We start from the raw sequence: 288358 nt of genomic DNA on the forward strand, positions 1-288358 counted from the left end.
ACATTCAGAAATGTTCAACTATAGCTTGATTACAGGCAAAATAGAAGTTTGTCAAATAAAGCTTTAAAGTGTGTTTTAGTTGTTGTCTGCCCGCTTTTTAAGGTGTATATTTTAATCAGTATGGTATGTCTATTTGTGATATATCTGAAAATTAATGTGAGAACACATAAAAGGTCTTTAAACAGTTTAATGTTTTTAGTAAAGACAAAATTATTTTATTTTGTATAAAGCCGGAGGTTGTTGGAGTTCTCTTTCCTGTTTGGTGCGATCTGATCTGTGGAAATTTATGCGTACGGAGACTTGGTCGGACCGGACTGGAGAGAAAAAAAGACCTTGGCTCTACTTTGGACTGACGGAGCAGAGCGGACCCAGACGGAGCCGAACGTAGGCTGGGGAATCAGCTACAGTCATTAAAATAGCGACGTATTTGCTGTGGCAGTCGGACCGGAGCGCAGACGGAGCCGACCAGAGGCTGTGGAATTTGGGGGTTATTCCAAACCCTTCAACCTGCACTGCAGAGGCCTGATGATTGGACTATCATCATCTCAAACTGGCGCCCATTTTAACCAAGCACTGCTCACCATTATTCTATAAATGAAATAAACAAAGCCCATTTTTAAACCCCTCACCAACATCAAAACCATCATTGCTGACAGCAAAGAGCAGTGATCTCACCTATCAAGCACTTTCTCTTGATCCCAAGAAACAATACTGAACATTAAATTGACCAATTTGCCTCGGGATTTTTATCAGGAACCTGTCAGTCCTCTGCATCTACAACCTATGATGGACCTATCAGGAACAGAGATTGCTCCAAGCAAAGTCAACGATCCAAGATTATCTTTCAAACCTGTTCAATAAGGTTCTGGAGAATACTTTGCTGTCCTGTTGTCTCTCTTTCAGGCAACCATACTAAACTGGATCTTTCAGTAAAAACAAAATATCATTTGTTTAGTAAATTAAATAAATCATAAGACATCCAATGTTGAGGCCCCTTCCTTCCCAAGAGGCTCAGCATACTGAGAGGAAACTGCTGGTCCTTCAAATGTTTTTTCTTATTATTTTTAGTACATTTAAAGGTGCTGTAGGCAGGATTTTGCTCGTCAATGCTAATTTTTCTGTGTTTTCTTTGGATTAAATGTTAGAGTATCCATTGATAATCCGTTAGGAGTGTAGCATAATTGCACTACCGCGAGGGCGCAGCATTTCCATCTGTCTCTGTTCTGAGCTGAAACGGAATCTCGACAACACCAGGTATCTTTGACCAGTCAGAAGAGCCCATGAGGCTCTAACCGTGATAGGTCGAGGGGCGTTCGTCGCACGTTCTTGTGGGAGTGGCTTAACTTGCGCAAGGGCGTGATGTCAGAGAAAACAGGACAGGATTGGCTGTGCTGGGTTTCAAATGGCCATCTGAGATGGGTCAAATCGCCATCTTGCTTAGGTAACCCTAAGCAAGATGGCGGAGATGCGGAATCCTGCCTACAGCACCTTTAAGGGACGATCTTTTGTTCCTGTGGGGAACAAAAAAAGAGATGGGAAAACAAAGAAACACATTATTTAATTCTAATGGAAACTACCACTAAAATTAGTTAATCCAAAATGTGCAGGCTGTCTAACCCTGAAAATGTTTGTGCAAAGATGGGAGATGGTTGATGTTACAGAGGTGGAAGCGATCAGACCAAGTAATGTTACTGATCTGAGATTGGAATGGTAGTGTACTGTCGTGGATGAAATCCAGACTCTTAACTTGAGGGGCGGGGGGAGCTGAGGAGCAGTCAATTGAGAGTGAGAAGTTTTCATTTTTAGAAAAGTTGGATTTGGTGCCAAAGAGAGGATTTCACTTCTATTGCTAACTTGCATTGAAAACTTGGCCATGATGATTCTTTAATACAGACTGATCGCAGTGACTCCACCAAGAGGACTAATGTACAAGGTTCAGAGAACCCTGAGGAACCCCGCAATTGATGAATTTATATGATGAAGTTTGGTTATTTACATAAACATATTGTTGTCTTCCATATAGATAGCTACGAAACCAATCTAGTGCTCGGCCTCTAATGCCATAGTGTTCTAGTTTCTTGATTAAGACATTATGGTATCAAATGCTTTAGATAGGTCCAGGAAGATGCCAATACCGTAGTCACCTTTATCTATCGTATCATTTATTTTATCAGTTAGATACAATACTGCCATGTATGTTGTATTTTCCTTTCTGAATCCATACTGGGATGGAACTATAACATTTAGCTTATCTAGATAGCTATTAAGTCTCTTGTATACTACTCTTTCTATAACTTTGGATAGAGTGGGCAGGATGGAAATTGGACGGCAGTTGCTGAGATCATTCTTATCACCTATCACCGACCAGATGGATGTTTGAAGAACCTTTGTTTGTAAGAGATTCTTGAGAGTCTAGTAATGCACTTTACCAGCCTGAGGGTCAACCTGAGGAAGGAAGGAGTCACCAAACTGGACCATCTACTCAACCTGAAAGACACATCTTTGAAAGCCTGAAGCAGATGGGGAAATTCCTCCTGTCACACTCAGAGAGAGAGTTTTCAATCCTGCCCCAACTTTGGGGGACTTTGTCCTCTTCCTGACCAATATTAAGTGTAATCGGAGGAGCAGACCAATCCTCCAACTTTACTGTTCTTGTTACGGCAATTCTTTTGTGCCAGTGTCGAAGGATCAATCGCTGTTTAAGGAGGAGGTCCTGACTCACAGATTCCAAAAAGCACTCACGGAGATATTTCCTTACTTTCAAAGTTCCAAATTTCTTTTAAACAAACCAAAATACTCTCCGTAGTTGACTTAAATCAAAATATCACAAGACAAATCAAATCTGTCTGCATTTTCTGTGTCTGCCTTTACTGCGGTGGAAAAACTGTCTCTCTCCTTCCACACTTCCCCAGAACCTCTCACACCTGCATTTTTATCCTGATTGCAGGGAGGAGGGCCTGACTGGGAGGAGGAGAGACACAGGCTGTGTCCGAAATCACTCACTCATTCCCTATTCCCTACTCACTACATAGGGAATAGCATGTAGTGGGCTATATAGTGGACTATATAGTGAACTCATTGAAAACGGTTTCGGACACTACTTCCGCCATGTTGTTGTGCGATGTGACGCTGCGACTGCAGTGCATTATGGGATATATTGCTGTGTCTAGTGACCATCAGCTGTCCACTACATTTCGCGGTGAATTGTGGGATACATTGAGTGCACTATATAGGGAACATCGATGCTCACTAGGCATTCGGACACCCCTACAAAATGGCGTATCCACTATATATAGTGCACTATAGGGAATGAGGGTGATTTCGGAAACAGCCACAGACTAATAATTATCAATAAAGCAAAAACAAACACAATCCTTAATTTCTCTTTCATCCATGACTACTTGTTTCAATATTTTTGCTTTTACTGTTTCATTCCAACTTTTTACCATCTCTGAAGTCAAGATTTTTGTTCCCTTTGTTGTCAGTTTTGCAGTCACACCCTGTGTATTTCTTGTCATACCCTCCCACCCTGACAACTTAGAGGATTAGAGACATGGAACACTATGAATTGAGTTACACAAAGGCAGGGCATTTGGCACTTCCTGAGCTAACGAACACAGAATTCAGCCAAAATGACTGTGCATGAGAGACACGTGTTGTTGTGGTTACAATCCAAACCCCTTCCCACACGACACTTTACCCCCTCTGGGCCGAGTACACTGATGAACTCTTAGCTGAGAGTGTGGCTCATTTTTAGTGACCAACAGATGGAACTGTTATGAGACAGTAATGAACTATTACAAGTTGGCAACTTGGACACTTGACAAGGCTGGCATGGCCTGGCGATTTTCAGACTTTTTACGTTGCCATTTTCATATTTTGGATTTCTCTGCTGATTGGTTCATTTCACATGCATTAGAGGGAGAGAGCCAGCAGAGGCTGTTTCATGTGTTGCTTGCGTTCATTTGTGGCGTTACCTCGGGGTTCCAGTAGAGGGAAGTAACGCCCTTTTCCCATCACTAAATACAGATGAGTGAACAAAACTGCATGCAGGTGATCATTTCACTCTTCCCATTCTCACCCTTTTAAAGGGTGCAACACCTCCCCATGAGCATTGAATGCCTCTTCAAATTAAGAAGAGGGCATTATCATTCAAGATGCTTTGTTCTGTGTGAAACTAGTAAAACTAGAACTAATGTCAAACAAAGATGTGTCTCTGTTGTGCAAAACTATGGAATGACCTCAGTGATCATTTAAAGTTAATCAATACTCGGTCAACATTTAAATTAAAAAAAATTACAATCTGAAATGATTAGTAAACATTGTTAGTTGAATGATTGATTGATTGATTGAATAATTTATGCTTTATTTTTAAGGGCTGAATTTGTTCACTTTCATGAAGAATAGAATTTGCCTATTGTCATGGAGCAAGGTGAGCATATAAAAAAAAATGTTTGTAAGTTTGAGTTGTCTGACATGATGTACCAGGTGAGCTGAAAAAAAGCATTGCTTCGGCCCCACCTTTTTTTTTATTGGTGGTTGTTTTAATCTTGGGAATTTTCTGTTTTGGGTGAACAATCAAAATAAATGTCATTCATTCATTCATTCATTCATTCAGTCAGTCAGTCAGTCAGTCATTCATTCAGTCATTCATTCACATGATATACCACAGATAATAATTGTGTGAAATATAACATAAAGCCTGGTGCAATGCAAGATGCTGCAACATGTTATTAAGAACAGACATCTCCAAGACATTCAGGCCCCATCCACACGAAGCCAAAACGCTCATAGTTCCAAAAACATTTGCCCGTAAAGACGGAGTTGATTCAATATTTATGACCTTCCACATGACTGTTTTCAAAACGGCCGAAACGTTGCAATAACATGCCAGGTCGTGAGGTGGCGCGTCATTGACAACCGCTGGAAATACTTGGCAATATCATTGCGCCTCTGCCGAGTAGCCCTTCGTGATTTTTTTCGTGGTCGATCCAACATTACATGAAGCATCCTGCTAACCACTTCATGACAAAATATAAAAGGGATATTGATGTGAACTGTTCTTTCTGCGGAAATCAACCTGAAACAACTCAACACCTCTTTTGGACATGTGATGACTCCAAGATCTTTTGGATCTTTCTGTCCCTTTGTAATTAATAATGTATACAAGGACTTCACTTTGAGGTGGGAAAATGTTTTTTTTTTTGTTTCTTCAGAAAACAGAAGGACGGATTTTTTATCATCAATTTACTAATCCTAAAATCAAAATTCTCTATTCATAAATGCAAATATAGCAGGCAGAAGCCATCATTTACCCACTTCAAAAATGTACTTTCTTGCGTAAAAATGTTAAAAGACTCTGAAAACAAAAAAGCTGTAAAAACTATCAGTATCTGTGAGAAATTTAAACCGTTTGAAAGAAACTGATCACTTATTGTGTAACCCCTGGCATAATGGTTGCCATGTACGTGTATATTTACAATAAAAAAATAATAATAATAAAAATTACATGAAGCATCGCGTTCTCCATGCTGATTTGTTGTATCCGGTGGTACTGAAAGAGTGCCATATTTTGCTGTAAAAGCGGCAAAAGGCTTGCAGTCTTCAGCAGGACGTCTGCTACACTGCACAGCGCCATTGTTATTGTTGTTTTCAGTGTTATGCGCATGCGTATTTGTTACGTCATAGCGCGATGACGCAAGTGTATCAGGAAACACTCCAAAACAAGAGTAAATACGGAGCCATGGATTCAACAGTTTTCGGATCTGTTCACCCTGGGACCTGGTTTCAAAAATGTTGGGTTTCAGATCCACTGAATGCTGAATTTGTGTGGATGACAGGGTGAATTGATCAAATATTTTTGAGTTTTGGCCTGGATTCGTCTTCGTGTGGATGGGGCCTCAATGTCCAAATGTTAGAGATCCCAATGACTCTGGAGGACAGCAGGCAGCAGGTAAAAATAAAGCATGTTAGTTTGTAGAGTGTACACTACATTCTATTTCGCCCACCTACAAGCTTCTCTATTGGTATTGCTCCTCTGGCGACAGCTAATCACTGAGACATTTTCGAAACCGACGCACCAATCCTCCATGTGCGCTGGCACAGTGCCACGCCCCTCTCCGAGGGTACATTACCAGCGCTGCACAACACACTTCCCTCTTTTTTGAATGCATACCTACCTGCAGGCCCAGCTGTTTTGCTTCCTTGTGCTGGTAATGTACCCTCGGAGAGGGGCGTGGCACTGTGCGGATTGGTGCGTCGGTTTCGAAAATGTCTCAGTGATTGGCTGTCGCCAGAGGAGTGTATCGATAGCGAAGCCCGTAGGTGGGCGTGCACTCACTCATAGAACTGGAGTTACGTTTAGTAACTGCTTATTCTCTGAGCATCACATCAAAGGACTTGAAAATCCTGACATTGTTGAACACCTGCCAGATGGCCCTGGTGTCACCAACTCAAAATGTGATTGGTTAAAACAACAGTTTCATTGAAATTTAGTTGAAGTTACAGGTGAGTAAACTGCTGGTCTTGACCAGCAGTTTACTCACCTGTAACTTACGCACCTGTAACTTCTTTCTCCTCAAGGCTGATTTCTTTGACCCTAACAAAACTTGATTTTCAAAATATCACTGGATAAGAGCTCTGTGTAAACGTGTTTCTAGATGCTGCATAAACAGTGTTAAGAGTCAGGTTGAAGTAACACTTGACATTTTCACTGTTCATGATGTTTTTGTTTTTTTTTTATATCATCTTTTGACATTGTGTTTAATGAGCTTATTGACTGATAAAGAGGGTGTTCATTATGTTTCTGTGTCACTGAACTGATCAAAAGTTAGCCATGTACAGTACCATAAGAACCTGGGCATTAAATGCTTGTCAGCCACTTGGAGGGTGACTCATATGATGGCACCAAGCACACTGACAAATGGAGTTCTGTTTAAAACTTTACTGACATGCAGCAAATACTTTATTTAGGTTTTGAGTGCTTTCTTTATTTCTATCTGCAACACTCAGAGTATATTGATAAGTGTGTAAGAAAAACAAAAAAAATTGTGTCCAGCATTATGAAAAACTATTCATATGTGATATTGATGTCATTGTGAATAAACCTGACAAACACAGAGCACTTTCTGATGCAATTTATTCTTTTTATTTGCTGATAAAGAAGAGATTTAGACAGAGCAATAGTTACCATTAGTTTGACAAAGGATCAATCATATAAAGATTTTAATTTGTTTATAACGGTGATCAAATGTGTACAAAAGTGCACAAACAGTTCATTAAGTTGAAAGTTATCTGATAATATGGCTTCACTATTTTTTTTAATCTTTATATATTTTGGCATGAAAGAAACCCAGAAAGTAGACCCAAGGACGTAGAATTCAGTGTGATTGAAGATTGTTAAATCAGCAGGGCTCACTGCAGGAACGGCAACCAGTTGTCTTGCTGAGTTTTTCTTCACCTCCAACTTTCTTCGACAGATATCAACCGCAACGGGGGTGAACGACTAAAGAAGAGAAGAAAAACAACACTTACAATCAAAAAAAGCCCACAAAGTATCAGATAAGGGGTTGAAAAAAATCATCTCTTGAGTTTTCTTATTAATAACTCAATTTCATGTGGCACGGCACACACACACACACGTCAACACTGATTATTGCAGCCCTTCCAGTTACTGGAGCATTCAAAGTCATGAGAGCATGGACGTTGTCTCCTGGGACACAGCAAAGCCCTTTCAATGCTCATGGGTGGAATTTTAAATTGAAAGAAAACATGAAATATGAAAGAAGGAGGAAATCTGACCCCCTTACACAAATATTAAGCTGTAATAATGAGTGTAATCCTGACCAAAGGGGACTCACAACATTGACATCAGGGATGGTACAAAAAAAATTAAGAAAGAAAACTGGATCAAATCAACAATTTGTGATAAATTATGAGAAAGTGAATATGTGACTCATGACTATATGACTTTAATGTTGGAATCACAGGATGTAGTCAAAACAATTTGCAAAAGCTTTAAAACAATGCCCAGAACAGCAATAATAAGTTTATTGCTTTCTTGTTCAATTGCTACATTGAATATGATGAAAAAAAAAAAAGGATTTCATATAATGGTATCAGATCGATTCATTCTGTATTTTTTCTTTGTTTGTTATTTTAGTTATTGTTCAGAATGGGGTGGGTTTGAGCTGGAAAAAAAACTAAATATAAGATGCAAACTGAAACAGCAGTCTGAAACAACTACAACTTTGTAATTCAACCTGGGGGTGGGCGATATGGCCTAAAATTTATATCACGGTATAATTTGAAGTTTACACGGTAGAAGGTATATATCACGGTTTAATTTGATTTATAAATTTCAGCGTAACAGTCTTTTAAAGGTTACCATAGCACATGGTGAAAGCATGGAAGCAGGAAATAGTTTTTAAACTATTAAATAGCATAAGTCAAGTTACTTTGAATCCAAACCATATCCAGATTACAGATCAGGGATTGGCAACTTGATTTGGTGTTGGGCCAATTTTTTTTTTTTTTTTTTTTTTTTTTTAGTGATCCCGTTCGTTGGTGGCTAACAGTTAGGTAGCTTCTATCAGCAGGCTACTTTTACAAAGCGTCCCTGAAGGCAGCAGTAGCTGCACGACTCCGGTTGCTCACTGACGCAGAGGATTTTAGGTGTTTCACACTTAATGAAGGCGATTTAGGAGGAGCTGGATGTTTACCGGACGGTGTTACTGCCTCCGTGAAGCAGCTGCCTCAGATTCTCAAAATCATCTGGCGGGCCAGATATTGTTCGCCGGTGGGCCGCCAGTTACAGATCACTGTTCTAGATTTTGCACCAATCTTTTTCACGAGCTACTTCTCTGTCTGTTCACTGCTCGTCGCCATACTGTTGTTGTGTACTACTTCTTTGGGGAACCGGGCATCGAAAAAGTTGCATTACTGCCACCGAGAGGACATAATGTGCTATCGCGGTTGGGCGGTATGACCAAAATCCCTACCGTGGGCCAAATTTTTATCGCATACGGTTTATACCGTTTATACCGCCCACCCCTAATTCAAACTAAAAGTATAGAAACTTAACTTTCAATGTATTGTGTCATCTGAAAATTTATGATAAGTTGCCACCCAATATTTCGATGTGTTGGACCCCATGTTCTGTATATACTCCAGTTTTCCTAAAGAAAACCGAAATGACCCCTCAGTGTCGGTGTGTGTGATGGCAGGCTGTCTCTGTGTTTTTCTCCTGTGATGAATTACTGACAGTGACAACTGTTATTCAATTCAAAGAGAAGCAATGAAATCAATATGTCAAGGCATTGGCAACGGCACTGTGATGTGTTACATCGTAAAGTCTAATTTATTTCATGCCAACAGTAAAATAGAGAAAATGGTCATTTCACACAGTGTCTTTAATTGAGGATTTTTTTCTCTGACAAAAAAAAAAAAAAATCCACTCATTTGCTGTCATAAGAGGTGTTTAAAAAATATGACTTGATTTCCTTCTTACCACCGATCGCTGTCAGGCACGTAAGCCCACATCCATTGTGGCAGCATTTCTCATATTTGTGGCAGTGACTGTCATTGGTGCAACGGGTTAACGGGATATCATCACACATTTGTTTGTTGGCATAGGCTGGAGGAGGGCATAAGCCAGCGTGATCTGAAAGGAAATTAAATCATTATGTTCAATGAGATGTAAAAAATTGGCAAAACACTTTAATGTGCTTCAATAGAACATCACCAAGACAATTCAGGCAAAGATTAGAAACAACAGAAGCCTGAAATAAGTGCAACATTACAATCCAAGCTGGAAACAGATACTCCATCTTAAATCTGACCATTCTAAATTTTATCATAAGAGTTGTTGCCTTTAAAATTTAATTTGGCCAAATATTGAAAACAACATCACAAAAACAAACACAAAAGATTGATCTTTGTTGGTGAATAATAAAGTGTAAGACACACTTGCCTTCGGTCCCTTGAATATGCTTTGTATCTGAGCGCCCAATTGCACCCAGAATCAGGATCAATGCACAGATTGCAGGCAGATGTCCAGCCATGTCTCCACTTCCTGCACTCAAGACTGCAACTGTTGTTTCAGCAAGATCTCTGGATATATATATACCATTGCAGAGCTGATATGGGCAAGGTTTGGCCTGCACCTTTTTTGTCACACTGTCTGATTATTGGTCAGGAAGAGAACAAAGTTCTCCAAAGTGGGGGCAGCTTTGTCAACTCTGTCCATGTGACAGAAGACATTTCCCCATCTGCTTCAGGCTTTCCAAAGGTGTGTCCTCCAGGTTGAGTCGATTGTCCAGTTTGGTGACTCCTTCCTTCCTCAGGCTGACCCTCAGGCTGGTAGACGGCAGTACTGGAGTCTGAAGAACCTGTTGAAAACAAAGCTTCTTTAAACATCCACCTGACAAGTGTCCCCCCACTTGTGTGTTTTGTTCGAAAAAACTGCCAGACATGGAGGACTGAGTTGTAAAATGGAGTCGGACCAGTCTCGTCCCCTTCATCAATGTCCACCAGGAAGAACTGCTTTTCATAGTCAAGCCACCCCACCCTCCTCCTCAGCATTCCTGTCTGCCCCTGAAGCCAACCACTAAAGGACAGCACTGTTTTATCCTGCCACTGTCCAATCAGTGAAGCGTCACTTGTTGTCCAGCTCAGCCATGCTGATGCTGTTTTATCATAACCTGGAAGTCTTTCCTGCGATCGGTGAACATCATTTTGACATTTTATGAAGATATTGACATGATTGCATTGGCCCATATGGTTGGAGAAAAATAAATGGTTTCTGATTCTGGAAAAGAGAGACCTTTTCCAAACCCTTCGACCTGCACTGCAGAGGCCTAATGACTAGAGTTATCATCAGCTCGAACTGGCGCCCATTTAACCAAGCACAATTATTCTTTAAATGAAGCCTATTTTTAAACCCCTCACCAACATCAGAACCATCAGTGGTGAAAGCAGAGGAGTGGTCTTGCCTATCAAGTGCTTTTGCTTGATACCAAGAAACAATACTGAACATTAAATTGACCAATTTTCCTCGGGATTTCATCAGGAACCTGTCAGTCCTCTGCATCTACAACCTATGATGGACCTATCAGGAACAGAGATTGATCCAAGCCAAGTCAACAATCCAAGATTATTTTTCAAACCTGTTCAATAAGGCTCTGGAGAACAATTTGCTGTCCTGTTGTCTCTCTTTCAGGCAGCCATACTAAAATGGATCTTTCAGTAACAAAATATCATTTGTTTTGTAAATTCAATAAATCATAAGATATCCAGGGCTGTATTTTCACGGCGCAACGCAGAGATCACAAACCGGCGGTGGCGCAGTCATGTCTGCTGCACTTGCGCCGAGATGGGCGTGGCCGCGCACCAGGGGGAGGTGTCGACAGAATCAGCTGGGCGCAGTGATAATTTTGTGCAGAAGGTGTGTGCAGGCAGGGGAGCGGAAGATCTGATGATAATTCGTCTGAGAAAACCTCAGAGGCAATTAAGTTTCCAGCTTGTCAGTGCAATTAAGATCACTTATGAAATAAATACTTTCTTTCTAAACGCTTCTGCCTCCTCTGTTTAGACTGCTGGGTTTGAGCCTGAAGCGCTCCTGTGATTGTGTAGAAGCTATTTGTCGTTGGAAAATAATAGTGAGTGAGTGAGTGAGTGAGTGAGTGAATGAATGAATGAATGAATAAATGAATGAATGAATAAATAAATACAAATAACTTGAGTTTGAGCACTGATGTCGCATCAAGCGCAGCCCTTTGTCCCGACCCCAATATCATTTCTTGGAGTTTTGTTTTGTATGTGTGTTTTATTTTTATTTTTTTTTTTTAATTTTGCGTGTTTCTGATCCGGTCTTTGTCCAGAGACATGGGCGCGCAGCAGTGGCTCAGTGACAGGATACCAGTTGACCCAGGACCAGACGTGGTGACTGGGCTGAGCAGCGGGTCGCACCGCGGACTGGGGGTCCGCTGAGCGCCGCTGTTAGCGGGCTGCTGGCTGAGCTCTGCGCCGCAGCGTCTGGAGCCTCGCTGGTGGAGCGGAGGGTTTTAGAGAACATGCGGCTGAGCGCATCGTGAAAATGTTTGACCTGTTTCAGCAGATATCCATCAGGACAAAACACTCTGCTCAGGGCTGAAGACTGCTCAACATCAGATCCTGTAAAGTGGGAGAGAGATCTTTTCATCATGTCACAGAAACTGAATAATGCGCTTCACCTGGGAGGACAGAATCTGGATCGCTTTATGCTTCTAATACGATTGTTTTCAATGGGATTGGACAAAAACACCCATGTGTCATATCACCCACAATATGAATCATCAAACCCGCAACTGTTGCGCAGTGCTTTTTCCGTCTAAATGCAGGTGATTAACACTAGAACAGCCAAGACGGTCTGACAGACCCTTTGGGTTTTTATAATTCAAATAAATCTGTTAAAAATAATTCCCTTGTCCTCGAATTCTTTGACTTTTCCTAAATATGTGTCTTGTATGTTTTTCTGAAGCAAATAAGGTCCTAACAATGACACACATAAAATTACAAAGCATTTATACCTCCAAAAAAGATTTAAAAAAAAAAGAAGCACTTTGCAGGGCTTTTTTTTCTATTGATTTGTTTTGGTTCATGCGCGCATCTGAACAGGGAGCTAGCTCTGACAGCAGACAATCAGACAGACGGCCAAAAATATCAACCAATTCCCCAAAGAAAGACAATGAAAAGTTGCGTAATGAAGCGATATTCAGTGGAAGAAGCTTTAGCAATGATACAGGAGGTCAGTGAGGGGGACTCGGATGGCAGAGACGTGTCGGCCATCAGCGATCTTGACTGGAGTGAAGAGGAGGAAAGTTCTGAATCAGAGTCAGAACAGCCACGGGCCAAACAGCGAAAAAAAAAAAGTAATTCTGCTGCCCCAAAAATGCCAGACCGAACTCCAGCTGCTGCACGGTCCAGCTCAGAACCTGCAGTGGCGCAAGGAAGCGCTCACGTACGCGTCACCTCCAGGTATGGAGAATTACTGTAGGCTACTGTCAGTTTACAACTAAATAACAACATAAAATGGTGTAAAAAATAAATAAGCCAAAGTAACAAAATTCAACACAACAGCGAACACGGCAGTTCACAGCAGGAGCACTGCAGCGTCTCCAGAGGTGCCAGTTACAGATTCAGGTAAAATATTATATCCTCCATCAAAGTACAGCAAACCATGTATTTTTCGTTTCCAAAAATTAATTTTAGAACGAACATATTTTCTAAATAAATACCTCTGTCCTGTCGAGCCTGCAGTCCCAGAATCAAATGAGCAGGGTGAGGACAGACCGTGTGGAAAGGTGTCCGTCCTGATGCGCAGCACCATTATTGTTGTTATTGATCGTTAATAATACAACTATTGTGTGTGTGTGTGTGTGTGTGTGTGTGTGTGTGTGTGTGTGTGTGTGTGTGTGTGTCTGTTTATCAGGGCAACGAGTGCACAGAGTGTGAGTGAGATGATGCTGTGCAAATGCGCACTATATAAAGTTTTAAATAAATTTTAAAACCTGATTTGAGGCATTAATAAAGCAGACACGAGGCATTAAAAGGTTTGCTTATCCTCTTGACTTAATATTTTGTTTATTTATCATAATTTCTAATATATTAGATTACAGACAAACAACCTGTTGGTGTGCTCCTGCGCAGAAACACTGCAAAATGTATGATGGTGTTGGGGATGCACTGATGGACAGATCCAGTTAAGGCATGACCCGCAGTCATGTTGTCTGCGAATACTGTCCCCCATCATGAAGGAGACATGACCCCCGCTGTGGTGGAGATGCAGCAGACTTTGAAGCTCTCTAGAACAAAGAGAGAAACTTCTTCCTCTCAGCAGGAGGCCGTCGCCATCTTGTCCCCCAGAACCTGAAATGGCTGCCCATCTCCTCCACCATTTGCTTAGAACAAAGAAACCCTCGTGTAATGGCCGCTTATCTGTCCTCACAGAACAAATAAGCCAGATAAGGGTGCAATATCACTGCCAACCTCACAAGGGCGCTCGTGAAGCTCCTCCCCAGAGCAGAGGAGGGAGGATTCAGATCGCCTTCTGATTGGCTGAGCGACCGCCACTCAAAAGTTGAGATCCCGCCCTCCATCTTCAGTTCTCTAAAAGAATTTTATCCAGGAAGGACGCACAGCCCTCCCTCCAACAGATTATACCCGGTACCGAACGGACCCGCTGGCCGGGACTTTTGGGACCAACTCCCCTCCTTCACCGGTGAACCCCTTTTCCCAGCGGAGCAGAACGGTAGGGACTCCCCCGCAGCTGACCGAAGACACCAGCCAGCAGCAGGGGCAAGACCGCACTGCTAGAGCTCTGCTCTCCTCCGTTCTCCTCCCCCTGCAGCCGACCAAGAACCAACTGAGGGCCCGGACCAGAGAGCCGGACGCCTCTTTTTCTTCCACGTGGACCTCTCCAAGAGCCCGAGGTTCTGTTGGACGCAACAGAACCGATCGAGATCAGAGCGACGGCTTTGATCTCCCCACCAAACTCACCTCATCAACGGACAGGACACGCACAGCGGCTGAGAGCCGCTGCTTAAAACCCCTCATCACCACAAAGATAGTGGTGACGATTCAATGCTTGTGTGTTTTTATTGTGAACCAGGACTGAAGCCATTCATGATATGCACTGTTGTTTCCTTTGTTTCCTTTCTTCATCTTTCCCCGTCTCTCTCTCTCCTCGTGCGCTCCCGTGCGCACGTTCACGAGCACGCGCTTCCTCCTCACGGATCAGACCCACAGATGCCGGTTAGCCTTGCATCTGTGCGTGTGAGATAGGAAGACAGGCTCATCTTTCTCCGCCTTTCCTCTTTACTAACCCGAGAGTAGTAAATTGAACCGCGCGGTAGACCTCGAGTCGAGAGCACGCACGCGCGCCGCCCGCTCGCTCCCCCCACACGCTCTCGTCTCGCTCTCTCTCACTCTCTCACTCCGCCCCTCCCCGCTACCCCTCCCGGGGTAGCCGGACAGAGACCGTCGCCCCGCTCTCATTCCGTTCGCGGAGCCCAGACCCGGGACTCGGAGAGACTCCCCCGCTCTCTCATCCTCTCTCTCTCTCTCTCTCTCTCTCTCTCTCTCTCTCTCTCTCTCTCTCTCTCTCTCTCTCTCTCTCTCTCTCTCTCTCTCTCTCTCTCTACCGTGCATGCGGACACCCACGTGCGGACTCGTCAGCGATCCGGACATTCACGAACACCCGAGCGTGACCCGAGTCATGCCTACTTCGTGAGTGACTCAGGATCGACTCCTGTCACGTTCGGGTGGCCGCTCCGCCACACACACACCCACGCTCACACACACACACACACACACACAAAATGTATTTCATCATGTTAATTTAGCAGTGAGCTTCGCTGCAGTGCATTTACAAATGAGGAGCAGTGTTCATTTGAGTGGTCAAATTGTGCTCAGCTGGGTTAAACCCACTTTCTCTCCTCCCTCCTGCGCCGGTGGGCGGGACGGAGGAGTGACTGCACTGCTCTGCGCCAGTTCACGAATATAGCAAAATGTTGTGGACACGCCCCGTTGACTTCTTGCGCCGACAGCCCGCCTAGACCGAGCTTAGACCAGGCGCAGTCTACCAATTTAGAGCCCATTGTGTTTAATGAGCTTATTGACTGATAAAGAAGGTGTTCATGATGTTTCTGTGTCACTGAACTTATCAAAAGTTAGCCATGTATAGTACCATAAGAACCTGGGCATGAAATTTATGTCGGCCACTTAGAGGGCGACTCATATGATGGCACCATGCACATTGACAAATGAAGTTCTGTTTAAAAATGTACTGACATGCAGCAAAGACTTTATTCAGGTTTGAGTACTTCCTTTATTTCTATCTGCAACACTCAGAATACATTCATAAGTGTGTAAGAAAAGCAAAATATTTGTGTCCAGTATTATGAAAAACTATTCACATATGATATTGATGTCATTGTGAATAAACATGACAAACACAGAGCACTTTCTGATGCAATTTATTTTTATTTGCTGATAAAGAAGAGATTGAGACAGAGCAACAGTTACCACTAGTTTGACAAAGGATCAATCATATAAAGATTATAATTTGTTTATAAAGGTGATCAAATGTGTACCAAAGTGCACAAACAGTTGATTAAGTTGAAAGTTATCTGATAAAATGAGTTCACCATTTTATTTTTAATCTTTATATATTTTGGCATTAAAAGAAACCCAGAAAGTAGACCCAAGGATGGAGAATCAAGTGTGGTTGAAGATTGTTGAATCAGCAGGGCTCACTGCAGAATGGCAGCCAGTTGTCTTGCTGACTTGTTCTTCACCCCCAACTTTTTTTGACAGAAATCAGCCAAAACGGTTGAAACGAACTAAAGAAGAGAAGGAAAACAACACTTATAATCAAAAAAAGCCATAAAGGTATCAGACAAGTGGTTGAAAAAAGTCATCTCTTGAGTTTTCATATCAAGTAACTGAGCTCCATGTGGCACGGCACACACACACACGTCAACACTGATTATTGCAGCCCTTCCAGTTACTGGAACATTCAAAGTCATGAGAGCATGGACGTTGTCTGCTGGGACACAGCAAAGCCTTTTCAATGCTCATGGATGGAATTTTTAAATTGTATGATAACATGAAATATTCAAAGTTAGGAGACAATCTGACAACTTGTGTCTGTTTCATATTGTGATAAGAAGTATTTTGTTGAAATCAAAAGAATTCACCAAGAAGTTGACAGTGACCCACCTAAACAAATATTAAGCTTTGAGTGTAATCCTGACCAAAAGGGACTCAAAACATTGACTTCCAGGATGGTAAAAAAAAAAAAGAAGAATAATATTGGATAAAAACAGTATATGTTACTGTAGTCTCATTATGGTGTTCGGATGTGAAAATTGCCTGTTTCCTCCCCGTCTTGCTACACCACAATTTGTGAAAATACCTGCTCAAACGGTCGAGTTTGAGTTTGGTCCGCTTATCCTGAAATTATCTATTAATGCTGTATTTTTTTTTTTTTTTTTTTTTTTTGTTTTGTTATTGTTCAGGGCGGGATGGGTTTGTGTTCACATTCTTTCAGCTGGAAAAAAGACTAAATATAAGATCCAAACTGAAGCATACAGCAACAGTCTGAAACAACCAGAACATTGTAATTGAAACTAAAAGTAGAAAAACTTTACTTTAAATGTACTGTGCCATCTGAACTTTTGTAATAAGTTGTCACCCCATGTTCTCTATATACTCCACTTTTCCTAAAGTAAACCCAAACGACCCCTCGATGTCGGTGTGAGTGGTGATGCCAGGCTGCCTCTGTGTTTTTCTCCTGTGATGAATTGCTGACTGTGACAACTGTAATTCAATTTAGAGAGAAGCAATGAAATCAACATGTCAAGGCATTGGGAGTGACATTGTGATGTGTTACATCGTAAATTCCAATTTATTTCATGCCAACAGTTAAATAGAGAAAATAGTCATTTCACACAAAATGTCTTTAATTGAGGATTTTTTTCTCTGACAAAAAAAAAAAAAAATCCACTCATTTGCTGTCATAAGAGGTGTTTAAAAAATATGACTTGATTTCCATCTTACCACCGATCGCTGTCATGCACGTACGCCCACATCCATTGTCGCAGCATTTCTCAAATTTGCGGCAGGGACTGTCATTGGTGCAACCGGTGAACGAGATATCATCACACATGTGTGGTTTGTTGGCATAGGCTGGACGAGGGCAACGGCCAAGGTGAACTGAAAGGAAATCAAATCACCATGTTCAATGAGGTGGAAAAAATTGGCAAAACACTTTAATGTGCTTCAACAGAACATCACCAAGAAGATTCAGCCAAAAGTTAGGAAAAAACAACAGTCTGAAACAAGTTCAACATTACAATCCAAGCTGAAAACAGATAATCCATCTTCAATGTTACTATCCCAACTTTTATCATATGAGTTGTTGCCATTAAAATTCAATTTACTCAAATATCAAAAACATTGATCTTTGTTGGTGGATAGTAGAGGTTAAGACACACTTACCTGTGTTTTGTTTAATTGACTTCGCATCCGAGCACCCAAGTGCAACCAGAATCAGGATCAATGCACAGACTGCAGGCAGATGTCCAGCCATGTCTCCACTTCCTGCACTCAACACTACAACTGTTGTTTGACCAAGATCTCTGGATATAGATATACTGTTGCAGAGCTGAACAGTTCAAGCAGTGGTCCTCAAACCAGTCCAGAATGAGCAACTGTGGCTGCTGGTTTTTGTTCCAACCAAGAGCACACTGCACTCCACCTATTTCACCAAGTCTACAGGTGGACTCACTTGAGGAAATGGGTGGAGTCTGACGTGATTGGCTGGAATCTAACCAAACAGGAGCACATCGGACTCCATCTGTAGAGTGACAAAACACCACAAGCAGCCAGCGGTAAGCACCGGTAGCACTGGCTGGCCGTGCAGGCTGGCCGGGGACAGAGTGCCGTTTGCGACTGCTGTCAGCACTGAGCGGTGGCCCAGAGGACGCTTCCCTCCACGAACCCTCCAGCCTGTGAATCCCCGAAGAGAGGCAAGATACTGCTGGTTGCCGGCACGTTGCAGCCGCGGATGTTCCCGGTGTTGCTTGGGGACCTGGTCAAATGCATTAACACTGTAAATTCTAACAAGTAAATTATACTAAATGATATGAAATACCATGGAAGCAGTTTACTGCAGAACATCACATGATCACACAATGCCACAGTCCTGGGCTCTCAGTCAGCCCCGCCCCTTGTCGCTCTCCGGACCCGCCCCCTCGCTGTCTTTTTTCGTCTCTGGCTCCAAAATTCCAACAAGTCAGCCTCCGAGGTTGCCTCATTTGATGATAATGGAAACAAACCGGTGACGTCACGAATGCGCTGTCCTCTTTTTTTTTCCCACAATCTATGTTCCTTCCACGGGCTGGTAGACAGCAGTACTGGAGTCTGAAGAAACCTGCTGAAATCAAAGGTTCTTTAAACATCCACCTGTCAAGTGTCCCCACAGTTGTATTTTTTGCAAGAAAAACCTGACAGACATGGAGGACTGAGGTGTAAAATGGAGTCAGACCAGTCACGTCCCCTTCATCAATGTCCACCAGGAAGAACTGCTTATCATAGTCAAGCCACCCCACCCTCCTCCTCAGCAGCAGTCCTGTCTGCCCCTGAAGCCAACCACTGAAGGACAGCTCTGTTTTATCCTGCGACTGTCGAATCAGTCAAGTGTCACTTGTCGTCCAGCTCAGCCATGCTGATGCTGTTTGAGCAGAAGTTCAAAGTGTTTGCCACAATCGTTTAAAATCATTTTGACATTTTATGAAGATATTGACAGAGCGGCCCAAATGGCTGGAGAAACAGATTGTGGCGAGATAAATAGGGTGAAAAGAAGCCAGACAACGCCACCTTGGGAATTGCACCCAAGGAAATAACTAAAAAGTAATGATTGGTGAGGACACTCAGGTTCGCGGCTTAAGAAGCAGGAGACGTGGGTTCTGGCCAACAGAAAATATCTTTATTAAATATCAAATTTCAAAAAAACACATTCACTCTCTTTAAAAGACGGGGAAGAGGGGGAGCCCAAACAGGAGCTGAGGCTTACCGGTGGGACACGGGTAGTAAGGGGAATGAAGGCCTCTGAAGGATCACCCCAGACACACGTGGACACTCTCACTCGCTGAAAATAAAGGTGAACACACTCAAACAAAAAGGGGTGCGCAGCACATCACACAGGAGGGAGACCCACCACCCAGGGACACCGATGCCGCCACCGTCGTGCTCAGCTTCTGGAAGGGAGGGAAAAAGACAAGGGGAGTTAAAAAGGGTTTTTCCCTCACATTCATGCATTCAAACAAAAAAAGAAATACCTGAATGAACTAAACACAAGTGGGCGGGCAGCCACAACTCACAAGTAAAATAAATAAATGCAAACCGGTAACTGCCACACCCGAACAAAAACAAAGGTAACTGGAAAATAACAAAGAATGAACACACAATTAAATAAAGAAACAATAACCAAAAGAACAACAAAATATACCAACACCTAACCCAAATATACTTAATCAAAAGAAACGATGATAAAGTAAGCAGATCGCTTCTGTGTATTCCTGGCGTCCCACAAGCGTGTAATCAGCTCGGTCAGGAAGCCAGCAGGTCGACAGGGGTGCAGCAACCTGCAGACGGCGGGCTTCCAAGGAGCAGAGGCAGTCCAGGCGTATTTATTCGTGCCAACACTGGACTTCGAAGCCACCCAGAAGGACAAAACAGCTGGCGGGCTCCACGGCAGATTAGCCGCTCCTGGCAAACAAACATTTAACTGACACGCCCAGTAGGAGAGGTGGGGAGTCTGCAACCTCCCTACAGCCACTCATCTAGCAGCAAGTTGACACCCAGATGAAGGGGGAATTGATCCCCAAACGCGGCCCAACAGGTAAGCACCGCTCGCACGGCTCACACGGTTCACACCAGGAAGTGAGAAAGCCCAGGGGCGGGGTCTACTCCAGACTCAGCGGCAGAGCTTGCACCAGTGAGAATGGCCCTCTTTTATACACAGCTCCCCCTGGCGGGATTGGTTAATTATTACAAGCCAGGAGAGGGCCTCCTCCTGCTACAAGATGTTGTTTCTAACTCTGGAAAAGAGAGACCGTTATTCCAAAACCTTCAGCCTGCACTGCAGAGGCCTGATGACTGGACTATCATATGCTCAAACTGGCGCCCATTTGAACAATTATTCTATAAACCAGCCCAATTCATGAACTCCTCACTAAACTCAAAACCATTGGTGCTGAAAGCAAAGACCAGTGATCTCACCTATCAAGTACTTTAATTGATCCCAAGAAAAAATACGGAACATTAAATTCACCAATTTGCCTTGGGATTTCATCAGGAACCTGTCAATCCTCTGCATCTACAACCTATGATGGACCTATCAGGAACACAGATTGATCCAAGCCAAGTCAACTATCCAAGATTATCTTTCAAACCTGTTCAATAAGGCTCTGGAGAACAATTTGCTGTCCTGTTGTCTGTCTTTCAGGCAACAAAACAAAAGTGGATCTTTCAGCAAAAGCAAACAGCATTTGTTTTGCAAGTTATACAAATCCTAACAAAACATCCAATATTGAGGCCCTTTCGTTCCCAAGAGGCTCAACACATTAGGAGGAAAGGGGTGCTCCTTAAAAGTTTTTTTTTTAATTATTTGTGGCACAATTAAGGGAAGATTTTTTGTTCCTGTGGGAAAAAATAGATGGAAAACAAACAAACAAATGATGGAATTCAAACCACCACTACAATGAGTTAAACCTGAATGTGCAGGTCATCTCACCTGAAAAGCTCCTGTAGATCTTTTAAAGGCGCAAAGTAAATGTGTCTCTTCTTTTCTGATTCAACCACTGGATAGCAGAGAGCCAGTTGAGCAGGTTGTTTTGCATTTCCTCCACTGTTGAGTGCATATGAAGGTCGGCAGAACAACAACACACCCTTGGTTGTGCTGCTGAAGCGGTTCAGGGAAACGATGATCATGTAGCGACTACATGTTGAGTGAATACTTTTTTACATCAGCGATACAACATTGATATAAATGTGTCTGAAGCCAGACATACACGTATGTTTTAATAAGTCATATCATTGTCATTATAATAAAAATAAGAATGGTAACACATTTCATTTGAAGGTGCCTTTCTGGTCACTCAAGGTCGCTCTGCAGGGAAAAAACATAAAATATATTCAAGCTACAAGGATAAAACATCATACAATAAAATGTGTGAGTGACAATGTGAAAGAGTTAATGAATATCGTTGAGCGTGAACTGGTGGGTGTTGAGTTTGGGTTTTGAAGATGGTGAATGTGGCAGAGTTCCACAGATCTGATGGTAAAAAGTTCCAGAGCTAGCGAGCAGAGCGCCTGACAGCTCTGCTCCTCATGGTGCTGAAAAGGCAAGAGTGACAGTCAGGATGATGAACGAGGAGGATCTGAGGGAGCGGGACTTGGTGACAACCTGGAGGAGGTCAGAGAAGTATGGAGAGCCACAGCCATCTTGTTCCCCAGAACCTGAGATGGCTGCCCATGTCCTCCACCATGTGCTCAGAACAAAGAAACCTCATGTAATGGCCGCTTATCTGTTCTCACAGAACAAAGAAGCCAGATAAGGGTGCAATACCACTGCCAACCTCACGAGGGCGCTCGTGAGCGACCGCCACTCAAAAGTGGAGATCCCGCCCTCCATCTTCAGAGTTCTAAAAGAATTTTATCCAGGAAGGACGCACAGCCGTCCCTCCAACGGATTATACCCGGTACCTAACGGACCCGCTGGCCGGGACTTTTGGGACCAGTTTCTCTTCACCGGTGAACCCCCTTTTCCCAGCGGAGCAGAACGGCAGGGACTCCCCTGGAGCGGACCGAGGACACCAGCCGGACCGCACCGCTAGAGCTCAGCTCTCCTCCGTTCTCCTCCTCCTGCAGCCGACCAAAACCCAACTGAGGACCCGGACAGAGGAACCGGGACCTCTTCCTCCACGTGGACCTCTCCAAGAGCCCGAGGTTCTGTTGGACGCAGCAGAACCCGATCGAGATCAGAGCAACGGCTTTGATCTCCCCACCGAACACCTCATCAGCCACAGGACCCACAGCGGCGGAGAGCCGCTCGTTAAAGCCCCACCACACAAGGTTTGAGACCTGGGCAGGCTTTAGGCAGCTTAGATAGTGGTGATGATTCAATGCTTGTGTGTTTTTATTGTGAACCAGGACTGAAGCCGTTCATGATATATGCATTGCTGTTTCCATTGTTTCCTTCCTTCATCTTGCTCTGTCTCTCTCTCTCCTCGTGCGCCCCCGTGCGCACGTTCACGAGCACGCGCTTCCTCCCCACAACCCGCAAGATGCTGGCTAGCCCTGCATCTGTGCGTGTGAGGTAGGAAGACAGGCTCATCTTTCTCCGCCTTTCCTCTTTACTAACCAGAGAGTAGTGAATTGAACAGCGCGGTAGACCTCGAGTTGAGAGCACGCACGCGCGCCGCTCGCCCGCCCGCTCGCTCCCCCCCTCGCTCTCGTCTCTCTCTCTCTCGCTCTCTCACTCCGCCCCTCCCCGCTACACCTCCCGGGGAAGCCGGACAGGGACCGTCGCCCCGCTCTCCCTCAGTTCGCGGAGCCCAGACCCGGGACTCGGAGAGACTCCCCCGCTCTCTCCCCCTCTCTCCCTCTCTCTCTCATCTACGCAAGCGTGGATCGCGGGGTCCACAGATGCGCCGCCCGTCGGGCGTTCCCTCATCCTCTCTCTCTCTCTCTCTCTCTCTCTCTCTCTCTCTCTCTCTCTCTCTCTCTCTCTCTCTCTCTCTCTCTCTCTCTCTACCTCGCATGCGGACACCCACGTGCAGACTCCTCAGCGATCCGGACATTCACGAACACCCGAGCGTGACCCGAGTCACGCCTACTTCGTGAGTGACTCAGTATCGACTCCTGTCGCTTCGGGTGGCCGCTCCGCCACACACACACACCCACGCTCACGCCCACAATCACACACACCTCCTCTTCCTCCAGGAAGAAAAACCACACAGCCGACCCCATCGGGCCACGCTCCGAACGGGTTAACGCCCTTTCCTGTGCGTCTCCGGACGCTCACACACACACACACACACACACACACACACACACACACACACACACACACACACACACACACACACACACACGACTTGCAAGTTTGAATGTTTTGTTTTGTTGATCATGTGTTAATTAGTAATAGACATTGTTAATAAACGCTCATTAACTGAACTGAACGATTCATGCTTCTTTTTGGATGTCTTGTGACAAATGCCCATGGTTGGACAGTCTATGCTCGATCTCACACCCTCTCTGATAATTTAACGGTTGTTTATCCAAAGATTAACATCCAGCTTAAATTATCTTTCCATCTTTGAGACTGAAAATTGGTAATGAATGTTCCTCTGACGAGGTGGTGCCCCGGAATTATCAATTAAATAACCCACAGGTCTATTTAATGCATAATTCACAACTTCCCTCAGCTCATTTTCTGTAATTTGCCCATTTCCAGTAATTGGTAATTTGTGGCATTATTGATTAATTAATAACACCTTGTTAATCAATAAGTTAATGGTTCAATCACTCTGTGGTCTACTCCATTCCCAAATAACTGATTATTTAGCATTATTAATGAATAAATAACCATTTATTCTGATTAATAATAATTGATGTTGGGTTAAATTACTTGGTGCTTCACCTTAAACAGTTTATTACGCCGTAATTGATTGTTATTGGTGATCCACTGTTAATGACCTGCAATTATTAATTGGTAAATCAAAATTTACCCAAATTAATAAGTAACTAAATTCCTTAAAGTAATCAATTACTCTCAGTAATAAATACTTTAGTAATTTATTCCCAATTACCAATCGTAAACCCCAACAGTGCCAAAGAGAGGATTTCACTTTGATTGCTGACTTGGCCGTGATGATTCTTTGACACAGACTGATTGCAGTGACCCCACCAAGAGGACTAATGTTGAAGGTTCAGAGAATCTTCCTGGACTTTTTCTGGACTGGTAAACGCTGGGTGAGGAATGCAGCCTTCAATTTGTTTGTGGTTGAAGTGGGGCACAGATTAACATACATTAGGTCCAAATTAGCAGCTTTCAGACTCCACAGTGCACAGCTGTTGCTCTTTGACTGTGAAGCAGGACTAAGCCTGCTGTTGAGAAGGGTGGGGTTGCTTGCCTATGATAAACAGCTCTTCCTGATGGCCATTGGTGATGAACTTAACTTGAGGGTATTTAACTGGTCTGACTCCATTTTACATCTCTGGCCTGCATGCCTGGCAGGTTTGTCTCACCAAACACACACCTATCACCAATCAGGTGGATGTTTGAAGAACCCGTGTCTTTAACAGATTCTTCAGATTCCAGCCATGCATTCTGCCAGACTGAGGGCCAACCTGAGGAAGGAGTCACCAAACTGGACCATCTCCTCAACCTGTTGAAATGCCAGGTTTTCGTGACGTAAAAAAATAACAGCAAGACAAATAATTTCACAACTTTTTCCACCTTTAATGTGACCTATAACCTTGAGAAGGCAATTGATAAAACAAGCAGAAATCTTTCAGGGATAAATAAAAAACTGAGATCATGCTGTTGCATAAGTGTGCACACCCTTTTAAAACTGGGAATGTGGCAGTGTTCAGAATTAACCAGTTACATTCAAACTCAGGCTAAACTGGAGTCAGCACACACCTGTCACCAATTAAAGTGCCTCTGATCGACCCCAAATATAGTTCAGCTGTTCTGGTAGGCTTTTCCTGACATTTTTCTTGCTGCATCTTCCAGCACAAGCCATGGTCCACAGAGAGCTTACACAGCATCAGAGGGATCTCGCTATTCAAAGATATCAGTCAGTTGACGGATACACAATATTTTCCGAGGAATAACTTACCATGGACCACAGTGAAGACTGTCATCTTCAAGTGGAGAAAATATGGCACAACGGTGACATTAGCAAGAACAGGACGTCCGTCCAAAATTGAAGATAAGACGAGAAGAAAACTTGTCAGGGAGGCTGCCAAGAGGCCAACATCAACATTGAAGGAGCTACAGGAATTTCTGGCAAGTATTGACTGTGTCATACATGTGACAACAATCTCCCGTCTTCTTGTCTGGGCTATGGTGTCAGGTGAGAGAGACAGATATGATATTATATGTCAAGCCAAAAGATTTATGGCCCCCCAATAAACCCCTCCCCTTGCCATTTGTCCACCATTTGTCCAGTGTATGTCCACTGCGCATTTGTCCCCCCCCCCCCCCACTTCCTTCCGTCTGAGGTCTTTTGAAGTTTTTACGACGGGTTAGGTGTTGACACATCTGAAGGGATGAGTAGGAGCCAGACAGACGGTTAGAGGGGGGGTGAATTTATATTGTACTTAGAGATAGCGGAGAAACGTGTCATGAAGAGGTTATATTACAAGCCGAGTCATCCTGGTAGTTTCGGTGGGGTAGAGCGGCTTCATAAAGCGGTTCAAGATGAGACGGGAAAGAAAGTTAGGGTGGAAGATGTGAAAGACTTTTTATCATCTCAAGACACCTATACCCTGCATAAACCGGCTGGGATACATTTTCCAAGGAACAGAGTTTTTGTTACAAGACCTCTCAAACAATTCCAGGCAGAACTTTGCGATATGCGCGCGTTAGCGGATGAAAATGATGGGTATAGTTATTTACTCACGGTCATCGATGTGTTTTCGAAATTAGCGTACGTGCGAGCTTTGAGAAAGAAGACTACGGCTGAGGTGGTGTCTGCCTTTGAATCCGTCTTTCGCGAGAGCAAGACGCCTGAAAAACTACAGACTGATGCAGGAAGAGAATTTTTCAACGAAAGTTTCAAGATTCTGATGAGGAAACACAACATCATACATTTTGCCACAGCCAGTGATCTAAAAGCCTGCGTGGTTGAAAGATTTAACCGAACGTTAAAGACCAGAATGTGGAGATGTTTCACTGCTAAGAACACTAGACGGTACGTGGAAGTCCTACCAGACTTAGTAAAAAGCTATAATAACACTTACCACAGCAGTATAAAAATGCGTCCGGTTGATGTGACTGAGGAAAATACCCGCCGTGTGTTTCACAATTTGTACGGTACGCCGACACCACGAGACAAGAGCAAACAAAAATTAAAGGTAGGATTTAAGGTGGGCGATGTTGTCAGAATATCCAAGTTGCGAGGGGTCTTCGATAAAAAATACGAACAGAGTTTCACGGACGAAGTTTTTACGGTGTCAGAATGCATTCCACGTACTCCGATGGTATATAAACTCAAAGATTATGACGGCGAAGTGATTGAAGGTTCATTCTATGAGCAGGAGCTTCAGAAAGTGGATTTGGCTGGAGACAGGACATATCACGTAGAAGAAATTCTGAATAAACGTGCCGTGAGAGGGGAAAAGCAGGTCTTGGTGCGGTGAAAAAACTGGCCTGAAAAATTCAACAGCTGGGTGAAGGCCGCAGATTTAAAAGATATATAAAAACCTCAACCGCTCACACAGACCATCATTCCATCATGTACGGTTCGAGGGATAAGGGGTTTTACATCACTCTACCCTCCAACGCAAGCTTGGAAGTTTTCAAAGATAATAAGAGTGACAGTTTCCGTGTAGATTTAGCACAACACATTGACTTAATAGGAGAATGGGAGGTCGCTTTAACAGAGATTTCCTATCCACACACATGGTATAACGTACCTCATGAGAAGGCTTACTTTGACTGGAGGCGGAAGCCTTGAGAACCTGGGACAGAGAGCAAAGTTTCTCGTCATTATTTTCAGGGAGGACATTTCAACAGCGTACACCCATTAAAGTTGGAGCTGGAAGCCCAATTTAAAAAAGTCTATGCCGATATTGTTCCCGTATTTAATCACAACCTAAAGAAATTTGATTTCCTGGCAAGTGGTAAAATCCATGTATGTTTCTACCCACCTTTGGCGTACATGATCGGACTCAAAGCCGGAGAATGGTTCAATTTTGAGGAGAAGACAGCTCCCTATCCCGTAGATTTAAGGGCTGGTTTTTATCGTCTTTACTGTTACAGCGATGTGGTTCGCCCGCAGTTGGTAGGGGACGTTTATGCTCCGCTTTTGAGAAGCGTTGAGATCCAGGGTACATTCGAAGAGTTTGTCACACAGCGCTTCAACCCCACCTATTATTTACCAGTTGCCAAGCAGCATATTGAAAATATCGAGGTCCAGATAAAAACGGATCAGTACAAACCAGCAAACTTCAGCTTTGGTAAATCTATTGTTACGCTTCACTTCAGACCCATAACCTGAAAACCAGTCTATATAACTCTTCAACCCGCAAAGATATCGCTCAGTACCAGACATCCTACGAGGGTAACTGTTCGTTGTGAGGTGTTGCTCCGATTTTTTTTATTATAAAACTGTATCACGGGGGAAAAAAAAAAAAAAAAAAATGACACGGTTATACTCTAAACCTGACATTTACAGGTTTGTGAATTATTATGAAAATCAGGTGGGAGGAGATTTACCAGGATTTAATGGAGCCCCTATGATGTACGGTAGAGGGATAGGGTCTATGTTTTCAACATTATTTCGTTTTGTTACACCTCTGTTCAAGAGAGGATTCGCCATTGCGAGGCCTCATTTAAAATCGGCGGCTAAAAACATTGCTTCTGATGTTGTCGGACACGTCGTGAGACGCGTGACTCGGAACCAGGAACCGGAGGCAGAGGATCAGGCAGGATCGGGACTCATGCTTCTGGCACGCAGACCTGGAAAACGACCGCCGGGGCGTCGTTTAGCAACGCATAAAAAGCGGAAGACAAAAGGGAGCAAGAAATCAGTGCAGAGAAGAGCTCCAAAGAGAAGGAGGTCCGACGACATATTCTCCTAACCATGGCTCTTTTGCATACAAAATCAAAAGAATGCACCATGTCAGAGCTGGACTTATTCGGTGCTCCGGCTACACAGTTTTCTATCGAGCAGAGTCAGTATCTGGAGGTTATGCCAATATCTGCGCTGACAGATGGTGGTCCCGTTGAATTTTTTATCCCCGGCAATGGGGATAGGTATTTGGATCTCGCCAACACCCTCCTTCATCTACGATTGCAGATTGTTAACGGGGACGGGACGAAGCTGGCTCGGGATGCGGGTGTCGGGGTGATTAACTACCCCGTCAACACCATCTTCTCACAGGTGGATGTGACCCTGGGTGACAGACTCGTTTCTCAATCCAGCGCTACTCATCCGTACAGAGCCATCATCGAAACCCTGCTGAACTTTTCAGACGCATCTCTGAAAAGCCAGTTCACAGCAGCTCTCTTTTACAAAGATACTTCTAGGGCTATGAATTCTATCAACATCGGAGCTGACGGTCCCAACAGAGGTCTGGTCGAGAGGGCGAAATTTAGTGCAGCTTCTAGCGAGTTTCACGTGATGGGCCCTCTACACGCCGACATTTTCTTTTGCGAACGGCTGTTATTAAACAGCGTAGACATACGGATCAAGCTGACCAGAGGCAGTGATGCGTTCTGTTTAATGGCTCCGAACAATTCTGATTTCAAATTAAAAATACTAGGCGCCTCTCTGTTTGTGAAAAAGGTCACAGTCTCCCCAGCAGTGCGTCTGGGACATGCAGCGGCCCTGATGAAAGGTAACGCGCTCTACCCGATATCCAGAATCAATGTGAAAACTTACTCGATTCCACAAAACTCGAGAGTATGCAATCAGGAGAATCTTTTCCTAGGCACGATGCCTAAATACGTGGTTCTAGGGTTGGTCAACCATAACGCATTTACTGGGCGGAGGGACATGTGCCCATTCGATTTTCAACATTGCGATGTGGAATATCTAGCTCTCTGTCAGGACGGGAGACAGATCCCTTCAAAAGCTTTCCAGCCACGATTTGACCAAAGCATTTCGGTCAGAGAGTTTTACAATCTGTACACTGCCACCGGGAGACACCTGAAAGATTTACCTCTATGCATCGACAGGGACGATTTTGAAAACGGCTATAGCTTATTTGTTTTTAATCTAAACCCTGACGAGGACGTGGAAGCTCTGAACCCCATTTCAAGCGGGACTTTAAGACTGGAGATGAGATTCAGGGTCCCCTTACCGCATACAGCGACTCTGGTGGTTTACGCAGCGTACGATACTATCCTCGAGATCAATTTGAAACGACAGGTGCTGGTGGATTATTACTGAATAAAAGGATGAACACGGCTGAACTGGAAATACTCATGAACCATCTGTTGGGTGACACGTTCTGCGGTGTCTGGGCTTCGGATGAATTACAGAACCATCCCCCGTCAAAGCTACCAGCGTATTATATCGTAAACACCCACCCTCACTATCTACCCGGTGAACACTGGTTAGCAATCACGCTGGAAGAAGGAGGGGTTTCCACCTATTTCGACTCCTTCGGATTAAGTCCTAACAACCATTATTATCCGAAAAGCATCCTTCGTTTTCTGGAAAATTATGGTGGGAGGAGAAACATCATTTATCACAACCGTCAACTCCAACACGAGCTGTCTACCGTCTGCGGGCATCACTGTGTCTTTTACCTGTGTCATAGAGCCAGTGGTTTGTCTTACAAACAAGTGCTAGCTCGCTACACAAACAGTGTGATACATAATGATGTTTTGGTGAGAAAGTTTGTTATGAAATTTCAACGATGCATCACTGCTTCTCCTTCGTTTTCTCCACATCAACTCGCATGTACGTTACAAATGTTTAGAGATTGTTATAAAATATGAATTGTATTGCTTTGCTTTTGTGAAAAAAAAATCAGACTCTGTATCTCATTCATTTTTACTTTATTCACGTCAATAAAATTCTAAAAGACAAAAAAAAACTCTGGTAATGGTGTTATTTAAATCACGGTGTGAAGTCGATCCACGGAATATTTCTCTTCATAGACTTTTTCTTCTTCTTCTTTCTCATTTCGGTACTCGGTGAGGATTGTGAAGATAGCATGTCATCATAGTCTATATGCGTCTGGTTTTTGAGAACTATAAACTGCTCACGAGCGAAAGGGTTAGACACCGCGCTCTCAGGGACATTCAGCTCAGATGTCTCAAGAAACAGCTTCCACCCTCTTGGCTGTGACTTTGGGGGTTTCTTATACGCAGCTGTTAAGTTTTTCACCAGATCAATCACATGAGAACCCTTTAACGGTTTACCTCTATAGATAAACTCTCCTCTGGAACTCCAGCCGCTGTCGGTCTCCGATAACTTATTTAAAACATACTCTGCATTTTTGCGATCACGGGTAGGTAGGTTTGTTAATATCTCCTGCATTCCCTCTCGCTTCTCCTCCTCCTCCTCTTCTGATCTTTTCAGCTCCTTAGCTTGTCTGTCAGATCCCTCCTCAGGAGGCAGCGTTAGAGTCAGAGAATGGAGTTCATTTTCTCCCTGTCTGACCAGGTTAAGGTAACGCTGCAACAGAGTATTGTACTTTTTCATTTTTTCATAGGCGCCAAGTCCTCTTTCTTGTAATATTTGCCTCATTTTGAAATCCAAGTCTTGTTCCGCATTCTGCCGCATGCTGCTGCTGCTGCTGCCGGGAGATGCATTTGCATCAGACGCGGTTGAAGCTGTGTGAGTTAGGCGGTTTAGTTGATGAGGTGACACGAGATACATTTTCTGCATTTTCAATTGCGTTTATTGATCAAGCCTCCTATCAAGTTTCCCAGGAGAGGAATGGCTGTTGTTAGTAGAGGTAGAAGAAAACCACCTGTTTGCAAAACGCTACGATTCCGCTGTAGACTGATCTTTCTATCAGCCAGTTGTCTGAGCAAGTTTTTATGTCTCTGGAGATTTTAAATTGACAGCGAGAGAGAGGAATGTTCCCTTTTAACAGATTGAGAGCGATTTCGGCCAAAGACTGAAGGAGATCCGCCGGACAGTCCTTTAAAATATCCTTCCGCTTCTTAGGCGTGGCATAATACAGAGCTTTCAGAAAGGGAGCGTTCCTTTTTAATCGTGCTGACATGTCGTCTTATTTGTTTTTTGGAATATAAACCGCAGGCCACTGGTTAGGCAGTACACCCGTCCTAAGTCTGTACTGTTCTGGACAGCTGTGTGTCAGGTCGACGATTAAATACCCGTGAGGGTCCTTTGTAGCATCGTCAAAACTCGCCAGGAAAAACGCTTTTTGTGATGGAAAGATCTGATGAGCTAATGTTTTCATCTGAAGCTTGTCACGCGGGTTCTTGAATAAGACAAAATAGTTTGAATTAAGACTGATTGTACGTGAGTATTTACCCTGATGAAACACATTTTGTGTCAGCATGAATACGGACATCTGTTTGTGGTGTCTGTACTGAGTAAAAATCCGCACCACATCAGGATGATCTGAAGCCTCGAAAAAGTAAAAATTTCGAAAATTACTTTTCGAAAAGGAAAAGTAATTTTGTGTTAAATAAAGGAGTTTCGGAGATTAATTCTGAAACCCGGAAGAGAAAACGCTCGTTTTACTGAAAATCCCGCCTCTCCCCCTGTGGACTTTGACTGACAGCGTACTTCAACCAATCGGAGCTGGAATAGAATAGAAAAGAATAGAATAGAATACAATAGATCTTTATTGTCACTGTTACAAGAACAATGAAAATCCGTTTTCATTGTTCTTGTAACAGTGACAAAGATCTATTCTTCTAGCTACGTTAGCGTCTCTAAGGGTTAGCTTTAGCTCTTTAGCTTTAGCTTCTCTACACACAAAGACACGCCAAAACATCTTTTCCTGTTAGAAACTCACCAAGCGCAGACCCTTCAGACTCTTGCTCTTGCTTGATTGTTGCTTTCAGACGATGGTTAAAGTTTATCTCCGTAATCAGAGATACAAAAAGCGGCAACGCTGATTGCCGAGGGCCTGCGGGGAAGGGAGGGGGGGTCTCCTTTGTGGAAAATGCGAATCAGCTGCGTGCTGGTCAAAGGAGAGTGACGTGTTGTCTGCGCGGGGATGGGGTGGGAGAAGAGTGGTGGGGAGGAGTTCAACTTTGTGACGTACTTAGGTTTGAAGAGTTTCAAACGACCTGTTTTCGACCCAAAGGGAGGGGCTGCTGTAAAGAGCAGCAGACTGAAAGAGATTACTCAGAAATGCATGGATGAAGACAAATAACATTTTGGGGGTAGTTTCAAAGGGAAATCAATTTTCGGGCATGCTAAAAACCTTAAAAAAGTGGATTTTGCATGATATAGGTCCTTTAAAGAAAGATATGTCTCTGTTGTACAAAACTATGGAATGACTTCAGTGATCATTTAAAGTTCATCAATAGTCGGTCAACATTTACATTTAAAAATTTTCTACAATCTGAAATGATTAGTAATTATTAGTTGAATGAATACTTTATGTTTAATTGTTAAGAGCTGAATTTGTTTACTTTAATGAAGAATATAATTTACCCATTGTCATGGAGCAAGATGAGCATATTAAAAAAATATATGTAAGTTTGTTTAGTTGTCTGATCTGATGTACCAGATAGGCTGAAAAGCATCGCTTCGGGACCACCCTTTGTTGGTGGTGGTCGTTTTAGTCTCGGGAATTTTCTGTTTTGGGTGAACAACCAAAATAAATGTCCACCTGCCAGATGGCCCTGGTGTCACTAACTCAAAATGTGATTGGTTAAAGCAACAGTTTCATTGACATTTAGTTGAAGTTACAGGTGCATAAACTGTTGGTCCTGAAGACCTTAAGCAGTGGTCCTCAAACCAGTCCAGAATGAGCTGCTGTGGCTGCTGGTTTTTGTTCCAACCAAGCAAAAGCACACGAGACGCCACCTATTTCACCAAGTCCATAGGTGGACTCACTTGAGGAAATGGGTGGAGTCTGATGTGCTCCTGTTTGGTTAGATTCCAACCAGTACAGAAGTCCAGTCCAGAAGAGGGCAGAGGAAAGCCCCGGGTGGGAGCCCCAGTGGCCCAGGTCCCAGGGAGCCAAGACTGGCAGAGGGGGGGGGGGGGGGGGGGGGGGTCACGTGCTGAGGGAAAAAGTAGGGAGTTGCGTGTCCGAATCGCCAACGGATTCAGGGCACTATAAAATCCAAGTAGTCCAACACTATATAGTGATTGAGGGGTTAGGGCAGGGTTCTCCAAATCCAGTCCTCGAGGGCCGCAGGCCTGCATGTTTTCCATGTCTCCCTGCTTCAACACAACTGATTGCAATGAGGCTCGTTATCAGGCTTTCTGCTGAACTTGGTGATGGAACCTTCATGAGATTCAGGTGTGTTGAGGCAGGGAAACATGGAAAACATGCAGGTCTGCGGCCCTCGAGGACTGGATTTGGAGAACCCTGGGTCAGGGCATAGTTTGGATATTCGGACACAGCCATAGAGTTTTGTTTTGTGCAATTTTTGGTGTCGTTTGACATTCCTACTATGACTAAGTACAACATCGTTCCTTCTTCTAATGCATGTAATGATTAGTTCGCATTGTTTGTTATATATTCTACCAAAAGAATTACAAAAAACAATGTTAAGGAAAAAACACGGCACAGATTTTGTTTTGAAATCACAGATTTCGGAACACGTATCTACTTTCCTTCTGGCACCCGACTTGCCTGTGTTTAGATTGCCGAGGCACACACATACACACACCATGCAGCCAGTCAACCCTGCAGCCAACCTCGAACCCTCGAGCACCCTATGGACGGTATAGAGCTGGTCCACTGTTGAGCGACCAGGACGAAAACCGCATTGTTCCTCCTGAATCTGAGGTTGGACTATCGGTTGAATCCTCCTCTCCAGCACCCTGGAATAGACTTTATCAGGGAGGCTGAGGAGTGTGATCCCCCTATAGTTGGAGCACATCCTCCGGTCCCCCTTTTTAAAAAGGGGAACCACCACCCCAGTCTGCCAATCCAGAGGCACCGTCCCCAACCGCCACGCGATGTTGCAGAGATGTGTCAACCAAGACACTCCCTGCACATCCAGAGACTTAAGGTACTCTGGGTGAATCTCATCCACCCCTGGTGCCTTGCCACTGAGGAGCTTACCAACCATCTCGGTGACTTCAGCTTGGGTGATGGACGAGTCCACCTCTGAGGCCTCAGCCTCTGCTTCCTCCACGGAAGACGTGGCGATGGGATTGAGGAGAAGTATTCCTTCCATCATTCTATGAGATCTCCAGTTGAGGTCAGCAACTCCCCACCTCCACTATAAACGCTGTTAATGGAGACCTGCTTTCCCCTCCTGAGGTGCCGGACAGTTTGCCAGAATTTCTTCGAGGCCGACCGGTAGTCCTCCTCCATGGCCTCCATGAACCCCCCCCACCCCCACCAAGACCTGAGTTTTTGTCTCCACAACCGCTTGGGCTGCAGTGCGCTTGGCCTGCCAGTACCTGTCAGCTGCTTCTGGAGTCCCACGGGCCAACAACGCTCCATAGGACTCCTTCTTCAGCTTGACGGCAGCCCTTACTTCCGGTGTCCACCACCAGGTTCGGGGGTTGCTGCCACGACAGGCACCAGAGACCTTACGACCACAGCTCCAGGCAGCTGCTTCGACAATGGAGGTGGAGAACATGGTCCACTCGGACTCATTTTCCCCAGCTTCCCTCAGTATGCGAGAGAAGCTTTCCCGGAGGTGGGAGTTGAAAACCATGCTGATAGAGGGTTCCACCAGACGTTCCCAGCAGACCCTCACAACACGTTTGGGTCTGCCAAGTCTGTCCAGTTTCCTCCTCCGCCAACGAATCCAACTCACCACCAGGTGGTGATTGGTCGACAGCTCTGCTCCTCTCTTCACATGAGTGTCCAAAACACTCATGTGAGGTCAGATGACACAACAACAAAGTCGATCATCGACCTCCGACATAGGGTGTCCTGGTGCCAAGTGCACTTGTGGACACCCCTGTGCTTGAACATGGTGTTCGTTATGGACAAACTGTGTCGAGCACAGAAGTCCAATAATAGAACACCACTTGGGTTTAGATCAGGGAGGCCGTGCGTCCCAATCATCCCCTTCCAGGTCTCAGTGTCCTTGACCATGTGGGTGTTGAATTCCCCAAGTAGAACAATAGTCCTCAGATGGAGCACTGTCCAGCACCCCTTCCAGGGACTCCAAGAAAGCCGGGTACTCTGCACTGCTGTTTGGCCCGGAAGACGAGACAACAATAAGGCACCTATCCTCGACCCGAAGGCGCAAGGATGTGACCCTCTTGTTCACTAGGGAGAACTCCAACACATGGCAGCTGAGCTGTGAGGCGATAAGCAAACCCACACCAGCCCGCTGCCTCTCACCGCGGGGAACACCAGAGAAGTGGAGAGTCCAGCCCTTCTCGAGAGATTGGGTTCCAGAGCGCCGGCTGTGTGTGGAGGTGAGCTCGACTATATCTAGCCGGTACCTCTCGACCTCCCTTACGAGCTCAGGCTCCTTCCCCCCCAACGAGGTGACATTCCATGTCACTTGAGCTGGTCTCTGTGTCTGAGGATCGGGTCGCCGGGCAACCCTGCCGTTGGCTGCCACCCAATTCACATTGCACCTGGCCCCTATGGTTCCCTTGGCGGGTGGTGGGACCGCCGGAGGGCTGGCCCATGTCGCCCCTTCAGGCTGAGCCCGGCCAGGCCTCGTGGGCAAAGGCCCAGCCACCAGTCACTCGCATGCGAGCCCCAACCCCAGGCCTGGCTCCAGGGTGGGGCCCCGGCTGCGCCATACCGGGCGACGTCACGGACCTTGATTGTAACTTGATCATGGGGGCTGCTGACCTGCCCTTAGTCTGGTCCATCACCCAGGACCTGTTTGCCATGGGAGACCCTGCCAGGGGCATAAAGTCCCAGACAACATAGCTCCTGGGATCACACGGGGGCTCAAACTCTCCCACCATTTTAGGTGGCAGGTCAGGTGGGAGCACCGCATCAAATTCCTCATATGGACAACGGTACTTGGCAATAAAAATGATTCTGATTCTATCTGCCCCACTAAAACATGTATTGATGTGTGTGGAAGAAAAACAAAAAGATTAAATTGATCACCCAACTGTTATGAAGGTCAGCTCCTCCATTTGTTGAAGCTGAAATACGAGAACAAGATGTTGACTGCCATAGTTTGTTCACTTTTGAAAAATAAAAAATCCTTTCCTGATGAGTACATAAGTGGTACTGCCTCAAATGCAAAACTACAAATAACTCAAGTGAAATATGTACCCAGTATTATGAACAAATATTCAAATATGACAATGGTGTTATTGTGAAAATTCATGACAAACAATGTGATGCAAATGACTTTTTTTATTTGGTTATAATGAAGATATTCAGACAGCCAAAGCAAGAAGTTACCAAATCATTATCAGACAAATGATTAATCAAAAATTAGAATATGTTCAAAATGGCATCAAATGTGTACTGAAGTGCACAAATAGCTGACAATATATATATATATATATATATATATATATATATATATATGTTATCTAAACATCTTCTGGCATTCAAGAAACCCAGAAAGTATACCCAAGGATGTGGAATTCAGAGTGGTTAAAGATTGCTGAATCAGCAGGGCTCACTGCAGGAACGGCAGCCAGTTGTCTTGCTGAGTTTCATTTCTCCTCAATCTTTTTCACCTCAAGCTTCCTCTAATAGATATCACTCTTTTCGGGCGGCTCCCAAAAAACAAGACAAACAACATTAGCAATTTAAAAATTTTTTTGCAAAACTTCACATTGAGGGTTTGAAAAAAGGTTATCTCTTGAGTTTTCTTCATGAATGACTGACGGAGAAAAATTGAGGTACACACATGTCCACAATCACCATTGCACCATTTCCAGTTACTGGAGCAATCAAAGTCATTAGATCATGAATCTTGTCTTCTGGGACACCGCCTGTCCTTACCAAAGGCATTGGGCGGGCATCGTCCTGGTTTGACTGTTTTGAAATAAAAATAAAAATGTGCAAAGCTTTGAGACAATCTGAAAGTTTGCTATTGTGATGAAGAGTCTTTTGTTGAAATTAAAAATTTCAACAAAATGTTTGCAGCTTTCCAACTGAAAAATTAGGTGGTAATGAGTGCAGGTGTAACCCAGTACAGGAAATTACCTATTTTCCATTTTTTATTTATTTAAATGTATTTGTCATTTTATTTTGAACAAACATTATTTTGGAAAGAGGAAGTGTTGTTTGCAGTGATGCCAGTAACGCGTTATTTAGTAACGCGTTATTTAGTTACGCGTTACTGGACAATTACCCTGTTTTTCATTAACGACTAATCTAACGCGCTACTTTTTCCAACCCAACAATCAGATTAAAGTTACTCATCAATATCACAGTGCGTTACTTTATTTTGTAAATTTCACTTTTTAAAAGATAAAGTCTTTTGCTTTTCGCGTGTCGGGAAGTGACATAATGCATGTGGCGCCAAGTCACGTTTTCACGTGCCTCCGCGAGGCTTCCGTACAAATCAACAATGGCGGAGGAAGAGAAAAGTGCATTTTCCAGCTGGAAATACAGCTACTATTTTCAGTTTGTGTCAGCAAACGATAGCAATATTAAGGTTCGTTGTTCACTCTGTGCTGGCAGCAAAGTGTTATCCTGCTACAGAAACACAACATCTAATTTGAAGAAGCATTTACAGTTGCAGCACGCCACCGTCAAACTTCAGGAAAAGCTCTCTCTAGGTGGTGCTTCGCAGAGTACAGGGACTAATGAAGGAGGTCCCCCACCCAAACAACAAAAGTTGGACTTCATCAAAAAACAGTAAGTGAGTGTGAGTTAAAAAAGCTGGTTGGACACTACGTTGTCGAGGAAATGCTGCCCTTGAACACCGTTGACTCGCCTTCATTCCGTGCCATTGTAAACAAGATTCCCACTCCCGCAAATGTGGAGCTGCCACACAGGACATCTTTTTCTGATTATCTGGACAATGAGTATGCAGAGATGGAGAGAAATCTGAAGTCCGCATTGAATGAGATTGACTTTGTCTCAACTACCGCGGATATTTGGACCGCTAGCAACAGGAGCTATCTGGGAATGACTCTCCACTGGATCAACAAAGCCACACTGGATCCCAACAAGGCTGCTTTAGCATGCAGGAGGATCCGCGGTAGACACACATACGACGTTGTTGCTGCAGAAATCGAAAACATTCACTCATCATATGGACTCCTCAACAAAGTGGTTGCCACAGTGACAAACAACGGATCCAACTTTGTCAAGGCGTTTAAAGGGGCTGTATCATGCAAAATTCACTTTTTGTATGTTTTAACCTTGTTATATGGCTATGTACTCACCAAAAACACCCCCAAAGCATTTTTTTCCTTCGTGCCTGCGTGTTAGAGCTTTCCTCCTTGTTGTGCTGCTTAGAGAGGCAGCCCCTCCCGCACCCGTGAAAACGCTCTGTTTTCCCCCGTTCACGTCACACGGAGAAGATGGCTCCCCTGAGGCCCCCTCCCGCAGGCCCTCGGCAATCAGTGTTGCCGCTTTTTTCTAACTCTGATTACGGAGATAAACTTTAACCATCATCTGAAAGCAACAGTCAAGCAAGAGCAAGAGTCTGAAGGGTCTGCGCTTGGTGAGTTTCTAACAGGAAAAGACGTTTTCGTGTGTATTTCCGTGTAGAGAAGCAAGAGCTAAAGAGCTAAAGCTAACCCTTAGAGGCGCTAACGAAGCGCTGATTGGTTGAAGTACGCTGTCAGTCAAAGTCCACAGAGGGAGAGGCGGGATTTTCAGTGAAACAGAGCGTTTTCTCTTCCGGGTTTCAGAATTAGCCCCAGAAAATCTTTTATGTTACACAAAATGACTTTTCCTTTGCGCCAAAAATAAACTATTACCATGTTAATGCCATTTCTAGGGTTTGGACTAGCTAAAAAAGCATGATACAGCCCCTTTAAAGTTTATCAGCCTGCTGTCAGAGTCAGATGATGAAACGTCAGAAAAGGAGTCCACTTCCCCGGAAGATGATGTCGCTTTTTTGGACATGTCAGAAATCCTGACAGAGGCATCCGAGGATGGAAGTGATAGCCAGCTCTGTCTTCCTCCTCACCGTAGATGTGCTTCACACACCCTCAACATTATTTCCACAAGTGATGAGGAAAAATGTTTAACAACAAATGCAGAATGCAGGGTTGTGTACAGGAGCAGCAAAGCAAAATGCACCGTTCTGTGGACTAAAGCTAGCAGATCTACTGTTGCAGCAGAAACAGTGGAGGAAATCACTAAAAGAAAGCTCCTGGTACCAACATCCACAAGGTGGAATTCCTTTTTTGAAGCTGTCAAGAGAATCACAGATATTCCCATGAGTGAACTGAATACTTTGTGCGCCAAGCTAGGAGTTACGGGCTTCAAAGACAAAGAATACCAGTTCCTGCATGAATACTGCACCGCCATAAAGTCTCTGTGTACAGCCCTGGACATTTTGCAAGGTGACTGTCCATATGGAACTTTACTGCCAACACTTGAAGTTCTGATGCAGAAGACCCTGGCAGTGAAAGATGCCCTCTCCACTATGACAGCAGTCCTTCCTGATGCCATAGTACAGGTATGTTTCATCTTTACCCAAGTTAAAATATATTGTATCATATTATCCATGAACATGAAATAGAATATTCATGATCATTATAAAAGAAGATCAAATTTAAATACAAATGTCTGTTAGTAGCCTAAAACATAATGAAGTCCACAATCCTGATCCCACATTATACATGATGTGCAAGTAATTGTTGGCATTGGCATAAACACATTGATTATATTTTTCAGGCGATCCAGACCCGTTTTGCCAGTGTGCTGGATGACAAAGATGCTCTTCTCGCAGCTGCAAGTTGTCCAAAATTCAAACTTCGATGGGTGAGAGATGCAGATAGGAAAGAGCGAATAAAAGATCTTCTGATAGCAGAGTGCCGCAAAACTTCTCCTGAGACACAGAGCCCACACAGTGTGCCCACTACATCTGCTAGTCAAGGTGAGATAGACTTTTTCACTTTTGAGGCAGAGCCAGAAGAGTGCTACTCTGCTGAAAAGGAGGTCATGGACTACCTGAGATCTGTCCACTCTGACCCTGACACTCTGCATTAGGCCTGCACAATATATCGTTTGAACATCGCCATCGCAATGTGCGCAAGTGCAATAGTCGCATCGCAGGATGTGCAATATTTTATTTTTTTTAATTATTATTTTTAACTTTTGTTTTGCTTCGTAAAAGCAGCAAGCTGCTCCATGCTCCGCACCCCCACCCCCTCCCTCCTGCTCGGTACTCACCGCCCCCCTCCCTCCTCCACAGCGGGGGGGGGGGGGGGGGGGGGGGGGGGGGGGGGGTTTCGGGCTACAATCTGAACACAGGCGAAATGCAGGAGGAAGCGACAGAGGATTTAGTCCCCAAAAAAAGGCCAACATGTGAAATTTGGATGTATTTCGGCTATAAAAAAAGACGATACGGAACAAAAAAACGTTCTCTGCCGACAGTGCCTCGTCGTGGTTGCCTCAACACGAGGTAATACGTCAAACCTGTTGGACCATTTGAAACGCTATCACAAGCTCCTGTATTTCCAGTGCAAAACCAAAGACCCCAGGTGCAACTTCATCTTCTCAAAAACCAATTACAGAAGCCTTTGCCGGCATAACACCATACGATAGGAACTCCAAACAGCATCGACAAATCACGGATGCAATAACTTTTTACCTAGCGAAAGACATGGTGCCGTTGAACACCGTCGATCGTTAAAGAGGGATTTAAAAAAATGATCCGCATGCTCGACAAGCGGTATGAAACACCACGTATTTCTCTCAAGTGGCCATCTCCCCAAATAGAGCTATTCAGGTCATCTGGTGAAAATTCTTCCATTTTTAATATCGCAATATATATCGCAATATATCGCAAGCCCCCAAAAAATCGCAATGTCAGTTTTTTCCAATATCGTGCAGCCCTACTCTGCATCAGTTTCCAAGTGTGAAGAATATTTCTTTAAAATATAACACTCCCACCCCATCCAGTGCTCCTGTGGAGCGGCTTTTCAGTCTGGGAGGTTTGGTGCTCACGCCTAAAAGAAATAGGCTTTCTAACAAAAAGTTTGAAAAACTTTTGTTAATGAGATGCAACCACTGGTTTACTGGCCCCACTCCACAGTTTCCATCATAAGTCAAGATAGGAGTTGGCCAGCGTGACTGAACACATACGAGCTTTCATGTTGTTGTTCACTGTTTTGTTAATTTTCTGCTCTAATGCTGTGAACAAAGTATGTTGAAGGTTTTCACTATTACATTCTGAAACGTTGTGAATTCTAAATGGTACATTTTGCCAGAGCTGCCATAACAGTGTTAACTGCTGCAAATGTTGAGTGAAAATGACTCTTTATTTCTATTTTTATTTCTATTTTATTTATTTTTTCAAGTATTTATGTTAATTGAATTGAAGAAAGTCTTTTTTTATTACAGTGTTAACTGTTAGAAATGTTGAGTCAAAATGATTCAATATTTTTGTATTTTATTTATTTTAAGTATTATGTTAAGTGAATTTAAGACAATCTTTGTTTTTATTACAGTGTTAGAAATGTTGAGTCAAAATGATTCTCTTTTATATTTTATTTATTTTAAGTATTATGTTAAGTGAATTTAAGAAAGTATTTGTTTTTATTAGTGTTAACTGTTACATATGTTGAGTCAAAAAGACTGTCTTTATTTGGATTTAAAATTTTTCAAAGTATGTTAATTGAATTTAAGAAAGTATTTTACATTTTTTTCATAAGATGTGCATTTATTTTCAACTGAAAATGTCAAGAGATACATTGTTGAAATTAGTGAAAAATGCACTTTCATTAAAGAGAATATTGGCAAAACTGGTTGTCATCTATGTTGAGGCAATTTTGAGATGGTACAGGAAGCTGGTGAAAGTAACTAAAACAGTAACTAGTAATCTAACATAGTTACTTTTAAAATCAAGTAATCTGTAAAGTAACTAGATTACTTTTTTATTGACTAATCAGCAATCGGTAGTCGGATTACTTTTTCAAAGTAACTGGGGCAACACTGGTTGTTTGCTTTCTGTAGCTTCACTCTTCCTGTGTTTTGGTCACATTGGGTGATCTTGACCTTCTCATTCCTCAAGAATGATGTCAGTCCCGTCCTCCGTGCTGTGGACCTCTGCGCATTATTTTAGCGGCTATTTTTCCACTCAAAACAATGAGGGAGAGGAGTTGTCAGAGGGTCCAAGAGCAAATCACGGGTTATCCTGTGGATGGGAGCACAAACTGTGAGGCCACGAGGCTGTTTCCCCGACCGTGTTTTTGCAGTAAAACTTCATCTTGGTGAGTTCTGAACTATGTTGCTGCAGACGCCATGTTAGCTTCATTAGCAACACGCTAAAGCTAATCGCGGGTCAACTTTTTATGTTTCAAGGCAACAAAAATGCAGTTTTTGTTTAACTTTTGGTTCTGCCAATGGAGATTTAAGTTTATAATAGTGCCACAGTGTATTTTATTTTCATTTTGCACTGTTTTCTGGAAAATGTTTTGGTAATATTGATTTTGAATGTACTTTTTCTGTTCCAGATTCAGAAATGCTGATTGTGATGTTGAAGTGGTAGCTCAGAAAGGCTTTTTCTGCCACAAGGGATAAGTTCCAGCAATGTATCCCTAAAGAAAGATAAAAAAAATACTTGTATTTCATTTGTTGATTTACAAATAGATTAAAGAACAGTTTAATAATCAATAATTTCATTGGTTAAAAATATACACTAGTAATCATAAATTCATGGTTAAATCAGTGTCAGTGAAAGGGATATATTCATTTTTTTTCATGAGTTAAAAAGTGAATTCATGTACAACAGAGATACTTTGAGTTAAAACATGCATGTATATTATGTTGCTGAATATTGGTACATTGGTAATATAATTTGATTGAAGATAAACAAAAAGCATAGCTATGTAAAGAGAAAGGATCATGAACACTGTTAGGTTGTATACAATAATACTATCATTATTGTGTGCAGGCTCGGTATTATAGCTTGATTAAGAAACCTCCGGATTTGACGTTGGAACGCTGGATACCTGGATTCTTCTCTGGACAGAGATGGCAAGCCAAGCCCAAAGTGAACCAACCTTTGGACCGAGGAGCATCAGTCTTCTCTCACAACTTCCAACCAAGTGGTAACAACACAACTACCACAACACCGGGAAAGGAACTGCACTGAGATAAATCACGACTACACGACTATACGACTACACGACTAAAAAGGACGAAACAAAACACTGAGCTCGATAAAGACTTGTGGGGTTTTATTTTATTTTATTTTATTTTTGAGATGCCGGCTTATTGTGAATTTAATTAATTGTATATAGTTTTGTTTGCTTGTCTTCCTGAAATATTATACTTGCTCTTGCTAATTTCTTGCCTCCAGCCATTTCATTTCACTCAAACCTCAGTTGTTCCTGTACTCCTGCCGAACCTAGCAACTGGTCTATATACTTTCACCTTATTAACGTCAGTCAGTGGTTACACAAAACTGACAACAAAGGGAACGAAAATCTTGACTTTAGAGAGGGTAAAAAGTTGGAATGAAACATTAAAAGCAAAAATGCCTAAACGAGTAGTTGCGGATGTTACGGGTACCGGGCTGCGGCTCCCGTGGGCAGTTATATGTTGCTGAAACGATAAAGTAGAGACGATGACACGGGAGCCGTGGCTTCTCCTTTGCAGGATCATGCAGTTATCTTTATTAAACACATCATGCTATTTACTGTTCATTCACATTGTCCATTTTCAAAGGTAACCAGCAAATTACTGTTTCTTTTTTTTTTTATCTCTGAAGACATCTTCAAAAGTTCACAAAACATGTGTTTCTCTTACCCCATTTCTTCTGCATAATCTAAACAAATCTGTTACATCTTTCAAAGTCATTCATCCAAAATCCACATCACATAATGTCATGGCAACACATGCACTTGATATGCATCTCACTAAATACTGTAAAGTATATTCATGGACTTTTACACCACAGAATCATGTAAATAGACACAACTTTCAAACTTTTTACCCAAATCATCTTCACAATGACATGAATTTACTTACTTTTAATCATCATTTTACTATTTAACTTCTTTTTAACAGTTTCTTTTAAATGCACAACGAATGAAATTATGTCATGGAGCCAATTAAATCATGAAAAACACCCTTTACCCAACAGAAACGAGTCGTGCTGCCCATACAATGGAATATAAAGATATCTTTTAGCTGTATCGGCGTGCCACACCGCCATCTTTGTCACTTCTGACTGCCATGTGGTCCCAAAAACACAAAATTAAGCACTCTGCTGATCATCTGAGTCAATTGCATCTCGCCCAAACCAAACTCAAAATATTTACAAGTCTTATGGACACTTTCACTTGTTTTTAAGTATGTTTCATACCTGAAACGATAAAGTAGAGACGATGTCACGGGAGCCGTAGCTTCTCCTTTGCCGGATCATGCAGTTATGAGAGTGAACCGGAGGGTGAGCTGACAGATACCACAGGCTCACAGTGCCTCCTACTGGTTGGAGTGCTGCGACTACATTTCGATTTCACAGATCATACCTTTTGTAAGTCTTCTTCACAAAATATTACAAAAACATCAAAGGGGGCAAACTCAAATAAACACAAAAATACATTCACACAAGTGGGCACACACTGGTGGGCATCACACGGACAAATGCTTACTACGTGCAAACACTGATATGGTAGATTAATTTTGGACTGTTCACAACCCAGCATCATCCAGTCTGCCACAATCCACAACTGCCTTTTTTTTTTTTTTTTTTTTTTTAAATACTGTGGCCCCTAATCTCTGTGCAATTGAATGTACAGGATTTAAACAAGTTTAATCACCAAAATCAACTCATTTATCAATTCATTACAGAACAGTGCAGAGCATAATGCTTTCATTAAGCCAGGCACCCAGAACTCTTTATTAAGTGTCTTTCAATTAACTAGATTTCTCCAACAAAAAACACACTTCTGAAATCATCTTGTCAGAGGTTTTTCAGAAATGTGATTTGGTTTCCATCTTTCCTCGAGTCACTGGCATGCAGACATGTACACATCCATTGTGACAGCATCTCTTTTTCTGGCAGTCATTGCTGTTGGAGAAACCGGCAACCTCGCTGCTGGCACAGACGCGCTCATTCTTCTGATAGGGAGAGCAAAAAGCAGGTAGGTGTGAAAGGAGAAATCTTCATCTTCAATGAGCTGGAACAGAACAAACCTACAAATCACAATAATGTTCTTCAATAGAACTTCAACAAGAAGATTCGGCCAAAGATAAGAAACAACAAGCTGAAACAAGTAGAACGATGTAATTCAAGCTAAAACAGCAATTTTGTACCTTCAATTCTATCTTCAATCTTAAAGCTATAGTGCGTAACTTCGGTCGCCCTCTCGCGGAATTCTGCATTCTAACAACAATAAAGCCGGCGCTTCCACATGATGTACTCCCAGGTGTCCGCGGTGTCCCCCCCTCCCCCCAACCGCTGCAGGGTGATTCGCGTTTCCACAGTGCAAATCACCGTTGGAAACGGTTTTTATTCTGTGTGAATAAGGACAGCTGGTGAAAAAAAGATGGACTCTTCCGAAGAGGTAATTATTGTTTTCTTTGTTTTTGCCACAGAAACACAAATAGCTTATTACAAACGGGAGACAAGGTGCCTCCTAATTTGTAACTGACAGGTTAGTGGATGAAAAGACCCAGTGGTCGTCAGCGGAAACCATTTGTTGTCCGTTGGTCTCCAGTAGCTGCTTCTTGATGAAAAACGAAGTGTTACACACAAAGTAGGAAAAAAACTATGCCAGTCCCACGAATTACAGAAACTGTGTCAGTGCTTGTGCCGCACCATTTACTGTACCGTGATATGGTGTAGGAAAAAAGTGTACATATTTTTCACCGGCAGGACTGGTAAACACTCACAAAAGCTACTCGGTCTGCCTGAGCTCTGCCTGTTGCTATGAGACCCTCCACGCGTCCTCCCCCTCCCTTCTTGTTGTGACGTAAAATGTGTAATTTCCTGCACGCCAGCGCGGGAATGTCGCCGGTCGACAAGCAAAGCAAGAATTATATATCTTGAAAAATCTTCGACATGTTAGAGGACCCGATCGGCTTAATCTGCATTTTGAAATCTCCGCTTGGCTGAAACGGACATTCATAGACATTTAAAGTTACGCGCTATTGTTTTAACTTTTATAATATGTCTTTCTTCAATGGGTTGGCAAACTCTAACCCTAAACTGAATTTTGGCTGAAGTAGAAACCACTTAACATTAAAAAAAGAAAAACAAAAAAAGATTGATCTTTGTGGGTGGGCCATCCTGTTGGAGTACATCCAGATCATGGGTTTGGTTAACAAACAGGAGTACATCCTGTTTGGTTAACAAACTGGATGTACTCCTGTTTGTTAACCAAACAGGAGCACATCAGACTCCACCCATTTCCTCAAGTGAGTTCACCTGCAGACTTGGTGATATAGGTGGAGTCCAGTGCGCTCTTGCTTGGTTGGAACAAAAACCAGCAGCCACAGAGGCTCATTCTGGTCTGGTTTGAGGACCACTGACCAAAAGGCTGATTTCTTTGACCCTAATCAAACTTGATTGTTAAAATATCACTGGATAAGAGCTCTGTGTAAACGTGCTTCCAGAAGCTGCACAAATAGTGTTGAGAGTCAGGTTGAAATAACACTTGACCTTTTCACTGTTTATGATGTGTTTTTTTTTTTTTTTTTTTTTTTCATTTTCTGACATTGTGTTTAATGAGCTTATTGACTGATAAAGAGGGTGTTCATGATGTTTCTGTGTCACTGAACTTATCAAAGTTAGCCATGTACAGTACCATAAGAACCTGGGCATGAAATTTATTTCGGCCACTTGGAGGGCGACTCATATGATGGCACCATGCACACTGACAAATGAAGTTTTGTTTAAAAGTTTACTGACATGCAGCAAAGACTTTATTCAGGTTTGAGTACTTCATTTATTTCTATCTGCAACGCTCAGAGTACATTGATAAGTGTGTAAGAAAAACAAAATATTTGTGTCCAGTATTATGAAAAACTATTCACATATGATATTGACATCATTGTGAATAAACATGACAAACACAGAGCACATTGTGATGCAATTTATTTTTATTCGCTGATAAAGAAGAGATTGAGACAGAGCAACAGTTACCACCAGTTTGACAAAGGATCAATCATATAAAGATTATAATTTGTTTATAAAGGTGATCAAATGTGTACCAAAGTGCACAAACAGTTGATTAAGTTGAAAGTTATCCGATAATATGGGTTCACCATTTTATTTTTAAACGTTATATTTTGGCATTTAAAGAAACCCAGAAAGTAGACCCAAGGATGGAGAATCCAGTGTGATTGAAGACTGTTGAATCAGCAGGGCTCACTGCAGAACGGCAGCCAGTTGTCTTGCTGAGTTGTTCTTCACCCCCAACTTTCTTTGACAGGTATCAGCCAAAATGGCCGAAATTAACTAAAGAATAGAAGGAAAACAACACTTATAATCAAAAAAAGCCATAAAGGTATCAGACAAGTGGTTGAAAAAAAGTTATCATTTGAGTTTTCATGTCAAGTAACTCAGCTCCATGTGGCACGGCACACACACACACATCAACATTGATGATTGCAGCCCTTCCAGTTACTGGAACATTTAAAGTCATGAGAGCATGGACGTTGTCTACTGGGACACAGCAAAGTCTTTTCAATGCTCATGGATGGAATTTTTAAATTGAATGAAAACATGAAATATTCAAAGTTACAAGACAATCTGACAACTTGTGTCTGTTTCATATTGTGATAAAAAGTATTTGGCTGAAATCAAAAGAATTCACCAAGAAGTTGACAGTGACCCACCCACACAAATATTAAGCTTTGAGTGTAATCCTGACCAAAAGGGAATCAAAGCATTGACTTCCGGGATGGTACAAAAAAAAAGAATAATAATATTGGATAAAAACATTAATGTGTGAGAAATTATGAAAAAGTGAATATGTAATACCTAAAATATATGATTTTAATGTTGGAATTACAGGATGTAGTCAGAACAATTTGCAACAGCTTTCGAGAAGACATTTTTTTCACTTTGTGAAGAGTTTCTTATGGTAGTATGTGTTGCTGTAGCCTCATTATGGCGTTCGGGTTTGAAAATTGCCTGTTTCCTCCCCGTCTTGCATTTTGTGAAAATGCCTGCTGAAACGGTCGAGTTTGAGTGTGGTTCGCCTATCCTGAAACAAGCGGATTTAACTCCCCCTCTGACTGTGCCCCCACCATGTGTGTGTGAGAGAGTGGACGTGGACAGGGTCATTCAAGTGCACACTGGAAAGCAGGCTCAGAAACAGCCTGTTCTGAGGAGGGGTCGTCAGAGAGACTTTTTAGACAGCTGAAACACCAGACACAGGATGAACTTGGGGGCGGAAAACTTGAATGTCATGTTTTTGGGCTTCTGAGACCTCTGTGACGTGACAGAGAAATAGCATATTTCCCCTTTAAATCAATGCCCAGAACAGCAATAAAAAGTTTGTTGCTTTCTTGTTTAATTGCTACATTGAATATGATGAAAAAATATATGGATTTCATGTAATGGTATCAGATCTATTCATGCTGTTTTTTTTTTTTTTTATGTATTGTTCAGGGTGGGGTGGGTTTGTGTTCACATTCTTTGAACTGGAAAACAGACTAAATATAAGATCCAAACTGAAGCATACAGCAACAGTCTGAAATTACCAGAACATTGTAATTGAAACTAAAAGTAGAAAAACTTTACTTTCAATGTACTGTGCCATCTGAACTTTTGTAATAAGTTGTCACCCCATGTTCTCTATATACTCCACTTTTCCTAAAGAAAACCTAAATGACCCCTCGATGTTGGTGTGAGTGGTGATGTCAGGCTGTCTCTGTGTTTTTCTCCTGTGATGAATTGCTGACTGTGACAACTGTAATTCAATTTAGAGAGAAGCAATGAAATCAACATGTCAAGGCATTGGCAGTGGCATTGTGATGTGTTACATCGTGAATTCTAATTTATTTCATGCCAACAGTGAAATAGAGAAAATAGTAATTTCGCAAAAAGTGTCTTTAAAGCTCGTGTCTGGAGTTTCCGTTCGTTTCCAATGTATGTATCATTTTTGAACAGCGCTTAAATGTGTCAGCCTGGTTCGATATTATAATATTAGCATAAAGCAATATAAAAATGTATATATGAGCTCCGCCTTCGTCTCATAGACCCCCATGTTATCCGAAAAGCGCCGGTCAGCTTCAGCCAATAGATTTCGAGCTTCCGCTTTGTCATGCTGTCAATCAACGTGTGTGCACAGCCAGAGAGACTTTACGCTTACCTCGGATATATCCACTGTCTGCTAAACATCCACCGTAAACAGCTAAACATGTAGGATGCTGTAGGACTCGGGGGCACTAATTTTTACCTCACATGTAATGCACGAGCACAATTAAAGGCTTGGTAGCTCATGAAAGCAGTGGGAAGGCGGAACCTCAAGACGTTGGATTAAAAAAACCTCTCTCTTTCAAAACTCCGGACACAAGCTTTAATTGAGGATTTTTTTCTCTGACTGACAAAAAAATCCACTTATTTGCTGTCATATTATATAAAAAAAAATGGATTGATTTCCATCTTACACTTGTTCGGTGGAATGCACGTCTGCCCACATCCATTGTAGCAGCATTTCTTATAGTTGCGGCACTGACGGTCATTGGTGCAACGGGTGAACGAGATGATATCACACATGTGTGGATTGTTGGCATAGGCTGGACCAGGGCAAAGGTCAACGCGACCTGAAAGGAAATCAAATCACCATGTTCAATGAGGTGGAAAAAACTGGCAAAACACTTTAATGTGCTTCAACAGAACATCACCAAGAAGATTTGGCCAAAAGTTAGGAAAAAAACAACAGTCTGACACAAGTGCAACATTACAATCCAAGCTGAAAACAGATACTCCATCTTCAATCTTACCATCCCAACTTTTATCATATGAGTTGTCACCATTAAACTTCAATTTGCTCGAATGTCAAAAACATAACGAAAATAAGCACAAAAGATTGATCTTTGTTGGTGGATAATAGAGTGTAAGACACACTGACCTTTTTTCGCTCTAATTGACTTTGCATCTGAGCACCCAAGTGCACCCAGAATCAGGATCAATGCACAGACTGCAGGCAGATGTCCAGCCATGTCTCCATTTCCCGCAATCAACACTGCAACTGTTGTTTGACCAAGATCTCTGGATATATATACTGTTGCAGAGCTGATCATTTCAAGCAGTGGCCCTCAAACCAGCCCAGAATGAGCAGCTGTGGCTGCTGGTTTTTGTTCCAACCAAGCAAGAGCACACTACACTCCACCTATTTCACCAAGTCCACAGGTGGACTCACTTGAAGAAATGGGTGGAGTCTGACGTGTTTGGCTGGAATCTAACCAGCAAAACAGCATTTGTTTTGCAAGTTATATAAATCATAACAAAACATCCAATGTTGAGGCCCCTTCCTTCCCAAGAGGCTCAACATATCAGGAGGAAAGGGGTGCTCCTTAAAAGTTTATTTTTTAATTATTTGTGGCACAATTAAAGGAAGATTTTTTGTTCCTGTGGGAAAAAATAGATGGAAAACAAACGAACAATCAAACAAATGATGGAATTCAAACCACCACAACAATGAGTTAAACCTGAATGTGCAGGTCATCTCACCTGAAAAGCTCGCACAGTGACTCTTTGAAGGCGCAAAGTAAATGTATCTCTTCTTCTCTGATTCAACCACAGGACAGCAGAGAGCCAGTTGAGCAGGTTGTGTTGCATTTCCTCCACTGTTGGGTGCATATGAAGGTCGGCAGAACAACAACACACCCTTGGTTGTGCTGCTGAAGCGGTTCAGGGAAACGATGATCATGTAGCGACGACATGTTGAGTGAATACTTTTTTACATCAGCGATACAACATTGATATAAATGTGTCTGAAGCCAGACACACGTCGCATGTTTTATTAAACATACATAATAACATAATAATATCATTGTCATTATAATAAAAATAAGACTGGTAACACATTTTATTTGAAGGTGCCTTTCAGGTCACCCAAGGTCGCTCTGCAGGGAAAAAACAAACTATATGCAAGCTACAAGGATAAAACATCATCCAATAAAACGTGTGAGTGACAATGTGAAAGAGTTAATGAATATCGTTGAGCGTGAACAGATGGGTGTTGAGTTTGGGTTTTGAAGATAGTGAAAGTGGCAGAGTTCCACAGATCTGATGGTAAAAAGTTCCAGAGCTAGCGAGCAGAACGCCTGACAGCTCTGCTCCTCATGGTGCTAAAAAGGCAAGAGTTACAGTCAGGAGGATGAACGAGGAGGATCTGAGGGAGCGGGACTTGGTGACAACCTGGAGGAGGTCAGAGAGGTACGGAGGGATTGGGTTCTGGATGGATTTCAACGTGTACTGGAGGACTTTGTAGATAATTTTTGGCTTGACCAGGAGACGGTGGAGTTACTGTGGGATGGAGGTGATGTGGTGGGACGAGGGATTTTCAGTGATGATCTGGGGAGCAGAGTTCTGAAGCAGATGGAGTTTGTAGAGGGACTTTTGAGGGAGGCTGAAGAGGGGGAAGTCGTTGCAATAATCGAGGTGGGAGGTGACAAGACTGGACGAAGATAGTGGGGAGTGAGGGAGAAGTGGAGATGGTTGATGTTACACAGGTGGAGGTAATCAGACCAGGTGACATTATTGATCTGAGTTTGGAATGGTGGTGTACTGTCGTGGATGAAACCCAGACTCTTAACTTGAGGGGCGGGGGGAGCTGAGGAGCAGTCAGTGGAGAGAGAGAAGTTTTCATCTTTTGAAAAGTTGGATTTGGTGCCAAAGAGAGGATTTCACTTTGATTGCTGACTTGGCGGTGATGATTCTTTGACAGACTGATCGCAGTGACTCCACCAAGAGGACTAATGTTGATGGTTCAGAGGATCTTCCTGGACTTTTTCTGGTCTGGTAAACACTGGGTGAGGAATGCAGCCTTCAATCTGTTTGTGGTTGAAGTGGGGCAAGGATTAACAGTCATTAGGTCCAAAGTAGCAGCTTTCAGACTCCACAGTGCACAGCTGTTGCTCTTTGACTGTGAAGCAGGACTGCGCCTGCTGCTGAGAAGGGTGGGGTTGCTTGCCTCTGATAAACAGCTCTTCCTGATGACCATTGTTGATGAACTTAACTTGAGGGTTTTTAACTGGTCTGACTCCATTTTACACCTCTGGCCTGCATGCCTGGCAGGCTTGTCTCACCAAACACACACCTATCACCAATCAGGTGGATGTTTGAAAAACCTGTGTCTTTAACAGATTCTTCAGACTCCAGTCACGCAGTTTACCAGACTGAGGGCCAACCTGAGTAAAGAAGGAGTCACCAAACTGGACCATCTCCTCAATCTGAAGAACACGTCTTTGGAAAGCCTGAAGCAGATGGGGAAATTTCTCCTGTCACACACAGAGTTTTCAAACCTGCCTCAACTTTGGAGCTCTTTGTCCTCTTCCTGACCAATATTAAGTGTAATCGGAGGAGCCGACCAATCCTCCGACTGGACTGTTCTGCCACAATATACAGTGGATCTAAAAAGTCTACACACCCATGTTGAAATGCAAGGTTTTCGTGATGTTAAAAAAATAACAGCAAGACAAATAATTTCACAACTTTTTCCACCTTTAATGTGACCTATAACCTTGAGAAGGCAATTGAAAAAACAAGCAGAAATCTTTCATTGATAAATAAAAAACTGAGTTCATGCGGTTGCATAAGCATGCACACTCTTTTGTAACTGGAGATGTGGCAGTGTTGAGAATTAACCAGTTACATTCAAACTCAGGTTAAACTGGAGTCAGCACACACCTGTCGCCAATTAAAGTGCCTCTGATCGACCCCAAATATAGTTTAGCTGTTCTGGTAGGCTTTTCCTGACATTTTTCTAGCCGCATCTTCCAGCACAAGCCAAGGTCTGCAGAGAGCTTCCAAAGCATCAGAGGGGTCTCGTAATTCAAAGATATCAGTCAGGTGAAGAATACACAATATTTTCCGAGGAATAACTTACCATGGACCACAGTGAAGACCGTCACCTTCAAGTGGAGAAAATATGGCACAACAGTGACATTAGCAAGAACAGGACGTCCGTCCAAAATTGATAATAAGACGAGAAGAGAACTTGTCAGGGAGGCTGCCAAGAGGTCAACATCAACACTGAAGGAGCTACAAGAATTTCTGGCAAGTACTGGCTGCGTCATACATGTGATAACAATCTCCTGTCTTCTTGTCTGGGCTATGCTTATCTTTAGGGCTGTCAAATGATTACAATTTTTAATTAGATTAATCACAGCTTACAAATTAATTAATCATGATTAATCACAAATAATCGCAATGTCTAACTATGTCTGAAATATACCCTTTTTTCCTGTACTGCATTAACAAAAAAACGACAGGACATGATTATATATATATTTAACATGTGATGTGTTTTATATTTAAGGCTCCAAATAAAATAAATATTTAAAAAACTAAAACATGCACACCATAATGTGTGTGTGTGCAGTGCTCCCTCTGCAGTCCCTCTAAAGTTGGCTTTTGGCAGGAGTTACATTTTCAGGTCTGTAACAAATATTGTACCACAAGAAAAGTAAAACTAAGAGATACCACACTTTTTTTTTGCACAATTAAACAGGGCATTCTTAGCCAGTGTTCCTTTTTGTGTGGAAAACAGAAAACTGCTTCAACATTTTTTTAATCAAACAAGTAGAATCCATGGGACCAGCCAGCTTATCTCCCTCCATATTGCTTTCTTCTTCTGTTTTGATAAATGAATTGACGCCAGGCCTCCTTTGCCTCCTGTCTGCTGCCCGTCCACGCTTCACATGTCCGTGTGGGTGTGCGTTGGTCCGCGTGACGTAAAAATCGTCATGAATTCCTGTCCGCAAGGGTCCGCGCGGACCATCCGCAGACATCCGCGCAGCAGACAAAACATGACGGTAAAAATGAAAGTAGACGGAGCTCCAGCCTGATGGCTCCACTTAAAGACACCGAAAGAGTGATAAACTCGTGGAAAGAGAGAGCAGACTCTGTCTGGAGGGAGGAGAAGGTCTGCAGGCAGAAGTGAAACTAACTTATCGCTCCGGCGCCGCCTCCGCGATTCAGAAAAAGAAAAAAAGGCTAAATAAACATTAATACTTAATGATAATGTACTGACAGTGTATGTGCTTAATTTTCTCTAAATAATCCGTTTTAAAGGACAGAGGTGTCAAGAAAGTACTTTCCCATGCCATGTTTTCCATGTACCCAGTCAGTTCTCGAAGAGCTGGGCTGATTGTGATCACCTGGGCCCAGAACTGTTTGTTGCAGGTGATTCAAATCAGCCCAGCCCTTTGTTAACTGACTGGGCACAACAAAAACAGGGCATGGGAAAGTACTTTCTTGACACCTCTGATGAAGGAACAGATAAACAGTCTGTAGTGGCGAAAAAGCTTCTCGATCAGCCGAGGCTGAGGTGAGGCTTCTTCTTCGGTTGCTGGCAGCTTGCATTCCACGTGGGTGCACTACCGCCATCCGCTGGTAGAGGTGAGGCTTGTCATGATGCACATGCGTTAGACTGCGTTTAAAATTTTAACGAGATTGATTACATAAATTAATTAACGCAATTAACATGTTATTTTTGACAGCCCTACTTATCTTACAAAGAAAAACATCCAAGCCTGGCTTCATTTTGCAAGAAGACATCTGAAATTTTCCAAACACATGTAGGAAAATGTGTTATGATCTGATGAAACCAAGTTTGCATGTTTTGGACATAATTTTGGACATAATTCCAAAAGGTATATTTGGCACAGAAACAACACTGCACATCACCATAATAACGCCATACCTACAGTGAAGCATGGTGGAGGCAGCATCATGCTTTGGTTGCAGAGGGAAAAGGGACAGATGTTATGGACAACATCTTATTTGTGGGGAGGGGGGGCGTAGGTGGTAGATATATATATATAGCACACATTGTTCAGAGGTTGGTGATTTTCAGACTTTTAAGTTGACATTTTCATATTTTGGATTTTTCTGATGATTGGTTCATTTCACATGCATTAGAGGGAGAGAGCCAGCAGAGGCTCCTGCATGTGTTGCTTGTGTTCATTTGTGACGTTACCTCGGGGTTCCAGGAGAGGGAAGTAGCGCCCTTTTACCATCACTAGATACAAATGAGTGAAGAGAACTGCATGCAGGTGATAATTTCACTCTTCCCATTCTCACCGTTTTTAAGGGTGCAACACCTCCCCATGAGCATTCAATGCCTCTTCAAATCAAGAAGAGGGCATTATGATACACGATGTTTTCTTCTGAACTTAGTTCTGAGCAGAACAAGGATGTCTTGTCAAATGAAGATGTGTCTCTGTTGTGCAAAACCATGCAATGACCTCAGTGATCATTTAAAGTTAATCAGTGCTCGGTCAACATTTAAATTTAAAAATCTTTCCAACTTTAAAATATCAATAATTATTATTCTTTGAATGACTGATTGAATAATTCATGTTTAATTCTGAAATAATGTTCTCAATATGAACTCCTCTGTTAGAAAATCCAGCTTCAACAATACAGGTCCTTCTCAAAAAATTAGCATATTGTGACATTAGACTGTGGTGCTGGAGCCAGGGAGTCGGAGGCGGAGTGATCTACTGAAACAGGAACTCTTTATCCCTCACACACTAAAAAACAGAACAACCAGAACAGGTGCTATATATGCGCTAACAAACTCTGCCCCTCAGTCTGTATGGGGAATTCTGTCCATGTGATCCCTACAAGACTTTCATACATGTTAGATTAATTACACACAACTGAAGTAGTTCAAGCTTTTTATAGTTTTAATCTGGATGATTTTGGCCAAAAAGTGAAGAAAAACCAAAAATCCCTATCTCAAAAAATTAGCATATTCCATCCGACTAATAAAAGAAAAGTGTTTTTTAATAAGGCTGTGACTTTAACGCGTTAGTTACAATTAGGTAATTACATAAATGTAAACGTGATACAAAAAATATCTCAAATTGTCGCGGAACGTTTGTCACCGGATGAGTTTCACCCAGACATATTTCACTGTGATACAACAACGAAACAGCTCCCGACAACAGCGCACTGCTTGGTCTCATGCACGGAAAATTTAGATTTAAAAAGCGAGCGGATGGCAGCGTGGATATAACATAGCTGTATACCAGTGGTGGGCCGTCAGGGCCTGCAAAGCCTAAAAAGTATCTGAATTACAAACTGATGTAAATTATATTTTGTCCATAAATAATTAATAAATGATTCCAAACGGTATGTTCCAGTTCCTTTCATAGTTTTCCCGTGGTTGCGCTGCTTCCAGACATGTTTTTTCATATTAAATCATTTAACCAATCAGATTTCAGGCATCATCTGTTGCTGGGGTCAAAGAAATCTGCCCGAGACCTTCACTGTCTGTTCCTGATGGCGCAGGAAAGTAAAGTGAAGCGTCAAACAGACAGTTGCTTCAACCAATCAGACAGTTGCTTCAACCAATCAGACAGTTGCTTCAACCAATCAGATTTCGAGTTGGCGACTCAGCGCCTTCGAGTTTCTAACAACAGCATATCCAGGCCCTCTGATTTACATTCACCAAGAGATACAGTAGGTGGCGGTATGAACCTTAGTTGTTGGTCGCCTACCTCAATTATTCCAAAGAAGAAGAAGAAGACCTGAAGAGAAATAAAACTTTCGCCAGAAATACCACAGGGCAAGCTGGACTTTCAGCCCTGGCCTTATGGAACTGAAACACACGGATAATCTATATGACAGAGCAATTTAACTCTTTTTGAGGAAGGAAAGGAGGATGTATTTTGTTTTCAAATAATCGGGATTTTGGTGAGTAAAATGTTCCTCTTTTCCTAAATAATATTGCTGTTTTATTAACTTGTTGATGCTCATTGTATGTGCACAGATGTAGTTGGAGAATTGTGCACTTCAGCAAAGGCATTTATTCTGGCTGCACAAGTATCTATCTGCTGTGCAACAACTCTTTATGTGCATATATGCATAATAAGATTTTTTTTTGTAGACAATATAGTTATTGAGAGGTGGATTGGTTCAGGCGGATCTGTTCTGAAGCCCTTAGTGTGAAATGCACGGTCCGCCACTGCTGTATACACATTATGCCAAGACAGTCTGGCTGCAGACCTCACCTCTCAGGCCCCTCCACGTAGACCACTCTCCTCAGGCCCCTCAACCGCTCTCAGGCCCCTTTCTTCTTCTCTTTCGGCGGCTGGCCACCATCTTGGGGCATTACCGCCACCTACTGGCCCTTCTCAGTAGAACGTCTCTGATCCAGCATGCAGAGCCCACGTGATCACAACACCACCGCCTCTGTGTGTGTGTGGTACTGTTGGAGCAGGATGTCACCGTGTGGCAGTATTTTACCGTAAACTCGGACAGAGACGCTGCAGCTGAGTGCAACACTTGTCATGCAGAAGTTTCCCATGGTGGCAGAGAACCCGGAACGTTTAATATGACCAACCTCATCACACGTTTGAAGCATTTTTTTTTTTTTTTTAATTGAAGACTAAGAGCAAGTCCGTGAACCTGGAGCTGTGAACTATGAAGTTTGAGCAGCTGGACAGTGGACAGTATTGTGTTGTAGTTTTTGTTAGTTTTCATCCTCGCCTTCAGTTGTTCCCACCATATACTGACAGTAAAAAATAATTGAAGAGGACTGGAATTGTTTGCACTTTAAAAGTATAACTTGGTTTTGTTGGAGTTGTTTAGGTTATTCTTCAGCATATTCTAATTTATTTATTTTCTTATTTTATTCAACTTTAGAGCACTGCAGATGTTATGTTGAAGGTTGAAATTTTGTAACCAATCGATTAATAATAAATGGGTCAGTTTTTCTCTTACCTACTGTTGCTGACTATTGTTCTCTGTGCAGCATCACTTGATCAAGCCTTTTACAACATTATACACCACAAAATAAGTAATGAAAGTATGTATGATTCGCGCCGATATCGTATCGGACCAATATCGGTATTGGCCAAAATGCAAGGTTGCAATATCGGTATCGTATCGGAAGTGAAAAAGTTGTATCGGGACATCCCTATCATTGTCATTATAATAAAAATAAGAATGGTAACACATTTTGTTTGAAGGTGCCTTTCTGGTCACCCAAGGTCGCTCTGCAGGGAAAATACATATAAAATATATGCAAGCTACAAGGATAAAACATTATACAATAAAACGTGTGAGTGACAATGTGAAACAGTTAATGAATATCGGTGAGCATGAACAGATAGGTGTTGAGTTTGGGTTTTGAAGATGGTGAATGTGGCAGAACGCTAGCGAGCAGAATGCCTGAAAGCTCTGCTCCTCATGGTGCTGAAAGGGCAAGAGTTACAGTCAGGAGGATGAACGAGGAGGATCTGAGGGAGCGGGACTGGGTGACAACCTGGAGGAGGTCAGAGAGGTACAGAGGGGTCGGGTTCTGATTTCGAGGTGTACTGGAGAACTTTGTAGATAATATGTGGCTTGACCAGGAGACGGTGGAGTTACTGTGAGATGGAGGTGATGTGGTGGGATGAGGGAGTTTAACCCCCGATGCACACTGAATGGTATGGTACGTCACACAGCAGAACCAATAAGCGGAATTGTCAAGGAGACAGACAAACAATTAATTGGAATTAAGTCGCGAGGAACCGGTTCTACAAAAGAACTTGTTCTCGATTCCCATCCCTAACTGTGACCTCCCTTTGTGCCGTGTGCAGAAACAGACCAGTATCTGAAAACATCCAAACCCCCATGAGGATTGAGAAAAACAAACACAAAAATGGCAAAGACAACATGCAGTACATTTTTCAACAGTACCTTCCAGTTTGCATGAAGCAGTGTCGTTCCATTGCCAGTTAAGCTACAGAAACTGTTGATTCTGCAGGCCTAAAGGCTGATTTCCAAACAACACTTGAGAGCAGGGTGCGAACTATGGGGGGGGCAGGGGGGTCTCAGCCCACCTTGATGAGACATCAGCATGATTTGTGAAATTTTGGGGGGGGGGGGGCCTAAATATTAGCAAAATGCTGTTTCCCCCGTGTATTTACTTTATTTTATTATTATTATTTTTGTATGATCAAAATCATGGATCATTTGCAGAATCAGGCCATTTTAATGTACGATTGCGCATCACTATTTCACTTTAATAAAGATGCCGGCCTGCATGCAGTACTTGTCCTCACCATTGAAGCGTGGGAGCGCTATGCCTTAAGCGACACTTTAAGCAGATCCGCTTGCTCCGAGGCACTTCCCCCCCCCCAAAAGTGAGCCCTTCCGACAGCTGCGGTATAGTTAGCACACTGCTTGAGAGTCAAAATATCACTGGATAATAGCTCTATGTGAACATGCTTCTGGAAGCTGCACAACCAGGTGGAAAGATATGAAATTATGAAAATTTTGAAAAAGCTTCCAGAAGAATGCAGTACATCATGTCTGTTCTGTATTTTATATGTATTTTATAATTGTGGCTAAGTTAGCACGGTGTCAGAGAAGAGCGAAGCCCAGCAAATCCCATCAGAGCAGAGCCTTGAGCGTCCAACCCCGAGGCGCTCCTGGAAGTCTCTCCTCACCGAGAGTCTCTGGAAGTTCTCCAAGCCGGGTGAGGAGCGCTGTGTGCGGGCCGCGGGGCGGTTGATGGGAGAGGCTCCAGCTGAGCTAATTGTGGCTAAGTTAGCAGGGTGTCAGAGTAGAGCTAAGCGCAGCAGATCCCATCAGAGCAGAGCAGAGCAGAGCTTTGAGCATCCGACCCCGGACCGAAAGGCAACCCGGGGCCGCCACGGGGCCCCTCGCCCGGCACGGCGCCCAGCGCCACCTCTGTTTCGGGCGGTTCCCCCGACCCAGCGGCCTAGCCTCCAGGCCCGGCTCCGCCGGCAATCGACCAGACACACGTGCCGGCCACCCCTGGCTGTCTGACTGTCTTCAGGTGGGTCAGCTGACCCACCTGAAGACGGTAGACGAGCTGACTTTATGCAGCCTCCTGGCGAGTCAGACGCCAGGCGCCGTGACAGCCAGGCTGACTCAAAATGCTTCTCTGCTGGGAAGTGGAGCTCCACAATGTTCCCATCCCAGCTAATTGTGGCTAAGTTAGCGACAACTGTCAGATGATCCACCTGAAGACGGTAGACGAGCTGACTTTATGATAACACTGGTGATAGATGAAAAAATATAGCCGAAATGAGCGATTTTGCAGAGATTATGTCCCGTGCTAAAGCTCCATTGCTGTGGCCCACTGCTACATGCGGCTAAATCGGTTGGATCTAAATAACTTCGGAAGGACTCTGAGCTGAACGATGTTTGTCTGAGTTATATGAGCATGCACACACCTATAAATAAGGTCCAGGTGTCAAAAAACCGGAGTTGCCCTTTAAATCATTTAATCAATCAGATTTCAGGCATCATCTGTTGCTGGGGTCAAAGAAATCTGCCTGAGGCCTTCACAGTCCATTCCTGGTGGCGCAGTAACGTCAAGTGAAGTGTCAAACAGACAGCTGCTTCAACCAATCAGATTTCGAGTTGGCGACTCAGTGCCTTCTGGCAGGCGTACACTAACAACAGCATATCCAGGGCTTCTGATTCACATTCACCAAGAGATACAGTTGGTGGTGGTATGCACCTAAGTTGTTGGTCACCACCCGCAATTATTCCAATGAAGAAAAAGAAGAAGAAGACCTGAAGAGAATTACAACTTAAGCCAGAAATACCACAGGGCAAGTTCAACTTTCAGTCCTGGCTTTGATTGCAATCAAGAAGGATCTGCTGATGTAACTGAAACACACGGCTAATCTATATGACAGAGCAATTGAACTCTTTTTGAGAAAGGAAAGGAGGATGGCTTTTGTTTACAAATAATCGGGAATTTGGTGAGTAAAATGTTCCTCTTTTCCTAAATAATATTGCTGTTTTATTAAGTTGTTGATGCTTATTGTCTACTGATGTAGTAGGAGACTTGTCCACTCCAGCAAAGGCATTTATTCTGGCTGCACAAGTATCTATCTGCAGTGCAACAACTCTTTATATGCATATCTGTATAATAAGATGTTTTTTTGTAGACATAAAAAAGTTATTGAGAGGTGGATTGGTTCAGACGGATCTGTTCTGAAGGCCTTAGTGTGAAATGCACGGTCCGCCACTGGTACATACGAGGTAATGTCTATGATGCAAATGGACAGATAACTGAATTAATATGTGCACCCAGCATGATGAATATATTTTCAAATGATAATGAGTTATTGTGAAATATATATGACAAAGAGCACTTTGTGATACAAATGATTGTTTTTATTTGCTTGTAAGAGGTTTAGACAGCCAAAGCAAAAGTTACCAACTCATTGTTAGACAAATGATTCATCAAATATTAGAATATGTTCAAAACTGCATCAAATGTGTGCCGAAGTGCACAAATCGTTGATCAATTTGAAAGATGTCATGGAATATGGCTTTGCCCCCTATTTTTTATTTTTTTTTTTTCATCTGTAAATCTTCTCAATTTCAAGAAACCCAGAAAGTACACCCAAGGATGCAGAATTCAGTGTGGTTGAAGATTGTTGGATCAGCAGGCGGTTCAGTGCTTAGTGCTCTTGCCGCACAGCAAGAATGTCCTGGGTTCAAGCACCGGGGCCTTTCTGTTTGGAGTTTGCATGCTCTGTGCGTGGGTTCCCTCCGGGTTCTCTGGCTTCCCACGGTCCAAAAACATGCATGTCAGATTAATTGGTCACCCTGAATTGCCCTTAGGTGTGAATGTGAATGGTTGTATGTCTGTATATGTTAGGCCTGCGACAGACTGGCGACCTGTCCAGGGTGGACCCCGCCCTCGCCCGCAGCAGCTGGGATCAGCTCCAGCCACCTGCAACCCTGAAAAGGAGTAAACGGCATAGAAAATGGATGGATGGATGGAATCAGCAGGGCTCACTGCAGAAACAGCAGCCAGTTGTCTTGCTGAATTTCTTTTCTTCTCAACCTTTTTCACCTCAAGCTTCCTCTGACAGATATCAACCTCTCCGGACGACTAAAAAAAAAACAAACAAAAAAATGTCATAGCATTGGCAATGGCATTGTGATGTGTTACATCGTAAAGTCTCATTTGTTTCATGCCAACACTAAAATAGAGAAAATTATAATTTAGCACAAAGTGTCTTTCATTGAACAATTTTTCTCTGTTTTACAAAAAAAATATCCACTCATTTGCTGTCATATTATAAGAGGTGTTTAAAAAATATGATTTGAGTTCCATCTTACCGATCGCTGAAACGCACTCATGCCCACATCCATTGTCGCAGCATTTCTCATGTGTGCGGCAGTGACTATCTTTGGGGCAATCGGGAAAAATAACATCGTCACACATGTTCGCATAGGCTGGAGGAGGGCAAACACCAGCGTGATCTGAATGGAAAGACAAATCATCGTGTTCAATGAGGTGGACAAAATTGCCAACACACTTTGATGTGCTTCAACAGAACATCACCAAGAAGATTCAGCCAAAGATTAGAAACAACAGCCTGAAGCAAGTACATTACTATCAAAGCTGAAAACAGATACTCCATTTTCAATCTGACCATCCTAACTTGAGTTGTTGGCATTAAAATTCAGTTTGCTGGAATATCAAAAACATAACAAAAATAAACACAAAAGACTGATCTTTGTGGGTGGATGGTAGAGGGTAAGACATACTTACCTCTATTCCTTTTAATTGACTTTGCATCTGAGCACCCAAGTGCACCCAGAATCAGGATCAATGCACAGACTGCAGGCAGATGTCCAGCCATGTCTCAACTTCCTGCACTCAACACTGGAACTGTTGTTTGACCAAGATCTCTGGATATATATACTGTTGCAGAGCTAATCAGTTTGAGGAGTGGTTCTCAAACCAGTCCAGAATGAGTCTACAGGTGGACTCACTCCACAGGTGGAGTCTTATGCGCTCCTGTTTGGTTAGATTCCAACCAAACAGGAGCACATAAGACTCCACCCATTTCCACCTGTGAGTCCGCCTGTAGACTTGGTGAAATAGGTGGAGTGTCGTGTGCTCTTGCTTGGTTGGAACAAAAACCAGCAGCCACAGCGGTTAATTCTGGACTGGTTTTAGGACCACTGACTTAGAGGATTGGTCTGCTCCTTCTGTCACACTGTCTGATTATTGGTCACACTCTCCACAGTAGGGGCAGGTTTGTCAACTCTGCCTATGTGACAGAAGAGAATTCCCCATCTGCCTCGGGCTTTCCAAAGGTGTGTCCTCCAGGTTGAGTAGATGGTCCAGTTTGGTGACTCCTTCCTTCCTCAGGCTCGTAGACGGCAGTACTGGAGTCTGAAGAAAGCTGCTGAAATCTAAGGTTCTTTCAACATCCACCTGACGAGTGTCCCCGCAGTTGCATGTTTTGCAAGACAAACCTGCCAGACCTGGAGGACAGAAGTGTACAATGGAGTCAGACCAGTTGTTGTGGAATTTTTGGTGATACACAGCCAAAGATGACAAAGATGAGTTAAGGTGTTGACACTTGCACACGGAGGATTTATTCACGATAGCAGAGGATGCACACACAAATCAGCTGATTGAGAGCAAGGCTAATGCTTCGAGGAAAACCCAACTCTGCTCTGGCATAACTTCCAGCAATGCCAGGTCATATAGACAAATCTCACGAGAATAGCAGATGTTGGTTCTCAGGAGAACACTCCTGATACCAAGTGACTTCAGACAAAACAGGGGGGCCTTCGCACTGTGTTCCTGAAAATGTAAAAACAAAGCATTATTCCATTTCACATGTCATGTCCCCTTCATGGAGTGGACATTGAGTGAACCACTCAAGGACATCACTGTTTTATCTTGCCACTGTCCAATCAATGAAGTGTCACTTGTTGTCCAGCTCAGCCATGCTGATGCTTTTTTTTTTATCATAAGTTGAAAGTGTTACCCACAATCGGTGAAAATCATTTTGAAATTTAATGAAGATATTGACATGTCTGCATCAACCCAAATGGTTGGAGAAGTTGTTTCTGACTCTGGAAAAGAGAGACCGTTATTCCAAAACCTTCAACCTGCACTGCAGAGGCCTGATGACTGGACTATCATCAACTCAAACTGGCGTCAATTTGAACCAAGCACTGCTCACCATTATTCTATAAACCAACCCAATTTATGAACCCCTCACCAAAGTCAGAACAATCAGTGCTGAAAGCAAAGAGGAGTGGTATTGCCGATCAAGTACTTTCTCTTGATCCCAAGAAACAATACTGAACATTAAATTGGCCAATTTTCCTCGGGATTTCTTCGACACCTGTCAGTCCTCTGCATCTACAACCTATGATGGAGCCATCAGGAACAGAGATTGATCTGAGCCAAGTCAACGATCCATGATTATCTTTCAAACCTGTTCAATAAGGCTCTGGAGAACTTTTTGCTGTTCAGTTGTCCCTCTTTCAGGCAACAAAACAAAACTGTATCTTTCAGGAAAAGCAAAACAGCATTTGTTCTGTAAGTTAAACAAGTCATAACAAACCATCCAGTGTTGAGGCCCCTTCCTTCCCAAGATGCTCAATATACTAGGAGGAAACTGCTGCTCCTTCAAACTTTCATTTTTATTATTTGTGGCACATTTCAGGGAAGATACTTTGTTCCTGTGGGGAAAACATAGATGGAAAACGAACGAACAATCAAACAAATTATGTAATTCAAAACACCACCACAATGAATTAAACCTGAATGTGCAGGTTATCTAACCTGAAAAGCTTCCATAATGCCCCTTTAAAGGCACAAAGTAAATGTATCATTTCTTCTCTGATTCTATCATGCCCTGTGACCCTGCGGCCATGTGGCAGCGCTCGGGTCCTGTTATGTGTTTGTCTGCCCTAATGTTCTCCTGCAAAGCCACCTGCCTCCTAACCACCTAATGTGCAACACCCATTTCTGCCCCTATTTTAGTCCTGCTCCCCTGGTATGTCTTGTCGGCTCCTTGTGGGTCTGTCTGCGTGCTTCTGTGCCCTTGCCTGCATGTCGGTTCAGCTCAGCGTTCCCATATTCCTGCGTTTCCGTATTCCTGCGTTCCTGTTTCCTGCAAATAAATGAGTTTTGAACTCCACCTGGCTGCCTGCGACTGAGTCCTTCCACCTCCACCCGTGACAGAAGGAGCAGACCATCACTGGACCCAGCGGACAGTGAGGTTCTGAAGCAGTGTGCTTCCCACATAAGCCCTACGGTGGCGGTGCTCCACCGAATCGTCTGCCCCTGGCCCCCGCTGGCGAAGCTCGCCCCCGGATCATCTGGAGACCGTTTCCCCAACTTCTCCGCTCCTGGATGGCCTCTGGGGAGGGAGGAAATTCTGTCCCCGTTCCTGTTTCTGCTGAGTGCAGTTCTGTCCCCCGTTTCTGTTTCTGCCTGCTAGGTACAGCTTTGTCCCCTGTTCCTGTTTCTGTCTGCTAGGTGCAGTTCTGTCCTCCGTTCTCACATCCGTCCCGTCTGTTGTGGAGTTTTTGGTGATACAAAGCCAAAGATGACGAGCCAAGGTGTTGATGCTTGCACAGGGAGAGTTTATTCAGGACTGCAGAGGAGATAAACACAGATCAGCTGATTGAGAACGAGGCTGCTGCTCCGTGGAGGATTCAACCCAGTTCTGGCTTGACTTCCGGCGATGCCAGGTTATATCTTACGCGAGAATAACAAGTGCAGACAAACAGGGCAGCCTTGCACATGTCACTGTGTTCCTGAAACCTTGGGGACAAAGTGTACTGTTCTCTCTATGTGTTGGACCGTCCAAGGTGTGAACATAGATAAACACCAAGCCAAACTCTTTTTCTGAGCCAGGATAGAGTGTACTTGCTCCTTTACTTCACTTTTCACACAGGGTTGTGATGGCAGCGTGAATCAGAGTGAAACTAAAAACAAGAAACAAAGATATTCTTACTGGACAGGTAAGTAATTAAAGATAAGTATAAATCACAGGTAAGTATGACTATACAGATATTTGATATTGACCTCATTTGTAACCAGCTCCGCAACGTTTGCATATTTCACATCCTTGTTAACCACCACTGAGTGGGTAGGAAACAAGCAAATGTCAAAGCTCGATTCAACTCTAACAGCCACATCATTCCAGTCCAGTGACTTGTATTGAGCCTTGCTCAATGGAACAGGGGAAAACATAGGTGAATGTATAGATTGTGGCATGTTTTGACACAACCAACAGTTCTTCAGCTTCTGTTCCTTCACAAAGTCAGACATTAATGCAACGCAGAATTGTCCTTAGAAGATGACACCGCCCTGTTGCTTATTTTCTCTTGCAGACTTTCGACTGTAGTCCTTGGGATGTCCCCCTCCTCCACCTGGGCGGTGGCGCCTGGGATGCTTACCACGTTGTGCGCCAGGAGGCACACATTGGGAGGGGGTTACTGTCAGGCCCTGTGCTCCTGCAGTCATGTGGGGGCACTCGGGTCCTGTTTTGTGTTTGTCTGCCCTCATATTCTCCTGCCAAGCCACCTGCCTCGTTACGACTTAATGTGCCACACCTGTGTCTGCCCTATTTTAGTCCTGCTCCCCTGGTGTGTCTTGTCGGCTCCTTGTGGGTCTGTCTGCATGCTTCTGTGTCCCTGCCTGCATGTTGGCTCAGCTCAGTGTTCCGTATTCCTGCAAATAAATGAGTTTTGAACTCCACCTGGCTGCCTGCGACTGGGTCCTTCCATCTGCACCTGTGACAGATTCAACCACTGGATAGCAGAGAGCCAGTTGAGCGGGTTGTTTTGCATTTCCTCCACTGCTGGTTGTGTATGAAGGTCAGCAGAACAACAACACACCCTTGGTTATGCTGCTGAAACGGTTCAGGGAAATAATGATCATGTAGCAACTACATGTTGAGAGAATAGTTTTTTACTCACAATAATAAACTGAAGGTGGACATACTTTGTATGCTTTGTAAGTCATCTCATTCTCTTTACCAGAGTCAGGACAAACAGTGCTGTCCCTTCCTGGTGGGCTTCAGGGGCAGACAGGACTTCCAGAGATCATTTGTCAAATAATGATTTGGTAACTTTTGTTTTGACTGTTTAAATCTCTTCATTATCAGCAAATAAAAACAATCATTTGCATCACAAAGTGCTCTTTGTTTGCCATGTAATTTAGTCTATAGCGATAATAAGAATTGGCAGATTTACACTTCACAGTTAAATGTGGCCCTGGAAGAAAAAAGCTTTGATGCAGACAGCCTGTCAAGAATGCCTTCGAATATTGAAGCAATTCTAAAAGAGAGCTCAAAGGAAATGCCATAAGGGCCCGGTCACACCGCCTGAACTTTGCCGGAGGGTTCCTTGAACGGTAGGGAGGGGCGCCGAATGCTCATCACCGCGCACAAAATGGGGAAAAAAATTGAAACACGGGCGTTGGCTTAGCGGTGCACCGCTGAAGCCGGCATTGCTTTAGCGTTGGTTTTGCGGTAGAGAGCGGCAGAGAGCAGTAGCAAGCGTTGGTATAGTGGCGTTCTGTGACTACGGAGCTGAACGGACCATTTTGATACAAGTTCTGATCGATTTTTGATAGAAGTGGATAGTTGAAGTTCATCATGGATATCCCACACTGAAGCCTATCTGAAGTGATTTTTTGAGTACTTAATGAGTTTTTGGAGTGAAAATAATGTAAAAACGCCCCAAAAACCAACATATACCATTGTACAGAGGGCATCCAGAGGGTATACAGAGGATGTCCAAAATTGACCCCGCCGGGGCATAGCAGTACAAATACATGTGTGAAACACTCATTTCTTGTAGTACTCCTCTGACATTTTGACCTGAACTATGTAAGACCCCAGGCTTTAGCAAAATTGTGTTTTCAAGCTATTCCGGTGCTTCCACACTTATTTCCAGGTGTTTTATGAGGGAAAAAATTCAGGCGAGAATGAAATTCATCCTAATTCAGTGTGCTGCAACATAAATAAATCTGTGCCAGTAGCACCTAGAGTAATTCTGACTGGACTGGGTGAAAATACAGGTTGTCAGCTTTCAATTGAAACTCCAACCACGCATGTACTCCAAACAGTTCAAGAACAGCATTCAGTTTAGTTTGGGTACGTCTTTAGTTGAACTTTTAGGCGAAAATGGCCCCGAGCTTAAAGGGTTAACTGTAGCCTAGGCTTAGTAGACCATCTAAAGGGTTAGGAATCTCTTCATTCCAGTCTGACAAAATAGGGGCCCCATAACAACATCTTGCCGAGGGCCCCCATGAAGCTAGAAACGGCCCTGATCATGCGACATGGACAAAAGAAGAGGAAGGCTGGAGAAGGAAAGGCAGCAGCCTCCAAGAAGATAATTCATTACTGAGCAGGCAGCTGAAGCAATGGAGTCAGGTAAATAGATGTGGTCCACTGGTTGTGTCAAGAAATATTCTTACACCCCCTCCAAAGGCTGCAACGGTCAGCCAGAGCGTCATACATTTTGCAGTGTTTTTGTGCAGGAGCACACCAGCAGGTTGTTTTTCTGTAATCTACTATATTAGAAATTAAGAAAAATAAACAAAATATAAAGTCAAGAGGATCATCAAACCTTTTAATGCCTCATGTCTGCTGTATTAATGCCTCAAATCAGGTTTTAAAATTTATTTGACTTTTTACAGTGCGCATTTGCGCAGCGTCACCTCTCACACTCGGCGTACTCCTTGATAAACACGCACACACAAACCAACTAACACAAAACAATTGTGTGATTAACCATCAATAATAATCAAGAGCATATTAAAATTAGTAAAATAAGTCTCCCCGGCTGCGCACCAGGACGGACACCCCCGCACACTGTCCTGTCCTTACCCTGCTCATTTGATTGTGGGACTGCAGGCTCCACAGGACAAAGGTATTTATTCAGAAAATATGTTCGTTCTAAAACTAATTTTTGGAAACGAAAAACACTTGGTTTGCTGTACTTTGATGGAGGATATAATATTTTACCCGAATCTGTAACTGGCACATCTGGAGACGCTGCAGTGCTCCAACTACCGTGTTCACTGTTGTGTTGAGATTTATTCCATTAGTTTATTTTTTTACACCATTTTATATTCTTATTATTTAGTTGTAAACTGACAGCAGCCTACAGTAATTCTCTATACCTGGAGGTGACGCGTGAGCGCTTCCATGCGCCTCTGCAGGTTCTGCGCTGGACTGTACAGCAGCTGGAGGTCGATCGGGCATTTTTGGGGCAGGATTACATTTTTCTTTTGCTATTTGGCCCGTGGCTGTTCTGACTGTGATTCAGAACTTTCCTCCTCTTCACTCCAGTCAAGATCGTTGATGTCCGACACGTCTCCGCCATTCGATTCCCCCTCACTGACCTCCTGTATCATTGCTAAAGCTTCTCCCACCTTACATCTCTTATGCCTCTTTATATTGTCTTTATTTATTTATTTTTTTATTTTTTTTTTTGGGGGGGGAGGGGGGGTTGGTTGATATTTTTGGCCGTCTGTCTGATTGTCTGATGTCAGAGCTCGCTCCCTGCTCAGATGCGCGCATATGAACCAAAACAAATCAATAGCAGAAAGAAAGCAACGCGAAGTGCGTCTTTTTTGGAGGTATGAATGCTTTGTAATATTATGTGTATCATTGTTAGGACCTTATTTGCTTCGGAAACCTTGTTTGCTTCAGAAAAACATACAAGACACATATTTAGGAAAAGTCAAAGAATCAGAGGACAGGGGAATTATTTTAACAGATTTATTTGAATTATTAAAACCCAAATGGTTCTTGGCTGTTCTGGTGTTAACAACTTTGTTGTTGCGTCCACGAACGCAAGTTTGTGGATGCTCGGGTCCGCCAGGTCCCGAGCGTCCACAAACTTGCGCCTGGCGGTGCCAAACTTGGACTGGGCGTTGGTGGAGCGGGGGTGAACGTTGCTGGGGCGGAAAATTCAATGCTCCTCACCGCTCGGAATATTTTGTGCAGCTCAAAACTTTCGGAGCGGTAGGAGGGCCCCTCCGGTAACATCAGTGGTGGCCGAGCGTTTACGGCGTTGCTTTAACGGAGGCCAACTTCTGTTAAACAGTGGTGAACGGTTATGAGCGGTGATGAATTTTTTTTCACTGCTCCAGGAACACTCCAGCAAAGTTCGGGCGGTGTGACCGGGCCTTAAGAGTCCATAAACTGCATGTCTTCTCAGAGAATGGGACAAACTGATTGCTGAACAAGGAATATTTTACAGGAAAACAGCCAACAAAAAACCACTGGTACACACAGATACACAATACACAAAAGTATGGTGTAGAGGGAACTCCAAAACCAAATGGGCCACCAAGGTACAGAGAGGACCATGTCATTGATACAGAACTGCTTTTACAGTACATGCAACAAGAGATAGACTATGTCACAAAGAAATGTGAATGCCTGACGCACAAGAAGCCCAGCCAAGACAAAATAGTGGTTCACAGAATAGTGGCTCAGTGGTTACCACTCCACCTTTCAAACTGGTTTTAGTGGATTTCCTGCATCTTGACAAGTGTAAAGATGGATATAAATATATCCTGGTAATCATTGACCATTTCACACATTTTCCACAGGCATACACCACAGCCTCAAAATCTGGAAAAACTGCAGCAGACAAAATATTTAATGACTATGCAATGAGATTTTGATTTCCGGCCCAGATTCACTATGATCAGGTGTGAATTTAAAAACGGAGGCTACCAAAGGTTTTTACATATAAAAGACTTGGCTCATCGATCTCTTGCAACATGAGAACACCAATCCCATATTTGGACGGGGATACAGTCAAGTCTTATAGCGCTTATAGGTAAGCTAGCCGGTTCAAACAGAACAGCAAACATTAAGCTCCAGGTACATTATCCACCTCTACGTGTCAGTCACCATAATCACACAGTTTGTCCTCCAGTCTCCCAAACGGGGAGCATGGTACGTGCGCGGCTGCACAGCCCAGCCGGCCATCCGCCTGCCCACCTGCTACGTGGGGAGCAGCAGCACAGCCGGCAAGAGGAAAAAAAACTATGCAAATCGTGATACAAAGAGGCTTTCAGCTGAGTTGGTAAGCAGCTTACAGTCAGGTCGGCACCGACCGACTCGGCCCCTTGAGACCCCCCCTCCGCTGCGAGTTTGTGTGGGGCCGAATTTACTGTAATCCCTGGGCTTTAACGTTCCACATACACAATGGACACACTCTGTGTATTTCTTGTCATACCCTCCCATCCTTAGAACTTGGAGGATTAGAGACATGGAACACTCTGAATTGAGTTACACACATGCAGGACATTCAGCACTTTTTGAGTTAATGAACACAGAATTCAGTCACAATGACTGTGCATAAGAGATGCGTGTTGGCTACAATCCAAACCCCTTCCCACACGATACTTTACCGCCCTGGACCGAGTAAACTGATGAACTCGTAGTTGAGAGAGTGTGGCTCATTTTGAGTGACCAGCAGATGGAACTGTTCTGAGACAGTAAAGTATTACAAGCTTGCAACTTGGACACTTGATAAGGTTGCCGTGGACATTGGGTGTTTGCCATTACACTGAAGAATGTAAGAAAATAGTTACAGTCTGTAATTCTGTCATCCCCAAAACATTTATTTTTTTTTTTTTTAATTTACTATGTCTAAAACGGTGCATTGTATGCTTCTGAATGTTACACACAGTTGGTTGCAGAGGGTAAAGGTCAAGATTTTAGGGACAACATCTATTATGTTGGGGGCGGTATGTGGTAGATATATGTAGCAGACATTCGTCAGAGGTTGTTGACGTTGTTGATTTTCAGACTTTTTAAGTTGCCATTTTCATATTTTGGATTTCTCTGCTGATTGGTTCATTTCACATGCATGTGAGGGAGAGAGCCAGCAGAGGCTCCTGCATGTGTTGCATGTGTTCATTTGTGACGTTACCTCGCGATTCCAGTAGAAGGAAGTAGTGCCCATCACTAAAATACAAAATACAAATGAGTGAAGAGAACTGCATGCAGGTGATCATTTCACTCTTCCCATTCTCACCGTTTTTAAGGGTGCAACACCTCCCCATGAGCATTCAATGCCTCTTCAAATCAAGAAGAGGGCATTATGATTCATGATGTTTTCTTCTGAACTTAGTTCTGAGCAGAACAAAGATGTCTTGTCAAATGAAGATGTGTCTCTGTTGTGCAAAACTATGGAATGACCTCAGTGATCATTTAAAGTTAATCAGTACTCGGTCAACATTTAAATTTAAAAAATCTTTACAATCTGACATGATTAACAATTATTATTCGTTGAATGACTGATTGAATAATACATGTTTCATTCTTGAAGGTATAATGGACAATTTTCTCCCAAAAAATCGAAGCCAAACATCTGTTACTCGCTTTTTGAAAAACGCGCATGCGCCAGACAATCCTACCTGCTCTGCTGCTCTTACGAGCACGCTTGACGGCGTGACACAAGCATTTCTGTAGCGTGATTGACATGTCAGAGGACCAATAGTTGACGCTCGCATCACGCCATTCATTGGCTAAAACATCTTCCATTATACCTTTAAGGGCTGAATTTGTTTATTTTAATGAAGAATATAATTTACCTATTGTCATGCAGCAAGGTGAGCACATTAAAAAAATGTTTGTAAGTTTGTTGAGTTGTCTGATATGATAAAGCATTGCTTTGGCCCCAACCTTTTTTTTGGTGGTGATCGCTTTGGTCTTGGGAATTTTCTGTTTTGTATGAACAAACAAAATAAATGTTCACCTGCCTGATGGCCCTGGTGTCACTGACTCAAAATGTGATTGGTAAAAGCTTCCATTGACATTTAGTTGAAGTTACAGGAGAGTGAACTGCTGGTCTTGAACACCTTAAGCAGTGGTCCTCAAACCAGTCCAGAATGAGCCGCTGTGGCTGCTGGTTGTTGTTCTAACCAAGCAAGAGCACACTAGACGCACACTAGAGAACAGATAAAGTCGATCATCGACCTCCGACCTCGGGTGTCCGGGTGCCAAGTGCACTTATGGATGCCCCTGTGCTCGAACATGGTGTTTGTTATGGACAAACTGTGTCTAGCACAGAAGTCCAATAACAGAACATCACTCGGGTTCAGATCAGGGAGGCCATCTGTCCCAATCATCCCCTTCCAGGTCTCACTGTTGCTGCCCACGTGGGCATTGAAGTTCCCCAGTAGAACAATGGAGTAACCAGATGAAGCACTGTCCAGCGTTTGGGCAACGGTACTTGGCAATAAAAATGATTCTGATTCTTTCTGCCCCACTAAAAATATGTATTGATGTGTGTGGAAGAAAAACAAAAAGATTAAATTGATCACCCAACTGTTGTGAAGGTCAGCTCCTCCATTTGTTGAAGCTGAAATACGGGAACAAGATGTTCACTGCCATAGTTTGTTCACTTTTGAAAAATAAAAAATCCTTTCCTGATGAGTACATAAGTGGTACTGCCTCAAATGCAAAGCAATAAATAACTCAAATAAATATGTACCTCTTAATATGAACAAATATTCAAATATGACAATGGTGTTATTGTGAAAATTCATGAAAAATAAAGAGCACTGTGTGATGCAAATGATCGTTTTTTTTTTTGCTTATAATGAAGATATTCAGACAGCCGAAGCAAAAAGTTACCAAATCATTATCAGACAAATGATTAATCAAAGATTAGAATATGTTCAAAAATGCATCAAATGTGTACTGAAGTGCACAAATAGCTGATTATATATATATATATATATATTTTTTTTTTTTAATTTATTTATTTATTTATTTATTTATTTATTTATTTATATTTATATTTATCTAAACATCTTATAGCATTCAAGAAACCCAGAAAGTATACCCAAGGATGTGGAATTCAGAGTGGTTAAAGATTGCTGAATCAGCAGGGCTCACTGCAGGAACGGCAGCCAGTTGTCTTGCTGAGTTTCATTTCTCCTCAAACTTTTTCAGCTCAAGCTTCCTCTGACAGATATCACACTTTTCGGGCAGCTCCAAAAAAACAAGACAAACACTAGCAATTTAAACATTTTTTTTTGCAAAACTTCACATTGAGAGTTTGAAACAATTTTGTCTCTTGAGTTTTCTTCATGTCTTTTGTTGAAATTTAAAAATTTCAACAAAATGTTTGCAGATTTCCAACTGAAAAAATTAGGTGGTAATAAGTGCAGGTGTAACCCAGTACAGGAAATGACCTATTTTCTGTTTTTATTAATTTAAATGTATTTGTCATTTTATTTTGAAAAAACATTATTTTGGAAAGAGGAAGTGTTGTTTGCTTTCTGGAGCTCCACTCTTCCTGTGTTTTGATCACATTGGGTGATCTTGACCTTCTCATTCCTCAAGAATGATGTCAGTCCCGTCCTCCGTGCTGTGGACCTCTGCGCATGAGTTTAGCGGCTTTTTTTCCACTCAAACAATGAGGGGGAGGAGTTGTCAGAGGGTCCAAGAGCAAATCACGGGTTATCCTGTGGATGGGAGCACAAACTGTGAGGCCGCAAGGCTGTTTCCCCGACCGTGTGTTTGCAGTAAAACTTCATCCAGGTGAGTTCTGAACTCTGTTGCTGCAGACGCCATGTTAGCTTCATTAGCAACACGCTAAAGCTAGTCGCAGGTCGACTTTTTATGTTTCAAGGCAACAAAAATGCAGCTTTTGTTTAACGTTTGCTTCTGCCAATGGAGATTTAAGTTTATAATAGTACCACAGTGTATTTTATTTTCATTTTGCACTGTTTTCTGGAAAACGTGTTGGTAATATTGATTTTGAATGTACTTTTTCTGTTCCAAATTCAGAAATGCTGATTGTGATGTTGAAGTGGTAGCTCAGAAAGGCTTTTTCTGCCACGAAGGATAAGTTCCAGCAATGTATCCCAAAAGAAAGATTAAAAAAAATACTTGTATTTCATTTGTTGATTTACAAATAGATTAAAGAACTGTTTAAAAATCAATAATTTCATTGGTTAAAAATATACACTAGTAATCATAATTTCATTGTTAAATCAGTGAAAGGGATAAATTCATTTTTTTTACATGAGTTAAAAAGTCAATTCATGTACAACAGAGATACTTTGAGTTAAAACATGCATGTCTATTATATTGCTGATTATTGTTACATTGGTAATATAATTTGATTGAAGATAAACAAAAAGCATAGCTATGTAAAGAGAAAGGATAATGAACACAACAGAGCTAAATTGTCACTTGAAAGTTGCAGTGCCGGTCTGGCACCAGCATTTTTTTGGGGGAGAATTTGAAAGGAATGATGTAATGCACGCTCGGCTGGTTAGGTTTCATTTTGTCCGCCATTACTCCGCCAGATGCTTAGTTCGCAACAACTGAGCAGGAGCTTCCAGAAAGTAAGAAAAGACTGGCTTCTGGCACTGCCACAACTCCAGCACAGACTCCACCAGGTAAATGAAACTTAAATCTTACTTGAGCGCTACTAAACGAGTGAGGAAGGAGTTCCCCTCTTCCGTGCACGCGAGCCACAGGGACGAGTTTTTCACTAAGCTGCATTACGCCGAAGGCCTGCAGGGGGCGCTGTTTCGCATAAAACGTGCAAACTCCTCAATGCACCTTTAAGGCACCTTTAAATACTGTGGCCCCTAATCTCTGTGCAATTGGATGTACAGGATTCAAACAAGTTTAATCACCAAAATCAACTCATTTATCAATTCATTACAGAACAGTGCATAGCATAATGCTTTCATTAAGCCAGGCACCCAGAACTCTTTATTAAGTGTCTTTCAATTAACTAGATTTCTCCAGCAACAAACACTCTTCTGAAATCATCTTGTCAGAGGTTTTTCAGAAATGTGATTTGGTTTCCATCTTTCCTCGAATCACTGACTGCAAACATGTACACATCCATTGTGACAGCATCTCTCATTTTTCTAGCAGTCATTGCTGTTGGAGAAACCGGCAACCTCACTGCTGGCACAGACGCGCTCATTCTTCTGATAGGGAGAGCAAAAAGCAGGTAGGTGTGAAAGGAGAAATCTTCATCTTCAGTGAGCTGGAACAGAACAAACTTACAAATCACAATAATGTTCTTCAATAGAACTTCAACAAGAAGATTCGGCCAAAGATAAGAAACAACAAGCTGAAACAAGTAGAACGATGTAATTCAAGCTAAAACAGCAATTTTGTACCTTCAATTCTATCTTCAATCTTAAAGCAATAGTGCGTAACTTCGGTCGCCCTCTCGCGGAATTCTGCGTTCTTCCAACAATAAAGCCGGCTCTTCCACATGATGTACTCCCAGGTGTCCCCGGTGTCCCCCCCTCCCCCCAACCGCTGCAGGGTGATTCGCGTTTCCACAGCTCAAGTCACCGTTGGAAACGGTTTTTATTCTGTGTGAATAAGGACAGCTGGTGAAAAAAAGATGGACTCTTCCGAAGAGGTAGTTATTGTTTTCTTTTTTTTTAGCCACAGAAACACAAATAGCTTATTACAAATGGGAGACAAGGTGCCTGCTAATTTGTAACTGACAGGTTAGTGGATGAAAAGACCCAGTGGTCGTCAGCGGAAATCATTTGTTGTCCGTTGGTCTCCAGTAGCTTCTTCTTGATGAAAAACGAAGTGTTACACACAAAGTAGGAAAACAAACATGCCAGTCCCACTAATTACAGAAAGTGTGTCAGTGCTTGTGCCGCACCATTTACTGTACCGTGATATGGTGTAGGAAAAAAGTGTACATTTTTTTCACTGGCAGGACTGGTAAACACACACAAGCTACTCGGTCTGCCTGAGCTCTGCCTGTTGCTATGAGACCCTCCACGCGTCCTCCCCCTCCCTTCTTGTTGTGACGTGAAATGCATAATTTCCTGCGCGCCAGCGCGGGAATGTCGCCGGTCAACAAGCAAAGCAAGAATTATATATATTGAAAAATCCCGCGACATGTTAAAGGAGCCGATCGGCTTAATGTGCATTTTGAAATCTTCACTGGTAGTGACTTGGCTAAAACGGGCGTTCACAGACATTTAAAGTTACGCACTATAGCTTTAACTTTTATAATATGTCTTTCTTCCATGGGTTGGCAAACTCTAACCCTAAACTAAATTTGGGCTAAAGTAGAAACCACTTAACAGTAAAAAAAAAGAGAGAAAAAAAAAGATTGATCTTTTTGGGTGGCCCATCCTGTTGGAGTACATCCAGATCATGAGTTTGGTTAACAAACAGGAGTACATCCTGTTTGGTTAACAAACAGGATGTACTCCTGTTTGTTAACCAAACAGGAGCACATCAGACTCCACCCATTTCCTCAAGTGAGTTCACCTGCAGACTTGGTGAAATAGGTGGAGTCTCGTGTGCTCTTGCTTGGTTGGAACAAAAACCAGCAGCCACAGAGGCTCATTCTGGTCTGGTTTGAGGACCACTGACCAAAAGGCTGATGTCTTTGACCCTAATAAAACTTGATTTTTTTTTTTTTTTTTTTTTTTTTTATTGTTAAAATATCACTGGATAAGAGCTCTGTGTAAACGTGCTTCCAGAAGCTGCACAAATAGTGTTGAGAGTCAGGTTGAAATAACACTTGACCTTTTCACTGTTCATGATGTGTTTTTTTTTTTAATTTCTTTTTCTGACATTGTGTTTAATGAGCTTATTGACTGATAAAGAGGGTGTTCATGATGTTTCTGTGTCACTGAACTTATCAAAAGTTAGCCATGTACAGTACCATGAGAACCTGGGCATGAAATTTATGTCGGCCACTTAGAGGACGACTCATATGATGGCACCATGCACACTGACAAATGAAGTTTTGTTTAAAACTTTACTGACATGCAGCAGAGACTTTATTCAGGTTTTGAGTACTTCCTTTATTTCTATCTGCAACACTCAAAGTACATTGATAAGTGTGTAAGAAAAACAAAATATTTGTGTCCAGTATTATGAAAAACTATTCACATATGATATTGATATCATTGGGAATAAACAAGACAAGCACAGAGCACTTTGTGATGCAATTTATTTTTATTTGCTGATAAAGAAGAGATTGAGACAGAGCAACAGTTACCACTGGTTTGACAAAGGATCAATCATATCAAGATTATAATTTGTTTATAAAGGTGATCAAATGTGTACCAAAGTGCACAAACAGTTGATTAAGTTGAAAGTTATCCGATAATATGAGTTCACCATTTTATTTTTAATCGTTATATTTTGGCATTAAGAGAAACCCTGAAAGTAGACCCAAGGAAGGAGAATCCAGTGTGACTGAAGACTGTTGAATCAGCAGGGCTCACTGCAGAACAGCAGCCAGTTGTCTCGTTTCTTTGACAGATATCAGCCAAAATGGGGGTAATGAAATAAAGAAGAGAAGGAAAATAATACTTAGAATCAAAAAAAGCCATGAAATTATCAGACAAGTGGTTGAAAAAAAGTCATGTTTTGAGTTTTCATATCAAGTAACTTAGGCTACGTTCAGACTGCAGGGCTTGATGCTCAATTCGGATTTTTTTTGTGAAATCCGATTCTTTGCAAGTTCGTTCACATTTACAATAAAATGCGACTTGTATGTGATCTTTCGTCTGAACTTAAATATCACCCAAAAGTGTCCCACATGCGCAGAAGAGGACAAAATGTCACACAGCAGCGCGCTTCAGTGTTTGCGGAGCTTTTCAAGCATCAATGACTTATTTACGACCTGATCAAACACGCATTTTTACAATTGAACATTGAGCAATCATTTGAGCGCGGCGCTTCTAATCAGCCGCGCCGAGCTCCTTCTGTGTGTGTGAGTGAGTGAGTGAGAGAGCGAAAGAGAGAGGGGGGGAGAGAGAGCGCGCATGTGGATATTATTATTTTTTTTATATTTTTTCTCTCCACTGTCCTGGCACTGCAGAATTTAGGAATGAGAAGGAAGAGAGCCAAGTTTTTGGCCATGGCGTTTTGTGGGGCAGTGCTAGCAACATCCGTCCAGAGAAACGCAGGCAGGAGTGGTGGGACAGTGATGAGAGGCTTTAATGAAACTGAGTTCAATAATAATTTTCGGATGACAAAAACTCCCTTTATGTACGTCTGCGAGACCCTTTTTTTAACACTCACGGTAAGACACACGTCTTCCGCGCCCCATATCGTGACGTGTCGGTTTGATAAATGCTACCTGGTCGTTCAGACTGAAGTCGCATATGGCAAAAGATCAGATACCTATTGGATTTAGGACCACATATCCAAGTGGCCTGCGTTGCATTTGAAAAAATCGGATCTGTGTTGTTGAGACTGTCATGAAAAGATCTGATACAGGTCGCATAGGGGCAAAAAAATCGGATTTGGGTCACTTCAGCCTGCAGTCTGAACGTAGCCTTAGGTCCATGTGGCATGGTACACACACAATAAACATTGAATGAAATAAACAATGAAATAAACAGGTCAAGGCATTGGCAATGGCATTGTGATGTGTTACATATTAAGTTAAAGCTAGGGTTGGCGATCTTGGAAAACTAGCATGTAGCACGAATGTAGCATCTCCCAAGGCTCCGCCCAGCTCCCACCTCATTGGAGGAGCTCCGTTGGGAGCGGAGACGTAAAGACGTTCCGCGCGCACGGTGCGCGCAGCACTTCCGCGTCCAGTGCGTTCCTGGCGTAACCTGTCCTCAGCGCTTCGTTTCTTCATTTTTCTTTATTTGCACTATGCCAAGTATGGCGCACTCACCGGTAAGTAAAGCCCCAAACATTCTTCTCCGCCATTCTGCAACGACGCTCCGTCCTTCTACGCGTGCACTGAATCAGGGTCAGTGCACGCCATTGACATGTACGCGCAGGGGGCAGGTCGAACGGCGAAGGGATTTGATTGGTTTAAAAAAAGGTGTCCCGTCAAGACGATTGGTTGCTGTTTTTCCCGTTTTACTCCTGCTGTAGATAGCGGATATTTTCCAAACTACTTTAAGAACACGCTATGAATTGTTTCCCATCGGGTCATAAAGATCATTTTAACCAGTATTTAAAAAAATGTATCTCATTCAAATCGCCAACCCCAGCTTTACATAGAGAAAATAGTAGTTTCGAACAAAGTATCTTTAATTGAGGATTTTTTTCTCTGACTGACAAAAAAATCAACTTCTTTGCTGTCATATTGTTTTAAAAATATGACTAGATTTCCATCTTACCGACAATCACTTTCACGCACGTATGCCCACATCCAGTGTCGCAGCATTTCTCATATTTGTGGCACTGACGGTCATTGGTGCAACGGGTGAACGAGATGATATCACACAAGTGTGGATTGTTGACATAGACTGAACGAGGGCAAATGCCAACGTGAACTGAAAGGAAATCAAATCACCATGTTCAATGAGGTGGAAAAAATTGGCAAAACACTTTAATGTGCTTCAACAGAGCATCACCAAGAAGATTCAGCCAAAAGGTAGGAAAAAACAACAGTCTGAAACAAGTGCAAGATTACAATCCAAGGTGAAAACAGATACTCCATCTTCAATCTTACCATTCTAACTTTTATCATATGAGCTGTTGCCATTAAAATTCAATTTGCTCGAATATCAAAAACATAACAAAAATAAACGCAAAAGATTGATCTTTGTTGGTGGATAATAGAGGGTAAGACACACTGACCTTTTTCCCCTCCAATTGACTTTGCATCCGAGCACCCAAGTGCACCCAGAATCAGGATCAATGCACAGACTGCAGGCAGATGTCCAGCCATGTCTCCACTTCCTGCAATCAATACTGCAACTGTTGTTTGACCAAGATCTCTGGATATAGATATACTGTTGCAGAGCTGATCAGTTTAAGCAGTGGCCCTCAAACCAGTCCAGAATGAGCAGCTGTGGCTGCTGGTTTTTGTTCCAACCAAGCAAGAGCACACTACACTCCACCTATTTCACCAAGTCTGCAGGTGGACTCACTTGAGGAAATGGGTGGAGTCTGATGTGTTTGGCTGGAATCTAACCAAACAAGAGCACATCAGACTCCATCTGTAGAGTGACAACACACCACAAGCAGCCAGCGGTAAGCACCGGTAGCACTGGCTGGCTGTGCAGGCTGGCCGGGGACAGAGTGCCGTTTGCGACTGCTGTCAACACTGAGCGGTGGCCCAGAGGACGCTTCCCTCCACGAACCCTCCAGCCTGTGAATCCCCGAAGAGAGCCAAGATACTGCTAGTTGCCGGCACGGTGCGACCGCGGATGTTCCCGGTGTTGCTTGGGGACCTGGTCAAATGCATTTACACTGTAAACGTTAACAAGTAAACTATAGGAAATGATATGAAACACCATGGAAGCAGTTTACATCACATGATCACACAATGCCACAGTCCTGGGCTCTCAGTCAGCCCCGCCCCTTGTCGCTCTCCGGGCCCACTCCCTCGCTGTCTTTTTTTTGTGTGTGGCTCCAAAATTCCAACATGTTAGCCTCCTAGGTTGCCTAATTTGATGATAATAGAAACAAACGGGTGACGTCACGAATGCACTGTCCACTTTTTTTTTTAACAGTCTATGTTCCTTCCACAGGCTGACCCTCAGGCTGGTAGACAGCAGTACTGGAGTTTGAAGAAACCTGCTGAAATCAAAGGTTCTTTAAACATCCACCCGTCAAGTGTTACCTACAGTTGCGTTTTTTGCAAGAAAAACCTGACAGACATGGAGGACAGAGGTGTAAAATGGAGTCAGAGCTAGAGTTGCCAACCGTTCCTTGAAAAACGGAATCGTTACGTATAACTTGAATCTTAAAAATATAACAGGAAATATATAATACATACAATATATACAATACAATATGCAATATACGATGCAATATATAGTTATACAGTGTGATATATATGTACAATATGTTTTAGCGGAGTGAATGGATACAGCAGAGTGAATAAAGTGTCGCTGAATTTCTGAAAGGGGGGCGGGTGCAGGATATTATAATGTCCAGGATTATTGCACATATTCTACGCAGTAGAATTGTACAGTCTGATTTCATCAGGAACCTGTCAGTCATCTGCATCTACAACCTATGATGGACCTATCAGGAACAGAGATTTCTCCAAGCAAAGTCAACGATCCAAGATTATCTTCCAACCTGTCTTATCATCCAAACCTGTTCAATTAGGCTCTGGAGAACAATTTGGTGTCCTGTTGTCTGTCTTTCAGGCAACAAAACAAAAGTGGATCTTTCAGCAACAGCAAAACAGCATTTGTTTTGCAAGTTAAACAAATCATAACAAAACATCCAATGTTGAGGCCCCTTCCTTCCCAAGAGGCTCAACATATTAGGAGGAAAGGGGTGCTCCTTAAAAATTTTCTAAATTATTTGTGGCACATTTAAGGGAAGATTTTTTGTTCCTGTGGGAAAAAATAGATGAAAAACAAACGAACAATCAAACAAACAATGGAATTCAAACCACCACTACAATGAGTTTAAACCTGAATGTGCAGGTCATCTCATCTGAAAAGTTCCCACAGTGACTCTTTAAAGGCGCAAAGTAAATGTATCTCTTCTTCTCTGATTCAGTGAGCCAATTGAGCAGGTTGTGTCGTGTTTCCTCCACTTTTGGGTGCATATGAAGGTCGGCAGAACAACAACACACGCTTGGTTGTGCTACTGAAGCGGTTCAGTGAGGATGAACGAGGAGGATCTGAGGGAGTGGGACTTGGTGACAACCTGGTGGAGGTCAGAGAGATACGGAGGGGTCGGGTTTTGGATAGATTTCAACGTGTACTCAAGGAATTTGTCGATAATATGTGGCTTGACCAGGAGATGGTGGAGTTACTGTCAGGTGGAGGTGATGTGGTGTGATGAGGGAGTTTTAGTGATGATCTGAGGAGCAGAATTCTGAAGCAGATGGAGTTTGTTGAGGGACTTTTGACAGAAGCCGGACAGGTGGGAGTCATTGCAATAATCGAGGTGGAAGGTGACAAGACTGGACGAAGATAGCGGTGGAGTGGGGAGTGAGGGAGAAGTGGAGATAGTTGATGTTCCACAGGTGGAGGTAATCAGACCAGGTAACATTATTGATCTGAGATTGGAATGGTGGTGTACTGTCGTGGAGGAAACCCAGACTCTTAACTTGAGGGGTGGGGGAAGCTGAGGAGCAGTCAATGGAGAGTGAGAAGTTTTCACCTTTCGAAAAGTTGGATTTGGTGCCAAGGAGAGGATTTCACTTTGATTGCTGACTTGGATGTGATGATTTTTTGACACAAACTGATCACAGTGACCCCACCAAGAGGACTAATGTTGACGGTTCAGAGGATCTTATTGGACCTTTTCTGGTCTGGTAAACAATGGGTGAGGACTGCAGCCTTCAATCTGTTTGTGGTTGAAGTGGGGCAAGGATTAACAAACATGAGGTCCAAATTGGCAGCTTTCAGACTCCACAGTGCACAGCTGTTGCTCTTTGACTGTGAAGCAGGACTGCGCCTGCTGCTGAGAAGGGTGGGGTTGCTTGCCTATGATAAGCAGCTCTTCCTGATGGCCATTGTTGATTAACTTAACTTGAGGGTATTTAACTGGTCTGACTCGATTTTACACCTCTAGCCTGCATGCCTGGCAGGTTTGTCTCACCAAACACACACCTATCCCCAATCAGGTGGATGTTTGAAGAACCTGTGTCTTTAACAGATTCTTCAGATTCCAGTCATGCAGTCTTCCAGACTGAGGGCCAACCTCAGGAAGGAAGGAGTCCCAAAACTGGACCATCTCCTCAACCTGAAGGACTGGTCGTTGGAAAGCCTGAAGCAGATGGGAGGCAGGTTTTCAAACCTGCCTCAACTTTGGAGCGCTTTGTCCTCTTCTTGACCAATATTAAGTGTAATCGGAGGAGCCGACCAATCCTCCGACTGGACTGTTCTGCCACAATATACAGTGGATATAAAAAGTCTACACACTCGGGTGCATCAAAATACACATTTCCAGAATATTGGTTTGACTGGGTGCTAAAAGTGTTACCATCCATGCAAAAACAATACATACAAAATATTGAAGCGATATGAGGTGATTTAGAGGTGGAACGGTGCGTCTGATTTTATGGCATAAGGGGTTAACAGGAACTGTGTCCCTTCACTCTGCCCTGCTCGCACATGGCCTGCTGTTTAGTGTGTGTGTGTGTGTGTGTGTGTGTGTGTGTGTGTGTGTGTGTGTGTGTGTGTGTGCGTTGTTGCAAGATTGTTACATTTCAAGCCCGGAGACCTGTATATTCCAATATTCCCGCACATTTTAACCTCTGTTTTGCGAGAACTATTCTATTTTCCCGCACCTGCATAAAGAAAGGGGGTGGGGGGGGGGTTGGTTTGGCTATATAAAGCTTTGCCTGTGTAGCTCAGTCGCTGAGTCAATTCCTTCAACACCACCATCACACACCACAGGATCCAGCTCTCACAAGATGGCCTTAACCCCTAAATTCCACATGCTCCGGTCTGCTCCGTCTGCGCTCCGCTCAGCTCCGGTCCGACCGCCGCAGCAAATACGTTGCTATTTTAATGACTGTAGCGGATTTCACAGCCCCCGCTCTGCTCCGCTCCGCTCCGCTCAGCTGCGCTCCGCTCCGCTCCGTCAGTCCAAAATAGACCCGAGGTCTATTTTTCTCTCCGGTCCGGTCCGTCAGGTCTCCGTACGCATAAATTTCCACAGTTCAGATGCACCAAACAGGAAAGAGAACTCCAACAACCTCCGGTTTTATACAAAATAAAATCATTTTGTCTGTATTAAAAACTTTAAACTGTTTAAAGACTTCTTTTTTTCTCGTCACATTAATTATCAGATATATCACGAATAGACATACCATACTGATTAAAATATACACTTTAAAAATCGGGCAAACAAAAATTAAAACACACTATCAAGTTTTGTATGAAAAACTTCTATTTTGTCTGTAATCAAGCTATAGTCCAACGTTTCTGAGTGTTTACACAGCTGCATATATGGCGTATTTGCAGGCTATTGTCCACAAATTTAATGTTTCCTACAAAATACATAGCTTATTCAGGACCATGTATGCATTTTATTCTGAATGGCCCGAATGTCAACATCCTGCCGCACGAAATTCAGCGTGTTGAAGCAAAACAACCATGGACGAGGAGACGCTGATTTTAGAAGTGGAGAATCACAAAATTTTATATGACCCCAGTCATCCTTTCTACAAGGATGTCCAGAGAAAGATGCAGGTGTGGGCCCAGATTGCTCAAGTTTTGGAGGTAGACGGTAAGTAATTAAAATTTATCTGTAGTGTTTATTGTGTTGCGGAGCGCAGTTTGGATGTTAACTACTTTAATTTTGGTAGTCAATACTGACAATGATGATTACGTTATCTACACTTTTTGTTTACTTATATAATAAAGTTTATTTCTGTGGAGAACCTGAAACTTCTGTTGTCATCATGTTCACAATGTATTTGGCTTTTGTGCTCTGTGGTAGCTGTAGGTCAGAGATAGGATGTTAACATGGCTGAAAGTTGTTCTTGTCCTTGTTGTTCTGATGCAAATGTGATTAATGGCTGTCCTGCCTGTGGTGTGAACTACTCCTCTGCCAGGGTAGCCAGAGGCCTCTGCTTCACCACTCTCAAAAAGTAAAAAGAATTAAGACAGAAAAGTGATTTTTTTTGGGGGGGGGGGTTAAGATTTTTACTGTCTTTGTTGTTATCTTCTATTTTCCTATTGACTTTTTGCTGTTAAAGTTTCTAGTTTAAAAAAGAAGACATTTTTGGAGGGGGGGAGGTTGGGGGGGGATGTGCAGTTTTTCAAAAGCCCAGCTATGTGTGTACATGGCCTGTGTCTAGTCTGTTTAATAATGCTGTATTCTTTGTGAAAGTGGAACATAAACAATTAAACACTGTATTGCAGATATTTTCCATCCTATTTTAACAGTAAGCCAAATATCCCTAACTTTTTGGAGTGTAAATAAATAAACAGCTTTAGTCATTTTCATTTGTTAGCAAGTACCATTATTGCAGTAAATGTATCAGAAAAAACAATGGAACATAAGTCAGTACAAAAGGCTTTATTATCAAACACACAACTGAATAGAAATAGAAAAAAATGACATTAAAAAATAAGAAATAGAAAAACATGAATAGTTCCATGTTCATGAGGGATATGAATGGATTTCTAGTTAAATCATCCTCTCTTGCAATGACACACTGCGTTCAGGAGAGTTGCAGTAAGCATATGAATAGTTCAATGTTCAAGAGGGATTTGAATGGATTCCAAGTTAAATCATCCTCTCCTGCCAGGACACACTGCCTTCAGGAGAGTTGAAAAAGGCAGAAAAAGCCTCCCGGACAGCCCTTGCTTCAGCGGATGTGCGCTGTCCTGCCATGTTGCCCACAGGTCTCAATCTTCCTCCTTGCTGTTGGAATTCTTCCAGCAGCTGCTGGTTGTCTCTTGGACAAAGCAGGAAGTTGTGCAGAACACATGCTGCAATCACAACAGAGTCCACATTTTCAGGGAGGAGATTGATGCGCCGATACATGATCCTCCACCTTGATGCCAAAATGCCAAAAGCATTCTCCACAACCATCCTTGCTCTTGACAGCCGGTAGTTATAGATCCTCTTGTCATGGTCCAAGAGTGATCCAGGGAATGGCCTCATCAGATAAGGCTTCAGTGGAAATGCTGCATCAGCAACTATCACATGTGGCATCGGGTTTGCATCAGCAGCACCAGGGAGAGGGGCATTGGGTGGCACATGGAGGGTTCCACGCTCCATTCCAATGCCAAGGGCAGATCCTGCATAGATGCCTCCATCACTGGATCGTCCGTAGTCTCCCACATTTATGACTCGAAACCTGTAGTCTGCATCAACGAGTGCCAGCAGTACCGTAGAAAATGTCCTTTTGTAGTTAAAGTACATGCTGCCTGAATGTGGTGGTTTTTCAATAACGATATGTTTGCCGTCCAGGGCACCCAAGCAGTTGGGAAAGTTCCATTTTTTCCAAAATCCCTGTGCCACTTCTCTCCATGACTCTTCTGTTGGACGCGGTAAATACTGGCCCATCATTGTATTTTCTATGGCTTTGCAGAGCATGAACACAGAGTTCCGTACTGTTGTCACTCCAAGACGATAACTGAAAGCCAGGCTCACAAATGAATCTCCTGATGCCAAGTATCTGTAAAGAAGGAATAAAAAAAAGAAGAAAACATGTTAATTATTGTATTATTTCTTTGTTTTTCAGTTCAACAGTGCATAGACAAATGGAGGAGTATCAGAGATGGATATGTGAAGATTCGCAACAAGAAACTTAAACAACCAAGTGGTGCTCAAGCTGGGAGAATAAAGGATCATAAATATGAAAAAATGATGACCTTTTTAAACCCATACATTACAGCCAGAAGGTAAGATATTTATAGTAATGTTTAATATCCAATGTGTTTTGTTGATTTTGTATTTTCATGTTTTTTTTTGGTGTGTGCGCAGTTCTAAAAGCAACTTGGATGTCACGCCACAAGCACAGGCGGCAGAAACTGAGATGCCTTCCTGTCCGACACATCCAGAAGACGCTGCATCTTCCACATCCTACGTCTCTCATCCCTCCACCATCAGTGTTGACAGGCCATCACGCTCGAGGAGCCCAAGAGAGAGGACTGCTGCCACACCAACACCACCTCCACCCCCAACACCGACACCATCACCACCACCCCAAACACTAACACCACCCATCATGGCAGCAAGAACAAGGACAACAACTCCTACAACTTCTGCCCCTGCTGGTGCTGCCACTGCAGCAAATATTGGTACAAGGGGAAGAGCCAAAAAACAACCAGTGGATTTTGGGGACAGACTTTTAAACATGTTGCAGGAGCCACAGACACCATACATCCCACAGACAGATGCTGATGAAAACTATCACTTTGCACTACACATTGTTCCAATGCTGTGCAGGCTCGATCGTGACACCCAGCAGGAGGCCAAAATAGCCATTTTGAATACTTTGCACTCCCTACAACAAAGGTCACGGCAACGGCAAATGCGTCCTCCTCCTCCTCCTCCTCCTCCTCCTCCTCCTCCTCCTCCTCCAACTTGGTCTCCACACCCGTCCACATCTACAATCCCAACCTCCCCTGCTGCTCACAGTGAAACCATGGGCCCCTTCATGACTTTGCTCTCTTCAACAGACACACCCTGGGAAGAAGAGGAATTTTCCACAGACTAAAAACACTGACACTGTGACACTGTGTTTGTATTACTAGTTGGTAGTTATTTAGTTAGTTATTACTTAGTTTGATTTATTTGTTCTCCTTATTTCATATTTTAATTTACTTCACTGTTGTTTACATGAGTGTGCCTTAAGTTTATGCCTTTTATTTATATATATATTTGTTTATTTCAGTACCTTTAGTTATTTTGATAATCATATATTTCGTTTATTTGAATCTCATTTTATTCACTTTGGTTGTTACATATATATTATGCACATATTTGTTTGCTGTGAATACAATAAGTGTTAGACAACAACGTTCTTCTGAGTTTCTATCTTTTATTTTCCATTTTGTAATAAACTACATCGTTTTGAGAGTGCTGTGCAGTGACTTACCTCAGACCAACAGCAAGTCTTTGTTTGGGTTCGATGGCTGCCCTGTAAGTAGTGCTCTGGCGCCTCAAATCTGGTCCAACAATCGACAGCAATTCGTCCATCTTTTCAGCAGACATACGAAAGTACTGGTGATGACGCTCACTGTCCAGTCTCAGTTCTTGGACAAGATGGTAGTAATCCCCGAGGAGTCTTCTTTGTTGGTTAATGGGGTGAACCCAAAAACGGCCTCTCCTCTTCCTTCTCTGTGCCATAGCCATGACCAAAGCCAGAGCAAAACATTTCCTTCTGGAAATACGATCTAAAACATACAGGCATAAAAAGCAAATTTAGAATGCTACTCCTATTTCACAAATAAGCAATAAGCAGGGCTGGGGCTCTCCAGGACCAGGATTGAGCATCCCGGATCTAAACAAATGATAAATACAACTTGCTGGTGGTCTCCATACTCACTCATTGTTGATGATCCACAGATGAAAGTATGTTGTCCAGCAGCAACGAAGTAAAGCCAAAAATAACCGTGAAATCAGGCAGAATGGGCGAGAAATGATAGCGCCGTTGTAGTTCCGGTTTATTTGTACTCGCAGCATATCGCGAGATTTTGTGTTCCTCGCGCATGCGCTTTTCTGCTTCTCCGGCCTGACGGACCAGAGGCGCAGCGGAGCAAAGCGGAGCAAAGCGGACGCTGTGGGGTTTGACAGAACGGAGCAGAGCTGAGCGGAGCGGTCCGGAGCGCAGCGCAGCGGAGCGCAGCTCAGACGCACGCAGTGGAATCAAGCAGTAAGCCCCCGCCAGAGCAGCCGCACCCTGGTTTTTGGTCTGGGCGCCAGCATCACCGGTGCAGATGCCATCATTACTGGCGCCAAGCTGCCAAGTGGTCGCCAGATCTTGCGGTGCTTGCTGTATCACTGCGACAAACAACTGCATGCAAAGCGACCAGGTTTGACTGTAAATGGACTGCACTTATATAGCGCTTTTTACACTGCACTGACAGAGCCCAAAGCGCTTCACACTGCAATATCAGATTCACCCATTCACACACCATACTGGGTGGTGGTAAGCTACTACTGCAGCCACAGCTGCCCTGGGGCAAACTGACGGAAGCGAGGCTGCCAAACTGCACCATTGGCCCCTCCCACCACCAACCATTCACTCTCACGCTACTTTCATACTTATAGGCAAGGGGGGTGAAGTGTCTTGCCAAAGGACACAACAATAGTTTTACGCCTGCGGGAGCGGGGAACGGGTTCCTTGGTATTTTTTATGTTTGTATACATGCTTCTGCATGCTTTATAAAGAATATTTCTAGAAGCAAGCACATCATTACATGCAGCACAGGTTGTTTCAGAGAGTGACTTCTATGTTCTATTCAAAATAAATGTTCTAAAAATCGATTTCTTGTCGTTTTTGAGACTGCCTTGACATGTTACGCAAGAAATCAACCAAAAACGACCATTTGGTATTTTTCACATGCTTTGTTCCACCTCTAAATCGCAAGTAATTTCCCCCAAACTTTGCACAAATCATTTTTATGTGTGTCCGAACAAAAAGCAACCCCAATCAGATTGAAATGTAGATATTTCATTTTTGCACTGCAACTTGATGCACCCTACTACACACCCATGTTGAAATGTGAGGTTTTCGTGGCGTAAAAAAAAAAAATAGCAAGACAAATAATTTCACAAGTTTTTCCACCTGTGAAAGGGAATGGAAAAAACAAACAGAAATCTTTCAGGGATAAATAAAAAACTGAGATCGTGTGGTTGTATCAGTGTGCACACCCTTTTATAATGGGGAATGTGGCAATGTTCCGAATTAACCAGTTACATTCAAACTCAGGTTAAACTGGACTCAGCACACACCTGTCACCAATTAAAGTGCCTCTGATCAACCCAAAATAAAGTTCAACTGTTCTGGTAGGCTTTTCCTGACATTTTTCTTGCTGCATCTTCCAGCACAAGCCATCGTCCGCAGAGAGCTTCCACAGCATCAGAGGGATCTCGTGATTCAGAGATGTCAGTCAGTTGAAGGATACACAATAATGTCCGAGGGATTAAACATACCATGGACCACAGTGAAGACTGTCATCTTCAAGTGGAGAAAATATGGCACAACAGTGACATTAGCAAGAACAGGATGTCCGTCCAAAATTGAAGATAAGACGAGAAGAAAACTTGTCAGGGAGGCTGCCAAGAGGCCAACATCAACATTGAAGGAGCTACAGGAATTTCTGGCAAGTACTAGCTGCGTCATACATGTGACAACAATCTCACGTCTTCTTTTCTGGGCTATGGTGTCGGGTGGCAAGACGGAAGCCTTATCTTACAAAGAAAAACATCCAAGCCTGGCTTCATTTTGCAAGAAGACATCTGAAATCTCCCAAACACATGTGGGAAAATGAGTTATGGTCTGATGAAACCAAGGTTGCACTTTTTAGACGTAATTTTGGACATAATTCCAAAAGGTACATTTGGCGCAGAGACAACACTGCACATCACCAAAACAACACCATACCTACAGTGAAGCATGGTGGTGGCAGCATCATGCTTTGGTTGCGGAGGCCAAAGGTCAAGATGCTGGGGACAACATCTGTTATGTCGGGTGGTATGTGGTAGGTAAATGTAGCACAAGTTGTTAAGAAGTTGTTGATTTTCAGACTTTTAAGTTCCCATTTTGATATTTTGGATTTCTCTGCTGATTGGTTCATTTCACATGTATTAGAGGGAGGGAGCCAGCAGAGGCTCCTGCATGTGTTGCTTGTGTTCATTTGTGGCGTTACCTCGAGGTTCCAGTTGAGAGAAGTAGCGCCCTTTTGCCATCACTGAATACAAGTGAAAAGAATTGCATGCAGGTATTTCACTCATCCCATTCTGATCATGTTTCAGGGTGCAACACCTCTCCATAAGCATTCAGTGCCTCTTCAAATTATGAAGAGGGCATTATGATTTCAGATGTTTTCTTCTGTTTGAAACTCGTAAAAGTAGAACTCGTGTTAAACAAAGATGTGTCTCTGTTGTACAAAACTATGGAATGACTTCAGTGATCATTTAAAGTTCATGAATACTCAGTCAACATTTAAATTTAAAAATTTCTACAATCTGAAATGATTACCAATTATTAGTTGAATGATTGGTTGAATACTTTATGTTTAATTATTTAAGAGCTGAATTTGTTTACTTTAATGAAGAATATAATTTACCTATTGTCATGGAGCAAGATAAGCACATTAAAAAAATGTATGTAAGTTTGTTGAGTTGTCTGATCTGATGTACTAGATAAGCTGAAAATCATCGCTTCGGGACCACCCTTTTTTTGGTGGTGGTCATTTTAGTCTCTGGAATTTTCTGTTTTGGGTGAACAACCAAAATAAATCAAATCTCAAAGTGCTACAAGAGGCACAGGGTTAAAAACAAGCACAGGGTAAAAACATTATAATACAGCATACTTTAAGCAACGTTATTGCTGGTATGCCTTTCTGAAGAGGAAGGTCTTCAGTCCTTTTTTTAAAAGCGCCCACCGTCTGTGGGGCCCTAAGGTGGTCTGGGAGCGTGTTCCACAGACGGGGAGCTGCAGCTTCAAAGACCCGATCCCCCATGGTTTTGAGCCGTGTCCTGGGCTGAACCAGACGATGCAGTTGGCCTGACCGGGTCCAGGTAGAGGTGTGTGGTGTGAGCAGTTCAGTGAGGTAGGTGGGGGCCGCACCGTGCAGACAGTGATGGGTGTGTAGGAGGATCTTGTACTCTATACGGGCCTGAATGGGAAGCCAGTGGAGAGTGTGAAGGATGAGAGTGATGTGCTCATATTTCCGCACCCTCATCAGGACTCTGGCAGCGCTGTTCTGTACATACTGGAGCTTTTGGAGGCTCCTGCCAGAGATCCCAATGAGGAGTGCATTACAGTAGTCCAGTCTGGAGGAAACAAAGGCGTGGACAAGCTTCTCTGCAGCAGGGAAGGAGAGGGAGGAACGTAGTCTGGAAATGTTACGAAGGTGGAAGAAGGATGTTTTGCAAATGGAGGTGACATGATTGTCAAAAGAGAGATGGGGGTCAAACTTGACCCCAAGGTTTGTAACAGAGGGAGAGAGGGGAATGGTGTGACCAAGGAATGAAACAGAGGTAAGAGGAGAGGAGCGAAGTTGATGAGGTGCACCAGTTTGAATGGCTTCTGTTTTTGAGCCATTAACTCATTCACTGCCAGATGATGTGCAAAAATGTGTCCAGTCCAGTGCCAGAATTTTTTCGTAATTTTCACTCACTTGCAGGACCCACAGAGTATTGAGTTTTAGGACGACATAAACATTGAACCCAGCAAAAGAAACGTTAGAGTCTCTTCTTTCATCAGAAAAAGAAAGTTTGTTTCTAGCTTATTCAGTTCTTGAGATATCGGCCATAGAAGAGAGGGTGTTTTCAGCAAAAACACTTGATTTTGACCAAAAAATGGAGAAAACGAGCTTTTTCTGCAGAGAAGCAAATTCAAGCAGAACGGTGATCAAGGTCATGACAGGTGATGACAAAACTACATTTAATCAGATTTAAAACAACGCACTCAACAATCTGTTTACAGATGTGTTCATGTGTTTGAACTATTTGCAGGTGTGTGTGTGTGTGTGTGTGTGTGTGTGTGTGTGTGCATGGTCAATATGTCTTTTTGGAGTGGTATGCCCAGCGTGCAGCGGGACTAAGCAGGATTTGCATACGAGTCTTGTTTCACTCCTGTAGCCCCGCCGTGCACAGACCCTGCTCCTCCATGCTGGTCGTTCCTTTCTGCTTGTGGCCGCGATGGGCACCAGCTGGTGCCTCCCAATCCGCCCATCAAGCCTGCTCTGTGGGTCGTGCAGTGGTGCAGCGACAACGCCGACCGGTGCCTGTCCAGGACAATCGCCGATGTCGCCCTCAGTTCGCTCGTCACAAAGTTTTGCAGTTACGCTGCCAGTCCAATACTGTGCCAGCGTAAGCTGCTTGTATCTCTTCTCTGCTCGTTCCGCCATCATCGCCGCTCTCCGTCTTCTTCACATGGGCCGATCTGCGGTTGCTTTTTTGGAGAACAGTGCAACTGTTGCCCCCTTGTGGGAGAGAAATACATTGCCTAGAGGTCTGAAATTCACACCCGAGATGGACCGGACTTTGATCCACCACCCCCCGCAAAAAACGACCATGACGTAAATATGCGTCTTCGGCGGGGAGCGTAGCTATTGCTGCTGACGTAAATATACGGCAACGGCAGTCAGTGTGTTAAGCTGCAGGAAGTTTTGACTCATTCACGCCCCTATATCCTCCAGGCAGGAGCTGAGGGTGGAGACAGAGGGGATAGGAGAGCTGTTGGATGAAATTTTGATGTAGAGTTGTGTGTCGTCAGCATAGCAATGGAAGTTTATTGCATGCTTGCTGACGACACAACCAAGGGGAAGCATGTATATGGTAAAGAGGGAAGGACCGAGTACAGAGCCTTGGGGGACCCCACAAGTGACGGTGTGTGGTCTGGATTTTGCCTCCCCCAGAGCTACGTACTCCGTCCTATCGGTGAGGTAGGAGTGAAACACGTGAAGGGCAGGACCAGTGAGACCAATGTAATGCTGGAGACGGTGAAGGGGGATATTGTGGTCAACTGTATCAAACGCAGCAGAGAGGTCGAGGAGGATGAGGAGAGAAGTGGAACCAGAATCAGAGGCCATCATCAGGTTGTTTGTAACTCTGATGAGTGCAGTCTCTGTACTGTGGGAGGGGCGAAAACCAGATTGCTATTTTTCATAGAGATTATTGTTTTTGAGATGATGATGTAGCTGGGAGGAAACAACTTTTTCTAGGAGTTTGGAAATGAATGGAAGGTTTGAAATTGGTCTGTAGTTTGACAGGGGCTCAGAGTCTAATGTGGGTTTTTTGAGAAGAGGTTTTATGACGGCCGTTTTGAGTGTGGGTGGGACGATTCTTTTTGCCAATGAGTCATTTATGATTTTTGTTATGAGATGGCTAATGGATTGATTGTAAACTTTGAGCAGAGGGGATGGGAGAGGGTCAAGGGAGCAGGCGGAGGATTTGGATTTGCAGATGATTTCCTCGACCTCCTGCTGCGTTGCCCCCACGACAATCTGGCTGCAGACCTCCACTCTCAGGACTCTTCCTTGCAGACAGCTCACCTCCACTCTCAGGACCGGAAGTTGATACGAAGCATTAAAAAAAATGGAAAAGAAAACACCGGAAGCACGTATTTCTCATTGTGTGGAGACGGAAAGGTGAGTAAATATCAAGCGACACCTTTTCGTTATACAAAAACAAAAATTGCCTTTATTCAGTAGAACGTGACGTTGCACACTATACATTGCCCCGTGAACTTATAGTTAAAAGAAAAGAGTTTCCACTTTACCGTAATTTGTAGCGTAATGGTAGTTAGGCTAACGGTGGCTAGCGCTAACCACGGTAATTATATTAGCCTCTGAAAGCACAAAAGCACTTTGTGTATTATTTATATTTGTCTATGTGTTTACATCAGAAGGCTTTCACTGCCGTTTGCAAATAGCATTTGGATAGAAATTATTCTGTCCGGGGCATATTAATAACATGTCGAAGTTGTCTTGTGTACATGGTAGTGCTCACTTAATCATGCAGTCTTCCTGCTAGAAAGCCAAGAAAACTGAGTCACCATATATTTTTATTAAATTTTGCTTTACTGATCACAACATAATTTCTCTTACAGATGCATATTTCAGTTATCAGAGTGGACTCAGAAATTGAACGCTGCAGGACATGCTGCAAGCAGTTTCACTCTCCACTGTGCCTAAAGTTCAAACCTGAAAGTGTTCAAGTTGCAGAGCCACATAGAATCACATAAATAAGGTGGCATTTCATTTAAAGGTAAGCATACTATAGTTTTCAGTGTGTTTGTACACACTGTTCACCTGCTTATTCAGAAAAGTTACTTAATTGATTGTTTGATTTATATGGAATAATATGTCTGCATTTTTTTTGTAGGCAAACAAGCGAACCCTGTGAAAATGGTGGTGTGTCATGCTCATGGAAAACTTTGATCTTGGAAGGTAGGATGTCATAATTTGATTGAACTGATATGATTGATGATTTGCACATTGAAATGTAGTCATATGTCCTGTTGTCTTCCCATTCTCTTACTTATTGCCAGAATTGACTAATTTCAGGGCAGCACGTGTAATTTTAATTGTTTTACCTACTGTTGTAGCCATGGCAAGATGTTTGCTCATTTTCCATTCAAGTCGAAATCCCTTCTGGCAGGTGAGGTGCCACCAGTTTTTCGCCTGAAGGGAAAATTGGATGACATGACAGAGGTTAGTCTGCATTCCTTTTGTCTCAATATTTATTTGTTGTTTTTAGTCAATGTTATGTCAGGTTTCCCATCCCTGGACATGATTCATTAACTGATTTTGTGAGCTATGTTTTTATTTAAGCATTAAAAACATTGATTCCTCTTCCTTCTGTTCTCATCTGCAACATCTTTCCCCCTCTTCACTTTCAACTGTCAGTAACTTAATGGACTTCTACAATTCATCTCTCACCTCTATCCTGGACATTCATGTCCCGCTCAAAAAATGGACAGTAACCTTCTCCCGCTCTGCTCCATGGTTCACAAATCATGTATCGATTCTGAAGTGTCTGTGACAGAGTAGCAGCTTTAGCTCAACACGCTTGATTAAGCTGCAAAAAATAAGCCCTTACTTCTGAAACATCATCAAGCAAACGATACTTCATTAAACTCCACCATGTTAATAAAAATGTGTATCATCATTGAGGTTGGGTGTAATAAAAAAAAAGAAAAAAAAGAAAAAGGAAACAGCATTGTAAAACGAACATGCAGAACCTTGGGGAGCATAAACATCCCTCTGGGAATGTTTTTGTCATAGATCATGTAGAGTTAAAGTATCTGGGTTTACTACTACACTCAATGACAGAAAATGGGAACGCAGTGCAGACTGTTACTATTTGGTGATTCACAAGCATTCTGTCCTCTGGGCTGTAAACTGTCTGAACTAAATCAGTGAATGCTACGTTAAAAAGAATCAAGAATGAATTGGACAATGTTATAAAACCTGTACCAAAACCCAGTGTGAACGTCTCACCAGTGCAAACACAGAGGATGATGGCAGTAACGTCTGCGATCCTCCAGGACCATGACACACAATAATAGCACAAAGTTCCGTCCTGTGCTCTAATGTTGCTTCCAGCAGCACTGGAATATCTGAAAATACCAACGCACTCTTCCCAATATAAGTCCTACATTTCAAAGTCGCAGGCACTACTGAGTTCCTTTAAACTGCAGTGGCTTTGACGTGTTATGGATTCGATAAATACTGAGCGTTGTGGTATTAAAATAGCTTCACAGTTGCTCACCTGCCCCTGCTGCCTGTGCTGGACGTGCTGGAAGGTCGTGCTGGCGTGTGGGCACTCGACAAACCTGCAGAAAGAAACAAACCAGTCACGCCTGATTGCTTTTGCACCGTGTTTGTGTTCTTTAAGTGGCGGGAATCTGTGGGTCACCTGAAGAGCCCGGAGAGTGTGTGGACAGTCCAGGTGAGGCGTTCACGTCCAATGAGCCCAGCTGATGCTGCGTGCTCGCTGCAGGAACGGCAGCCAGTTGTCTTGATGAGTTTCATTTCTCCTCAATCTTTTTCACCTCAAGCTTCCTCTGACAGATATCACCCTTTTCGGGTGGCTACAAAAAGACAAGTCAAACAACACTACCAATTTAAATTTTTTTTTTTTTTTTGCAAAACTTCACATTGAGGGTTTGTTAAAAGGTTTTCTCTTGAATTTTCTTCATGAATGACTGACGGAGAATAATTGAGGTACACACACCTCCACAATGACTATTGCAGCATTTCCAGTTACTGGAGCAATCAAAGTCATTAGAGCATGAATCTTGTCTTCTGGGACACCGCCTGTCCTTACCAAAGGCATTGCGCGGGCATCGTCCTGGTTTGACTGTTTTGAAATAAAAATAAAAATGTGCAAAGCTTTGAGACAATCTGAAATTTTGTTAATCTGATGAAGAGTCTTTTGTTGAAATTAAAAAATTCAACAAAATGTTTGCAGCTTTCCAACTGAAAAAAATTAGGTGGTAACGAGTGCAGGTGTAACCCAGTACAGGAAATGACCTATTTTCTGTTTTTATTTATTTAAACGTATTTGTAATTTTACTTTGAAAAAACATTATTTTGGAAAGAGGAAGTGTTGTTTGCTTTCCGTAGCTTCACTCTTCCTGTGTTTTGATCACATTGGGTGATCTTGACCTTCTCATTCGTCAAGAATGTCAGTCTCCCTTTTTTTCCACTCAAACAATGAGGGAGAGGAGTTGTCAGAGGGCACAAGAGCAAATCACAGGTTATCCTGTGGATGGGAGCACAAGCTGTGAGGCCACAAGGCTGTTTCCCCGATCATGCGGTTGCAGTAAAACCTCCTCTTGGTGAGTTTCCATCCGAGCAGGCGTTGTAAACAACTATTTGTGTTGTTCAAATGATAACACAAAACATGTGTTTTGTTAGTGGATGGGAGCACAAACTGTGAGGCCACGAGGCTGTTTCCCCGACCGTGTGTTTGCAGTAAAACTTCATCTCGGTGAGTTCTGAACTATTGAGGTAATAGGTAATATTCGATTTTTCTGTTCCAAATTGTGAAATGCTGATTGTGATGTTGAAGTGGTAGCTCAGAAAGGCTTTTTCTGCCACAAGGGATAAGTTCCAGCAATGTATCCGTAAACAAAGATTAAAAAAAAACAAAAAAAAAAAACACTTGTGTTTCATTTGTTGATTTACAAATAGATTAAAGAACAGTTTAAAAATCAATAATTTCATTGGTTAAAAATATACACTAGTAATCATAAATTCATGGTTAAATCAGTGTCAGTGAAACGGATAAATTCATTTTTTTTCATAAGTTAAAAAGTCAATTCATGTACAACAGAGATGCTTTGAGTTAAAATATGCATGTATATTATCTTGCTGAATATTGGTATATTGGTAATATAATTTGATTGAAGATAAACAAAAAGCATAGCTATGTAAAGAGAAAGGATAATGAACACTGTTAGGTTGTATACAATAATACTATCATTATTGTGTGCAGGCTAGGTATTATAGCTTGATTAAGAAACCTCCGGATTGGACGTTGGAACGCTGGATACCTGGATTCTTCTCTGGACAGAGATGGCGAACCAAGCCCAAAGTGAACCAACCTTTGGACCGAGGAGCATCAGTCTTCTCTCACAACTTCCAACCAAGTGGTAACAACACAACTACCACAACGCCGGGAAAGGAACTGAACTGAGATAAATCACGACTATACGACTACACGACTAAAAAGGATGAAACAAAACACTAAGCTCAGTAAGGACTTGTGGGGTTTTATTTTATTTTATTTTATTTTTGAGATGCCGGCTTATAGTAAATTTAGTTAATTGTATATAGTTTTGTTTGCTTGTCTTCCGGAAATATTATACTCGTTCTTGCTCATTTCTTGCCTCCAGCCATTTCATTTCACTCAAACCTCAGTTGTTCCTGTACTCCTGCCGAACCCAGCAACTGGTCTATATACTTTCACCTTATTAACGTCAGTCAGTGGTTACACAAAGCTGACAACAAAGGGAACAAAAATCTTGACTTTAGAGGTGGGTAAAAAGTTGGAATGAAACATCAAAAGCAAAAATGTCTAAACGAGTAGTCACGGACAAATGCTTACTACTTGGAAACACTGATATGGTTCACAACACAGCATCATCTAGTCTGCCACAATCCACAACTGCCTTTTGTTTTGTTTTTTTGTTTTTTTTTTAAATACTGTGGCCCCTAATCTCTGTGCAATTCGATATACAGGATTTAAACAACTTTAATCACCAAAATCAACTCACTTATCAATTCATTACAGAACAGTGCATAGCACAATGCTTTAATTAAGCCAGGCACCCAGAACTCCTTATTAAGTGTCTTTCAATTAACTAGATTTCTCCAACAAAAAACACTCTTCTGAAATCCTCTTGTCAGAGGTTTTTCAGAAATGTGATTTGGTTTCCATCTTACCTCGAGTCACTGACTGCAAACATGTACACATCCATTGTGACAGCATCTCTCATTTTTCTAGCAGTCATTGCTGTTGGAGAAACCGGCAACCTCACTGCTGGCACAGACGCGCTCATTCTTCTGATAGGGAGAGCAAAAAGCAGGTAGGTGTGAAAGGAGAAATCTTCATCTTCAGTGAGCTGGAACAGAACAAACTTACAAATCACAATAATGTTCTTCAATAGAAGTTCAACAAGACGATTCGGCCAAAGATAAGAAACAACAAGCTGAAACAAGTAGAACGATGTAATTCAAGCTAAAACAGCAATTTTGTACCTTCAATTCTATCTTCAATCTTAAAGCAATAGTGCGTAACTTCGGTCGCCCTCTCGTGGAATTCTGCGTTCTTCCAACAATAAAGCCGGCTCTTCCACATGACGTACTCCCAGGTGTCCCCGGTGTCCCCCGCTCCCCCCAACCGCTGCAGGGTGATTCGCGTTTCCACAGCTCAAGTCACCGTTGGAAATTGTTTTTATTCTGTGTGAATAAGGACAGCTGGTGAAAAAAAGATGGACTCTTCCGAAGAGGTAGTTATTGTTTTCTTTTTTTTTAGCCACAGAAACACAAATAGCTTATTACAAACGGGAGACAAGGTGCCTCGTAATTTGTAACTGACAGGTTAGTGGATGAAAAGACCCAGTGGTCGTCAGCGGAAATCATTTGTTTTCCGTTGGTCTCCAGTAGCTGCTTCTTGATGAAAAACGAAGTATTACACACAAAGGCAAAAAAACCATGCCAGTCCCACTGATTACAGAAAGTGTGTCAGTGCTTGTGCTGCACCATTTACTGTACCGTGATATGGTGTAGGAAAAAAAGGGTACATTTTTTTCACCGGCCGGACTGGTAAACACACACAAGCTACTCGGTCTGCCTGAGCTCTGTCTGTTGCTATGAGACCCTCCACGCATCCTCCCCCTCCCTTCTTGTTGTGACGTAAAATGCATAATTTCCTGCGCGCCAGCGCGGGAATGTCGCCGGTCGACAAGCAAAGCAAGAATTATATATCTTGAAAAATCTGCGACATGTCAAAGGAGCTGATCGGCTTAATCTGCATTTTGAAATCTCCAATAGTAGTGGCTTGGCTGAAACGGACATTCATAGATATTTAAAGTTACGCACTATAGTTTTCACTTTTATAATATGTCTTTCTTCCATGGGTTGGCAAACTCTAACCCTAAACTAAATTTGGGCTAAAGTAGAAACCACTTAACATTAAAAAAAGAAAAAAGAAAAAAAGATTGATCTTTGTGGGTGGGCCATCCTGTTGGAGTACATCCAGATCATGGGTTTGGTTAACCAAACAGGATGTACTCCTGTTTGTTAACCAAACAGGAGCACATCAGACTCCACCCATTTCCTCAAGTGAGTTCACCTGCAGACTTGGTGAAATAGGTGGAGTCTAGTGTGCTCTTGCTTGGTTGGAACAAAAACCAGCAGCCACAGAGGCTCATTCTGGTCTGGTTTGAGGACCACTGACCAAAAGGCTGATGTCTTTGACCCTAATAAAACTTGATTGTTAAAATATCACTGGATAAGAGCTCTGTGTAAACGTGCTTCCAGAAGCTGCACAAATAGTGTTGAGAGTCAGGTTGAAATAACACTTGACCTTTTCACTGTTCATGATGTGTGTTTTTTTTTATTTCTTTTTCTGACATTGTGTTTAATGAGCTTATTGACTGATAAAGAGGGTGTTCATGATGTTTCTGTGTCACTGAACTTATCAAAAGTTAGCTATGTACAGTACCATGAGAACCTGGGCATGAAATTTATGTCGGCCACTGAGAGGGCGACTCATATGATGGCACCATGCACACTGACAAATGAAGTTTTGTTTAAAACTTTACTGACATGCAGCAGAGACTTTATTCAGGTTTTGAGTACTTCCTTTATTTCTATCTGCAACACTCAGAGTACATTGATAAGTGTGTAAGAAAAACAAAATATTTGTGTCCAGTATTAAGAAAAACTATTCACATATGATATTGATGTCATTGTGAATAAACATGACAAACACAGAGCACTTTGTGATGCAATTTATTTTTATTTGCTGATAAAGAAGAGATTGAGACAGAGCAACAGTTACCACTGGTTTGACAAAGGATCAATCATATAAAGATTATAATTTGTTTATAAAGGTGATCAAATGTGTACCAAAGTGCACAAACAGTTGATTAAGTTGAAAGTTATTCGATAATATGAGTTCACCATTTTATTTTTAATCTTTCTATATTTTGGCATTAAAAGAAACCCAGAAATTACACCCAAAGATGGAGAATCCAGTGTGATTGAAGACTGTTGAATCAGCAGGGCTCACTGCAGAATGGCAGCCAGTTGTCTTGTTGACTTTTTCTTCACCTCCAACTTTCTTTGATAGATATCAGCCCCATTGGGAGAGATTAACTAAAGAAGAGAAGGAAAACAACACTTAGAATCAAAAAACGCCATGAAATTATCAGACAAGTGGCTGAAAAAAAGTCATCTCTTGAGTTTTCATATCAAGTAACTCAGCTCCATGTGGCACCGCACACACACACACGTCAACACTGATTATTGCAGCCCTTCCAGTTACTGGAACATTCAAAGTCTTGAGAGCATGGACGTTGTCTGCTGGGACACAGCAAAGCCATTTGGATGGAATTTTTAAATTGAATGAAAACATGAAATATTCAAAGGTCGGAGACAATCTGACAACTTCTTTCTGTTTCATATTGTGATAAAAAGTATTTGGTTGAAATCAAAAGAATTCACCAAGAAGTTGACAGTGACCCACCTCAACAAATATTAAGCAATGAGTGTAATCTTGACCAAAAGGGACTCTAAATATTGACTTTTGGGATCGTACAAAAAAAAAGAATAATAATACTGGATAAAAACAGTATATGTTGCTGTAGTCTCATGACGGCATTCGGATTTGAAAATTGTCTGTTTCCTCCCCGTCTTGCTACACCACATTTTGTGAAAATGCCTGCTGAAACGGTCGAGTTTGAGTGTGGTTCGCTTATCCTGAAATAAGCAGATTTAACTCCCCCTCTGACTGTGCCCCCACCGTCGGTGTGTGAGAGAGTGGACGTGGGCAGACGCATTCAAGTGCATATCGGAAATCAGGCTCAGAAACAGCCTGTTCTGAGGAGGGGTCGTCAGACAGACTTTTTAGACAGCTGAAACACTGGACACAGGATGAACTTGGGGGCGGAAAACTTGAATGTCATGTTTTTGGGCTTCTGAGACCTCTGTGACGTGACTGAAAAATAGCATAATATGTCCCCCTTAAATCAATGCCCAGAACAGCAATAGAAACTTTGTTGCTTTCTTGTTCAATTGCTACATTGAATATGATAAAAAAAAATATCTGGATTTCATGTAATGGTATCAGATCTATTCATGCTGTATTTTTTTTTTTTTTTAGTTATTGTTCAGGGTGGGGTGGGTTTGTGTTCACATTCTTTGAGCTGGAAAAAAGACTAAATATAAGATCCACACTGAAGCATACAGCAACAGTCTGAAACAACCAGAAAATTGTAATTCAAACTAAAAGTAGAAAAACTTTACTTTCAATATACTGTGCCATCTGAACTTTTGTAATAAGTTGTCACCCCATGTTCTCTATATACTCCACTTTTCCTAAAGTAAACCCAAATGACCCCCCGATGTCGGTGTGAGTGGTGATGCCAGGCTGCCTCTGTGTTTTTCTCCTGTGATGAATTGCTGACTGTGACAACTGTAATTCAATTTAGAGAGAAGCAATGAAATCAACATGTCAAGGCATTGGCAGTGGCATTGTGATGTGTTACATCGTAAATTCCAATTTATTTCATGCCAACGGTGAAATAGAGAAAATAGTAATTTCGAAAAAAAAGTGTCTTTAATTGAGTATTTTTTTCTCTGACTGACAAAAAAAAAACAAACACTTATTTGCTGTCATATTATATAAAAAATATGACTTGATTTCCGTCTTACTTCTGATCGCTCGAACGCACGTATGCCCACATCCATTGTCGCAGCATTTCTCATATTTGCGGCAGGGACTGTCATTGGTGCAACGGGTGAACGAGATATCATCACACATGTGTGGATTGTTGGCATAGGCTGGACCAGGGCAAAAGCCACGGTGATCTGAAAGGAAATCAAATCACCATGTTCAATGAGGTGGAAAAAATTGGCAAAACACTTTAATGTGTTTCAGCAGAACATCACCAAGAAGATTCAGCTTTAGATTCAAAAGTTAGAAAAAAACAACAGTCTGACACAAGTGCAACTTTACAGTCCAAGCTGAAAACAGATACTCCATCTTCAATCTTACCATCTCAACTTTTATCATATGAGTTGTTGTTATGGCTGCTGCCTTCATGTGTCAGTGTATGATCCTGTGTGTCTCCCCCAGGTGTCCAGTCGTGGTGTTTTTTTTCCCCTTCCTTTCTCCATCCCTTCATCCATGACCTCACCTGTCCTACCAGCAATCATCCTGGACACCTGTCTCCAATCATCCCATCAGCCGAGCAACCAATCATCCTCCAGTCCTGCCCCTATATATTGCTTTGTTCCTGTGTGTGAGAGAAGGAGAAATCGCTTGCTCTTTTGGAGAGCCTTTTTGACGTTGTCTGAATTTTTGTGACTTCTTGTTTCTGCCCTCCTCTGCCCAAACTACTGTTTGAGGAACTATTTTTGTTAGACCCACCTGCCCCCACCTAGTGTATTTTGTAGTCTTCCCCATTTTTCTGTATTGTTTTCTTCCTTGGAGAAGGGCTCCATGTAAGACACCCGGGGTCTACATTCCACACGTCGGAAATTTCTTGTCTATACACACTCGGTAAGCGTGGGCGGCTGCCACGACCTTTTGTAGCAGACAGGTAAGGTTCCAGTGAGGCACAGTTAGTTAGTTTGGGTTAATCACTGCTTAAGGTAGTTAGGGTCACAGGGTTGAGGTGTAGGGGAAGATTAGGGTTTTGTGTTTAGTGGCACCGCCCACAGGGCCCTTCTCCTACGTCCTCCTGCCCTCCATTAGCTCTCCCTCATTTTTGCCTTTTGCCAGTTTTTTTGTTTTAAAGCCTGCTGGCTGCGTTCTGGTATCTTTGTTATAATTTGTAAAGTGTGTTTGTAACACAGCTTCTGTTTAATTATATCCTTTGTTATATAAATTCCCCCTTTTCCTTTGGGAAAGGTCACCCAAGTTCTTTTGTGTTGTGTACCTTGTTTTGCTCGCTCACCACTTGAAGCCTAATTTACATCTGCCCAGTAGGCCTGCGCATAAGTGTTGTAGAAGAAACAACAGTCTGAAACAAGTTCAACATTACAATCCAAGCTGAAAACAGATACTCCATCTTCAATCTGACCATCCCAACTTTTATCATGAGTGTTGTTGCCATTAAAATTCAATTTACTGAAATATCAAAAACATTGATCTTTGTTGGTGGATGGTAGAGGCTGAGACACACTTACCTTTTTTCCTTCCAATTGACTTTGCATCCGAGCACCCAAGTGCACCCAGAATCAGGATCAATGCACAGACTGCAGGCAGATGTCCAGCCATGTCTCAACTTCCTGCACTCAACACTGCAACTGTTGTTTGACCAAGATCTCTGGATACTGTTGCAGAGCTGATCAGTTCAAGCAGTGGTCCTCAAACCAGTCCAGAATGAGCAGCTGGTTTTTGTTTCAACCAACCAAACAAGAGCACACTCCACTCCACCTATTTCACCAAGTCTACAGGTGGACTCACTTGAGGAAATGGGTGGAGTCTGATGTGTTTGGCTGGAATCTAACCAAACAGGAGCACATCAGACTCCATCTGCAGAGTGACAAAACACCACAAGCGGCCAGCGGTAAGCCCCGTTAGCACTGGCTGGTCGTGCAGGCTGGCCGGGGACAGAGTGCCGTTTGCGACTGCTGTCAACACTGAGTGGTGGCTCAGAGGACGCTTCCCTCCATGAACCCTCCAGCCTGTGAATCCCCGAAGAGAGCCAAGATACTGCTCGTTGCCGGCACGGTGCGGCCCCGGATGTTCCCAGTGTTGCTTGGGGACCTGGTCAAATGCATTAACGCTGTAAACGTTAACAAGTAGGGGTGTCCTCAGATAGTCGACGATTCGACGATTCGTTCGAAGGGGCCTGATTCGACTGCCAATCACGCAGTCGAAGCATCGAAAAAATGTGATTATTAAACGAGGACCATTCCATTACAGCTGTATGGGGGTGCTGAATGACTGATTTTACATAGAATTGCTTGGTTTTTTTCCCCAAATAAACATGATATAAAGCCTATTTATATACATGTTAGCCTATCAAATATACTGTGGAAAAATTTACTTAACTTGTAGTTTTATTCAATATTCTATCTATTTAGTGTCTGTGAATCAACCACCATGGTGAGTGGCACAATCCCATTTTGCGCAGAGCTCTGTCACAGAGCAGCATCTCGGTGGTGATTTGGTTTAACTTTAAAAGTTTTACAATGTCGGAAAAAAACAGAACTTCAGACCAAGTCAAAGATGATCCAAAAAAAGTCCAATGCAAGTTGTGTCCTTTCATATCACTTCACAACAACATGGCTTTCCACATTAAACGGGTAAGTAGCCAGATAATTGGGCTATTAAAAGACGGTTCTGTTACTCAATTCTCATTTTTAATGCTGACTTTTATTTCGTTTAATTGTAATATTTTAGGTTATTATTATATTATTTTTATTTATCTAAAAGGCTAATTCTATTTAATTTAGTGTTTTTTTTTTTGCATGGATGTTGCTCTGCTAAACGGACCGACACAGTGCATTTAAGCCTTTCATTTAATTTGAGCAGATAATGTGAGAAACTGTTTAGCCAAAAAATGTGAGCTTATCTGCAGAGATTATAGATACAAATAAATAACATGCTTTAGCCCGTTTGTTAGAAGTGGGTTTGGTTCTGGTCATTTGAACTTCATTTGTTTGATGTTTAGAGTTACCGACACTTTGTTCCAGTCTGTGTTTCAGTGTGTAGGAAAAAAATAAGTGTTGTTTTACCTGCCTGTGCTGTTTTTTTTTTTTTTTTTTTTTTTTTTTTTTTTTAATTATTTGTATTTTTTATTATTATTAGTGCAATCAGGGCCGGCTGTGGGTATAGGCGCCCCGACGCTCCGTGTGCTGTGTGAGCACCGCTCTGCATTGTGCTGCGCTGCTCTGACTCCCCGTGTAGGCACGCTCTGCAGCCCCCAGCTCCCCCGCTCCCCCCGCTCCGCCAAACAAGATGATAGATTCAACTTTTGGCAGAATCGGACGAATCAGATTCGACTATGGAAATTCTTAGTCGGGGACACCTCTATTAACAAGTAAACTATACGAAATCATATGAAACACCGTGGAAGCAGTTTACTGCAGAACATCACATGATCACACAATGCCACAGTCCTGGGCTCTCAGTCAGCCCTGCTCCTTGTCGCTCTCCGGGCCCACTCCCTCACTGTGTTTTTTTCGTCTCTGGCTCCAAAATTCCAACAAGTCAGCCTCCGAGGTTGCCTCATTTGATGATAGTGGAAAAAAACCGGCGAAGTCACGAATGCGCTGTCCCCTTTTTTTTTTTTCCCACAATCTTTGTTCCTTCCACGGGCTGGTAGACAGCTGTACTGCAGTCTGAAGAAACCTGCTGAAATCAAAGGTTCTTTAAACATCCACCTGACAAGTATTCCCTACAGTTGCGTTGTTTGCAAGAAAAGCCCGACAGACATGGAGGACAGCGGTGTAAACTTAAGTCAGACCAGTCACGCCCACTTCATCAGTGTCCAGCAGGAAGAGCTGCTCTTCCTCCTCCGCAGCAGTCCTGTCTGCCCCTGAAGCCAACCACTGAAGGACAGCACTGTTTTATCCTGCAACTGTCGAATCAGTCAAGTGTCACTTGTCGTCCAGCTCAGCCATGCTGATGCTGTTTGATCAGAAGTTCAAAGTGTTTGCCGCAGTCGTTTAAAATCATTTTGACATTTTATGAAGATAGTGACATGTCAGCATTGGCCCAAATGACTGGAGAAACAGATGTTGTTTCTAACTCTGGAAAAGAGAGACCCTTATTCCAAAACCTTCAGCCTGCACTGCAGAGGCCTGATGATTGGACAATCATCAGCTCAAACTGGCGCCCATTTGAACCATTGTTCTAAGAACAAGTCCAATTCATTAACTCCTCACTAAACTCAAAACCATCAGTGCTGAAAGCAAAGAGCAGTGATCTCACCTATCAAGTACTTTCTCTTGATCCCAAGAAACAATACTGAACATTAAATTGACCAATTTTCCTCAGGATTTCTTCAGGAACCTGTCATTCATCTGCATCTACAACCTATGATGGACCTATCAGGAACAGAGATTTCTCCAAGCCAAGTCAAAGATCCAAGATAATCTTTCAAACCTGTTCAATAAGGCTCTGGAGAACAATTTGGGGTCCTGTTGTCTCTCTTTCAGGCAACAAAACAAAACTGGACCTTTCAGCAAAAGCAAACAGCATTTGTTTTGCAAGTTATATAAATCATAACAAAACATCTAATGTTGAGGCCCCTTTCTTCCCAAGAGGCTCAACATATTAGGAGGAAAGGGGTGCTCCGGTGCAGTTTTTTTAATTATTTGTGGCACAATTAAGGGAAGATTTTTTGTTCCTGTGGGAAAAAATAGATGGAAAACAAAAGAACAATCAAACAAATGATGGAATTCAAACCACCACTACAATGAGTTAAACCTGAATGTGCAGGTCATCTCATCTGAAAAGCTCCTGTAGTGACTCTTTAAAGGCGCAAAGTAAATGTATCTCTTCTTCTCTGATTCAATCACTGGATAGCAGAGAGCCAGTTGAGCAGGTTGTGTTGCATTTCCTCCACTGTTGGGTGCATATGAAGGTCGGCAGAACAACAACACACCCTTGGTTGTGCTGCTGAAGCGGTTCAGGGAAACGATGATCATGTAGCGACTACATGTTGAGTGAATACTTTTTTACATCAGCGATACAACATTGATATAAATTTGTCTGAAGCCAGACATGCTTTGTATGTTTTAATAAACATACATAATAACATAATAATATCATTGTCATTATAATAAAAATAAAAATGGTAACACATTTTATTTGATGGTGCCTTTCTGGTCACTCAAGGTTGCGCTGCAGGGGAAAGATATATAAAATATATCCAAGCTACAAGGATAAAACCGCATACAATAAAACGTGTGAGTGACAATGTGAAACAGTTACAGAATGTCGGCGAGCATGAACAGATGGGTGTTGAGTTTGGGTTTTGAAGATGGTGAATGTGGCAGAGTTCCACAGATAAGACAGACAGTGTGGAGACGGCTTCAGGGGCAGACAGGACTTCCAGAGATCTGATGGTAAAAAGTTCCAGAGCTAGCGGGCAGAGCGCCTGAAAGCTCTGCTCCTCATGGTGCTGAAAAGGCAAGAGTTACAGTCAGGAGGATGAACGAGGAGGATCTGAGGGAGTGGGACTTGGTGACAACCTGGAGGAGATCAGAGAGGTACGGAGGGGTCGGGTTCTGGATGGATTTCAACGTGTACTGGAGGACTTTGTAGATAATATCTGGCTTGACCAGGAGACGGTGGAGTTACTGTGGGATGGAGGTGATGTGGTGGAACGAGGGATTTTCAGTGATGATCTGGGGAGCAGAGTTCTGAAGCAGCTGGAATTTGCAGAGGGACTTTTGAGGGAGGCTGGAGAGGGGGGAGTCATTGCAATAATCGAGGTGGGAGGTGACAAGGCTGGACAAAGATTGCGGTGGAGTGCGGGAGAAGTGGAGATGGTTGATTTTACACAGGTGGAGGTAATCGGTAATTGATGGTTCAGAGGATCTTCCTGGACTTTTTCTGGTCTGGTAAAAACTGGATGAGGAATGCAGCCTTCAATCTGTTTGTGGTTGAAGTGGGGCAAGGATTAACAGACATTAGGTCCAAAGTAGCAGCTTTCAGACTCCACACTGGACAGCTTTTGCTCTTTGACTGTGAAGCAGGGCTGCGCCTGCTGCTGAGAAGGGTGGGGTTGCTTGCCTATGATAGGCTTTCTGATGGCCATTGTTGATGAACTTAACTTGAGGGTATTTAACTGGTCTGACTCCATTTTACACCTCTGGCCTGCATGCCTGGCAGGTTTGTCTCACCAAACACACACCTATCACCAATCAGGTGGATGTTTGAAGAACCTGTGTCTTTAACAGATTCTTCAGATTCCAGTCATGCAGTTTACCAGACTGAGGGCCAACCTGAGTAAAGAAGGAGTCACCAAACTGGACCATCTCCTCAACCTGAAGAACACGTCTTTGGAAAGCCTGAAGCAGATGGGGAAATTTCTCCTGTAACACTCACAGAGTTTTCAAACCTGCCTCAACTTTGGAGCTCTTTGTCCTCTTCCTGACCAATATTAAGTGTAATCGGAGGAGCCGACCAATCCTCCGACTGGACTGTTCTGCCACAATATGCAGTGGATCTAAAAAGTCTACACACCCATGTTGAAATGCAAGGTTTTCGTGATGTTAAAAAAATAACAGCAAGAGAATTTCACAACTTTTCTCCACCTTTAATGTGACCTATAACCTTGAGAAGGCAATTGATAAATAAAAAACTGAGTTCATGCGGTTGCATAAGCATGCACACTCTTTTGTAACTGGGGATGTGGCAGTGTTGAGAATTAACCAGTTACATTCAAACTCAGGTTAAACTGGAGTCAGCACACACCTGTCACCAATTAAAGTGCCTCTGATCGACCCCAAATATAGTTCAGCTGTTCTGGTAGGCTTTTCCTGACATTTTTCTAGCCACATCTTCCAGCACAAGCCAAGGTCTGCAGAGAGCTTCCACAGCATCAGAGGGGTCTCGTGATTCAAAGATATCAGTCAGGTGAAGGATACACAATATTTTCCGAGGAATAACTTACCGTGGACCACAGTGAAGACCGTCATCTTCAAGTGGAGAAAATATGGCACAACAGTGACATTAGCAAGAACAGGACGTCCGTCCAAAATTGATGATAAGACGAGAAGAAAACTTGTCAGGGAGGCTGCCAAGAGGTCAACATCAACATTGAAGGAGCTGCAGGAATTTCTGGCAAGTACTGGCTGCGTCATACATGTGACAACAATCTCCTGTCTTCTTGTCTGGGCAATGCTTATCTTGCAAAGAAAAACATCCAAGCCTGGCTTCATTTTGCAAGAAGACATCTGAAATCTTCCAAACGTGGGAAAATGTGTTACGATCTAATGAAACCAAGTTTGCACTTTTTGGACATAATTTTGGACATAATTCCAAAAGGTATATTTGGCACAGAAACAACACTGCACATCACCATAATAACGCCATACCTCCAGTGAAGCATGGTGGTGGCAGCATCATGCTTTGGTTGCAGAGGGAAAAGGGACAGATGTTGGAGACAACATCTTTTTTTTTTTTTTTTTTTTTTGGGGGGGGGGGGCGTAGGTGGTAGATATATATAGCACACATTGTTCAGAGGTTGATGATTTTCAGACTTTTAAGTTGTCGTTTTCATATTTTGGATTTTTCTGATGATTGGTTCATTTCACATGCATTAGAGGGAGAGAGCCAGCAGAGGCTCCTGCATGTGTTGCTTGTGTTCATTTATGACGTTACCTTGCGGTTCCAGTAGAAGGAAGTAGTGCCCATCACTAAAATGCAAAATACAAATGAGTGAAGAGAACTGCATGCAGGTGATCATTTCACTCTTCCCATTCTCACCGTTTTTAAGGGTGCAACACCTCCCCATGAGCATTCAATGCCTCTTCAAATCAAGAAGAGGGCACTATGATTCATGATGTTTTCTTCTGAACTTAGTTCTGAGCAGAACAAGGATGTCTTGTCAAATGAAGATGTGTCTCTGTTGTGCAAAACTGTGGAATGACCTCAGTGATCATTTAAAGTTAATCAGTACTCGGTCAACATTTAAATTTAAAAAATCTTTACAATATGACATGATTAACAATTATTATTCTGCCAGGCCCCAAGCGTCCACGAACTTGCGCCTGGCGGTGCCAAACTTGGACTGGGCGTTGGTGGAGCGGGGGTGAACGTTGCTGGGGCGGAAAATTCAACGCTCCTCACCGCTCAGAATATTTTGTGCAGCTCAAAACTTTTGGAGCGGTAGGAGGGCCCCCCCGGTAACATCAGTGGTGGCCGAGCGTTTACGGCGTTGCTTTAACGGAGGCCAACGTCTGTTAAACAGTGGTGAACGGTTATGAGCGGTGATGAATTTTTTTTCACTGCTCCAGGAACGCTCCAGCAAAGTTCGGGCGGTGTGACCGGGCCTTAAGAGTCCATAAACTGCATGTCTTCTCAGAGAATGGGACAAACTGATTGCTGAACAAGGAATATTTTACAGGAAAACAGCCAACAAAAAACCACTGGTACACACAGATACACAATACACAAAAGTATGGTGTAGAGGGAACTCCAAAACCAAATGGGCCACCAAGGTACAGAGAGGACCATGTCATTGAAACAGAACTGCTTTTACAGTACATGCAACAAGAGATAGACTATGTCACAAAGAAATGTGAATGCCTGACGCACAAGAAGCCCAGCCAAGACAAAATAGTGGTTCACAGAATAGTGGCTCAGTGGTTACCACTCCACCTTTCAAACTGGTTTTAGTGGATTTCCTGCATCTTGACAAGTGTAAAGATGGATATAAATATATCCTGGTAATCATTGACCATTTCACACATTTTCCACAGGCATACACCACAGCCTCAAAATCTGGAAAAACTGCAGCAGACAAAATATTTAATGACGATGCAATGAGATTTTGATTTCCGGCCCAGATTCACTATGATCAGGTGTGAATTTAAAAACGGAGGCTACCAAAGGTTTTTACATATAAAAGACTTGGCTCATCGATCTCTTGCAACATGAGAACACCAATCCCATATTTGGACGGGGATACAGTCAAGTCTTATAGCGCTTATAGGTAAGCTAGCCGGTTCAAACAGAACAGCAAACATTAAGCTCCAGGTACATTATCCACCTCTACGTGTCAGTCACCATAATCACACAGTTTGTCCTCCAGTCTCCCAAACGGGGAGCATGGTACGTGCGCGGCTGCACAGCCCAGCCGGCCATCCGCCTGCCCACCTGCTACGTGGGGAGCAGCAGCACAGCCGGCAAGAGGAAAAAAAACTATGCAAATCGTGATACAAAGAGGCTTTCAGCTGAGTTGGTAAGCAGCTTACAGTCAGGTCGGCACCGACCGACTCGGCCCCTTGAGACCCCCCCTCCGCTGCGAGTTTGTGTGGGGCCGAATTTACTGTAATCCCTGGGCTTTAACGTTCCACATACACAATGGACACACTCTGTGTATTTCTTGTCATACCCTCCCATCCTTAGAACTTGGAGGATTAGAGACATGGAACACTCTGAATTGAGTTACACACATGCAGGACATTCAGCACTTTTTGAGTTAATGAACACAGAATTCAGTCACAATGACTGTGCATAAGAGATGCGTGTTGGCTACAATCCAAACCCCTTCCCACACGATACTTTACCGCCCTGGACCGAGTAAACTGATGAACTCGTAGTTGAGAGAGTGTGGCTCATTTTGAGTGACCAGCAGATGGAACTGTTCTGAGACAGTAAAGTATTACAAGCTTGCAACTTGGACACTTGATAAGGTTGCCGTGGACATTGGGTGTTTGCCATTACACTGAAGAATGTAAGAAAATAGTTACAGTCTGTAATTCTGTCATCCCCAAAACATTTATTTTTTTTTTTTTTAATTTACTATGTCTAAAACGGTGCATTGTATGCTTCTGAATGTTACACACAGTTGGTTGCAGAGGGTAAAGGTCAAGATTTTAGGGACAACATCTATTATGTTGGGGGCGGTATGTGGTAGATATATGTAGCAGACATTAGTCAGAGGTTGTTGACGTTGTTGATTTTCAGACTTTTTAAGTTGCCATTTTCATATTTTGGATTTCTCTGCTGATTGGTACATTTCACATGCATGTGAGGGAGAGAGCCAGCAGAGGCTCCTACATGTGTTGCTTGTGTTCATTTGTGACGTTACCTCGCGATTCCAGTAGAAGGAAGTAGTGCCCGTCACTAAATACAAAATGCAAATGAGTGAAGAGAACTGCATGCAGGTGATCATTTCACTTTTCCCATTCTCACCGTTTTTAAGGGTGCAACACCTCCCAATGTGCATTCAATGCCTCTTCAAATCAAGAAGAGGGCATTATGATTTATAATGTTTTCTTCTGAACTTAGTTCTGAGCAGAACAAAGATGTCTTGTCAAATGAAGATGTGTCTCTGTTGTGCAAAACTATGGAATGACCTCAGTGATCATTTAAAGTTAATCAGTACTCGGTCAACATTTAAATTTAAAAAATCTTTACAATCTGACATGATTAACAATTATTATTCGTTGAATGACTGATTGAATAATTCATGTTTCATTCTTAAAGGTATAATGGACGATTTTCTCGAAAAAATCGAAGCCAAACATCTGTTACTCACTTTTTGAAAAACGCGCATGCGCCAGACAATCCTACCTGCTCTGCTGCTCCTACGAGCACGCTTGACGGCGTGACACAAGCATTTCTTCAGCGTGATTGACATGTCGGAGGACCAATAGTTGACGCTCGCATCACGCCATTCATTGGCTAAAACATCGTCCATTATACCTTTAAGGGCTGAATTTGTTTATTTTAATGAAGAATATAATTTACCTATTGTCATGCAGCAAGGTGAGCACATTAAAAAAATGTTTGTAAGTTTGTTGAGTTGTCTGATATGATGTACCAGGTGAGCTGAAAAAAAGCATTGCTTTGGCCCCAACCTTGTTTTTGGTGGTGATCGCTTTGGTCTTGGGAATTTTCTGTTTTGTGTGAACAAACAAAATAAATGTTCACCTGCCTGATGGCCCTGGTGTCACTGACTCAAAATGTGATTGGTAAAAGCTTTCATTGACATTTAGTTGAAGTGACAGGAGAGTGAACTGCTGGTCTTGAACACCTTAAGCAGTGGTCCTCAAACCAGTCCAGAATGAGCCGCTGTGGCTGCTGGTTGTTGTTCCAACCAAGCAAGAGCACATTAGACGCACACTAGAGAACAGATCAAGTTGATCATCGACCTCCGACCTGGGGTGTCCGGGTTCCAAGTGCACTTATGGACGCCCCTGTGCTCGAACATGGTGTTTGTTATAGACAAACTGTGTCTAGCACAGAAGTCCAATAACAGAACACCACTCGGGTTCAGATCAGGGAGGCCATCTGTCCCAATCATCCCCTTCCAGGTCTCACTGTTGCTGCCCACGTGGGCATTGAAGTTCCCCAGTAGAACAATGGAGTAACCAGATGGAGCACTGTCCAGCACCCCTCCCAGGGACTCCAAGACCCTGGGTACTCCGTACTGCTGTTTGGCCCGTAAACTGAGACAACAGTAAGGCACCTGTCCCTGACCTGAAGGCGCAGAGATGCGACCCTCTCGTTCACCGGGGAGAACTCCAACACATGGCGGCTGAGCTGTGGGACTATAAGCAAACCCACACCAGCCCGCCGCCTCTCACCGCAGGGAACACCAGAGAAGTGGAGAGTCCAGCCCTTCTCAAAGATTGGGTTCCAGAGCGCCGGCTGTGTGTGGAGGTGAGCTCGACTATATCTAGCCGGTACCTCTCAACCTCCCTTACAAGCTCAGGCTCCTTCCCCCCCAATGAGGTGACATTCCATGTCCCTATAGCTGCCCTGCCGTCGGCTGCCACCCAGTTCACATTGCACCTGGCCTCGATGGTTCCCTTGGCGGGTGGTGGGACCGCCGGAGGGCTGGCCCATGTCGCCCCTTCGGCCTGAGCCCGGCCGGGCCCCGTGGGCAAAGGCTCGGCCACCAGGCGCTCGCTTGCAAGCCCCAACCCAAGGCCTGGCTCCAGGTTGGGGCCCTGGCTGCGCCATACCGGGCGACGTCACGGACCTTGATTGTAACTTGATCATTCGGGCTGCTGACCTGCCCTTAGTCTGGCCCATCACCCAGGACCTGTTTGCCATGGGTGACCCTGCCAGGAGCATAAAGCCCCAGACAACATAGCTCCTGGGATCACATGGGGGCTCAAACTCCCCCACCACTTTAACGTGAGAGGTCGGGGGGAGCACCGCATCAAATTCCTTGTTTGGGCAACGGTACTTGGCAATAAAAATGATTCTGATTCTATCTGCCCCACTAAAAATATGTATTGATGTGTGTGGAAGAAAAACAAAAAGATTAAATTGATCACCCAACTGTTGTGAAGGTCAGCTCCTCCATTTGTTGAAGCTGAAATACGGGAACAAGATGTTCACTGCCATAGTTTGTTCACTTTTGAAAAATAAAAAAATCCTTTCCTGACGAGTACATAAGTGGTACTGCCTCAAATGCAAAACAATAAATAACTCAAGTAAAATATGTACCTCTTATTATGAACAAATATTCAAATATGACAATGGTGTTATTGTGAAAATTCATGAAAAAAAAAAAAAAAAAAAAATATATATATATATATATATATATATATATATATATATGTATATGTATATGTATGTATTTATCTAAACATCTTATAGCATTCAAGAAACCCAGAAAGTATACCCAAGGATGTGGAATTCAGAGTGGTTAAAGATTGCTGAATCATCAGGGCTCACTGCAGGAACGGCAGCCAGTTGTCTTGCTGAGTTTCATTTCTCCTGAATCTTTTTCACCTCAAGCTTCCTCTGACAGATATCACCCTTTTCAGGCAGCTCCAAAAAAAACAAGACAAACAACACTAGCAATTTAAACATTTTTTTTTTGCAAAACTTCACATTGAGGGTTTGAAACAATTTTATCTCTTGAGTTTTCTTCATGTCTTTTGTTGAAATTTAAAAATTTCAACAAAATGTTTGCAGATTTCCAACTGAAAAAAATTAAATGGTAATGAGTGCAGGTGTAACCCAGTACAGGAAATGACCTATTTTCTGTTTTTATTAATTTAAATGTATTTGTCATTTTATTTTGAAAAAACATTATTTTGGAAAGAGGAAGTGTTGTTTGCTTTCTGTAGCTCCACTCTTCCTGTGTTTTGATCACATTGGGTGATATTGACCTTCTCATTCGTCAAGAATGATGTCAGTCCCGTCCTCCGTGCTGTGGACCTCTGCGCATTATTTTAGCGGCTATTTTTCCACTCAAAACAATGAGGGAGAGGAGTTGTCAGAGGGTCCAAGAGCAAATCACGGGTTATCCTGTGGATGGGAGCACAAACTGTGAGGCCACGAGGCTGTTTCCCCGACCGTGTTTTTGCAGTAAAACTTCATCTTGGTGAGTTCTGAACTATGTTGCTGCAGACGCCATGTTAGCTTCATTAGCAACACGCTAAAGCGAGTCGCGGGTCGACTTTTTATGTTTCAAGGCAACAAAAATGCAGCTTTTGTTTAACGTTTGCTTCTGCCAATGGAGATTTAAGTTTATAATAGTACCACAGTGTATTTTATTTTCATTTTGCACTGTTTTCTGGAAAATGTGTTGGTAATATTGTTTTTGAATGTACTTTTTCTGTTCCAAATTCAGAAATGCTGATTGTGATGTTGAAGTGGTAGCTCAGAAAGGCTTTTTCTTCCACGGAGGATAAGTTCCAGCAATGTATCCCTAAAGAAAGATAAAAAAGTACTTGTATTTCACTTGTTGATTTACAAATAGATTAAAGAACAGTTTAAAAATAGATAATTTCATTGGTTAAAAATATAGATTAGTAATCATAAATTCATGGTTAAATCAGTGAAAGGGATAAATTCATTTTTTTACATGAGTTAAAAAGTGAATTCATGTAAAACAGAGATACTTTGAGTTAAAACATGCATGTCTATTATATTGCTGAATATTGGTACATTGGTAATATAATTTGATTGAAGATAAACAAAAGGAATAGCTATGTAAAGAGAACGGACAATGAACACAACAGAAAAAAGTAAGTACTATATTATATGTCAAACCGAAAGATTTATGGCCCCCCAATAAACCCCTCCCCTCGCCATTTGTCCACCATTTGTCCACCGTATGTCCACTGCGCATTTGCCCCCCCCCCCCCCAAAACTTCCTTCCTTCTGAGGTCTTTTGAAGTTTTTACGACAGGTTAGGTGTTGACACATCTGAAGGGATGAGTAGGAGCCAGACAGACGGTTAGAGGGGGGTGAATTTATATTGTACTTAGAGATGGCGGAGAAACGTGTCATGAAGAGGTTATATTACAAGCCGAGTCATCCTGGTAGTTTCGGCGGGGTAGAGCGGCTTCATAAAGCTGTTCAAGATGAGACAGGAAAGAAAGTCAGGGTGGAAGATGTGAAAGACTTTTTATCATCTCAAGACACCTATACTCTGCATAAACCGGCTAGGGTACATTTTCCAAGGAACAGGGTTTTTTTTACAAGACCTCTCAAACAATTTCAGGCAGACCTTTGCGATATGCGAGCGTTAGCGGATGAAAATGACGGGTATAGTTATTTACTCACGGTCATCGATGTGTTTTCAAAATTAGCGTACGTGTGAGCTTTGAGAAAGAAGACTGCAGCTGAGGTGGTGTCTGCCTTTGAATCCGTCTTTCGTGAGAGCCAGACGCCTGAAAAACTACAGACTGATGCAGGAAGAGAATTTTTCAACAAAAGTTTCAAGATTCTGATGAGGAAACACAACATCATACATTATGCCACAGCCGGTGATCTAAAAGCCTGCATGGTTGAAAGACCAGAATGTGGAGATATTTCACTGCTAAGAACACGCGCCGGTACGTGGAGGTCCTGCCAGACTTAGTAAAAAGCTATAATAACACTTACCACAGCAGTATAAAAATGCGTCCGGCTGATGTGACTAAGGGCCTTCAAGTGTTTCACAATTTGTACGGTACGCCTACACCACGAGACAAGAGAAAAAAAAAAATAAAGACAGGATTTAAGGTCGGCGATGTTGTCAGAATATCCAAGTTGCGAGGGGTCTTCGATAAAAAAATACGAACAGAGTTTCACGGATGAAGTATTTACGGTGTCAGAATGCATTGTGCGTACTCCGCGTATATAAACTCAAAGACTATGACGGCGAAGTGATCGAAGGTTCATTCTGTGAGCCGGAGCTGCAGAAAGGGAAAAAAATAGACTCATTAACATTTCTCAATCATACAATTTTCAAACAGTCTGTTTGATATTACATTTTACTACAAACAGATATGTCCGGGTGTCTGTAGCACTTTAGATGGTTATATGACCTTTTTAAAGCTCTCCAGAGGTGAACCTAAAAATTATGATCTAAACAAGAAACTCAGGTTTTATCTTAACATATAAAGCAAATAATCAAAAGTGTTACTATTTGTGACCTGAAGATAACCAAATCTGCTCCTAACTTGAAATTTTAAGTTACTGCTCTCAAAACTTTGAAACATGTCGTGTCCTTTGTGATAAGCATCGTGAAATTCTCTGATATTTCCCAGTTAACGTGATCACTGTAAAACCTTCACATCCACCCAAGTTCTAATATATAGATCTGAAAATACAACTCAAAAGGAAGGAAGGTTTTCAAAAAAGTGTATAAAATACAAGAAAAGGTATAAATGAATAGTAAAATCATTCAAAGACAGAATCTCATTCTAAATATTCAAAATAAAGCCACACAAACTTAATCAGGAAGCGTAGACATGCGCTTGAATAAAAACAGAATAAGTGGTTGATAATTTTCACAAACTCAAATTCAATTTTCTGTATAAGAGACAATAATGATGATGTTGTCGATGTACGCCAAACAAAACCGAGTCAGCAGGTAATGTCAGCTTTGAAAGCTGCTGTCTCACAGCTGCAGCGTAGACGGTTGGACTGTCTGAAAAAAACAAACAACGTTAATCTTGTAAAGCGTTCTCTTTCATAGCATTCGTTTCGATGTCTCACTATGGGATACGCCCCCAGCGTATGCCTCAGAAGCATTTATCTCACTACGCCAATCCTGATTGGCTGGTGATCGCGACGCCCACCGAGGGTGGAGCCACCTACCCTTTAAGTAGCCTGCGTCATCTACGCAGCGTCACTCAAGCACCTCTTCTCGCTTCATGTAGCATATCTCTATCCTCAGTGACAGCTAGCTTAACTGTTCACAGACGGAGCTATCTCTGCTCCATCGCCGAGCGCTAGCTGCCACACTTCGCGACCCTCCAGCCTTCACCATAGCCTGGAGAGTCCTTACTTGACCACACCACGGGACGGTGGACGCGGTTTAGCACACCAGCTAACTCCGTCCTTCTGAATTAGCACACCAGCTAATTTCGCGGCGCCTCAGGTTAGCTTCTAGCTAACTACGATGGACGCCCACGCTTCTCACACCAGAGGAGATGGAGACTCCGGGGCCCGGCCCTGCGCCTGCGGCAATAAGATATCGAGCCGCGACTCACACCAGGTCTGCTCGTTTTGCCTCGGGCTGCAACACGCCCGGCAGGCTATCGAGGCCCCAGGCTCCTGCGAGCATTGCGCCCGCTTCACCGCCAAGAGTCTCCGACGACGCCTAGCACGCCAAGCTAGCTCGTCCGGTCAGGACCCCTTCATTCCTGCGGGTGACACACCTGTCACCAGCGGGGAGAAGGAAGGTGATGATGCGGTTGTCGGCCCGCGCGCTAGCGGCAGCTGGGGCTCCCAGCTGGACCGAGCCGCCCCGACTCCGCTCGCGGAAGACGTTTTGGAGTTGGACTATGAGGATGACTACGAGACAATCTCGGAGCTCCTCATATCCGAGGAGGAGAGTGAGGACGATGTCCTCATTCCCTCCGCTCAGCTTGCCGCTCAGCCCGTCACACCAGGCGCTGAGGCTGCCCTCGGGGACGAGGAGGGAAGCGCGCCCGCTCCCTCCGCTGTCAGCATGGACATGCAGGCCGTGTGTAAACGCGCTGCATCCCGGCTGAACATCCCCTGGCCTGAAGCGATAACGGAGACCACCAGGTCCCGTTATGAAGGGAAGAAATTCCCTCAGGCTGCGAGGACAGCTAAGCAGCTGCTCCCCGTCTTCCCCGAGCTGCTCGACGAGTTGTCCTCCTCATGGAAGGATCACCCGTTCAGCGGCAGAAGCTCCATCCACGGAGCTTCCTCCCTGGATTGCGAGGGCATGGAGAAGCTCGGTATTCTCCGTATGCCCCCCATGGAGCCGCTAGTCGCTGCACATTTGCACCCGCGGCTAGCCGCTTCATCCAGGGATCCCACGCTGCCCTCCAAAGCGGACCGCGTCCAGTCCGCCATGACTGAGCGGGCTTACAGGGCAGCAGCACTGGCTGTCAGGGCGCTTAATGTCTCCTCCATGCTCTCCGCTTACCAAGCGGACCTGTTTGAGGACATGGCGACCAAACCTGACCCAGCGGTGTGGGACGAGATTACCGTGATAACGGACATATGCCTCCGCGTGCAGCGCTGTGCGGTCCAGGCCACGGGTAAGTCTCTGGGGACGATGGTGTTACAGGAGCGAGCCAGATGGCTCAACCTGTCTAACCTATCGGACAGAGAGAAGGAGGACATGTTGGACATGCCGATCACACCAGACGGCATTTTTGGCTCCGCTCTCGCCTCAATGCAGCAGCGCTGCGAGGCGAAGAAGAGGGAGGATGAAGCTCTCCAGCTCTGCCTCCCGCGCAAAGCCGAGCGTCCACCTGCCCCAGCCCCGCGGCAGAGCGCCGCCCAGGCTACGGCACGTCCTTCTTTCCCTCAGTTTAAAATCCCCACACGGCCGAAAGCCCGTCCTGCCCCTGCTGGTCCACCCAGACAGGAGGCGAGGTCCGGCTGGCCCAGAAAGGCCACTGCAGCGACAGCAGCTCTGCCGTCACAGAACGAGCAGACTGCCGGTCCGCAGGCCAGGAAGAAGAAGAAGCCGACCTGATGGTCTCCTTCCTCAGACCGGTGCCGGTGCTGCACGTTCAGCAGCCCCACCTGTCTTTCTTCCTCAGCGTGCTTGGTTCGATTTCCGGAGCCCACGAGTCCCCGCTACTGCGTGCGCTCCCCGAAGTCACACAAGCACACTTCACTGTTCTTGTTTAATAAAAAGTGTCCCACTGCCGCATCCAGACCGCAGGTCGAGGGCGCAGTCACAATTAACAAACAAGAACATAAACAGTTCGGTGTCGCTCCCGGTTCCGGAGCGGGTGACGTCCCGTCTCCGGTCCCGGAGCTGCACCGGACCTGTCAATGCACTAACACCCGGCGCATGCGCAGTGGCGCACGCCGGTTGCAACCGCATCTTGTCACTAGGGGGCGCCATAACACTGTTTATGGAGTCTCCAGTGACAGGCGGTCTGACAGACGCTGTCACATCACTCTGCCTGAGGACAGAGAGATGGGCCGCGCTCCCCAGCTCAGCCTGGGTCCTGAGAACGGTATCGCGGGGTTACAGGTTTCAGTTTGCAGCCGTTCCCCCTCGTTTCTCTGGTATAGTGCATTCTCAGGCGCGCGGAGAGTCAGCTCGTGTTCTCCAGGAGGAAATTCACTCGCTATTGGAAAAGAGAGCAATATGCGTGGTGCCTCCCGGACAATGTCAGAGCGGCTTTTATTCCAGGTATTTCCTGGTCCCCGAACGAGGAGGGACCGGGATTCGCCCAATCCTGGATCTCCGGGCTCTGAACAAATACCTCAGAACATACCAGTTCAGGATGCTTACACACGCATCCCTGCTGCGTATGGTGCGTCGGAACGACTGGTTCACGTCAGTCGACCTCAAAGACGCATATTTCCACATTCCGATATGTCCTCCTCACAGGAAATATCTGAAGTTTGCTTTTCAGGGTGTTTGTTACGAGTACAGAGTGCTGCCCTTCGGGTTATCTCTGAGCCCAAGGGTGTTTGTGCGTTGTACGGAAGCGGCCATTGCCCCGCTGCGGCGACAGGGCATCAGGCTGGCCACGTACTTGGACGATTGGCTCCTCCTGGCACGGTCCAGAGAGGACGCAATCGCGCAAACGCACATTCTCATAAAACACCTGATCGACCTGGGTTTTATGATAAACTCGGAGAAGAGTGTATTATCTCCAGTGCAGAAAATAATCTTCCTGGGGTTATCACTCGACTCGGTGTCCTTCACGGCCCGTCTGTCAGCGGCGAGGGTGAACGCTTTCAGAGCCTGCCTCTCGCGTTTCACCCTGCGCAATCTGGTCCCCTTCAGATTATGCCTCCGACTACTGGGCCTGATGGCTTCGGCCATCCTTGTAGTCCGGCTCGGCCGTCTGTACATGAGGGATTTTCAGCTGTGGGTGCGTTCCCTCAGGCTGAATCCTGTGCGCATGGTGCACGGAGGGTCACGGTCAGTGCGCAATGCGTAATGGCACTGCGTCGCTGGCGCCACCCGGCTTTTCTGGTGACAGGGGTGCCTATGGGCCCCGTCCTGTCCCGGAAAGTGATCACCACAGACGCGAGCATGTCGGGCTGGGGTGGTATATGCGAGGACCGTTACGTGAGGGGCGTCTGGAGCGAGGATCTCCAGCGCGCTCACATAAACTACCTCGAGCTCTTGGCGGTGTTTCTCACGCTGAGACGCTTTCTCCCGCTTCTCAGGGGACATCATGTCCTGGTGAGAACGGACAATACGACGACGGTGGCATATATCAACCGTCACGGAGGTCTGCGCTCCCGGCAATTACACATGCTGGCACGCAGACTGATCCTGTGGAGCAGCGTCTGCCTCCGGTCTCTGAGAGCCACCCATGTCCCGGGGGCTCTGAACCGGGGGGCGGACCTGTTGTCCAGGGGTGCGCCGCTCTACGGGGAATGGATGTTACATCCAGCCCTCGTGGAGCAGGTGTGGGCCCGCTTTGGCAGAGCCGCTGTGGATCTGTTCGTGTGGATCTGTTTGCTGTTTTTCTCAATACGCGATCCAGGTGCGCCGCTCGGCGTGGACGCGCTCGCGCACGTCTGGCCGTCGGTCCTCCTGTATGCTTTTCCCCCGTTGGCTTTGATTCCCCCGACTCTGGACAGAGTCAGGGAGCATCGCCACACGCTGGTTCTGATAGCTCCGCAGTGGCCGGCCATGCACTGGCTGGGGGAGGTTTATCAGCTCCTGTCGGGGCAGCCATGGCAGCTTCCCCTCCGCAGGGACATGCTGTCACAGGCAGGGGGAGCAGTTTTTCCCCCACATCCGGAGCGCCTGGCTCTTTGGGCCTGGCCCCTGAGTGGTGTAATTTAAATACTGCTGGACTCCCTCAGAATGTGATTGACACTATTCAGAGTGCTAGAGCAGCCTCCACTAGGTCTCTTTATGACTGTAAGTGGAGGGTGTTTGAGGAGTGGTGTCAGAAAAAAGGACACATCTCCTTTCAGTGCACTGTTGGTGTTATTTTGTCATTCTTGCAGGACATGATTGACAAACGTAAAGCCTTCTCCACAATAAAGGTGTATCTGGCTGCAATTGCCGCGTGCCATGTGGGGTTTGGTGGAAAAACGGTCAGCCAGCATCCTTTGGTCTGCCGTTTCATGAAAGGGGCACGCAGGCTGCTTCCTGTTTCCAGGCCGCTGGCGCCCCCATGGGACTTGGCGGTGGTTTTACATGGGCTCTCCGGAGCTCCGTTTGAACCACTGGAGGAGGTGAGCTTGAAGCATCTGTCTCTGAAGACAGCGCTGCTTCTAGCTTTGGCCTCTGCCAAGCGTGTTAGTGACATTCATGCACTCTCAGTGCACTCCTCGTGCACTCAGTTTGCCCCTGGGAATGCCAGGGTGTCACTGAAGCCCCACCTGGCCTTCGTGCCCAAGGTGGTGGGCTCATGCTCTCCTATTGTTCTTACAGCATTTTCTCCACCGCCATTTTCTTCTCCGGAAGAACGGCGGCTGCACATGCTGTGTCCAGTCCGTGCCTTGCGGATTTATATGGACAGGACAATGGGGTTTCGGGAAGGTGACCAGCTCTTTGTGTCCTGGGCTCGCCCCTGCAGGGGCAGACCCATCACGAAGCAGCGACTCTCCCACTGGATTGTGGGAGCGATCGCCCTGGCCTACACGTGTCAAGGTCTTCAGGCCCCTGTGGGCCTGCAGGCCCATTCTACACGTGGCCTGGCTGCATCCTGGGCCCTGTGTAAAGGGGTGTCAATTCAGGAGATTTGTGCAGCTGCGAGCTGGTCTTCACCTCTCACCTTCGTCCGCTTTTATAAGCTGGACATCCCTGCTCTGAGCCTGGCTCATGCAGTACTGACTGCGGGGCTCTCTTAGGGCAGGGGGGAGGGCCTTTCCTGAGAGCTGGTGGTCGATCGAGATAAGCATGTCTGGCAATACGGGAGTTTCCATATCCCATAGTGAGACATCGAAACGAATGCTATGAAAGAGAACTTTAGGTTACTTAACGTAACCCCGGTTCTCAGAGTAGCATGAGTGAGATGTCTCACCAGACAGCCCTTCTTGCTGGGCGAAGCGAGAAGAGGTGCTTATTTTGAGTGACGCTGCGTAGATGACGCAGGCTACTTAAAGGGTAGGTGGCTCCACCCTCGGTGGGCGTCGCGATCACCAGCCAATCAGGATTGGCGTAGTGAGATAAATGCTTCTGAGGCATACGCTGGGGGCGTATCCCATAGTGAGACATCTCACTCATGCTACTCTGAGAACCGGGGTTACGTTAAGTAACCTAAAGATATTGTTGGTCACAGAAGGTGAAACTAAACAAATCCAATGTATTCCTGTGTACAGCAGAACACAAATACACAACTGTGTACCATTTCGCTCTGGCTGGTATTGATACTAAAATAGCATTAACATCTGGTACAGCCGGAGTTAAAGGAATGATGCTGACATTTTTTCCCCCCTCGGATCCTGTGCAAATCTGCACTTCTTTGTTCCTGGTTTCAAAACGGGATTTCTTGGTGTGGTGTTTGGAGACACACATGACACTCCTCGTTTCAGCATTGTTTGAACCACTGGCCTGATCCCTAGTTCTTTTTCCATTGATAAGAGATACTGTTTAACACAAACAGGATATTTCGCATAGTTAATTGTTGCTTGATAAGGTTCCACAGCCAGCAATCCTACATGATTTGCAAATACAGATTTTCTTCTCCTTTCTAACAAATCCACAGAAACATTACAAAAGAACAAAACATGACAACCCCTTGTAAGAGCAGCATTTATATAAGAACAAAGAAAGAACAAAATAAAGTGCTTAGGTTAAGAAACAAATACAAACATCAGCTTTACATACCTTTTCCTGTAGCAATTTCTTTTCTGAACAGTCTCAACCAGCTGCACAAGAAACAGAATTTCAACTCAATATACATTTTCTCACTCTTTTTCTACTCTGACAGACAGTAATCACTCCGTGCTGCAGTTTGCGCCGCTGTTTTAGGTGGTGTAAAGATTTGTTGTGCTTCCACTCTTGCCTGTATCTTCTTGATAGCACTCCCTACATATAACGTGACTCTGTTGCTCATCCGATACTTTAAAACTGAACCATGTCCGAATTACTGAGCCACTGTTTTTTTTCTTTTACTGAATGGGGTTTTTATTGGGGTGTTGTTTGGGACACATGGCACAATGACTCCTCGTTTCAGCAGTGATTGAACCACTGGTCTGATCACCATTTCTTTTTCCTCTGATCAGGGATACTGTTTTAACAAACAGGATATTTTGCATAGTTAATTGTTGCTTGATAAGGTTCCATATTCAGCAGTCCTACATGATCTGCGTGCTGTGTCCATAATTTAGATGGAACAGACGCTCAAACTGACGGAGGTTGTAACAACACATCCAACTGAACTTCTGCTTTCGTTGTATTTTGCAGGATTTTAATGAAAAAAAAAAAGCAAAGTGTCCTCATCATACGACCAAACAATAAATTTTTAGTTGCTATCTTCATCATCTGGTTGTCTATGAAGAAACTGGTAACAAATGTCAAGCATTTCAGTCTCTGTCCCAGGGATCGTTTGTAACTGCACTTTGAAGTTTTTACGATGGGTTAGGTGTTGAGGAGATGAGTAGGAGCAAGACAGACGGATAGAGGGGGGTGAATCTATATTGTACTTAGAGATGGCAGAAGAGCGTGCCATGAAGAAAGTTAGGGTGGAAGATGTGAAAGACTTTTTATCATCTCAAGACACCTATACTCTGCATAAACCGGCTAGGGTACATTTTCCAAGGAACAGAGTTTTTGTTACAAGACCTCTCAAACAGTTTCAGGCAGACCTTTGCGATAGGAAGACGGGCTCACCTTTCCTCCTCTCCTCTCTTTCATCATCTGGTTGTCTATGAAGAAACTGGTATCAAATGTCAAGCATTTTAGTCACTGACCCAGTGATCATTTGTAACTGCACAGATGAATGGTTCAATGTTTCCGTGTACATATTTTAATAATAACATCAGTCCCTCTGGAGAGAGAGACAAACAATATTTGTGGACTTTCTACTAATTCATCCTTCTTCGCTACTCTGTCCGAGAATGGTTTATCTACTGGTCTGCTTGAATGTTCTGATTCCCTCTATTGTGAACAGTCAAGTCACAACATCAGCATTTAGCAAACCAGAGGTTGCTTTTTGCCAAACAGGGAAATATTGTCCTACTGTCTGATGTATGTTTGGGATGTTTTACTGTTACTCACTCTGGAGCACAAATTCTATATAATCTTAGTTTTGATAGCATACCTTTTTCCTAATATTGAAAACATTTCTAAATCACAAACACATGTTGAAATTTCCAGCCATCTCTCTCAACCGGTAACAGTTTTGACAGCGGTTCTCTTGGAGGGACACCAGAAATGCTGACAGTTTGAACAGTGTCATTACTTCATGGACAGTATATCTCCTGCTGACGAGTACAAGAGAGAAATACACCTACATTTATGAGAAACGTTATTGGTTTCCCTTTAATGTTTAGACAAATCTTTGGTATTTTCTACCGGTGTATTTGAAACTTGTGTCTAAATAACCATCATTATTATTATTTGATCACTGTCAGCGTCCCAATACTGTCGGCCTCTTCATTGTGTAGAAGTTTTTCTCCACAGAAATGAAACTGCTCTCTGTTCTGGTGTAATGTTTGTCTTTGGTACTTGTTGAGTTTTGGCCTTGATTCAACACTTGTGGCACTCTGGTGGGTCTAGCTACTTTAGCTTCATCTCTCTTTTTTTTTTTCCTTTGCTCACAGTCTCTGATCATTGAGGTTTCTTCCCCCTTGCCAGTTTTTGATCATTAGTATTGCGTATTATAATAACATCGGCCCCTAAATCGTCGTTGATTTGGTCTCATCCTGTCTCGTCCTCATCCTCTGAAGCGTGGTTGTGTTGATACAAACGGTCTATACTCTCCCAGAGTTGTGTATTGTACAGCATGAATCTTAGCTTCTTTTTTTTTTGATTTGCAAACAATCCAGTTGCATCTAATTCTCTCGTCCTTTTTAGTAAATCCACAGGACTCAATGAAAACACGTCTGGGGTTGCTAATTTTTTTAAAGTATCAGCATCCTGTGTTCCCAGTCCATTAATGATCATTGACACAAAGAAAGGTTCAGCTTTATGCGACACTTTTAATTTTACCATTTCTTTCCAACATTTAAGAAATCTTTCTGTTTATTCAGACACCTGTTCATCAGCCCGTTCTTACAGTGAAGTACCCGTGTTATCACATCTGCTAAAGTAAGAAGCTTTTCCATAACTTTGTCATGTATCGTTCACCATAAAGTCCACTCATTTGAGAACAGGAATTCCAGAGTAGTTTTTCAGCATGATCTATTTGCACAGGGGGGTTACTGACTCCATCGTAAGAATAAAGATTGCTTCACTAAGGAGCAGGAAATGGTTGTAGTACAGGCCTACAAGAATGCCCCGGAATACAACTGGCCCCCAAAAAACAGCAAAACGGGTCGATACTCAGATGCTTTAAAGAACATTCTGTGAGAAGACACGGAACGAGGGAATCTAATCTAACTTATTTCTTTCATCCGTTTGTCAACTTCTCTGATTGACCTGACCAGACTAAATACACACTGGGAAAAAACTCTGTGGAAAACCACAAAAGCGTCAATTGACGCAAACAAATGGCTTTAGCACCTCTGCATGGTGAGGCTATAAGGCCGTATTTGTACTCACTTCCAGAATCAGCACCTGTAGCGAGCTTCAAACACTCACAGCCAGACCGAGCGTCTCTACAGGCCTGATGTGCTTCTCACCTCCAGAGAATCATCGTCAGCATCCAAGTTCCTTCAACTTCCTTAAATCAGACACAAAATACGCGTCTCTCTGCTTTTCTTCACCTAGACAAGATGCCACACTGTCAAATGACTTCCTCAGATCAGAACACACACACACACTTACGGTTGGGTCGTAAATGGTTCGTCAGATCAGAACACACACACACACACACACACACACACACACACACACACACACACACACACACACACACACACACACACACACACACACCCTCCCCCATGCTGACTCAGTGGAGGTGGGGGAAAGGAGGAAAAAATAAAAACGCTGAAGTCCTGTGGGCCCTCCTCTCGCCCTCCCTATAGAAGGGGCTCCCTATAGAAGGGGCTCTATTTATACGAGTCGTTAAATACATCAAGCTCTTGTTGGATCAGTCCAATTAAAAAATACAGATTTTGGAAGAAAAAAAAAATGGCTCAGGAAAGAATTCACATACCGATCATCCAGGACACACCGATCATGGTGTACGAAGAGACGCCGATCATCCCGAATTCGCCCAAGAAGCATGTGATGCATCTGCTTCGGACCCAGCTCCGTCCATTGGAATCGTTGAAGGAAGAATGGCCGCTGAAACCGTACGGACGGCGTGGTGCATGGGGCTATGTGTTCAAATATACGACGGGGGAGCTTTGCCTCTTTCAGCGAGGTGAGGGTGAAAAGCAGGGAGCTGTACCTTCTATAGCGATGCTGAACTCCAACGACTGGGGTGTACTGTATCACATGATTGTTTGACATTTTCGGGCAAACCCTGATGAAGGTGGTGTGAAGTCCGTCGATCCAACGCTGACACCCAGTCGACCTCTGAAGCGTGAGTCCGTGGAGGGTGATGCACAATCGGGGTCTCCTTCTTGGAAAAAAAAGTGCTTTACAGCATTGCGTGGCAGTCCAGAGCGGGTGTTTCAGGCACTATGTGCTTTCGCGCCTGCATTTGTTGCTACGAAGGGAAAGGAGACCTTTAATACCAGCTGCGGAGTATTCCATACATTGCTAAATGTCCCGCTGGTCGCATGGAAGGAAAGGTTTGGAGGACCGGACGATAAAATCGGCTCACTTTTTCACAGCTGCTGCTACTGGAAAGACCTTCTAGCGGTTAAAAAAAACCTGTTTCCTTCGGCCTCCATTCAATCCTCCAGCTTTTAGTTCACCACGTCCACGATCCTACCAATTTTTCTGCTTAACCCCACCCCCCGGACCTTCCTGCCACCCGTACACATTATAAAGACTGCAATCGATCATTCCACATCAAGAAGATTTGGAGAACGTCAGGAGTATCCGTAGAACCAGCTCTCGCGTCCTCATCAATCCGCTGTGGAGCAGAACTCCGTTGGTGGAGTACCCAATCAACATGTTCGCGGATGAATCGTAGAATTTGATCTCACCCGCTTCCCTGGACCCTGACTCTCAGCCGGGTCCCTCTCGATCGCTGTACACCATTCCCGAGACCTGTGACCCGGATCCAGGATCCCTGGGAGATGATGAGGATCGAAGCAGGGAGGTGAGCGCTGACGGTGGAGACCTTCAAGTGGATGAATCCCAAATCCCCGACTCTGAGGATTTTGTGGAGCCGGAACCAGCATCTTCGCCTCCTGACACTCCAGAGGTTGAGGAATCCGAGGATGAGCTGGACGGGTGGATGCCCTCAGCCATCATCAAAACCGTCAAAACAGCGGTCATCCATCTGCTGGACATTGTGACTCACAAGTACCGGGAAGAGCTTTGCTACGGGTGTCAGATCAGACATCCGAATGAGAAACAGCATCCTTGTTTACAGCAGGTGGACGAATATTTCTATCAAACTCACTTTTGCCGTCTGATGGAAAAACTGTGTACCGACCGTTTCATTCCTGCTATTCAATGTTTGTTATTCATGCGCAACATTAAAATCGACGATATGCGAGTCAAAACTGTGGCAGAGACTTTGCTGAGAGAGATGAGATCCAAAGAAAAGTTTGTGGAAACTTTTGCAGATGTGTACGACAATCTGATCGGGCTGGATGTTGTGAAAATTGGTGAGCTTGGAATTGTGAAAGAATGCTGGAATGAGAACTGAGGCAGGCCTGGAGCTGTCCTGATCTGTTCAGCATTTTTTTTCCATCTAATCTTATTTTTAGTTTTGCATGTCATTATTTCTTTGTAGCTGGGCATACTACCATCTAAATTATGGACACAGCACGCAGATCATGTAGGACTGCTGAATATGGAACCTTATCAAGCAACAATTAACTATGCAAAATATCCTGTTTGTTAAAACAGTATCCCTGATCAGAGGAAAAAGAAATGGTGATCAGACCAGTGGTTCAATCACTGCTGAAACGAGGAGTCATTGTGCCATGTGTCCCAAACAACACCCCAATAAAAACCCCATTCAGTAAAAGAAAAAAAACAGTGGCTCAGTAATTCGGACATGGTTCAGTTTTAAAGTATCGGATGAGCAACAGAGTCACGTTATATGTAGGGAGTGCTATCAAGAAGATACAGGCAAGAGTGGAAGCACAACAAATCTTTACACCACCTAAAACAGCGGCGCAAACTGCAGCACGGAGTGATTACTGTCTGTCAGAGTAGAAAAAGAGTGAGAAAATGTATATTGAGTTGAAATTCTGTTTCTTGTGCAGCTGGTTGAGACTGTTCAGAAAAGAAATTGCTACAGGAAAAGGTATGCAAAGCTGATGTTTGTATTTGTTTCTTAACCTAAGCACTTTATTTTGTTCTTTCTTTGTTCTTATATAAATGCTGCTCTTACAAGGGGTTGTCATGTTTTGTTCTTTTGTAATGTTTCTGTGGATTTGTTAGAAAGGAGAAGAAAATCTGTATTTGCAAATCATGTAGGATTGCTGGCTGTGGAACCTTATCAAGCAACAATTAACTATGCGAAATATCCTGTTTGTGTTAAACAGTATCTCTTATCAATGGAAAAAGAACTAGGGATCAGGCCAGTGGTTCAAACAATGCTGAAACGAGGAGTGTCATGTGTGTCTCCAAACACCACACCAAGAAATCCCGTTTTGAAACCAGGAACAAAGAAGTGCAGATTTGCACAGGATCCGAGGGGGGAAAAAATGTCAGCATCATTCCTTTAACTCCGGCTGTACCAGATGTTAATGCTATTTTAGTATCAATACCAGCCAGAGCGAAATGGTACACAGTTGTGTATTTGTGTTCTGCTGTACACAGGAATACATTGGATTTGTTTAGTTTCACCTTCTGTGACCAACAATATCGCTTTACAAGATTAACGTTGTTTGTTTTTTTCAGACAGTCCAACCGTCTACGCTGCAGCTGTGAGACAGCAGCTTTCAAAGCTGACATTACCTGCTGACTCGGTTTTGTTTGGCGTACATCGACAACATCATCATTATTTTCTCTTATACAGAAAATTGAATTTGAGTTTGTGAAAATTATCAACCAGTTATTCTGTTTTTATTCAAGCGCATGTCTACGCTTCCTGATTAAGTTTGTGTGGCTTTATTTTGAATATTTAGAATGAGATTCTGTCTTTGAATGATTTTACTATTCATTTATACCTTTTCTTGTATTTTATACACTTTTTTGAAAACCTTCCTTCCTTTTGAGTTGTATTTTCAGATCTATATATTAGAACTTGGGTGGATGTGAAGGTTTTACAGTGATCACGTTAACTGGGAAATATCAGAGAATTTCACGATGCTTATCACAAAGGACACGACATGTTTCAAAGTTTTGAGAGCAGTAACTTAAAATTTCAAGTTAGGAGCAGATTTGGTTATCTTCAGGTCACAAATAGTAACACTTTTGATTATTTGCTTTATATGTTAAGATAAAACCTGAGTTTCTTGTTTAGATCATAATTTTTAGGTTCACCTCTGGAGAGCTTTAAAAAGGTCATATAACCATCTAAAGTGCTACAGACACCCGGACATATCTGTTTGTAGTAAAATGTAATATCAAACAGACTGTTTGAAAATTGTATGATTGAGAAATGTTAATGAGTCTATTTTTTTCCCTTTCTGCAGCTCCGGCTCACAGAATGAACCTTCGATCACTTCGCCGTCATAGTCTTTGAGTTTATATACGCGGAGTACGCACAATGCATTCTGACACCGTAAATACTTCATCCGTGAAACTCTGTTCGTATTTTTTTATCGAAGACCCCTCGCAACTTGGATATTCTGACAACATCGCCGACCTTAAATCCTGTCTTTATTTTTTTTTTTCTCTTGTCTCGTGGTGTAGGCGTACCGTACAAATTGTGAAACACTTGAAGGCCCTTAGTCACATCAGCCGGACGCATTTTTATACTGCTGTGGTAAGTGTTATTATAGCTTTTTACTAAGTCTGGTAGGACCTCCACGTACCGGCGCGTGTTCTTAGCAGTGAAATATCTCCACATTCTGGTCTTTCAACCATGCAGGCTTTTAGATCACTGGCTGTGGCATAATGTATGATGTTGTGTTTCCTCATCAGAATCTTGAAACTTTTGTTGAAAAAATTCTCTTCCTGCATCAGTCTGTAGTTTTTCAGGCGTCTGGCTCTCACGAAAGACGGATTCAAAGGCAGACACCACCTCAGCTGCAGTCTTCTTTCTCAAAGCTCGCACGTACGCTAATTTTGAAAACACATCGATGACCGTGAGTAAATAACTATACCCGTCATTTTCATCCGCTAACGCTCGCATATCGCAAAGGTCTGCCTGAAATTGTTTGAGAGGTCTTGTAAAAAAAACCCTGTTCCTTGGAAAATGTACCCAAGCCGGTTTATGCAGAGTATAGGTGTCTTGAGATGATAAAAAGTCTTTCACATCTTCCACCCTGACTTTCTTTCCCGTCTCATCTTGAACAGCTTTATGAAGCCGCTCTACCCCGCCGAAACTACCAGGATGACTCGGCTTGTAATATAACCTCTTCATGACACGTTTCTCCGCCATCTCTAAGTACAATATAAATTCACCCCCCTCTAACCGTCTGTCTGGCTCCTACTCATCCCTTCAGATGTGTCAACACCTAACCTGTCGTAAAAACTTCAAAAGACCTCAGAAGGAAGGAAGTTTTGGGGTGGGGGTGGGGGGGGGGAACAAATGCGCAGTGGACAAATGGTGGACAAATGGCGAGGGGAGGGGTTCATTGGGGGGCCATAAATCTTTCGGTTTGACATATAATATAGGACTTACTTTTTTTTAACAGAGCTAAATTGTCACTTGAAAGTTGCAGGGCCGGTCCGGCACCAGCATTTTTTTGGGGGAGAATTTGAAAGGAATGACGTCATGCACATTCCAGCTGGTTAGGTTTCATTTTGTCCGCCATTACTCCGCCAGATGCTTAGTTAGCAACAACTGAGCAGGAGCTTCCAGAAAGTAAGAAAAGACTGGCTTCGAGCACTGCCACAACTCCAGCAGAGACTCAGCCAGGTAAATAAAACTTAAATCTTACTTGAGCGCGACTAAACGAGCGAGGAAGGAGTTCCCCTCTTCCGTGCATGCGAGCCACAGGGACGAGTTTTTCACTAAGCTGCATTACACTGAAGGCCTGCAGGGGGGGCTGTTTCGCATAAAACGTGCAAACTCCTCAATGCACCTCTAAGGCACCTTTCAATACTGTGGCCCCTAATCTCTGTGCAGTTGGATTTACAGGATTCAAACAAGTTTAATCACCATTTATCAATTCATTACAGAACAGTGCATAGCATAATGCTTTCATTAAGCCAGGCACCCAGAACTCTTTATTAAGTGTCTTTCAATTAACTAGATTTCTCCAGCAACAAACACTCTTCTGAAATCATCTTGTCAGAGGTTTTTCAGAAATGTGATTTGGTTTCCATCTTTCCTCGAGTCACTGACTGCAAACATGTACACATCCATTGTGACAGCATCTCATTTTTCTGGCATTTTTCTGTTGGAGAAACCGGCAACCTCACTGCTGGCACAGACACGTTCATTCTTCTGATAGGGAGAGCAAAAAGCAGGTAGGTGTGAAAGGAGAAATCTTCATCTTCAGTGAGCTGGAACAGAACAAACTTACAAATCACAATAATGCTCTTCAATAGAACTTCAACAAGAAGATTCGGCCAAAGATAAGAAACAACAAGCTGAAACAAGTAGAACGATGTAATTCAAGCTAAAACAGCAATTTTGTACCTTCAATTCTATCTTCAATCTTAAAGCTATAGTGCGTAACTTCGGTCGCCCTCTCGCAGAATTCTGCGTTCTTACAACAATAAAGCCGGTGCTTCCACATGATGTACTCCCAGGTGTCCCCCCTCTCCCCAACCGCTGCAGGGTGATTCGCGTTTCCACAGCGCAAGTCACCGTTGGAAACGGTTTTTATTCTGTGTGAATAAGGACAGCTGGTGAAAAAAAGATGGACTCTTCTGAAGAGGTAATTATTGTTTTCTTTTTTTTTGGCCACAGAAACACAAATAGCTTATTACAAACAGGAGACAAGGTGCCTGCTAATTTGTAACTGACAGGTTAGTGGATGAAAAGACCCAGTGGTCGTCAGCAGAATTCATTTGTTGTCCGTTGGTCTCCAGTAGCTGTTTCTTGATGAAAAACGAAGTGTTACACACAAAGTAGGAAAAAATCCATGCCAGTCCCACTAATTACAGAAAGTGTGTCAGTGCTTGTGCTGCACCATTTACTGTACCGTGATATGGTGTAGGAAAAAAAGGGTGCATTTTTTTCACCGGCAGGACTGGTAAACACACACAAGCTACTCGGTCTGCCTGAGATCTGCCTGTTGCTATGAGACCCTCCACGCGTCCTCCCCCTCCCTTCTTTTTGTGACGTAAAATGCATAATTTCCTGCGCGCCAGCGCGGGAATGTCACCGGTCGACAAAATCCCATGACATGTTTGAAGAACCGATCGGCTTAATCTGCATTTTGAAATCTTCACTAGTAGTGACTTGGCTAAAATGGACATTCATAGACATTTGAAGTTACGCATTATAGCTTTAACTTTTACAATATGTCTTTCTTCCATGGGTTGGCAAACTCTAACCCTCAACTAAATTTGGGCAAAAGTGGAAACTACTTAACATTACACAACTTAACGCCTCGCAGCTGCTCAAACTCAACAACCTCTCCACTCCATCCTGCATCGGAGCCATCAGACTTCACGGACTCCTTCGACGACCCCGCTATGTCCATCGGAGTGCTCGGAGAACCTCTGGTCCCCTGTGATCAGCTCCATCACTTAATGTAAGGGGAAGATGAGGGCCTCTCCTCTTTGAGGGTCGGTTGTTGGTGGGGGGGGCCTGATGGCTGCAGGTGGTTGCCACTGTCTTGGGGTCGGGATCTGGGCTGCTTCGCTGGGGTCTGTCTTCGTGTTTGGGTTTGGATTGGGGGTGGGGGGGCCGCCGGTTGTTGGGGCTGTCTGGCGGCGGTGGGGCGGGGGCCCCGGGGGGCCGGCGTCGGCGGGTGCCGGTTCGAGGCCGGGGTGTCCTGGGGCGGGTGTGGCTGGGGGCCCTGGGCCCTGGTGCCTGGGGGCTTTCTCCTTCCGTGAGGGTGAGGGGCTCGACCTGGCTGGGGGGGCCGGTCGGCTCGGGCGTGCTGCCGCGGCCTGGGTCGGTGCACGCCCTGGTGTCTGGTTGCTGCCCCGGAATCCAGGGCATCGGGGTGGGTGGTTGTGGTGGTGGGGGACAGGGGGGTGGGGTGGATGGGTGGGGGGTGGCGGGGGAGGTGGGTGGGTGGTGGGGGACAGGGCGGGGTGGATGGGGGGTAGATAGGGGGGTGGTGGGCTGTGGGGGTTAGGGGGTTGGGGAAGGGGCGTGTACGTGTATGTGTATATGTGTGTGGGTGTGTATGTGTGAGTATGTATATATGTTTTTGTATGTGTGGGTATTTATGTAAGTGTATGTGAGTGTGTGGGTGTGTATCTGGATATGTATGTGTATGTGTGTGACTATGTATGTGTAAGTGTGTCTGTGTGTGTGGGTATGTATCTGTGAGCGGGGTATGTATGTGTGTGTGGGTGTGTATCTGTAAGTATGTATGTATGTCTGTACGTGTGGGTGTATATGTGTGGGTGATTGGAGCTATGTATGAGAGAGTGCGGTGTCCTGTGGGGGGTGGCCCCGGTGGGCCTGGGGGCGGTGGGCCCTGGGTCTGGGTCCTTCTGCTGCCCCCTGTCTGTCCTCACCTTCACTCCTCCTGATGCATGATGGGTGTGTGCTTCTTGGGTCGGTGGCTCTCTGGCCATGGTCGCTGTCCGCCCTGGTCCTGGGGGGGGGGGGGGGGCGCTCCTGGCCCTGTCCTTCATCGGGGGGCTCCTGGGTGACGGGGGTGCTGCGGCATCCCCGGACCCCCCTCTCCCCCCGCTCTCATGCACACACACGTAGGGCTTTGGGAGGCGGGCTTATCAAGTTGGGTGTGGTGGAGGGGGCCATCTAAGTGGCCCCAATCACTGCACGCTTCAGTGGCTCGCCTCTCAGTCTTAATTGCACTTAGTCATCTAACACGACCAAATACATACAAACACACACGTCGGGGGGTCTTGGCGCGCTGTGTCGGGGGTGGGGCTGTTCAGGTGGATGAGACTGCTCGTTTGGCCTCACTCGCGGCACGGTGTGGTTACTGACCCTCAAATTGTAATCGCAAACAACATATACTCCATCAACACTCACGAGACGGAGGGGGGGGGGGGGAGGGCAATGGGGTCTTCTGCGCCCCCGTTTCCGGATTCCTTCTGGTGGGGGGTGGGGTGGGGGGGGGCTGTTGTTTTCCCGACAGGCCTGGGGTTTGGAGCGGCTGTGGTTTGGGGGGCTGTTGGCTCTGGGGGGTGCATATCTGTCTGCGGCGGTGGGGTGGGGGGGTGGGGGTGGCAGTTGTGGGTGGCGGGGGGTCCTGGATGTGGGGTTCGGTGTTCCCTTGCCTTCCGGGGGTGTCTCTCACAGGATGTGACAGTTGGATGACGCGGGAATGTGAGTGTGTTTGGGGTAGGATGGACTGTGTGTGTGTGTGTGTGTGTGTGTGTGTGTGTGTGTGTGTGTGATGAGAGTGTGTGAGTGTGCTTGTTAGCGTGTGCGTGAGAGTGTGTTGGAATGTGAGTGTGTGTGCGTTTGGTTTAGGGATGAGTGGTTGTGTGTGTGCATGTGTGCATGTGTGTGTGTCAGTATGAGTGAGTGGGTATGAGTGTTGGGTTGGGGCGGGGGGGAGTGAGGCGGGAGAGGACAGGGGGTGGGAGGGGTGGGCCGGGCGGTGGAAGGGGGGGTGGGTTCCGGGTGGGGGTCGTGGGGTGGGGGGGGGGGGGGGGGTGCCCTGGATCTCGGGGTGCGTGGCCGGAGCACTGGGGGGTGTACTGGCCTGGGGTGGGTAGCCGCCCGTGTGGGCTGGTTCTCCCGGGTGGGTCATGGCCCTCCACCCGGGGTGGGTGGTTGGCTCCTGGGCTCTTGGGCCTCGGGCTCTCGGCCCTGCCCGCCCCGGGCGTCCGGCGCCCGGGGTGGACCGGCTCCTGCCGGTCATGGCTCCGCGGGGCCCGGGCCCCGGGACTGCCGGGGTCCCCGGCCGGGGCTTTCCTCTGCCCCGTTTCTGGACTGGAGCGTGGGCGTCTGCCTGGGGGTCGGCTTGGATCCGGGCTCTGTGATGACCGCCGGCTGTCTGGGCTCTGAGGGCCTCTCTGGCCTGCTTCTGGCCTTCTCAGAGGTCAGAGGTCATATATGCATGATCACTATCACCATCACTGTCACCATCATATTCACATGATCACGTTGATCTTTAATCACTCTTCACACACTCGGTTACCTTGTCTTCTTGTGCTGGTTAGACTAATGGTGATCTGTAGCAGACCTCTCTTGATGCACGCCCCTAGTTTACTACTAGTTACGACTAGCTATATTCAAAAAAAAAAAAAAAAAGGGTTTGTGGTGTCCTTGCATTTCCTTCCTCCCCTACACCTCCTTTTATTTTTGTGGCCTGGTCTGTTCACTAATATGGTTCGGAAAAAAAAAAAAAAAAAAAAAATGTATGTATGGTTCTGTAATTTTCTGTGTTGATTGTCGGCTCTGTTTTGGTGTTGTCTAGATTGGGGGTTTGGGATTGTTCTCGGTTGCATGTGGTGCGTCGACAACACTGTTTTGTATTGTGACTTTGTACATAGGTTGTGCCCCCCCCCCCTTCCGTTCTCCCTCTCTTTATCTTCCTCTCTTTCTGTCCCTGCTCTCTGAGCATTTCCGTCCCGGTCCTGTCCGGCAGCCATGCCGGATGCCAGCTTTAAATAAAGGCAGCAGCAGGAGGAGACTCAGTCTCGTCCTGCTGCTAACATTAAAATCTGTCCGGATAGTAAAAGGCTACAATCATACAATATTGCACGCCCCAGCTGCCGAACAGGACAAGGGGAAAAAAAAAAAAAAAAAAAAAAAAAGGAGTGCTCGGAGAAAGTTTGTTTACTTCCAAAGCTGCCCTGCTACGGCTCCATCCCTCTGGCTCCAGAAACTCGCGGCGCACTCTGCCGACGTCATCCGAGCGCTGGGGCTGATGGGACTTGTAGTCAGAGGCCCAGAGTCGACCACTCAGTCCTGCGGAGCCTGCGGCGACACCGCCCCAGAGATGTTTTAACCCTCCAAATGGCTCTGCTAAATGTGCGGTCTGTATCCAACAAAGCTTTTGCGCTAAATGACTTCTTTGTCTCTCGAGGGCTGGATTTCCTGTTTCTGTGTGAGACCTGGCTCTCCACTGGTGAGAATACTTCATTTTCTGAGCTCTGCCCACCCAACTGCTGTTTCCTAAATTCTCCCCGAACATCAGGGAGAGGTGGAGGCCTCGCCTCCATCTTCAAGTCGTCTTTTCACTGTCGGCAGATCTCTCAGAATGGCTTTGCTAGCTTCGAACTGCAACTGTTTGAACTAAATCTGAATCCACCTTTTCTGTGTGCAGTGGTCTACCGTCCCCCCAAATTCAACAAGGACTTCATCTCGGACTTCACTGATTTTCTGTAAAATCTTTCAGCTGGAAAACAGACTAAATATAAGATCCAAACTGAAGCATACAGCAACAGTCTGAAACAACCAGAACATTGTAATTCAAACTAAAAGTAGAAAAACTTCACTTTAAATGTACTGTGCCATCTGAACTTTTGTAATAAGTTGTCACCCCATCATCTCTATATACTCCACCTTTCCTAAAGAAAACCGAAATGACCCCTCGATGTCGGTGTGAGTGGCGATGCCAGGCTGTCTATGTGTTTTTCTCCTGTGATGAATTGCTGACTGTGACAACTGTAATTCAATTTAGATAGAAGCAATGAAATCAACATGTCAAGGCATTGGCATTGGCATTGTGATGTGTTACATCGTAAATTCTAATTTATTTCGTGCCAACAGTGAAATAGAGGAAATAGTAATTTCGCAAAAAGTGTCTTTAAAACTCGTGTCTGGAGTTTCCATTCGTTTCCAATGCATGTATCATTTTTTTAACAGAGCTTAAATATGTTAGCCTGGTTCGATATTATATTACGATTTTTACCTCACATGTAATCCGCGAGCACAATTAAAGGCTTGGTAGCTCACGAAAGCAGTGGGAGGGCGGAACCTCAAGACGTTGGCTTAAAAAAACCTCTTTCTTTCAAAACTCCGGACACAAGCTTTAATTGAGGATTTTTTCTCTAACTGACAAAAAAATCCACTTATTTGCTGTCATATTAAATAAAAAAAATGATTGATTTCCATCTTACTCCTGATCACTGGAACGCACGTATGCCCACATCCATTGTCGCAGCATTTCTCATATTTGCGGCAGGGACTGTCATTGGTGCAACGGGTGAACGAGACATCATCACACATGTGTGGATTGTTGGCATAGGCTGGACCAGGGCAACGGCCAAGGTGAACTGAAAGGAAATCAAATCACCATGTTCAATGAGGTGGAAAAAATTGGCAAAACACTTTAATGTGCTTCAACAGAACATCACCAAGAAGATTCGGCCAAAAGTTAGGAAAAAACAACAGTCTGAAACAAGTGCAACATTACAATCCAAGCTGAAAACAGATACTCCATCTTCAATCTTACCATCCCAACTTTTATCATATGAGTTGTCGCCATTAAAATTCAATTTACTCAAATATCAAAAACATTGGTCTTTGTTGGTGGATAGTAGAGGTTAAGACACACTTACCTCTGTTTTGTTTAATTGACTTCGCATCCGAGCACCCAAGTGCAACCAGAATCAGGATCAATGCACAGACTGCAGGCAGATGTCCAGCCATGTCTCCACTTCCTGCACTCAACACTACAACTGTTGTTTGACCAAGATCTCTGGATATAGATATACTGTTGCAGAGCTGATCAGTTCAAGCAGTGGTCCTCAAACCAGTCCAGAATGAGCAACTGTGGCTGCTGGTTTTTGTTCCAACCAACCAAGAGCACACTGCACTCCACCTATTTCACCAAGTCCACAGGTGGACTCACTTGAGGAAATGGGTGGAGTCTTATGTGTTTGGCTGGAATCTAACCAAACAGGAGCACATCGGACTCCATCTGTAGAGTGACAAAACACCACAAGCGGCCGGGGGGAAAGCACCGTTAGCACTGGCTGGCCGTGCAGGCTGGCCGGGGACAGAGTGCCGTTTGCGACTGCTGTCAGCACTGAGCGGTGGCCCAGGGGACGCTTCCCTCCACGAACCCTCCAGCCTGTGAATCCCCGAAGAGAGCCAAGATACTGCTAGTTGCCGGCACGTTGCAGCCGCGGATGTTCCCGGTGTTGCTTGGGGACCTGGTCAAATGCATTAACACTGTAAATTCTAACAAGTCAATTGTACGAAATGATATGAAACACCATGGAAGCAGTTTACTGCAGAACATCACATGATCACACAATGCCACAGTCCTGGGCTCTCAGTCAGCCCCGCCCCTTGTCGCTCTCTGGACCCGCCCCCTCGCTGTCTTTTTTCGTCTCTGGCTCCAAAATTCCAACAAGTCAGCCTCCGAGGTTGCCTCATTTGATGATAACGGAAACAAACCGGTGACGTCATGAATGCGCTGTCCTCTTTTTTTTCCCCACAATCTATGTTCCTTCCACGGGCTGGTAGACAGTAGTACTGGAGTCTGAAGAAACCTGCTGAAATCAAAGCTTCTTTAAACATCCACCTGTCAAGTGTCCCCACAGATGTGTTTTTTGCAAGAAAAACCTGACAGACATGGAGGACTGAGGTGTAAAATGGAGTCAGACCAGTCACGTCCCCTTCATCAATGTCCACCAGGAAGAGCTGCTTATCATAGTCAAGCCACCCCACCCTCCTCCTCAGCAGCAGTCCTGTCTGCCCCTGAAGCCATCCACTGAAGGACAGCTCTGTTTTATCCTGCGACTGTCGAATCAGTCAAGTGTCACTTGTCGTCCAGCTCAGCCATGCTGATGCTGTTTGATCAGAAGTTCAAAGTGTTTGCCGCAATCATTTAAAATAATTTTGACATTTTATGAAGATATTGACAGAGCAGACCAAATGGCTGGAGAAACAGATGTTGTTTCTAACTCTGGAAAAGAGAGACCGTTATTCCAAAACCTTCAGCCTGCACTGCAGAGGCCTGATGACTGGACTATCATCAGCTCAAACTGGCGCCCATTTGAACCATTATTCTATAAACCAGCCCAATTTATGAACTCCTCACTAAACTCAAAACCATTGGTGCTGACAGGGCTGGCCCGGGCTTCAGAGGCGCCCTAGGCGAGCCCGAGACGAGCGCCCCTTGGGAGCGTGTTTTTCGAGCGGTCCCGACATTTGTTGAGCGGGGGGGGGGGGGGGGCGGTCGCGCTGAGGAACAATAAGGCTCTGGAGAACAATTTGCTGTCCTGTTGTCTGTCTTTCAGGCAACAAAACAAAACTGGATCTTTCAGCAAAGCAAACAGCATTTGTTTTGCAAGTTATATAAATCATAACAAAACATCCAATGTTGAGGCCCCTTCCTTCCCAAGAGGCTCAACATATTAGGAGGAAAGGGGTGCTCCTTAAAAGTTTTTTTTTTAAATTATTTGTGGCACAATTAAGGGAAGATTTTTTGTTCCTGTGGGAAAAAATAGATGGAAAACAAACGAACAATCAAAGAAATGATGGAATTCAAACCATCACTACAATAGGCTCTAATTTGACAGCGCAACTTGGCAGTTGATCAGCGGCGGAGGCAGCGCATTCCTATTTTCGACAGGCGCAGAAGAGGGTGTCTGGCCGGTCCGCTGCACTTGCGCCAAGATGGGCGTTGCGGTGCACCAGGGGGAGGGGTCGACAGAATCAGCTGGGCCAGTGAGAGTTTAGTGCAGAAGGTGTGAGCAGGCTGGGGAGCGGAGGATCTGATGACACTGACAGCTTGTCAGTGTCATGAAAGATGTACAGAATCACTCATGAAGCACATCATTGTTTTTATTATCTTCTTTAACTCCAGAACAGCCAAGACGGTCTGACAGACCGTTTGGGTTTTTGGAATTCAAATAAATCTGTTAAAAATGATTCCCCTGTCCTCTAATTCTTTGACTTTTCCTAAATATGTGTCTTGTATGTTTTTCTGAAGCAAATAAGGTCCTAACAATGACACAAATAATATTACAAAGCATTTATACCTCCAAAGGCCAACAGCGTCTCACAGACCGCTGATAAAAAAAGACGCACTTCACGGGGCTTTTTTTTTTTCTGTTATTGATTTGTTTTGGTTCATGCGCGCATCTGAACAGGGAGCCAGCTCTGACAGCAGACAATCAGACAGACGGCCAAAAATATCAACCAAATCCCAAAAGAAAGACGATAAAAACAGGCATAAATAAGAGATATAAGGTGGAAGAAGCTTTAGCAATGATGCAAGATGTAAGTGAGGGGGAATCGGATGGCGGAGACGTGTCGGACATCAGCGATCTTTACTGGAGTGAAGAGGAGGAAAGTTCTAAATCAGAGTCAGAACAGCCACGGGCCAAACAGCGAAAAAAAATTTAATCCTGCTGCCCCAAAAATGCCCGATCGACCTCCGGCTGCTGTACAGTCCAGCGTAGAACCTGCAGTGGCGCACGGAAGTGCTCACACGTCACCTCCAGGTATAGAGAATTACTGTAGGCTACTGTCAGTTTACAACTAAATAATTATAACATAAAATGGTGTTAAAAAATAAACTAATGTAATAAAATTCAACACAACAGTGAACATGGTAGTTGACAGCAGGAGCACTGCAGCGTCTCCAGAGGTGCCAGTTACAGATTCAGGTAAAATATTATATCCTCCATCAAAGTACAGCAAACCATGTATTTTTCGTTTCCAAAAATTAATTTTAGAACGAACATATTTTCTGAATAAATACCTTTGTCCTGTGGAGCCTGCAGTCCCAGAATCTAAAGAGCAGGATGAGGATGGGACGGTGTGGGAAGGTGTCCGTCCTGGTGCGCAGCCGGGGAGACTTATTTTACTAATTTTAAAATGTTCTTAATTATTATTGACGGTTAATAATACAACTTTTTTTATGTGTGTTGGTGTGTGTGTATGTTTATCAGGGAAACAAGTGCGCGGCGTGTCAGTGAGAGGTGACACTGCGCAAATGCGCACTGTAAAAAGTTAAATAAATTTTAAAACCTGATTTGAGGCATCAATAAAGCAGACATGAGGCATTAAAAGGTTTGCTGATCCTCTTGACTTAATATTTTGTTTATTTATCTTATTTTCGCGCTAGGTTTCCACTGCTGTCGATCTTCCTCAAGCAAAGAACCAACAAAAAAAAAAAAAAAAAAGAGAAAGAAAGAAAGAAAAGACAAAAGAAAAACAAACCACATGCGAAAATGGTTTCAAGTGGGTCAATGCACAATTCGGCCGGGCCCAGAGCAGGATATGTTGTCAATATAGAGTTGTGACACCAACTCTGTCATCATGAATGAGTCGAAAATGAGGGACTCTCCGCTTTGCTCTCCTCATTCATGCATGAACAGTCTCTATTTTGTGCTCGGAAGATCTCTCAGGTCATTTTGAACCGGCTTAAAAGAAATCCTTCATATGGAGAATCCGTCCGTTTGTCACTAGAGCTGACCAACACACTCCACGCAATGACAGCGGCTTCATTCAGTTGACCGATCTGATTAAAAAAATAAAATGAACATATTTCGGGTGCAGAACTATGTGGATCCCGCACGGCCGCATATGCATGCGTTGAACAGCATAAAAAGCAGGTGAATCATCATTTCTACCTGTGATTTTGAGGAGGAAACCCGCATGATGTCAGAAGTTATTTCACACCATCGGACCAAAACATGGTTCGGACAGTCTTGGGAGGGCTCTTAGTGTGTTTTATTGATCTTGCATCTTGTCACGATGCATTTGCTACAGCCATGCACCTGTCAGTTTGCCTTGTCTTTCTTTGTGAATGAATAGCGTCGTGGGTAAAAGCGCGCACTGTATGTAAAGACCTCGGCGGAGTCGGTCGGCACTCTGAAAGAAATATGAGCCTATAAATGCAGGGTGTCTGCATTTTTATTTCATTTGTCTGGCTCCACAGCTCTTCAAGAGATTATTTATTTTAAATTTACAGTCATATACATTGTTGCTTCACTATGGTTTAGTATTGAGGCCAGGAAATAAAATGTATTTCATCATGTTAATGTAGCAGTGTCCTTTGCTGCAGTGCATTTGACAAAAAGGAGAGGTGTTCATTTGATTGGTCAAATTACGCTCGGCTGAGTTAAACCCACTTTCTCTCCTCCCTCTTGCGCCACCTGCGCCAGTGGGCGGGATGGAGGCGTGACTGCGCCTGGTTCACGAAATTAGGACAATTTTTCTGGACACGCCCTGTTGACTTTATCCGCCGACGGTGAACTTTACGCTCGGCTGACAGCGGGCGGACTCGGCGCAGTCTACCAAGTTAGAGCCCAATGAGTTAAACCTGAATGTGCAGGTCATCTCATCTGAAAAGCTCGCACAGTGACTCTTTAAAGGCGCAAAGTAAATGTATCTCTTCTTCTCTGATTCAATCACTGGATAGCAGAGAGCCAGTTGAGCAGGTTGTTTTGCATTTCCTCTACTGTTGGGTGCATATGAAGGTCAGCATGTGCTTGTTCCTGCACACAACACTGCAACTGTTGTTTGAGCAAGATCTCTGGATATACTGTATATACTGTTGCAGAGCTGATCAGCTGGAGCAGTGGTCCTCAAACCAGCCCAGAATGAGCAGCTGTGGCTGCTGGTTTTTGTTTCAACCAAGCAAGAGCACACTACACTCTACCTATTTCACCAAGTCTACAGGTGGACTCACAGGTGGAAATAGGTGGAGTCTGATGTGCTCCTGTTTGCCTGGAATCTAACCAAGAGTCTAGGGTAGAGTCTAGTGTGTGCTTGCTTGGTTGAAACAAAAACCAGCAGCTCATTCTGGACTGGTTTTAGGACCACTGACAGTCACACTGTCTGATTATTGGTCAGAAAGAGGACAAAGCTCGCCAAAGTGGGGGCAGGTGTGTCCTGCAGGTTGAGTAGATGGTCCGGTTTGTTGACTCCTTCCTTCCACAGGCTGACCCTCAGGCTGGTAGACGGCAGTACTGGAGTCTGAAGAAACCTGCTGAAATCAAAGCTTCTTTAAACATCCACCTGACAAGTGTCCCTACAGTTGCGTTTTTTGCAAGAAAAACCTGCCAGACATGGAGGACAGAAGTGTACAATGGAGTCAGACCAGTCACATCCCCTTCATCAATGTCCACCAGGAAGAGCTGCTTATCATGTCAAGCCACCCCACCCTCCTCCTCAGCAGCAGCCTGTCTGCCCCTGAAGCCAACCACTCAAGGACAGCACTGTTTTATCCTGCCACTGTCCAATCAGTCAAGTGTCACTTGTTCTCATTTTGACATTGAGTGAAGATAATGACATGCCTGCATCAACCCAAATGGTTGGATAAATTGTTTCTGGCTCTGGAAAAGAGAGACCGTTATTCCAAAACCTTCAACCTGCACTGCAGAGGCCTGATGACTGGACTATCATCAGCTCAAACTGGCGTCAATTTAAACCAAGCACTGCTCACCACTATTCTATAAACCAACCCAATTAATGAACTCCTCACTAACCTCAAAACCATCAGTGCTGAAAGCAAAGAGCAGTGATCTCACCTATCAAGTGCTTTCTCTTGATACCAAGAAACAACACTGAACTTTAAATTGACCAATTTGCCTCAGGATTTCTTCAGGAACCTGTCAGTCCTCTGCATCTCTAACCTATGATGGACCTATCAGGAACAGAGATTGCTCCAAGCCAAGTCAACGATCCAAGATTATTTTTCAAGCCTGTTCAAAAAGGCTCTGAGAATGCTTTGCTGTCCTGCTGTCTCTCTTTCAGGCAACAAAACAAAACTGTATCTTTCAGGAAAAGCAAAACAGCATTTGTTTTGTAAGTTTAACAAGCCATAAAAAAACATTCAATGTTGAGGCCCCTTCCTTCCCAAGAGGCTCAACATACTGGGAGGAAATGGGTGCTGCTTAAAACTTTTAAATTATTTGTAATTATTTGTCATTATTATTAAGGGAATTTTTTTTTGTTCCTGTTGGGAACAAAAAAAAGAACTGGAAAACAAAGGAACAATCAAACAAATTATGTAAATTAAACCACCACTACAATAATTAAACCTTAATGTGCAGGTTAGCTAACCTGAAAAGCTCCCGTAGTGCCCCTTTAAAAGCACAAGCTCAATGTATCACTTCTTCTCTGATTCAACCACTGGATAGCAGAGAGCCAGTTGAGCAGGTTGTTTTGCATTTCCTCTACTGTTGGGTGCATATGAAGGTCAGCATAACAACAGCGCACCCTTGTTTATGCTGCTGAAACGGTTCAGGGAAATGATGATCATGTAGCGACTACATGTTGATAGAATACTTTTTTACTAAAAATACAACATTGATATAAAGTGAAGCTGGACATACAGTCTGTTGTATGTTTTCGAAAGTCATCTCATTCTCTTTACCAGAGTCAGGACAACCAGTGCTTTCCCCTCCTGGTGGGCTTCAGGGGCAGACAGGACTTCCAGAGATCAGGTGGTCAGCAAGCAACTGAGCAAAGAGCTGAGTCCTCATGATGCTGAAAGGGCAAGAAGGACAGTCAGGTGGATGAACCACGAGGATATGAGGGGGACGGACGGGGTGACAACCTGTTGGAGGTCAGAGAGGTAAGGGGGGGCCGGGTTCTGGATGGATTTCAAGGAGTACAGGAAGACTTTGTATGTAATGTGTGTCTTCGCCAGGAGAAGGTGGGGTTGCAGCCTTCGATCTGTTTGTGGTTTAAGTTGGGTAAGGATTAATAGGCATCAGGTCAAAAGTAGCAGCTTTCAGACTCCACACTGCACAGCTTTTGCCCTTTGACTGTAAAGCAGGATTGCTGCTGCTGAGAAGGGTGGGGTGGTTCGGCTATGATGAGCAGCTCTTCCTGATGGCCATTGTTGAACTTAACTTGAGGGGATTTAACTGGTCTGACTCCATTTTACACCTCTGTCCTCCATGCCTGGCAGGTTTGTCTCATCAAACACAACTGGGGAAACACCAATCAGTTGGATGTTTTTGAAGAACCTTTTTTTAACAGATTCATTAGGCTTCAGTACCGAGGTCTACCTGCCTGCGGGTCAACCTGAGGAAGGAAAGAGTCACTGAACAGGACCACCTACTCAACCTGAAGGACACGTCTTTGAAAGCCTGAAGCAGATAGGGAAATTTCTCCTGTCACGCTCACAGAGAGAGTTTTCAAACTTCCCCCAACTTTAGAGGGCTTTGTTGTCTTCTTGACCAATATTAAGTGTAATAGGAGGAGCAGACCAAGCCTCCAACCGGACTGTTCTGCAAGAATATATATATCCACAGATTTTTGCACGAACAGCTGTATTCTTGAGTGCAGGAATTGGAGACATGGACGGACATCTGCCTGCAGTCTGTGCATTGATCCTGATTCAGAGTGCAAAGTCAGTTGAAGGGAACAGAGGCAAGTGCATCTTCACTCTATTGTCCGCCAACAACAATCAATGTTTTGTGGGTTTGTTTTTTTTTTTGTTTGTTTTTTTTAATGTTAAGTGATTTTCTACTTTAGCCTAACTTTCCATATTGCATGTTTTCATTCAATTTAAAAATTCCATCCATGAGCATTGAAAAGGCTTTGCTGTGTCCCAGGAGACAACGTCCATGCTCTCATGACTTTGAATGTTCCAGTAACTGGAAGGGCTGCAATAATCATTGTTGACGTGTGTGTGTACCGTGCCACATGGAGCCGAGTTACTTGATATGAAAACTCAAGAGATGATTTTTTTCAACTTTTTTTTTGATTCTTTCAAGGACTTTTTTAAGTGTAAGTTTTGTTTTTCTTCTCTTTTTCAGCACTTGGTTTCTTTTTGGGTTGATATCTGTCAAACAAAGTTGGAAGTGAAGAAAAAGTCAACAAGACAACTGGCTGCTGTTCCTGCAGTGTGCCCTGCTGATTCAACAGTCTTCAATCACACTGAATCCTACATCCTTGGGTGTAGTTTTTGGGTTTATTTCATGCCAAAACATATCAAGATTTAAAAAAATGGTGACACCATATTTTTTAATGACTTTCAACTTGATCAACTGTGCACTTTGGTACACATTTGATCACCGTTATAAACACATTTTAATCTTTGTATGATTGATCCTTTGTCAAATACTGGTAACTGTTGCTTTGTCTAAATCTCTTCTTTATCAGCAAATAAAATTATTCAAGTGCAACACAACATGCTCTGTGTTTGTCATGCATATTCACAATGAAATCAATATCATATATGAATATTTTTTCATAATACTGGACATCTATCTTTTTGATTTTCTTTCACACTTCTCAATATACTCTGAGTGTTACAGATAGAAATAAAGAAAGTATCCAAAGCCTGAATAAAGTCTTTGCTGCATGTCAGTAAAGTTTTAAACAACTCCATTTGTCAATGTGCATGGTGCCATCAAATGAGTCGCCCTTGAAGTGGCCGACATAAATTTAATGTCCAGGTTCTTATGGAGCTGTACATGGCTAACTTTTAATAAGTTCAGTGACACAGAAACATAATGAACACTCTCTCTATCAGTCAATAAGCTCAATAAACACAATGCCAGAAGGTGACATGAAAAAAAAAATCATGAACAGTGAAAATGTCAAGTGTTATTTCAACCTGACCCTCAACACTGTGATATTTTGATAATCAAGTTTTTTGTTAGAGTTTTAATGTTAAGTGGGTTTCTACTTAAGCCCAAATTTAATTCAGGGTTAGAGTTTGTCAACCCATGTAAGCAAGACATATTATAAAAGTTAAGATTGAAGATAGAATTGAAGGTAAAACATTGCTGTTTTTAGCTTGGATTACATCGTTCTACTTGTTTCAGGTTGTTGTTGTTTCTTGTCTTTGGCTGAATCTTCTTGGTCAAGTTCTGTTGAAGAACATTATTGTGATTTGTAAGTTTGTTCTGTTCCAGCTCATTGAAGATGAAGATTTCTTTTTCCTTTCAGATCTACCTGGTTTTTGCTCTCCCTATCAGAAGAATGCACGCGTCTGTGCCAACACTGACGCTGCCGGTTGCTCCAACAGCAATGACTGCAAGGAATATGAGAGATGCTGTCACAATGGATGTGCACGTGTTTGCATGCCAGTGACTTGAGGTAAGATGGAAATCAAATCTGTGCTGTGGTTACTTGATAAATGAGTTGATTTTGCTGATTAAACTTGTTTAAATCCTGTACATCGAATTACACAGAGATTAGAGGCCACAGCATTAAAAGAAAAAAAAAAGCAGTTGTGGATTGTGGCAGACTGGATGATGCTGGGTTGTGAACAGTCCAAAATTGTTCCACCATCTGAGGGTTTGCACGTAGTACGCATTCATCCGTGACTAGCTCGGGGGGAGTGAGGGGTTTAGACTAATGGCGATCTGTAGTAGGCCTCTCCTGATGCTCTGGTGTAATTTCATACCTGAATCCTCAGTTTGTACGCTCCAGTTTACTACCAGTTATATTCTCCAAAAAAAGTTCGTAGGATGCCGTCTGTCATACCTTTATGTAAGTGCAATAGCTGATTGCTTGGAGTTAAAACAAACACACAAAAAAGATTGTCATATCTTTGTACTCTCTTCCCTTCACCCCCCTTTTGTTGTTGTTGGCTTGTTTTTTCACTTTCTCTCCCCCTGTCAGGTCCAGCAATATTATGTATCAGTACTCAAAATAAATAAAATAAATATATTTAAAAAAAGCGTATTAACAAGAGGAGCTTTACACCTATAAGCTGCCAGACTGCTGATTCCATGTACAGGACAGGTTAAAAAAAATGTTGAGCGCTCCTATGTCACCACCTAGTGTTATAATACAGTCATTACAAGGCAATTTTACAGATAAACAAAATTCATATGAGCATGCCGAAGAAAGCAACTCATATTTGACCATATTCTTCTTCTTCTGTGTCTCAGTTACTGATTGATATGCTCTTTATTGTCCCTGAATGTAGCAGGAAATCTTAGTAGACAGATGAAATTCAGGAAAAAAAAAAAAGTAGTGCCCCTAAATTGTGTGGACGCGCCCCTGTTGTGACGATATTAATTAATGTCGAGATGAAAAACAGGCACATTGTGATCCCCAAAGCGCCTCCTCTCGCTGCGGTTCACTGTCATTTGAAAAGTGCCGCTCTGTGCGTCACGGCGCTGCGCCTCGCGCTCGCGCTCGCGCTCACGCTCCGTCACACCGCCGCGCTCCGGTGAGGCGGCGCGCCGCTCTCTCGCCTCTGTTGACACTGGACGGATATGCGGCGATGCCCTTGCGTGTGAAAGCGTCTGCAGCGGTTTTGCGGCAGCGGAGAGCTTTCGCCTCGAGTGGGAGATTAGGAGGAGGAGCGCGAGCGGCCGTCGTTTGGGGGGGGGGGGAAACAAACAAATAAATAAATAAATAAATAAGTAAAAACGCGATCTTTCGGTGCGTCGCGGCCGCTCGGTGGTCGCGGCCCGTCGATCCTCAGAGGGAGCCGGGGGCTGGATTTGACCGGTCGCAGGGATGTGCTGGTGAGTCTGCCGCAGCGTGCAGCCTGGGAAAAAGCCTTTGTGTGTTCGGAGAGCTCCATCACTGCCGCTGATTGCCTGAGCAGGCCCGGCGGTGGACGCTGATGGCTAATCACTGGCTGCTGTTTATCTTCTTCTTCATATCTCTCTTTCTCTCTTTTTAAAGATGTAAATTGTCGGCAAAGTCTCGCATCGTCTCCACAGATGATCCAGAGGCGCGCGCCTCGCTATTGCATGTAATTATTGCTACCATCGGGGGAAACTGTGATGCTGGATTAATTTGATCCGCAGGCATCAGCCTCGCTTCCATACACTCCCACTTTGAAATATCACTGCTGAAAATAAGCCTTTCTAAATAAAGAAACAAGCGTGGCATCTTCTAGCCGCTTGTCATTCCTCGTCTTATTTTAGCACAGCGTCTACTACACTCAGAAACAAATCATCTGCGGCACTGTGTGTCTTCTTCCTCATAGAAAGATCGATGATGAAAGGAGGGAGAGAGGGAGGAAAGTGGAGTGAGCACTTCCTGCTCCAGCATAGGATCTAATCAGACTCCTGCAAAACCAGGTATCCTCCATCCAGACAAATGCAATATTAATGAAGAGATTAGCTGTGAGTTTGATAGTCTGAATCTCTCTCCTCAGTGACATCAGTGGCCAGGAGGTGATGGCCGAGCGTCCCCGCGACTCCCGGTCCCTTCAGATGGATGCCCACCTCCTGCACGCCTGAGCCAGCACTCCGTGCTGCGTCCTCCCCTTCCTCTCCCTCCGCCTCTCCTTCCTCATTTCACACCTCTTCCTCCCTTTGCTCCGACCCCTCGACCTCTCCGCCCTCCTCCCCATCCGCTTTTCCCACCCGGGCCTTCGCTGCTCCTCCAGTTCCTCCATCATGGCCTGCTTCGGGCGCTCTCTGGACTCCCACTGCACGTTGGCCCTGCTGGTCGGCTTCCAGTTTGCCTTTGTGCTGTACTTCTCCCTCGGGGGCTTCAGGGGCCTGGTGTCCGTCCTGGTGCACACCACCGACTCCGAGTTCGACTACTCCCGACCTCACGACGTCTACACCAACCTCAGCCATCTGGGCGCGCCGCCTCCCCCACCCCGCAACTCTGGGACCGGCCCCCCCGCCACAGGACCGCCGCTGAGAGATTGCCAGATTCCATCTCCACTGCTGGGTGAGATTTCAAATATCAGTTGCAGTGAATGTTGTGAATATGTAGAACTCCACTGAGATATGTCCTCTTCCTCCAGTCGGACCCGTCTCTGTCCACCTCTCCTCGCCTCTGTCCCTGGAGGAGATCAGACAGAGGAACCCGCTGGTGCTGCCCGGCGGGCGCTACCGGCCCCCGGACTGCGAGCCGCGCCACCACACAGCGATCGTGGTGCCATACAGGAACCGGCAGACCCACCTCCGCGCTCTGCTCTACCACCTCCACCCCTTCCTGCAGAGACAGCAGATCCACTACAGCATTTACATAGTGCAGCAGGTCAGCCTGTGTGTTCGTGTCGGCGTCCGCGGACTTGCAGGCTGCTTTCAGCTGTTTCGCCAGTGCGGCTGTGAAATGCTTCCTTTTGTCTGTCTCCCTGAGCAAAAAGCACGTTGGTATATTTCTGATTTAATAGTTGTTCTTTATTCCACGTCTTTTAAGTTTGCCTACTTACATAATGAATTACAGCCATGGAACTTCCACACCAGTCAGATTCAATGTGTATGAAGTAAAGATCCTGATTATCTGGCCACAAATTATACTTGACTTCTTTTATCTGATTTTATTGCACTGTGATATAGTTGTGTTTTTCATACAGAGTTTGTGAGATATGTGTCAAGCAGAAACTCATAGACGAACAAAAACTTCCAAAACAAATCTCACTGGATGAAAAAAGAAAAGTTCACAGAAGTCAAAGTTACAAATTAGGTTGCAAATTAAGGCGATAAGAATTGAAGCGTTTCAATTTCCTGTGATAAAAGACAGAAACGAAAACGACACAGACTCACATCAAAATTAAGCACACTTCATGAATTCAGCCAGAAAGAGGAAAAACTAAACAGCGAGAGCAATTCGAGGACAGATGACGATACTGTGAAAGACAAAAACCCCAAATATGCAGACAATGTTTATGCTTTGATTCTCACAGTAAGTACATGAAATCTGAATGATACCTATGGAAATAGTTGATTATACTCAAATCATGAAAGATAATATGAATGTTTTTAGATCTTATTTGAGTGAGTCACTTATGCAAATAATAATATTGGATATTAATTCATTAGTGGAAAGACTGTTCAGACTCTAATCTCAGGCTACAGTGTTGCAGAATATTACCACGAACGATTTCCCCTAAAATCCTGTCCTCATCATGTGCTGTATTTGTTTGCAGATCAGTACTTTAATATCCTCATGAATAAATCGAATAAATCTTTTTTTTTTTTGCTTGAGTGGGGGAATGGCACCTTTAACCGAGCCAAGCTGCTGAACGTGGGTGTGCGGGAGGCCCTCCGAGACGAGGACTGGAGCTGCATCTTCCTGCACGACGTCGACTTGCTGCCCGAGAACGACCACAACACCTACACCTGCCACAAGCAGTTCCCCACACACCTGTCGGTGGCCATGGACAAATTCAGATACAGGTAGCGGGAATGGCGAGGGGCGAGTGGCTTCCTGCAGCGTCGCACATCATGTCTTTGAGCTCGTGTGTGGTGTGACCCTTCCAGGCTGCCGTACCCGCAGTATTTTGGTGGGGTCTCTGCAGTCACGCCAGACCAGTACATGAAGATGAATGGCTTTCCGAATCAGTACTGGGGCTGGGGTGGAGAGGACGACGACATCGCTGCCAGGTAAAGCGGCCGCTTCATGCATGATGAGTAAATGCACGTGTTTTCAGTGTTCATCATTCAGCTTCTCTCTTCTTCTGCGTTTTCATTTTTTGCTTTGAATCATTCATATTTTTGCCTCTCATGTTTGGTTTCTTTACTACATGTGTTTCTTTGACTTCCATTTCTCATGTCCTAACATCATCTTTCGTCTCACTGTCTCCTCCCGTCGCTGTGGCTTTGCTTTATGTCTCTTGGAGTGGGCTCATCTTGGTACGTTTGCATGGAGCAGATTGCAGATTTGGACTGGGCGGCATGCTTTAGAGCTTTTGAGGCCGTTTTGAAGATTCTTCTTATTTCTGTGCTGGTCCCCTCTCTCTACTCTCTGGCTTTTTTAGCATTTGGCCATCTGCTATGAAAGGCACTTGAATGCAACAAAGACCTTCTAAAGATTAATAAAAGAGCTTGCACTAATTTCCAGAAGAAACACAGGAATACTTCTATATACTTTTTAGCACTCTGCCTTCTGAGCATGATGTTTGCAAATTCAAAATTCGTCAAATCCAGAACGTTCACGGCAATAGTTACTTAATGTTTTGATCAATATAGATAACTGGTGTGAAACGCAAGCAAGAGATGGAAAAAGGGAACCACAGTCTGTTCACCACCTGTAGACTGTAAAGTACGTCTTCAAATCATTATTATGCTTTTACTCTGTTTTTGTTATCTGCTGTTTTCAAGCATAGTCCTTAGACAAATCTGGTGTTTATAGATAGTGATGCTTAATTTTACAGCTTTCTGCTCTGGAATTTGTGACTGAGAGGCTGCAGTTTCTTCTAACTTTACTGTTGCTCTTGCCAATGCAGAGTGCGTCTGTCTGGCATGAAGATCATGCGCCCCCCGGTGGCCATCGGTCATTACAAGATGATAAAACACAAAGGAGACAGAGGGAACGAGCAAAATCCTCGAAGGTAAGTATGACAACACCCACGGTCCATTGATCCATCAACCTCCTTTATCCAAGTTGTCGATCATTCTTAGCTGACTGGTTGAAATCAGGATCGACCCTGGAGGGGTCGCAGGTTCATCACAGGGGCAATTTTAGAGTCACTAATTAACTTCAACAGCATTTTTTTCCCTCTGGTTCGGATTTCCTGGTGGATCTGCCCTTTATTTCAACTGCGACATTTCATTTAGCAATAAAAACTTCAGTCACTCTTCTGCCATTGCTCTGATGGTTTGCAGCAATCAGTGTCGTCCTCTTTTCTCCGAGCCTGTTATATACTCACCTCTTGTGTACTAACTTTTCACAGAAATATTTCCTTTCATTTTCTTGTTGACTCATGATTTGTGCCGACTCTGCAGTTTTCCTCGGCTCACTCAGCAGTGCCAACAGTTTCCACTGCCTCCAACAGCGTGCTCACATTTCTTGATTTATTAAATCTCACACATAATCAAGGCTAATCTGGTGCGTTAGTGTCTGTAGCACTTCAGTAACTTTTGTGGACAGATCATGTTTCATGTTTGACAACTAAATGCACACTGACGTCTGACTGGTTTATCTTGATATGTCCGGAGAGTCTGGGAGGCCGACAACCACACACACTGACAATACACCAGTTTAGGGTCGTTGAGAAATGTCCAGAAACTATAATATTGTTTTTGTCATTATAGATTTGACCTCCTGAAAAGGACCAGACTCAACTGGCGCTCCGATGGCCTGAACTCTTTGACCTATGAGCTTCTTTCCAAAGAGCTGGAGCCGCTCTACACCAACCTGACCGTCGACATTGGCGAAGACCCCCGCCTCCCGCCGGGAAAGCTCCCTTTTCTTGTGAAAGCGACGACCTCGGTCCACCAGCGTAGCACCAGCATGACCGGAGAAAGGTCCAAGCAGGAGAAGAGACCGGAACGAGCTGTGGCGGCAAATACGACTGTGGCCAAATCTGATGCGGCCCGGACAAAGACAGCCAATCAGATGACACAGCAGAAAACAGGAGTCATGAAATAAGATGGGGTGCGTCATAATAGGAAGGCATCGCATCAGTAGCATAAAAAGGCTTTCCTCTTCATTTTGATGTGAAAATCAGAATGAAAGGCAGCAGTGGGCGTCTGTTGTGCTGTGGGACAGCGAGTGCAGCGGCTTTGGGTGCTATCTGCAGGTTCAGGATGGGTCTGGAAGGAACCGGACAAAAAGGCCAGGTTTGTCTCCAGTCAGAAATACAGCCGAGTCACTTCCATGTGGCTCTTCCGACTGAGGCGGACGCCCCCATCTGACCAGGACGAGTTAGCTATATGTGCATGTTGAGGTCCAAACTGAAAAATTAGACGTGAAAACTGTGAACCTCGGCACACGGGCGTCACAAGTTACACAAGCAACTTATTTGCTTCAAAGGCAGACCCGCAACTCCATCCCGTCTGCTCCCCCCTGAACACTGCTGCTGTCTGTCCACCCCACCCCACGGTGGGTTCGTGTTTCTGTGCCTTCTCTCTTTTATGCGCGTTTTATAGACAGGCGTAGTCGCTTTTAGACTCTGACCTGGGCTGAGTTTTCCTTCTCCTTCAGAAAGCAGGGAGGATAAAGCTAATCCTGGATCGGAACAAAGTATTTATTCCAGGACTGCCGTTTTATATCCGTGTGCATTGATTAAGCGCTGACCAACTCCATAGTTACTGCACAATTCTAGAGTTTATATTTCTATAGAGAGACTTCTTTATTTGTTTACTGTTTCGGTTCGACTCGTCTTTCCTTACAGTCTGGTGCCTCACTCTGACATTTAGTTCATAGACAATCAGGTTGTATGGAAAAAGTAACTCTGTATCCAACCACATAACTAAATGAGAATATATTATCATGACTGTCTTGATGCCTGTCCGATAAACATAGACTTGGCATGATTGTTGTTGTCTAGTCTGACTATACTGTTGATGCACAGATAGACCTATGCTTCTGATATTACCTGTGATTCTATTGTTTTTTTTTTTTGGTTTTTTTCTGTCGTCTTCTTTTTTAGGTCAGTCAGGTATGAAGAAAAAGAAAACTTGCAGACATTACTGTAGAAGGGTGACGACATATTTTTGCCAGTTTAGGATCGTTTGTGACTGAATGGAACAACAAAGCACTGTGCTTAGATTAAGGTCAGCTTTCAGCCAGGAGGTCGGATGTCTCCATAGAGCTTCTTTCACTGTATTCCTCAAGACCTCATTGCTTTTGTCGGTGTTCGGTGAAGCGCGAGGACACATATAGTCCATTTAAAGTGAGGGCTACCATACCATGACATGTATGTAGGTCATTTTTGTTGATCAGAAGTCAACCTCATTTATCAGACATTCATGTTTTGCTTTGCTTTTTTTTTAATTCAGATTATATCAACCATTCAGAATGTATCACTTGAGTTTTTCATTCTCATTTCTGAAGTAAGAGTTTAAACAGGTGCAAATGAGTCTCATCACTTGTAGATGGTTGTATCTCTTGCTGCTATTTGACTAGGAAAACTGTACAAGTAAATATATCTTAAAACGACATACTGTAAGACTAAGTTGTTCACATCAGCAGGTAATGTATGACTTAATTTGAATGTATTTATTTTATTGGTTAATTCATTGAGTCGAGGCGACTGTGCAGATTTTGAAAGTCAGCTTGCAGGCGCAGATGTGCGTCAGGTTCAAACACGCTCTCGTCCTTTCCTAGCATTTCTCCACGTTTGTTTTGGTCCAGTGTGACTGCAGCACTGAAAGGTGTGCTGCTGGGTTTACATGTGAGCACCCTCAAGTGGCTCGTCCTGGCATACAACTCCAGCGAAGAGGAGCCCAAGACTGAATGGGATCTGCAGTGTTGTGACATGAATGTTAATCGATAACGTTCGCCATTCACAGACCTCAGCCAATCAGATCTTTGCGTGGCGGGCTTTTCATGTGCGTAGTACCCCACCATTGATCCTGCCAGCTTAAAGGAGACGAGCAAACTCTCAGAATTTCAACTGGCAAGTAGAAACACACAAACAAAAAGACGAAGTGTACAGTGTTTTTATGAATGAGGAGGAACCTTTGTTTTTATTGAAATGTTGTGTTGAACTAAAAACACGGTATAAACATATTATCAGGATACATAGAGAGACAATAAGGCCTAATTTTGTAGCTTCACACAACATAAGTATTTGATTGCTCACAAGTAGATATTATCCTCCATTAATCATATTGCCTGGGACAATGCCTGTATGAAATGAGACAGTGACTCACTGAAAGCTTTTAAGAACATTATATAATCTCAGATTAATCAGCAAACTGTGTGCTTACCTGGAGATTGTTCTATATTTAATACATAGGCTAGTTTTTATAAAGGACGTCTTTACATAAGTGGAACAATATATTATGTATTTGAATGCAAAGTCAGTGAACAGGATTAGAAATGTATGGTAATATTTTTATTCTATTCAAGTGTATATTTGCTTATTCTGCAGCCATAAACACTTCACCTTTCAAAGTGTTACTGTTTACGGATGAAGAAGTAAATTGAATAACATTTTTTTTTCTTTTGAAGGACGTTGTCATCATTTTTAGGTTGCCTTATTTCCTGATCTTATCTCGAGGGTGAGAGATTGTGTGCACTTGTGTTTCCACTGAGCGGAGTCAGCTGAAAGGGTAACAGAACTATTCCAGCATTGTGACAGAAAGCAAATAAGTATACCAATAAAAAAACATATGATCAAAAACATACTCTTTTTCCATGTTTCCTCTCATCACATCAGTGGGAGCAACTATATGCGGCGACATACTGAACGCCATAAACATGCTATAAATACACGTCAGTGGCGTCGATGATGCATTTCGCCTCCCTGACGCTGCAGCCTCTTAATGAAGATGGCTTTTAGCGTTTTGATTAATGCCGCTACAGCTCGAACATTACAGAGATCAGACGCTCATATGAGCTGATTATCAGTCATATATCACCATCCTACACATACTGTGGCCTAATCTGAACACACGGCTAACCTGTTACATCACGCTGTGCATCTCGGGCTTCTGTGCCACTATGTGGACATCAAGAGCGGGATTAAAAAGTTGAATATGAGATCATACCTATAAATAGACAGTAACCCCCCAGCTCTGTATGTTCGATCTGTTTCATAATCTAAAATGCTGCATGACTCACCAGGAGAGGGCGAAACACAAACTCAAAAGTGCACGACAAAAAAAAAAAAAGAGCACCTTACAGCCAGCCTCAGTGCTGCAGCGGCTACGGACAGAAGAACCACATCTCCTCAACAAAATGTGGGTTTTAACAGCCACCAAGCACGACTACGGTACTGAAGACCCGCTGCTGACGCAGCTCGGCTCACCTATTGGATAATACTGGAGGGTTTTCATGTGATTCCAGCTACTCCTGCATGCCAGGATTTGTTCAACATTCACTGTGAAAACTGATTCACTATATTCTCTCAGCAGCACATAATTAGAAAGATTTAACCAATGAAGGGTTAATATCGTCTGTTTGAAGTCAACACACCTGACCGTCTCCTGCGACGCCGTCGTGCCGTGATGGCAGCAGTGACAGGCTAGTTTGCACTTTCCCTCCAGAGGACTGACACACTGGCCCGCTGAAGTGACCGCGGCAGGCAGACGAGGAGGGCTGAGGCAGCCTTTAGTCATCTCCTGTTAGTGCGTGGCCTAAAAGACGGCGCTGACCTCTCACACCCTTGGCGGTCCTCTAGCCTTAGCGCAAACGCGCACGTCACTCAAGTCATGCCCAGCGTATGATGATGCACAGTGTCCTCAAAAACATTGCTGAGGGATGTAAATAAATCTCAGTAATCTCCTTTTCACTGAAACGGCTGTTTTAGGGCATCTTTTGCTGACAAGGAAATGCACAATTTATCTATCTATCTATCTATCTATCTATCTATTCTGTCTTTTAGTCTGTCTATCTCCAGGTGTTAAAGTTTTGGAGCTAATTCGATTTAAGTCCGTTCAAAATCAATCTGTTTTGGATGATCTATGACAAAGATCAAGGATTTATTGTAATTTAAGAGTTTTAGGCTCAGTAATAAAAACAGAAACTCTACAGTCGCTCTTTACTTTGAGCCGTTGCCACACATGGATGGGAAAATGTACCACGATAGTAGGTCACAACAATATTTGGTTATATAACCACTCTTAATGTTCTGTTCTGAAAATCATCTCATCATTGGATGTGGGAGAGAAATAATAAATGAAGGATAGAAATGACTAAATGGGAGGATGTAAAGTTGCTGAGGGCTCTCACGCATGGGGGGCCAAATAATGAGAAGGAAGCGGGATCAGTGATCGGGGTCGCTGGGGTTGACCCCTGATTCCCGTCTTATCTCACGGCTGCTCAGCTGCTCCTGTCATCCATATTTGCAGCCTCAGTGGACAATTTCCACAGCCGCGGGCCCTCTCAGTGCTCACAACACATCAAGTGAATTAATTCTGTGGCAGAGCACTGGAGATCTAGGTCATCCAGTCATGGCTGTGTGTAAGTGTGTGTGTGTGCGTGTGTGTTTCCTGAAGCCACCTTAAGACATGTCAACATCCGCCTATTCTCCAACACAACCTGACCTTGACATACCCAGGTGATTTTCCAGTGCATGCGTGCGTGTGTGTGTGTGTGTAGGCCTCCTCCAGTAACACGGTGCGTGTGTTGCGCAGGCGCGTGTGCCGAATTGCATGTGGGCAAATGTGCGTCTACGCGTGTCCCTCTGTGTGTGTGTGTGTGTGTGTGGAGGTAGCAGAGGTATGACTGGATGTGTTGTGAAGAACAGCGAGCCGCTGTCTATACTTGGGTTTGCCTGCAGCTATGCGCGCGGAGGAGAAGATAGAGAGAGCGCAGGAGTGGATGTAGGAGGAGGCAGAGGGAGGCTGACAGAGAGAAGGGAGCAGGGTGAGAGGAGGAGGAGGAGAGGCAGGGGGAGTATGACAGAGGGAAGGGAGCAGGGTGAGAGGAGGAGGGGGGGGGGGGGGGGGGCGACGGTGACGCACGCCGCTCCGCCGCCCATTGGCTGCGCGCGCTGCCAGTCACAGAAGCTCCGCGTCAGGCGCCGCTCGCAGAGCAGATTATGAAGCGGAGCTCGACCAGCAGCAGTCTCCTCTTATTGTCTCAATGGCTGCACACGCGCTCCTCCTGTGCTCCCTCGCCTTGCTGTCAGCCCTCTGCCGGCCCGGGCTCTCCTTCACTGAGGAGGAGCTGCTGCCTGGACTTACCTATGACGAAGTGCCTGAAATCCTGGACAGAAGGTACGTCCATCCCATCCGTCCATCCATTCATCCATCCATCCATCCATCCCCATGGCTGAGAACAGAGGAGGGGTGTCGGGGAGGGGGGAGGGGTGCAGAGGGATGCATGCAGGGATGCTGATGTGCTCTCATACAGGGGCTTTCTTCCCCTCCTTTGTCAGCCTCCCCTCCTGTCATGCTCACCGCCACTGTGTCTCTGGATGTGGATGCAGGCGGTGTTGGCGTGTGCAGGAGACCTGGGCTCAAGCCCTTTGTTTGTCTCAGTCTTGGGGACTGCATCAGACGCTGATCATCGATCACGGATGAGACTGTTGTCTCCGTACAGTAGTGCTGGTCTGGCAAGGGAGGGGGGGACTCGGTGAGGCTGGGGCAGTGGGACCTGCAGGGGGGGTATGGAGAGAGGAGACAGGTGGATCAGCCCGGAGGTGAGGGTACACAAGGATGGGGTAGGGAGGAAAGGATGCATCAGGGATGGTCTGCTGGGGTCTGTTTACTGATGCAGTCATTGGGAGAGAGAGGTAGGGAGAGAGAGAGAGGTAGGGAGAGAGATAGAGAGAGGTAGAGGGAGATGGGAATTCTAGCCGGCCATGTCTGCATAATGCACATGCAGTCCTGCAGGTAAAATTTGGATAAAATATTCAGGACTGAAACCTGGGGGCACTCACAACAGTGTCACAGCGACGGGGCTGAGCAGGCAGCGCGGGCCTCCGTTCGTACCGGCTCCTGCCTGCTTACAGAGACATCACAGCAAAGACCTGGAATATTGTGCCAAAGCCATGTAAGGCTCTTGAAACTATGCCATCCATGATGGCAAACAAAATCCTCTATAGCGCAGATGCTCCAGTGCCAGAATTTGCTGCAGTTTCAGTACTCTTTAGTCGTTATTCAAATGATTTCCCTTGTTATTGCACTTTCAGCGTGTTAAAACACTTTAGAGATTATTGCTGCGAGGCTTTCATTTATTGCAAGTAATCTTATCTGGACACATGTTTGCATGTGTAACTTGGATTTAGAATTCAATAAAGAAACTCTCATGGGATCGCAGTTCTCATTAAAGCTCAGTACTGAGCTGTGAAACTCTGACAGATCCCTGTCTTAACCTCCGACCTCCGCTTGCTCTGACAGAGAAAATACTGCATCCAAGTTTTTTTTTTTTTAATTACTGTTATTTCATTTTTTTTTTCTTGGATCAAACTTTAACTCAGTAACATAACAATCCCTCGGGTCGGAGCTCAGAAACACTATGCTTCTTATATAAGAGCAGCCTTTCATGCCTTCTATTTCAGAAGCCTTGCAGGGAGAGTAGCATTGGCGAGGAAGGCGAGATGGAGTGAATTAGGAACTTCAGCGTCTGATAGACTATGAGTAATACTAATCAGAATCAGTCAGTGAGACTCATTTTCTGCATTCAGTGGTGTCTGCTGCTACGACAAACACAGTGTATAACTGAGCAGAGATAGCCAGGAGCTCTACAGCGCTGTCATAAATAGCCACCCTAGTATTTTTTCTTCCGTTTTAATCCTTTGTGATCCACAGTATGAAACACAGCAATGAAACTGCATTTTATTTCAATTTCTGACTTTATTTTTTGGCTAAATAAAGTAATTGAAAATGAAGTTAAAAGTGTGGTAAATGACAAGACTCATGAAAACCAGTAGAGTTTTAACAGAGCGATCAGGTCGGCTCAAGCTGTTTATACAACATTTTCTCAACCACAAACTTGTCAACAGCTACATGATTTAAAATTCAAAGGTCCTAAATAACCAACAGAACTTCTTAACTGAATTGTTATTAGATTTTATATATAAAGTGTTTTTTTTGCTATGTTAATCAAATTAACACACCGACGCTAATGAATGAACACGGAGTTGAACTTGCAAACTTCTGATGGACAGATGGCACACTCACACTGAGCCAAAACAGCCCCTGTGTTTCATCCCAAGATGAATCACTGAAAATAAATATGATTCCAATATGAGGACAGATTAGTGGTGAAAAGGCAGAGTTGTAATATTGGAAGTGACCCTTCCTCACAATGTGGCAAAGTTATTACCAGCATAGACAAAGACAGAACGAGGGGATTTTCCACATGTGGCTGATGTTTGTTGGCAAATTAGAAAATGCTGATGTTGTTGTGGTGAGGATCTCTGTTTCAAAACTACAAAGAAAGCGAATCAAATGTTTTGAGCTGTTTTATTTTCTTTCGTTTCAACAACTCTCAATTTTATGACCTAAATTATCACTCACGTTCAGATTCAATTAAATCATTCACACAGTCCAATGAAAAGGAATGAGGAAACATTTAGAAATGTTTTACAGGATCAGCAGGAATCATAAGTGCATCATCAAATTAAAAAAAAAAAACATAAACCAATTTATTATTTATTTAAGTGCAGGCCTACTGTAAAGCTAAATTAAACCTTTGTTTTGTGTTATGTCAGGTTTGTTGAGTTGTGAAGCAGTCATTTTGTAAACGGTTTTCAGTATGTGTGTCATGTGTGGTCAACATGAGCTTAAATGTATCTTAAAACTGTTAAACTCATGAGAAAGGAACCTAAACATAGACACAGATTAGAGGCGAAATATTGGATTTCGAGTGGAAGATTGATCAGTGAACCCTTTTCAAAGACAGATTAAAAGGTTAAAAGGACAGAAACTAATTTCACCATATTTACATATTCAAATTTGTTAAAAAAGTATTCTTTCAGGAAAGCAAAAGTGTGACACATGTCCACAACTCCCTGGTTGAATACAGCCTGAAATGTTTTTGATCTTAGGAGAAAATTTTCACTCCAAATCTGACCTGAGGTCAGATCTGAAGCTCCACATCAAAGCCACCCAGAAATGGCACCCACGCCTCGGGAGGCATCTTAGCAAACTCCTAAAGCTTAATCTGCACTAATAAATCTATTAATAGGCCAGCACCTGCACGGTCTGGGATTAAGGCAGGTTTTCTTGCTGTAAGAGGAACAGACAGTGTGATTTATCCCGTTATTGAGTCTTGTTATTTTAATGAATTAAATTAGACTTTATTTCTACATTCACTTATAGAATACTAATCACATCTTTATTAACAATAGCCTGTGAAAGTAGTTCACTATGTACCTTGTGAAATACTATCATACCTGGGTTTGGAATTTCATGCAGGCATAACACAAGGAAATACGAGTACAAGAAAACATCTCTATACTCTGATCCAATATTGAACAACTATTCTCGGATTAGAAATCAAAAGCTAGTAGAAAATACGTGACTCATTAGCTTAATGTTGTGATATAAGCAGTATTTGTATTAGCGGTATAGTTTAAAATGAATTTCAGCTCAAGGCTGTGGCGTTAAGCTGTGACTCCTGCTGCAGGACGTGCAGGCTGGACACACTGTTCCTGGTTGACGGAGTGTCGGAGCGCACGGGCTCGGCGCTGCGTGCGAGCACAGGCAAACAGGACTTGTTTACAAGTTTGGGGAGCAGGCACCACACCTTTTCTCTGCTCAGCAGCGCGCAGCAGAGCAGCGGCACGGACCGAGGATGATGACCGCCGCTCCATCTGGAGGCTGGAACAAGGCTGTCCAGTGAAAAATGCATCGATCGAGATGCCACGAGTCGGCCCGTTGTTAATATTTAAAAACCACAACGCCTCCGCTAAAAATAACCGCGATCATAATGTCTTCGCTGTGGAGTGCTGAGGTTGATCTCTTGACATGTGTGAGGTGGACGTATTTGTGCGCACACATGTTTGCAGTTGTATGTAAAATGACTGAGTTGAGCCAAGGAGTGGCTCTGGCATGGCTTTGATTATATAAAGGGCCTGTTCAGCACCCAGGCACCGTGTGACGGGCTGAGCCAATGATGGGGCCGCAGCAGTCCCGGGTTGCTGACCTCGCGAAACTGGCACAGGAACAAACGGCCGGGCTTTAGTTAGCGCTCACACACTCGCTCAGACTCCTCTGGCCCTCCTCGGCCAGCTGAGGTCTGGGTCGGCGCGCAGGAAGCGACGCTTATTCACTTGCGTTTGATTTCATCTGTGTGTTAATCAACCTCCCCGATGTACAAGTCACACGTGAACTTCAAAACCCTGGAGAGTTTGTAACTAATAGCGTCCACCACGCTCCTGGGGTTTCAGTCACAGCCGCCAGCTGCCAAAAGGTGTAGTGCTTTTGGCAGCTCTCTCACACAGTCATGCTTGCCCAGCATTCATCAGGGAAAATATAAATATTAGGATTTGCAAGATATATAAACTCTCGCATTGTTACTCCTCGAATGGCACTTGCTGATGTTGCATCCAAACAAGTCCTGAAGATTATGCACACATGTGCGGCGGCATGTGCGCGACCGCCCGCACGCACACACACACACAGACAAACAGGCAGAGATCGCAGGGCGAGCCTTGAGTTGAGCCAATCACCGTGCTGACGTTGGAAGTTGGCACAGACGTGCTCAAATGTGGACTGCAGTGCTTGTACACAGGAGCGCGGTGCTCCTCGCTCACCTTGTGCGGACGTCATCACGCAGCCGTCATTAACCGTCCCCCTGGATCGACACCTCAGATTTAGAGGGAAAACCCCACCGGTTTATGCTGTCAGCCGCGAGATGAGGACGTGAAAACATCAACGCCGCGCAGGAAGAGAGGAGCCCGCGTCTACATGTTGCTCTCGCTGTTTGATCCGGCGTCTGAAACCCTCTGTTTTGTAGGAGTTGCGCATTACTCATTCAACTGTGAATATTAAGTGCTTTCATGGAAAAAAAAAAAAAAAGAGACAGAGAAGCCTTTCATATACTTAACGGAAACAGATTGTGAATGGTGCAGCATTGCAGCAGCACCATCGTAACATAAATTACTTAAAGGAGGCCTCACACTTGAAATCCAGTGCTTGAAAGCAAAACGTAATTCAAAAACAACGACAGCTTCACTGAATCAGTTGAACAGTGTGTCACTGCTATTTTAGTCTCCGGATTCTACCAGCGTAATGACGGCGGACAAAGTTCACGTCTCTGGACCCGAGTGTATTAAACCCCATTTCCAGAGGTCAGTGCAGATGCATTAATTAGCACATGAGCTGTCCACAATGCCACGCGCTCTGACATCATGCCTTAATCTCTTCATCTTGTTCAGGGCCTGCGTCTCTCCATATTTGGGCTCTGATGGACCTGGCCTGTGCTTACCACTAATCCTAATCCATCTGGCACTAAACTACACAATATTGCCCAGGTGGAGACTGCACCATATGGGTAGATAACTACTCCAGGCTGCTGGCACTGATATGTCTGGCAATCTGCACTGAAGCTGCAACTTCAAGCACCAGCAACACAAAACCTGCCAGTCCCTTTTCATTTGCTGTTGAGGTCTGCTCGTCCATGTTTCGTCCTTTAGCTTCTCCGTGCACGTCGCTGCACTGGACTCGCAAATACATATTCTGAGAACGTTCAAGTTTCTTTAATCTGAATAAAATCGAAAGCGCATCTTTAGCAGTGACATTGTCAGATTCATATACGTTTTATTTCACAGGGAAGGTCAGGGGTATTCTCCAGAGATCTCTGACAGCAGAAAATGGGGCTGTTCCACGAGTGGCTGGGATTACTGTTCGAAAGAAACACAATATGAGCTTCCCTTGGCAACGGTAGTCACAGCTATTGACTGACTGTTGTGTGTGTAAATTTAGGATAAATATTCAGGTCATCTTCAGTCTATCTTCTGAAAAAAGGCCTTCCCTAAAAGATCACAGCGTCGGTGTTCAGCTGAAGATAACAGGGGTAATATCAGCCACAGACAAAGTTGCATGCAGTCGCTGCTTTTGTTGTGCAGCTTTTCATAAAAAAAAATCCTTGAAAATCCTTGTGATTGATGCGCCGCTTTGAGTTGGTGCTCGTGGAGGAAAAGAGAAGCGTCCACAGACATTCCCACTCCCACAGGTCTTAGGCTTTACCTGCCCCAAGCCCATTATAACTGGCTATGGTGTGGAGATTAGAGCTCCAGCCCAGGTGAGCGCCGAGGACAGGCCGGGGAGCATCAGACAGTCACAGCAGAAGGCGGACCGGCGCAACGACCGGTCATGTCAGTGCCGCCCGCTAAGCCCATTGGCGTTTTGCGTCTTTGATTAGACAGTTAAAGGGATCAGGATTAGCTGCGTGGGGTTTAGTTATGGCTGAGAGCTCGGGCGAACATGTGAAGCAGAAGAGGGTGACTTCTTCTCTCTCACCTGCGCACTATGTAGGTCAGCCGCGCATCAAAGATCAGGCGTGAACGTCCCGTCAACCACACAGTGTGATATACCGGCTTGGTGACACTCTGTGTTTGGATTTTAACAGCATTGTAAGAGCAAAGTATGTTTTAAATTAAACCACTGATTTTTAGACATTTTATATATTAGTGTAGTTTCTGGGTCTTGCATAAATAATCACTATATGTACAGATTTATAGTCATCCTCAAAAGTGTTATTGAAGAAAAAAAATCTATCTTCTTTCTGAACAAGTTTATTTGTGATTAACAAAGTGACTTTAAAGGTTCAGGAATTACAGTTTTATATTTCTGTGAATGGCATGTCATACATGAAACAAATCAAAAGCAAGTTTTGAGAGCAGCCGTGTGTCGTTATTCTTCTGATACAGAGGTTGTTGGTTTGGTGCCCCTCTATGTGTCTGTGTGTCTGTCTTTGAGCAACACACTGAACTTGGACTTCACTGCAGACAGGTGTGTGAGTGAACGAGTTAATGGGATTTCTCATAAGAAGATGGAGACTGTGGAAACGTGCTGTATAAGTCAATTCAGTTTACCATATGATAAGTTCGATACACACACGTCATCCCACATAAACACAGTAGGTTCTGAATACAAATAAAAGACAGAAAACAACAAAAACCGGAACCTTAAAAAAATCCATAATAATCTCAAATATAATTTATATGGACTAAACTGATCTGTGATGTTTTGATCTGTGTGTTTCCTGTAACTCAGGGTGTCTGCTAGGATGTGTGCCACCCTCACAGACCTTTTTTTGAACCTGTCCTGTCCAGCATGGAAGCAGCAGGATGGAGTTCTGGCTGCTGTTATGTGCCCGACAGATTTGTTCTTCCAAGAGAAGCTTATAAGCATTACCTCACAGACTTTAAAAGACGCTGTGTCCCCCGCTTGTGAAGTCTGTATAAATAAAAGAAAAATCTTCGAGTTCTAGTTTGAAGCTGTCAGTCTGAATCTTGTTGGTCATTATATATTGTCTGTTACTGTTGATAGATTTGTGGTTTTATCCAAAATCTTACATTCTTATATTAATGCATCTCCTTTAGATTTGCCACACATTTTAATCTTGAAAATACAAATATTTTTTTGTGTCAGAATATTCAGAAGTTTTCAAAAGGAGAAAAGAAACACACGGGGTTTCTGGTCAGGCTATAGATTGCGACTGTTGTAAATCCAGCTGTAAAAAAAAGAAAATAATTCAACATTTTCCTGCATTTTGCTTTCTCCAGTCCTCACTGTCTTTTTTTTTTCCTCCCACAGCAAAGAAAACCCCAAACAAGCAACAAGAGTCACATCAAGTAAGTCACAAATGTGCTTTGACAGAAGGCCTGATTCAATCAGACCTGTCATGACGTAGGCGCCGCTGATGTGTTGGGTGGAAAGACCTGAACGGTGGAGACATCTCCGCGACACTGTCACACAATCGGCTTCTCGGCTCCGTGCAACCATGGGCTCCTATATTTAGGCACTTTTGACAACTTGCATGAAAAATTACGGAAACGTTCTTTGAAATTCCGTGATGCTAAAACATGTGTCTGGGGAAGGAGATGAATGGTGTTTGTAAACAATACCACCGTAACCGTGAAATAAACTGCTGATGAGTCAGTGCGATGACGCAAAACAACTGGAAATAGATACGAGACTGAGCGGCGAGGTGCATGCAGGATCTTTTTCTGCGTGCGTGTGCATGTGTGTGTGTGTGTGTGTGTGTGTGTGTGTGTGTGTGTGTGTGTGTGTGTGTGTGCAAAACGAGTGTGAAATCGCCTGAACTTTTATGATTATGTTGCAATCTGCAATGCAGCATTGCAATCAGCTTAATATGTATACTGATATAATCCGTGGCGATGCGGTAAAGTACACACATCATGTGTTTTCAGGTCAAGATGGAGAGTACGGCTTAGATAGCGAGGAGGTTATTCTGACGCCTGAGGATGAGAACCCACTCAGGAGAATACTGCAGGTACAGTGTCTCTATTCTTCCCTGGCTGTTTCCACCATCAGCCCACCCAAACACACACACACACACACACACACACACACACACGCACGCACGCACACACTGAAACAGACTGAGACACACGCAAACTAAACAGAGCATGCTGCAGCCACACTGCATGACCTTGGATGTGGGAATATTGTTAGTCTCATATTTACCAGAGGTAAAACATCTCTGCCACCCACACACACCGCTCTGCTGGGACTGAGGATTCAGTGAAAACATGCTGCTGTATTATGCTGCATGCTCCATCATCTGTGACCACACCTTCACACGCAGTGTAAATGTAGCGTTGGATTGGTTGAAATTCCCTCCAGGCTTTATGCAAAAAACAGATGAGAAGACTAAAGGGGGCGGATTCTGGTTGCATGCGCTCACACTGGTGTGTGTGCAGTCACCGCTGTTGCTTTTCACACTCAGGCTTGGTGTGGCGGTCGCACACTGACCTTTACAAAGGACTGACATTTCATGATCACAATGACAAACTCAAAAGAAAAGCGGTTTCTAAAGGGGCCATTGAAATTAAATATCGTGGCAGGCGTAAAGGAGAGCTGCAGTAAGCTGTGCAGGGCAGCAGGGCAGCTTGGTGCAGAACAAATCCGGAGACGACAACACATATCAAACTGACGTGTGCTGCACAGAAAGGAACTGGTGGCAATAGATGCATCTGTGGAGGATTAGGATACCTTGAATGTATGATCTCTGAAGATGTGTCTGTTCAGTCACTTGGTCTACATTTCTAATCTAATATACAACAACTTTATGGGTTCGCCAGTCATGTGTAATGCTAAATGTTTTTTTTTTTTTCAATAGATTTTGTTTTTTTATGTTAATCTTCAAATTATGAAATTATTGATTGAGAAAACATTTGGAACAAGCAGACAGACAGACAGACAGATAGATAGATAGATAGACAGATAGATAGATAGATAGATAGATAGATAGATAGATAGATAGATAGATAGGGGAAAGAATCATGTCACGGTCGGTTTCACACAAATTTTCTACAGAAAATAATCCATTGTTGAGATGAAAAACTTACTTTGATTTATACTCTATACTTTTGTCACACATAACACAAACCATGTTTGATTTGACGAATCACGACGCTGAACTTTTGTTGAACTGTATTTTAATCCTGAAAAAAATGACAGCTTAAAAAGTGTGCATGTGATAAAAGGACAGAGTGCCTAAAAAAACAAAACAAAACAAAAAACAAAAAAAAAACAAATTTGCTGTGACCTTTCCAGATGTTTGTTTATGGTCTATTTTCGTAATTCCTTTCTTTGCATGTTTGCAGCCGTTCAACTGGCACCAGCCTGGGATGTCTCACAGTAAGAGGAAGCTGCTTCAGTCCCTGATGGGGCCTTACGGCCCTCTGAGCGTCTCTTACAACGGGAAGACCTGCATTCTGTTCAAGGCAAAGCGGCTTGCGATTCGCTACAGGAACCATACCTTCATTGATCTGACTGAGAGGGTCTTCAACCCCAACTCGCCCGTTGACACTAAAGGCTCCATTTGCACCAAGGAGAAAGCTACGTATGTAGCGTTTCTTTAATTTCACTTTTTCATGATTTTTGAGGGAATTATAGTGGATCATTGCTCATATATTATGAGGCAGAATAAACTGATAACGTGCAAGACATCTGTGTCATTTGCGTTTTCAGCCTACACATCCTTCTTGTGAAGAGTCTCATTGCAGTTGTGATTTAATATTTTCTACTTTTTGTGGGTTTGTTCTGCTGCAGGCTTTCATTAAGGTTTGGCGATGTGGAGGACTTACGAGGTCTAGTAATCAGGTAAAACAAACTCATGAGGGAAAAATACACATACTGTACATTTTGTGTGTTGCACTCATCACACTCAGCATTTCAATACTTCAATTTGAATAAACAGTTTATCCGTGCATGTGTGGACTGTATTTATCTAATTGCACCATGTCCTCCACCAGACTTCAGATGTCCAACACCTTTTATGAGGCAGCTGGTCAGAATTGGTTCACCCTGGACAGCGTTCACATCCACTACAACTGGACCCAGGAGGCCACATTCAACGCCAGTGAGGTCTACGCCCCTGCCACTTCATCCTACCATTGCCAGCACGTCAGCAGCCTGCACAAATATGACACCCTGCTCGTGCCCAGCTCCCACACTGACACATCTGCTAACTGGCACATCACTTTCACTGATTTCCAGGTACACCGTCGCACAGGGGACCGAGCCTTTGTTGTGAAATTCTTCTAATTTTCTCTGCACGGTCACTGTCGTACCGTAGCTGTCTTTGTAGTTTCCTACTCGTGTGCATGCGTCTACATGTTGGCCAGCTATTTCCTTTTTGTGCTCTGGCTTTTGGCCCTCGGTCAGTCAGTCTGTCTGTCTGTCTGTTTACCGTCTGTTTGGCAGTCTGTCAATCTGTCTGTATTCTGTCTGTTTAGCCATCTGCTAGGCCGTCTCAACCTGTCCATCTGCCCAGTGTCTCTGTGCTCTGTAAGCCCAGTAAAAGCCAGTTGTCCTCTTTAGTTCCGTCTAATCTCGTCTTTCCGCTCTCCCGTTGCTCTTCCAGATCCAGGCCTTCAACGTGCAGTCAGACAAGTTTGCGTCGGCCAGTGACTGTGCTACTTTCCTAACGCCGGCCATCCTGATGGGCCTGGTGACGTCTTTGATCCTGCTCCTCGTCCTCGCCTATGCCCTGCACATGGTGGTACATCTCAAGCACATCGATCGCTACGAGGAGCACAAAGCCACGGTCTACTTTCCGCGTAGTCCAGAGGCGGAGCTGCCGGACAAAAACAGCCTGTGAAGGAAAATGAAGAGCCTGAGGACGACGGGGGATTGAGGGAGAGAGAGCGAGCGAGCTGAGAAGCAAGGCTGAGGGAACGCAAGAGACTAAAAGAGTGAAAAAGTATCCTCCATTGAGTATTTGGTCAACAAAATGACAACTTTGCCTGTTCATATGAAAAAAAAAAAACCTTCTAAGTCTTAACTACTTAAAAACTAAATGCAGACCGTGGTTGGATACTTTTTCTTCTGTCCTCATTGACCTGCATCTTGGCATCCACATTTTGAATAAGGCCTTTCGATGTTCCAGCCTCTCCCATGGAGGGCTCGTGACGCTGATGTCAGAGGTCAAAGTCAGCCCCAGGGCCCTGAAGGGCAGCAGTGTATAAAGGCCTTTACCCCAGCCAGCCATTAAAACTGCAACAGGCTAGCATCTGTAGCTAATACAGCTAACGTCCAATGCTCCTGCTTATATGTACTACATGGCTCACAAGTGTCATATTACAAGCTTCCATCACAGACCATGTCTTTCCAGCATTCATCAAAGTATGCTTTTGTCTAATACTGCTGCAAGAAATATATACTTCAAACGGCCAGTTTTATTGCTGAGATAGCCGTATTAGCTGCATGCCGTAACAGGCTGGTTTACCTGGGCTAGCACAGTGTTTCCTAACAATACCAATATAGGAGAGCATTGAATGAGCAGCTTCAAATAATCCCACGTGGCACGAAGGTGGAGGGAAAAAAGAGAGAGAGGAAAACGTCTCCGAGAACAAGTAAAAAGAAAACGTAAAGCGGAACCACTGGGCTAGCATCTGGCTGGAGTGAATGAACTGATACTGAAGGCCCTTCAGAACCACTGGCATCTCTCACCCCGCCCCTGAACAAGACTGCTGCTTGGGACTTAACTGTGAAATGGCCTTTTTACAGATCAGCCAGACTAAAGGGGTTCTTCAATCTAGCACAACATTGGTTAGATGCGAAAGCACTAACAACAAACTGTCAAAGACTACACCAGGAACTATGCTGCACAAGACGGCCCACCCGAGGGCGTGGCAGAACGGCGGGTCTGGGAATGAAACGACTCTCTGCGAGAGTCTGAACCAGGGAGGCCATGCGTCCTCCGCGTGCACCACTGGATATGACTGCCAAAGTGAAGCTACAAAGGAGTTGCCATAAAATATGGTGAGACAATGTGAAAATGAAAGCTAACCATTACAGCTATGTACAAAACAAAACAAACCAACAAAAAAAATGCATACATGTACAGAAGTGTCACTCTGCGGAGGTCTTTCTTTTTTCTTTTTTTTTTTTTTATATAAAAAAAAATGTAATCATGAAATACTATTAGGTACAGGACAACTATGCTAATCTTCATAAGCAAAAGGATATTCAAAGCTGTAGATACATTAAGGTCTCTATACGATCATAGCTGTTTACTATCTTCAAATACTGCACAACTAATAAGCCTAGGTACGAGTAAGACATTGTGCGATGAGGATTGGTGAAAATTGATGCATATGATTTTTTTTTTTATACAAATGATTAACATATTACACTGTCTGTCTATTTGTTTTACGCTGGGCCAGAACATGTGAGGTCCAGTTTCATCAAACTGTAAATTACAGTACGAATTCCTACCATAGAAGGACGTTACTATGGAATGCCGTCCACCCACTCGGACTTATAGATGCCATTATTATGCCAGAAGCCACACTAGCAGCAGTAACAGCATCAGTAAGTCATTATTACTGACAAAAACACTCAGCATGACAGTAAATAGATATCTTAACATTCGATATGGCAGTTCTGTCAATCTGTAGCAGTGTGAAATGTGTTCTTTGGTCATAAATGTATTCTACAAACTATGAAATGATTGGAGGCAGTTTGGTTTGTCCAAGGACCAACTGATGTAGACTGAACAATAAATGATATTCAGTGGAAAAGTCTGTGTGTTTACATGTCAAATTACTCTCGATCTTCCTCAAGCTTTTGATTTCATCCTGTACCCCCACTTCATTCAGAATAAGGTTAAGAGAGGCTGCAGCTTATCATGTTATGGGAAAGTCAAGGACATGGTTGCAGTCAAGTATGTGGGGCCGTTATTTTAATAACAAACATTTTATTCATGACTAATAAGTGAAATCCTGCTAATCCATTTTACAGTCCAAGTATCAATCCAGCATGTAGCCATCACCTCTCTGATCTAAAATGACAAAACCTCTGATTGTTTTTGTTCAGCTGTCTTGTAAAATATCTTTATCAATACTGCATAGGTCAAGATTTCTATATAATAACCTGTAATTCTCATATGCTGAACTATAAAACTGGATTATCTTAAACTCCTGGTTATTCTCTGCGTTTCCTGGGTGTACCCTACTTTTCAGACAGCGTCAGCTGGGATTGGCAGCAGCCTCTGTGACCTTAGTCAGGAGGAAATGGGCCGAAAAGATTGATGGATGGATGATAGCCTTGGGGTTGCGGGGGACGTAAAGTGTTTAGCACTGTCGCCTCACAGCAAGTAGGTCACAGCCTCAAGCCCGCTGGTCTGCCTGCAGCTCGTCAGTTCTCCCTCAGTCCGAAGTGTATGCCGGACTCATTAATTACTCTCGATCTGGCACAGGTGGGAATGTGAGTTGGTGGGTGGGTTTCTGGTAGAGCGTCTGTGTTCAGCGTGCACTCACATGCAAAAGCATCGTCCGCAAGGGGGCATCAAACTGCTGGAACTGCTTGGATGTGTGAGTCTTTATAACTGTCAGTCGCACGATGACAGTGATAAATTAACCGCGCTGTTAAATACTGGCTTATTTTACATAATTTTGACAACAATGCAAGGGTTGAACTATATCTAGTACTGCACAGTTCTGTGCATTCTCACTGCAACAATATCCGGGCAGAGCCAGGGGCCTTTGCTGTAGAGTTTGCATGTTCATTTATTTGTATGTTGCCTACAGATGTGAGTGTGAGTGTAAATGTGAGTGTGTGTCTCCGTGTTTGCTCAAGATGAACCCTTCCTTCTCCCAAAATCAGATGGATGGATGAAACTAAGTCGGGTGAGACTTATACATCAACACATCAACTTTAAATAGGAATTTATGTACATTTAGAAAGAAACAAGGAAGAAAAAAATAATCTTAAATGTAATGTGCGTGTGTGTGTGTGTGTGGGGGGGGGGGGAGGCTTGGAAATTCCTGTGTTTAAGATGGATGAGCTTATTAAAGATTTACACTACAAAAGCTTTATATGTGAGGATAATTTTTATTATATATTCTTACTGATTGTGTAAGATGTTAAATTCATGAAAAAGAAAAGGATAATCCCAATTCAAGAGGTTTGTGTGTGTTTCACAGGGACATCTAGTGGCAACACTGATCCATTGCACCCACATAAAGAATTTTACTTATTTATTTATTTTTTAATAAAAAGTGATTTTCAAACAAAAAAAATAGCAAATAGAACTTAAATAAAAAAATACGAGCAACATGTTTTCCTTTGCTGTCTTGGATGTTTATTTCTTGTCTTGGAGATGTTATATCCGCCTTCTTTGGGGTCAAAGGTCACTGGATGCACTGTATGGAACGCTGTGAAGCTTCTTCCAGGAGGACAGGTATCCTCTGACCTGTTTTTTTAATATATTGTTATTTTGTGGGGTTAGGTTTCACTTGTTCTTACTGAAACAGCTTATCGAACTGTAGGTTCATCACAGTTCAGGTGGTGAATAAATTAACTGGGAAAACACTTCTTTTGTGTACTTTTCTCTCCACGGTTTCCCACTGTTTTGAAAAGTTTTAAAATGGCGACACCTGGCGGCCAATCCTTTCCCTCTGTGGAATAACAACCTGGCTACTTCTCATTTCTTTGAAATCAAGAGTGCTAAAGTCATTTTAATTCCGCGGCTCCGGACGGCCCTGTTTGGTCTGGAGAGGGATCCGAACAAGAGAAGGTAGGCTGATAACTTTCCATACAGGTCCAACTTAACTCACTTTATTTATTGTCAGCGCGAACAGGATTTAAGGACTCTGAAAACACTTGAGCACGTTTTTAACGAAAAGACAAAGTATGTTATGCTGTGCAAAATGCAGAGAAATTTCCGGAAAACGTGACCCCCAACGACAGCTGCTTTTGATAAAACAACAACAACAACAACAACAACAACAACAAAAAACAGTTTGTACCATATTGTCCTTCATGTTTTTGTGTTGATGGGGTTTCATTTTAAAGTTTTTGATTCCGGAAGTTCGAGTGTCTGAATTCTAATCAGAAAAATGTTTCCTTACTGTGACAGTTCTGCGTTTGTGTCTGGAGCCCCAGTCCCTCTAACAGCCTTTATACCAGTAAAACCCAGTGAACAGACACTTTGAGCTCAGGTCTTTTTCTTATTATTATTTCTAAGCCCCACAATAATGTCAAATCAGCTATTCCACCGTTTACTTGATTCAGGATTTCAGAAATGGGATCAAAGAATAACTAAGTGTTTAGAAAATGTTTTTATAAACAACTGTGCATCCTTTGACCACATCTCAAGAAAATCCAATTTATCAAACAACCACTTCTTCAGATGTAATTTCTGACAACCTCATCAGATTTCCCTGAATCATCTCAAGTGAACTTGTGTGTGTTTGTTTTATGAGTTTTATTTAGTTTTGAGGCTGAACGCCACACAAAAATATTGATAAGTAATTTTTCAGGGATTTTCTCCCCAAAACACAACAACAACAACAAAACAAACACATTTTGGCTTTCACTGCACTCCTGGCAAGACATACATACTGCTGAGGTGGGAAGATGCTGTTTGACAGAAAACTCTTCACTGGCTTCAGTACTTGGAATGAAAAAATGTAACCTTGTTATTGTTTTACTTTACTGACTTTTTAAAACTATTGTAGCTTTTGATTACTTTTTAAAAATGTCTCTTGGTAGTTTTGCACTCCTTTCTTGTAAATTAGACAAATTGCTGAATGCTTGTGTCTGGTATCTTAATGCTGTGTTCTTATTAAAAATATTTTGGGTTTATTTTTTAAAATGGATGCACCTTGACATGGGTTTTATGTTAACATCCAAAGGGATGGCTGTGGCTCCGTTAATCGAGGGATTCATTCATCTCTCAGTCACAAGGCTGCAGGCTGTCTTTATGTTGAAGTGCCCTTGAGCAAGATGCAGAACCCCAAATCCCTCCCAACGCTTTAGGGAATGTTCAAATGGTGGAAAAGGGCTCTAAAAGTGAAATTTGCGTTTAACACGGAATCCCTTTACTGTGCACATGATTGAATACAGTGTCAAATGGAGAAAACACAGTGGTGTGAATGTGACGCATAGAGAACTCATTTTAGAAATTTCAATGTCAATGTCCAGCACCACTTTAATTAAGTATTTATCACTGTTAGTTTTAACGGTAAATGTACTGCCTCATGTTTTAGTGTTAGCTGAAAGCTGCTTGAATGGAAGCCAATTTCAGAGGAGGAGGGCACAACCGACCTGTGATCGTTCAACCACATCCTACATTAAAATGACACATCTTTATACATGAATCATTTGATTTGGATGCTCATTTATTGTCATGCAGTTTCTGACTTTGTAATTTATCCTGACTTTATTATTTACTTTTTAATTAATATATTTTTTGGCTGAGTCATTGATAAAAGCTATTCATGTTTGATTCTCAGCCACGTTTTTAAAGCGTTTCTGCTGCATGCTCCTCAGTGTAACTTCATAAAAGATGCTGTAGATGTCAGTGTTGACTTGTGTCAGAAGGTTTTGGCTTTCAAGTGTGTACTGAACATAGACTTCAATGAAAACTCATGTAAAAATTACATTTTTTTTTTTTTTGGCTCCAGAGTTTTCTGCAACATTAAGTTCTGCCTTAACGTCACAGAGGCCGGAGCATATCCCAGCTCGTCCTTTCTGGATTTTGAAAGCCTGACGTTGTCAGCCAACATTGGCCTGATATCAAACCTGGAAGCTATTTCATTTTTTTTCCGTGCTAGTAAAGCAATATGGACATTCGCTTGTAACTACATTTCATATGAATTTTAAAGGTGGTAAGGTGCCACACACCAATGCTGAAGTTTAACATCAGAGTGAACAAATATTACACACAAATATTCAAAGAAATGACAGATGAGCAGCTTTGATGCACCCAGCCAAAGATTCTCTGCTTTGACACTGAAGTTGGAGACATTTAAAGTTGCGTGTTGATTCCTAATTTCCCTGTGACATGAACAGAAGAGTCATGTTTGGTGTTTGTTGTTAATCTCTCCCTGTGCAGAAACTCCAGAGCGACGATCCTCAGAGTGCTCAAAGCTGGGGATTCGGACTTTGTGGCCGCAGCCTGTGCAGAGACAGATAGGCCCGCCTGTTTTATATGTAAAGCTGCCAGCCAGAAAGCACGGGCCCACAGGGTTCTCCACACAACTCCTTTGTTGCAGCCAAACTGTGGCAGAGCCCCACTGTCTAAGCTGCTTTCCGTTCTGGTGCACAAGAGATGGGAAGACACCGAGGATGGAAGGTGGGTGAAGTCGGACCTTTTCATGAATCCCTGTCTGTGTTGCTTTTTGCACATCTGGTGGGATTACGGCCTGAAGGGCTTCTAAAATAAAAGTGGATTGAAGACACCACTTCTACCTGTTTATTTAGTTTCAACCCTTCGTTGCTTTTCTCTTGTCAATCACCGATTTGCCCGATGGGGCACTCTGATGTGTGTCAGGACTCGGTAAGTCGACTATTAATTGAGCCAATCGCAGCCTCCGAGCTGCTCTTCCACTATCAGCACAGCTGCAGCGAGTGGCCTCCTCTCAGCCTCTCGGGCGCGTTATCATCGCAAATGAGTTGGTTATCACCAAGACAGCCCAGACTATGAGGCTCCAACAAATAAACAGTCCGAAGGTGGATCAGACGGGTCCCGCAGAGAGCCGCTTCACAGACGTACCTTCATGTCCTTTGGAGATCGGCTCGGCTGCGGCATGAAAGCCTGCGTTTTGTTTTGGGTTGCAGATTGAGTGCCGCGCTGATAAATATTTGCTGTTTCTAAAAGGCTGAAAATAGTCCGCTTTTGGCAGCGGCAGCCAAGTACATGGGCCGCGTTTCAGGATCCGTAGAAACAATGACAGACTGTAATGTGATGACTGAAAGTATGCAGCGTTCACACACTTCATTTTGCACTTTGTGCGGCTCTGTTTTTCCAAAGAGGGAGAGCAGGAAAGACGCCGGCTATCTTGTTATTCTCATTCTCCCTGTAATTTCCTGTAACGTGGGCCGTGGCTTCGGTTCTCTGGGCAAGCAGCTCGCCTTTGAAGAATAATTTGGAAATATACATTTTAATAAGGTGCACTGAGGCAGGGCCAGTGACACACAAGAAAAAGATAAAAAGGAGATTGCATATCTGAAATAAGCTGTTGATGTGGAGGAGGAGGGAAATAAAGGCAAAAGAGGGAATAATAGGGGTAAGGAGACGACTAGGAAGCAAGGTTTTTTCTTTTTCTGTTTTGTTTTTTAATTGAAGTGGCAGGGGAATGTAAAATGAAATGGGACGCTCTGGGCAATTTAGTCGGAAAGATGTTGTGAATGTAATGCAACACTTTAGCATCATTTTTAATTTGCCGCGCAAAACAATGCAAATATCAGCGACGTCTTTCCGGCCGCCTGTTATTTTCCGCCTTGAATGAAGCTGCTGTTTCCATCAAGCGCTCTCTTTTAGGCAATCAAACGGCCGCTTGACTCATTTCACACTGTTTGTTCCAAGATGGAAGAGAAAATTGACAAGTTTACTTTTTAATCTAAAAGTCAAACGACATATCACAATGTGGACGTTACATTTTTTGTTTTCACCGCTTTAATACCGCTTTCGGACATTCCTCGTTCCTCCATCACTCATTTCAGTCTTTTTCTCATTTCTGACTCATCTCTTGTTCCTGTACTCTCTTTCCCAGTCTTCTATTTTTAGGTGGAGCGTCTTTAATTATGCATGTTGTCATAGTGCTTTTAGTATTACTGTCGTTAAGAAGACGTGTGTAGCTCTCGCAGGCCTCGCTTCCCGTTTGCGCACCGGGCTTGCGAGCGCATGTGAACGCCGGCCCTGTGTGAGGACACTGCAGAGTGTAAAATATGTCATGTTTTCCCGCCTCAGGAGACCAACAGGGCAGACATGGCTGTGTGGAAAGAGACTGGATGGATGCATGATCGTGCATCACGTTATGGACGCAGCAGGAAATCAAATTAAAACGTCAATGTTCTTTGATTGCAGCTTCAAAGGCAAGAAATGTTGCTGATTGACATTTGAAATTTCTGACAGAATTTGTGCAGCATCACTTGAGGATGTTTTGGTTGTGAGGTGGCGAGAAGTCAGCAGGACTCCGGGTGTGGGGAGTCATGCTGATTTGTCACCAGTGTGACACCCACTGGTTTCTAACAAGACAGACTCTTAAATACCAGATTGTACGAGCTGACGAATCGTCCTCGCTCCTGCCTCTGCCACGCTCTGCTCGAGATGCCTTCAGCGCCTCTCATTTAGATTTTAGCCATTTAAACACAGCTGAGTATCTCTATTTTTTTTTTTTATGTCACCTTCATTCTCAAGCAGCTTTCCTTGTTGAACTCTATTTTGACCTCTCACCACTGGCGCTCCATTGTTTTGCTCCGTGGCCTGGATATCTGGTCGCCATTATGGAATACCGGAAGGCTGTTTTCCGGGCTGGACTCTAAAATGCACTCGGTGTCTTGTCTCTGAACATGAGTTTGAAACGGACCGTCAAAGCAGCCTGTCGGCGGTTCCACGATGTTCCCTGCAGGACGAGCAGCGGGTCGCTAACACTGCGGCTCTGCCATTGTGTGACTTACAGCCTTCAGTCAGCTCATTTCTCTTTCATAAATGGCTCAATGTTCTGATTCTTATCTCCAAGCGAAGGAAGTGGCTGCTGCATAATTGCTTTTAAACACAATTATTCTCAATAATATGCGTCCCACTTGGCAGCTTTCTTCCCAGGACAAATTCATCTTTGGTGTCTTTTTAAGAAAACCCATCCTTATTGTCCGCTCCTCCTCCGCCGTCTTTTCTCAGGATATGTGTGTCTCTTTGTTTCCCTCTTTTTTTTTTCGCTGAACCAGCTCTTTCTTTTTTTTTTCTTTTTTCCAGCATTGACCACTTGCCAAAAGACACTGGATGCAAGATCGAGGGAGGCTTGTGGTCCATCTCTCTCTGAGCAGGAAGTGATTTTAACTAAACAATCCCTCACCTGCTGGTGTAGTGGTTGGCAGACACTCTCACCTCACAGAGACCAGACCTCTGGTTTGAGTCCAGTGCTTGGAGGCCACTCTGTGTGGAGTTTTATTGTTCTCCCTGTGAATGTGTGTTTTCTGCAAACATGGTCTTGGCTCTGATTTGCCAATCAGGCCGATCATCGTTGAGGAAAAAAAAAAAAAAAAAAACCAGAAAAAAAGAAGCTCATTTGTTGTTTTTGATGGACGGTCCATTTTTTCCAAGCAGGATTTCCTAATTTTTTGTTACTGGATTTCTTTTCTTTCGAGAGCAGAGCTACATGAATTTTTTTTTTTCATCATATTGCTTCAATCCTCTCTTTCTTCTCACAGTTTCATAAATTAGGCTTAGTTTAATTTAAGATGCCATTCAATAAATACTAAGCTGTCAGCCTCTACAGCAAACATTTGTATTTTTTTTATATATATAATTGTGTCTAAATGGCATCCAAACATCTGCTGCAGTTTTCTAAAGAAAAAAAAAAGATGTCAGTTTAGAAAATTAAGCTACCTTTCACCAGCGCTGGGGGAGACGTTTTCAAGCTTTTTGATTATCTATTCAACGTGGTGAACCGAGTGTTGACAGCGACAACTGAAGACACTTTCTCCCAAAAGCCTTCTCTTTGCATTTGGGCTTCTGAAGCTGCTTGTGTAAGCACAGACAGTCTTCACCAGTATCTCAGATCCAGGACACACTCTCCAGTACGGGAGGTTTCGCAGGTGACGGAGCCAGGCAGAGGCTCACCCTCTCACGCGGAGCTCCCCGCTGCTCCTCATGGCCAGCTCTGCGCACGCCGGCCTCGATTTCAGAGCCCATGAATCTTGCAGGCGATGAATGCGTTTCAGATCCATGACGATGCATATTCCAGCCGCCTCCCTTCACAAGCACAGTCCTCTGCATCCCTGCAAGTGCTGATGGAGAAAAGTCCCCGGCGTCTCATCATTAATTGAATTTAAGGATGGTATTTTTGGAGCAAGGTGAGCGAGTCTGGTAAGGAAGAATTATTTATGGCTCACTTTGAAATTCCCAGGCACTAATGGGACTGAGGCCGTCACTGTCCAGGAACGAGAGAAAACACTGACGCTCAAACACAATCTGCTGTTTCCTGCTCTCTCTTGTAAATACGAACCGGTGCAGACAGATACTCTGCTCTCCAACACCTCCAAGTAGAAATTGTTATAACCTCAATATGTCATTTGACAAATAGAGAAGGTAGATGTAGGTGACAGGACGTCTAATAGACCACGATGTATCGGCTTTAACACACATATCTGGTTATGGGGATCATACTTGGAAACAATTACAATCAAACATTTGTCGTCTTTCACAACGGTGGCAAAAAGAGAGACAGAAACGTCTCAGTGTTGAAGTTGGAAACTTGATAACTGAATGAGCGACAGTTCGCAGTTGCAGTGAAGTTTCTGTACTGAGTGATCACGCCTCCTCCTTTCCTCTGATCTGGTTTCCTGTGATGCAGAAGTGACCTTGGTGCTAATGAGCTGCTGGAGATATGGACTAACAGGTAGAACCTCAGGCCGAAGTGGGGCCGGCAGACGGGAATGTGGGCTGCAGTGCAGAAGCTTTCAGTGTAACCGGCTTTAACCGATGGCTCAGGAGCCTCATTAGTCTGTCAGATGTCTGTAGACAATTGGTTTGAAGGGACGGAGAGCGCATTAGCTGCCGATGCCGTCATTTGTTCGGACTGTTAGAAACTCTGTTACACAGGTAATGAGTCCACCTGCAGCAGAGCGCTGCCGGCGACATTTATAACTAAAACTTTCAACTAAATGATATCATTCTGGAGTCATCAAACATGTCTGACCTTCGAAACTTAGGTACATGGCTTTGCTTCACAGAGAAAATGTTGAGATTTAACTGTTACAGTTAGATCAGTAGGCCTTTTATTTGAGCTGTGACCTTTGTTAGCAGTTGTTGCTGCTTTTAGCCATTTTTAGGCAGTTTAGGTAAGAGTCCTGTTTTAACCTCACTAGTCTGATATGCAGATGACAGGAAGATTTAGCATTACTAATATTACACACATATTACTCATTACAAGCGTGTTGCAAACAACACAAATGAAGTAGCTTTGTGCTTCTGCAAATGGTATCGGAGATGTCACAGTGTTCAGGAAGTGTATTTCACCATAATGTCGAGTACACTGGGATTTCTAATGTCTCCGGAACACTGTGCTCCTCAAAATCAGGCCTGATTATGACTCTGAGAACAGAAATGGAGAGCGAGCGGAGAAACAAGACATTACATGAACATGTACATAAAATGTGCATCATTAGACTTAATGCTTCCTTTCTCTCTTGATCATCTCCAACAGATGTGTTTAGTGTAATGCGTTGCTTTGTCTGTGTCCGTTTCTCGATTTAGTTCTTGCTCGCTGCTTTGATAACTTCATCCTCACGGTGTCTTTAATCCAGACGGCAGCCTCCTCCCTCGCTGCCCTGACCATCCAGAAAATCTCCCGGGACATGCTCAGAGCTCGTGCACATGGAATTACGTGAAAGTCCGTCATCTCTTTAGGCAGCTCCCGCAACTGATATTGTTTCAATGCTAATGAAAGATATTAGTGAAACTATGTTATTCCGTTCTCATACTGCATCTTTTATAGCTCGAGGGTGTTGTAACAATGGACTGAAGCTCATGAGGGAGTAATAGGATGGTGCATGCAGTCCCAGGAGACACATATTATGCTATGTGCGAAGGGGTGAGGCAGACAGAAATAATCCTTGGAAAGTAGAAGTTAGATGAGAGGATTTTTTTTTTTTTTTAAGTGCACTCACTCAACTGAAAATAAAAAAGTTAAAAAAAACAAAGTGGAGATGCATGAAAAGTCATTTCCCCCCCCCCCCAAAATAAAAAAAGACTGTTGCTTTAAACAAAATGGGATGAAAATAACAAATATATAGGAAAATGAAAATACATTATCCTCGGCACGTGTTTTAAATGATGTTTTTATTTTTTTTTTTTTTGTTCCTATTCTTGTTGGCGCTTATTCTGCTTTCGCTTCACTCCTGCTATTCAGATCACATAACATCAAGTCAAATGGCCCTGCTTTGCTCAATGACATTTCTACTCACAATAAGACCAGTCAGGAGCGCTCGGGGGACTCGTTAACCTTGTAAAAAAAACACAAAGAAAAATCTGTTTAACTTTTGGAACTGATATTATTTCTTGCAGGTTTCCCAGCGGAGGGGGCAAAGCCTGCTTTTCGTGCTTCATGTTGTTGCTGTTTTTAACACAGAATGTACTTGTTAAAAAAACAAACCTGCTGTCAGAAACTAAAGCAGCGTGTGTCGTATTATCTTCTCATTGCTTTCACTTATAGAACAAATGGACATTATCAGTTTGATGCTGTAGTAACTTCACACTTTGTGGCGGAAACACAGCTTTCTAATCGCTTGCTCCCACTTAATGCAGTTTGAAATAGTTTCATTTGTTTTCTCATGATTTAAACTAAACATATTTTACCAACACCTCATGTAAATATTGCAGTAATTTCTTGATTAAAATGAAATGATTTAGCAGCTTTGGGTAATGGAATAATTATCGATTCCCTCATTATCAACCTGCAGGGCAGTGATGCAATTCCTCTATAAAGTTAATTTACTGATTTCCATCCTGATATGTTGAAGCTGTTTTTCACATGCTTCTCCTGTGGAAAAACTACAAACATGTTCAGGTCTTTTCTCAAAACATCCAGACATGAGATTTAATGTACATAGCTATGAAAGCCAGTCCTTTCTGCTTTGCTTGGTTTTAATCTTGAAATATAATTTTACAGCAACCCTTTTAATCACATTATTTAATGGCTTAACTCTTTCGTCATCCATTGCACATCAATCTTTGTTTGTGTGTTTAACTGAGTCACGCCAGCTCTCCCGTCAGTATTTGCACTGGTCAAGAACAGCATGAATTCATTGCGGCCGATCGCATCCATCCATCTTCTTTGCCACTTTTATCCAGTTTGCGGTCACGGTACGCTGGTGTCGATCCCAGCTGACTGTGGGAAAATCCAGAGTAAACCCTGAACAGGTTCATCGCAGTGCAAACACAGACGGTCATTAATGCATACAGATTTTCCGGATTGTGGGAGGAAACAGGAGAAAACCCACACAGACGGGCTTTAGGGGCAAAAACAAAGCGTTGATGTCCTGTTTCTGACCATCTTTAATTCCTCATGGTTGCTCCTGGACAGGTCTCCAATTCACTGTCGTGAGGAAATCCACACATGCATGTGCAGAACATGCAAACTCTCAGAATGGTTGCCGTAGCCTGAAATCCAAAGCGGGGATACTTCCTGGCTGTGAGGGGTGAACCACTGCAGCTCTGTGCAGCTCTCTGCTTCCTCACAGTTTGGAAAGCTTGGAGCTGCTCCAACTGCACCAAAGTGCTGATGTGATTAAAACTATAAACAGCAGAGCAATACCCATTACTTTAAAATCAGCTCGTGCTCTTTTATTGATAACTTCCCTACAAACATGACCACATTTTAAATTACTGTCTGCTGAGGTGCTGAATGCCATAAAGAAGGGTTTCTTTAGATCGATGTACAATTTTCTGCTCAAATACATATATTTATTTTCCAATATGCGTGTTATGTGATGGTAATAATGCAGCAGAGAGCTTGTGCCGGGGTGTTTGACCCAGACCTGCTGTTTCACACTGGTGTTTGACCCACACCCTCTGCAGGGGCATGGAGCCAGCAGGATATTCACTGTTGATCTCCTTCCACAGCTTCGCCAGAATCCCTCCTTCTGTGTGAAATGCGATCCATCACATCGGGCCGTCGCCGCCGGGGGGCTGAGGAGGAGGAGATGGGGGGGCTCACATCCTCTTTCACCTCCCATATGCCCACACATTCACAGCGCCACACTGCCGCTCCAGAGTGCGTTTAATTGGCGCTGCTTTTTACGCAGAGTAACGGACGCGTCCTCCTTACCTCTGTCCTGATGCGCACACTTTCTTTTCTCTTCTCACGTCTTTCATCGGCACTTTAGAGGTAATTCCTGCTTCAGTGAGCTGGGCATACATTGCATGACTTGATCTGACATGAAAGCTGAAGACTGGCTATTATTGCCCCGTATTAGAGCGCTCGAGACTGGGAGAGAGAGAGAGACAGAGAGAGGGAGGGAGGGAGGGAGGGAGAGAGAGAGAGAGGGGCAGAGTCCGAAGAATGGCGTAATTCAGCGACAACAATAACAGCACCGTACGCAGCTTCTCCTCAGATCCTGAGAGGAAGAGAGGAGTGTGAGGAGAGGTGAAGTGAGGGAGGAGGACAGTCGCATCACTCCGGAGGAGTAGGCGTGCTCTGGTGCGCTGCATCGTTTGATGATCTCCACAGTTCCCCACCTCCCCTCACCTCCTCCCAAAAAAAAAAAAAAACCCGATCCACTCCGGGCTGTCTTTGGGTGAGGTCGGCCAATCAAAGCGACAGAGTGGACTTTCCGAGCCGGGGGAGTGGAGCTGGACTTCGGGGTCTGGCAGGCAGCGCACCGGTCAGCGGCGCCGCAGCGCAGCACTTTGGATAAACTCCGAGCGGAGGACGCGTCGCTCCGCCCGCCGCGTCCCGCACCAGCTGAGCGGCGCACCGATCTACCATGAATCATTCTGCCAGTCAGCATCGGTGACTTTTTTTTTAAGTCAGTATCCATCGTATGATTTTTTTTTTCCTTCCATTACTTGGATTCTCTGAAGAGGAAAAAGTCCGCGGTGGCGACATAAGCTGAAAACTGTGCGCGCAGAGGGGGATTTTTCTTCCCAAGATGCAGGTGGATCGGGGCTGTGTGGTTTCCAGTGCTTGGTTTACATGTCTGCTCTTACTTTACTCAACTCTGAGCACCAGGGTAACTGGTGTCGGAGGCTCCCACCAAAGCATCCCTCCGTCTGTGTAAGTAGGAAACCTTTTACGCACAAGGTTTCAGAGCAGAACTGAAGAATTTAAAAATCCAACAATCTTAATTGAATTGTTTAGTGAACCTTCATTTTTTTCTGTGTCATTATTCATATAATTATATGCATGACATAACCCAAGGAGCAGAGTTTTGAAGTATTTTTAATCTGTTTATAATATTGATCAGCCCACTTTTCATTTTCTTGTATGTGTGCTGTTTTGCTGTTTCCAGGGTGAAACTGTGGGCTTCAGCATTTGGTGGGGAGATGAAGTCCATCTCAGCAAAGTACTCTGGCTCCCAGCTGCTGCAAAAGGTGAGCGGTTTGAAACAATGCCTTATAAATTGGGGAAACTGTATTTCCATCATCAGAGTTCCACAATACTAGACTTAATGCTTTTGTTTCTAATTTTTGTCAAAATACAAAGCTTGTGTTAAATTTTGTGTTGTTTTGATGCACCTCAAAATAATTTAATTTTTTATTTTAAATGTTGACTCTGTCGTGTAAGTAGAGTTGTTTGAGCACACACTCGGAGCTTAGTGGATTTTTTTTTTCCCCCAACACTGAAATTATGAGATAACCACTGTTGGCAAAGGAAATGTTTATTTAAAAGCTTGATAGTCTTTTGAGAGACTTTAAAATTTGCTGTGCTGATTTGAAAGACCAGCTTATAGTAGGAAGTGACTGGTGTTTGGTAATCTTTCGCTTTGAGAGAAATGTCACTTTTCATCAGGTAAACTGCAGGACCTGCGCTTTTCAGCCACTTGAAAATCAGTAATGCATGTCGATTATGGAGGCACAGATTTAAAAGCTTATCCGCAACATGTGCCATTTAAATAGGTGTCAACTCTCAAGCACTCTGGCAGATGCGTTCACACTCAACACACACACACACACACACACACACACACACACACACACACACACACACACACACACGATTTTAGTCTCTCCAAAGAGCAATGTTTTTTTTTTGCTAAGCAACTGAGTGTTTCTCACATTTTCAACACCCCCTTACCTCTTTTTCTGCGTCCGTGCTGTCTCCTTTCATCCTGTGCATATACTTGGTAGCATTAATGCAAGATTTGAGTGTGCTGGAATGCAAATTTTCCTAATGGAGGGTCAACTGATGGAGCCGTGGTTAAAAGTAGCTAATGGATAATCAGTGGACTAAAGGCCAAAGCTAAAAGAAAGCCATCAGTGGGCTCTTGGCGCTGCGTTTGGGGCATGCCGTTCACAGGCTTGTTGCATCTAGAGACCTCTTCTGCTGCCAGATGCCAAGAGGAGCAAGGCAGGAATTTGATGTCACACGATATGGTGCCTATGGTTGTCATTTACATACGCGCTGCACGTGAGCGCATGCTGACTCCCCCACCATGGCTTCTCACACACTTAATGCACACAACCATTCGCCGCATATTTAAAATGCACTATCACATAGACATACATGAGCCTACAGCGTGGATTTCATGAGCCACTGATAAGGCAAGATGAGTGGTGTTATCTTTTTGACAGGATAAAAACTGTTTCCCCCCTCCCTTCTCATCGTTTTCTGCCTCCAAAAAGAAGATAACCCTCCCACAGAGTGACGACCTCTTTATGAAATGCAAATTAGGGCCGCAGGGTTAATTGAGCAAAAGAGAAAGACTGAAGACCTTTTTGTCAGAAAAGTGCATCTTTCACACCAAACTGTTATGATGCAAGTGCACTTACTCACCGCGCACACACGCGTTCTGCTTAAAAGCTGAGCCGGCATGTCAAGGTTTCCTGAATGCAGCGCTTCATTGTGTTCTGGTGCAGTCCAGTAGCTCTTGTCCAGGGTCGCTGCGGAGGGACCTCAAATGCCTCGAGGGCACATATGCTTTTAAATAGGCAGAAAGAATGAGGGATATACGCTGTTGTACATAGAGAGGATGGCACTCAAATAAAAAAAAAAAAGGTGTGTGTATGTGTATGTGTGTGTGTGTGTTCCTGATTCCCCCAGGCAGAGGACAGATGGACCGGCTCTCTTTTCAGTTATCTCTCTGACCCTGCTGTAACTAAATTCCCTTGCAAATAACAATACCTCCGCCCGAGTCTCACACTTACACACTCCTTTTTTTTTTTCTTTATCGCTGTTTTAATGAATATGCAGAACGTCTCTGAAGCAATTAGGGAAAACAGATTTACCATTTAGTTGGAAGTTATACTTTAAAGTTGCCTAATGACTCTTTATATAAGTCTGCATGTTATGCACATCTTATTTAAGCTTGAACAAAAGTATAGCAAAGAGAAATCTATGCTCAACAAGTTTGATATATTTCGTTTTGCTATTTAAAGAGTGAAATACTTAGTGAGATTCCTGCTGCTTTTTCTGAGTTACAATTCCACAAACTTGATTAGATTCTCTCTACATTATGTCTACATTAATTTGAGTCCCAGTTTGAAATCCATCTTAATTATCTTTAATCAGAGACACAATTTTAAAGTGGAAACGCGTCGAAAGTTGTGTTGAAAGTAATTTGACACTGAAACATGGAAAATAACTGAATTCTCCTTTCACAAAAACAATATTTCCATTGAATACTTCAAGTAGTTTCAAAGAAAATGACAGTTGGGGAGTTAAATATGGGATGAATTCAGATGTTTAGTTTTGGGGCTGTCCAGTGGAGTAATTTGTAGGATTCACTCATCTGCTAGCGAAGAATGACGCCATCGGGACCGAGCCAGAACATTTTTATGAAAACACTGGTCAGTCATATCTTTTCTCATCACACTCTTGATTTTTTTTTTTTGTCCAAATTTAAAAATGTCTTCATTCTTTGAAACCAGATGAAATCTTTCATCCAAGCCTCGCCCTCGTCTTTCCCCTCCCATCTTGATCTGCCATCCCTTCCCACGCCGCCGCCCACTTCCTATATCCATCGGAGACAGCTCTTGTTTCAAGGTTATACCAGTCAGTCTGTGTGTGTGTGTGTGTGTGTGTGTGTGTGTGTGTGTGTGTGTGTGTGTGTGTGTGTGTGTGTGTGTGTGTGTGTGTGTGTGTGTGTGTGTGTGTGTGTGTGTGTGTGTGTGTGTGTGTGTCTGTATGTGTTACTGAAGAAGAAGAAAAACATGATCAATAACGGCTTCAATTTGTTTCACCGATCAAATGTCAGCAGCACATCCATGAACGTATGCACCGATACATTCCGTATGTACAGTACAGACGCACAAGTACGCGCCCATAAAACAAGAGAAGAGACTTTTGTTTGAGGCACATTAAACGTCTCCCACTGATAGGGAGAATTAGCTGTGTGTGTTTTACCCTCTTCACTGCTACTCTGTTGAAATCTTTAATTTCATGTATCATTGAGCAACCTGTCTATACGAGCCAGCCCGGCTGGGATGGCTGTGTCTGCCTGTACGTTGTTGGCCGGACTTAGTTTTCACCTCACTGATGTTATGGTTTTCTGGAATCAAAGCAGTGGGACATTATGCTACACTACAATAACTTCAAGCCTCTTGGTAATGGAAGACACAAGAAAAATGATCGCTCAGAGAGATTGCCACAGCGCTGCCTCAAAGTTACCCGAGCACGTCTGTTTCCCGGTTTCTGAGAGCGGAAGCTGCATCCGAGGGCGAGGTATAGGCGCCGTGCGCGCGCGTGTGTTAACAGTGCATACCTACTTAAAGCATGCTCAATCACACGTGCACACACCTTCTCCTTCACAAAGGGGCACATATACAGAGCAAAAAAAAGCAGAGGATGATAGGAAGGTGTAATGATGTGTGACAAGACTACGCTGGAATCGATTTGCCTGGGCAGGGAAGTGTGTGTGTATGTGTGTGTGTGTGTGTTTTCTTATACAGAATGATGCCACACCATTTCCTTTTAGTACCCAGGAGCTTAGTGCCGCCAGCCAGTGACGAGTCTGCCGACAATATTCCTGAGGAACGAGTTAAATGAGACTGAAGTGGAGTGGTTGCTTTTCTTTTCTTCAGAAAAAGAAGTGAATGGAAAATATATTTTCATACGTCACAGTCCTACAGCGGTTAGGTCTGTAGTTTGATGATTTCTCCAAAATACAAACGTTCCCACAATAAATAATATTACAGAAGTATTTAGAAATCTCCTTCCAGTCAGAGTTTGTTTTGCTTGCACCACTTTATTTGGCATCAGCTTTCAAAAATTAGTTAAACCCAAGAGATCAATTAATTGAGTGAAACATGGTGAGTGAAGCGATTCACACTCAGCAGTGATATGTTTTGATCTATTGGACGCTCTTTTACAAGGCTTGCTTCACACAAACCTAATTTAATTTCATATTGCCACAGAAGGCACTTTCATGTCTGTCTGTATTTTTGGATTAAAAAAATAAATCTATTTTTATTTTGAATCTGTATTTTAGTCACACTAACCAGATTTAAGAGCATGACTAATTGCCTAATTTGGAAATGGAAATGACTGTGCATTTCAGTTTTTCACGTTCATTTAAAATTAATTACATATTCGCAAGGCATCAGTGGAAGAATGGCTGCTGCTGTGAGTGGAAAAGTAACATAAGTGCATGAAATGTTTTATCATTTCGGCTCGGTGGTCTTATTAAACGGCACCGAGCTGTGTTTATATTTGCAGAGGTTATGAAGTTTTCATATCTTTTTTTTATGGTGGTTATTTCTGTGCTGCAAAATCTGTTTAAGAAGAAAGCTTTCTTCTTCTTTTGGGTTATGTATGAATTTTAGAATCATGTCTGTAACAGTACAGAAGATGATGTGAGTGTTATTGTGCACGTGTATAATACAAACCAGCTGAGGGACAGGGCGTTCACTGTGCTTACCTGCAGTTTTTGTTGGTAAGTTAAAAGTGTATTTGGGGATTTTTGTAGATGTCAATATTTCTGAATTCCTGGTTCCTTATATCTACTTTTTCACATAATTGTCTTCAAAACACAGTATTAAAGGCATCCATCAAAGCTTAACCTGAGCTCATCTGCAAAAAGCAGCATGATTTAGGCCCCGTTCACATGACAGTGGCTGAACTGAAAACACATTGCCCTTGCATTTTTGTTTCAGAAAGGTTTTGCATTTACAAGGCAACACTTTGAAAATGATGTCCTTTTGCATGAAGAGTGCAGAAATGATATTGCCATGCAGTCATGAACCACGCCGTGTGCAGAGAGCAATGCGCTATAAACATTAATAATGGAGAGTACATGGATATTCAATACAACAAAGTTGGATTGCTATTACAGGTGACTGGAGACAAACATTATTTTTATCATCCATCTACTTGTACATTTGTAGAAAAAATACAGCCGTGGTGCTCTTGTGCTGTAGCAGTGTTTCCTCCATCTACATGAAACCAAAGTCAGATTCAGAGAGGCAGCAAAAGTTCTGCAATTTCACCGTTACTGTGTAAACAAGGAATTAAAGAAACACATCAAACTTCCATCCTTGCTCTTAACTGTAGGAAGAAACCAAAGTACTCATGCACACACAGGAAGAACATGCAAACTCCACATCAGAAAGGCCCTGAGCCTAGAATCAAACCAGCTGCAACCCACTGCTTATTGATGCTCTCTCTCTTTTTGTTTTTTGTTTTTTTTTTTTTGGATGTGTGTGTGTGTGTGTGCGTGCGTGCGTGCGTGCGTGCGTGCGTGCGTGCATACATGCGTGCCAGACGCCGGCTGGCGGCCGAGGCGTTCCACTGTAACGGTGCGTCGGTGAGGAGGAGACGGCTCCAGATTAGATTTTGCATTGGGGAAAATTGAATAGCTGTCAGGTTTGGTTCAGCATGGCTGGCGATGAGGTGATAGAAGAGGGTGTGTGTACGGCAGTGCACTGATGATCACCCCGCTTTCCCCAGACTCCCCCCACACCACTCCACCCCACCCCACCCCCCTCCTCCCTCTGTTGTTCTCATTGACCACCGTGTGATCTGTGATTCCTCTGCTTCTTGTCGGTGGCTGACAGAGACCGGTGGGTGAAAGAGAAGGAGGCCCGTCACGTCACGGAGTTAATTACAGCGTTTTAGCGGACAGGAGCGCAGCCCTCGCTGCTATCCTTTAATGTCCTTGCTGGTCAGCTTTAGCGAACACAGCCACTCACTCATACAGTAATTAGTGCTTTGTTGGTGAGAAAAGCATGAGAAAAGCCAGTGTGAATCAAACACCCTGCCTTTTCACCGGAGTGCGCTCAGGAGCAGGGAGGGAGGCCCTTTGCCACCGGATTAAACAACTTCAATTCCTAAAGAGCTCAACTGCTGACGCTGTATTTGCGAGCTTAGAAAATCAAGTGCCTTTTGATGACTTGTTGTGTGGTTTCCATCTCTGATTTATCCTCAGCCTCTCTGACTAAGTTCATCTGCCAGCGCGAAAAGTGTAATTTGTGTTGGCGAGGCGGCTGATTTTCTTGTTCCAGTTCTGGAAGTTTCCGCAGAAGGTGCAGGCGTGTTTGCATACAGTGTAACACCTTGTGCTCGGCGCTGCTGGGATGATGAATGCGAACACTGGAAATAAATACCCACCATCATCTGTCATCGGCTGCTTAGCTCCGGCTCTGCTTCTGCCTCCGTTTGGCCGGCAGATAAAGAGCATCTCTCCGTGGCTGCACCGGACATTAACGCACACACACACACACACACACACACACACACACACACACACACACACACTTCTGTAATTATGACAGATTGTTCACCTGGTGCGCTCCTGACTTGACTGCTTATAGCACATAAACATTGGCCAACTTGGTAAAGGGGCGGGGCCAGGACTATTAAGCACATTAGCGTGTGCAGCATCGTGTGAAGGACTGTCTGTGACTCGCTGCTGTCCACATCAATCATCCAGCCGGTTGTCTGGGTCCACCCTGAGTGCTGTAGGTACGGATCAGCCTTATGAAGAAATCCAGAAGAACAGAAGAAATGCCCGCCAAACACTAATATCGGCACATTTTTCAGATGACTATAATTTGGTTGCATCATGGTCTGTCTGCCTTACTGCATGTCTGTATGCCTTCTCAGCTTTCTCTTCATCTTTCTGCTTTGTGTAAAGTTTTTGCGTCTCCCCCAATTGTTCCCCCGTCCTTCTCCATTTCTGACTTGTTCTCTCTCTCTCTCTCTTTAAGCCTCCTCTCCCTCCATCCCTCAGCTTTAATAATGGATAGTATGCAGCTACGGCACTAAAGAATACATGGGAGGGGATCTTGGGACACATTAGCATTTGGAACAAGTGTTGGTGCCCACACCGTCTCGGAGCCGTTCCGCTGGCCCAGCATAACGTCCTGCACTTGCTGCACTCTCCCGGCGACCTCGGAATATGTCCCCAGCCGCCCCGCTTGACTTGACACCAACTTAAACACACCCACACAAACACACATTCGGTTTGACAGTACTTTATGGAGCCCTTCACGATGCCCCCCAACACTTTTCATAGACTGTGAGAGCGCTGCCAAATCCCTCTCAGCGGGGCGGCGGGGGCCCGTCCTCCTCATGACCTTCACCTGCACACACACGCACGCACACACACAGTTTTGCTTGAACAGCAGTGCGAAGAACAAAAAACTTTGCCGACAGATTACAAAACACTCTTCACTCCTCCTTTGTTCGTCCATTTGGCGTCACTCTTCGGAGACCCTCCGTTAGCTAAAGTGCTGATGATGCTCTGAGAATGCTGAGCTGTGACTAAGTGATAAATGATTGCTTGCATAGGACACAGAAGATCATTGCAGATCAATACCGAACCCTATTGATTACAGGTTATTGTTTGGCATGTGCAAAGACACTGGGCTCCAGAATAGTGTTTCACACTGCTGGCACTGCTGCCGGTGCGTCTGTCTGACGGCAGCCGCACTGCCAGGACTGTGTTCCTGCATCCGAAAAGGAAAGAGTACCATCTTAGAAATGTTTCAGGCTGATTTCCTGCCAGATATTTGAATAGTGAATATAAACCTTATGAGATGAAGCACAACACTGACAATGACAGATGGTCAATAACAGACTAGAGACATTATTCCATTCTAACAATAATATTTTTTTTTTTATCAGTATTTTGTGTTTGAATTTGAATTTAAGGCCTTGTTTTTGTTTGGCAGACAGCTTGTGTTTCTCGCTCGCTCTTGGCTCTGCGGTTCAGTTGAAGCAGTCGTCGATGTGTTTGAAGCAAAATGAGACTCAGTAAGACTTTTCAGCAGTGGCCAGGCCATGTTATCAAATTCTGTCAGCAGCTTCCCTCATCCTGGTCTCTGCTGTCCATGTTCTGGTGCAGACATTTCTGTGATACTAGAGATTACATCTATGCCTTTTAAATTGCTTTAGAATTCAGTTTTCTTGCAGATAGTTGTGCCAATACATCTAACTGGTCTATTTTAGAGTAAAAATCTACAAATCCCAGAACAAAATAGGAGGAGGTGTTATCTTCATGTGACTTCAGTGAATATGTTTTATTTCAACACTTCTCCACAAAGTGGAACAGTATTGCAGATAAGCTGAAAAATCTGCAATGCATATTGTATTGTGATGTGTCATGTAATATTTGTTGTAATTTCTGAATGTAGTTAGTTGATAGTAAGGTGATACAGTGATTTATATGACCTGATTTGATAATGTCTGCATGTTCTCCCTGTGCTTGCCTGAACTTTCTTTGGGGACCAAAGTCAAGATGCATGCTTGTTAGAATAATCAGTGACACTATATTTGGGTAATGGGCTCTAACCTGGACTATTGATAGAAGCAGTTCAGGGCTTTTTAAGGAATCTATAGTTGGCTTCACATTGGAGCTTTGTATTGGCTTTTCTATTGGTCGGTTTTCCATCTACTCTGAGTTTGTATGAGTTTGAAGAAAAACAGAATACTTGTTTCACAGCAAAAGTTTGTGCTATATCTTGTTCAAATACTATCCAACCCTTACTCAGATCAGAAATTGCAATATGTGGAGTAAGTGTGTGTATATTCCTGATTAAAATGTAACTTATTTATATTTTACGGTTATATTAAAAGGTTCATTACGTGCATTTGCTCTTCCTGCTGTCTAGTGATGAAGTTCTGCATGTCTCAGAAAGGATTCTCCTCCTCTGCAGGTGGTACGTTCACTTCCCCTTCTCACCTGCAAGGGCTTCAAACCAAACGCAAATGAAACTGCAACCCCCAAAAAAAAAAGCGTAACTTCCCGTAATAAATCTCCACTTGCAAGGTTGAATATTGCCTTTATATATCCACCACAATGTTTTGCTCTCCCATTCCACTTTCACGCTGGATGCCACTAGAATCAATCTGGGGCTCTGTGAACACACGGAGTGGAATTGGGAAGCAGCAGGCCACATTGTACGAGCTGCTAAGCATGAAAAATGTTTCCCAGGACTTTACTGAAACCAAGTAAATGCAGGCAACTTCAGATAGATGCTGAACTATTAATCAGTTCTGTGTGATCAGATTAGCCCCGCTCCTTTTGCCACCAGGCTTTTGGAGCCATGAATGGAGGCTTATGAAAGAAAATTGCAGTTTGGATAATACATTCTGTACTCCCGAGGTTCAGAAAGGGAAAAAAAACCTGCATTTGCTTGATAAAAGTGATATTTTAGAGCAGCTACGTTTTGATGCTGGTAAAGATGTCGGCTTTAAGCTCCTTTGTGAGTTTGCGACTACACATGGCGGGGCTGCACCTCGATGGCATGGTATGTAAGGACATTGAAAAATGGCGGTCGTTAGAGAGTTCGGATTTGGCACCGCTTTGAGGGGCAATGGTGCATACCGAACAGACGCAGTGCACTCTGGGACACACTCCTGAGAATCGCTACCAGCTACGCCATAAGGCTGTGTGTGTGTGTGTGTGTGTGTGTGTGTGTGTGTGTGTGTGTGTGTGTGTGTGTGTCGAATAGGCTTCAGGCAGGCTTTGAACACACACGTGGATGACTTGTGAGGAGTTTGACTGACTGAAATGTGTAATCAGTATAAATGGCTCTTTTTTCACATGTTAACTGACGACTTCTGGTGTCAGAAATCCCCATGTTTTTATCCGTTATGACAATTGGGGCTGACTTGACAAATAAAGATAATAAGATGCTTAACATCTATAATTTTGTTACTGACTTTTCATTAAAGGCTGGAAAATCCTGTCTTCAGCAATCATGACAGTCCAGCTCCGTAAATGTACCGAAGTTTGTCTTTTCGTGCTTCGTCTGAAGTTTAGTGATTTAGTTTGTTGCCTTTTCTTTCTCTCTGCATGATTTTGTATGACTTTTGAAATTGATGGGCGCTAACATTTAGTTTTAATGGGGGGAAAAAAGGTCTAAAAACCTAATGTTTCAAACTCTTTAATATGTAAAATATAATTAATGATTTGAGATTTTAGTTGCAGAGAAAGAAACCCTCAAAGTTTTGTGATCTTGAGACGTTTCTTTGAAATGGCTTGAAACTACCAAGCCTTGAAGTATTTTGACAAACATTGCATCTGTTCCTCCAAGAGTTCATTTTCTGAACCCAAACCCTCAACCGTCACTTTCAAACTTCTTTACCACTTTTTACACGACTTTAATTCATGATCAAACGCTTACGTTTCCTGTAGTTTGTCACCATTTTCTTGTATTCCAGGTTTTCACAACCATAACAGATATCCTTTAACCCTCTCATGGATTATGTAGGGGGTCTTTGGGATTTCTACAAGTGTTTCATGGTCTTATTCATAAGTGATGGAAAAAGAGGTCATACGAGGGAGAACCGGAAAAAAAAATGGTTATAACGTTTCATTTGTTTTATTTTAACAATTATTCAAAGCTGTCGCCTTCAAAGTAATCCCCGCTGGTTTGAATACACCGTTGCATCCGTGTCTTCCAGCTTTCAAAGGCGTTTGAAAACTCGTGCGTAATGATGCCATGCAGTGCGTCCTTCGATTTTTGTTTAACCTCCTCGACGTCCTCAAATCTCCACCCCTTCAGCTCTTTTTTCATTCTTGGAAAAAAGAAAAAAGTCACAGGGGGCTAAGTCCGGCGAATAGGGTGGGTGAGGCAGCAGGGTCATCCTGTTTTTCACCAGGAACTGCATTACGCGCAGGGCCCGGTGCGCCGGCGCGTTATCGTGGTGCAGCCACCACTCGCCATCCCGCCAAAGCTCCGGACGCTTCTGCCTCACTGCTTCTCGGAGCCGCCTCAGGGCTTGGATGTAGTGGTCCTGGTTAGCAGACTGCCCAGGCAGCACAAACTCGCTGTGGACTACCCCTGTTTCGTCGAAAAAGCAGATCAGCATGGCTTTTACCGCTGACCGGGACTGGCACGCTTTTTTCGGTCGAGGAGAGTCCGGGTTTCGCCCCTGGCTCGACTGCTGCTTCGTCTCGGGATCGTAGGCGTGACGCCAGGTCTCATCCGCCGTGATGACTTTGCCCAACAGCCCAGGATTCTCTTCAATGTGCTGGAGGATTTCCCGGCACACATCCACGCGGAACCATCTTCGCTGCGACCCGCCACAAGACCAAATCCTGGGACAGGATCTCCTGACAGGAACTCCACGGAACCCCGGTCAAGGTGGACACCTCCCCGATCGTCCTTCGCCTGTCAGCCAAGACCACGGCTTCCACCTCGCGGATCTTTTCCTGCGTGCGTGAGGATGCGGGTCGTCCGGAGCGGGGCTGGTCTTCAATGGACATTTCGCCCCTTTTAAAGCGCCCATGCCACTCGTAAACTTGCGTTCTCCCCAGGGCACCATCTTTATACGCCTCCTGGACCATGGTGAATGTTTCTGACGCTGTTTTTCCCAGCAGAAAACAAAATCTGATGCTTGCGCGCTGATCGCGTTTAGTGATGTGTTCCACCATTTTGTGGTTTTCCGAAGGAGAGGGTCCTGCTGTGTTGACGTCAGCGCTGTGTGTGCTTTCCCTGTGTAACTTTGTGAGACGATACTTTGCAGAGATCTGCACAAGAACATGCTGTAGCGAGATTGAACAACCAAAAATCTGAAATCATTCTTGCTTTAATTCTATAAACACAGTCCAGTTTCTTTCCGGTACCCCCTCATACATTCAGTAATGCTGTATAACGAAGACGTCTGTTTACCATAGTTTACCATTCCCACCATCAGATGTAGTCACAAAGCTTTGGTTATCACTGAAAGAATGAGGCTGCAGATCCAAGTGGCTGAAATTAGAGTTCTTCCCGCATTGGTGGGTTTTTACTCTTCTGACAGAGTCAGTTCTTTCCTGGAGGGATTAGATCTCTCTGATGATCTTAACTGGCTTGAGATCCCTCCAGAAAAGCTGGAGAAGTGATGGATGGATGAATGGATGACTTTCTGTGGCCTTTGATAGATGCAATATGACTCTGAATAGATTGCTGTTTTCTTCTTTTTAACCGCTTTCTAAAATTGAACATTGTAAAATGTAAAAGAAAATAAAAAAACACAAAACGAGGATCGTTATCATGAGAATGTTTTACAACCAAAGTTCTATCCAGTTTAAAATGATTACACATCTCAGCGGTACACACACTTGGTTTTTGTGTCGATGGAGTTTTTTTGGGTTCATCTTAGGCGAGTCTGTTTTAAGCTGATGAACTAAAACTGCATATTTTCATGATCAAATTAAATGAAAGCATCTTGTTTATGTTCAACTGTTCAACTTGAAAATGTCAAAAACTACATGTGGAAAATTTCTCTTTCTTTGTAAAATTCCCCTTAAAACTGTCTTATAATGTTAGCTGTACGATACAATTATTCCACAGTAAACTCTGTTTACTGAAGTGCCGATAAGAGACTGTTTTGTGTTACAACAGCACAGTAATAATGAACATATTTTACCCCAATTAATAACTCCTTGCCTCCATATTTTAGCTGTAATTGAAAGGATTTACTGTCTCCATCAGCCACTTCTGATTTTAATTCTGCTGATGACAGGACATTAACAGCTGCAGTCAAAATACTTAAGGAAGACTGATTATAAAGAATGATCAGCATTTAGCTGCTGCAATCTGTCTCAACCTAACAAAGCAATAATCAGTCGAGAGATATGATTTGGAGCGTTGTTATGACACAAAGCAGAATTCAGTTGTCTGGTATTAGTCACAGCAGCGTGGAGTTTTTTACTCAATGGGCGCCCCGTAATGTCATCAGATGTGACTCAACTAAGCAACAATAAAGAGAAGAACTATTTGTTCTTCTCTAGCGTTTAGTCACACCACTATCGGGTTTCCTGTTCATGCTTTTTCCGTCCTCTGTCTGGGATGTCGAGAGTCCGGAGACTCGACCGCGATGAAACTGTTCCCAGCTCCATTTCCTTCAAGGATCTGCTCTCTCCTCACCGCATGATTGAGTGGTCTATCAGAGCTCCGTGTTCTCACTGGCCTCCCCAGTCATCCGTCGGACGGCCACCAAATTTTATCTGTGTAATGATTAATTCCATATTCCTCCCCTCTGGGAAAGAGGATAACGGTGACGACGGTGTGGTCAGCCGGGCGAGAAAGAGTTTAAGAGATAGTTAAAGGTGTCTTGTTTTAGTGTCTGATTAGTATTTACAGTACTGTTTAATTCACATTTTGTCTGCGAATGTTTTACAATCCTCGGGGGGCGACTCTGTGCCACCAGATACAGGCCTCAGACCAACATGCTTTTGAGGCAGGGAGGACAAGCGTGAAATTAATTGTTCCACTTCATCTCCGGCCAGCGCTCTTCTTTTGAGGGAACAATTTGTCGGCTGGCATACGAGGGACGGTCTGAAAGGAGGAGGGCAGAGCAGCGATTTGGCGTTCCTGAGAGACTCTGTGATCCAGCAGTGATTTCCTGCTGCGGGTTTGGATTGACGCTCCGGTCTTCTGTTCAGACTCACGGAAAGCAGAATGCAACATCAGTCTGAGCACAATTGTTTCAGACAGTCTCTCACCTCCACTCCCCACTCCTCCACCCCCGAATGCAGACTTTCCCTGGTTTCTGGACACATATGGATACACACACTGGTGGCCCGGCGACACTGTGGCTGAGCAGAATTAACTTCATCCACGTGACACCCCAGGGTCCTTCCTCCTCTCTTTCCCTCCACTTGTCTTTCCGCCCCCTGTCTCCTCCTCCTCTCTCAGCCATGCTCGCTGTAATTACAAACATGGCTGTGGGGAATCGGCGGCCCTTTATATTAAATGATGATGCTGCAAGACATTTGTTCTCCTGAACATATTTTAAAGGACTGCTTGCTCATTCTCCAGGGAGGCAGTTTGCATCAAAGAACACATAGAGACCCCTGAAAACCTACATGTACAAAAAGTGCTCTTCATCCAGAGGGAAAATCCTCGTTGTACCTCCTGAAAGTTAATTAACCCTTCAGCACCCAACCTTTTCTCAGGCTTGTGCTCAAAATACATTGGAATTCTGTTTGTGATATGTAAAGAAATATGTATATATATTCTTAGTTTGGTTTGAGAAGGAGTAAATAATTCAGCAAGATCTACTTCTATGGTGTTGTTTCCTCCATGTGTTTCATAAATACATAATAGTTTCATACTTGAACTCAAATGTTGAGTTGATTTCTTGTATTGTTGGCGGCAGTGAAGAATTCAGCCACATTTCAGTACTACTACTGTTTTTATGATCATAAACTATGGTAATATGGAACATGTAGATTCACTTATTTACACTAAACATGTTTTTGCTCTATAGGAAGGAACAAGAGAAACAGCATGGTGTGTAGGACACAGAAACTTGTCAGATATGCAGTGTGTTATTCTGTTCTACTCTCACCTTTCTATGTTTTTGAACAATGCGTCAACGTGCCGACAGCGGTTTAAAAGACCGAGGCCGTGAGGCAAGTAAACAAGGATGTAAAAAGCACATGTTTTAGAATATTGAGGGAATTGGCTTTGCACGTGTTTTATGAGAAAGGAGACACATTTTTCAGCGCTCAAGGAAACACGGTGTGTTTTAGCGAGTAACAATAAACAGAAACACAATCTATGATGACGAGAAAGCTTTAGAGGCCACGTGAAATGTGTTGCGTATTAGCGGCTGATCAAGATGCCTCTGCTTTAAAGTGAAATAGCGTCGCGCAGACAAGCCATTCACACATTTTCAGTAAATGTTAAATCGAACTTCGGGTCTCAGTGCTGCATACACAGAAATAAAGGGGATGGGAACGCTGGTCTTGACCCACTCTCGCTGCAACAACACAACCTCTTTACCATTTATTTGTGAACCCATTTAAAAAAAATTGCTTGTAATAATGGTTCTGTTTATTTTCCCACTGCCCAACACAGACGAAGAATATTCACACTTGCAGGGCAGAGAAAAGTATCGGTTTGATTGAAATTTAACACAAAAATATATTGTCTGTCTTTCCTTTTTCAACCGGTTTGAGCATTTCTGTATAAAAATGTCATTTTCTTTCTCTCTAAATCTAAAATCTTGTCCTTCCTGATCTCCGTCTCCGTGTGCTGCCGCTCCTTTTCCTCCAAATCGCACACAAATCCAGAAGCTTCCCCGAGTCTCTTTTGTTCGTCGAGCCAGACTCATCCACTTGTAGTCAGACAGGCATGCAGAGACAAAACAAAGCCAACAGGGTGGCTTTTTATGAATGAAACCCAAACAACGCAGCCTGAATGAGGCTGGATACTACAGACCTGCGGTTCACTATAGTGTTCAGCCTCCTTTTCTCTATGAATGCCAATTCATGAGCCAAAGAGACAGAGAATGTCTCTTAAAATTATGAAATGATAATAAAGCAGAGTCAGAGGAATTTTGATATGAACAGTATGATTTTATTTTCCAACCATGTGTGCGAGTGAGTGTGTGTGTGTGTGTGTGTGTGTGTGTGTATTAGAGAGAGCGAGCAATTCAGACAGCTGTGCGATTGTGTGAGAGTTGGCCAAGTTAAAGTGGGCTCTGGTGACGCGTAAAATGAGCTGGGATTTGGGGGATTGGGGTTCAGTCTTTCAGTGAAATGAAGTTTTACCCTTCATTAATCACTTTATTATCGAACCTGAAGGAAATGGCATGCATAGATGCAAACAGAATGTTGTGTCATACAGAACTTCTCTATGAAGAATGACCAATACAAAAATAGACAAAAAGGAAATATGAGCAAATTAGGTTGAAAATCTTTGATTTAGATGAACTGTATATGAATATATACAGCTGTTTTTGTGTTGATCAAATTGTATCACGAAACATGCAAATTTGACATTGTTCAAATAAACGTGGACAATGAGGGAAACATACCTGCAACCTTCCGCCTGAGAGAAGACCCGCTCTGCCATGGTGGATCATTTCATTTTACTTCACAACTACTGAATTTTAATGTGTGCAATACATGTTGCCACATCTTTATCCAATTTAGGGTCATCTGGGTTTAATCCAATCAGCTAACACTGCCTGCAGACCAACGCAAACTCCTTCATCTTAAAGTTAGGCGACAGTGCTGAATGGTTTTGCTCGGGGCCACTGTGGCACTTGTGTTAACTTTCAATGACTTTGAGACCACTGACGCTAATCTGAGAAGCGTTTAAAACCCAGTACAGACCACGCTGTGTGGATTATCACCTTATTTCAGATCTGTGAGAAAGTCTAATCGCAGACATGGTGTAAAGATGATAAATATCTGCTCTCCAGCCAGCTGCTTATCGTGGCATCGCACTGCCTTCACCAGGTCTTCAATCAGATCCAAATCAAGACAACGGCTCAACCAGTCCATTATAGATTATAAATATTGCATTTCTCTGTTTCTTCACCTCCTCTGGGCCTTGCTTGTGGAACAGTAAATTTCCCCTCATGGGGCTATCAAAAGGTAACTTATCTCATTTCTTATTTTTTTATGAACTTGGAATTGTATTGAAGTTTTTTTTCCTGTTCATTCATAACTCAGAACACATACGTTGCTGCTGAAGGCATTCTGTTAGCTGTATTAGGAAGGAAATAGTTTAATTTTCACTATAAACCAAAAAGTGCAGCTGCTGTGATGACCAATCAGATCATGTTCTTTGAGTTACAAGTCACTGATTTTTTTTCATTTCAACTTTAATATAGATTGACTTTTTTTCTGAGTTGATTTTAAGGAAAACAGTTTCTACCTTTTCTGTGTACAATTTCTTTAAAAAAATGTACTCATGATTAGCGTTTGACAAACACTCAGTGAAATCCCTCCTCTTTTCAGCCTCTCCACACTTCTGTTGTCACCTTTCATCCTCTCACGTCGACAAAATGCAGCTCAGTCTGAATGATGGCTGTCAACAAAAACATGATCAAGTACCCAGTGACTTTTAGATGCTTTCAGTTTGGGAAAATGTGTTTTAAAGGTTGGATTATATAATGCACTCCAACACAACCGTGATCAAATTAAAGTTCAAGATTTTGCATTTACTGGAATATCCCAAAATTCTAGGTTGAATGGGCTCCATTTTGTAACTGGACGTGTAAGTTAATTTTTTTTTATTATTGTTGAAACATGCAAATCACAAGTTAGGATGAGTCCTTATAACTTGCTTGAGCCAGTCTGTCAGCCCTCCTTAGTTCTCTGGAGCAGGATTAACGAGATAAAGACACTAAAAGGTGAGAAAATGTGTAATTCAGCAACATTTTTTTTTTTTACTATGCTGATCACACTCATTGAAGAATATATTCACAGGGGAACATGGAACTTCACAAAGAATTTTGTAAAATTACAAATCTCACTAAGTGTTTTCTAATCACCGTTAAGCTGTTTGCACATAATATCTGACATGTTAACTAATGTTGCGTTATCGAGAGAAGCTGATCATTTAACAGGAATCCTAGAAACACGAGAGTCTCCTGTATTTCAGCTTCAGGACATTTCATACAGAATCCTGAATCTGACTCCTCGGCAGTCTCCCCATAAGGCCCCCCCCCCCCCCCCCGCCATGCCGACACGTCCTATACTGCTCTCCTGGGAAGTGCAGGTTGTGGATGTATGTCAGTTGGCCTTCCTCTGATGATGATGTGATGTGAAGAGGATAGCTTCTGGCTAATTGGGCTGGATCTGCTCCGGTCAGTCTGAGTGAACAGAGACAGCCCCGTGGTCAGCAGGACCCTGTTAGCCTCTCACTGACCACACAGACATGATCGCAAACACTCTCAGGCTGCGGAATCTCCTCTGCTTTTCTCTGTGTCTCAGCAAAGTGTGCAGTATCCGTCAGTTCGAGGCCAGGCTCGCGGACGAGGATTTACAAGAGCGGTGAGCGAAATGTATCGGTTTCAACAGAAAAGACTTCCAACTGTCTTTAATGAGAATAATTCTTAGCTATGACTGTATCCATGAAGTCAGCGAATTCATTTTTATAATTAGCAAAGGAAGTGGGTGCAGGAGATGAAAGCGGAAAGCAAGGGATACACAACCGAGAGAGGAGAAGAGGAAGCTTAGGGGAGACGGTAAAGGGGAAAAAGGACAAAGAAAATTGGCAAAGAAAGCTGTCAGGCCAGTGGAGGGTTGAGCCGCCGCTGACCTGTCAGCTTCTAACAGCCCACCACAGAGGCCAGGAACCAGGATTGGTTTAAAACCTGGATTTCCTGTCCCTCTGTCGTGCTGCAGTTGTCAGTCAGCCAGTGGGATTATCGCTCTGATTTTCATACGGTTCCGGTCGCAGTGATTTGGCTGGTGAGTCATCAGCCAGTCGCTTTGATTGGCCACAGACTCCGTAATGTGAGGCTGCAATTAATTAGATGTGTGGTGGGATGAAGGGCGAAAGGTAAAGTGAGAAAATCTGAAATTTGTAGCTTCCTTCAGTTCTTCCTTCTGTCTTTTACTCGTTGAGTCTTTCCTTCTTTTTTCTGTCTTTCTGGTTTTCTTTCTTGCTTTCCGTCTATCTGCTTGACTTTCTTTTCGGTCCGTCTTTCTCCCTTTCCTCTATCTTTTGTTCCGTCTTACTTTCTTTCTTTAGATTTTTCTGTCTGTTGTTTTCTTCTTGTCTTTCTTTCACTCATTCTTCCTTTTCTTTTTGCTTGTATGCCTGCCATCCCCTATTTCTGTCTCTCTCTCGGCCTGTCTGTCCCTCTGAAGTCATGTTTACCATATGTTGAACAGAAGCTGGATGTCTGCACCGGGGCTTTTTAAGAGAATTTGGATTCTTCAAACTGTTTTGCCACGGCTCGCGAATGGATTTGGCAGTGAATGCACTATTTCGGCAGCATTTCAAAGACACAGACTGCTCAGCGTTATGGCTGTGAACACAGTGTTGATACCATGATGCGGAGATAAAGATGAAACGGAGTGTTTGCCCTCATGAGCTTGAGAAACAAATGTCAGAAGCTGTTTCTCCTCCCGACTCCTCACGACAGGAATTCACCTCAATTCACCTATTTGAAAGCTTTGTTCATGTCCTCATGAAGCTCTGATATTCACCTCTCTTTTCGGAAATACTTAAATGTTTTAATTGATTGCGTTGATCTCATTGGTTTTTCTGTCCTACAGCTCTGCAGCAGTAATCCTACTTCCCTGCTTTCTCCCTTCACCTGCTCTTCTGACGTCTCTTTGCATTCACACAGTGTTTGCTCTCTCCCTATCACAGAGTTCATCCTTATTTCTGTTTTCCCGTTCTGTTTGTCTGTCTGGCTGTGGCTTTCGCTCCACAGTCCCCCATCATCTGTCACACGGACACACACCAACAAGTTAGAGGCCAAATGTTTTACCGTTGGTTCTGTTTGAGTCAGAGGCTTTCTCAAAAAACAGAATATTTCTTTCTGCTCAAGTTTCAGCTGAGATCCCTCCTTGCTCGGAGGTGATGGAGGTGTCTTGCAGTTTGCTATATGTTTGCCTAAATTCCAAAAGCTGCTGCCCGAGTGTGTGTTGCTGTCCCCGTTCCCTTTCTCCCACCGCGCTCTCTCTGCCCTCGCTGTGCTCCTGGTGTGTCGCCGTACAGGAGTGGTTAGGAGTGTGCATCTAAGCAGGTTGGCATGACATTAGAGAGGGCATGCTTTTTGATATGGTGGTAATCTCCTCTTAAATCCCAGAAGAGTGAAACACAGCCGCCTGCAGCTTCGCACATTTCAAAAAATGATTTTTCTTTTCTTTTCTTTTGCACCAAAATATCCCTTAGCTTAGATCAGCCCTGTGTGTGTGTGTGTGTGTGTGTGTGTGTGTGTGTGTGTGTGTGTGTGTGTGTGTGTGTGTGTGTGTGTGTGTGTGTGTGTGTGTGTGTGTGTGTGTGTGTGTGTGTGTGTGTGTGTGTGTGTGTGTGTGTGTGTGTGTGTGTGTGTGTGTGTGTGTGTGTGTGTGTGTGTGTGTGTGTGTCATGTAGGGGTGTGGAATTAATGAGACTTAATGTCACTGTCCCGAGTTTAAGGCGCTGGTTAAGCTGAGCACCCCAGTATAGGTTCAGAGCAGAATAATGTGATTTTGTGTAGCGCAGATGCTCCGAGGGCAGTGGTGTGTCATCACTTCTTACCACTGTGGTGTAGGTAAAACTTCAAGCTGGATGATAATTCTTGCCTGAGCTGATTGGTTTAATTTAAATTTAGATTAGTTTGAGAAAAGCAACTCCTACCGAGCAACATTCCACTTTTTGAATCACGGCTAATGTGTTCCCGGCGCCTCGTAGCTGCTCTTTGTGTGTGCATCTGTTGCATTAGCCAGACTTGTGAGTCTGCGGCGACATTTTATAAAGCTTAATCACATCTCAGCATAACTAGACAAGTTATATATTTGCTGTAGAAAAGTCACATGTGGAGAAACAGGAAGACGGGTGGATAACAGTTCCCACTATGTCCTTCTTGTAACTTTTAAGAAATCCTTTTAAAAAAGTAAGAATATCATGCCGTAGTGATGATGAAGTAACATTTGTCAGAATTATATAGGTGAACTGAGGGGAATGCATGTACCAGAGGGGAGGAAACCCCAAACCTCTGCCTGATCCGTCATGGCTTTGTGATCGTCTTGAACCCTAACACCGTGGATGTGTTTGTCTTTGCAGAAATACAAGGAGTTTGAGCGCGCGGTGCGCGTGGAGGAGATCGACGGGCTGCGGTTGGTGAAGAGACTGGCCGAGAACATGGAGGAGATGTTCCACAAGAAAGCCCAGGCAATGAAGGTACTCCATTCAATCTGTTTTAACAGCCAAATGTCTTCAGACTGGAACAAATGGACAATTTTCATCAAAAAGAAAAAAAGTTGATTTGATCCGAATATGTACACAGCACTTATCCATAACTGCAAGATTCTCTTCATTTTATTGTCTATGTGACCGCATATACTTAAATATATAAACATATACTATACAATTATAAATGGATTCTCCATTCGTTTGGTGTTATTTCACCCCAAAGAGGCAGGAAAGGATTAAGTGGAGATACAGGTCTGAGCTCAGTGAAATCAATCGTTAACGTGTTGATCTCTGTTGATATCGGATGTATGACGAAGTGCTGTCGTGTCTCGTCTTACGACGGAAGGGGACACGTTCTGCGCTTGCTGTGTGCATGTGTGAAGGAGACCTGTGAAAGTGTGGATGTTGGGGAGGAGGGGAGTGAAGACAGAAATCCACCCGAAGGCGTCGGTGACGCTTTGTTGAGCCTCTGAGACCAAAAGCACCTCAAAGCTTCACACTGAAAGAAAAGGAGGGAGTGTGTGTGTGTGTTTGTGTGTGAAATTTAACCTTTGATTTAATACATATTAGTTGCAGTAGTTTAAAATATTTGTATTGATTTCTCATTGACAGTGAAACACTGTAACATTATGACAGTATATATTTATTTGCAAGATTTAAGCCCGTTACTGCGTGAGCGTCCCTGCTCCTCTGTGATTTTGCACATGCACGCAGTGTTTCGTCCATGTGTGTTTGTCCGTGTTGTAACAGGTGAAGTTCACCGTGTGTCCTCGGCGCGCTGCCTCCCTGTTAGCAGCCCAGGCTCCAGGTGATAGATTCTATCAGGACAACATGGTACTGTTAACAGAAATTGGATTTCTCTCCAAGAGTCTGGTCCGGGGATACAGGCTGGATTGTGGGAGGCAGGAGGGATGTAGGGAAGGAGGGAGGGAGTGCAGATTGTGACAAACCACTTCCGTACTTCGGCTCTTCTTGTCAGTGTGTACTTTTTTCTCATATATATGATACCTTTAACTCTTTGGATTGCGCGGCCATGCCTTTCTCACAGTATTGACCTGAAGATGTTGACATGTTTGAGTTTGTACCGAGCGCTGACAGTAAAGATGAAGCAGCTCACGTGAATATGAATCATCTGGAATTTGACAAATGTGAATCCCATTCCTTCACAGTGATGGCTGACCTAAAAGCAGTTCATTTTAATCTTGTTAACTTCTCTTATGAATAAATAGAATTTAATAGGTACAATAATAATCGTAATTATAATATTCACTTGTTAACAAGAGGACGTTTATTCTGTAAGGTCAGACATATTGAGTAAAGTAACATAGTTGTGCCATCTCAGCTGTGTTAAACCCCTGGAGATATAAGGACTGGGTCAGCTAATGGCTTCTCTGAAGTCGCTGCCTGGATGCCTGATAATTGTACATCTCAGGAGGGTGTGTGTGCCTGAACGTGTGTGTGTGTGTGTGTGTGTGTGTGTGTGTGAAGTGAAAGCTATGGGGGGGTGGTGTGAAGATGAGAGGGAAATGCTGGTCACAAGGGTGATGGACTGGAGCTTTTGCAGACAGATAAAAGTTGTGGGAGGTTAGGGAATGATAAATGTTAGAGGAGAGAAATCTGAAGAAAGTGGAGGACTGAGACGAGCCGACATGTGAGGATCCTCCGAGAATTTAACCCTTGTCGCCCGCTATCATGATTCCACTTCACCTCGACCTTTCTCATTTCCAACGCTGGCAGCCGGCCCTGTGATGGATTGTTAGTGGTGAACATATAATGGAAGTGTCCGTGAGTCCTTTTCCCTCGTCTTCTCCATCTTTGCTCCAATTTCTTTCTGCTTTTATTACCAAAACTCTCGTCTGTCTGGCCTCGTGTGCTCTCACAGCTGTCCTTAAGCATCCCTCTCTCCTTTGTCTGTGCCTTTCCTCCCTCCTCCACCTCCTCCCATCTCTCTGCTCTTTGCTAAAGTATATGTGGCGCTTCAGCGATTCAATTTCCGTGCAGGCGCTCTGCCCTGTCCATCAACGTGGTTTTATCTCCTCGTCTCCCCGTCGATTCCCCCTCTTTATCGCTCGCCGCCACCTGCTGAGAGACAGCAGCCTCTGCCGCTCTAAAAAGGGCACACCTGTAAAAGTGTGCGTCTGCGATCAGACGCCATTAGTCTTCCTGCGCACTAAGCAGGGAAAATGCGACTGTTTTCCTCGCGTGTTAATGCATTACTTTTGATTCAGAGGGAAATTTACTCCCTGGAGTTGTTAATTCATTGCACATATCCGTGCACTGTCTTCACACACTTTTTTGTTGCCGCTGTAGGAAAGCTGGAGTTAACACTATGACTCAGAGCCGATTCCAGCTACCTCCAGAGTACAAAACACCAGTGAAATATGGGGCGAACACAGTAGTGGTGGAGAGTCATTTTAAGTCAAGTGCCTATAAATGTATTTAACCAACTGACTGAGCTGGCTCTGCCGGGTCCCGGTGAACCACTTTTCTCCATAATGAAGGCCGTTAAGACGGTCTTTCAGAGCTTTTTTCAGACTTTGAGATGCTGTCCTCATTTTTTCACCGAGGTAAAAGTTAGGTTAGCATGTTTTTTTTTTTTTTTGCACAAAGAAAGCAAATGTTCATGTCATAAATTGCACTGGACAATCTTCAGTAAAACTTTAGTTGATTTCTGAAAACCAAAAGGGCCGACCCTCTGCAGGAGAGACCTGGTCCTCGAGGGCCGCAGTCCTGCATGTTTTAGTAAAATTTAAAAGTGAAAATATGAAGCATGTGACGCATAAATTGAATCAAACAATGAAATGTAAAAGAGCAAGAGCACTGCTTTTTATTAACAGAAACCTGAGCTGTGAAACAGTTTTTTTTTTTTTTTTTTTTTTTTCTCTGAAATTACACGTTGCACACGAAATGTGATGCCTTCATCACCAGTTCAACGCCGTTTTTGGCCAGATTTTCAATTCACGGTCTGCTTTCTCCTGAGCTGCCGTGTTTCTACTGAACACAGACGATGTGGTTGAGTAAGGTCGTCTTTTACTTCATCAGTCTGTCTTCGACTGGCAAACTGACCCCTGAAACGGCCTCCAGGTGAGTGTGGAAAACTCTCCAGAGTGTGTGTGTGTGTGTAATTGCATTTTGAACTGGTATTTGACTGTGTCCATGTCTTCGTTCTTCCCTGTTATCTGCATTTTTGTGGCAAAACCATCACCAAGTATTCTGGACGCGAAAAAAAAACTTCCTCAGCCAATTTAATTCCATTTCAGAACTTACAGATTAGATGAAAGAGGCCAATGAAACCATTCCCAAGTAAACAAGAGCTTAACAGAAGTAAACCGGGACTTTGCGGATGTCCGTGCATGCCGCTTCAGTATGTGTGCGCTGTAATGTTAATGACATTTGTGTACATTTCCATGTTTGTTTCTGGGCTTAGCGAGAATCTCAGCCGCCTATTGTTACTTTTTAATTACTATTGCCTTCATCAGTTTGTGAGTCAGTGGGATTATCGTGGTGCGGCAGACAGCAGCTCCCCTCCCCTCCTCCGCCTATCACCCCTGCGAAAGCCTGTCTGCCGGCGGAGAGTGGCGGAAACCGCAAACGGTTAAAGAAACAGTGCGCGTTGTTATCAAAGTTGAAAGGCGTGGAGCTATTGTAATGCCCTCTTTGAAGTCAAGCACGGCTGTGTTTCATGCGACAAATGCACTTCAAAGCAGCGAGGATGCCTCGCTGCCGGGGATGTTTCTCCTGTAATGGCATTCGGTCTGTGCTCTGTACCTGCTGATATCATTTACCTGTGGCAGTTACGCCTCTGTAGTCCTCAACGTGATTACCGCTGTAGTGTAAAGGGAAGTCTACATCGGCGTATGCGGAAAATAAAGGGCATACACAGGATGTTAAATGAAATTTCTTCGCCTCCCATGAACTTTAATTTTCATTTGCTTACATCCGGGGTGAATTTTAATCGAAAGTTTCGCATTTCGACAGTGTACCAAAGCTCTCTGCGGGATTTGAATCGGGTTGTATTTCATTCTTTTTTCAAGAAAGTTCTGGGGTTTTTTTTAACCTTAATTTCTGTGTGATGATACATTGTTGTAATTTTGTTTTTTTTTGTTTTTTACTGCAGACAACATGATGAGATCTCAAAGAACAAAGTCTGACAGTAAACTGAGTCTTCCTGCATCCTGAATCTGAAAGGAAAGTCACAAAAATAAGAGACTAGTTGTTTTTTCATGAACAGTCACAGAAACTACTGCTGTCACATATGCAAGGTGAAGCGACTTCTCAACTCTTAATATGACATTTCGGTATTGTTCAAATTCCCAAATTTAAAAAAAAATATTTAGAAAAAATCATACTTTAATCTGAATATATTCTAATCTCTGTGTAGCTTAAGGTAAATGTCATTCACAAAGTTTCCATCCAAATCTTGCTTAAAAACAAACCGAAATTTCCACAAGGAAGAAAAACAAAATTCACATTCAGATGCTTCCCACCCCACAGCTGTTATGTGAATATCAGGAGTTGTGTGTCTGAGCCATCATCTGTGCTTCCAGATGATGCAAGTGGAAAACTATCACTCAAACGAGGTGGAAAATACCATGCAAATGGTCTTTGTAGTTTTTAAATTGATCTGAGGAACGCTTCAGTCTGTCCATTGATTCAGATGCATCCAATATTGCATCAGCCAGTGTGTTTCCTCTCTCTGCAGCTGAAACTTAAGTGGCTGCTGGTCACGAACTTCATCCACCATTTCAGTTTTCCTCTTTTTTGAAACCATATATTGGTCTCTGTTATCACACCAGTTTGTGATAGCAGGTGGATGTAAACAAACAAAAAAGTGAGAGGGTGGGTATCAACGGATCAATAAAAGCTACTGCATCGTTTTGTTTTGTCTAAATTTGCCTCACCGTTTGGTGGCTAGTGTCAAAAAGGATTTCCATGGCACACAAAGTCACACCGAGCTTCCTGCAGTCCTTGTTTTCTTCGTTTCATTAGCTGTCCTCTGTCTCGGATCATTGTCACATCTGTGTGTGTGTGTGTGTGTTTCTGTTGGAAGTGATGGCTCCTAATGACACAGCAACCCTCTCTGTTTTTTTTGTTCCTGATGCAGAGAAATCAAGACTGAAAGGGATAAAATTGTTGAATGATGTAGAATGGTGAAATGAAAATGTAGGCAAGGCAGATGAAAAAGGTAAATGCCATAAAAGAAAAATCAGTCAAAAGTTCAATGTACTAATGAAATGAATGTAAGGAAAGAGGAAATATGAGACAAAGACCAGCCTGGGTTAAGCTCTTCATTTTGCCTTTCAGTCAGCAAAAACTGCAGGCAAGTGTCACGTATTGATTATCGAGACTTGATATTTCAGCGCGCATCTATTAGTCTTTGACTCTCATTCACTTTCCTTGTGGGTCCGTCTCTCTGTCATGGACTCCCTGCTTGGCTTGTTCCCAGTCGAAATGTGCGAAACAGAGGAAGCAAAGTGTCACTGAGCACTTTCTTATTTTGTTGATGCTGCAACTCTTCCCTGGCTGGTTTGACAATATTAATTGCTGTCCGAAGTGCTATCGATGGGCTGACCCGAGCAAGTCCCAGGCCTCTGGCAGGACCCGCGACCCACAGGACCCGCGGTGACGCCGGGCCAAGGCTTAGTTAGCATTTCCTGTTGTAGCTCAGAAAAAGCTCCACATCTGCAAATATTATTTATTCATCATGTAAAGATGTGAATAATACAGCATCAAAGCGGCCGAGTTACAAAGACAGTGCTGAGTAACTAGCTCAGGGGTGTCAAACATAAGGCCCGTGGGCCAAAACCGGCCTGCAAGAGGCCAAACCAGACCTTTGTGACTTTGTAAAAACATGCACAATGCAACAACTATAGGAGAATTTTTCTTGACTTTTCACTGCAAAAACTCAAAATCTTACCAAGTTTATATATCTTATATCTTATATATATATCTTATTCCACCTGGTTTAAGATAAATTCACTTAAAAAGTCTGTTGCAGCAAGATGAAGAGACTTGTTTTAAGACCATGCATCTTAAATCAAAACAATTTTCACTTGATTTAAGGTATTTTTACCTTAATGAAATTGTGTGCATTCAGTTGCAGTAGTGAGTTATTTTCATGCCAAACCGTGTTTCCTGATCAATTTGCCATTTTCCTGTGAAAGCTGACTAACTTTCTAACACATTGACATCAATAGGATTATCTTTTTTTTTTCTTTTATTGTTATACTTTTTTTAAAAAAGAGATATTACTGAATTGTTGAGTTCAAACAGGGAGACACTTTATTCTGGCCCCCATCTTTCTCTTTTTCCTTGTTATAAATAGAGCAATAGAGCACAATTACTCCTTTTTTATTTGATCTTTCTCGGCCGACTGTATAATTTTGCTCCTGCGACCGGCGATATAATAAAACTCTCAGAAGACAGCTTTAGTTTGGTCTCAGCATCTTTGTTCGAGAAAAAAAAAAAAAAAAAAACTTCCCACAACACTAAGCTGCAAGACTAAAGGGGAAGTATTGAGATTTCTCAGACCGATTATAACAGCACAGGGCAGATACAGGGAGAAAAGCAAAGTTGAGTTATAACCAAAGAGCTCCACCGGCCAGCGCACAGGACCCCTGGGAATGATTTTTTTATACGAGTCTATTTAGAACCGCTCCTGATGTGGTCTTGTTCCCGGTTACCTCGGGAGAACATTCAGATTCGGGCCACTGCCCTCCCGTTCTTTTTGGCGGAGGCAGGACTTCCGCTAGCAGTCAATAATGTATGTGACCCCGCGCTCAACCCTTCCTCTGCTCCTCTGACGGCGGCGATTAGCATAGCTCGGCCTCACACGACAGGCTAACTTCTCACGACTCCGGCGTTGAGAGGCACTTTTTTTAAGGTCAGCGGCTTCAGCCGTCAGGAAATCCACCGCACGGAGAGAGCAACAATGAACCAATCAGGCCGACGGTTAAATGAGGGGGATCGTTCATGAACTTCCCAAAGTGTAAACAGGCCGAATCCTTTGTCAGGCGAGCCGTAATCACAGGATGTCAGATAATGAAAGGGGGGTAGATGAGAGCAAATGTCAGAGAAATGGACTGGGCGGGCAGAAGTGGGCTGGAAGAAAAATGATGAAACACAGACAGAATTGGTATTTAATTGAGTGGGAAGACATCGTTTGTATTTGTTTTAGGGAGCAGGGAAGACCGTGGGCAAGTGAGATGTTTTTGGGGAACGCTATGGCTCGGTTGGAAGAGTGGATTGTTTGAGGTTCAACCTCCATTTGTGTCTTTGAGCACATTGATAAAAAGTTTTAAAATGAAATGCCTGAGTAACTACTTAAACTAACATCTGATAAAGCAGTGTTTTTGTCAACTACAGACATCATGGATGCTCTGAAGAAACTGAAAAACACCAGAAACTGTTTGTTTTTTTCAGTTGAGCTAAAACCAAATGACGGATTAAAGACTGTCTGACTGTTTCAGTGTTGTCAGTCGAAGTTTGTGCAGATTCAAAGCTCAAGAGGTGAAGACGGAGAGCGGCAGAAACATCAGAGCTCTATAATTAGGTACGCTGCGATGCTTCGCTCTCTGCATCGCAAACAAATGTAATTCAGTCACCGTAGCAAGTCTTGTTAGCTCTCCGAATTTGGTTTCTTCGCTGTCAGCGACAGCGAAAGCTTGTGAATGGTTGTGTGTGTGTGTGTGTGTGTGTGTGTGTGTGTTTTGGAGACGACAACAGGGCCTGCCTCTCTGACTGTGTCAGTTTAATTATTGCTGTCATCTCTTACCGAGCCCGAGACTCGACAGAATGACTTGAAAAGAAAGTAATTTCCTTTCTCTTAAAAAAAGAAAAAGAAAAAAAAAGACTACGTCGCACACTTTGGCAGGACCTCCTATCGACAGGAAGACATGGCAGGCTCTTCTGGATTTATGCGAGACGCACGAGGAGAGGCAGTCAGGCTGAGTGCTCGCTCGCTTACGCCCACAGCAACACATCACGCTCACAAAGGCAAACACGCCACCTGGAGTGATGTGGTCCAATCGAAATTCACAGGAGTGAGTAGTAGCTACTTATCTCTAATCTGTTTTTACAATTGGAAAAAAAAAAAAGAGAGAGAGAGAGAGAGAAAATCTCCAGGCTACCGAGCGCAGTATTTTTACTCCGCAGCTTTAACTGTGATTTCAGGGCACCACATGAATAATATGCTACATGAGATTATCTGCAGGTGGAAATCAAGTGCTTCAGTCAAGTGCAGTCGATATTAAATCACCATTAATCATGTATTTTATGAGAAGAGGTTTGTAATGATTCAAGTCAATTGGTTTTGCATGTTGTGTGAGATTTATTAGCTTTATCATCTGAGTCAATGAGATGTCTTGTTTTTTTCCTTAAAGGCTGCCTCAGAATTTCGTTAATGTGCGAATATTTATACACATCTCATGGCATGTACATGTGATAGAATATATCAGAGTGCTCACACCTGAACATTTTAATTCAGTGGATAAAAAAAAAAAGATCAACGCCTACATGTGCACATAACATAATGCACCATTACCTGCCTGAAAAAATGCCGAAAAGTGTGTTTCTATCGACGCAGGCAACCGCGGCAGCGCCTGACATTTCACTGGGAGTGTGAAGCTAAGTGTTCAGACCTTTAGAGAACGTTGTTCTCTCGCTCCTCTCTCCTGCCTCCTTTATTCCTCCCTCCTTATCGTTGTTTGCTCGTAGAGGCTGCTTTGTCGTGAATTTCCGGCCGGCGCACCTGCCTGTAGTTTTGTGGTGCCTCTCGATGGCCTGACACACACACACACACACACACACGCACACACCCACACGCACACTCGTATTGGAAGAAGTTTCTTTCTTCGCCGTCTCAGCCGGAAACAGAACAAATGTATATACATGAACCAATAACTCGGATGCATCCACGCGCAGATGATATGCGGCAATATGCGGCGGCCAGGTGTGTTGCTATGGTGAAGAAAATGATTGGCCAGACTCTAGATTAGCATGTTCGCTTTCCAAAACAGGCCGCCTTCACACACACAGCAGTAGCAGCAGCAGCAGCAGCACACCCAACACACACACACACACACACACACACACACACACACACACACACACACACACACACACACACACACACAGCTCAACTGAAATAAGCTGGCTGATTGCAGTAGTTTTGCCGGTAAAGCCATTTGAATGGAAATGCGAAATGGAAGTCCATTACCAGAACTCACAGACACCAGGACCAGCTGTGAAAGAGAGAAATTACTCGCAACGAGAACATACCATGTGCATCACATTTGGAAGTAGAAAAAACAGTGTGTGTGTGTGTGTGTGTGTGTGTGTGTGTGTGTCTGAGATAAAGAGTGAGCACTGGGAGTCAAGCTGACACTCTGAGATTCAGAAAGCTCTTTTCTGATGTTGTACTTGAAGCATGTACTGAAAGAAAAATTACTGGGAAGATGTTTCACGCTGTAAAATTTGTTATGAATAACAATGAAAACTGTTGAATAATAAAATCCCACCAAATGTTGCCTGGTGGATCACTTTTACACATGAACACACTGGAAAATTCCTCTTCCTCTCGGTCGCCTCGCCCTCTGCTGTTCCTGATATCCTCCGCATCTTCGTTAAACGCTGCTAAATGCCTTCCGTTATGGCCCTCCGTTACTTTACTGGCCGATAAGATTTTAACAGTACCTTTTTTGGCCTGAACCCTCACGGCCTCACGTCTTCCCAAGCACTATTAAGCAACTATGTGAAACTCTATCAACACTTAATTTTTCATTTAACACGATAGTGCCTTGACAAATAGCTGAAAGTGCGCGCGTTAAGAGAGACGCTCTCTGGCACGCTCCTCACCGGACTTGGCAAGACTCTAAAGGCTCAAGGAAAAACATTATCAGTTATAATGAGACCGATATTAAACTGTTAGGGCAGCGCTCCAAGCGCTATATCTGGCTAATATCAGCCCCACGCCAGGCACGGTTGTATCATCGCACGATGACAAAAGAGGGACTGAACAAAGCCAAACAGAGGAAACCTTTATGGAAACCCTGCAGCTCACATTTCAGTATAGTAGTAAAGTACATTTATTTGTACTGAACCCAAGTCTGACAAACTTGGAGAATATCCATTGGATGAACTGTTTCAGTCCAGGTGTGTGAAGTTCAGTGGACTTTCCAATGTTTTCAAAGTTACAAAATGAGCTTCTATTCGGAGCTGGAAAGTGTTTTAACATGTTTTTCAATGTGAATTGTCAGTTTTTGCGCATCAATTTTTCAGGTGTGGCACTGTGATGACTTAAAGTAGAAATTTAATTCAGTTAAAGCCAACATAAAATCATGGAAAAGAAAAAAAAAAATACATCAAAGAGTCTACCGAATAGGCTGAGGCTGTTAAAGCCCAAGAGAAGCAAAAAAACATCCGCTGAGTCTGTCTTCTCATGGTTATCTGTTTTATATCATCTCGGGCTCAATCTCTCTCTCTCTCTCTCTCTCCTCGGCTCGCCGTTCTTTGTGATTGTCTTTCATCGGATGACAGAAACATCATTTTGCCCACTTTTGACAAAAGCCATTTTTCAAGAGATTACAGTGAAGTGAGGGAGAGAGACGAAGGCGGGCGCAGTGCTGACTCAAAGACACTGAGAAGCCCTCACCGGCCGCCCCGCGGGCGTGCGCAGCAGACGGCAGCAGCGAGGGGGTAATGACGGCGCGAGTGTGTGTTGAAGGGAGAAAAAGAATGCATGTGTAAAACAGCATGAAGCGATGATGGAGCTGGTTGTCAGCGTCCAGAGAATCCGAGACAGTCATTACCTCCACCGTGTCCCCTTTTCACGAGATGGCCAAATGTCTGTCTGCTGTCTGTGAGCTCGCCTTGAGGCGCCTCAGCGTTGCTCTACTGCTTCAGGACAAACCTCTATTCTTGAATCTGCTTTTCTCCCCTTAATACTTCTGACCCAGTTATCAATTAACTCGTTTTTCTTTTCTGTTTAGAGGCTGGTTGAGGCGGCAGAGGAAGCCCACCTCCAGCACGATGAGAATCCGGACCTACAGGTGTGTATATTTCTATTTATATACATGCAGGACCATTACAATCAGCCAGTTCTCTTTCCGCTTGCATAAAGTCATGAATCAATCCGAGCTGAAAATAATTCTCGCCTGAGAAGCCTCTGGGATTGATCCTCAGGAACAGAAAAGGCCGAAAACAAGGGTCTTAGTAAACACTACAGAGGACAGGCAGGAACAAAAGGCTGGAGAAATCGCTTGACGAGGCTGACTAGTCTTTTTTTTTTGTTTTGTTTTTTTTGTTTGTTTTGTTTTGTTTGTTTTTTTAACTCTGGATCCATTTTTTTCTACATACGTCATAATGTGTCACTCTTAGGCGTTTTTTTATGTTCCCAGTGTAGCTGCTGCATCTACAAACATGCACAGTAAGTCCTAAACTGCGTATAATCCCAAGGCGATGTGTGGAAGATGCATGATATCTCAGAAGGAAAATATTGTCAGTGTCATTTTCACAGGTAGGCGTTTTATGGCTCCTTTGACTTCCAGCAAAAAAAAAAAAAAAGGGCAGATTATTAAAAACACATTTCAATATGTCTGAGGAATCTACATAACAGACATAATGTGACAATATTTCCTCTCTGACGAATACTGTCATTTCATGAGAACATTTTTAAGATGACATGAAAGCCATTACTGACAAAATAAACACGATGCTGGTGAAGCAGTAACATTAAAGCAAATGGGGAGGATTGAGGAATTTAGAGGTCTTTCTGATGTAATTGTTTTTTCACTTACATCTCACATATTTGGAGTGAAACTCACACGATTAACCGCGAGCTTTTGGATGACATGTAGGGGATATTACTACTACTTTGAAGGGAGATGATACTGCAGCTTTATGAGACTCATTTCATTTCTTACATTTGATTTTGCCTTCATACAGTATAACGTACAACATCTGAAACATTTTATTTTTGCTTTCATTAATAATCGCAGCTTTAAAAGAAATACTGTATAGGGCCAACCGTCTTGTTTGATCACACATTGCTTTATCTAATTTAACTCCTATTCACTGAGTAGATTCCTTAAAAAAAAAAAAAAAAAAAAAAAAAAAAAAAAGATCATAGGCTCAAAATGTATTTCTTACCATCTCAGCGATCTGTTAGTAAACTTTTATTTTAAGAACCCTGCAGACGTTTAATAGCATGAGGAAAACATTTTATCTATTTGATCTGACGTGAAGCGATTAATCCTCATGTTTTCATGCTCAGATTAGTTCTGTGACAAACTCATTCTGACTCTCAAACGTCATTCATGAATTATTCATGGTTTTATATCAACTGTCTTACTCCCAGTCAGAAACTCACAGCGCTCTAAACTAGTTGGAGTTCCAGCCTCACTTTTGCCGACTGGGGCAAATGCTTTCAACTAATCATATCTGCATACACACCCAGCAAAACCAGCTCCTGCTCTCATGGTTCTGCCGCAAATCCATTTGAACAGCTTTAATTTGAGAGTGCAGCTGGGTATTGTGTCTGTGTGTGTGATGTGTCCAAGTGTATTTATGCTGTTGTGGGGAACAAATTCTTTTTACACATTCTTATTATAGGGACTTGGCGTTCTTGTGAGCACAAGTATGAAGTCCTCATATAAAAATCACTCAGTTTCAAGTGTGAGGTTAAGCTAAGGTGAGGGTTAGGCAGGTGGTTCGAATCAATTCAAATCAATTTCATTTATGTAGCGCCAAATGCAACACAGTCACCACAAGGCTTTTTGAGAGGAAAGGCCCACATGGAAAGGACTCAGAAGCTGCATAAGGTTCAGAGGTGCGGAAAGTTGCAGAGCCAGACTCATACAGTGGTATGAAAACATATCTGAACCTTTTGGAATTTCTCACGTTTCTGCATAAAATCACCATCAAATGTGATCTGATCTTTGACAAAATCACACAGATGAAAAAACAGTGTCAGCTTCAACTAAAACCACCCAAACATTTATAGGTTTTCATATTTTAATGAGGATAGCATGCAAACAATGACAGAAGGGGGAGGAATAAGTAACTGAACCCTCTGCCTCAGGAAACTTAAAGAGCAAATGAAACCAATTTTGAACCCAGATCAAATTTGATGTTGATTTTATGCAGAAATGTGAGAAATTCCGAAAGGCTCAGATACTTTTTGATACCACTGTAGGTGGAGGCTTTCAGCAGAGCCAGGCTCCAATTGCATTTTGGGTAATCAGACTTCTGTGAAAATAAATGATTTTGTGTTTGCACACTTCTTTAAAATTGTCCAATTAATATGCAAAAAAAAAAAAAAAAAGTTTGTTCCTGTATCATAGATATGTAATCCAAGTGTGTTCTGAATTAGTATACAGCATCTAAAAAATATGTGACTTTATAATTACAACCGCAACTAAAATTAGAATAATTTTACTGGAAATAATGTAAATCAGTGGGGGGGGTGTGTGTGTGCATGTGTGTGTAAGCTTACAAAATGACATCATTTATTACAACATTGATGAAAAGAGACTGTAATGTTACTTAATGTTACTAAATGACAAACTTACAGGAGTAATGAGAGTAAACCAGTTACCTGAAATATTGGCATCCAGACACAAGGATGTGAGTTTGTGTGACTTGTGTGATGTGAGTATGCTTGTATGCTTGATGTTTTTTGTTTTTTTTTCCTGAGCTCGCTTAACCTGCACAGATCAGACTTTGCTGAAACGGGGTAGAGCAGCAGCAGAAACTGGAGTTTTAAAGAGGAAATGTGATAGTAAGTCGACTTGGGAGTATTTGCTTCTAAACCACTTAAAAAGTCTTTGGTGTGTGTGTGTGTGTGTGTGTGATGTGCGCTGGTGTCTCTGCCTGCAGCAGCGAGTGTGTATTTACCCTGTCAGCTCTTTAAGGTATTACACTGAATGCCCTGTGGCTTTCTTCTGTCACTGGCTACCAAGAGGATCAATTACTGAATTTAACCTTTCACTGCTGTCCCACTGTCACGGTTTCCCTGTCAATTTTCTTTTTTCTTCTCCTATTTTTTTTCTTTTTTTTATCAACTGCTTGTGCATTGTGCAGTTGCATCCTATGGATTACACTCATTAAAGCTCACTGTGTTTCAAATGCAACACGAATCATCGAGAGAAAATTAATTAATCATGTGATTAATGGGTTTTTTTAGGACTGAAAATGTAAAGATTCCATTTTAATTATAATGTGAATTCAAGCCTTGTTTCGCTGATGGCCTTCCAAATGTGGCCACATTAATTTTACGGAATAAAAAAATTTGTTGAGACGAGCACAAGACTAATGCAGGATTACAAGTATTCATTTGAGCAAAAACTACCTTCAAGGATACTGAGTAATAGCTAATTACTTGTCTGTGGCACCTGTTTCCATTAAAGCAAATGTTCCTGTTTGGTGAGCCTTTGTTTGTGTCAGTCACAGATTCCTGTCTGCGTGTGTTTGTGTTTTCATATGGCGCTCGATGGGCAGTAACAATGTGTGGGATCGCAGCGATGCTTTGTGCCAGTAATTACTTGGCGGCGATGAGACGAGCCCAACAAAGCGAGAGTCCCTTTGTTTCAGCATTAATGACATAGCTTCACAGCCCATTCTGCTCGATAGAGTCTGTAATGTATTAAAGTTTCACGACGTAGAGACTGGCATCCCAATTATCAGGTGAAAGTAATCTTGTGTTTTGTATGGAGCAAAAAAAAAAACAAAAAGTAGCACTGGATGAAGAGAAGCAGAAGTGGAAGAGAAAAGGAGGGATTAATAGGATGAAAAAAAACTGTGTTTCTTTTCTTTTTTAAACAGGTGGAAAAACAGGTGCATGGTGTCAAATGTGAAAAATAAGAAACTCGGCTCATAGCTTCAGCCCATCGTCCTCATGCTGGTATTTAAAAATAGCAAAAGGAAACTTCTTGACTGTTTTTGGGGACATTGAGCGGAGACCTGTTCAGCAGTTTTTGCTGTCAGTCTCTTGGAACGCTGAACTAAATGTGGCTTGTTGAACATCCGACTGAGTGTTGTCAGTGTGGGGTAAATGAAAGACATCAGTAATTCACCTTATGTAGTTTTCCTCATTTCTACTGGGGGATCTTGACTTTCCCTATTAAAAAACAAAACATTTCTTGCTTCACGAGGATGCTCAGCATTGTTCCTCAAGCTCATTGGTGTGTCAGTGTTAGCATGCATGTATTTCTCTTTGTGTGTATGAGCCTGTTTTTCAGTATTTTCCCACAATTGTGTCCCGGCCATTAATTTTCATTGCTAATCGTGCTCTGATTTGCCTGAGCATGAGGTGAATTTAAGATCCCTTCCATTTGATCACGCACTCCAGTAGCTGTTTACATGTGTGCGACAGTCCCTGCATATCTTCTTGAGCGCTGCATGTGCACACCGGTGTAGGTGTACACGGGTTCACCTCTGCACGGCTCTGACGGTGGCATTTCTAATGGTGCCTTTCACTGCAGAACATGGTGAATAGATGGTAATTATTACCAGCTGCGCTAAAAATACCACATCCACGCTGTAGGGTGAAACCTCCTCCATCACTATTCGGGGTTTATTATGAAATGTTTGTGTGGTTTATTGCTATTGGATACATATTTGGCTGGCAGCGGTTTGATAGGAATTTCCTTATCTATCCTTTCCAGAGCTCTTCTGCTTCCATGTGAAATTGGCACGGTAATCTGCTGCGATTTTCCTCCCTCACTCTTTTACCCGCAATGCTCGTGTACTGTAAATAGGAAGGCAGAGAGCGGTCTCCCATGCCCCCTGCAACCAATGAAATCCTTCCTAGGAGGTTGGAGACAAACAGCCAATTGCCAAGCCTGATGTTCACTGAAAATGTAGCCCCAATCTGGAGGGAGCAGCAGGAGGGAAATGCTTAATCTTTTTTTATGTTGTTCTCATACTCCCCTGTCTGGGGCATCAGCATGGAGGGTTGAGGGTGGCCACATGCTCACCGATTTACCAATTTACTGTTCTTATTACAGCAAAAATTATTTGACCTCTACGTGACTTTTTACCTCGGAGTGTTTCCTTCGTTGCTGTCCCGCCCCGTCCAGGACCGCGGAAGAAAAGATGGGTTTTTAAGCCGTCAATACAAAAGTTGGCCTCAGCTGTCCAGCGTGTGCTGCACAATTACACTCCGTCAACAGACAGGTACTCCATAAATATGCTCTCCCGCTCCTGACGAGAGTCTTTAACGGAGTTATCCAGTTTCACACAGAACTGCCTTTTTTAGCCAGACTAATTCTCAGATGCATATCATGTTATTGTGCCATTGTTTGTATCACAGGAACTTCTCACACTTCGCCTAAGCCCATTTCAGGCTTCTCTGTAACTGAACGTGTCAGAGAACACAGTAAAGTGAATTTTAAAAAAAAAGTGCTCTGTTTTAAAGTGATATCAGATTATTTGCTGCGTTGAGGCTTGATTTGCTTTTTAGTTGATATGGCTGTAACATTTGTGTTCTTTTTTAAACCTTACAACTTGTGTTGCTGCAGACATTGTACTCTTTGTATATATACACAGTATATAGCATACATTTTAATTCTTTCCTGTTTTAGTTGGAATTCCCTGTGTAGAGCAAAGTTAGAATTTCAACTTAAAAAATTTGAAACTCGAAAGAAGTTTTGGACTATAAAATACATAATTAACCCGGGCTATTGTAATTCAAACTATCCAGAATCTTATGATTGCATCGGTTGTATTTCAGTCAATGAAAACTTTTGTAAGAGATGGAGGTTATAGAGTGAATGGTGAGTAAGTAATGTCCTGCTGCATGTAGGTATAACCAAATATTCATTGTTGAGCTCAAACAATTCAGTTCAATCCAGCTTTATTTATATAGTTCCAAGTACAGCACAGAGAAAACCCCAACAGTTCCACATGAGGAAGCAAAAACCACTGTGAGAAAGAAAATCTCCTATGTTGAACCAGGGTCAGGGGTGCCAGCTGTCTGCTATAGGTCCTAATCACTGTAATCTGAGCTGAAGAGTCATTGTCAACATTAACGAAGTGGAACCTGTCTGCTAAATGTGGTCAAAACCAGTTTAATGCTGTCCCTTTAATCCCAATAATTTATTCCAGCCTCTGTGGTAGGATGTTGTGACGTTGCGTTGCGTTGCGTTATGTTTTCTTATAGCAACAAACGTAGCACTGAGATCTAACAGGACCAGAACAGAGACCAGTCCTTTGTCTGAGGCCATGAGAAGATCATTAGTAACTTTTTTCCTTTACTTTGAGCTTCATCTACGGCTTTGTTGTGGGATTGAGACGTCTGCTTTAAACCCACACCAGTCTTTCAGGGCAGCCATCCTTACTTGAACCTGTGCCATATTTAAAATCCCACTTAAAAGTAGTATCCTACTTAAAAAAGTACATCATATGAGCCCCCACTTGGCCTTTCCTTCAAGTTATTTACTCAATCTGCTGTCTTGTTTATCCGCTGATTACCTCTATCCCTTCCCCCTAGTTGTTTTCTAGTCACAGTTCCACTCTCTGGAAGTGGTGTCTTCCCCTTTCCCAGCGTGGAGAAAGCGAGGAGGGAGGAGGGTGAGGGAAAGAGTTGAGTCTAAGTGGAGATTAGAGTTAAAAGTGAACACCAGAGGGTGGAGCGTCACGGTCAGCCCTCTCCCACATCACATGTGGCGTCTGCAGTGTCTCGTACTCCCTCTGTACCCCTGAAGGCCGTTGATCCTGTGTTGTGCTTTCCGCGGCAGGAGCATTTATCAGAATCAACAAGGGCTGCTTCTACTCATATGTGAGGACGCGTATGTGGGTCGTGCACTCATATTTATTGGATGTGCATGGCTGGGTGAGAACAGGATGCTAAGCTGAACAGGTGCTCCTCAATGAGGCGAATGGGACCGTTGCCTTAATGCGGCGTGAGCATTTGGGTCCTTTTTTCCTCCCACACATGTTTTTTTCCTCATTTTCAACGAGCATAGATTTAGAGAAAAGGGTGGAAGTTCTGGAATTTATTGGTGAGACCTCAGCTGGTGATTGCATCATAGTTTTTTAAGTTAATTCTGCTCAGTTTACTGTCTACACTAACTGTGCCCTGTTGTAATGAAATGCCTTATAACCATGGCTGTACTCACAAACTGTATCTGACTGCTACAAATAAACCAGTGAAATCTCCCTTATACCAAAGGTTTGTAACCTTTCTGACCAAAAGAGCCTTTCTTGTCACTTCCCAAACAATAAATTCATCTAGAAGAACAAACCATTAAAGTGAAACAAGCGCCTTAAGTTTTCTACAAGTACCAAAAGTGTACTTGCCTCTCTTCGCTTTCAAGATCATTTTCCCATTAAAGGTTCATGTGAGGATGAAATTTTCCTGGACAGATGGCCTCACATGATCTTCAAGCTATTTGATATTATGCAGCAGAAATTGCAGTGTCGCTGACAGCGAGCTGCCAGTCAAACGCTTCACCAGAGCAGTTTCAACATCTTGCCTCACAGTTGGTCCGAGGTTGTCCTCCTGAAAGCTGTCTGTGCTCGGAGCCAAGCGAGTCACCGATACTGTGCTCAAGCAACTCTGCATCTCATTAATCTTCCCTTCACTTCAGAAGGTAATTTTTGCTTTTAGCCTCAGTTTTATGGAGGCTTCTCTGGACAAATTAAAACTTTCAATCAACTAAAACAGATTTATTCATTCACCTGTTCACTCAGTTCTATCTACTAAGTGTTACTGTGTTATCATATCACTCAACACAGTGTTAAGCTTTCGGTGTGAAACTACAGTGAGTTTTTGGGTTGTAGTTCGTTAGTGTTACCTGGAAAACACTCAGCCTTTTACCTTCAGCCAATCATCTGTCGTCCTCCCCATCGCTGTCTGTCCCGCGCTGAGTGAGTGGGTGTCGATGGTACGATGTGCGATCTCTCCGCGTAATGCACTACGGCGTTAAAGATCAGCTTGTTCACACCATGATCAGGGACTGCATTAGTGGCTCTGGGCACTCCTTCACTGTAACACTGGAAAGGCATAATTGAGTTACTCAACACATACATACACCCACATACGCACACACACACACACACACACACACATGCACGTTTACATGGCCTTACATGCTCCGAAGCCTACACTATTATAGATACACTTACGAGCACACCGCCGTTTGCCCTCTGTTTCCATCCGCACACCCACGTTCACTCCCACACCGTTGAGACTGAAAAGCTGTGTGATTTTAATCAAAATTAAAGGACACATGTTGTGAATGTAAATGAGCCCATTAGCAGACTAATTAACTATACGGTATGCTTTGCTTCCTTCTTGCGTTTTTATTTTCGCTACATCTAACAGCAAAGGTTCCTGTTTGTTTTTCCTCCCACAGTCCAAAAACTAGCATTTGAGTGTGTGTGAATGTGAGTGTGTATGATTATTTGTGTCTCTGTGTTTGTCCTGTGATGGACTGGAGACCTGTTTGGTAAGTTGGCTTTACTCTATAACCCTGAACTGGATTAAACAGAGCCGAGGATGGATGTTCTTTGTTCAGATGTTGCTCCCATTTTCTTTCAACATCCATCAAAACACCAATTTAAAGTCTGTACTCAGACATTCTGGACAATTTTAATTGTTTTTAACCCGGGGCGTAAACAGAGACCAAGACCTGCAAAGAGGCTCTTGTCTGACCTGACAAACCACAAAGCAAATTGTTAAAATTTCAAAGAAAACGCTGAGGTCTGATCTGGGATATTGGTGATCGTGGAAAGAAAGACAGCGACCTCACCGTGAACGAACAAGCTGAGCTGAGCTGTCAGGGCGAGTTTGTGAAAACTTACAGAATACTTCAGTTATTGGAGGCATTTGGGGACATTCAACAGTATTTTGCAATGGAAAGTATAATAAAAAGACGTTTTCATCACATACACTGAGCACCACAGCAAACAAAATCTTAAAAGTTAAAGTACGAAGGTAAATATGGCATCATTTTACCAGTCTGGTGCAGTGAAGATGACATTAGGCTGCTTGTGTTCCTGACACCCCATGTTTTGAACTGTTATTTCCAGTTAATATGGCCATAAAGTTGATAAAACCATGTTGAGTCTGTAATTTTCAAAACTTTTTGTAATGTTACAAAATGCCAAACAAATATAAGATGTAGCCGTCAGATTACACCTCCAGAATTGATGATGCTACTTTGTTTTCATGGGACTTCCTTGAGTTGTCGTCCTTTGAACATGTATTCAGGTGACACTCAAGGATTTGCGCTACACTTCATCCATCCATCTTCAGAACACCGTCTACCCACACTGGCACAGGAAGGACTAAAAAAAAGAGGAAGCCTCATCAGCCATCAGGGTTTTACCTTCTGTAACAGAGTGCCGCCTTCCTCAGAGGTTTAATGGTGTAAATTGGCCAAATAGACCTGTTGTGAATATTAATTAGTCCTGGGATTATTGCATAAAGTTACCCGTGGAGTTATGGAAGTCAAATTGAAGTTTTGAATATGCCATTAGGAAAAAGTGAATCGGTGGTATTTATTTATTTTTTATGATAAAGATAAGCATTACCTCCATATGCCAGATTTTTACAGACTTTTTTCCAAATGATGTTTGGAAAGTAATTCGCCTGAGGTTAAGATTGATAGTTTTTTCATTACAGCAGTTTTACAGACAGAAGATGAAGACGGGCACAGACAGTCAGACTCATCGGAAAACGTGAACCTGTGATAACCTGACATGCAATAATGGCCTCATATAGATAAAGCTGATAGTAGCCAAACCTTACAATGGAGCACTGTGTGCTAAAAGAAAGAGAATCCTCCTGGGAAGTTGAACGTCAGGAGGAGACGTAGCGCAGTGAGGAGCTTGACGAGGATTGCATTCAGCATGTGAACAATGGATGGAGGGAAAGAGGCTAAGCCTGAAACGGAAAGTGATAAATCACAGGAAGAAGAGAGAGAGAAAGAGAGAGAGGGAGAGGGAAAAAAACTGCTAGAAACAGGTACGAAAAGACGATGGCAGAAAGGGAACAGAGTGACGATGCAATGAGGCCACGTCTGCAGCAAGCGGAGTGGACTTTATCTTTGTGAATTAACTTTTTTAAGCCTCCTTGTTTTGGCTTTTACAGTTCATATTAGGCTGAGATACGATCTTGTTTCCCTGCGGGAAAGTGGGACATTATTCATCATTTGCTGTAGAGATTCTTTAACACTGTAGTTTTCTTTTATATCTGTGTGTATTTATGTGCGGATAAACAAGGCAGACAATATCCGACTTGAGACTCGGCTCTGTTCAGCTCCTTTTTGCTCATTACATCATTTACACAGAGGTTATTTATGCGTCTTGAAACTGTGATTTGAAAATAAAAGGTGTTTTTGTTAAATAGACTCAAAAAAATGAGCCAAAGCTTGAAAGAAATACAGAACAAATAATTCAGCAATCAGACAGAGAAAAGCACAAGCAGTAAGGTGCACATATTTCCAGCTGATCATTTCCAAACATGCTTTCTTTGAAGGTGTCACGTGTTTTGGACTTACAGTAGCAGCCATACTGAGCGAGAGCAGAGGAGGTCGTGTAGGTGATAATGAGTTTTAATTATAGCTGCCTCTGTACCGGACACTAATGCCCCTTTTTAAAAGGAAACACAGGTCTAGTTGCAAGAGGTGTACGGATCAGGTGTAGTGGAAACAAGAGCAAATACATGTCAGCGTTTCACTGCTGTGTGAAACCCTGCTTGTTATTAGCAACCGCTTTTGTCTTTCCAGTTAAAGTTGCACAGTTAAGATAAGGATTTTCTCATAAGCTGTTTTGTTTGTATCTTACATATGTGAAAAAAGAGGAAAGCATTTAAAATCCAAGGACACAACACAACAGCTATGCTCTCATATTATTCCTGCAGAGCAGCTGAAAGATTTAACTTCCTGTCTCTTCTGTAGCTTCTGTCGTGCTCTGCATGTCAATTCAAGATCATGTTTTCCCACAGGTCCATCGTATCCTCCAACTTTTTACAGTTTAGAGAATGTTGAACTCTCTAAGTACCGACCTGATCATCTGGGGACAGTTCACCTAGGAGGCAGGTTGACTCCTGATATGAGGATGTTCTATTGAGGTTTTTGCCAATCACAACAGCACTGTGACAATTGATGATGAAGCTGATTATCTTGGATTGTGAAACCAATTATCTTTAAATTGCGTGAAAAATCAGGTTCAGGCATCTTAAAAATTGTTAAAGTACAACAGAATACCAAGTCCTGCCAGCCAGTGAGTTCCTCACTGTGTATGAGCAGCACAGTATATTCAGTTCTGTGCGACATGCTGTGTTTCTCTGTCTTTGCAAGACGACATTAAAAAATAAAAACTCCTTTCTCCTTTAAAGTCCAGATTTGAAACACTCCATAAACTCAGGACAGTAAAACTCAAATAAAAAAAGTCCTTGCCAAGTTCAAGTAATTTGAATTCTGCTCACACTTTTTGCTTGGGAAAAAAAAAAAAAAAAAAAGCTGGTCATTGAAAATGGCTGCCATCCCAAACATCATAAAAGGTCAACGTGGATCAGATTTTCACAAGTGGTGGGTCAAGAACCACGAGTGAGCGGCATGCTAATGTGGCGTTCTGCAGAGGATACATGCTGACTGGAGGAAGCCGTGTCGTGCTCTCACTGGCGTTGTGTAAAACACTGCTGTGTGTCTGCTGGACGGATCAAACTCTTGCTTTCACACAGCTCTTGTACAAAGTATATGTGTGTGTTTGTTTCAAACAGTTTTATCCACGCAGGGCTATACAGAGCCTTCTACAGTTGTCAAAGAAGAGGAAATGTTGAGGCAGAAATATGCAACACTGTGCTCCCTCACCTTGAAATGACAGTGTTCCCCTCGATAAAGGCCTAATAAGTCTAATCAGGCCTGATTAATTACACCGATAGACACTGCATTTGCCAGCCTAATTGATGGCTTTATCTGTTTCTCACTGTGCTGGAGGGATGATGGTGCTTCTCGGGAGAGTCTGGTCAGACTTAACCCAAAAGAAGGAGGGTGCATCTTTAAGTGCAAAGAGCCACTTGTGTTATTTGGTGATGAACCGGCAACGCATCGTGACTTAAAGACGTGTACTCTATATTTTGTACCCCTCGCTGATTCACTCTATTATTGGGCCTGGAGTACTTTCAGTCCCGCCTAACGTATTTCTTCAAAATCACAGAGCAGAAAGTGTCTGTCCCTCTCCTGAATGATAACACATGTACTCAGGCTTTGTGTTAGACTCCAGGGAATGGCAATTCATTCTTTCGCTGGCCCTTTTCAAACTCAATTCTCTTGGTGATTACAAGAGAAATCAATGTGGCCTTAAGCCATATAATCGACACTGCTCTCCTGCACAAGGCGGGGGTCCTATGCTCTTACTATTGTTATCACTAGTGTGTGAAACAGTACATTATATATTTTAATGAAGTGGTTCGGACAGGGTTTTGTTTGTGAGGCCGAGCTAAATGGCACCTGCTGTCTTACACTCCGAAACTTGAGTACTTATAGAATAGCCATGCATCCACAGGGAGAACATGCAAACTCTTTCAGCTGTTTTCATGCTTATGTACTGGATTTACCTGCATAGCTCAGAAACACGTGTATTAAAAATGTTTTTGTCACATTTGTTGTCTTCTGTTCTGCGTCAGCCTCTTGCAGGCATTAGTCCTGTAAAGGTGTCTAAGAGACTTCAGAGCCTCTGGGTCGCAGGGATTCATGTACTCTATATTTATCTGGCTCTATGATTTATTAATAGTCTCCTCAGTATGCGCAGTGCTAAAAATACATCGGCGGCAGAGCGCTTCATGCAGCATCAAGCTAGGAAGGCAGAGAGATTTGTCAACTCAGCAGTTTCACGCTGTAGCAACATGCACATCTGGGATGATCCCAGGACTCAGGTTACTCCAGTACGCAAACTATTCCCTGACTCAGCACTGCAGTGACCGGATCCTCCTGTATGTCGGCAGCATGACTCAGCAGGTCGGATGTTTCGACATGAGAGTGAATTACCTTGGTTTTTCATGGTTTGCTTCTGCATCTCTCTTGGTGTGTTTCTCCAGTATGAATACTTCAACGCGGTGCTGATCAACGAGGTGGATGAGGAGGGGAACAGTGTGGAGCTGGGAGGAGAGTTCATCCTGCAGCCCAACGATCACTTCAACAATCTATCGGTCAACCTGAGTCTCAGCGTGGTCCAGGTGCCCACCAACATGTACAACAAAGGTATGTTGAAGTAGGAAGTTTAAACTTTACACGTGTGCATCAAGCTGAATGTGTGTCGGGAGGAGGATTTGAGTTCATTAACTGTAACTCTTTGGATCGTCCCTGTCACACGCTGACTTAATTAGCAGTTAAATAATTAGACTTCTGCTAATTTCCCGTCCTCTCTGTCCAAACAGTGAAGTCCCAGCCTCGCGCAATGCTCGGTGGACGGAGGGAATGTCATGTTGGCTTAACCCAGCTACCAGAAGCAAGGAAATTATGTGAAGGGAGAGAGAAGAGAAGAGGGGGGAAAGCAAATTAGAAAGAAAGTAGGTTAAGTCAGACTGATGGAAGGTCTGAGCAACAGATTAATTGCGGCTAGGTGGAAAAAAAGAGAACGAGCAAGTGAGAGTGACAGGAGGATAGTGAATTAAATGAAATGAATGAAATGAATGAAAGTGGTGGAAAAGTGAGGTTGGCAGCCTGGCAGACTGATACGGGGAGAGGAAGAGTAATTTTGATTTGATTCACAAGCAAATGAGTAAAGTCACGCACACACGTGCACATGCATGTCCCCGGCTTTAAGGGTTTCAGATCTGCAGGCTTTGTTGGCACATAATGTGGATGTATTGGCAGACACTTCAGGGAGCTCGCAAGTTAAAGTCTTTCTGAAAGGATGCTGAGAGGCTTGTCTTCAGAAGAAGAAGCTGCATGGGAAGGATGGATCATTTTCATTTTTCTGTCAACGTTTAACATGGAGTGAAGCTTTAAGAACATACAAACCATAATCTGGCATCAAACAAAAAAAACATACTGATGTTGGGTTGTAGCTGTTATTGAGTCGAACCTGTTGTGAAAAAAAGGGAATTTTGTCCAATTTGACATAACTAAATATGTTAAAGTTAGGACAGAAAGTTATCTTTTACTGAGAAATAAAAGGAAAGTTATTCATGTCAGTGCATCCAAAAGTATTATATGTAATTAAAAATGATCAATTTTAGCAGCACACCCATGAGTTTCAATGCATATGTCTGTGAGTGTTAAGAAGCAAAGTATTATTTATTTTTCAATTACAATTTAATGTCCAGTCCAGTGGTACGGATTTGTACCACTTTGCTTTTGAAAAGTAATCAAGGTAAAGCGGCTTTATTTGTGAAGCATATTCCAGCAACAGAACAATTCAAAGGGCTTCAAGTTAACAAACTTACAGCTGATGAGAGTGCTGAAAAAGGTAAATGAAGACAGGGTGTAAGACAAGACATGAAAATTGAAAAATCAAAAAGTAAAAAACATTTTGAGAAGAACATTAACATGAAGAATGCTAAAAGTGAGAAAGTAAAGACTTAAAGGTGCATTAAGGAGTTTTACAACCTTAAAAATACTTATTTTCCACCATAAATATGTTACACATTTTTAATGATGTGTACAGTGTGCCCTGACATATTCATTACAAATACCGCTAACAGCGCTAAATTGTCACTTGAAAGTTGCAGTGCCGGTCCGGCACCAGAATTTTTTGGGGGAGAATTTGAAAGGAATGACGTAATGCGCGCTCCGGCTGGCCTGATGGAGTTAAGTTTCGTTTTGTCCGCCATTACTCCGCCAGATGCTTAGTGAGCAACAACTGAGCAGGATCTTCCAGAAAGTAAGAAAAGACTGGCTTCTAGCACGGCCACAGCTCCAGCACAGACTCCACCAGGTAAAAGAAACTTAAATCTTACTCGAGCGCTACTAAAAGAGCGAGGAAGGAGTTCCTCTCTTCCATGCACGCGAGCCACAGGCATGAGTTTTTCACTAAGCTGCATTACGCCCAAGGCCTGCAGGGGGCGCTGTTTTGACATATTACCATTATGCTTATTCACTGTTTTTACTTTTACCGACAAATGTAACATCTTGAAGCCCTCTGAGGCAACTGTTGTTGTGATACTGGGCTATACAAAAATAAATTGATTGATTGATTGATTGATTGTTTTGCACAAAACGTGCAAACTCCTTAATGCACCTTTAAAGGAAAACAGAAACTCTGATTCTCTCCCCTTAGGCTCCAATAAACTCTACTTCAGTTTTTTTCTTTGTTTAATTGAGTAAAATTTTGCCACATCCAGAGGTTCCCCACTTCAGTGGAATGTATTTCTTTGATTTCATGTAAAGCACTTGTGAATTGCCTTTTCTCTTGTCTTGCCTTGCCTTCAATACCCTCATTCAGTTCTTGTATATAGACATTTTCATCATGTATTCTACTGCACAACAATAACAACAAAATTTTTTTAATTTACATTCAGATGTTTTTTGCAGTTCTATTTTACCGGTCCAACCCCCACAAGATGAAACTGATCTTTATAAGATCCTCGACTGAACATGTGTTTGACACCCCTGATGTAGAGGGTAAACAGAAGTGGGCCGATGACGGAGCCTTGAGCAACTCCGCATGTAATTTTGTTCATATTACCAGTTGACACATAGAAATCCCTCTTCTTCAGAGGAATACACCTGAACTGTGTCAAAGGCAACATAAGCTTGTGTGTATTGTTATAGATGTTTTTGTGGGGTTACCTCACTGTGTCATCAGTATTTTGAATGAAAGCAGAGTCTCTGTTTTCCTGCATGCAGCAGCCAGTCGCTGTCATCTGCGCTATTTTTATTTATTTATTTATTTATTTATTTTCAATGCTTCTGAAGAGCTGGCTGTAGCATCGGCAGTTCATAAATTGTTTTGGTGTCGGCAGTGATAAATGGGAGTTTTACTCCATGATAGCACAGAGATTCTCGCCCCTGGAGATTAATCGCAGGAGAAATGTGTTGCTATCAAACATTCATCTTCCAGCCTCATATTGCAACAAAACACAGCCCATACAATCATTTTTAAGAGCATACATGACAGCAACATGTAGTATGGATCCACTAACGGCTTGAACCCATTTCTAGCAGGTCGATATTTTCTAATAACTGCACACTGAAGTGTTCATAGCTGTATTATTAGAAGACAGCCTTCTGAAACATGTCTGTCGAAAGATGATTTTACAGAGATTCTCTGTTTAAAAGAATAGTTTTTTATATATATATATATTTAACATTAAACCACTCAAATTCAGTCTATAGTCAACATGTGTGATTTTTCAATAGCATGCAGACTTTGTGGAATCAATTTAGTGTAGTATGTAGTGTTTTGTACAAGAGTAAACTCTCCAAAAAGGTTTTCTTTTATATTAGATAATGGTAAAATTTCAATTAAGAAAACATTTTACATATGTGAAACTACTAGCCCTGTAGCTTCTAGACTGCCAGGATTTATTTTTTATATTATGGCTATCCTATTTATTTTGTAAATAGAAAATGAGTGAGTGCTTCAGCACAATTAGGGCCAATCCCAATTCTACCCCTTACCCCTACCCCTTAGCCCTTAGCCCTACCCCTATCACTCTCCTACCCCTTTTAGAATAGGGCTGAGGGCTAGGGCTATCTTTGCAGCACTATGAATTGGGATACCCCTTGGCCCTTTAAGCCCCGCCGTGCTCCTATCACAACAAAAAATTATGGATATTAGAAATGATAGAAATTACATTACAAATTACTTTTATTTTTTAACAATGGTATTATTATTTACCTTATATTTATTTTTGAGGTTCTCCCACTTTTTTGAAGCTTGCTGGGCTGTAACTTCCCCTTCCAAAGCCATTTTCTTTTATGAATTTCCTAAAGTAATACAGATATATTTATATAAACACGTTTTATTACTGACATATTATAGCTTAGACGAGTAATATAATTTACTCCCAATGTGTTTTGGCGCTGTACTTTGATTTCAAAAACTTTTCTTCCTTTTTAACCTCTAAACCAGGGGTCCTCAAATACAAATACACCACGCGCAGAGCGGCGCGGTGCAGAACGGTGCTTACACGGAACATGGAGTGTATAAAGAAAGATTTTTTTTCTTTTTTTTTTCCCATACATTTGCCCTGGGTCCGCAGCGAGGTGTGCGGTCCGGTCGTGGACCGCGGTCCGCTAATTGAGGAACCCGGCTCTAAACTGAATCAGCAGTCGGGTTTCATCGGGGGTCCCTGTGTCTAACATATTACGTTAAAACATGATAAAAGATGACGTTAATACAGCAATTAGTGCTCTTCAGAAGTTACAAATTTACGATTGGAAACGGTGCTGCGCAGCGCTAAAACGTTAATCCATGACTGGGACACTGCCACGCTAGTTTATCTATAAATTCAGTGAAGTAAATACACTTTTTATAGCTTTTTAAATAGTATACAGAAAGCAATCTTACATTTGTGCGACACCGTGATGGGCGCCATGTTGTTTTTTTCTGGCCAATGTGAAACTCCGCCTACCCCTATAGAGAATAGGGAGCATCGATGCAGACTTCGCTGAAAGGGGTGAAATAGCCCTTCCACTTACCCCTACCCCTATTCAAAAAGGAGAATTGGGATAGCCCTTAAGCCTCATGAACGCGCATATCATAGGGGTAGGGGTAAGGGGTAGGGGTAAGGGGTAGAATTGGGATTGGCCCTTAATCTAATCAAGTCTAGAAAGCATGATTAATTCCGCCCGTTCCACCGCAGTGGTTTTAGAATTTTCCAAATTCTAGTGTGTGTAATGTGAAAAAAAAAATGTTATCCAGGATAGGAGAAAAAAGATATACACATTGTGAACGTTTTTTTTCCTTCATGTCCACGACTTCTTCAGTTAACATAAATAATGACATTGGTCTAATTTAAGCTCATTTCAAGCAATATATTTCTTCTTGCATCCTTGTGACACAAAAGCCCTGAAAATAGCCCAATGAGAGCAGAATCGTTATTTCAGGTGTAAAATGAGGCGAGTGATATTGAAGAACTGCTCTGCTCATGTATGAAATATAGTATGAGTTATTTGGCTTCTTGAAGAGTTAACTATCCAGAAAATATTAAAATACTGAAGGTTTTCTTGATATATGCAGGTATATTTTCCTTCAGAAGCTCCTTTTCGTAAGTTGAATTGGGAGAAAACATTTACCACACATACGTATATCTGTTGCTCTTTAGAACTTCTATGTTTCTGCTCATGCTCATTTTCCTCTAACCTCCTCCTCTTATCAATGGAGGCAACTCGACATGAATAATGCAAGCGTGAATAAGTTGGCTTCCGATACCTCAGATCTCTCCGAAGAGTGCGGTGAATAAGTGACTCGGTCTTTTAATCGGAGTACGCAGACTAGTGTGAATATACAGCATCACGGCGGCGTCTTTGTTCAGACTGACACGGGGAGTGCATTAGTCGAGATGAATTTAAATGACAGCTTAGGGTGAAAGTGGAGCCCATACTGGCTTCCTCATTATGATGACTTCAGATTGTAATAGACAGTCAAACCGCATCAGAAGTGACTGCATTGTTGTGTAAATGGAGCCTGGATCAAATCCAGCCTCCTCTCCACTTCACTCCATAGAGGTGGAGGGGTGTTTACTATCAAGAGAGGGCTTTAGTGTGCGAGCTTCCAGAAGAATAATTCAATCATGGCTTATTGGCATGACTGTTGACAGCAGAACAATGTTGCCAGCTTCGAGATGATGGGAAATGTGTTATCTGCTCTCCCTTCTCTCTGCCCATTAGGTACTTGTCTGTCTGTACGTCTGCCTCTCAGCAATGTTCTCTGTCTCTCTGTCAGCCTGCTTTGTTTCTCCACCCCTCTCCAAAGGGTATTGTCGGTCTGCCTCACTGTGGGATTGTGTCTGTTCATCCTTTTCTGCATCCATCATCCGCATCACTCTGATTCTGGACCAGGAAGGAAGCAGCTGTAATAAGCTTGGCTTTTCTGGTCTCTCACCAGTCCGTGTTGGAGTTCACACTTACTGAGGGGATCTTTTTTATTTCGATACGATTAAATTTTGGCTTGCAATTTTCACGAGAGGCTAACATTTTTGGGAGCTGGAATCTTCCAAAGCTTCAACTATTTTGTATGTCTTTATAAAGAAAACAGCAAAAAGTGTTAAAAAATAGACATTGTCACCTATGCTGTGCATTAATGTTTTATTTTAGTTTGCTTTCAGCTTATAGAAATCCATTTGTGTATGATAGTAAAATCCAAGGATGGAGGAGGTAGACCCTCTCCTCTGGTCTATACATCCCACTTTCTGCCGAACATGTTCCCTGCAGAAGACAGAGAAGCTCAGATGATTTTTAAAATGAAAAATGTCTTTTATGAACTCAAAGGCATCAAGTGTGATGTGTTTATGGTCAGTAGAAGTTATCATAAGTGACTGGTACGTCCATACCATTTATTATTGTCTTGCAGTTTGTTTTGTCTGCATCATAGAGTTGAATTTTAATCAAATTCTCTTTGTAATTTTTTTTTTTGTATTTTTCCTTTGCAGGAGAAGATAGTTCACTATCAATCACACTGCTGCGCCTCTTTAATCTCTGTTTTCTGTACGCTTTTTTGTCACAATAAACAGGCTCTGATAGCGATCTGTGGATGTGCGGTGTGTAATATGATAGTAAAGAAAACTCATTTCAAAACTCAAAAAAAAAAAGAAAATTCATTCCTACCATTGAGACTTTTAAAACAATGTTAACTTCTCTGTATCTTCTGTCTGTTTCTTTTTTTCTCAGACTCTGCAATAGTCAACGGAGTTTTCTGGTCTGAGGCCTTGAACAAAGTCTTTGTGGATAACTTTGAAAAAGACCCATCACTCATATGGCAGTACTTTGGCAGTGCCAAGGGCTTTTTCAGACAGTATCCAGGTGAGCGTGTGTTTGATATATTGCTGTATTCGACAATGATTTCTCATTTTTTTCTCATCATGTCATTATAAGACTTTCTCACAAAACCATTGTTAGTTTTTTTTTCTGTCCTGACAATACAGAATGAACATTGAGCTACTCAGATATTTTTGTTTATGCATCGATGCTGTGCCACATTCACCACAGAGATATTGATAAAGAGTCACACTTATCAATAATCCTGTGTTAACGCAATATATTTTCACTTAATCACAGCTTTCAAATGAATTGCCCATTATTACCTTAGATCAGCACATCTACGTCTTTTCACTGAAATGCTTGATTAAGATAGTAGCAGTTTGTTCTTTCACTGTATTAATAAATGAGACTTCATGTAGCCACCAGCCACTTTATTAACTACAATACTCCAAGATGATATAATCCACAACAAAATTCTGCCTTTCCAAAGGTCATAATGTTTACATTTGAATTAAAGTAATCAGAAAGGCTTTAACTCTATATTTATATTAACAATTTGTTGGTTGAAGTATGCAGTTATTTGTTATGTATACATATTTATAAAAGACGGTCCATATATTAGATTCATTTCTCTGCAAACTACAACCAAGAAACGTAACTGCAGTGAGAGTTAAAGCCTCTCTCAGACTGAACATTATTATCTTTGTAAAAACTGAATTTAGGGCAAAGTCGATGAACTGGATTTGATTATATTATATCTGTGTACCTAACAAAGTGCACAGTGCATGTCTCTCATTATCTTGAGTTAATATGATGGTTTTTTTTTTTGTATATACTGTGAGTGCTTCCAAATGTATGACTTATTTATTTATTTATTTATTTAGAAAAAAAACATATTGAGGTTAATGGTGCTAAAAGCCAAAGTTATAGTATCAACTCTGTTTTGTTGGGAAGATTAATGTAAATTTATGACAGAATGATTAAATATGTGTTACTCGTTCAGGGGACCAGCAGGACTTGGACTCAAAGTTAGGGACTTGGACCTGATTCAGGACTGAAAGCAAAGACTTGGTCCCAACTCCGCAGTGCAGACAGACATAGTTTAATCAGTAAATATCAGTACATATTTTTTCAGCCTCAGCATTATTTTAATCCAGCAATATCACATTTCTCTATCCGTGTGTAATGTTTAATGCTCTCCAAGGAATCAAATGGAAGCCTGATGAACATGGAGTCATAGCTTTTGACTGTCGGAACCGGAAGTGGTACATCCAGGCGGCCACCTCTCCGAAGGACGTGGTGATCCTGGTGGACGTCAGCGGCAGCATGAAGGGCCTGAGGCTGACCATCGCCCGGCAGACCGTCTCCTCCATCCTGGACACTCTCGGCGACGATGACTTTTTCAACATCATTGCTGTAAGTCCGTGCAATGATACACCCAGAAAGAAGGAAAAGAAATAATAAATAAAAGCCTCACCTCTGTGTAGACTCTGTGTAGAAGTAGCACATCCTCCTCGTCTGTCTCAGATCAGAAGGAAAGCTGGAACAAATCAGCTTTTTCTCTCGTCACGCTCACAACCAATTAGCAGTTATCTGAATGAAGATTTGAAATGCAAAAGAGACAGTTGTGATTGGTTCCCCCCCAGGCACATAAACTATTGTTATCGTATTTCAGACTGATGCAACTCTGCAAGAATCTGTGCGTGTGTGCGTGTGTGTGTGTGTTTGTGTGTCTCCGATCATTTATTTGCATGTGTGTGTGTGTGTGTGTGTGTGTGTGTGTGTGTGTGTGTGTGTGTGTGTGTGTGTGTGTGTGTGTGTGTGTGTGTGTGTGTGTGTGTGTGTGTGTGTGTGTGTCCAATGCTGTTCACTATCAAAATACTTCAAATCTTTTTCCACACCAAACCAAGTTTTAAGCGTCATTTAATATCCTTGTCATGTTATTTTGAAACGTGTTCGTTTGAAATATAAATATAAAGGAGGATTTGGCAATCGGACAGAAACATATTGTTTTTCCCAGACACTGTTTAAAAAGATGTGTCACTTTGACTTGTATGTTTTTACTTTCATCTTTTTTATTCATGACATTTATTACTATGGTAGTTTCACCGAACTGCACACTCTTTGTATGGAGAATGTGATTATTTAGTCAAAAGTGTCCACAGTAGTGGAACAAATTATGTACACACTTGACAGAAAGAAAAAAAAAAAAGGATTCAGAGCTACGAGAGTTTGTGTATACGCACAAAGGCATGCACATGTGCACACACAAAGATTAGAGCAAAATTCCTGGCTTTGAAAGAACACACTCCCATTGTCTTTCGTGCACTTTGAAGTCTAATTCATACTGATGCATTAAATGGGAATTGAGCATTATCACAGAATGGCAGCGACTGGGCGCATTGTGTACTCCAGAGTTGAGTTTGTGCAGTGTGTGCTTATGTGTTTTTCATCAAGATGTGTGAAGTTTTAATGTATGCGTGGCCATTAAAGCCATTACTTTAATTATCTCTCTGTATTTCCCTCCAGTACAATGAGGAGCTGCATTATGTGGAGCCGTGCCTGAACGGGACTCTGGTCCAGGCAGATGTCACCAACAAAGACGTGAGTCTGCGTTCCCTGTTGCTTTCTCTTTTACAGTCGACTGGAAAGAGTCATTGATTTGAATTTATGTGGCTCCCGGTCAGGTCAGGACTGCTGATCCACGTCGGCACAATGCGATTTGAGGTTTAGACCTTACAAGTATATACTTGTTTTATCCATATTGGGGTCAGCGGAGGCTGGAACAGATCCGAGCCGGCGGAGGAGAGAAGAAAGGAAACACGCTGGCACCGGTCCATCCCCAGAGCCAACACACACATTCGCATCTGCGGCTTGGAGCCGATAATGAAACGAACGGCGTTTGCATGGTGGGAAGAGGCTGGGATACACATGAACAGAAAGAACATGCAAACTGAAGCTAAACTTTTTTGAATCATGTCACCAGCATCTTTTACATTGAAGATATTTGACAGACGTTTGCATTAAAACTGGCTTCATGTTGAGACTGTAGGAACTTTCTGTAGTAATCGTTTAGTTTTTGTGAAAATACAGACATTTCCATCTCTTTCAGTTTTTTGAAAATTACATTTAAAATTCTAATTGCTAACCTCTATTAGTACAGGCTGAGTGTTTGAGACGCAGGTGCTTACTGGCGCATGCATGGATGACTTCCCATGCGCCTAGCTCGTGCACGTACTGCAGAGCCGTGCCCGTGTGTGGGTTTCCTGTCGGTGTTTCAGTTTGTTTCTGTTTACTTCTCAGTGAGTGTACACTTATGCATATGGATTAACATTGTGCGTTTAATTCCAGATGGTAGTTTAATGTGTTGCGAGTCAGCCAGCTAAGAGGGGAGGCGGTCTGCGCCAGCAGATAAGGCTAATGTCTCTGACTTCAACCGAGGGTAGGAAGTGGCTGTCACACTGGAGACTTAAACCTACTGATCTGTCTTTCCATATTTGTGTTTCTTTCCACCCAAACTTTAACTGGGTGAGGAACACTTGCAGTCAAGTTTCCATTTGACTCTCATTTATTTGGCTGTATAATCGTTTGAGCTAATTATGGGCATTGCATGAAGTAAAATCCTGATTATGCATCACACACACACACACGCGCACACACTTCTCCGCTGGCTCTTAAAGGGAAACGGTTGTGATTTTTAACCGTACCTGAGGAAGTCTTCCATGTGAGGTTCATATTCTGTTTTCTTTGATGGTACAAAATGTTTTGGAATAGAAATGTTTTTTTTCTGAGGGGAGGATTTAATCATCTACAGGTGCTGGTTTCAGAAAATGAGTTTGAATTCAGCGGATTCCCAACTGTATGTTATTTTTGCTTATTGAACACAACATAATGATGGTTAAACAATTTGCTGCAGTACCCAAGTTAATTTATTTTTCCTTCAGCCTTTTCACTTCACGCCGTATTTGGATTTAGTTTCTTTACTTTACACGGCCTCCAATTTGCATCTGATTCCAAAAATAAACTGAAAAATAACAAAAAGGAAACAGGAGTTTAACTATTCATCCGTTCATTTTTGATACTAATTTTGTCGGTTGCTGGATCCAATCAGGGTTTGGACTGTGGGGGAGTCTAGAGTACACAGAGAACACATTGTGATTTTTTTTTCTTAGTCTCACACTTTTCTGCCTTTTTTTCCAAATTTTATCTGCCTCTATGTTAAGATAAATAACTTGCCATAACAAAAAAAAAAAAAAAAAATCAAACGCTTCAGCGAGCTGCAATTTAAGATATTTTTGTTCAGTATAAGATGCCAGCAGCCATTTTTTTTTTTTTTTTTTTTTTTTCCAGAGACCGCTGTGATGATTTGTGGGCATTAACGATGTCTGAGGCATTGAGTAGTTTGATGTCTGAGGCGTGTTTCAGAGCCTTGTGGTGCAGCACAAAGGGTTAGGCACTTTCAGCTTCGCACACACACACACACACACACACACACACACGCATATGTTAGTTCACTGCTGTGCGATGAATTGAGCGCAGCCTGCTGTGCTGAGAAAAGGCGTTCACATCTTAACTCAGAAGGACTCACAAACTCTCACACCCAATAGGTGCGTCTCTCTGTGCTCCAGGATACGGCTGTTTTTGTCGAAACTGATTAACCTTTTAATCAACAGCAGTGGAAAGGTTGTGTCTTTTTTGCCATACGGAGCTGTTATCAGGGATGCTGGAGGTTATTGTTGAGTTTATTTTTGCGCTTTCTATACACAGCTTGTTGTATGAACACGTTTGCGTGTTTGCTCCCAAGTGGGCAAGCTCTGATATGGCCTTATGCTGCTCGAGACCCCCCACTGTCATCTGAGAGCCTTTCCTCCTCCCATCAGCCAGAGACGGAAAGGGAGGGGACAAGGCGGAGGATGGATAAAGATTGAGGATGATGAAGCAGGGGGAGCCGTTGGTCTACGATGCTTGTAAAGCAAGAAAAACGAAAAGAACAATTAATGCTTCCTCCTTTATAGACGGAAATGTCTTTTTCAGGTTCTTGTAGGGAATTTTCAAAATGCCAGCAACAGGATCTAAATATCTATAAATAGATTAGGTTGGATGATGGACTTTGAGTGTGTGTGCATGTGTGTGTGCGCTCAGGTGGTGGAGAAAAGCATGTGTGTGTTGCCTCAAGGCTGCTCCAAATAATGAGACTGGCTGGAGACTTGTAAGGTTGCTGACAGCATCAAGCGTGTCATTAATTGCCGGAGAGACAATGTAGCCTTTGCGACACACTCGCACCTTTGAATGAACACACATACACACACACACGCAACGGCACTCGCTGACAGCTTAAAGGAGGGGTGCAGGACTGGTCATTATAGTTCTTTCGATCTGAACGTGACATTTCACTTCAGAACTCTGCGTTAGCGAGCGGCAGCGGGCAGAGTTAAAGAGCCCATTAAAGCGCTCGCTCCGTCTCCGTTCACTCATAAATGACGCTAAAGCTAATTTGTTGAAATGCTACTATCTCCGCTATGATCAAGTACATGTTCATCATCATTATCCTGTCTTTGCTTCTGTTTTTTTTTTTTTTTTTTTTCTTTCAGTCTGATCGTCTTGATTGCTTTTGGCTCTCTGTCCGTCCGTCGCCTCGATCATAACGTTATCTCCAAAAAATGTTCCTTCCCAGCATTTCAGGGAGCATCTCGACAAGCTGTTTGCTCAAGGCATTGGTATGTTAGACATCGCCCTGACTGAGGCCTTCAATCTCCTCAGTGACGTAAGTAACACGCTCGCGCATGATTACCCACGCGCGCACACGCACCGAGACACGCTCAACCTCACGTGCACGCTCTCATACGCATCAGTCTGATGCACAAAATTAATTAGGGCTGTAATTAATTTGCAAATAAACAGAATCATGCAAAAAAAAAAACGAGTAAACAAGGCACTTGATGACTCAGGTTCCTGCTTCAACATCTCCTCATTACAAACAAGTAATTAATCAAACACACACACATGCACGCACACACACAGATGTGCTTCTTTTCAAGTGTACATATTTCAAATAAATGCATCTATTCAAGTGTTAGTAGATGCAGTGACATGCTGAATTATGACTTCTCTGAGTAATTCACTGTCGGTAATGTACTCTCATGGTAGATGTTGTCGTACCTTGTGTGTGTGTGTATGTGTGTGTGTGTAGGAGGCACGCTGATGTTATTCTATTATAACACAGCTGGCTTTCCTGCTGCAGTGGGAAGCACGTAAAGATACATTGCAGTCTCCAAACGTCACAGGCAAAAAACAAAAAAAAAAACTGTTCGATTTGGATGTACAGGAGAGATCAGAGTTTTGTTTTTGTCCATATGTGGCGTCTTTATCTCTCAGTCTCTCTCTGCTTCCAGTTCAACGAGACTGGGAGGGGCAGCGAGTGCAGCCAGGCCATTATGCTGGTGACAGATGGGGCTGTGGATACGTATGATACCATCTTTGCCAAATACAACTGGCCGGACAGGAAGGTAATGTATTCATATTATCCTGGAAATATATTTTAGTGCAATCAGTGATCCATTTCCTTTGTGCACAGCTTTATTAACTGCTAAATATGCGTTGCTTGATGACCAGCACACAGCAGTGGGCTTATGTCCTCCATTTCCTATCAATGACTTTTTAAACTTAATGTCGAGACTGTTGATCTCAATGTTATTGAAGGTAGATCTAAGTGCAAAGGAATATAAATAACTGTAATGATAATAATTAAAAAAAAAAACATCAATTCACTTTAAAAAATTAAGGAGTGTGGTGATTAATTAGGTGTTTTTTTCAGTATCAGAGATCAAGTCTTACTGAGAAAGCATGAAACAAATGTGATTCCTTTTGAATTTTAAAAGCCTGAAAGTGAGTGCAATAAATTTGAATAGATTTTCACTAGTGTGACATTCAATTTCGCTTAATTTTAAATGGTAGCTCTGAAATAGAAAAGGACTGCATGAAATTTCAGCGATGCGTAGAATGCGGATATCAAAACAGAATTTCAATTCCTGAAATTCAGCTTTATTGCACCTGGCGTTCAGGACAGTGAGGAAGAGCAATCAAAAGCAGATTTCATTTCACAGACCTTCAATATTTACATATAAAACTATTTCAGCTGGATTTCTCATGTAAACCCAAAAGGTAAGTGTGCAGTAGTCACTTTGCATGCAGATGGAAACTCTCTGCACAACGTTATCTGCTTTAAAACGGCAAGTCAAACATTTTCCATTTCACTATTTCAATCAAGATTTGAAAAAGCCTCAATAGCTCTTTGTTGATTTCCAGAACACTCTAAATGAAGTCCAGCTTCAAGTCATGAAATTAAACTTTGAAAACTAAATTTGGACTCCTTCTCAAAGAGGATTAAATGAAGTTTCGCAGCAAATTATTTAAATTATATTAATTCTGTTTCAGTTTGCTGGAATTTAGTTTAATTAAACTAATTAATTAAATTTTAAAGTGCACCATTTAAATTCGGTGATTTGGAGTTTGAGGTGGCTTCCATCCAGTGCTACTTCCTCCTGAAAATTAAACCGTCCTTAATGCTGCTTTGAATGTTTTCTCGCCAGGTGAAATCGTCTGAGTTGTTAGAGAAAGTTTTTGACGCGCTGGGGGTGTGGAGCGCGGCCGGCATGAAGGCCTCTCAGAGTGCTTTAAGCCCGAGTTCAGTCAGGCCCCGTCCCAAAGGTCAGAGCTGTCTCTCTGCTGTCTCTCAGGGTAATTGTGCTGCTCCTCTGACGGGCCATGAAATGAAACAGAAGGGGAGAAGAGATGGAGTGGGAGAAAAGGGGTTATTGTAAGGTCATTTTTCCTGTTAAAAAAAAAAAAAAAAAAAAAAAAGCTCACAGGATTCGCACGCGGTGGACAGAGGTATCTCATGTGGCTCTGCACAGACGTCAGTACATGCAGGGAATCAGGACTGCTGCCAGCTGTGTGATATTTTTCATATTTGCCAAATACTTTTACCCTCTGCACATTGAGTACATCCAGAAAAGGCTGGATGCATAGTAATCTGACCATTTGGTGAGTGTGTGATAGGTGTAACAAATAAACAAAAAGCATGTGTAGACCCCTTTTAATGACCAACAATGCATTGAAAAAGTATTATAACGTTTGAGAGTTGCATAGTGTGTGTCCCCAATGAGTGAGCATGACTACTGTGCCATCTGCTGAACTTATCTTGGAAATGAAGCCTGCAAAAAAAATATTTCCAAGAATTTAATTTTATTTTATTTGTACTCCTTTATTGGCTGAACTTATTTTATTTTGAAAGGACTTTTAATTTTAATGCTACTTTAACCATGTAATAACTTATCAGGTTATTGACACAATGCCATTACAATAATGAATCACACAGCCTATTTACGCGGCTATTGGCAAGTTTTTACATTCTGGACATAATCAAGAGCCAACATTATTACATTATTTGCCATTATTTAATTTACCCCCCCCCCCCCCCCCCCCCCCCCCCCAAACTTGAATAATAATTTTCTCTTAAAATAGGATAGTTTGGAGTCACTTCATCACTGATTTCCCTCCTGGCAGTGCTAGTGAGACGATATCGTATGTATTTCAAACACTTGATTAACCCAACCTGGTTACACAACAAATGCTAAATACCCTTTAATTGGAACCCACTTTGAACGTCTGCCTCTGTGTTTTACTAAGTGTGCTTTTTAGTCACTGTCGAAGCCACACGTGTACGTAGCGTTTGTGTATTTCTGCCAGGTCTATATTAAGACCCCCCCCCCCCACCAGCCCCTGCCTCAAGGCTGAACAGGGACGAGGCTGCTAGATACTTCCATTTAGAAGAAACCCTGCTGATAATAGAAGTCTTCAGTCTCTGTCACTCTCTCTCTCTCTCTCTCTCTCTCTCTCTCTCTCTCTCTCTCTCTCTCTCTCTCTCTCTCTCTCTCTCTCTCTCCCCTTCCTCCACTGCTGTTTTTTAATGGCTTCCTTCCAACCAGCCTCACAGCTTCACCAGTAAAGGACGTCACACTGGGTGTACAGACAGGCTTAAAAAATGCAAATAAGTTACAAAACATCTGTAACCAGATGGCATCCATTCTAAAATAGTTATAGAAAAAACGATAATAAAGAATCTAGACTGTAAAACTGCACAGATACAATTGAGACGTTTCTTTCTCTGTCAAGTTGTTTCCATAGCCACATTTTGTAACGAAATTGTCTTCATTGTCTTCACTCAATGCTGCATCATATGAAAATTCACTGCAAATACCTTTAAATTCTTGAAAAACATTAATAAATAAAATGCATTTTTCTGTCCTGCAAACAACTGTAATGGAAATAATTGATCGTGGTAAATCAATAACTCTCTGCACCTTTTGAAGAGACTAGCATTGGAACAGGAAAATTGAAAACATATGGCATTGATTAGAGTGATTATAGAATCCCCCCCAATGAAAGCTGACTATAACCAATGTGTAGTGTTGCCAGTTTCCATCAGTCACACACGTGTGTGTAGCTTCCTGCATCTAATCTGTTCTCAGATTGTTTATGTTTGGCATGCATGCTTCCCTCAGGCACCCAAGCCAGGTTTTTCCCTGTGTATAAATTAGATGTTGCATGATGCACTGATGGAAAGTCTTCTGTCGCTCTTTCCTCTCTGGAAGAGATGACTTGTATGACTACACACAAATGAATTAAAGCATATTTGTTGGCCCTAAGCCTGTATGGACCAATTGGATTCAGTTAGATATTGCATTTATTTTAACATTATGGTCCTCGGTATTGTTGTATTTGCAGTTGTTTTGTTTTTGATTTGCAGTGATTTGATTGTTTTCGAATTTGAAAATGAATGAGTGGATGAAAAATAGCTGTGCAGACCCTTTTGATGTCTCTCTGCTTCCAACTTTGGACAATCGTGCAGAGAAAGCAGTTTAACCTTGACAGCTTTTGACCATTAGAAGGTACCTGTTCTGCACGTCTCTCACCATCAGGAGACTGACTAACATACAACATTGTTCTCGCCTGCATTGTTTTTGTGCCCCAGTCATGAGGCGGCCGCCAGCATTGTTGCTCCTGCAGAAAAGGGATTCCAATTACTTCCTAAATCAAGGCTTTCCTAACCTTATTTCTTCAGTGCAAATCTTATTTTGCACTTTTCGGCCTGCTTGGTTGATCGAGTGCTGCATGGCGACGGCAGAGAAAGTCACTCCACAAGTTTTCTAAAGAATGGATGTAAGTGGGCCGCTGTAAGAAAATTACAAATGAAAGCCAGGAATTCACCTCCAGGCCCAAAAACTCTGTTTACAAATTCATAAGTGTTCCACCAAAGCTGCGTTTGAACAGCCTTTTGCCCTTGTGCAAGCTCACATACACACACACACACACACACACACACACACACACACACACACACACACACACACACACACACACACACACACACACACACACATATACCTCAAACTGCTTCTGTGAAATCTTGCTCGAAAATACTACTTTGATTTTGAGATAAAGCCTGGTGTTAAAAAATAAAGCGATTAGAAGTTGACAGCTCATGAAAACATTTCCAGGACTCATCAGAGTTCAGCCTGTAATCATTTAGAAGTGCTGGGTCACCAGCTTTTAGTGATGGTGGAACAAAAGCAGACTTTGAGATAAGAAATTTCATTAAAGGAGCCAAGAGATGGATTAACAAGATGTGTTTGTGAAGGTGAAATAAATGCAGGGGCTAACTTAACAGTGGCACAAGGTTATCTGCGTCCACTGATTTCCTAAGGCCTGAGGACTTGTGTGTAACTCTGTCAGAAATTCAAATCAAAAAGGTTTGTTATCAAAAGAATGTTGGCGTCGAATTGAAACAATTTTTCATGGTCGTTCTGCTCATGAAATATATTTGATAAATAAGACATAACTAAGCAGTGATGAAAGCTTTGAAATTACATGAAACAGTCTTTATTCAAAAACTCACACTCAGCATAATGATCTTCAGGCTAAACTGATGCGTTCTGGATCAGATGGATTTCGGTATCTGGTTTTATCTCACACTTACATGAAGCCAGACACAACAATGAGTTTGCTGTTCTTGCATATGTCGCCACTAAAAAGTACTCAGAGGCTTTGAAGTTGTACGCGTCGCTTCACCTGAATAAATCATGGAGTTAAGAGCTTTACACTCAGCAAGAGGTGCGTTCTTAAACAGATGTCACAGATTGAAACGTCAGCATGAGCGCATTACATCTGAGATACACATGTATGTGGACACTTACATGGCTCACTTTGTATTGCATATGCATATTTTCATTCCTGTTCATACAAAGTCAGTTCACTCAAGCATACTAAAGATTGCATGTTGTGGCTGGAGCCCTAGTTCCTGGCTCAGCTGTACTTAACTCACCAGTGGCCCTCTTCTATATTTAATGAGCAACCTGCTGTAGTTTAGCTTTCAATAAAGAAAAACACATAAGCACAAGCATACAATCCCTCGGTGAAGCTTCTTTCCTGCAGTCGTACGTTGAGCTGCTACGATCCCATCAGTTTAGTCGTGTTTTCCTGTCGTTCTGGCATTGTCGTACAAATGTCTGGGTTCGCATGAATGGTAGATGATTATGGTCTAGATAACACAGTGTGCACAAAATGACAGCCCGGCAATTTTATATCGTTCAAAGGAAGCGTATTACACTTGACAATTGACCAACAATATTCAGAGTTAACGTGAAAGCCTACAATTAGCTGTAGAGTTACTGAATGATACGCGATGAAGTACGAGTAATTGAAGGCATGAATTAAAAAAAAAAAAAATGGCCGAAATGATGATCGCTGATGGTATTGAGCTCATCAGAACTCTTATATGTGCATACACACACACACACACACACACATGCTGTCAGGGTGGAAAACACAGGCATGGCGGCTACGGCAGCTGTGCCCCCAAAGGCTTACATCTGCTCCAATCTGGCCACGATGCTTCTCACCAACACACACACACGTATACACAGATGCACACACACATATACACACCTGCCAGCTACACCTGCTGCTCTCGCCAACCAAACACTGCTGGGCAAAAATTGGTTTGGCAGGGGAGAGATTAGAAGATTGCCTGGATTGAGCATATGAAGCTGGCTTTTTTCAAATCAACTATTTTTTTTTTTTTTCCCCCTCCTGGTTTCTCACTCGTGTGATCGAAGCTTGTCTGATGAACTCGTGTTAATTTTGTGTCTGCCTTCCTCCAGTTTACTCAACTGATAAAACCTAAGAGATTAAAACTTTAAATAAAATCTCAAGGAAGCATTTAAGACTCCCGTCATTCAATAACCGACTCTATTAAACCAATAGCAATGATGTGCTAATCACTAGCAGATACATAATGAGCTTTTTAGCTTTGACTTGCTTATCTTGCTGGTGTTCCGCTGGCCTCTATCAAAATGTGATTAATATGAATGACAGAAGCTATCTATTTGCTTTCCACAGGTCCGCATTTTCCCCTACCTGATTGGTCGAGAGTCCGCCTTCGCAGATAATCTGAAATGGATGGCTTGTGCTAACAAAGGTACGCTCTTATTATACACTCATAGACGGCAGCGCTATTTCTCCTCCACATTATCTGTTTTTGCAGAGGGGAGCTGCAGCTCTCTGCTGTCAGCCAGGTGAAAATTAATACGTTTGTAGCCGTGGATTTGTTTGGGTTTTTTTTTTTTTTTGGCAAGTGTGTCTCGGTGTGCGTGTGCGTGCGGGAGCGTCAACGTGTTAGTCAGTGGGCATCAGCATTAGCAGGACTCTGTGACAGCAGGCAGCTGCTTCCTGTTGCACGGAGCAGATATGTCACGTTACTTCATCTTCCTCTAAGCTTGAAGTCCAAATACGCCGCCGAATGCCAGGATGCACCAGTTTTCTACCCACTTTGAGTTGTGGCCACGCTTGTCTCGGTGTGTGGAGCTCTTTTCCTTCGGGTTCTATATTTAGCTGGGAGGTGGGTGACAGAGACAGTCTGGCTCCATTTCCTCAGGCTGCAGTAGATAAGACGGGCAAGCCACAGGTCACACTAACTGTGTGTGTGTCTGTGTGTGTGTGTCTGTTAATAAAAAACAAGGACATCTACAGTGTTGCTTCAAAGTGATATCACAGATTCCTATCCAGTCAGTTTGAGGGTGTTAGTGGCGGTGATGACGTGTCTGTGTGTGTGTCTGTGTGTGCGGTGCTTCATAAGTGTGCATGTACGTATGCCGGATGATGAATCAGACTTGTGACAGCTACATCCTCTCCTGTCTGCAGCATTCTTGCAGAACAGCCGTCTCTTTGCTTGCTAGGTGCAGCTTCTCTCCTCCAAAGAGCAGCGGTCTCTTTTTATGACTTTTGACTCTAAATGCTTTTGAAACCAAAGACAAGTGTGTCAGGATTGTTGAATCTGTTTTGGAAACTTCCTGTTGTCTCCGATTGCATTAAAGTCTGGACTTTCATGAGCCAGTCAACATGAAGTGGGTGCCGTATCTCTGCCCATGTTGTGTGTCGACTTCCAGAAGCTAAATTTGGACTCCTCACAGGAGGTGGCACCGAGGGTTGTGAGTGCTCACAGGATGCTTTGTTGATTGGCGAAGCAAATGTGTTTTCTCAGCAATAAATACAGAAACATGGACGTAACTCTCCTCTATTTGTACATCAACATAGATATTTTCTTTTTTTATATATATTTTTCAAGCTATAGTCCGATTTCACCTGTGTGGTACAAAACTCAGTGAAATGTCCCAAAAAACTTCTCCTAGCTGTTACATTATGCATGTTTTCACAAATTCAGCCTAACAACTTGGCTTTAAGGCTAATGCTAGATTGCATTTTGCAATGAGGTAGCTGTCTTTATCTCAACTTTTAAGAAATCTGCTCAACTAAATCAGTAATTTCTTGAAATGTCTACAATTAGCTTTTTTGGTGGGCCGGATTGGGCCTTATGATTGACACCCATCTGATAGGGAAGTCATTTTAAACTGCTACATTTTTTAGTATAAAGTATAGTATTTAGTATAGTATATTTTAAGGTATTTTAGAAGTGAATATAATGTTAAATGAAATAAGGGCCAATCAGATGTTTAAGATTATCTGTAGAGTAAACGACTGAGTGGTATGCGACATTATATAAAGCCAGATTTGACTCTACCAGTAAAGCATCCACTTACTTTCTTTTTCCCCTCATCATTACACATTTCTGTTTCCGCCTCATCCATTATTTTCAGGCATCAGGACACCTTGTTGGGTATTTTTTGCTTACATGTGACCCAAGCCAAGGTCCTCTGAAGATGCATTGATGCCCTCGCCCCGATCTGACTCTGCCGTGACTGGCCGCCATGTGCAACAGGTGTACCGTGTCACGCAGGCGGGCAGCATTCATATTTCTTTCCGCAGCTCGTCTCCCTGGCCCCGGTGGCTGAGCCCCAAGGACGCCCTCAGCCTCCCGGGGGGGGAGCAGTCACTCCTGACTCTCCGCTGTGATGAACGATGCAGCGAGCCACACTGACACAGCTTGCTCTGTGTGTGATGTGAGAGCGCTGGCGTGTGTTGTCACTGCACTGTCTGCTGGAGAAATAGCCAGATCCAAATGGGTTCCAGCAGCTGAAGGAGGAATCTGTCAAGGGTCACTTCCAGGTCAAGTTCAGAGTCAAGTGCATTCTTATTCCTTTTGTCCCTGTAGTGACCACATGAAGTGAAGCATTTGTATAGATTTTAGTCTCTACTATTTCTTGTAGTCCTCAATAGGAGACCTGAAAAAAAAAAAAAAAATTGTGATAAGATTTGAGTGTCAGTCATTTGGATGGACGCCTGACATTGCTCATTGGTGTCCAGACACTAGCTCTGACTCTCCAGGCCACATAACGGTTGTTGCTGCGAACGATGACCCTAAAATCTATTTCCTCCAGCTCTGATTTTCTCCTTGACTGCCTGGTGATGGAGGCAGTTTGCAGCTTTTATGGCTGGGTGGAAATGTGGTGCTCTCTCTCTCTCTCTCTCTCTCTCTCTCTCTCTCTCTCTCTCTCTCTCTCTCTCTCTCTCTCTCTCTCTCTCTCTCTCTCTCTTTCTCTCTCTCTCTCTCTCTCTCTCTCGTCCCTTATTCACTGTTTCCCTTCTCATCCTCCGTCTCCGTCTTAGCGCTGTCCTGCTTTTTCTCTCCTCTCTCTCACCCCCCCACTGAGATAACAGTATAGTCCCTGCTCCACATGCACATTAGCATCATAATAGCAGCATTATCATTGCAGGAAATGGCATCACATTTAGTTTAACTGAGGCAGTTTTACATTACATTTACATACCACTTAAAGATTCCCAAACCCATGCTGGTTCCTGGTCCCCGGAACGCCGTTGCCGGGTCTTGCTTTTGCGATTACATCTATCGAAGTTTCCATCTGCCTCATCAAGGAAATATCTGCTGCCTTCGGTGCTGTTTTCCAGATGCTATCTGGATAAATTAAGTGAGTGCAAAAGGCTTGGAGAAGAGTTTTTGACTCCAAAGTGATATTACGTGTGGCTTTTGATGCAATCTGAAGCTGTTTTGAAAAGGAATTGATTGTAACAGTTGACTTCTAATTTGTGCGATAGCAGGTGGTAAATTATAGTTTTTCTCCTGTTACTATTAATACAGATGTTTGTAACTTTAGATTTTCTGGCCAAAAATGAAAAGTGCTGACTTGGAAGAGTGAACCCTGCAGCTGATGGATCTTCCATTGTCTCATCTCTCTGCTCCTCAGGTTACTTCACTCAGATTTCCACACTGGCGGATGTACAGGAGAATGTGATGGAGTACCTGCATGTGCTGAGTCGCCCCAAAGTGATTGACCGGGAGCACGACACAGTCTGGACCGAGGCCTACATCGACAGCACGGTCAGTTGATTTTACCGTCTTCACATGTGTCCTGCTAATAACAGGCTCAGCAGGTATATCTTTGAACCTGGAGCACGTTATAGTTACGGGAGCTACCTGGCGGAGCCCAAAATGAAGGGACGCATGCCAGTTTTGATGTTAATAAGAGTGAAGTCATGCTTTCACCACTACGGTTACAACGGGGTTAGGATTCAGGTTTAGGTCAGGATGAAGATTAGATAGTTTGAGTCAGATTTTTTAAAGAGTTTGTACAACAGGATGCCAAAATACGTGCTCAAATGAATAGATGGTGTTTTCTATGATCTAGTTAGAATCACACAGCAGGTGAAATCATCTATAATTAGCTCAGTTTTTGCCTATTTTAAACCCAAAGGAAAAAAAAAAACATTTGGAATTCTATCGCTTCCCTGTTTCTTTGCTTTCATCGATCGTGGATTGATTGGATGGAGCAGCATCTATCCAAAAGGTTGAGCTGACTCACGCCTCCTTATCAAATGTGCTAAATCAGATGCAGACGTCATCAATGCTGGTGTTTTCAGATCTACATTGCGCCTTGTATATTAACCAATTAGCATTAACACTCTCCTGTATTTTGAGTGATTCCTGACATTCACAGAGGTAAACTTGTCAAATAAATTGTGTGTTATATTGAACATCCTAAATTATTCCCTTGGTAGATCAATGTCAGTGTGTGTGTGTGTGTGTGTGCGTGCGTGCGTGCGTGCGTGCGTGCGTGCGTGCGCATGCATGTGTGCATGTGTGCAATTCCACGTTTGAGCTCGTTTTTATGCACGCAAAGCTTAAGTTGTGACGGTTCAAATTCGGATGAGTGGTCAGGAATATATGCATCGCTATCTTTGTGGCTACGCTCCACAAAGATAGGAGCGTGTGTGTGTGTGTGCGTGTGTGTGTGTGTGTGTGTGTGTGCGTGTGTGCGTGTGTGTGTGTGTGTGTGTCTAGCAGATGGAACCATTAAGTTAATGAGCCTCTCTTGTGTGTTTGCCAGTTTTGTAGTGTGAGTAGAACATTGCCGAGTTACTTTGATCTCTCAACATCGTGCCCCAACTCACCCAAATAAACTAAACTGTGGTAATGATACATTTACTTCTCACAGAAATATGTCCCATTACGTTATACAGAATTTTTCAATCCGTCACACACTCTTGATAGTTGATACATGCATTCTAATCTCTAAAACAGCCTAACGGATATTAACTGACCTACAGGATGGAAACCTCTTCAGTCCATAATCTACATACAATGTGCTATTGTATTGATGCAAGCACAATGGTCCCTCTTTTTCATTCCAGTTATTGTGTTTTGCTGTAGAATGACAATGGCAGCCACTGGTTCTCTGCCATTTCTGTGTGGATTGGGTGAATGAGCATTTAAATACTGCAAAGTGGCAAAGAAAATTGCCCTTTACCAGAAATGCCCCTGTACTGGCCTCTCAACCGTACTTGAAAATGGACTTTTACTTTCCAGCACATTCCTCGTATCCCTCATGTTTTATCCTTTAGTGTCTCTCTGTCTTCACTATCCACTTCCACTCGTTATAGCTGGTACGTATGTTCAGCACTGACCTGACACTTTCTTTTACGGTAACCCCTCCTGGCCATAAAACCCTCCTCAAGCAGTCGAAGGCGGTATCGGAGGATTTTATGCGTCTACTTGTTTGGTGTGAAATGCACTGAAAGGCTTTCTGACTGTCACCCACGTATATACTGACCCTTTCTCTCCCCTTCCCCCCCTCCCCCTCCTAAATCTGTTCTTTCTAGCTCCCCCAAGCACAAAAGGTAAAAATCCTGGTTGGAGGCCATCGCTGTGCTGTGCTGTGCTGAGGCCTGCTGTGTGTCCATATGCATTTCACATGCATGTGCGTTTCAGTTTCCGATATTTGTGAGACAAAGGAATTTATTTCGGGGTGAACGAGCTACCATATTAGACCATGGCATTTTTATTGTGGTGTGTGTGTGTGTGTGTGTGTGTGTCGGTGCTGTATGTTATCTGCGAACCTCCTGATTAAAGCCACGCATCTTGGTTGTTGTTGGTTCTGTTGATCACTCTTTTTTGCACGTCAGATTAAACATGCGCACATGTCTGTGCACACTCATTTGTCAGTGGTGACTTTTTTTTTTTTTTTTTTTTTCTTTTTCGTTAGCCGTCCTTTGCCAGTGTCTCCCGGGCTGGCAGCGTCTATCGTGTGTCAATGTGATGCTCCATTTTGCTCTTTGGCCTGTGCGATTTTGGTGTGAAAACAAGATTGCCAGTGTTATTTGTTTTGGTAGAATTCTCCAGAATAAGCTGTTTTGTCATCTTCTGGGTGAAAATCCAATAGTCCATAATGACTGCCGGGATGATCTGTTCTGATGCCTTTCTATCGTTTCAGCGTTTTTTTTTTCTGTTTTTTTTTCTTTTCCGTGATTTATGAATCATATGTGGGTTGAGATAAGCAGCTCTGTACTCATAACAGTGATGATGGCGGAACAAAAGAGTGTTCTGCCTCCCCTACGAGTGTGAGCCGGGCACAGAGCAGTCGCATTGAACAGCTGGCAGGCCATATGTCTGACATAGTGCTGTTAGTGTGATAGACCCGAGCTGATTGACATCCAAACGACTCGCCAGAAAACGGATATGGATATCATATTTTCAGACATGATAATTGGGATTAACAGAGGATCTGCACTGCTTGTGCATATGTGATCTCCCCAGTGCCGTTCTGTCCTCGGTGAAAACACACACACACAGTGAGAAAAGTAAGCTTCTCTTGAGTAGAAGTGCATGATGATAGTGTCTGACAACAGTTAGCAGAACTGCTTGGATTTTCCCGAGCTTTTTGGATTTGTGTTCTGGGGCTGATATGTATCATATTTCCCCGGATGTACGATCATGCAGTCTTTTTATCTGTCCTCCAAATCCCTCTCTCTGCAACCCAATAATCCCCTCTTCTTCCCTTATATCCTCCTCTTGTTTTTGCCGCTCCTTCCATCCACCTGTGCTCTCCCCTCTCCCTCCCTCTTGCTCCTCTTCTCTCGTCTCACCGGCTTCATCCATCATTCTCTGGCTCATTTGGCTTTGTTTCCCACTCTGTCGGATGAACTGACACTGGAGCGCAGGGATGATGTGGGGGAGGCGGCGGGGGGGGGCGAGAGGAATACATTGGGAGGTATTTGAGGACAAGTGCGGGGAGGGTGAGGGGAAGAATGTAAGATATTGGAAGGAGAGGGATGCCAGTGAGCATTGGGAAGGATGCAGGGATGAGTTTCTGCTCAGAGGTTCAAAGAACAAGATTGATGCTTGATTAAGCGTGACGACAGACAAAGACAGCTTTGCGCTGTTGGTTATCTTTTGATGACGGATTGAAGTCGCGAGTCGTTCAAAATGTCACGACGGGCGAATATAAACTCCGCTAATTCAAAGCGAAAGTGTTAATATTGATCGAGGTAATTGAGAGCTTTCGTAGATAATCCCTCTACACCTGTGCGGTGAGAGGCGTGTGTGGGATCTGTGCCTGCTTTATTAGCCGCGGGGTCTTTTTTTAGTTCTCCCGTAGGTGCTTACAGGAGGAAGGGTTAGCGTCACTGCTTACACACACCAACATCATTAAACCCGCTCTCCGAAGGAACAAGGGTCACCTCTTCTACCGGCATATAATTTGTCACAGCAACCTAGATCATAAGGACTCTTAAGACACACAAACCACAGGCTGGGGTGTGTGTGTGTGTGTGTGATCCCGCTCGGCGGCATAAATCTATGGATATTCGTTACAGTGGGGCGCCAAGAGCCTCCAAACCCAGTGGCCTTCTTTGTCGTTCTCTGACCCACGGCATGGGAACACACTTACACAGCTCATTTGCTCTGACTGATTCGAGCAGACAATGATGAGAGAAATATGCTGTGTTGAGATCCAATCTCGTGCTTCAGGTATGTCAAATCAAATTCAAGATATGGAGCACACCCGGAGGGACACAGGGACATCGACCTGTGGAAGCACCGCTGTTCCCGCTCTGGTTGAGGAAAAATGAAGCGCAGGTTTTAAGGTCGTTTCCTCCCTAAGTGAGCTGGGATTAAAACCAACAGAGGCAGTTGCTATCTCCTTTTCTCCATGCAACTCTGTCTGTCTGCTTAATTACTCCATGTAATTCTCCAGAGCAGCTTCCCATGCCTGATTTTAGCCAAATGCACTTGCACTGAAAATATTGCATCAGAGATTACATTTCATGGGCCAAGAATACACATTCAATAACCCTCACATGGACACACACCATAGATCAGTCCATACATTTACAGACCAGTGATATATGATCCCTGCTTGGAAAAAAAGATTGTGTATTTTTAGAAGATGGTCTGCTTGTTTTCCCCTGCACTCTCATCGATCCCTTCCCTCAGCGGCCCGGCTGTCCACTGTTACAGAGGCTGTACTTATGAGCGCTTTGTTCTGTCTTTAATGTCCAGCACTACGCTCTGGGTTGCCATTACCGGCCGTCTGAACCCGAGTCACCAATTCCCCTTTCAACAGTGTTTGAGAAAAACTTATCGGATACTCGTGCCATTATCTACAATTACTGGTTGTAAAAGAGTTGGGGGAGGACACCAAAGATGGTAAAGTGCAAGAATTCGATCCATAGAAGAAGAACCCACGCTGGGATTTTATATTTATTTTGGTCCAGAACAGACTAACAAAATATTATTTTAATAAGTGAGAGAAACAGTTTCGTTGCGCCTTTTCACTTTGCCAGTGTTTTTCCAACAATGCATTGCAACACAAATATAAACTATACAAGTGACTGACATGAAGAAACCTGCAGCATTTAAAAGAGGACAAGGTCAGACCAATTTTTGTTCAGAATGAAGCCTTCCTCCCGTCTCTTCGTGACCGCGCGGAGCTTTCATCTCTAATGGATATCATCATCAGATACAGACAGCCGCCGGAAAGATAAATATCCTAATTATTCCAGCAGTCTTCGGAGAGGGGAGATACCCGGATCCAAACTCGAAGCACTGCCTTCGGATAAGCTTATTCTGCAGGAGATCAAAGGCAGCCTGTGATTGAACACATTTTAAAGCAAATAATAAACATGAATAAAACATGTCATGGAAGTTTTGTAGGTCCCTCGAGAAGATAATATGACGAGGTCTGCTGGAGAAGTCCTATCAAGCGGGCTGGAGAAATCAGTCCAAACGGTGACTCGGCAAGATGTTTAATAGAATATGCATGACAGCAGGCAGTTCCACTCAGGCTGCAACTCTGACAACGATGTTTCATCACGAACTCCCTTCTTTTCTCCTTCCTCGGCTTTGTGCCCTCTCATTTGCCGTCTCTCCGTTTTCCCGTCACGTGCAGTTGGAGGACGGCCAGGGTCCGGTTTTGATGACCACGGTGGCCATGCCCGTCTTCAGCACCAAGAATGAGACGGTGAGTTTGCACAACACTGCAGCTCATCCGCTGTCACAGCCAGCCAGTTTCCCCAAACTCGTTTTTTCCCACACTAATCTTGTAGTTTAATTGAAAAACTATGCAATTACGTATTTCCTAACTGAAGAGGAAATAAGCTGTGAGAGAATAGACACAAATTAGAAAATGATGATGAATTAAATTTGCATTTGATGGACACTAATTTCAGTTTGATTGGAGTCTGTAAATTAGAATACAGTAGACCATTACTAATTGAATATCTATTTTAAACTGAAAAAAGAAAAAAAAAAACATGATATGACTATCGGTGCCTCTGTAGGAGATTTACTTGTGGAACTTTATCAAAATAACTAATACTTTTCAAATGTTTACTTTTAGAGAAATCGTGGGATTCTCCTGGGGGTGGTTGGGACCGACGTGCCCGTCGCTGAGCTGCTCAAGACCATCCCCAAATATAAGGTGGATGGTTGGATGGATGGATGGATGGATGGATGGATGGATGGATGATTGACATATAAGATGATCTTTTACACATTTCATTATCATAGTCAAACTTGATGTCTTTAACTGTGACTGGGCTTCCCAAACACTTTGTTCAGCTGCATAAAACTGAAGATATAGAAAATATTAGCTATTCTCGTTCAGTTTTTTATTTTTTAAGTTATTCCTGTACCAATACCAGTTCTACTCCTGATTATAATGACTGAATGAGGAATAATGCAGCTAATGAAGTTTTGACTCAGACTCTTCCTGATGGTCAGTAAAGACAAGAAAAATACCCCTTACATACACTGCCGTGTTCTGGTGGTATCCCATGTTCTGATCTCTTTCATAGGTCTGAATTTGAAAAACGTGTAATTTGTCTAGACTTAGATAAATGGCACCGTCCTCCCACATCATGAATTTTTGAGTTTCACCACAAAAACAAAGAGAAAATAACAAAGAGCTTGATTAGCTCAGATTTGAAATCACGCCTTTATTTGTTCTGCCTTCACTCTGTGTGTCCATGAGTGTGTGTGTGTTTGTGCGTGTCTTTGTAGCTGGGCATTCACGGCTACGCCTTTGCAATCACCAACAACGGCTACATCCTCACCCACCCGGATCTACGGCCACTGGTGAGTATCAGACTCAGGTGCTCTGTAAAAAGTACGAATCTGATTATCATCGCCGAATCTCTCTCAGCTCCCTGAGAGTGAGGTTCAAATGTGTAACGACATTCACTACGCTGCGGACAACTGTGGTATGCTAACTCTGGATTTGATGTCAAGTCAATTAGCGATTTTTGTTGTTGCGCTGAGATGGAGATTGACAGAAAATCGGTGTGTAATTGTGTGGGCGCTCTATGCGCCGTGCAGCGCGAGTGTGTTGGCCCCGGTGTGGTGGTATGTAGATGAGGAGAGTGTGTTCCAGGTCTCTGCTGTTATGTGAATAGTCGGAGATACAGCTTTTGAATGGCTGTGATTAACTCTATTGTACTCACCCACTCCTTTCACAAGAGGTTGAGGGGTGGAGGGGGGAGGAGGGGAGGCTGGGAAAGAGCAGGGAACCTGCCGAACATGAGAACAGAGGTGTGTTGGGTGAAAAAGCAGGATGCAAACAGAGAGATATTAAGAGATGGGATGAGAATAGAAGAACAAGAGAGGAGCGAACAGACAGACGATGGTTTAATAGTGGTCTAATTAAAGATGCTAATGAACGCTGTTTAACAGCTAATGAGGGGTGGGAGTCTGTCCTCTGACAGATGAATGGAGAGAGATTTAGAAGTGCACACACACACACAAGAAACACATGAAATGTAATTAGTAGGTACAATACTCCAGCGTGTGCCACTTTTATTTAAAGTTCACATCGAACAGGGTCAATAGGATTGCTGGGATCCAGCCAGTGGAGGGTTTTTCTCAGAATCCCTCTAAAACCATGATAGATCGATGATCGTTCCACAGATACACAGTTTTGTTGGGAGGCCGCATAAGAAATTACAAATTTCTATATTTAAAAGTACATTTTGCAGTAAACTTGATCTATTGTGGATGCAAATTTGAAATGACAAACTTAATTTATGACAAACTATGCCAATACAATATTGCAACGAAATTATTAAAACATTTCAATAAACTGACAGATGAAATTTTTTTATTTCTAGTGGCCTCAGGGGCTGAAATTAGAAACACATAAATGAACTACAGGGTCAACAAACTACTCCACTGATTGGTGTTTGCTTTTTTTATTTGTTTCCCGATTTAACAAATTTGCTTTTTATGGAACTCTCAGCCACACAAGTCACCACCGAGCCTGTGGGCAGATTGGTGGGCAACACACACAAATACGAGTGTTTATTGGATTCAATGCTGAGCAGTTGGAGAGATGTTGATAGTGAATATTTTGGAAGCCGTTTTACTCGTCCATCTCTCGTTTTAGGCACGCTGTATTGGTTTTTTTTCTGGAATCTTCATCTCTCAATGTTTGCGCATTTACATGTGACTGTCCAGTACGGAGACGGCAAGAAACGGCGGAAGCCGAACTACAGCAGCGTGGACCTGTCGGAGGTGGAGTGGGAGGATAAAGACGACACGGTGAGACGGAAATGCGTTCATCTTCATCATCATCATCATCATCATCATCATCATCATCATCATCATCATCATCATCTCGAGCTCTCATCTGAACACAGTCTGATGGAGGGTTATGTGTGTTCACTGTCTCTCTAGTTGAGAAACGCTATGGTCAACCGGAAAACCGGAACGTTCTCCATGGAGGTGAAGAAGAGTGTGGACAAAGGGGTGAGGGATGACAAACTCGGGAAAAGCAAAGAAACAAGTTTTTTTTTTTTTTTTTTTACGAAGGTCCCAAAAGGTGTGACAAAGCAAAGACTCAGCAGGCAGAATCGGCTCTGCAGCAGGGTTATTACACTTGGCAGGGCGATGTACAGGATTGACTGGGGGATTTTGTTTCTGATTTGGTTTGCTCTGCATGCACTAGTGTGTGTCTCTGTGCATGTGAGCCTCTTATCTCCACCGAGCACATGTTGCTGAATGTGGAGGGAACAGCAGCCCGATGATTCTGTTTCACCGCTTCCCCCTCTGAGAGAGACACGGACAGAAGGAGAGACGCGGAGAGGGGAAATAACAGAAAATTCAAGTCTATATGCGTGTTTTGGTTGAAAGCTTCATTACCCCGATTATTAAGCATTTCCTGTGGAAAATAAACCCTCTCATAGTACATGTAGATAATCTTTTCTTCCCTCATCAGGTCTTAAACGTCAAACACGAGCTTGTTGTTTCTTTACCACTAGATGGAGCTAAATTCAAAGGAATCACTCCATGTGTTTGTTCTCTGATAGCTCCAGGTTTTCTGCAGCATCCAGCACGGTGCATTAATCCTTTATTCTGTTCCAGAAACGCGTGCTGGTTTTGCATAATGATTACTACTACACAGACATCAAAGGAACTCCTTTCAGGTCAGAAAACTGGAACATTTAACAAAGTTTATGCTGATTGAAATGCATTCTTTGCTTTTAAAGTGTGTTGTGGAGTATTTTTTTTGAGAATGTGTGATTTTGTGTGTGTGTGTGTGCGTTTTCAGCCTGGGAGTTGCTCTTTCCAGAGGCCATGGCAAGTTTTTCTTCAGAGGAAATGTCACGGTGGAGGAAGGTAGTGTGTTTTCTCCTCTACTTTTCCCTTTTGAGGTCTGCAATCCTTTGTTTACCACATCATGTCTGTTTGTTTAAAGTGTCTTAAAAAGGCATTATATTACAGGTTGAAAAAGAAGAGTAGGTCACACGACTACTTCTTGTTTATTCCATTACCAAGAGACAGACGCTACAGCCTAACGGTTAGGGCGGTAAACTCATAACAGGTTCGAAATGACGCTCAACCCTAAATCTGTTTGGGTTGAGTCCGAAAAGACCGACACCTGAAATTATAATCTACTGGAGCAGGTGACACACACTCACACACACCGTCATCATCATATCAATATGCACTGGATGTAAAACAGCTTTATTATACAAATGGTTATATGATAATGGCGCACAGTATATACATGATATATCTTTGTAAAATAATTAGAATATAAAGAAAGTTTAAATGGAGAAGCAGAAACAGTCTTTGCAGTCAGCAGTCCAATAGGAACAGTAGTGAAGAAGCACGTTGTATAAAGTGGTCATATATCTTGTCTGTAAAATCTACAACGTCAGTATTTTATTCTGAAGATGTTACACTGACACTGAAAACCACTCAAGTAGCCATTCTCGGTTCTCGCAGGGTTTTTTTTTTTCCTATCATTTTCTGCACAATTCATAGAAATGCAGTGATAAAAATATTTGAAAGCCACAACCGGAGAGGAAGTTCAATATTTCTTTAGTAGCTCCTTCAACGTGTTTTATGTCTGCGGCTGTGCGCATGTGTGTGTCAAACCTCATGCACGTTAATATTCATGGGGTGGTGTGTGTGTGTGTGTGTGTGTGTCTGTCTGTCTGTCTGTCTGTCTGTGTGTTTCTCTAAACATGTCCATCATGCCGAGCCCTCTGAGCATGACTTGGCTCTTCCTGATCTAATCAGACCTGTCACGTCCGTTCAAAAAACACATTTTTCACCCCTGGTGTGTGTTTAAGTGTGTATGCATGTGAGATGTAGATGCCCACAACTATTATTCTAAGTTAATGTTGAGTGCTTTTGCTTGATTGTTCTGAGCGTGCGGCTCTCGTCCTGTTACAGGCCTCCACGACTTGGAGCATCCCGACGTAGCGCTGGCAGACGAGTGGTAAGAGAATACAACGCAACTATTTCATTCTGCTCCATCATATAATTGATTGATTGCGACTGGACTCCTTCCTAAATATTCAGCCGAATTATTAAATCAATCAGTTATGAATTCGTGCTGTTGTGTAAGGCGATTTTTGATCGGTAGGACTTTGACTTGATGGTTTGTGTCACATGATGACTTGAGGTCACTGGAATTGGAAACCAACATCTAAACACATTATATTAAAAGCTTTTCAAACTAATGCTGGCAAATGAAAGAAAAAGGCTTTATTTCAGTTCAAAACTTTCATTGTGGATGCTTTGCTATCCAAAGACAACTGAAAGCAGCTCTCATATGACCAGAACTGGACAGTGATTGTCATTTTATTCAGAAAAGAAATCATTTCTGAAAGGTAATGGCTGTGAGCCAATTGTAGCAGTGCTTTGTGTGTTTTTATTTTCTCCAATATTCCTATTTTCCTTTTTTATTTCATGTTACAGGACGTACTGCAACACGGACGAGCACCCAGAACACCGCTACCTCTCCCAGATCGAAGCAATCAAACTCTATCTGGGTGGACACGAGCCCCATTTACAATGTGAGTTCTGTTCATTTATGGTTGCAGGAACACACTAAAATGATTTAACACATTAAATTATAAGTTAAAGCGTGACTATTTCCCCCTTCGTGTTGTTAGGTGACAAGGAGTTAATTCAGGAGGTCCTGTTCGACGCGGTGGTGACCGCCCCGCTGGAAGCCTACTGGACCAGCCTCGTTCTCAACAAGTCAGAGTACGTGGTCCGCTCTGATTTTCTTTTTCCATATTTACCAGCCGTACAGGAGGTGTTCGTGATAGACTCAACAGAAACAGAATCCTGTGGTCACTTTTATAATCAGTCGCAGAAATGCTCCAGATGAAAATGCACTTTTAGAGAAGTGAATAAATGTATCTAAGATTATTGCGTGTTTGTTATTCCTACTAACAGGAACTCTGATAAAGGTGTGGAGATAGCATACCTGGGCACCAGAACAGGACTCTCCAGAATCAATCTGTTTGTGGGGCCTGACGAGCTCACAAACCAGTACGTAGATGGGCAGTGGTGAAACCGAGACTTTTATTTTTTTGGCTCATAATTCACATGAGTACATTTGCTCTTTTGTGTGTGTGTGTGTGTGTGTGTGTGTGTGTACGTACGTGTGTCATTTGTATTATTTTCTTTTCCGCTTCAAGAGACTTCCTCACAGCTGAGGACAAGGAGGGGGTGTTCAACGCAGATCATTTTCCCCTGTGGTACAAGAGAGCGGCCGAACAAGTTCCCGGCACCTTTGTTTACTCGCTGCCTTTCAACACCGGTTCGTGAAAACCTTTATCGTGTTATTTTGTTGTTGTTTTTTTAATACATTTTCCTCACAGATGTTTGATTTCGATGTTTTGGGATACTTTTTCTCTCAAATCCTCTCAGTTGCTGCGGCTTGTGGCAGACAATATAATGGACGAGTTTGATTAAACCGGGCCAGGGAGTTATAAAAGCACATGATATGATAATTCAGAAGAGCTTTTTATTTTTGCTATTTGCACACGCACCTAATAAAATATTCCCTGCCCCTTCTTTTCCCTCTTTCACCCATATCTGGCCCTTTCTTTCTGGCTGTGCATGCGTACCTCTCCTTCCTCTCTTATTAATTCTGGGCTGTGTTCTTGTGGATAGGGCTGATTGCTGTGGCTTGTAATAAGATACGTTAGGAGGAGGTTCAGCCCTTTCCATAGTGACTTGCCCAGAATGCACATACAGCCACACACAGTCGCATGAAGGCACACATACACTTAAGCACCTCACGCATTTTCGGTTTAACTGTTTCTCTAAGAAATGGTTTCTCCACCAAAGGGAGAATGTGTTCTCATCTGTTCAGCCTCAGGCTTTCCATTAGTGCCAGCTAATACAAGTGATCTGAAAGCCTCTTATTTACTCACCGGACTTGCCTCAGATGCACTCTTCCTCTCAGGACTGTGGTAGCGAGCTGCAGCCATGAAATAGCAGTCTGCGGTACTCATGTTCAGTGTTTCTCTCTCCAATCACCCTGTGGTCAGCTCAAAACTAATATAGAGAATTATGATATGACTGTGATGTGAACTTTGTGCGTGTGTGTGTGCGTGTGTGTGGGTGTTTTGTGCTTATGCATGTGGTTTAGGATCAGAAAACAAGAGTGTTGTACTGGCCAGCACCGCCATTCAGCTTCTGGATGAGAGGAAATCACCCATAGCTGCGGGTAAGTGGGAACTCAAGTGGCTCTTTCTCTTTCACACTCACACACACATACAGAAAAACACACACACGCACACACACACTTCTGCCCTCTTTGCCGTGCTTTGTTGAAGAAGTGTTGAGTTGTCTCCCCAGACTCAAGCTGAAACAACCACAGGTCACATGTTCTGTTTGAGTTGCTTTTGGAGTCCAAACATGCAACACATGCAGATGGCCTTTCACATCCAAGAATATTCATTTCTAAACAAAATATCAGAAGCTCCTCTCCCAAACGCCTTTCATGCGTTTGTTTTTCCTCTGTTTCTATTCAAGGCGTATTGTGGCTGAGATGATTTCTTTGTGGCGTGCCTCATCTCACATCCTGGTGAGTCAGAAGCCCCACAACGTTACGCCCATGTAATTCAACTTGGTGCAATCAGCAAGTTGATTGTATAAAGTGTGGCTGTTGTTCTGTTAGCCATCATCTCAGTTACAGTGGAAAGGAACTTCAGAACCGGGGGAAAAGGAGGGGGGGGGGGGGGGGGGAATCGAGATGTAGACACACGGCTTCACGGTAGTTATTATCTTTGGGAGAGTTGTGACATGACATCCTTCATCACCCACCTTCTCCCCACAGAAGCAGCAGGACATTTGAATTGTAGCTTAATGTGATCAAGTTCACTCTGGATGAGAGTGAGATTTAGAAAGGGATTATTATTTTTGGCGTCACACCCTGTGAAGTTCTTCATCAAAAGCTCTTTAAATTTCCACACTGAGACCTTGAGTGAAATATCAACAGAGGATTTGGCTTAAAAAGGAGAAGATGCTTCTGCAACATGTACGGTGCATTGGTTCGCAATTCTCATGAACCAATTTATGGACTGTAGAAGAGAAACAACACATTAGATAATAACAAGAGTTATTTTCAGACTGACTGCATGGTTGCAGCAACATTTTTTTTTAAACAAAATATGGAAACAAAGGAACAAGCCTAGTTTTAGGCTCAGGAATACTCCCAGAAACCATTGTCTGTGAACATAGTTCTCAAATGCAAGTCAGAGCTGTAACATGCAGAGAAGCAGCCACATGTGAACACAATCTAGAAACGTCGGTGGCTTTTCTGTGCTAAAGCTCAATTAAAAAGGGCTGAGGCAAAATGGAAAACAGTTCTGTGGTCAGATAAATCCAAATTTATTTCTTTTTGCTTGGAAACCACAAGAGCAATGTCCTGCAAGCTGAGAGTGGAGGGGTCATCCAGCTTGACAGCGGCGCACATGAGCATCCCTCGTGGTTAAGAGTCACATTAATGCCTCGAGCATGGGCTGCTTGCACATCTGGAAAGCCACTATCCATGCTGAAAAGTCTTCATAGTGTTACAGTAGAAGAGTCCAGGTAGTAAACATCTGGAGACAGGACCTTTCACCCCAAGAATGCAATTCCTCTTTCATGAAAGTGATCTGGGAGTGCTGAGCAACTCCAATCAGACTAGTATGTGGTGAAACATTTTTCCTAATATTCCAGCAATAACTTGTGCCCCACACATTTATCTTTTCAAGAACAGGAAATGCTGTTAACTTTAAGGTTAACTTTATCATTGTGTTTCTGGGTTTTTTCAGGAAATTGTGATTCGTCTTACTGTCAACATAATGTTTTTTTGTTGGGTAAAATGGGTTTGAACACAGAAATCGCAGCATCCTGTTTTTATTATCACATTAGACTTTAACCCAAGTCTTTTTTTTTGTTTGTTTGTTTCTTTCATTCAGTGTTGTGTTGGCGTCTTTTAAGTGTGTGCATCTGTCTTACTTGAAGCTTAAGAAATCACTCTCGATGAATTCAAGTTGCTGGCATCCTTTACATACGCAACCAAACAACATGGAGCACAGCTTTTATCTGATGTGAAAGCAAACAACCTCTTCAGATGGTTATCAGTGCTTGTTGTCTTGTCAGGTAATGGGAGTTGGTTATGCTAACAGAAATACACAGACGACTACCAGGGAAAAACAAACTCTGAGCAGAAGGAAGAGGGGAATCTTTTGGAAATGCAATAATAAACTGAGGAAGGAAATAAAAGGGCAGAGGAAGAGAAAATTATTTCACGGTGCCTGAATGCGTTGACATGAAAGTGGTGCATTGTGGGTAGTCTTGGCCTGGGGGAAACCACTGGAGCAGAAGGACAGAGATGGGAGAGTCTGTGCAGTGCCATGGCGCACGTGCACACGCGCAAACGCGCACCGTGCATCACATTTCAGGCAGAGTGGAGCACAAGCAGCCCACAGTTTACACCAGCCCACAGAATTATTTGACCCTGTTGACTTGATCACTGTTGTTTTAAGATAATATCGCTCTCTGAAATCCTGCTGAGCAGCGATCCAAAGTGACTAACCGGCAAAGGAGGATTTTTTTCAAGACCCTATTGTTGGAGTGGGTGCCGATGTACAGCGATGACGATCGTGCCTGTCGGATCGGGGGATATCTGTAAGGAGGATTTTATATAAGAGAGTCAGATGGGATGAGGGATGTAGGCTAGAATGCAAATTTAGCGTAGGCCGGTTCGGGCCAGTTTTCGCTGCCCTGCGCTCCACTGAGCTGCAGACTTGTGAATACGCGAATACGCTAACCTAACAGGACAGGCTGATGACATCACACACCACGGGCGCTGCAGAAACCACTTGAGTCACGGCGTTTCTGCGTGTGTATGCGTGTGCGCGCGTGCGTGTGTCCGTCCGTCTGCATTTGTGGTCACATCCTGAGCCACGTGCAGTGAGTCTGCTGCTGTAATACACACAGAGAGTCAGGTCGGGCGTTCAGACCAGAGGCATCTGTGCACGCTGAGGTATGAGCGTTGGCGAGACGGCGCAAAATCACCTGTGATTGCTAATCATCCATTAATACTTAGCGGGATGTGATGTCTGCAGCGAGCTGGACGGTTACTGTAATCTCAGAGCACTTCCTGGTAATCCTCTCTGGGACATTTCTCTTGTAATCTAATGATATAGAGATATGAATTTTAAATTGTGAATCATTCGATGTTGCATTGCATTATATAAGAATGTCTTTGTCATGGTGCCAGTGAACTCCATCAGAAAACAGTGAAGGTTAGGCAATTCCCTTGAAGAAATACAATGTCAATGATACAAACATCATATGATCATCCAGTCTCTCACAAAATGCAAATTATTAACATATCTGCAAGCATAATACACAGTATTTTGCTCAACCTGAAAATCAGAAGGAAAAAACAGTGCAAGTAGCACCAGAAACTGAGAAGAAAAAAAAATCACATATAAACTAGGGACTCAGGGACCTTGATGGTTTTAAAAGAAAACTTTTTGCATGTACACGGCCGTCTCAGATTGATTGCCAGCATACATACAGGTAAAATATTTCTCTTTATTTCATCTAATACATACTGAAGGACATGACTACTATTATGTAATCATCATTGACGCACAAACAAGACTGAACGCTTCTCAAAAGTTGCAGTGCTGAAAGTCTGAATGCGTGGGAGCGACTGCCAGATGATAATTCAGAGCCACGAACTCCCAAAGTCAGAGAAAGTCAACAAGGCAGGGTTCAGAGTTTCTCTTTAAGTTTTTTTCAATATTGCTTCGATGAATTTCCCCATTTTCTCTCAAGTTACCGGAAAAATATTCTTTCTCAGAACGGTAATCACGGTATTAGGCACAAACGCTCCCAATGTTCAGAAATATGTGCATTCATATCCACGCACACGCTCTTGCACGCACGCAGGCGCGTGCACACACAGACACAGACACACACACACGCACATCAATGACACCAACAACGCAGGACAGAAATGAAATGACAGCAGCTGCCTCCTATGAGTTTTCAGTAAAACATCAACAGACTCAAAGTTATGAACAACAAACAAAAGACAATTCAATCAATTCTAAAATCCATCTTTTTTTTTATAAATATCAGAGCTTTACTAATAAACCTACAAATACACAATTATAAATATATAGCAATTTGTTCCTAACGTTGATATGCATTTTTTTCTTCAGACATAATGGATTCCCATGTCTTTGGCCTGCCCGTCGAACCCGCATACAGTAAAAGATACTCCTCTCGTTAGTGCATAGTCAAATACCTGTGGAATTTCGCTACCCACATCTCAGAAATGAGGTGAACGTACACAAAAAGATAAACAAAAATCATTCTCCCTTCGCTTTTCTGTCACTCATACATGCACGAGGTCACGCATGGCGTCCGAAGACTAACAGGTTAAAGGGTTGCGGCCCGTGTTTGAACGATGGGGCGGACGTGACCGTCTCCTCAGGCGATAGCATTCTCCAGTGGTTCCTTCTCATCCGCCGTGGCGTGATCGGCCCCCTGCGCCGCCGCCAGCTCCTCGTTCTTCTTCAGCTCTCGCTGGTATTTGGCCATGATGGCGGCGTAGGCACATCCGTACACCGCCGCGGCCAGCATCATCAGACACACGATCCCGCACACCACGCCTGTGATGATCACCGTGGCGATGGCGTGGCGCAGGTTGACAGGCCGGTGCTTCTGCTTAGTTTCACACTCCGGCATGCCCCCTCCCCCTCCGCCGCCTCCTCCTCCCCCGCCGCCGACGAAACCCTCCCCCATCGCCATGGGGACGTGGAGAGCGTGGCTGGAGGGATGAGCGTGGTTGCCGTGGGTGTGGCCTCGCAGCAGCCTCTCCGACTCCAGGTGGTGCAGGTTGGCGAACAGGTAGTGGTAGCTGGTCGTCATGCAGACGTGGAAGAGCTGGTACGGGACTTTCTGCAGGTCTCTGTCCCTCATTTCCTCCGGCTGGGAGCAGAGCACCTCGTCCACAACTCCACCTTAAGATCAGAAGGAAGGAGTGAGAGCAGTTGGACTCACGGGGGAAAGATGAAAGTGTGAGACTTGGATCAGTAAGTTGTTGTGCATCATTAGCTCGGCACTTGATGTTAATTACCCATTTCCCTTTTGGCAGCTTACAAGAGAGGAAGCCGCAATCCTGATCATCACACTAGAGCCAAAACCAACAAATCACTGCTCTTTTTTTTTTTTTTTTTTTTTCAACAACTACTGTGTTGTTCCGGATTACTTTAAGTGACTAAATTATCTCAAGGTTTTCTGTTGTTGAAAGGAATCGAGTTTGTTGAATTAGGACTTCTTCATCTAACCTCTGCGTCTGGTGAATTCTCCTCTGTGTTCATGTGAAGCACGCCTCGTCACACTTTCTTTCTGCCTGCCTGATTAACCACTGGCTTTCTACTAAGCACACGTCCTTGTATCCCTATCCATTGTTCTGCGCTGCAGTAATTAGAATTTTCAGGCTTTAAGATGCAAGCCATGTCAACTCAACACAGGCATGTAGGCGGCCCAGCTAACCCCGTGTAATCCTAGCTATCGTTGCACAGTGGCAATTTTGTTATCTAATGCACGCTGGGTTTGATCTAGCATAGAAAATGATGTGGTTCAGCAATAACAAATAACTCCTGATCGCCCACACACACCATCTCTGATTGGAGAGACCACCAGTACAGAGTGTTCAAGAGATTCTTAATCATGCACGAATTGTCAGCGGTCACAGCAAAAAACGCAGAGATGAATGTTATAATGCATCTTTATCTAAAGCACATTTTTATTACGCTTTTGGTCCTCCTCCCAAACAGCACTGATGAAGAGACACAGAAATCTTTCCACTTACACAACGATGAATGTGAGTCACCAAAGCATTAAAACAACAGAATGTAAAGCCTTGTTTCTACGGTCAGTCTCTTCAAACGCAAAATATATTATACTTGCTTTTTTTTTTTTCTTTTCTCTTGAAGAGACATAAATTATTAATACTCCGATTGAAAGATGGACGCACAGAAAATAAATGTCATTCCTTCTTTGACGTTAGTGTAACTCTCAGCAGATTATTTCGTGACTGAGGGTAATTGTGTAGCGAAGAAAAAAAAAAGGTACATTGAAAAGCAAACACCTGGGAGATTGGAAGAGTGTAGCTGTGGGTTACAGGTGCAGGAGACTGGATTTAATTTTAGGATACAAGATTGTCTAAAAGAAAGCGGTATCCTGGTGTGCTGTGCCTTTGCTTTATGTAATATCCAGGCTCTCTTTCCCACATGTCCTGTTAACCTCAACCGAAAGTAACAACAAAAAAAGGGCAAAATGTTGGAGAATAACCTTTAAAAAAAAGGACATTATTACCATAGTGAAATATTACCATATTTTAATGCCGGGCCCAGCAGGAAATCTATTGTGACATATGAGCATTTGAAATGTTACAAACACTCCTCGGTGGCTGCTCAGAGCTTCTTACCTTTAAAGAGGTAGGTCTCCAGCCAGAGTTTGAGGCCGATGAGCTGGCAGTCACACCTCCAGGGGTTACCTCGGAGTGTGAGGCTGTCCAGATGTGTCAGAGCCTCCAACAGAGAGCGGTCCAATCGCGTTAGCTTGTTGTGTGCCAGCCCAAGGTGGCTCACGTTCCGTAAACTGTCCCCCATGGCTCCGGACAAACCCCACAGGCTGGTGGAAGGAAATCAAACGAGACTCAGTAGGTTTCAAGCTTCAGGATATAACACAGACATTAAATAAAAACAATAAAGTTGACTTTTTATAGTCAAGGCTTAACCTGTTGTGTGAGAGGTCCAGATGTGAAAGTGAGCGGATGGGTCCAAGCATCCGCTTGTCCAGCTCTCTGAGGCTGTTGTAGGCCAGACTGAGACGCTGTAGAGTCCTCAAACCCAGCAGAGCGGTTGGCGAAATAGACGTTATAGAGTTATTTGATAAATCCAGAATGCGGACGAGCGGTATTTCCCTGAAGGCCATCGATCCCAGCCCCCTGATCCGGTTGTCTTGGAGATAGAGTTCCTGGGTGTCTGGATGCAGTCGGCGAGGAATGTCGTAAAGGCCTCGACCCCGGCAGTCCACCACCTTGGTGTTGCTGTTGCAGCTGCACTCTTTCGGGCAGGCGTGTGACAGAGACAGGAGGGAGAGGAGGGCAGCACATCCCAGGATCACTGTGGAAACACGTGGACAGGAACTGGATCAGATTTTTATAAGTCTGGGAAAATTCAGTTCAGAAATACATGATAAATTCAAGCATTTTGAGAGTTTTTCAATATTCACACCGATTTCCAGCAACTTTTTGTTATGAAATAATAGTAAGAATAAATTTAAGGTAAAGATAATTCTGAATATTGCACTTTTTGCTTGTAAGCTGTTAGTTCCTCTTGGTTGTTCACGTGTAAAATTCTAATTTGATTCTTATTATTGTTATCAACCAAGAAAGTAAACTTGTTACTAATATGCTGACTCCCACCCGCCTCCCCCTTAGAGAGTGGCCTTCAGCGACTTCACCAAAGCCTCATAACCCCTCACCCACACACTAATCCATACACAGCACATATTGGGTGTCTGATTCCCTTTGAGATAACTTCACATGGCCATTCCTTCTGGAACATTACAGCAGTATTTTTAGCATTGGCTCGACTCGCTCCAGGCTCAGAGAAATGAAGCTCCGACCCCGGCTCTCGCTTACTGGTTGCAGTTGCGGATCCTGCAGAGATCCACACTGTTGATTTTATTGCTTCCACCAACTGGAGTTTGACTAGAATTTTAAAACCTGGAATAGTGGGAGCTCTGTATCTGTATTTGCATTGGGAGCAGCATTTTTACAGAAATATATATTCCAAAGCACTGTAATATAACAAATAACCACCTAGTAATGTTTGGTACGACCATATTTAAAAAAAATAAAATATAAATTAACATTCAACATCAGCACTTAAATTTGTTAAACATCAAAATGTCTTTTCCCATCATCACCTTTTTTCTGATTCATAGGTTCAAAAATATCCGGCCGCTCTGAGGTCTAATCTTGGGTGTTTGTTTGGTTCGCGTGGCTCTCGGCAGTGTTGCCATTATGATATTATCTGTCTTGTTCCAACATAAAAAAGCATGATCACATGGCTGGGTAGAGATTAAGCACGCTGTGCTGCAAAGCCCTGTGTTAATTGCATCCTTGTTAGTGAAATTACAGTGTGCGGCTGCAAGAACGTGCTCACTCACATGTGCTCGCATGTGTGCATCTACTCATAAACAAACATACACACCGCAGATACACACAAACACAGCGTGAGCTCAGTGGAGCGTTGCAACAGCAGCTCCAGAATGAGGTCAACACAGGAGAATGGCTCTTTGCTCCGACATGTCCCCACAGTCCAGCGTACACACACAAATAAGTTTTCAGCACAGCCTCGCAGCAAGTGCTCCTTTGGATCAACCAGGTATCGACACGAACTGCAGCTGACAGGACTCAGAGGCGGCGTGCGGCCGGAAACACGAAGGCACGAGAGCGAGATGTGGATGCAGCTGCTCTGATGTGCGAGCCGCCAAAAGCAAGCAATAAGCGCTCAGTTATACAACCGTTTACACAACGCACTAGTTGTAGCAGGAGCGAAAGTAGCCGTGCACTGTACCAAACACACAAAGACACACACACACGCTCGTGCAGCGATGGTGATCCTACCTCTCATCTCTGCCAGTCGTCTTTTGGGCCGCTTGCGTTCACTGTTGGTTTAGCTCCCTTTATGGATTATTATCACTGTCATTGGTGGATGATCCATTAGCGTCGGCCGGGCTGAGTTTAGCTGCTCCCGACTCTCATCTCTGCAGGCCGGTTTGGTCAATAGGTGGCAATTAGAGAGGACGAGATGAGCAGTCAAAACCTCTGCTGCCCTCGGGATCCCCAGCGCTGCCTGCGAGGGCATGAAAGCCCATCCGAGCGGGCAGATCCGAGCTTACTGCCAGCCAGCCAGCCAGGCAGGGAATCACTGGAGTTAGGGAGCTCTGCCTCTTTCTCGCTCCCTCTCCTCTCCTCTCTCTCTATTTCTGTCTCTCTAACTGGTTATCTCTCTCTCTTTAGCTCTTTATCTTTTGCTCTGTTGATCACTCTCTGTCTCTCAGACTCTCTGACTTGTCTCCAGCCTTATTCTGCATTTTATTTAGTTTAATATTAGCTTTTATTGAAGAAAACTCCTTTGTTTTCTCTCTCTCTCTCTCTCTTTCCCTCTGTCCCTCACTGTTTATTGCTCATGTGTTCTCACTGTCCCCAGTTGTATTGGTGAGTGTGATGGTGTGTCATCTCCCAGCGGACAGCTGCGCCTCTTAAATCACAGCCACACGATTCACGTTACCTCCCATCGCCAAGCACGACAGAATTAGATGTGGATTTGCAGCGCGTCTACACAAAACGCTGAAACACATCACCGCACAGTGAACATCATGAGTGGAAGCCCGCTGCCGTGGCATGCTCGGATGATATTATGCATTAGCCGTAGGCTGAAGGGCTGACAGAACACGCCCCCAGCGCAGCAACACACAACGCACCGATGCACACATACGCATGCACATGGCAGGATATTAAGCTGTTGCGGTAAATTTACAAGGGATTTTTTTTTTCCCTCATATAAATGAATTGACTACTAAGCTCGTATGAGCTCATGGGTCAGTTGAAGGAGAGACAAAAAAAAATGACAAAACAAGAGATTAATAATCAAATCGTTTTTAAAGATGACTGTGAATAAGGTCAGAGGAGCTGACCTTGACTTCCAGCACCCCCCACCCCACCCTGCATCTTCTCTCCTGTCCATTCATATTTCAATCTTTTCCTGTGCTGAAGGGTATGCAATTATTTCCATTCTGTCATCTACAGAGAGCCATGGATTCAGTCTATGTTGCAATTAATGCAACAGCAATCAATGCTCGACAATGCTTCAAAAATGCAAATGCATATTCCGGTGCAGACACACATGCATGCGCGTGCGTGTCTGCATGCCTGTTATGTTTAGATGCCTATTGACTTACAGGCATGTTCTGCATGCTTGCCTTGAATTGAGCTGTAACTACTAGTTGAATAATGCTTGCCCTCAACTTTAACCTCACCTCTTCACCCCTAACAAGGTTCAGTTTGCCTCGAGGTGACCTTGACGTTTATCCCCAGTCTTGACGTGAGGGTTTGTGTTAAAGTACATTTACATTATATTTATAATAATTAATTAGCCCTAAAATATGTCTTCATTTCACAATATGAGGATTTTCCGTTTGAGGTCAGTCACATAATATGGTGATTGTGTGAAAGCTACACACACACACACACACACACCAACTCTATAAAGCCATTAATTGGAATGGCTGTGTGCAGCGCCCTTCCCCCACATGTGCAAATACATAAACATATCCTCACATGTGTGATGACACCTTTGTATTTGATAAATGCCCTTATGAAAGATGTGTTCAGACTGCCTGTTAAATTTATGTTGCTGTTTACACTTATTAAAAAACAAAGCTCTGCACATCTTATTATTCACATGTCTGTTGTGACACTTTCAATGCAGGCAGCATCAATCCTGAAGGGCAGAGTGTAAACACACTGTTTCTTTTTTTTATTCTTGTGTCACATTTGTAATTAGAATATTTTGACACCAGTTTATCTGAGATTTAGATAAAGGAGATTAATTATTAGAAATAGTTTCTCTTCAAAAAAAACACTAAGCTGCATAATCCACTTGAGTCATTTATTGGAATTTTTGCAACGAGGCTCAATTATCTGTGATGAAGATTAGATCAGGGACAGGTCAGTGGCGGAGAGCTCTGACGGCGACGGCCGCCTCTGCAGGAGCATCGTGGCGCCGTCTGACCCAAAGCTGGTGGATAAATGCAACACCAAGTAATTCAGAATCACCGCATCGCTCAGGGAGCGCCGTGTTGATGCTCGGATGTGTGTTTACGTCTCTCCTCGAGGCGTTTTCTTCCCATCGCTGGAATGTGAATCGACTCAAACGCAACGACGGTCTGTGCACGCATGCCGTTCGCACGTATGATCGCCCTTGCTACATCATTTGAGCACGTAGACATGCACTCTGGGATGAACTAATGGACCCAATACATTTGTAAAATCCCTTGTAGAATCCCAAATATCTGTGGGCTTTAAAGCGGTTGTCATCTCTCTCTCTGCCCGGGATTGCACTGATGGGAGATTGGTGATGGGGTGGATTTGAAGTGGATTTCATGTCTCTTCATCTTTGGTCTCGTAAACCCAGCTCAGGGCATAAATACCCCCAAGTTCTTAAATCATACCTAGGGAAATTAAATGTTCCCCCATAGTACAGAAAATTCCCGAGCATTAGTGGGACAGATTTGAGCTTTTGTTCTAAGCCGACATGCAGGTAGCAGCCGGGATCAGCACACTTTGACCTCTAATACCGTTTCACAGAGCGACCCGGGGCTGTTCATTTTGGAAACAGGCTTTTTATGAAAAACAGGTACCCAGAGTGCATCTATATTTTAAATACCATTTTACTGATTACACATGAGAAATAGTGGATTTTTCCCCTAAATGCTCCCCTCTATATTAGATTTTTTTCAGCATTTAAAATGTCATTGTGCTTTTTTTTGACCTGCTTATGTGTTTCCTCTCTTCTCAACTGTTGTAGCGGTAATGACCTTGTGTTGTTCATTGTCCTCATGTTTTTGGTTGTTCCCGGTTTTTAAACCCTGTGTGTTTCCACTGCTGTTGCCCAGCTTCTTAAATTAGCCTCTTCTCCTGGGTTTTCCATGTGGGTGTAGAAACGGTGGGCTGCTGAAAGGATCTGGCAAAGCTTATGACGGGATAATCTGCACCTGTTCCTCTGGGCAAGAGCTAAAACAGGCCACAGTAGCGCCCGGCTGCACTTCAACACGCACACACACTCACACAAACAAAAACACAAAGCTAGTTCACAGGTAAAATTCTCCTCACATGCTGGCATTCACTGAATCTGTCTTTTTTTAATCTAAAGTGGGAAGCTTCTACTCTTCATGTTAACCCTTTTGTTTTTGTTCTGATCCCATCCACATGCTGATGATGCTTTTATTTCCACTGGTACTGATGCCTTGCTTCCTGGTCCCTCCAACTCACACTTCCTATTAATTCAGGTTTCAGCTGCACGAGTGAAGTCTGAAAACACAACAAGTCAAGTTTAAAGTGTTACAATAAAGAAAATGAATGAATAAAAAGTCCAGGTTTAGTTTCAGTAGTCCAAATCACATGTTAAATGTGCAGGTCTAGATTAAGAGTCTGGGTTTTTAATGAAAAAATAATTTTTGATTATTGATTGTTTTCTTGACAAAATTGAGTCAATTCACTTTATATTTTCTGTAGAGAGGACGAGGTTACACACACTCAGTACATGTGTCTGATAGAACAACCGTGAAACAAAATATATTCGCAAAACCTGGAAGTTTTCTTATTTTTCCCAAGCTTATTAACGTTATAAAGGCTTGTGGTTCACCGCAATGGGCCTGTGCAGCGTTTTGGGCAGTGCTTCTGTCTTACTTCACATTAGGATGTGTTCACACATGTCATGTTTGGTCTGGCCCAAACAGACCCTGGAATGATCGCTGCTTTGGTTCATGTGTGAACACTGCCACCCGCATCCTGGAGCTCACAGCCAGTGGACCAAGCCAGCTGAAAAACAGCTCTTGGTTGGCTTAGAAAAAAAAAAAAATCTGCAATTCTGCAGGTTAAAATGTGTTCTACATCCTCATTCTATGTTAACAAAACATAACCATTCTTTACAGCAGATGTCCAGCACTAGTTTTCCCTCCATCCTTAAAATGCTCTTTGAATTTTAAGCAGTCAGTCTGAAGCACCACGAGTCTGAAAACTGCCTCAAATTGCACAGGCGTAACTAAAGACACATAAATGTGTTTTACATGTGATTATTTTTATTATTTTTTACATATAAGTCACCCAATTTCCACATTAGCCAATCATTACTGCTTTCCTATTCTAGTTTAGTGTCCTAATTCATTCAAATGCCACATTTCCTTCCATTTATTTTACTACCTGCCTGCTCTTGCATTTCAATGAAGCTGTAGATGTTGCTCCTGGAAAGATTTGCACAGACCCCTAAAGCGTTGCAGACCCCCGCTGAGAGAAAGCAGGGGTCCTCAGAGTCTTAGGAGCAGGGGATGGTGGGAGACGGTGGTATGAAGCAAAGGAGAGAAGTTAAAGCCTGTGGTGGATGTGTCAATCTTTCCACAGCCGACTCTGAAAAAGCTGACACGTTTAATGTTAGAAGCGGTTCTTTTTTTCTTTTCTTTTTTTTCCAGTAAAGGAATTCTGGTCAGATCTGTGCATTTAGAAACCTGCTGGGATGAAGCTTATGGAAGTGAGAGGTGCTTTGTGTACCCACTCTGGAAATGCCTGTCGGGGTAACAACAGGGAGGCAGACGGAGGAATGGGGTGGATTTCATGTGGCCGCGGAGCGAGAGGTCTGGTTTAGACGCATGTGAACGTTTGAGTGTGGTTCGTGGCATCTGAACACACGCGTGTGTAGAATCTTAGTCACGCACACACACACAAACATTGAGCATAACAGCAAATGACAAGTTTGTCTTCTTTTTGTCTTTGTCCTCATTCAAGTGTAGTGCAGTGCGTTAGCGCTGCGTCTGTCCTGCAGGATGACTTCTGTTCTGCTGTAATAAAGCCCCATCATCCGGCTTTGTGTTGTGTCTTTTCCAGCTGTGGGCATCCAGATGAAACTGGACTTCTTTCAGAAGAAATTCTGGACTGCAAGCAGACAGGTACTAAAACACACACACGGGTCAGTTATTCCAATTCGCACACTGACCACTGAAAGTCATGATCGCCATAAATGGCATCCAGTGGATATTTTTAGGTTGTTTTCATGCTTAAAAGCTTAGTTTTTAATGTTACAAAAATATTTAGTCAAACTTTATTCCTCTTCTGAACCAGACTGAGTGGATTTATATTGATTTAATAGGTGAAGATTAAAAGAAAACATACAACTTTTAACATCTGACAATTCTTTAAAATTACTGCCTTTTTGATGAAATTTGGAAAATCTTACAAATATTTGACTTGCTGGCGGATCTTTGACGGTGTGGTCGTATTGAAGAAGTTCCATCAAGTTCAACAAACTCTATTTGTCTGCTTTCTGGTGCTTTCCTCAATTTTCTAAATATCTTGAACGTTTTAATAAACATTGTTAGAGACATAACTTACTAATACTGCTAATACTAATACTACTACTAGTACTGCTGCTGCTGCTATTCCTAATAATATTAATATTAACTATAGATATACAGGATTTTTTCAAATTTACTTGAAAAGTCAATTTATAAGACTTAAAAAGTAGAAATATTAGCATAAAAACTTTATTTTCTTTATGGAAAAAGAAGAAATTAGTGTCTTAAATACTGGATTATTACTGTTAACCAATCAGGCTAAATATTTGTTCCTACGACCCCATGCTGATGCAGTCTCTCTGTCCTGATCGCAGTGTGCCGCATTAGATGGGAAATGCTCCATAAGCTGTGACGACGAGGTGGGTCAGCGCCGCTTCTCTCTGGGGATCCTCCGTCCTTATGCTGCGTCTCACCGACACCTCAACGCTGCTTTTTTCCTTTGTCTTCCCCTTTTCGATAGAATATTAACTGCTACCTCATCGACAACAACGGCTTCGTGCTGGTGGCGGAGGACTACTCTCTGGTGAGACGTGGCGGGGCTCAGTGTTTGCTCGGTGTTCGGCTGTCAGCAGACATGCTGTCACTCTCATTCTGGCTCATCCAGAAGCCGGTCCGCCGGCTGTCACTGCCCTTCCTTGCCCTGTATGTTCATTTTATGCGTCTCTCACTTCCTGCCTTTCTTATTTAGTCTTATGTTCACAGCGGCGGAATATTTGTTGAGTTGTTTCATCTCTTTACAGTTATTTGGAGGTGATGTAGATGTTTTGTTTAATGTGGGCTGAAGCTCTGAAACACACTGAAAAGTCAATTGAGGCCCTTTGGTTGTTACTGGCCTTGTTGCGACTGTTAAGAAATAGTGTCCATGATGCATGCGGTGAAGGCAACCACTCTACTTTTACTTTACGGTTTAATCGGCTTTATCGTGTCTTCGATCACAGATTGAATCGTTTCTCATTGTGGAGCATGTTTTGATTTCTATATGAAAAGCACGATAAACGAAAGATTTTACTTGTTTTCCTTGAATCACCATCATCCAACACAACATGCAAAGAAACTGAAGGCCTTAGAGATGCAGAGCTGGAACAGCAGAAACCAGGTTACGTAAGAGATGCGTTCACAGTGAGCGGCACTGAGTGGGAACTTTTGACTCGGCTCCTTTGTGTGTGTGTGTATGCGTGTGTGTGTGTGATTACCCACCCCTTGTCGGCAAGATAGAAGTAAAGACCATAAATTATATTAACAAATATTTATTTCTTTTATGAATCAATTTTTTTCCCCTTTTTATGTCCTTTTCACTGCAGCAGTGGTCAGAAGATCCTCTGATCTACTAGATAAATTCGTAGAAAAATTATCCTTTTTAAAATATACTTCCTCAAGACTGCAAATCTTTTTTAATCAATGTAAAAAATAAATAATACTGTCATTTTAATTTAAAAAAAAAGGACTCCACTAAGACTATTTGTTGGTAACCACTGCACCGCAGTAGTGATGATTATGGAATTAATTCTTTCATTAATGAAACTATGTCACTGAAGAAATTTTAGATACCAAGGACAAGAAACATCCTGTGGTTGCACAATAGCGGCTCAAAAAAATGTAAAAGTAAAATGCTTGGCTCGACATTTTTAGATTATTCTAAAATTTAGACAATTTACAAAACTGAAGGTACCAGTCTGTCTTCTGTTTTAAGATCGAGAACAAACATGTTGCCGTTTGTGTAAAGATCCTGCTCTGGTTTTCCTCCTTTCTCTTGTTTTTTTTTTACCATGTCAACATATCGTGTGTTCATCCGGTGTCTGTGTGTGTTTTGACAGACCGTCCAGGAGGGAGATATCATTTCTAGTTGTGTCCCATAAAGGTGTTTCTGTATTTCTGACATTTCCCACATGCCAGAGCTACAATATCCTTTCCATATACTCCAGGTTCCAATAATTTAAGGCTGATTTCACGGGGGATCCCAAATATACATGTCGTAATTTTTGCACCTGCAAATGTTTCCAGCTCTTGCATATATTTTTTTTCATAATTAATTACATTTGTACGTCTTGCTTCATTGAAGTAAATCTCCTTTACTTTCTCAGACAGGCAAATTTTTTGGTGAAGCCGAAGGAGCTGTAATGAGTAAGCTTCTGCAGATGGGCTCTTTCAAGAGGTAACCGCTTCAGACTGTACGTGCGTGTGTAACTGAGTGTGTGAACGTGTGCTCGGACGTGCCAGCCCCGCGTGCACGTGTGCGGGATGTGTGTGTTCATAATTTCACGCAGGCCGCAGAATGAGAGCACGTCTCCGCTCGCGCTGACAGCTCTTAACTTGGCCAATCGTGTTGAGCTATTCAGCGCTGAACTCCGACCCCTCACTCAGCGGAGTTCTCCATTAGGGGATTACAGCAAATCTTTTCCTGAAACGAAAGAATTAGGAGAAACTTTAAGTCTCTCACACACACACACACACACACAGGCAGTGCATGCATATTGTGCTTGTTGTAAAGCAGCGTCTCGTGGAAACCGCCAGGAGCAGTGGGTGGCGACATTCTGCTATTAATCTAATCGAGGAGGTTACCTGCCTCGCTATTCGGGCGCAGAAATGTGGAAACAGCCGCATGTCGAAGTCCACAAACCTTGGTGAAATCTTAGTTGCTCAGGTGGGTTTAAACTTACAGTGAACAGAAGCTGGCGGCCATATTTCAACCTCCCCCCCCCCCGCCGTTCGCTCCGGCCCGCAGAACGTGGCCGAGGAGATTTCTGCCGTGCTGTCTCCGTCCATAAAAATCACGGGTGACAAATCACCGCACAAGCGGACAGCCGCGCCCGCGTGTCACAGGGATGAACCTCAAGAGCTGACAGCAAATAGTTTACAGGCCCATCCGCAGAAAAACAAAGAGGCCTCGCAGCGCTTTCACTGGATCCGTAATGTCACGAGCGACGCAGGGTGAGTGAATGATATGAGTTGTGTCGGTGAAGGATTAGTGTGATGAGTAACAGAGCCTTCAGATCTCGCGCTAATGAATCCAATATGATCTGTCTTAGCCCACTGCCATCTGCAGAAAATTAATGTGTTCAGGCGCCATTTTTGACTGGATTTAGAAGGGGGGGGGGGGGGGGGGGGGGGAATGGACGTTTTGAAGTGCATAACTTAAAGTTGCCACCCTGAATTTATTCTGCACACTGTTTCTACTCATGAAGCCGTTTTGTATGTTAACTTTTGCAATATTCATCATCCCAAAATAAACAAAAGCAAGAAAAGTCTATAAAAATGTTGACACTCGCACGCCCATGTACGGTAATCCTGCATCCATGCAAACGCACTAATAGGCTGTTATTACGCTTGTCTAAGTCTTCTGCTAACACCATCATGTGGCCGGGTTCGGCACTAATAGGTTCCTGGCGCTGCGCTGAGGCTGTGTGTCACCGGCGCTGTGACTGAGGTTTGAACGTGGCCCAGGGCTGCGGATACACTGGGCCCGCTCAGACGTCACACACCCGGCTAAAGCAAGTGTATAAGAACCGGTCCGAAGGCAGTGAGAAAGAGGCTCTGGTCAGTGTGTGTGTGTGTGTGTGTGTGTGTGTGTGTGTGTGTGTGTGTGTGTGTGAGAGAGAGAGAGAGTTAAGAACCTCTTCAATAACCTCTCCCAGACAGACCTAGATCTCCAACCCTTAGGGTCTACTAAGCCCTTAAATCCTCCGATATCCCCCCAATATCCCCAGATCATCCACGCACACACACACCCACCTTCCTACATCACTTTGAGGAACCTCTCAGGAAGCTCTCGGCTTTCACTTGCTTTCCTTTTCCCATTCTTGCCACATCCATCCAATATATTATTGGTAGGTAAAGCAGCAGTAATAGCAGAGGTGGGATCTTTTCTTCCTGCTCCCACACAGGAGTCCAGCAGGCCCCGCAGGCACGTCCTAGCAGAGGGAATGTGTGAATCAAGACTTGTCCTGACAAAACATTAATATGAAAAGTCGACAGAAAATGAATTTTTTTTTTCCCTCCAACCTCTGTCTCTGTCTTTTTGTCCTCAGGGTTACTCTGTATGACTACCAGGCTTTGTGCTGGGTCATTTCAGAGAGCAGTGACAGTGGCCACTCGCTGCTGGATGTGAGTATTACATTCTTTTAAAACCCTCATCCGAGGCTCCGGCGGGTCTTTGTATTACGAGCTTTTTTTCATAGACTTTCTCCCTCATTCTCAGCCCTATTTCGCCGTCTTCTCAGCGGTGAAGTGGATCCTGACGGAGCTCGTCATGTAAGATCCCTGCATGCGAGGAGTTCTTGTGTCTGTTTTTAATATCAGGAGCTGACTTGCACACACATGTACAGCCGAGGACGTGCGCGGTACCCTCGCAGGTCCAAGGTTGTCTGTGAGTCTATATCAACTGTATGTTTGTTTGCGGGCGCCTCCACGTGTATGAGGACGTGGACGTGATCCTGGGTGACGGGGACTGGTAATGGCTACCTGATGTTTCCTGTTGTGCGGGTCTTCCTGCGATGCCATGTTGTGGTTGTGTCGTCCGGGTGGTCCGCTGCAGCCGTACGGCTCCATGACAGGATTCAGCTGTCAGAGTCAATTTTGCAATATGTCACAGTGAAAACTTTTCCCCTTATTTATTTATTTATTTATTTTTAATTTTTTTTTTGCATTTGTAACTCTTCTTATGTGCTCAATTTTACATTAATCTGCCTCAAAATTGTCTTCTGCACTGTTTTATTGGTGTTTTCACATTACAGTTTATGCAATGTCCGTCAATATATTCAAAGTTTTAAAGACAATGAGAATAATGAAGCAGGGATTAAATCATTCTCAGGATAAATTTACATAATAATCTGTACTGTGGTTACTTTTTCAGAGAAATGTGTTTCCTTTTTTTTACCTCATTAAATCATTTGAATCTACTGTACTTCAGCAGTAGTTTGTATTAGTATTACAGAAATGTGTTGTTTTGTTTTATTTTCAATGTCTCCATTTTTAGATTCCTGGTTGAGTTCAACTTGTACAGCTGGTGGTACTCCGACCTCACTGCCAAAGGTAAGAGAACGCTGTCTTTATCACATTAACCATGGAAATAAATGCTCTTCAAAACACTGTTGCTATTGAAATAAGGGTTTAAGAGGTACCTGTTACGTTTTTGTTCATTACCAACCAAAAGTAATTAACCCTCTCTGTTAAAAACGGATTTACCTATAACCACTGCAAACCTGGAAGATCTGTTCTAATTATATATTTTTTTTACATTTGTTATAAAATCATCAAGATAAATATGGCATTTTTGCCTCTCTTTCTCTCTATTTTTGCAAATCTTAGTTCAAATTCTAAACTTTCATGCTGCTATTCTCCTCATTACATTTTAGTTGCAGTTTCATTTTCTCGCTCCAAATGTTTGTTTTTTTACAACAACTACTATATATTCATATCAATAACCCTCAGGTGAATTTGTGGATTTAATTTAAAGCTCAGCTGTATGTATTAAATCTACATGAACACTTAAAAGAACATAATCAACACTCAGCTTAAAGTCTGAAAATAAACATGGGATATAAATTAACTAATATTAATTGAATAGCATAAATAAACTATTGGAAAAAGGAATGAGTTGACACAACTATATTAAGATTTAGTGAAAAAAAATTGGACAAAGTTGACATAAAAGTTGCTCAATTTGTTACGCAGTTTTTGTATTTTCAATTCAACACATCAACAGAAAAAGGAATGCTTGCTTTTATTCCATATTTTGATTTTACATTGTTTTTGAAACTCACTCTGGGGTTCATAAGTACGAAGTTAATAAACGAGGAGCGTCGTCGGCAGCGGCCTCCTGTCCTCATCAGCGCCATCTCGCCTCTGTTTCCTCTCCGTCTGACTGAGAGTGACCGCTGGAAAAATCCAAAACCCAAAGGTTAAAAAAAGCAGAGGACTACCTCGGATGACCTTAGCGTAGCAGAGGTTGCACAGAGTGTGTGTGT

General features: G+C 43.3%; 5 protein-coding genes and 8 long non-coding RNA genes across 14 annotated transcripts in view; 4 read left to right on the forward strand and 9 right to left on the reverse strand.

The window, feature by feature from the left end:
* Positions 1-15997: 15997 nt before the first annotated feature.
* Positions 15998-18287, reverse strand: LOC115408101 (uncharacterized). The gene is made up of 3 exons (XR_003933727.1): positions 18040-18287; positions 17599-17754; positions 15998-16379 (listed from the first exon to the last, which is right to left on the reverse strand). It is a non-coding gene; the product is annotated as an uncharacterized LOC115408101 (long non-coding RNA).
* Positions 18288-47567: 29280 nt separating this feature from the next.
* LOC115408102 (uncharacterized) lies at positions 47568-141485 on the reverse strand. The gene is made up of 3 exons (XR_003933728.1): positions 141224-141485; positions 140783-140938; positions 47568-47947 (listed from the first exon to the last, which is right to left on the reverse strand). It is a non-coding gene; the product is annotated as an uncharacterized LOC115408102 (long non-coding RNA).
* Positions 52442-53782, reverse strand: LOC115408106 (uncharacterized). The gene is made up of 2 exons (XR_003933732.1): positions 53553-53782; positions 52442-52920 (listed from the first exon to the last, which is right to left on the reverse strand). It is a non-coding gene; the product is annotated as an uncharacterized LOC115408106 (long non-coding RNA).
* LOC115408104 (uncharacterized) lies at positions 61925-67761 on the reverse strand. Its single transcript, XR_003933730.1, has 3 exons — positions 63213-67761; positions 62777-62920; positions 61925-62546 (listed from the first exon to the last, which is right to left on the reverse strand). It is a non-coding gene; the product is annotated as an uncharacterized LOC115408104 (long non-coding RNA).
* LOC115408109 (uncharacterized) lies at positions 76051-76823 on the reverse strand. Its single transcript, XR_003933734.1, has 2 exons — positions 76614-76823; positions 76051-76477 (listed from the first exon to the last, which is right to left on the reverse strand). It is a non-coding gene; the product is annotated as an uncharacterized LOC115408109 (long non-coding RNA).
* Positions 78414-81295, reverse strand: LOC115408103 (uncharacterized). The gene is made up of 3 exons (XR_003933729.1): positions 81034-81295; positions 80571-80726; positions 78414-78735 (listed from the first exon to the last, which is right to left on the reverse strand). It is a non-coding gene; the product is annotated as an uncharacterized LOC115408103 (long non-coding RNA).
* Positions 86427-90541, reverse strand: LOC115408097 (protein ALP1-like). Its single transcript, XM_030118695.1, has 2 exons — positions 88931-90541; positions 86427-87505 (listed from the first exon to the last, which is right to left on the reverse strand). Exons 1-2 carry the CDS (start codon positions 89185-89187, stop codon positions 86608-86610), a joined length of 1155 nt encoding a protein of 384 aa, XP_029974555.1. The 5' UTR covers positions 89188-90541; the 3' UTR covers positions 86427-86607.
* Positions 98060-100504, forward strand: LOC115408107 (uncharacterized). Its single transcript, XR_003933733.1, has 3 exons — positions 98060-98353; positions 98433-98505; positions 99013-100504. It is a non-coding gene; the product is annotated as an uncharacterized LOC115408107 (long non-coding RNA).
* Positions 102020-105651, reverse strand: LOC115408100 (uncharacterized). Its single transcript, XR_003933726.1, has 3 exons — positions 105438-105651; positions 103959-104114; positions 102020-102401 (listed from the first exon to the last, which is right to left on the reverse strand). It is a non-coding gene; the product is annotated as an uncharacterized LOC115408100 (long non-coding RNA).
* Positions 141486-151770: 10285 nt separating the features above from the next.
* LOC115408096 (beta-1,4-galactosyltransferase 3) lies at positions 151771-159235 on the forward strand. The gene is given in 9 exon segments (XM_030118694.1): positions 151771-152071; positions 152542-152635; positions 152713-152876; positions 152879-153239; positions 153316-153551; positions 154503-154693; positions 154778-154900; positions 155743-155847; positions 156551-159235. Coding segments are annotated over 7 exon segments (1455 nt in total). The 5' UTR covers positions 151771-152071; positions 152542-152635; positions 152713-152774; the 3' UTR covers positions 156888-159235.
* A 2678-nt stretch (positions 159236-161913) lies between these two features.
* On the forward strand, positions 161914-174362 carry atp6ap1lb (ATPase H+ transporting accessory protein 1 like b). The gene is made up of 7 exons (XM_030118696.1): positions 161914-162127; positions 169622-169659; positions 170239-170321; positions 171658-171896; positions 172106-172156; positions 172309-172552; positions 172920-174362. The coding sequence occupies exons 1-7, from the start codon at positions 161994-161996 to the stop codon at positions 173154-173156; spliced, it is 1026 nt and encodes a 341-aa protein (XP_029974556.1). The 5' UTR covers positions 161914-161993; the 3' UTR covers positions 173157-174362.
* A 13221-nt stretch (positions 174363-187583) lies between these two features.
* LOC115407568 (voltage-dependent calcium channel subunit alpha-2/delta-3-like) overlaps positions 187584-288358 on the forward strand; it is a 107185-nt gene continuing 6410 nt past the window's right edge. The window contains exons 1-33 of one of the 2 annotated variants that reach the window (XM_030117959.1): positions 188159-188283; positions 188519-188600; positions 209124-209240; positions 220241-220300; positions 233296-233458; positions 240035-240166; positions 241329-241540; positions 242654-242728; positions 245799-245888; positions 246517-246630; positions 252584-252662; positions 255844-255977; positions 257756-257773; positions 261322-261393; positions 261772-261852; positions 262434-262508; positions 263883-263966; positions 264102-264173; positions 264789-264850; positions 264976-265043; positions 266109-266154; positions 266637-266734; positions 266834-266927; positions 267123-267218; positions 267368-267489; positions 268327-268404; positions 281929-281990; positions 282710-282754; positions 282856-282918; positions 284477-284547; positions 286421-286496; positions 286591-286643; positions 287368-287423. In XM_030117959.1, the coding sequence (XP_029973819.1) occupies positions 188159-188283; positions 188519-188600; positions 209124-209240; positions 220241-220300; positions 233296-233458; positions 240035-240166; positions 241329-241540; positions 242654-242728; positions 245799-245888; positions 246517-246630; positions 252584-252662; positions 255844-255977; positions 257756-257773; positions 261322-261393; positions 261772-261852; positions 262434-262508; positions 263883-263966; positions 264102-264173; positions 264789-264850; positions 264976-265043; positions 266109-266154; positions 266637-266734; positions 266834-266927; positions 267123-267218; positions 267368-267489; positions 268327-268404; positions 281929-281990; positions 282710-282754; positions 282856-282918; positions 284477-284547; positions 286421-286496; positions 286591-286643; positions 287368-287423 (2875 nt within the window). Of the gene's footprint in view, positions 188284-188518; positions 188601-209123; positions 209241-220240; positions 220301-233295; positions 233459-240034; positions 240167-241328; positions 241541-242653; positions 242729-245798; positions 245889-246516; positions 246631-252583; positions 252663-255843; positions 255978-257755; positions 257774-261321; positions 261394-261771; positions 261853-262433; positions 262509-263882; positions 263967-264101; positions 264174-264788; positions 264851-264975; positions 265044-266108; positions 266155-266636; positions 266735-266833; positions 266928-267122; positions 267219-267367; positions 267490-268326; positions 268405-281928; positions 281991-282709; positions 282755-282855; positions 282919-284476; positions 284548-286420; positions 286497-286590; positions 286644-287367; positions 287424-288358 lie in introns of both variants that reach the window. The other variant, XM_030117960.1, reaches the window with a different exon arrangement.
* lrtm1 (leucine rich repeat transmembrane protein 1) lies at positions 271689-277109 on the reverse strand. Its single transcript, XM_030117961.1, has 4 exons — positions 276892-277109; positions 274993-275380; positions 274681-274886; positions 271689-273208 (listed from the first exon to the last, which is right to left on the reverse strand). Exons 1-4 carry the CDS (start codon positions 276896-276898, stop codon positions 272676-272678), a joined length of 1134 nt encoding a protein of 377 aa, XP_029973821.1. The 5' UTR covers positions 276899-277109; the 3' UTR covers positions 271689-272675.

This window comes from Salarias fasciatus, chromosome 20 (genome assembly GCF_902148845.1).
Source record: "Salarias fasciatus chromosome 20, fSalaFa1.1, whole genome shotgun sequence".
Lineage (NCBI taxonomy): Eukaryota > Metazoa > Chordata > Actinopteri > Blenniiformes > Blenniidae > Salarias > Salarias fasciatus.

Bases quoted from the DNA above. Each gene is read 5' to 3' on its own strand.
- atp6ap1lb (XM_030118696.1), top strand. From the start codon at position 161,994: ATGGCTGCACACGCGCTCCTCCTGTGCTCCCTCGCCTTGCTGTCAGCC. The intron at 172,157-172,308 runs GTAAAACAAACT...GTCCTCCACCAG, and splicing joins TTACGAGGTCTAGTAATCAG to ACTTCAGATGTCCAACACCT. The intron at 172,553-172,919 runs GTACACCGTCGC...TTGCTCTTCCAG, and splicing joins TCACTTTCACTGATTTCCAG to ATCCAGGCCTTCAACGTGCA.
- LOC115408097 (XM_030118695.1), bottom strand. From the start codon at position 89,187: ATGGCTATGGCACAGAGAAGGAAGAGGAGAGGCCGTTTTTGGGTTCAC. The intron at 87,506-88,930 runs GTAAGTCACTGC...CCTTCTTTACAG, and splicing joins AGACTTGCTGTTGGTCTGAG to ATACTTGGCATCAGGAGATT.
- lrtm1 (XM_030117961.1), bottom strand. The intron at 274,887-274,992 runs GTTAAGCCTTGA...TCCTTCCACCAG, and splicing joins CTGGACCTCTCACACAACAG to CCTGTGGGGTTTGTCCGGAG. The intron at 273,209-274,680 runs GTAAGAAGCTCT...TCTGATCTTAAG, and splicing joins GGAGACCTACCTCTTTAAAG to GTGGAGTTGTGGACGAGGTG.